The following is a 276,829-nucleotide window of genomic DNA, read 5'->3' as shown; positions in this document are numbered from 1 at the left end:
ACAATTCTTATCCGATTGGAATGAACTTTTGCACAACGTTTTTTGTTATGATACCCAACAACTGTGCCAAGTATGATTCAAATCGGTTCGTAATCTGGTATAGCTGTCATATAAACCGATCTGGGTCTTGACTTCTTGAGCCAATAGAACGCGCAATTCAATGGTTCAATGGTTCAAATCGGTCCATAACCTGATATAGCTGCCATATAAACCAATCTTGGGTTCAATGGTCCAAATCGGTTCAATGGTTCAAATCGGTCCATAACCTGATATAGCTGTCATATAAACCGATCTTGAGTCTTGACTTCTTGAGCCTCTAGAGTGCGCAATTCTTATACGATTTTATTGAAATTTAGCACGTAGTGTTTTGGTATCACTTCCAACAACTGTGCTAAGTATGATTCAAATCGGTTCATAATCTGGTATAGCTGTCATATAAACCGATCTGGGTCTTGACTTCTTGAGCCTCTAGAGGGCGCAATTCTCATCCGATTTGGATGAAATTTTGTACAACGGCTTCTCTCATGACCTTCAACATACGTGTCTAATATGGTCTGAATCGTTCAATAGCTTGATACAGCTCCCATATAAACCTATCTCCCGATTTTGCTTCTTGAGCCTCTACAAGGCGCAATTCTTATCCGAATGAACTGAAATATTACACAATGACTTCTACAATGTTCAGCATTCATTTATGGTCCGAATCGGACAATAACTTGATATAGCTCCAATAGCATAACAGTACTTATTCAATATTCTATATTTGTCTTAAAAGAGATACCGCGCATAGAACTCGACAAATGCGATCAATGGTGGAGGGTATATAAGATTCGGCCCGGCCGAACTTAGCTCGTTCTTACTTGTTTTTTTTTTTTGTTATGGCAAGGTTTATGACTTTTTGACCATCTTTGCTACTGATACGGCGTTAATGATTTTGGATTTTTTAAATTTATAATCATTATCCAAAACTCCATTTTGCCTACACTCATTCATGTTAAATGAAGCAAATCGCTTCTGTTCTTTGCCTTATCTACCAGTCGAAAAATATTTTTGTATCACATCAAGGATAGAGAAGTTTTCTTAAACATCATGTTGTTGCTGAAGAAAATTGTATTAATTTTATTTTTATCCATACATTATATAAAGGTGAGTCTATATCGTATATATCCCTTAATTCCATATGTTCTTTCTTTACCAGACTATGGGCAAAATATTAGATCCCTGGGCCAAGTGTACAGTTTACAATGAACATTTTGCGTATTTCGAATACTGCAATTTATCGAGGAATACAAAAGACGATTCCACATTATCGTTTTATATCAAACTGCTTGAAGTGCCGGTCACCAATTGTTTGGTACACATTGAAATGCTTTACTTTACATCAACCAGAAATCCCGTAGTGCCTATTAACTCATCCTGGGAAGCTTGCAAATTTTTGGCCAATCGCAGAAGATTTAGAGCTTTTGAGCGTTTCTACAGCTTTATTGCCCAATACACCAATTTGAATCATACATGTCCCTATAAGGCAAGCAACCACAATGATTTAAAGAAAAAAAGCCACTCTTGAAGAACATTGAATGATATTTGTTTCTTCTTTAAGCATGATATAATCGGAAAAGATCTAACGTTTGACATGAAGAAAGTACCATTTCCAATTTTGCCTGGTAAATATATCATCAATACTGCATACATTGTCAATGGCGAAAAGAAAATCAGCGTAAATGTTGGCGGAAATTTTGTGTAGAACCTACTGGAGAAACCATGGAGATGGTTCAACCCTGAAATATATATGTATATATATATATATATATTGGGTTGCCCAAAAAGTAATAGCGGATTTTTCATAAAGTCGGCGTTGACAAATTTTTTCACAGCTTGTGACTCTGTAATTGCATTCTTTCTTCTGTCAGTTATCAGCTGTGACTTTTAGCTTGCTTTTGAAAAAAAGTGTAAAAAAAGTATATTTGATTAAAGTTCATTCTAAGTTTTATTAAAAATGCATTTACTTTCTTTTAAAAAATCCGCAATTACTTTTTGGGCAACCCAATATATGTAATGCCTTAATCTTGTTTCAAATAAATGTAGATTTATATATGGGTATTGAAATTTAAAATTGCTTCAGAGTCATTAATTTTATTTTGCAAAATGAAACCTGAGTGAAAAAAATCAACAACATGAGGAAATAATTGCCTACCCAACAAAAACTTAGTAAGTACATGTCATTATTTTTGGCATGTAAAGTAATAGATAACTCATTAAAATATAACGAGTCATCCATTAGCAGGAATACCATCTGCGTTAACGGTAGTACAAATGTCATTACATACAACCTTCGATGAAGCTTAAGAATAAGCACTTATTCGCAATAATAGAAAAAAATCGTTAATTTAACCTTGGTATTGATATAAATGCCATAAATAAACTGCAGGCAAAATTGTCTCATACCCATGAATGGTGTCCGTTAAAAGGTAAAGCTCAATGATAAGGGACCTCCATTTTATTGGCGACTCCGAATGGCTTACCGCAAAGCGACACCACTTAGTAGCACTAACAAGGAAATACTGTGGCCTTATTAATACAAGAAATATTTTTAATTTCTACCTCCCCACAAATTCGTTGTTAGTTCCCCATGCTGTGGGCGTAGTTTTTAAGAAATAAACAAGTTACAACGTGCTAAGTTCGGCCGGGCCGAATCTTTTATACCCTCCACCATGGTCGCATCTGTCGAGTTCTTTGCGCAGTATCTGTTTTTAGGCAAACAAAGTACAATGCATAAGGACGGAGGAGCAGCTATATCAAGTTATAGCCCGATTCGGGGCCCAAGAAGCGAAATCGGGAGATCGGTTTATATGGGAGCTGTATCACGCTATAGATCGATTCTGACCATATTGCACACGTACGTTGAAGGTCATGGTAGGAGCCGTTGTAAAGACATTTGTGCCAAATCGGACGAGAATTGCGCCCTCTAGAGGTTCAAGAAGTCAAGACCCAAGATCGGTTTATATGACAGCTATATCAGGTTATGGACCGATTTCAACCATACTTAGCACAGTTGTTGGATATCGTAACAAATACTTCGTGCTAAAATTCGATATAATCGCATAAGAATTGCGCCCTCTAGAGGCTCAAGAAGTCAAGACCCAAGATTGGTTTATATGACAGCTATATCAGGTTATGAACCGATTTGAACCATACTTTGTACAGAAATTTCAGTCAAATTGGACGGGAATTGCGCCCTACAGAGGCTCAAGAAGTCAAGACCCAAGATCGGATTGTATGCCAGCTATATCAAAACATGGACCGATTTGGCCCATTTACAATCCCAACCGACCTACACTAATAAGAAGTATTTGTGCAAAATTTCAAGCGGCTAGCTCTACTCCTTCAGAAGTTAGCGAGCTTTCGACAGACAGACGGACGGAGGGACGGACGGACATGGCTAGTTCGACTTAAAATGTCATGACGATCAAGAATATATATACTTTATGGGGTCTTAGACGCATATTTCGAGGTGTTACAAACAGAAGACGAAATTAGTATACCCCCATACTATGGTGGAGGGTATAAAAATTTAAAAATCATTTTGCTGGCCCTAGATTCGAACTAGGGACCATTGTATTGTTAATCTTCTGATGAACGCTCTGTGCCACAAAACTACTAAAATCACTCCCATTTGCTAGATTATTGTGTCTACAAATAGAATATGTCAAACATAAACACAGAGGCATGGCCATCTGAGTAGTTATTTTTAGCCAACGTTCAACTAAGATAATATGTCATTATTTTTTGACACCTTGCATGCTTAGGCATAAGTACTTATTTTTGAACTACTGGTATGCTTGTACGGAAGGACTTTCCTCCTAGGATACCTCAATTTAAAAGGTATTAGAAACGATGCCTAAAAATAAGTAGTATTTATTTTTTGAATGATCTTACTTTTCTGGTTATTTGGTAATGAGAGTTTTTGATGGGTACAGAACATGAAGTTAAAAAAAGCTACTACAAAATGCAATTCAACAAGGGGGCCACTTGAAGGAGGGGTATTCTCACAGACCATCTGGAATTCACCGGACACTGATCACATACTCAAAAAAGAAAGTCGTACTAAAATCAAACAAAACAAGCAAAAGTGTACTAAGTTCGGCCGAGGCGAATTTTGGGAACACACCACCATTGATTCTGCTAAAATATGGGAGCTATATCTGGTTATACACCGATTTTGACAGAAATTGGCAGAGTTGTTGGTCATAACAGAACACTATGTGCAAAATTTCAGCCCACTCGGATTAGAATTGAGGCTTACAGAGGCTTAAAAAGTCAAATTGGGAGATCGGTTTACATGGGAGCTATATCAGGCTATAGACCGATTTGGACAGTACTTGGCATAGTTGTTGGAAGTCATAACAGAATAGTTGTGCAAAATTTCAGCCAAATCGGATGAAAATCGAGGCTTGCAGGGGCTCAAGAAGTCAAATCGAGAGATGGGTTTATATTGCCAGCTATATCAGTTTCTCCACCGATTTGATCCTTACTCGGCACAGTTATTGGAAGTCATAACGGAACACTATGTGCAAAATTTTAGCAAAATCTAACAAAAGTTGCGGATTCCAGGGGCTCAAGAAGTAAAATTGGGAGATCGGCTTATATGGGAGCTATATCAGACTATAGACCGATTTTGACGGCAGTTGGCATAGTTGTTCAAAGTCATGACAAACCACTACGTGCAAATTTTCAGCCAAATCGTATGAAAATTGAGGATTCCGAGGCTCAATAAGTCAAATCTGGAGATCGGTTATATGGGAGCTATATCCAAATCTGAACCGATATGGCCCATTTGCAATACCCAACGATCATAGTCGAATAGACGACATGAGAGTGAGAGCAAAAACAACGAAGGGCATGTTGTGCCTTTTGATGAAAACCCATCTTCTACAGGATACGACGGGACTCACGGAAACACCGGAATCTTGGAATAATGAGGTTGATTGAGGACTTATCATTAACAGAATTTATGGTCATGGACGCCTTGAGGAGCTTCAAGCCATTTAAGTAACCTGCACCTGATGGAATATTTCCGTCGATACTACAAAGCAGGCCCATTATCTGGCGCCTCATCTGACCACTATTTTCACAGCGTGCCTAGGACTTGCATATACTCCGAAAGCTTGCCAGGAGGCAAGGGTGGTGTTTATACCCAAGCCCGGCAAGGCAAGTTATACGACACCAAAGACCTACAGGCCTATAAGCCTTACGTCCTTTCTGCTCAAAATCATGGAATGCATTGTGGATACCATGATAAAGAGTAGGACATCCAGCGAATTGCTCAAATACAAACAGCATGCCTATGTCAAGGGAAGGTCAGTGGAGACTGCCATGCACGAGGTTGTGCATAAAATAGAACAATCCTTCGATGCCAAAACGTACACACTGGCAGTATGCATTAACATCGGTCAGGCTTTTGACCATGTGCGGACCGAAACATTGATTGACCTTAGACCAATACCGGGGGGACCGGATCCTTAGAGACTGCATAAACCATATGCTAAGGAGCAAGTGGATAAATTGCGGGCCCCATGGCATAAACATAAGGAAGAAAGTGGCACAGGCCACGCCACAGGGGGCATTTTATCGCCACTCCTTTGGGTGAACACCGTAAATAAACTTTTACGGATTCTGACTGAGGAGGGATGTGAATCCGTTTGCTATGCAGACGATGTTATATACTTCTAAGGGGTAAAGATCGGAACCAGCTATGCAAAATGGCCGAAAGGGTCTTGCATATGGCATATGACTGGGCTAGACCCAGATGTCTCAATGATAACCCAGAGAAGACTGAAATCTACCTGTTCACGAGGAAGACGAAGGTGGGCCACGTTTCCTCAATAAAATGTTTTCGATTTCTGATAAGGTTAAATTCTTTGGAATGATCTTGGATAGGAGAATTAATTGGAAGTGTCCCATTTAGGAGCGCTACGAGAAGACTCCCATATGTTGGGCACTATGTAGACGGGTTCGTAGGCTCGAAATGTGACCTGAATCATAGGACAGTACACTGGCTCTACAGAAGCGTGATTAGACCAATATTTACTTATGCCTCAGTAGTTTGGTGGACTGCTATGGAGAAAAAGTGCAACGGTAGGACCACACAACAGGTTCAGACAACATGTTGTCTTGGCATAGGCGGTGCGATGAAGACCATGCCCATTAGGGCACTGGAGACTATTCTAGATATGCGTCCCATTGATATACAGATTAAATGTGATGCAGCTACTGCGGCTTTGAGATTTAAGGCGATGGGAGAATGAATTAAGGATGGGGGCAGAGCTCATACCATCGCGCTATAATCGAGGCGACGATACGAAACCTGAGGGGAAAAGGAAAGGTTTCCGATCGGATACCTAAGACGAAACTTTAGGTCGAGTGCGAGGCACTGCTGCCAGTGGCACAGTCTTGGACTGACGGAACCCTAGTACTGCCGTCTAGAAGATCATGATACACTGATGAATCAAAGCTAGGGTACAGAGTGGGCCTTGGGGTCTACATTGAGAACCCAAGGACTGAGATCTGTTTTAGACTGCCTGACCATAATATGGTCCTGCAGGCGAAGATCCGGGCGATTACGGATTGCGTGAGGTGATGTGGTACTAACGCGAGAACGTCGAGTGTGAACATCTTTACGGACAGTATCCTGGCCATAAGAGCAATACAACCAGGAGGGTAAAGTCACGAACAGTCTTGAAGTGTAGGAAGGAGATTAAAGCTATCTCTGGGCAGGCACAATCCGCATCGCTTGGGTGCCGGGCCCTAGCGGAGTAACTGGAAATGAGAAAGCAGACGATTTGGCAGTGAAGGCCAGAGAACTGCCGTCGATAAACTTGGTTAACCAGAAGTATTTCGGGTCGACGCAGTCCTATTTAAGGGCTTGGGCGACAAACGCACGTAACACTGTAGAACAGCGAAACAATTGGTAGGACGGTGAAAATCCTATGGGGGGATCCAGATCGTGAGAAGACGAGGCGATTACAGAAAGGAAGTGAGAAGAAGGCCAGTATAGCTTTCGGCATCATAGCGGGACACATAGGACTACGAGCTTACTTATGTAAAATCGGTGCGGCAAGTGATACCATGTGTAGGGCATGCGGGGAAGATAACGAGACTTTGGATCATTTCCTTAGTCGTTGGCCGGCTAACACACACCGGTACTTAGGTGGGGACATGATACCAGACATGAACCAACTTAGGGGTGTGGTTTGGAAAACAATTAAGAATTTTGTAAGTAGCACGGATGGTGTTCTGCAACGACTTCCCACAACTGCGCTAAATACGGTTCAAATCGGTCCATAACCTGATGTAGCTGCCATTTAAACCGATCCGCCGATTTGGCTTATTGAATCCTTACAAGCTGGAATTTTTTTCCAATTTGGCTGAAATTTTGCATGCGGTGATCTGTTACGACTTCCAACAACTGTGTTAAGTACGGTCCAAATCAATCTATAACATGATATAGCTCCCATATAAACCGGTCTCTCGATTATCCTTGTTCGGTTCCTAGGAGCTTTAATGTTTGCTGTTTTCACAGAAGTGTGGTATGTAGAATCAAATTATGCCCTTCAACTAAATTTAGTTTGCATGCATTTTTACCAGAATCCATGGTGGTGGGTTCCCAAGATTGGGCCGGCCGAACTTTGCTCGCTTTTACTTGTTTTTGCATAGCAACATTTCGATACGCCGTGTGTGGAATGCACACAAGTGGTGGAGGGTTTGTTTTTTTTTTTTTGTTTTTTTGGAATTGCGTGTGTTGCCGTCAACTGATGCCTTGGAATTTTTGTTTTGTTTGATCTGTTGTTATATATTCGTCAAAAAGTTCGTCTACGAATTCGTTGCCAATTCGTTGCAGCCTAAATTTTTTTATCCGAATTTCCCTGGTATTTTGATTCGACATCGGTGCGATATGGCGATAACATGACAACCACTTCTCTCGTTTTTAATTACCAAGTTGGTAAGACATCGGTTGATTCATCAATTTATCGATCATTGACTCCAATTCTTTTGATCTACTTTCCAAAATTTGATAATTTTGGTTTAAAACCCTCTGCCATAGAAAATCATTTTATATTTTAATTAACCATAACCAAAATTACAAAACTGGGCAGCATTACCACTTACAACCCACATTGTTTCGATTATTTCAAGCCATTATTGACAACTTGGTAAGTATTTCGTAGGACATAAAATTACCATGGTTATGGTGTCCACAAAAATAATCTCTATTTGTTAAGGCAGGGGGCCAAATCAAAAGAAAAAAAAACGAAACAGAAACAACAACACATTTTTAAGTCGCAAACTTATTAACATTTTAAGCTTAGACCTATTTGACAAAACAAATTATCATAAAACGTTACGAGTGTACATGGTGTGGGCGGTGGAGTGCATTTAAATTTTTTTATTACGAGCTTAGACTCACATTCGTTTTCATTCATTTTTTTTTATTTTTCCAAAATTAAGTGTGCGAACGAATAGACAGACCGTCAATCGACCGGCCAGAGCACTGCATAAAAAGTCAAATCACCAAAAGTGGGTGCGCATGCGTGTCAGACATATGGTAAACAAACAACATTTCCCTGCCACTACTCAGGCCCCATGTGCCAAGACACTGCATTCATGCTGATGTGAGGTTCAAGCCTTAATAGCTAAACTGCTTTTTTATGTTCTCTTAAATTTTCCATTTCATTTTGATTTTTCTTTCCATGTCAATCATATCGTTTGAGGGTTTTTCATAACACCATTTTCAGCGTAAACATAAAATAGAAATTAAATGCTTACAATCAGCCTTAAAATGTTGAGCCAATTAACAATGGGAATAAAGTTTGGACAAAATTTTCTATAGAAGGAAAATTTTGAAAAAAAAATTTTATAGGAAAAAATTAAAAAAAAAAAAAATTTGTGAACAAATTTCGAAATTTTTTAGAAATAACATTTTGAAAAAAAAATTTTACAGTACCAAGATTTTGACAAAATTTTCTACGGAAATATTTATATCTCAAAATTTCTTATTAGAATAAAATTGAAACAAAATTATTAACGCAAATTAAATTTTAACAAATCTTTAGACAGAAAAAAATTCATGAAATTTTCATAGATGGTAGAGTTTGACACATTTTTTGATATCCGAAGGGGGGGCGGACCCTCCCCTTACCACAATTTTCAAAAACGCCACATCTTGGAGATTTAAGCGAAATTTTGTATGCCACCTTATAGCAAATACACGATATAGGGCTAAAATTTTGGGTTATATAACCTGAGGGGGAGGCCCCATCCCAAAACCCACTCGAACGGACATGTTTATCGATTGGGACAATATGGGTATCAAATGAAAGGTATTAAAGAGTAGAGTACAAACTTGGTATACAAATTCCACCCTAAGTGTTTGGAGGGTCCCCCACCCCCAAAAACACCACCCAAAAGGACACTTTTACCGCATTGGGCAATATGGATATCAAATAAAAGGTATTTAAAGTAGAGTACAAATCTGACATACAATTCTTTCCTCGTTGTCTGAGGTGCCTCCCTACCCCCAAAAAACCCCTCAACAGAACATAATTACCGATTGGGACAACATGGATATCAAATGAAACGTTTTTGTAACTTGTGTAGGCCACCGTAGCGCAGAGGTTAGCATGTCCGCCTATGACCCTGAACGTCTGGGTTCGAATTCTGGCAAGACCATCAGAAAAAAAATTTCAACTGTGGTTTTCCCCTCCTAATGCTGGCAAAATTAGTGAGGTACTATGTCATGTGAAACTTCTCTCCAAAGAGTTGTCGCACTGCGGCACGCCGTTCGGACTCGGCTATAAAAGGGAGGCCCCTTTTCATTGAGCTTAAACTTGAATCGGACTGCACTCATTGATATGTGAGAAGTTTGCCCCTGTTCCTTAGTGGAATGTTCATGGGCAAAATTTGCATTTTGTACACATCTGTTATAAGAATTTGGTCCAAGGTGTCTACGGGGCCTCCACGACCTTAATAACCCCCAAAACGGGCATGATTGCCCAATGTCACAAAATGGGTATCAAATGAAAGTTCTTTCGGAGTTTGCTAAGAATCTGGTATGCACAATTGGGACAGAGTCTGGGACCGGCTATACCACTACATACCCTTCAATAGGACGTGTAGTTCGAGCGGGATAATATGTCAATTAAAAAAGGTCTATGTCAGTAGAGTTCGAATCTAATATTGACATAAGGATTCAAGTATCTGGGTCATATCCAGCCGTTCAGCAGGACCATGTAGATCCCGACAATAAGGGACTCAAATAAATTGTCTTTTTGGGCTTAGTGTCGAATAGTGTGTTGAATATCTTGATCGCCAACTTCAAAAAGCTTGACATTATGGGGCTCAAACAAAATCGTGTTCTAGCACGATGCTGATATTATTTCAGTGTTCGCCCTCTAATAATCTCCCCTCAAACCGGCCATGTTTGCCTACTATTGACTTAATAGGTATTTGATAAATAAATAAATAATAGGTATTTGATAGTAGAAAACGAAATTGACATCCAATTTTTGAGGCCAAATGTTTGGGGGTCGTCTCACCTCATAAACTCCCTCTAAACCAATGACAATTGGGACTCATATGAAAGCAATTTGAGAGCAGAGCAAGGTGCTGTTGTTTTTTCCGGGCTAAGTGCGTGGGTGGCCTCCTCGCCCTACATACCCCTCAAAGTGGACATATTTGTGGGATATAGCAAAAAGGGGCTCAAATCTGATATCTGTTTCATGTCTAAATGCTTCAGGGACACCTCGCCACATAAACTTCCCCTAAAGCACTCAAATATGCCAACTATAGCGATATGTAGTTCAAATGAGGTTTTTGGGAGTAGAGTATGAATCTAATATCCACTTTTGGGGTAAAGGGTTTGGCTACTGCAATCCACCACCAAAACCAAGAGAATGAAGTAGATCTAATATCCAATCTTTAATGGGCGGACCCTCCCCTTACCCTTTTTTCAAAAACGCCATCTCTCGGAGTGGGGAGATTTAAGGGAAATTTGGTTTGTTCCTACAAACAAAATTCAAAAACAGAAATTTGGTATCCTTATTTAGGGTGGGATATCTAAGGGGGCCGCCCCTCATCCAAAGCCCGGCAAATATATATATAGATCAATCACCACAACATTGGACTTCAATGAAAGGGGTATTTAAGAGTTGAAAATGTATCCGATATCCAATTGTTGCACCAATTATTTGGGGGACCACCCCAGCCCCTAAACTCCCCTAAATCGGACAAATTTATCGACCAGGGCAATATGGGCCTCAAATAAAAGGCATTTGAGAGTAGAATACAAATCTGAAGGTCCAAGTGTATGGGGGATGCCCCTCCACCAAAAAAACTCCCAAAGAGGACAAATTTACCGACCATAGCAATATGGGGCTCAAATGAAAGGTATTTGGGAGTAGAGCAGGAATCTGATATCAACATTCGGAAAAAAGTGACTATGGGGCCACCCCACCCCCCATAACACCCCAAATAGTATGTATATGCTGACCATTGCAATGTAGGGCTCAAATAAAAGGTATTTTAGAGTAAAACACGAACCTGATAAATATTTTCTGGGCCAAGTGACTCAGAGGCCGCCCATCCCCCAAACCGGACATATCTGCTGACTATTGCAGTAAGGGGCTCAAATGAAAGATATTTGTGATAGGAAAACGTATTTGATATACAATTTTGGGGTAAGTGTTTGGCTCCCTTAAACCAATGGTAATATGGGGTTCAAATAAAAGGTATTTGAGAATAGAGCCCCACTCCCCAAAACATCCCTAAATCGGACATATTTACCGACCATGGTACTATGGGGCTCAAATAAAAGATATTGGAAAGCAGAGCACGAATTTGATGCACACTTTCGGAACCAAGTTTCTGAGTTCTCTCCTATGACGATTTGGGGCTCAAAAGGAATTGAGCTCGATGTTGATAGTTTTTAGAACCTGGGGGTGGGTCATACTTGCTGAGTTTTGCAAGAAGGGCCTCAAATGAAAGGTATTTGTGATTGGAAAACGATACGGAATTTTGCTGATAATTTTTCAAGGCTATGTGTCTGGGGCACCACCCTATCCCCAAAAACACCCCCACCCCCCAAACCGGACATATTTGCCGACTATTGCAATAAGGGGCTCAAATGAAAGGTATTTGTGATAAGAAAACAAATTTGATATTCAATTTTGGGGCGAAGTGTTTGGCCCCCTTAAACCAATGTTAATAAGGGGTTCAAATAAAAGATATGTGAATGAAAGGTATTGGGCAGTAGAGCACGAAATTGATAAGCATTTCGTGGAAAAAGTTTTTGGGGTTCCAATCCTTGCGCCAAACACCAATATGGGACTCAAAGGAAACGAATTTGGGAGTAGAGCACGAAAAGAAGGCGCAGCGGAGCGGGCCGGGCCTATACAAATAAAATTTTGAAAAAATTTTCTAAAGTACATATTGGGTTGCCCAAAAAGTAATTGCGGATTCTTCATATAGTCGGCGTTGACAAATTTTTTCACAGCTTGTGACTCTGTAATTGCATTCTTTCTTCTGTCAGTTATCAGCTGTTACTTTTAGCTTGCTTTAGAAAAAAGTGTAAAAAAGTATATTTGATTAAACTTCATTCTAAGTTTTATTAAAAATGCATTTACTTTCTTTTAAAAAAAATCCGCAATTACTTTTTGGGCAACCCAATATATATTTTTTTTTTTTGCTAAACCAATATAAATTATCAGCACTCACAATGTGCTAAAAATGTTCCTTCATAAAGTATTCTGTGTGTTGGGAACACATGTCGATGTTGTGACAAAATTATGGATACTTTTTTATTGACACTCATTCTTCAAGACTGTCTCAGTCATATGCCGCCATTCGAACGTCGCTAATGAAGCTGAAATTACAATTTTAAGTTTAAGTAGACTTTAAGCTGAAAGAGCCACCGACAACTAACAAAAAAAACAAAAAACGTTTACACAGAAAAACAGTCAAAATGCCAAAAATCAAAAGAAGACGTGGAACAAAAAAAAATAATGGCTGTAAACTACCCATGGAGCGTTGGATGCAGAGCTTTGTTGCAGTTGATGTGGCTGACGATTGCATTAAGTCGTCTCAGATGTTCATTAAAATGCACAACACGATCTCACGGGCCTGAGAAGCTGGAAAGACGGATGGATGGATGCATGCATGCATGCATGGAGGAGGTGATATGTATGACAGTTTTTGTGGTATGGCCCCTATAGTCGCTTCAAGTCCCCAGAGTCATGGGTTTGTCGACATGCATTCATAGAAGTGGCAATTATTATCGTTTTGATTGGTTTCCCAGAACAAAACCCAGCTGAAATTTGATATTCAGCTTTGAAGAAAACATATTTCGACAGTAGCGGGTGAATAACAAGTAATGCTGATTAAAAGCTTATTTACCAATATTTGGAAGTGTTTTTCCTTAGAGGTCATTGGGTAGCAGAATATCATGATTAGAAGATTTTCAAAGAAATTTTGAAAAAAAAAAACAAGTAAAAGCGTGCTAAGTTCGGCCGGGCCGAATCTTATATACCCTCCACCATGGATCGCATATGTCGAGTTCTTTTCCCGGCATCTCTTCTTAGGCAAAAAAAGGATATAAGAAAAGATTTGCTCTGCTATTAGAGCGATATCAAGATATGGTCCGGTTTGGACCACAATTAAATTATATGTTGGAGACCTGTGTAAAATGTAAGCCAATTCGAATAAGAATTGCGCCCTTTGTGGGCTCAAGAATTTAAATAGAGAGATCGATTTATATGGGAGCTATATCAGGCTATAAACCGATTCAAACCGATAAACATGTATGTTAATGGTCATGAGAGAATCCGTCGTACAAAATTTCAGGAAAATCGGATAATAATTGCGACCTCTAGAGGCTCAAGAAGTCAAGATCCCTGATCGGTTTATATGGCAGCTATATAAGGTTATGAACCGATTTGAACCATATTTAGCACAGTTGTTGGATATCATAACAAAATACTACGTGCCAAAATTCATTCAAATTGGATAAGAATTGCGCCCTCTAGAGGCTCAAGAAGTCAAGACCCAAGATCGGTTTATATGGCAGCTATATCAGGTTATGGACCGATTTGAACCATACTTGGCACAGTTGTTGGATATCGTAACAAAACACGTCGTGCAAAATTTCATTCCAATCGGATAAGAATTGCGCACTCTAGAGGCTCAAGAAGTCAAGACCCAAGATCGGTTTATATGGCAGCTCTATCAGGTTATGAACCGATTTGAACCATACTTGGCACAGTTGTTGGATGTCATAACAAAACACGTCGTGCAAAATTTCATTTTAATCGGATAAGAATTGCGCACTCTAGAGGCTCAAGAAGTCAAGAAGTCAAGACCCAAGATCGGTTTATATGGCAGCTATATCAGGTTATGGACCGATTTGAACCATACTTATCACAGTTGTTGGATGTCATAACAAAACACGTCGTGCAAAATTTCATCCCAATCGGATAAGAATTGCGCACTCTAGAGGCTCAAGAAGTCAAGACCCAAGATCGGTTTATATGGCAGCTATATCAAAACATGGACCGATATGGCCCATTTACAATACCAACCGACCTACACTGATAAAAAGTATTTGTGCAAAATTTCAAGCGGCTAGCTTTACTCCTTCGGAAGTTAGCGTGCTTTCGACAGACAGACGGACGGACGGACGGACGGACGGACGGACGGACGGACGGACGGACGGACGGACGGACGGACGGACGGACGGACAGACGGACGGACATGGCTAGATCGACATAAAATTTCATGACGATCAAGAATATATATACTTTATGGGGTCTCAGTCGAATATTTCGAGTAGTTACAAACAGAATGACGAAATTAGTATACCCCCCATCTTATGGTGGAGGGTATAATAATAAAAGAATAACGAAATTTTGTTGTTGGAAATGTGACCATTAAGATTTTTGTTTTTATTCAGAAAAGAATAGGAAACAACAAAAATAGTTAATGTAAAATGTGGTATGCAGTATTGGTTAGGCAACAGTGATGGCAATTTCGACCTTACCAGGGGCCTCTTCAGATTGTTTGCTTTAAGTGGTAAAGCATAGCCATGCTTCCAACAACTCTAGAACTAGTCTTATATATAACAAGTAAAAAGGCGTTAAGTTCGGCCGGGCCGAACTTTGGATACCCACCACCTTTCATCAAAATCCGGTGAAAATTGCATACTTTATGTCCCCCAGTTATATCAAAATATGTTCCCATTTGGACCAAATACTATTGGGTTGCCCAAAAAGTAATTGCGGATTTTTTAAAAGAAAGTAAATGCATTTTTAATAAAACTTAGAATGAACTTTAATCAAATATACTTTTTTTACACTTTTGTTATAAAGCAAGCTAAAAGTAACAGCTGATAACTGACAGAAGAAAGAATGCAATTACAGAGTCACAAGCTGTGAAAAAATTTGTCAACGCCGACTATATGAAAAATCCGCAATTACTTTTTGGGCAACCCAATAATAAGTACAAGTTCAATTGTGTATAACAAAATTGGTCTTTTTAGTAGCTATATCTAAAAATAAACCGATCTGAACCATATACGACAAGGATGTCGAAAAGCCTAACATAAGTCACTGTGTCAAATTTCAGTGAAATCGGATTATAAATGCGCCGTTTATGGGGCCAAGATTTTAAAGCGAGAGATCGGTCTATATGACAGCTATATTCAAATCTAGACCGATTTGGGCCAAAGTGCAGAAAAATGTCGAAAAGCCTAACACAACGTACTGTCCCAAATCTCGGCTAAATCGGACAATAAATGGGCCCTTTGAGGGCCCAAAACCCTAAATCGAGAGTTCGGTCTATATGGCAGCTATATTCAAATCTGGATCTGGTCCAAATTGAACAAAGACGTCGAAGGGCCTAACACAACTCACTATCCCAAATGTCAGCAAAATCGGATAATAAATGTGGCTTTTATGGGCCTAAGACTCTAAATCGGAGGATCGGTCTATATGGCAGCTATATCCAAATTTGAACCGATCTGAGCCAAATTGACGAAGGATGTCGAAGGGCCTTACAAAACTTACTGTCCCAAATTTCAGCAAATTCGGATAATAAATGTGGCTTTTTTGGGCCTGAGACCCTAAATCGGAGGATCGGTCTATATGGCAGCTATATCCAAATTTGAACCGATCTGAGCCAAATTGACGAAGGATGTCGAAGGGCCTAACACAACTCACTGTCCCAAATTTCAGCGAAATCGGATTATAAATGCGCCTTTTATGGGGCCAAGACTTTAAATCGAGATATCGGTCTATATGGCAGCTATATCCAAATTTGAACCGATCTGAGCCAAATTGACGAAGGATGTCGAAGGGCCTAACACAACTCTCTGTCCCAAATTTCAGCATAATCGGATAATAAATGTGGCTTTTATGGGCCTAAGACCCTAAATCGGAGGATCGGTCTATATGGCATTTGAACCGATCTGAGCCAAATTGACGAAGCATGTCGAAGGGCTTTACACAACTCACTGTCCCGAATTTCAGCAAAATCGGATAATAAATGTGGCTTTTAAGGGCCTAAGACCCTAAATCGGAGGATCGGTCTATATGGCAGCTATGTCCAAATCTGAACCGATTTAAGACAAACTGACGAAGGATGTCGAAGGGCCCATCACAACTCTCTGTCCTAAATTCCAGCAAAATCGGGTAATAAATGTGGCTTTTATGGGCCTAAGACCTTTATTCGGAGGATCAGTCTATATGGCAGCTATATCCAAATTTGAACCGATCTGAGCCAAATTGATGTAGAGTGTCGAAGGGCCCAGCACAACTCATTGTCCCAAATTTCAGCAAAATCGGATAAAATATGTGGCTTTTATTGGCCTAACACCTTAAATCGGAGGATCGGTCTATATGGCAGCTATATCCAAATTTAAACCGATCTGAGTCAAATTGACGATGGAAATCGAAGGGCCCAACACAACTCACTGTCCCAAATTTCAGCAAAATCGGATGAAAAATGTGGCTTTTATGGGCCTAAGACCCAAAATCGGAGCATCGGTCTATATGGCAGCTATATCCAAATCTGAACCGATCTAAGACCAACTGACGAAGGATGTCGAAGGGCCTAACACAAATCTCTGTCCCAAATTTCAGCAAAATCGGATAATAAACGTGGCTTTTATGGGCCTAAGACCCTAAATCGGAGGATAGGTCTTTATGGCAGCTGCATACAAATTTGAACCGATCTGAGCCAAATTGACGAAGGATGTCGAAGGGCCTAACACAACTCACTGTCCCGAATTTCAGCAAAATCGGATACTAAATGTGGCTTTTATGGGCCTATGACCCTAAACCGGCGGATCGGTCTATATGGGGCCTATATCAAGATATAGTCCGATATAGCCTATCTTCGAACTTAATCTGCTCATGGACAAAAACAGAATCTGTGCAAAGTTTCAGCTCAATATCTCTATTCTTAAAGACTGTAGTGTGATTTCAACAGACAGACGGACGGACATGTCTAGATCGTCTTGGATTTTTGCGCTGATCAAGAATATATATACTTTATAGGGTCGGAAATGGATATTTCGATGTGTTGCAAACGGAATGACAAAATGAATATACCCCCATCCTTCGGTGGTGGGTATAAAAATTAATTTTTGTTTGTTTGTAGGTCTCTTTGTTTGTGTGTTCCTTATAGACTCAGAAACGGCAGAACCGATTTTCTTGAGCGGACTCTCCCCCTTACCCTAATTCTCAGAAACGCCAGATCTCGGAGATGGGAAGTGCGATTTAAACGAAATTTTGTGTGCTCTCTTATAATAGTAGCCTATAAACAAAAGTTTGGTATCCAAATTTCGGCTGGGGTACCTAGGGGGGGCGCCCCACCTCAAAACTTGCCAAATGTATATATACACCAATCACGACAATATGGGACTCAAATGAAAGGTATTTAAGAGTAGAAGACGTATCTGATATCCAATAGTGGGACCAAGTGTTAGGGGGACCACCCTTACCCCCAAAACACCCCTAAATCGGACATTTTTACCAACCATAGCAATATGGGACTCAAATGAAAGGGGACCAAGTTTCTGGGGGTCCACTCCTTCCCCCAAAACACCCCCCAAACAGGACTTATTTACCGACCATGGCAATATGGGGCTTAAATAAAAGGTATTTTTGTGTAGGATACGAATCTGATATCAAAATGTAGGACCACGTGTTTGGGGGGTCGCCTCTCACCAAAACAACACGCAAAGGCGACAAATTTACGACCATAGCAATATGGGGCTCAAATGAAAGGTCTTTGGGAGTAAAGCACGAACTTGATATCAATATTCGGGAAAAGTGTCTATGGGGCCACCCCACCCCCATAACACCACCAAATAGGAAGTATTTGCAGACCATTCTAATATGAGGCCCACATAAAAAGGTATTTTAGAGTAGAAAGCGAATCTGATATATATTTTCAAAGCCAAGTCACCAAAACACTCCCTAAAACGGTTATATTTGCCGACTATGAAAAAATGGAGCTCAAATGAAAGGTATTTGGGAGTAAACCATGAATCTGATATCAACATTCGGGACCAGCTGTCTAGGTGACGTCCCACCACCATAGCAACCCCCAAATAGGACAGTGGACACTCAAGACAATGGAGCTCAACATTCATAGTTTTTAGGGCCCATACCCCAAACCGGACATATTTGCTGGCTTTTGCAATAAGGGATTTAAATGAATGGTATTTGCGATTAGAAAACGAATTTGATATCCAATTTTTGAGGCCCATGGTGATATGGGGTTCAAATAAATGATATATGGATATATGAGAATAGAGCACGTTGCTAATATATTTTCAGAGCTTAGTGTTTGGGGGCCCACCCCACTCGCCAAAACCCCCCAAAATCGGGCATATTTAACGACCATGACAATGTGGGGCTTAAATGAAAGGTATTCGGGGATAGAGCAAGAATTGATACCCACTTTCGGAACCAAGTTTATTTGGGAAAAGGGGGTCTACCCCTTTACCCCACAAACAACAATTGTTTTACTGACCATCGCAATATGGGGCTCAAATAAAGGTATCTGGTATTCCCAAAAACACTCTCCATGCCAATATGTGACTCAAATAAAAGGTATTTGAGGTAAGAAAACGAAAACGCTGTTTAGTTGTCATTGGCAACACTGGTTCAAACTACCATATGCTGCTCCCGTTGACCAGCCTCAGGAGGAGAATCAATCTGGTTTGCTTCCAGTTGCCATCTTCACCGTATCCCCAGCAGTTTTTGGGTATTTTGTAATTTGCTAAGAAGGTACTACAACATAGTGGTCGCCAACACCATTGCCCCAACGCAACATCACAACCGCCATCAACACTTGCAAACATCAGTCGAGTCATTTGTGCTGCATTTCTGTTGTACAAAAGTGTTTTGTCTGACAAAATTGTTTGCGTGACAAAATACTGAATAAAAAAAGAAAACCACCAAAAACAAATGCAACACTTCAACATACACTCAATTAAATGGAATAAAATTAATTTATTAATTTGTAGATTTTTGTTTTTCTTTCGATTTTTCATCGCTTTTGAATGTTTTTTGTGTGTATTTTTGCTACCCTCTATGGAACATAGCAAAGGATGGATAGACGGAGCGTCATGTTTCGAGTTGAACAATGTTTTGGTTTTTTTTTTTTTGTTTTAAATGGCAAACAACCAAAAATGGTTGGGTGGAGGTATTCTCGGTATGATCGATCGAATGGGTTAATTAAGATTTCACTAAACGGCCAATCAGATTTGGTTTGATTTTCGACAGTAAGGAGTTAATTTATGTCAAAAAGTCTACAGAGGATTTTGGAGAATGTAATGAATGGGTTGCAGCTGGGGAAGAGAATAAATGCCAAACAAATTATTAAAAAAAACTAAGACACAAATATTTCAGGATATTATTAATCGATGTAAAATTTTTATTGAAAAAAAAATCAAATTTTATTTCTATAAAATACTAGCCGAACCGGGTCCGCTCCGCTGCTCCCTTTTTAACTTTCTAATATCTTTTAGAAAGAGAGCTCGTGCCATTGTAGCATATGTCTGCCTATGACGCTGAATTGTCGTGATTGGTCTATATATCCATTTGGCGGGTTTTGGGCTGCCCCCAAGGCACCAGACTACATCAATAGAAACCATGTTTTGTTTTTGGTGACGATAGGTTACGTTAGGTTAGGTTGAAAAGAGTGTGCAGATATTAATCTGTTCCATGCCAATATAGACATACACCTTAGCCAGTAATCGGCTTGTTGTGCTCTCGAAAAAACTAAAAAGTTACCTCGAAGAAAAAAATGTTAATTTTTGGTCTATGCTCCAACGTCTCATCATTTTCCCCACATGTCCTACAAATGCTATCACTTGCCGCACCGATTTTGCATAAGTGAGCACGTAGTCTTATGTGTCCCGGTACTTTGCCCTGAAAATACTTGGAACCAAAGTTTAATACCATGTTCGTTTTCTGGTCTCCAATAACTTTAGGGGGAAGGTCCGCCTCCACTCGATATCTAAAAATTATATAGCCTATGTTTCCTTCCAGACAAACGTACCCAATCTATGAACATTTTAAGAAAATCGGTTCAGCCAAGAGTCATGTAGTCTTAATGGGTCTAATGACGTTTTTGAGGGGTGGCATGACCCCCTATACTTCGATCTAGTTTTGTATGCTTAATTCGAAATCTACTCCCGAATACCTTTCATTTGACACCCATATTGAAATATATCTGTTTGGGGAGATTTAGGGTTGGGCCGGCCCGATGGGTACTAAGACTCAAATTTTGATACTATATTCGTATTTCACTCTCCAATACCTTTCATTTGATACCTATATTGTCCCGACCAGTTTTTGGCATAAGGGGGAGGATCCGTCCCCCTTCCGATACCGAAAAATTATATAACCTATGTTTCCTTCCAAACCAACCTACACAATATGTGAAAATTTCAAGAAAATCGGTTCTGCCGTTTTTCAGTCTATGCGGAACAAACAAACCGAGCCCCATATATCCGTGATTGGCGAATGTGCCCATTTTGGGCGTTTTTGTGAGGGTGGGGGACCCCTATACTACGACATGAATTTCTTTGCCAAATTCGTTATCTACTCCCGCATACTTTTCATTTCATACGCTTATCGTCCTTATCAGTCCACTTTTGATTTTGGTTGGTGTTTTTCTGGGTAAAGGTGGAGGGTCCGTCCCCTTCCGTTATCAATAAATTATAAGGCCTATTATTCCTACTTCCCGACCATATTCGTAATCTACTCGCGAATACCTTTCATTTGAGTCCCATATTGTTATGATCGTCAAATAAACCTATTTTAAGGGATTTTGGGGCTGGAGCTGCCCCCCCGGTACTTGGACCCAACTTTTATTATGAAATTTGTACTCTACTCTTGACCACCTTTCATTTGAAACCCATATTGTTCTGATCGGACCACTTTTATTTTTGGGTAGTACTTTTGGGGTAAGGGGGAGGGTCCGCCCCCTCCCGATATCAAAAAATTATATAGCCTATGTTTCCTTCCAGGCCAAACTACACAATCTGTAAAAATTTCAAGATAATCGGTTGAGCCGTTTTTGAGTCTATACGGAACAAACAAACAAACACAAATTGAATTGCGAATTGGTTCCGAAAGTGGTTGTCAATTTTGTACTCTTTCGGGGAAGGGTCCCTTATTTGGATAACAGATTCGTATTCAACTCGTCGGTAAATATGTCCGATTTAGGGGAGTTTTGTGGATTAAGGTGGTCCCCCTAACACTTGGTCCGACAATAGGATATCAGATACATTTTCCTATCCTAAATACCTTTCATTTAAGACCCATATTGCAGTGATTGGTCTCAATATAGGCCACCGTAGCGCAGAGGTTAGCATGTCCGCCTATGACGCTGAACGCATGGGTTCGAATCCTGGCGAGACCATCAGAAAAAAATTTTCACCGGTAGTTTTCCCCTCCCCCCTGCCATGTAAAACTTCTCTCCAAAGAGGTGTCGCACTGCGGCTCGCCGTTCGGGCTCGGCTATAAAAAGGAGTCCCCTTATCATTGAGCTTAAACTTGAATAGGATATGTGAGAAGTTTGCCCCTGTTCCTTAGTGAAATGTTCATGGGCAAAATTTGCAAAAATTTGCATTTGGTCTAAATATATATTTGGTAGGTTTTGGGGGGTGGGGTGGCCCCCCTAGGTACCCTATCCGAAATTTGGATAGCAAATTTTTATTTTTAGGTTACTATAAGAGAGCACACAAAATTTCGCTTAAATCGCACTACCCATCACCAAGATCTGAGGTTTCTGAAAATTAGGCTAAGGGGGAGGGTCCGCCCCCTCTTCAGATATCAAAAAATGTTTTACCCTATTTTCACCATGGGATCATTATGCACCATCAGTGAAAATTTCAAGAAAATCGGTTCAGCATTTTTTGAGTCTAAACAGAACAGAAAAATAAACACAAATCGATTTTTATACCCACCACTATAGGATGTGGGTATACTAATCTAGTCATTCCGTTTGCAACACCTCGAAATATTCGTCTAAGACCCCATCAAGTACATATATTCTTGGTCGTCTCGACGTCCTGAGTCGATCTAGCCATGACCGCCTGTCCTTCCGTGTGTCGAAATCACGATAGCGGTCGAACGAGTACAGCTAGCCGCTTGAAATTTTACACAGATATTTAATATTGATGTAGGTCGTTGGAGATTGCAATTGGGCCATATCGGTTCAGACTTAGGTATATCTCCCATATAAACCGAACTTCCGATTTGACTTCTTGAGGCCCTGGAAGCCGCAATTTTTGTCAGATTTGGCTGAAATTTTGCACGTAGTGTTCTGTTATGACTTCCAACAACTGTGCCGAGTATGGTCCACGTCGATCTATGACCTGAAACAGATCCTATATAAACCGAGATGACTTCTTGAGCCCTTACAAGCCGCAATTTTTGTCCAATGTGGCTGAAATTTTGAATGTAGTTTTTTTGTGACTTCCAACAACTGTGCGGAATACTCTTCAACTCGATCTATGACCTGATACAGCTCCCGTATAAACCGATCTTCCGATTTGACTTCTTAAGCCCTTACATGCCGCAATTTTTGTCCGATTTGGCAAAATTTTTGCATGTGGTGTTCCGTTATGACTTCCAACAACTGTGCAAGGTACGGTCCGAATCGGTCTATAACCTGATATAGCTCCCATGTAAACCGATCTCCCGATTTAACTTTTTGAGCCCTTACAAGCCACAATTTTTGTCCGATGTGACTGAAATTTTGCATGCAGTGTTCTGTTATGTCTTCTAACAACTGTGCCAAGTACCGATCTACCAATTTGACTTCTTGAGTCCTTACAAGCCACAATTTTTGTCCGATTTGGCTGAAATTTTGCATGCGGTGTCCTGTTAGGACTTTCAACATCTGTGCCAATTACGGTCCAAATCATTCTATAACCTGATATAGCTCCCATGTGAACCGGTCTCTCGATCATTGTTGTTCGGTTCCTAGCAGCTTTAATTTTTGTTGGTGTGACAGAAGTTTGGTATGTAGAATAATTTTTTTTTTAAATAAATTTATTTTGTACAAATTTCTAGCAGAATCCATAGTGAACTTAACACGCTTTTACTTGTTATATATCAGAAAGATATTTTCAATCTATTTGTTAGTGGACTTCGAAACTTAATATTATTGAATTTAAGTTTACTTTTCCATAAACTTCCTGCCTTAATTGGCCAAATCATTAATGGTTTTGCACCAGCCTTGGGAGTTAACAAAATTTATGAATGAATAATTTACTCAACTAAAGAAGTCATAGAGATTGCAATGTTTTAAAGCGCTTTAATGCTCTTAAAATTTATAATCGGCTTAATTCGGTTGTAAAGACAAACATCAAACATAAATCTAATGTTTTTATGCGATCCAATCGAATTAATAAACCGCCCACAAAGTCAACACCAATATCCGCTCTCCAATCATAACAATCTTTGGGGGATGGTTGACTACATTCAATAGGCCACCATAGAGTAGTACACTAAGAAAAATTGTGGAAACATGAACAAAAAAGAAAAAAACTATCAATTGAAGGAGGTGCATGATGCATATTTAATGAATGCAAATGTTTTTCCATATAGCCGTAGGGGAAAGATTGACTTAAACACTGGAATCCAAAGAAGTTTCCTTTTCTCTTTAGATTTGAACTCCAATCTTTTGTCAGCATGCTCATGTTTGTATAACAATGTATTTTTTATATTATGCCTTCAAGTAATTTTGTTTTTAATTTTAGTTCATTTATTACTAGTTCTTAGTAAAAATTTTTTAAAAAGAGAAAAATTTACTTAGTTTTGGAATTTTTCCTTTTTTTTTTCTTTTCTTTTTTCTCTTTTCTCGTCAGATTCGAACTCATCTTTGCATAACAATTTATCCTTTTTTTAAATGTTCAAATGTTTTAAAATTTAGTTCATTTATAACATGTCCTTAGAAAAAATTCCTTAAGAGGAGAAAAATTTACTTAATTTTAAAAAATTTCCTTATAAACATTTCAGCGTTTTATTGCATCATGCTAATCTATGATCCACAGTGGATCCTATTGCCTTCCAAAGCAATTAATTATAACTTTCCCGGAGAAAAAGCTTCTTAAATGTGAAAAAATTTATACTAAATAGTAAATTTCCCATGAACATTCCTTTAGGCTAAGTTGAAAAGAGGTGGCGGATATTTATCCGCCTCATGCCACTATGGACATACACCTCAGCTAGTAACCAGCTTGTTGTGCAACATTCCATTCAGGAACAGAGGATACTTCTCTCATATCAATGAGTTTAAGCTCAATGCTAAGGGGCCGCTTCTTTATGCCTTTAAGCCACTTCTAAAAAATTTTAGTTTAATTGTAACTTGCCCTTAGACGAAAAATTCTTAAATGTGAAAGGAGAAAATTCTTAAAAAAAGTTTACTTAAATTAATGAAATTTCCTTAACAACTTATTTTATTTAATAAATTTTTTCATATTAAAGTATTTTTTACTAAATTTAAGTTAAATTATAACTTGACATTAGGAAAATCTTCCATAGATAAAAAAAAATTACTTATTTTGAAAAAAAATTTAACAAAAGACTAGATTGATGAACTTTCAGCATCTTTTTATGCCCTTTTATTATCAGTGTAACATTTGAGCTATGGATTTTATTTGCAAACCGGTTCACAAGTTGCAACTTAATAAAAATGGGCATGAAAAACATAGACTGCGCTAAAAAAACGTACCATGAACAAACTCAACAAAAATTACGGTTAATTAAAAAAAATTACACATCTTGGCGCAAAGTTTATTGAACGCCTCGAAAAGAACCAATGCAGAAAAAAATATCGATAAACCTCCACAACTCATAGCTCTGGCCTGCAAAGAAGTCTAACCGGAAGAGGGTGGGGAGGAGCCGTCAGAGATAAGAGTGGGTTGGTTTAACAAATTGCCTGCAAGACATTGTTGTAACCTCCAGATTACACAGACGATTGATTCAGCTGCCTGCAGCGCCAAAGTGCAACAGCACCAATGCCAGAATAGCCACAGCCCTCATAGTCATCTTCATCGTCTATCAATAACTGATGATCATGAGAATCTTCGAAAGACAACAATGAAGAGTATTTGTTTTCCAACAGCGAGCAATGCATCATCATCTCCATCGTGGTAAGATATTCAATTACATTGGCTGTTATTTAAAACCCTCTGCCTCCCGTGCCAGTTAAGAGCTATGAAACAAAAATAGCTGAGGTTGCTTCTTTGCCAATGCTTCAATTAATTTTTGCCAATTCCATGGAATTTCTTCACTGTCAATTTTTTCTAATTTTGTTTAGTTTTTTTCTTAAATTCTAGAAACCTCACCATAGCATTCAATGCTCAGGCGCGCAGGCAGTCCCATGTGGGTGTCTCATCGACGACGGCGGTGGTGGCGGTTGATTAGTAACGCCGTTAAGGCCATTTCCAGTTTGGCTTCTCCTTCTCAAGCCGAATCACTCTGAAAGTTGTAACACATTGCTTTGCTAAAGCTGATGACGACAAAGTCAATAACATTGGCTGGCTGCTGTTGTCGCTGCCAGCTGCCAGTTGGGCTGTTGTTTCGGTCCAAGTGTGTAGGAGTGTGTTGAAAATATGCACAAAACGTGTTACAAATGACCCACATTTTGGCAAGAGATATTTAACTGAGATAGAAATCTTGTACAAAACCGAAAACATTTCAAATCTGATTGGCCAAAATATATTAGGCATCAACACAAATTGGACATTTAAAATAAATGTTAAAATAGTTTTTCTAAAACGGCGGGCTTGGAAAATATTTCAAATAAAAAAATGGTTAACAATAATTTAAAAAAAAAAATTCTATAAAAATTTAAAAAAAAAGCTTTTTTGTAAAAAAGCCTTTATAGCAATAAAATTTTGAAAAAATCTTATATGGTTTGTTTTTTGTTTATGTGTTCCCTGTTCCGTATAGACTCAAAAACGGCTGAACAGTGTTTTTTTAATTTTCATAGACGGTGTAAAATGGTCCTGTGGTGAAATTAGGAGACTAGATTTTTTGATATCTGAAGGGGAGGACGGACCCTTCCCCTTACCATTTTTTTAATATGCTGGATCTAATAGGAAAAGTATGAACCGATTTAGGGGAATTTCTCTTTTTGCTCTTATAGTAACCTAAAAGCAAAAATTTGGTTAAAAATTTAGGGTGGGATACCTGAGGGGACCACCCCACCCAAGAACCCGCCCAAACTGATATATACAACGATCAACACATTCTGGAACTCAATTGAAAGGTATTTGAGAGTAGAAAATGAATCTGATACCCATTTTTGGGTCCAAGTGTTTGGGGGGAAGCCCCGCCCTCGAAAAACCCCCCGAATAGGACATATTTCTCAATCATGGCAATATGGGGTTCAAATGAAAGGTCTTTGAGAGTCCCGCACGAATCTGATATTGGCTGTGGGAGCCAAGTGTCTGAGAAACCGCCCAAACCCCATAGCACCCCCAAAAAGGAGCCTCAACTATGGCAATATGGGCCTCAAATTAAAGGTATTTTAGAGTAGAGAACTAATATGGTTTCTTTTTCAGGACCAAGTTCCTGATTGACCACCCCACCCCCTAAAAACACCCCCAAACTGGACATATTTGCCAAATATGGTAGTATTGTCAACGTCCCCCAAATAGATTGTAGAGTAAGAGTAGATCATGATGGTCAAATTATTTCAGGGTTCAGCAAAATTTTGAAAAAATTTTGGTAAAATTTTCTCCAGAAATAAAATTTTCACATAAAATACTTACAAAATTTTTCTCAAAAATTTTTTTTTTGAAAAATTGTCTATAAAACCTCCCCCTTACCACAATTTGCAAAAACGCTAGATCTCGGAGTTGGGTGCACCGATTTATGCGAAATTTTGTATGCCACCTTATGGTACAACAAAAACACGAAATGGGTATAAAATTTTGCGTCAAATAACCTGGGGGGACGCCCATCCCAAAACCCACCCGAACGGACATGTTTATCGATTGGGACAATATGGGTATCAAATGAAAAGTATTTAAGAGTAGAGTACGAGCTTGGTATACAAATTCCACCCTAAGAGTTCGAGGGTCCCCCATCCCCAAAAACACCACCCAAAAGGACATTTTAACCGCTTTGGCAACATGGACATCAAATGAAAAGTATTTAAAAGTATAATTAAATCTGACATAAAAACTTGTTCTTTGGTTTCTGAGGCACCTCCAAAACCCCCCAAACGGCATATTTACCAATTGGAGCAATATATTGGGTTGCCCAACAAGTAATTGCGGATTTTTTAAAAGAAAGTAAATGCATTTTTAATAAAACTTAGAATGAACTTAAACAAATATACTTTTTTACACTTTTTTTCTAAAGCAAGCTAAAAGTAACAGCTGATAACTGACAGAAGAAAGAATGCAATTACAGAGTCACAAGCTGTGAAAAAATTAGTCAACGCCGACTATATGAAAAATCCGCAATTACTTTTTGGGCAACCCAATAGATATCAAATGAAAGGTATTTAAGAGTAGAGTAAGAATCTGGTATAAAACTTTATTCCTTGGTGTCTTAGGAGCCTCCCCAACTCCCAAAACACCTAAACAAGACATATTTGCCGATTGGGACAGTATGGGTATCAAAGGAAACGTATTTGGAAATTAAGTACACATCTGTTAAAAGAATTTGGCCAGGCGCTAGGGGTGCAACCTACCCCCAAAACCTACCAAATATATATATACACCAATCACGACAATATGGGACTCAAATGAAAGGTATTTAAGAGTAGAAAACGTCTCTGATATCCAATAGTGGGACCAAGTGTTGACCAAGTATCCTAAATCGGACATATTTACCGACCATGTCAATATGGGTCTCAAACGAAAGGTATTTTGGTGTTCACCGCATCCTCGAAACACTCCCAAATAGCACTTATTTACTGACCATGGCTCAAATATGGGTATTTGAGTTTTGAATACGAATATGATATCCGAATGTGGGACCAAGTGTTTGGGGAACCGCCCCTTCACCAAAACGCTCCTCAAAACGGACAAATTTACGACCGTAGCAATATGGGGCTCAAATTTAAGGTCTATGAGAGTAGAGCACGAATCTGTTATCAATATAAGGGAAAAAGTGTCGATGAGCTCACCCTACCCCCACCCCCAAAAAGGACGTATTTGTTGACCATTGTAATATGGGACTCATAAAAAAAGTATTTTAGAGAAGACCAAAGACCAAAGACAAGACAAAATTGCCGCATTTGGAGTGAAGAGCAACCAGAAGCCGTTCAAGAACTGCCCATGCATCCCGAAAAATGCACTGTTTGGTGTGGTTTGTACGCTGGTGGAATCATTGGACCGTATTTTTTCAAAGATGCTGTTGGACGCAACGTTACGGTGAATGAACACATTTCGAACCGAACACTGATTTTGGTAATAAAATTCAATGATTTGCAGGCGTTGCTCGTTAGTAAGTCTATTCATGATGAAATGTCAAAGCATACTGAGCATCTTTCTCTTTGACACCATGTCTGAAATCCCACGTGATCTGTCAAATACTAATGCATGAAAATCCTAACCTCAAAAAAATCACCCTTTAGAACAACATATTGAAGAATTTTTCTAGAAAACTTTGGTATAATGATTTGTTTTAAATATTTTCCTTTTTGATTTTTATGTTTTTTATTTTACTTTTTTTGGAGAAACGATTTTTACATATTGGCACCTCTGCTGCCATTATGTATTTCAGATACATTTTTGTGGTTATTTGGAAACAATGTTGATTTGTGGCCTATGGCTGCAATGTTTTTACCAAATTAGTGTAAAAACGCTGTTGGCTCAATCAATTTTCTTTCACTTTCGCAATGTTTATGAATGAATATTTTTTTCTTATGAATGAACACAAAAGTTTCTCTTGTTGTTGGGTGTCATTCAATGCTTAACACAGACATATTGGCCATATTTGAAAAAAAATGATAAATATCAACACATTTTCAGTTATTTAAGCCTGAGGTTAATAAGTCCAAAGTTACATTGTTTGATGGACAATTCATAATACCAAAGTCTTGCATTTCGAACAATGCACCGCAGGCAACGAATGAACTAACGAAAGAGAAGAGTTCAAAAACCTGAAATTCAGGGCCCACAATGGTAGATCCATTAAAAAAAAATAAATTTCAAACTGTTGTTTGTCACAGCTGAAAATATATATTCGGACCAATGAAACAAACTGCCACCTACACGAAATCGCACACTTTGGCACTCGAGCTATTCAAAAGCCAACAATTGATGTTTATTTGTTTGGCAAATTAACGAGCGAATGAATGGCTGGATTAATGGCATTTCATAAAAATTTATTTTAATAGTTAATAACATTGGCCTGGCCAGCCATAAGCCATTAATAAGTAATCAATAACATCAACAAGCCAAAAAAACAAAAACCAAAAAGCAAAACTACCGACTAGCTCAACTTGACTCAGGGTCAGGGCAACTAAGTTGAGTGTAGAGATTCGCGGGTATTACTAATGCGGGAGCTTCTAACGCCTGTATGTTACACGATTTTATATTGAATAACTTCCACCCATCGTAACCATACGCCTCTCCGCCGTGGTATGGGGAACAACTGTAATGTGCCTAATTAAATAATTTGTTAAATAAATAATTACTATTCATTATGTGAGGGTTACATCAACTACTTGTACTTGGCGCGCGGTGTCGTATTGGAATAATAAATTAGACGGCCGATTGCCAACCAATGTGTGTGAAATTGAATAAACAATGGAAATAATTAAGGCAAATTATAGCCAAATTTTATTTTTATGGAAAATGTGCTCAACATTTTGTTTCCATAGCATTTTTAAATTTTTTGTTAAAAAAAAGTCAAAATACAGAAAATTTGTTTAAATTTTCAGTTTTTTTGGGGGTGAGGTGGATATCAGATTCCTCCTCTAGTCTCAAATACCATTCATTTGAACCCTATATTGTCCTTATTAGATTATTTTTCCATTTGGCGGGCATTGGAGGTGGAGCGGACCCCCTGGATATTCCACCCTAAATAACGATACCAAATTTCTGCTTTTGAGTTATCATAAACCAACTCAATTTCGCTTAAATCGCTCCACCCATCTTTGAGATCTGGCGTTTTTGAAAAAAAAAGGTAAGGGGAGCGTCCGCCCAATAAAGTTTGGATGTTAGATCTACTTCATTCTCTTGGTTTTGGTGGTGAATTGGAGAAGCCAAACCCTTTGCAATCATATTGTCATCAAGCCCCCTTGAAAGCCCACCCTAAATAAAGACACCAAATTTCCGTTTTTGAGTTATCGTAAACCAACAAAATTTTTCTTAAATCGCTCCACCCATCTTCGAGATCTGGCGTTTTTGAAAAAAAGGTAAGGGGAGCGTCCGCCCAATAAAGTTTGTATGTTAGACCTACTTCATTCTCTTGATTTTGGTGGTGAATTGGAGTAGCCAAACCCTTTGCCCTGAAAGTGGATATCAGATTCATACTCTACTCCCAAAAACCACATTTGAGCTTCATACTGCTAAAGTCGGTATATATGTATAGTTAAGGGGGAATTTCTGAGGTGAGCCGTGCCTGAAACTCTTGGCCATAAAACAGTCATCAGATTTGAGCCCCTTTTTGCCATAATCCACAAATATGTCCAGTTTGAGGGGAATGTAGGGTAGGGCGGCCACCTATATACTTAGCCCTGAAAAATATCATGCCCTACTCTCAATTGCCCTTGTTTAAGGAAAAATTTATGGGTTGAGACAACCCCCAAACATTTAGCCTTAAAATAGGATATCAAATTCGTTATCCACTACCAAATACTTATTATTGATTATCATAGTAGGCCAGCATGGCCGGTTTGAAGGCAAGGGGGAGTACCCAGAAATAATATCAGCATCGTGCTAAAACCCTATTTGTTTGAGCCCCATAATGTCAAGTATTTTGAAGGTGGGTATCAAGATATTCAGGGCTATTAGATCTACACTAATTAATTTTTTTGTATTGGTTATCTACATTCAACATCATATTTTAAAGCTACCACTTGGGATACCACATTTTTAAATATCCGCAGGTCCTCCTGTGTCTCTCCCAATTTAAGGGTAAAAAGTGTACTCTACTACTGAAGACCTTTCATTGCTGTTCTATTCTTTTCTGATCGGTCTTCATGTATTATTTTTAAATCCTATTTTTGGGTAGGATAAGGGAGGGGAATTTCCCTCTGGCACATCCTTTCATTTGAGTACAATACATTCTCTGTCGTCCTGCATGACAGTTTGGTGTTGTTTCTTTTTGGAGGAGAGGGCTGGACCCACTGACGCTAAGACCCAAATGACAATTTACTTGAGTCCTATATTGTCGTGATCGAATACCTTTCATTGGAGTCCCATATGGTCCCGGTCGGTTCTCTTTTGAATTTGAGCGGTACTTTTGATGCGGTTTTGGGCTTGAGGTGGCGTCCTAAGTACTTGGATTTTTGACATCATATTTGTATTCTACTCCCGAATACCTTTCACTAGAGTCCCATATTGTCCCGATTGGTCCACTTTGATTTTGGGGGACTTTTGCTTGGAACGGCCCACTAGATACCTCGATCCAATTTTTTATATCATTTTCATACTTGTTCTCGTCGATTCTGTTGAAGCTCGTGATAGATGAAATCTTGTTGGATTTTGGGCCCGATGGCATGAAGATAATCGCTTATGCGGACAACGTCGTGTTGCTAGTCCGAGGCAGATTTCCGTCGACGATTTGCGATATCATGGAAAGGTCACTGAGGAGGTTGTCGCGATGTGCTACCAGTAATGGGTTGAGGACCCACCCACAGAGACCGAGCTAGTGCTCTTCACTCACAGATACAAGATACTGGAGTTTAAACTTACTCCCTTGAACGAAATCATCCCGCAGCTGTCGAAGGAGACCAAATATATTGCTATTGTCCTCGATTCGAAGCTGTCCTGGAAGAGGTATACGGAGGAAAGCAGCCGTAAAGACTTGTACGAGGGAGTCCGAGAAGCTTCAACGATTGGCCTGTATCGAAGTCACAAGGGTACTGTGATCCGCACAGCAGGTAGGTCAGGAGGCGATGATGGATATGTAGCCCATTGAGGCCTATGGGGCACTGGTACGATGGAGCGCCATCCATAAGGGGCTACTACTAGGAAGTCCACAAAGCCTTAAAGACAGGCCTGTATCGGAGTCACGGGCCACTGAGATCCACACTGCAGGTACATCTGAAGCATCCAGCATCCCGGATATGTAGCCCTTTGAAGCCTATATTCGGAACTGCGATAAGATTGCTCTTAGGTTAAGGGAACTCGGCATGCTGAATAGAGGATAGGTGCGGTCAAATTTCCATTCGGTATGTTATGGATGCGGGAGGTAGATTGAGGAGGTTCTCCGACTACACATGGGTACCAATTGGGATAAGGACATTTAGTATTCGTTTGCCCGAGAGGGAAAACGCCTTCCATTCGAATGCTGTGTTTGAGGAAGATGAGGTCTCGATCTTCACTGATGGCTCCAAAATGGAGTCAAGGATTGGATTGGTCGGAGTAGACCGACGCACTCAACATCGGTATGACTCTGAGACTACCGGATGAGTGAACGGTCTTTAAGGCAGAGGTGTATGCCAAGAGAAATTCTGTTAAGGGATCAGGATTTATGGGAACATTATGGTGTCGCTCAAGGCCTTGGGTTGAAGGACTGTGAGGTCGAGGTGTGTGACGTTCCCGGACATGGAAGAATTCCGGGGAATGAAGGGAAGGATGCCAGGAGGGGTACCTCTGCTTGCCTACATATCATTTGCGGAACTAGAGAACATAGTAAATGAGATGGCCAGAGCGGGGACACATTTTATTATACCCACCACCGAAGGATGGGGGTATATTCATTTTGCCATTCCGTTAGCATCACATCGAAATATCCATTTTCGACCCTATAAAGTATATATATTCTTGATCAGCGTAAAAATCTAAGACGATCTAGACATGTCCGTACGTCTGTCTGTTGAAATCACGCTACAGTCTTTAAAAATAGAGATATTGAGCTAAAATTTTGCACAGACTCTTTTTTTGTCCACAAGCAGGTTAAATTCGAAGATGGGCTATATCGGACTATATCTTGATATAGCCCCCATATAGACCGATCCGCCGATTTAGGGTCTTAGGCCTATAATAGCCACATTTATTATCCGATTTTGCTGAAATTTGGGACAGTGAGTTGCGTTGGGCCTTTCGACATCCTTCGTCAATTTGGCCGAGATCGGTCTAGATTTGGATATAGCTGCTATATAGACCAATCCTCCGATTTAGGGTCTTAGGCCCATAAAAGCCACATTTATTATCCGATTTTGCTGAAATTTGGGACAGTGAGTTACGTAGGGCCCTTCGACATCCTCCGTCAATTTGGCCTTGATCGGTTCAGATTTGGATATAGCTGCCATATCTTGATTTAAGGTTTTGGGCCCATGAAAAGCGCATTTATTGTCCGATGTCGCCGAAATTCGGGAGAGTGAGCTGTGTTGGGCTCTTCGATGTTTGTCTTCAATTTGGCTCAGATTGACCAGATTTAGATAGAGCTGCCATATAGACCGATCTCTCGGTTGAACAATGACTTGTACTTGTAAGCATTTGGTCTAAATCGTTTGATATGTCTATCTAGCTGCTATGGGGCATAAGGTATGCATTTTTCACTGGATTTTGACGAAAGGTTGTTCACATATACACCGAGGTGGTGGGTATCCAAAGTTCGGCCCGGCCGAACTAACGCCTTTTTACTTGTTTTATTTTATTTTTTTTTCTTCGGTATTATTTTATTTTATAATATTTTATTTAATTTTATTTTATTTTATTTTATTTTATTTTTTTTTATATTATTTTATTTTATTTTATTTTATTTTATTTTATTTTATTTTATTTTATTTTATTTTATTTTATTTTATTTTATTTTATTTTATTTTATTTTATTTTATTTTATTTTATTTTATTTTATTTTATTTTATTTTATTTTATTTTATTTTATTTTATTTTATTTTTTTTTTAATTTTATTTTATTTTATTGTTTTATTTTATTGTTTTATTTTATTTTATTTTTTTTATACCCTCCACCATAAGATGGGGGGTATACTAATTTCGTCATTCTGTTTGTAACTACTCGAAATATTCGTCTGAGACCCCATAAAGTATATATATTCTTGATCGTCGTGACATTTTATGTCGATCTAGCCATGTCCGTCCGTCTGTCCGTCCGTCCGTCTGTCTGTCGAAAGCACGTTAACTTCCGAAGGAAAAAAGCTAGCCGCTTGAAATTTTGCACAAATACTTCTTATTAGTGTAGGTCGGTTGGTATTGTAAATGGGCCATATCGGTCCATGTTTTGATATAGCTGCCATATAAACCGATCTAGGGTCTTGACTTCTTGAGCCTCTTGAGTGCGCAATTCTTATCCGATTGGAATGAAATTTCGCATGATGTGTTTTGCTATGATATCCAACAACTGTGCTAAGTATGGTTCAAATCGGTCCATAACCTGATATAGCTGCCATATAAACCGATCTAGGGTCTTGACTTCTTGAGCCTCTAGAGTGCGCAATTCTTATCCGATTGAAATGAAATTTTGCACGACGTGTTTTCTTATTATAGCCAATAACAGTGCCAAGTATGGTTCAAATCGGTCCATAACCTGATATAGCTACCATATAAACCGATCTTGGGTCTTGACTTCTTGACCCTCTAGAGGGCACAATTTTTATCCGATTTGAATGAATTTTTGCACGAAGTATTTCGTTATGATATCCAACAACTGTGCCAAGTATGGTTCAAATCGGTTCATAACCTGATATAGCTGTCATATAAACAGATCTGGGGATTTGATTTCTTGAGCTTCTAGAGTGCGCAATTCTTAACCGATTGGAATGAAATTTTGAACGACGTGTTTTCTTATGATATCCAACAACTGTGCCAAGTATGGTTGAAATCGGTTCATAACCTGATATAGCTGCCATATAAACCGATCTTGGGTCTTGACTTCTTGAGCCTCTAGCGTGCGCAATTCTTATCCGAACAGAATGAAATTTTGCACGACGTGTTTTGTTATTATATCCAATAATTGTGCCATGTATGGTTCAAATCGGTCCATAACCTGATATAGCTGCCATATAAACCTATCTTGGGTCTTGACTTCTTGAGCCTCTATAGGGCGCAATTCTTATCCGATTGGAATGGAATTTCGCACAACGTGTTTTATTATGATACCCAACAACTGTGCCAAGTATGGTTTAAATCGGTTCATAACCTGATATAGCTGCCATATAAACCGATCTTGGGTCTTGACTTCTTGAGACTCTAGAGGGCACAATCCTTATCCGATTTGAATGAGTTGTTGCACAAAGTATTTCGTCATGATATCCAACAACTGTGCCAAGTATGGTTGAAATCGGTCTATAACCTGATATAGCTGTAATATAAGCAGGTCTGGGGATTTGACTTCTTGAGCTTCTAGAGGCCACAATTCCTATCCGATTTGGCTGAAATTTTGCATGACATATTCTATTTTTATTTTCAACAACTGTATCAAATAAGGTTCAAATCGGTTCATAACCTGATATAGCTGCCATATAAACCGATCTGGGATTTTGACTTCTTGACCCCTAGAGGTCGCAATTATTATCCGATATGCCTGAAATTTTGTACGACGGATCCTCTCATGATCATCAACAAACGTGTTTATTATGTTCTGAATCGGTATATAGCCCGATACAGATCCCATATAAATCGTTCTCTCTATTTTACTTCGTGAGCCCCAATGGGCGCAATTCTTATACGAATTGGCTGAAATTTTACACAGGTCTCCAACATATAATTTAATTGTGGTTCGAACCGGACCATATCTTGATATCGTTTTAATAGCAGAGCAACTCTTTTCTTATATCTTTTTTAGCATAAGAAGAGATGCCGGGAAAAGAACTCGACAAATGCGATCCATGGTGGAGGGTATATAAGATTCGGCCCGGCCGAACTTAGCACGCTTTTACTTGTTTTATTATATTTTATTTAATTTTTTTTTTTATTTTATTTTATATTTTTGTTTTATTTTATTTTATTTTATCTTATTTTATTTTATTTTATTTTATTTTATTTTATTTTATTTTATTTTATTTTATTTTATTTTATTTTATTTTATTTTATCTTATTTTATTTTATTTTATTTTTTTATTTCAATTTATTTTATTGTATTTTATTTTATTTGATATTATTGGATATTATTTGATATTATTTTATTTTATTTCATTTTATTTTTTTTTTTATTTTATTATATTTTTATTGTATTTTATTGTATTTTATTTTATTGTATTTTATTTTATTGTATTTTATTTTATTTTATTTTATTTTATTTTATTTTATTTTATTTTTTTTATTTTATTTTCTTTTATTTTATTTTAGTTTATTTTATCTTATTTTATTTTATTTTATTTTATTTTATTTTATTTTATTTTATTTTATTTTATTTTATTTTATTTTATTTTATTTTATTTTATTTTATTTTATTTTATTTTATTTTATTTTATTTTATTTATTTTATTTTATTTTATTTTATTTTATTTTATTTTATTTTATTTTATTTTATTTTATTTTATTTCATTTTATTTTATTTTATTTTATTTTATTTTATTTTATTTTATTTTATTTTATTTTATTTTATTTTATTTTATTTTATTTTATTTTATTTTATTTTATTTTATTTTATTTCATTTTATTTTATTTTATTTTATTTTATTTTATTTTATTTTAATTTATTTTATTTTATTTTTTTTTATTTTGCCTGCTTTTGAATCTTTTTCCATTTTCAAACTTACCATTACTTTCTGTAAAGGCCCTCTGTGAACGTAATACTAAAGACCTGAAATGAAAAAAGAAAAGGAAAATGCACATCATTAAAAAGTGATTTTTTAATAAATCCCCAAGAAAAAAAGACTTTTCATTTTGATATGTTTTAATTAACGACGAAAAATTGTCAACACATTGGAAGTTGTGGGTGGGCTTTTTTTCTGTTGCAGCAATTACTTCAGGCATTGCCTCTACATCGCTGGACCGTGGCATGCAGTTGATTTTCATGGTCTAATGAAAAGAAATGCTCACTGCTTCATAGTTCTTCATATTTACTTCTTTTGGTTTCTTTAAAATTCATGTACAAACTCACAATCAAAGACAATTTATGACAGTGGTTAAAATACCATCTTGTAATTCCTGTGTTACGCTGGCTAAGAAAGTGATTTAGCTTTTCAAAAAAAAGAAAAAAAAACCCCATAAGGGTGACCATTGTTTTCTCCCAATTGCGGGGGCTTTAACAACAATGAAACTAAAACAAAGGTAATGAAGACAAATTCCCATTTTATTGGCCCGTGGGTGTTTAGACAAATCCCTTCAATTCCAGTATCTGTCTGGCTAAAAATTTCCCTTACGGTAGTTTTTTTAATTTGTCAACCATCTGTATCGAAAAAGTTTGATCTAGTGTCTTCATTGTCATGGGATTGTCATGCTGGGCCATCTGTCTATGGCAGCCGAAGCACCATCGATGCACCAGCATTATCATCATCATCATCATAATGACCATCGTCATATTGACAACATTGTCCATTGTGAGACTCTTGTTGTTGACTGCCTGCATGCGGCTTATATAGATGCAACAACAAGACAACATGACCCATATTTCCCCCCAGCTTCACAAAGTACATTTCGCCGTTTACGGTACAATGAAGAGTGATTTCGATGCAAAAGATTTTGGGATTTCTTTAGGGTGTCCCATGATGTCGATGTTTGTTTTCGTTGTTAATCTTTTGATGAGTGATTTAATCATGTATAAATGACAACATCATGCCGCGGAGTACAAGTCAAAAAATCCAACCACATGATGTGTGTTCTTGCAACAAAGTTGTAAAGTGGATCAGAAGCAACTTCGAATTTAAATAATCACGGAATATATGAATGGTGGGTTTTGCAGGTGTTGTAAGAAAGTGATGACAAAATTTCAAGTGAAATAAAATTTTCAATTTAAATGAAATTTTGAGAGGATTTTTCCTAGAAAAACATTTTTCACAGAGAAAATTTTTGAAAATATTTTCTTTAGAAAAAAAAATTTGATCAATTTTTCTATAGAAATAAAATTTTTTGAAAAAATGTTTGAAAACATTATTGGTGCTGGTTTAAAGACTTTGGTAAAGGCGTGCCGATTTTAACGAGTCTGATGCCACTATGGCCATATATCTGAGCCGGTCTTCGTTTTTTTTGTACGCTCTATATCTTGAAGTCAATGTTTGCAAGGAATTTCCTAACCCTATTTATGGCCTGAGAGGGTTCCATAATACGTCGCCCACGCCCCCTTGAATTGGACTGCCTTGAAAGACTTCATTCACATTTACCAAGTCTGTTGATAGCAGTCCTCTTACAGTCAAGACGTCCACCCTTCCATTTCCCTTTACTCCACTATGGCTCAGCACCAAATCCATGCTGATGTTGTCATACTGAGGAAAGGCAAGAACTCCACGACAGTGCGTGACTTCAACGTCTTGGTTGTTATTCCCTATTGGACAACTAACTGTCCATAAAAACGTACACCTTAGACGTTCTTGCGTTGAAGCTGCATCTTCTCAGGTTGTTAGTGGTGGTCTGTCAGTTTATTTTTTTAAATATTACACTAATGTCCTGTTCAGAGAAGTTGTCAATTGCCTTATTACACTCCAGGACTGTTCTTGGCCTTACCGTTTTGTTTGTTATGGACCTAAGGGCCGTTTTCTATCCGAGAAGATGTTCACACTTGACAACCTCGCATTAAAACCATACCACCTGACGCATTCCTGCTGTGGTAAGCAAGAGGAAACAGAACTCGGTCTAGAGGTTCTCAATATAGGCGCCAAGACGAGTTCTCTCTCTTTTAGCTTTGATCCTTCCGCGTAGCATGAAATATTAGATTTCAGTCAATAAAAGATTGTGACGACGATATAAAAAGTGTCTCACACTCGACCTCGACCTATTGTTGTTATTGTCGCTTCATTTGTTTGTGGTCCTCATCAAGCTCCATAGTTGAGCAAGCTTATTCCAGTCCATACGAACGCCACGGGTACGTTATAGCCATTGATCACTGAGAATCTCTATTAGATACCGCTGATTATGCGCGATTACAGTTGTACATCACACAAATCGGAGGGCAGAATCCCAGTGTGGGGTTCCCGCGTCGGTTTGAATAAATTAATTGGTTCTCTTGCCTCGCCTATGCTAAGACAACACGTTCTCCGAACATGTGTAAACTTCTGCCCGTGAGATGTCGACTAGCCTAGGAACTGAACAAGGATGATCGAGAGACCGGTTTACATGGGAGGTATATCAGGTTATAGACTGATATTGGCAGTATTTGACACAGTTGTGTCGCCCCAACCCCAAACCCCCTTCAAACAGACATATTGGACGTTCATGTCAATATTGAGTTCAAATGAAAGGTTTTCGGGAGTAGATTACGAATCGGGCTTACAACATCAGATGGAAGTATAGGGGGTAACCTCACCCCCCAAAAACGCCCAAAATGAGCATATGACCCATAATGACTATATGGGGCTCGGTTTGTTTGTTTGTTCCCTAGAATCAAAAACGGTTGCACCGATTTTCTTAAAATTTTCATAGATTGTGTAGGTTTGTCTGGAAGGAATCAAAGGCCATATAAATTTTGAAAATCGGATGTAGGCGGACCTTCCCCCTTCCCCCAAAAACATCTACCAAAACCAAAAGTGGACTGATAGACAAAATATGGATATCAAATGAAAGTTTTGGAGACTAGAAAACAAACATCGTATTAAAATTTGGGTCCATGTTCCCAGCGGGCCGCCCCAACCCCAAAATGCCTCTAAACAGATATATTCGACGTTCATGTCAATATGGGATTCAAATGAAAAGTATTTCGCAGTAGTTTACAAATCTCGCATAAAAAATTAGGTCTCTGTAATGGGAGATCGCCCCACCCCCACATATCCTCAAATGGACATATTAGCCGACCATTGCTATATGGGACTCAAATGATAGGTGTTTGGGTGAAGTTTACTAATATGACATTAAAATTTGCTTTTAACTCTAGATGGCGCTTTTACTCCTAAAAATATTTCCAATGGGTTCATTGACCCATTATGCTAATATGGGACTCAAATGAAAGGTAATTGAGAATATAAAACGAATTTGATATCCAATTCGGAGCCAAGTATTTTGGGGATAGGATCTAAAGCACCCCCTAAACTGAACTTCATTTCCGATTATGGCAATATGGATCTCAAATCAACGGTATTTGGGAGTAAATAACGAATGTGATATCTATTTTCAAGGTAAAGTGCCGGTGGCCGCCCCACCCCCAAAATACCCCCTAAACAGGAAATATTTCCCAATACGGTAATATAGGACTCAAAAGAAAAGGCATTTGGGGGTAGAGCAAAAATTTGCCCAGGAAACAAGCAGGGGCAAACTTTTCACACATCACTGAGTGCTTTTCGATTTAAGTTTAAACTCAACGATAAGGGACCTATTTTATAGTCGAATCCGAACGTCGTGCCGCAGTGCGACACCCCTTTGGGGAGAATTTTGTACATGACCATGCATGGCATGGTACCTTGCAAATGTCGCCAGCGTTAAGAGGGGATAACATTCGCTATAAATTTTGTCCGATTTTCTCACCAGGATATGAATGCAGGCGTTCAGCGTCATAGGCTACAGTGGCAAGAATTCGATATCTACATACAGGGCAAAGTGTCCCCACCCGAAAAAGATATTAGAGAGTAAAAGAAGGCGTAGCGGAGCAGGCCCTGTTCAGCTAGTTTTCTATAAAAATAAAATTTTACAAAATTTTTTATAAAAATTAAATTTTGATTAATACTTGGATATAAATTAATTAAAAAAATCAATAAAAATAATAATCTCTTACAAAATCTTCATTAAAATTAAGTTTCAGAATTGTCTTTAGAACTAAAAATATTACAAAATTTTACAAATCGGTCTTTGACAAATTTTTTTATAAAAACTAAGTTTTTTTTTTTTTTTCACTAAAAAAATTTTCAAAGTTTTTTTGTAACGAATTTTGATAAAGATTTCTTTTTAAATGAAGCTATAATTTTTTTCTTATATGTCTTTTAGAAACTTTAATAATAGAAAGTTTGATTTTATCTCCAAATCAAAATAACAATAATTTTTTTCCATTTTAAAGGCTAATTTCATAATTTTTTTGTTTACAATTTCCGCAACCAAATACTTCACCTCAATGAGATTTTAAAAACAACAACAAATACACTTGAATATTTTGAAGAGATAAACTTTAAGTGATTGAATGTGCAACACTTGAGCAGCGACATGATCTAATGTAATTAAAGATTCCCCCATGACTGTCAGTCAATAAGTAGCAATAAACTAAAACAAAAGCAACAAAAAGATGCCAACATGGTTGTAAAATGCCAAAGTGTTTTACTCAGCTTCCCGCTGCGTCTAGGCCATAGGGAATTTCCGTAATACCCGAAAAAAACGCAGACAAAATAATCCCAAAGCGAGAAAAACCACAAAAAAACACCAAACCATTCAGAAGTCAAACGGAAGCATCTCCATTACTAATCCAAACAGAATCTAAAATTACAACAATGAGCAACCTGAAAGTCTTTTAAAAGAATTTTTATTTTAATTTTTAAATCTGTTTTGACACTCTTCATGGTGCCTTTTTCGCTTTGCTTCTTCCCTGCCAGCCAACATCTGCAGTCTGACAGTGGAAGTGACGATCAAATGATTGTTGATTTAGGTGAGTAATGATGGGAATGATTATGGATGGGGGCGGTGATGGTGGGACACAAGTTTCCTCTAATAACACAAAGGTGTGGGAGAGGAAGCTCTAACAAGATTTTTGTTAAGAGTTTTTTCATTAGAAATTGATTAAATAGTTTGGGGATTTATTTTTGTAAGATGTGGCATATCCTTGTAATGCTCCTACTTTGATCCCTGCAACTACAAACAAAATAATTACCAATGACCTACGAGGGTTGCCTTTTATATTTCGAGATTGGACAACCCTTGTGTTGTAATCTACCAACTGACACCTCAATTGTAAAGCTTGACATTTTTGAGGTTATACGTAATCAGAACGTTTTGACATACGAGCGCTATTTGTGTTGTTTACAGTAACTTCAAAACTTCCTCTCGCCTAATAAATGGAATTAAATCGTGAACATTTTTGTGCGATTATTTTTTACAACTTTCGACGAGGATTCGCAACTCAACAACAGTGCATCGATGAACTTAATTCAATTTTTGGCGATGAAGCTCCATCAAGGAGCAGTGTTTACCGATGATATGGTGAATTCAACCGAGGTTGTAGTTCACTCTAAGACGAATTTCGCGAATGTCGTCCAAAATCAGTTGTTGTTCCAAAAACCATGGGTGCTGTGCGCCAACTGTTATTGCAAGAGCGTCCTGTGACTTATCGTACCATTGAGACAAATTTAGCCATTAGTGGGACCAGTGTATATTCAAGCTTGGCAAAGCTGCTGGAGGTTAAAACAAAACACCTCGCGCAAAATTCCAGCCGCGTCGTATGGAAATCACGCACTGTAAAGGCTCAAGCAGTCAAGACCTGAGATGGGTTTATATAGCAGCTGTATCAGGATAAAGACCGGATATACTTGGCACAGTTGTTGGAAGTCATAACGGAACATCCCATGCAAAATTGCGGCTTCCAGCGGGTCAAGAAGTCAAATCAGGAGATCGATTTATATGGGAGCTAGACCGATTTGAACCGTACTTGGCACAGTTTTTGGAAGTCATAGTGCAACATTGCATGCAAAATTTCGCCAAAATAGGCTTCCAGGGGCTCAAGAAATTAAATCTGGAGATCAGTTTATATGGGAGATATATCAGGTTAAAGACCGATGTAGACCGTACTTGGCACAGTTATTGAAAGTCATAACAGAATACTACGTGCAAAGTTGCAGAAAAATCGGATGGAAATTGTGGCTTGTAAGGGCTCAAGAAGTCAAATCGGGAGATCGATTTATAAAGGAGCAATATCAGGTTATAAACCGATTTGGACCGAGCTTGGCACAGTTTTTGGAAGGCATAACAGAACACTACGAGCAAAAGTTCAGCCAAATCGGACACAAATTGCGGCGTGTAGGGGCTCAAGAAGCCAAATCAGGAGATCGGTTTATATGGGAGTTTTATCTATATCTAAACCGATATGGCCCATTTGCAATCCCCAACGACCTTCATCAATATTTAGTATCTGTGCAAATTTTCAAGCTGCTAGCTTTACGCATTCCACCGCTATCGTGATTTCAACAGACGGACGGACGGACATGGCTAGAACGACTCAGAATGTCGAGAATATTAAGAATATTTCGAGGTATTATAAAAGGTCACATTAAACTTGAGGTCGAGTGCGAGACACTGCTGTAAGCGGCACAGTTTGGACTGACGGTACCCTAGTATTGCCGTCTAAAAGATCATGTTGCACGGATGGATCAAAGCTAGGGGACAGAGCGGGCCTTAGGCTCTACATTGAGAACCCAGGGAATGAGATCTGTTTTAGACTGCCTGGCCGCAATGCGGTTCTGCAGGCAGAGATCCGGGTGATCACGGAATGCGTTAGGTGGTGTGGTACTAACACGAGGACGTCGATTATGCACATCTTTACAGACAATAAATGTCCATAAAGGCAATAACGATAACAAGGCCCATAAAAGGCGACATTTGGGACAATGAGTTTTGTTAGGCCCTTCGTTATCCTTCTTCAATTTGATCGGTCCAGAGTTGAAGATAGCGGCCATATAAACCGTTCTCTCGATTTAAGTTTTTGGGCCCATAAAAGACGCATTTTTTGTCCCCTGTTGTCGAAATTTGGGAGTGTGAGTTGTGTTAGGCCTTTCGACATCTCTCTTCAATTTGGCCCAGGGCGGTTCAGATTTGGATATAGCTGTCATATAGACCTATAACTCGATTTAAAGTCTTGGCCCCATAAAATGCGGATTTATTGTTCGATGTGGCCGAAATATGGGGCAATGAGTTGTGCTAGGCTCCTCAACATCCGTCTTCAATTTGAGCCAGATCGGTTCCGCTTTGGATATAGCTATCATATAGACCGATCTCTCGATTTCAAGTCTTGGACCAGTAAAAGGCGCATTTATTGTCCGATATCGCCTAAACTTGGGACAGTGAATTGCCTTAGGCCCTTTGACATCCATCTCCATTTTGGCCCCGATCGATACAGATTTGGATATAGCTGCCATATAGACCGATCTCTCGATTTAAGGTTTTGGGCCCATAAAAGGCGCATTTATTGTCCGATTTCGCCGAAATTTGGGACGGTGAGTAGTGTTAGGGCCTTCGACATCTTTCTGCAATTTGGCCCAGATCGGTAAAGATTTGGATATAGCTCCCATATAGACCGATCTCTCGATTTAAAGTCTAAGTCCCATAAAAGGCGCATTTATTGTCCGATATTGCCGAAATTTGGGACAGTAAGTTGTGTTAGGGCCTTCGACATCCTTCTGCAACTTGGCCCCGATAGGTCCAGTTTTGGATATAGCTGCCCTATAGACCGATCTCTCGATTTAAGGTTTTGGGCCCACAACAGTCTTGGCCCCATAAAAGGCGCATTTCTAATCCGATTTTGCTGAAATTTCACACAGTGACTTATGTTAGGCTTTTCGGCATCCATGTCATATATGGTTCAGATCGGTCTGAACTTAGATATGGCTACCAAAATACCAATATTTTGTTCTACAAAATTTAACAATGACTTTTACAAATTAGATCACTCAATGTCCGTGCCGAATTTGATCCGAATAGGACCATGTTTCGATTTAGCTGCTATGGCGGCATAAATTATGCATTTTTCACCGGATTATGAGGGTTATGAAGAAAGGTATATGTAAACCAATATATACCCGAGGTGGTGGGTATCCAAAGTTCGGCCCGGCCGAACTTAACGCCTTGTTACTTGTTCAGTATTCTCTGAAAATTTGATTTCTTTTTCGTTCACTTTGGTTGCCATGGAAGTCAAAATCTTCTCTTTCATTTGCCGCTCCGGAATGATAGTCTTCAGCGGCAAAACCTTCTTAGCTTTTCTTAAGTCAAACGAAAATGGAAATGGATGATTGCTCACCATCCGAACTCAGGCTGATTTTCTACTTCTTCATGTTAAATTTTTTCTCTGCACGTACAGCATCAGATATTTGAGCGTTTGAATCTGAAGCCCCATCTTTAAGACTATAATCCGTTTGAACGTGGGCTTTAGGATTTCCTTTAGGCTAAGTCACTTTTCCATTGCATAGCAAACAATTCTTAATGCAAGTCATAACAAAACACCTCATGAAAAATATCAACCATATCGGATAAGAATTGCGCGCTCTATTGGCTCAAGAAGTCAAGATCCAAGATCGATTTATACGACAGCTATATCAGGTTATGAACCGATTTGAACCATACTTGGCACAGTTATTGGAAAAGATACCGATACACTACTTGCTAAATATCGGTCAAATTGCGCCCTCTAGAGGCTCAAGAAGTCAAGACCCAAGATCGGGTTATATGGCAGCTAAATCAAAACATGGACCGATTTAAACCATACTTAGCGCAGTTGTTGGAAAAGATACCAAAACACCACGTGCAAAATTTCAATCAACTCGGACGAGAATTGCGCCCTCTAGCGGCTCAAGAAGTCAAGACCCAAGATCGGTTTATATGGCAGCTATATCAAAACATGGACCGATTTGGCCCATTTACAATCCCAACCGACCTAGACTAATAAAAAGTATTTGTGCAAAATTTCAAGCGGCTAGCTGTACTCCTTCGAAAGTTAGCGTGCTTTCGGCAGACGGAAGGACGGACGGACATTCCTAGATCGACTTAAAATGGCATGACGATGAAGAACATATATACTTTATGGGGTCTCAGACGCATATTTCGATGTTTTACAAACACAATGACGAAATTAGTATACCCCCATCCTATGGTGGAGGGTATAATAAAATTCGGCAGAGCACGGCCGGGATTCAAGCCTGGACACTCGAAACAACAGCATGAGTCGCAGCCTTATCTGGCGTTCGAAGCCATTGACACAACTTCCATAAGATGCACAGAAACATGTGTATGCCATGGGAGTAATGTAGTTGAGTAGAAATAAAGTCTGCCACTATCACACACACACAAATACATGCATTGGAAAATGAACAGCTAACAGGCAGGGTGTGAAGCTTTGTTAGTGTGGTATTTATATCATAGAGACGTTATGACAATGAATTCAATTTAGGTACAACCTACCAACAATCGGTGCTTGAATTTTCTAAACAAACAAAATTTTAGTTTGTTTCCTTTTCGAGTCTAGCTTAATGATCGGATATGCAAATCCTACCACCATGGGAAGCGTTTCGTTTTTGGTTAGAAGACTTTTCAACCATATTAGGTGTGATGGCTTCAAGGGCCGTGCGTTTATATGTTGTATTTGAATCGTATTAAAAGCGAAAACGCATCTATGATACAATTACCACATTAACCACGCTCGACAACCCTGTCTATTAGCTGTACTCTTCCCAATGCATGTATTTTTTGTGTAATGACAGACATTCTTTCTGTGACAAATTACACTTCTTACGTTCCACACAAGATTTTGTGCATCTGTTGGAAGTTGTATTGATGGCTTCGAACGCTAAGACAATGGCAATGGCTCTCGCTGTTGCTCCGTATGTCCAGGTTCGAATCCTGGCTGGGCTCTGACGAATTTTTCATTTTTCAGGTTTTTGTCTGTTAGGGCGAAGATCATTAAATTTTACAATTGTTTCTCTTTCGAGACGAGCCCAATGATCGGATATGCAAATTTTAATTGAAAGTTTCAATCCAGTTTTGAAAAGTGCAACTGCGAAAGAGCATTTTGCCAACTTTCCGCCGTCTTTAATGAATAATGACCAAATCAGTCTTCGATATTATATGCAATTATGACCTCTCCTAATTACCCTCTGTAAAGCAAATACCAAATAATTTCATGAGCAATTTTTTAAAACAATTTATAGAATAGCGTGCATAACATAGCAATTATCTTTTATCTCAATGATCTCAGCTACATTTTTCTTTCTTAAATTACTCAATTATACTAGCCACCATTAGATCAGAGCAGAAATTATTCGCCTCAAAACATCTGTCTGCTAAAAGATGCTGCATTCTAAAGCATGTCGCTCTGTGTGGCCTCAAGGCACAGCGCATTGTGATTAATGAGAAATAAATTTTTTTGATTTGATTTTCATGTGGAGCCAAATGACAGATTGCGTGCGTTAAAATTTCCACTGTTTGAAGAAAACGAATGAAAAAAAGCTCGTAGGCAGCCATAAGCAAGGCAACATCCAGCTGAGTACACGTCTCTTATAAGGCACCGCTATAGCTGACATATTTCTGTAATCATTAAAAGATTCCGATAATGTGCATATTAATAATCATTGATCTCCACGCATGGGGGAAGGCACGATATAATCGAAACAATTTCCTATGCAAAGCAGATGGAGATACTTTGTAGCAAGAATACAATTTGATGCTAGATTTGTTTTTAAATTCCAAAGGCCCTTATGCTGTATGGGTGGGGATGCTGTGTGTTGTTTAAAAGGCAAAAGAAGATATTTAAGATTAACTTGTTAGGCCTCTGAGGATACGCAAGCAATGCCAAATCTACCAAAGAGCACCCTCATAACTTTGGACGGAATCATTTGACTTGCAGCTACACAAATATACTAAGCATTGGCTCTGAAAGCGGATATCAGTTGCCTACGATGCAAATTGAAAAAATTGCCCATGAAAATTCCACTAAGGAACAGGGGCAAACTTCTCACGTATCAATGAGTGCAGTCCGATTCAAGTTTAAGCTCAATGATAAGGGGCCTCCTTTTTATAGCCGAGTCCGAACGGCGTGCCGCAGTGCGACACCTCTTTGGAGAGAAGTTTTACAGGTCATAGTACCTCACAAATGTTGCCAGCATCATGATGGTGTCGCAAGGAATCTGATGGTGTCGCAAAGAATCGAACCCAGGCGTTTAGCATCATAGGCGGATATGCTAACCTCTGCGCAACGGTGGCCTCGATTATGTGCATATTAACAAAATTGCCTGCGATACTCTCAAATATTTTCCAGACTTTTAGTTTGAAATTCGATATCATATTCGTACTTCATTCCCACCGTTGCGCAGAGGTTTGCATATCCACCTATGACGCTGAACGCCTGGGTTCGATTCCTTGCGAGACCATCAGAAAAAAAAAAAACATTTTCAGTGGAGGTTTTCCCCTTTTAATGCTGGCAACATTTGTGAGGTACTATGCATTCATTGATATGTGAGAAGTTTGTCCCTGTTCCTTAGTGGAATGTTCATGGGCAAAATTTGCATTTGCATTTTACTTTACTCCCAAATACCTTTCATTTGATTCCCATATTGCGCTGATCGGGCTATGTATCCGTTTAGGCTCCTTTTGGGGTGGGGAGGTCCCCCTAGTTACCCCATCCCAAATTTGCATGACATATTCGAGTTTTTGGGGTGCAATAAGGATAGAAACAAAAATTCACTGAAAACGTCCAACCCATTTGGCGTTGGAATTAGGGGAAGGGGTGCTCCCCCCTCCAGAACTCTAACATTTTTTGAAAATTTCAAGAAAATAGATTCAGCCATTTGATGGCTTGTCAACAGCTCCAAAAGCCGCGCCTTTTCATCTGGAAAATTATGGAGGTTTGCCTATTGTTGCAGATGAAACATATGTAACGCGTGTTCCGAACTATGGAGGATTCCGATATCTCCAAACTCCATGTATTTACTTCAATCTAACCTGGAAGCTTATCGATAGCTGCCAGAGGCTTATCGTCTATCTAACCTTACGGTTGGGAGGCCACCGTAGCGCGGAGGTTTACATGACCGCCTATGTCGCTGAAGGCTGGGTTCGAATCCCGGTGAGAACGTCAGATAAAATGTTTAGCGGTGGTTATAAGCTCATAATTGGTTCGAATCGAGAAAATCAGGGACCAAATTAGAAAAAATTCTCCCCAGAGAGGTGTTGCAATGCGGCACTCCGATCGGACTCGACTATAAAAAGAGTTCCTATGTCTTAAACTTGAATCGGACAGCAATCATTGAACTTTTGGCAGCTGAGTGGGGGGAATGATATCCCCCATGAAAATGATTTCCACCCCTACATCCAGCCCGGTATTCCCCTGGCAGGGCTTAGAGAAAACTCTGTGCTTCGTAACCATTGAGTTGACCTGGTACATCTGAAGTACTGATAAGTTCTTGCGTCAAACCTCGCTATGGCCTCATTGCTTGCAAACGCACCCTTAGGGAGAATGTGAAATGCGACTACATTTTCAGACACAGATAACTGCTCTAAGTTGGAACCCAATCGAATTGGATGCACCAACCAACACAGCAGCAGTAAAAACGAAAGCGATTTTCAGAAGGAAATCGAAAGTACTCCGATCGCCGGTAGACACGAGCCGAGGATCTTTCGATCACGTTTGGATGCCCCGTGATACACGATTGATCCCAAGGGAAGAGAAGAAGAAATAACCTGTGTCACACCATAGATGGCGGCCACAGGCCCCATTAACTTGCAAGATAGCCTAAGGAACAACTATCTCGCCAAGAATTTGTTTTCAGAATAAGGAAATCGGAATAGGACGCAAGAAGGAGCAACGCGAAAGGCGACAGGCAGTGTTCAAACCAAAAAACATTTGCATGGCACAAATGTAGACCACCGAAGAAACTGGCAAAACGCATAGAAAAAAAGAGAAGCTAGTAGAGCTGCTTCCTGGCTAGCCAGACAGGGGTGGAAGACAAGCTCACCTGCCTCTCATAATTGGGTTGCAACCAGCGCAGCCGATAAGGTGAAGGAGAAAAAAAATGGTACCAGTCCCTGAAAAAACCTTGACCATTCTGCCAATCAACGGCACAAGAGAAAATACCAAAATTCATAAGGAACAAAGGGACCAGCTGACGAAAGAGGAAACCGACTAAAACGCAGAAACCGAAACAAAGATTATTATTAAACCTCTAGAATGCCTCAGTTACGCCGATATACTTAGAGACCTTCGAAAGAACGTTAAACCAGAAGAATCCTACGTTGCTTTCTGGTCCATTAGCGAAATGAATACTGGTTTAATTTTGATTGACTATTTAATTTTGAGACGCCATCAAGAACACGCTAAAAGAAGCCACCGGACTCTCCCCCTTACCCTAATTTTTAGAAACGCTAAATCTCGAAGATGGGTGGTGTGCTCTCTTATAGACCGCCCCACCCCCAAACCTACCAAATCTATATATAGACCAATCACGACAGTGTGAGACTCAAATGAAAGGTATTTAAGATTAGAAAATGTATCTGATATCCAATTGTCGGACCGAGTGTTTAGGGGACAACCCCAACCCCCAAAACATCCCTAAATCGGGCATATTTATCGATCATGCCAACATGGGACTCAAATGAAAGGTATTTGCGAGTAGAATACGAATCTGATATCCAAATGTGAGACCAAGTTTCTTGGGGTCCATCCCTTCCTCAAACACCCCCCAAACAGGACTTTTTTCACTGACCATGGCAATATGGGGCTTAAATAAAAGCTAATTAAGTGTAGAATACGAATCTGATATCCAAATGTGGGACCAAGTATTTAGGAGGCCGCCCCTCCTTGAAAACATGCCCCAAAGAGGACAAATTTACGACCATATCAAAATGGGGCTGAAATGAAAGGTCTTTAGGAGTTATGCACGAATCTGATACTAATATTCGGGAAAACGTTTCTATGGTAGTAAGAGGTATTTTTGGAGTAGGACATGAATCTGATGTATATTTTCAAGTTCGAGTCACTGAGTGGCCGCCCCAACCCCCAAACCGAACATGTTTGCCCACTATGGATATATGGGGCTCAAATGAAAGGTATTTGGAAGTAGACCATGAATCTGATATCAGCATTCGAGACCAACTGTCTAGGGGACGTCCCAACACCATAAAAACCCTCAAGTAGAACGTATTAGCTCGCCAAGACAATTTGGGTTTTCAGGACACTAGACATCGATACTTGATGATAGCTTGGAGGGTCCATACCCCAAACCGGACATATGAAATGAATGAAAGGTATTTAAGATTAGAAAACGAATTTCTAGGCCAACGGCAATATGGGGTTAAAATAAATGATGTCTCGATATGTGAATAGAGATGCTGATATAGTTGCAGGGCTAAATGTTTGGGGGGGCAACTTCACTCCCCAAAACTCCCCTAAATCGGACATATTTACCGACCATGTCGATGTGGGGCTCAAATGAAAGGTATTGGGTAGTAGAACACAAAATTGATAACCACTTTCGGGAACAATTTTCTGGGGGTCTAGCTTTTCCCAAAATACCCCACAAAAAAACATTTATTTACTGACTATCGCAATATGGGGCTCGCCCCTTCTACAAAACACCCACTAAAGGGTAAAAATTTACCGACCCTGCCAATATGTGATTTAAATGAAAGATATTGGAGATTAGAAAACAAATTTTATAACCAATTTTGGGGTCAAGTGTTTGGGGGACGCCTCATCCCATAAACAACTCTCCTTAAACCAATAGCAATGTGGGGTTCAAATAAATGTTATTTGAGAGAAGAGCACGATGCTGATATTTTTTTTAGGGCCAAGTGTCTGGAGCACCACCTTACCCCCGAAAAGACCCCTAAATTGGAGATCATGAGAATATTGGGCTGAAATAAAGTCTTTTAAAAATGTAGTACATCTAACATCTAAACTTAAATTACATTAAACCCTCCGAATAAAATTCGTAGTCCAATAAAGATCATATTGGATTCAGATAAAGGCACTTATATGGTTATACTGTCAGTCAAGCGATATGCATGTGCTATTTTCATAGCATGATATTTCATTAAAAGCTCTTTAATTGTCGAAAATCAATATTCAAAGGATAATTTTGTTCCATATAAAGTAAAAGAAGGTGCAGCGGAGCGGGCCCGGTTCAGCTAGTATTCAATACCAAAACGTTCTGAGCCATCAACACAACTTCCAAACGATGCACAAAACCATGTGTGTACCCTGCAAAAAAAAAATTTAAGGTATATGGACAAGGAATCCGCGCGGCAATTAAACAAAACACGTACACATTTGGTAAAAGTGACACAGCCAGTAGGACAAAGTGTCAGGATTGGTTAGTGTGTAGCATTTTATAAAGGTTCTTTTGCAATTTCTTCAACACTAATGTACGTTCTTTGAAGCCTTCACACCTAAAGATTTCTGATGATGGCCCGCCCTCCTTACCTAGGGATCGAAATGCGTCAAATCATGGTTGGTCTGGTGTATCTCCTGTAGCGCTCATTTTTCCATTGTATAAAATTTTCTATCATTAAGCTCATCTCGAAAGAGAAATTAACATACCTTTAGAAAAATTAACCTCTCCCTAACGGGCAAATCATATAAAAAAAAAATAAATTAAGTTCTCTTACTTTATCTTCTTTCATTTTGTAATGTCGCTGCTCGGGCGCCACTATTTCCCCACTGTTGTAGCTATCGATGATATCACCTTGATATGATATTAAATGGCAGGCACCGTGGAGCAGTGGTTAACATGTCCGCATATGACGTCTCTTACTAACTTCTCTACCAAGTGATGTCTCAATGCGGCTTCCTTATCTAAAGACTGCACTCATTGATATGAGAAAAGTATCCCATGTTCCTAAAGGGAATGTTCATGGAAAATTTGGTGTTTAGTATGAAAACCAAATTTCTGTGAAATATACTAGATAGACTAACCTTACTCTCTTTGCAATGTTCCTGTCTCCTAACAATGTCGCTTTCTGTTTGGTTGCCAGGTCCCTGCACGGGCGCCACTGTTCTCATATCATAACAGCTTTTAAAGTTTCAACTAAGATTTGAAACCAAAACTACGTTGCTATATTCAGCAAGTCTTACCTCTCTACTTCGTGGTGGTCCCAACATAATATAACACTTTAAAGAATTGAGTTACAAGTTAAAGTCCCCTTTCAAAAAACACATTGGACCAACTTCATTATCTAAACAACCAATAGTTTGTGATTTAATTTTTCATATCTCACTTGTTTGCTATGAATTTATTTGCCATAAAGAACATAAATATCAATACAAATATTTACCAGCCTATTAATATGCACAAACATTCTTTGGGAAAAGAGAAGAAACACAAAAACTAAGCGCCGACAAATTTGTCGAAAAGTGACTACATTTGCCGCCCAAACCAGAAAACAAAGAATTTTTAATAAATTTAAACAAAAAGCAAAAAACTAACAGCATTCGGACAACTACGCTAAAAAGTTATGTCAACAAGTTCCCTGGAAGTGGGCACCAAGAGAAGAACAACAAAAACAGGTAGATATTTGATATTCTACAGAACCACCAGGTGTCTTATCTCGGTGAATTTTAATACATTTTTATAGAAAAACGATATGAAATGATATGAAAGGAATGCAAAACAAAATTAGAATAAAAACATAGAATAACAGCAAATAGAAGAAAAAAAATGATCATATTTTACCTCCAAAATTTCTTAACAGCTTCCTGTTCTTGGGGCTGCAAATCTTTGATCTTATCATTGAAATTTTGCCAGTCGTCCCGTGATTCATTTTCACAAACCACCACTGCAGCACTCATATTTTTGGATATATTTTGGGGAGCACTTGCTTAAAATAGCTGATGGACGTTAATTGAAAAAAGGTCGTCCGTCCAATTTGTGTTGATTTCACTTTTAATTTGTTAATTAAATTATTTGATTATTTTATATATTTTTTTTATTTTTTTTTTTTCAATTATAACTATTTGTATGGGGGTTTCGTTGTTGTTATTTTTTTTTCTTTCTTTAATAAAATGAAATCTTTTTTTTTACTTTCAATTAGTTGCTGATATCATTTTTGATATTTCTAAGGCAAATAGAGAGGGTCTTTTAATATTTACACTAGGGGGGTTACATTTATGTTGTCATTCCGTTTAAAACACATCGAAATATCCATTTCCGACCCTATAAAGTATATATATTCTTGATCAGCATAAAAATATAAAACGATCTAGGCATCAATCAAGCCACAGTCTTAAAAAATAGAGATATTGAGCTGAAACTTTGCACAGATTCCATTTTTGTCCATAACCCGGTTAATGGATCACGTTGTGATAGATGGAAGGCATTCATCCAGCGTGTTAGATGTACGATCGATCCGTGGAGCGAATATAGATTCGGATCATTACCTTGTTGCAGCAAAGGTTCGCACCCGTTTGAACATGGCGAGGAAAGTACGATCTGACACTGCACAGAAGCTGGACATTGCAAACGCAGCAAATGGACATTGCAAATGCAGCTTTTGCTGCAAACTACAGCATACTCTACTCGACTGACCCAACTGCTTGATGGAAGCACTCCTTGTTCCAATGACAGGCGCAGTGGCAAACTATTTCTAATGCTAATTTTGCACATGAACATTCCACTAAGAAACGGGGACAAACTTCTCATATATCAATGGGTGCAGTCCGATTCAAGTTTAAGCTCAATGATAAGGGACCTCCTTTTAATAGCCGAGTCCGAACGGCGTGCCGCAGTGCGACACCTCTTTGGAGAGAAGCTTTACATGGCATAGTACCTCACAAATGTTGCCAGCATTAGGAGGGGAAAACCACCGCTGGAAATTTTTTTTGATGGTCTCGCCAGGATTCGAACCCAGGCGTTCTTTGTCATAGGCGGACATGCTAACCTCTGCGCTACGGTGGCCTCCAGTTGCAAACTACTGCCCACTCTATGGAAAATGCCGCGAAATCCGTTCTTCGGTACCGGAAGCCTCCTCCAAGAAACCCATAGTACGACCAAGAGTGTCGAGATGCTACTGAAGCCAAGAATGCGGCATATAGAGCAACACTGCAATCAGTAGCAACGCGCCAGATGAAGGAAATGTATCGGGAGAAAATGAGAGAGGAGAAACGTCTATTCCGCAGAAAGAAAAAGGAAATGGAAAGACGTGAGTGTGAGCGAATTGAGATGTACAGGAGTCAGAATAAAGTCCGGAAATTCTACCAAAGGATTAAACATCAAACCGATCGCTTTTGTGCAGGCACATCCTCCTGCAGAGAAAAATAAGGAAATCTGGTAACTGACACAGATAGCATGCTGAGGATATGTAAGGAACATTTTACCCAATTGCTAGTGTCCGACGTTGGCGGCGAAGAGGATACCGCAGTACCAATTCCTGATGATGGTATAGAATGTTTACCTCCTAGTCAGAATGAGGTCCAAGTAGCAGTGACTCGACTAAAGAACATGGCAGCAGGAGCCGACGGGTTGCCCACTGAACTATTTATGACCGAAGGCGACACCCTGATAAGACGTATATAAATTCTGTTAGGCCGTTCGACATCCTTGTTCAATATGGCCCAGATCGGCCCAGATTTGGATATAGCTGCCATATAGACAGATCTCTCGATTTTTGGTCTTGGTCCCATAAAACCCGCATTTATTGTCAGATTTCGCCAAAACATGGGGCAGTAAGTTATGTTAGGCCCCTCCACATCTTTCTGCAACTTGGTCCAAATCGGTCCAGATTTGGATATAGCTGCCAATTTTTATACCCTCCATTATAGGATGGGGGTATACTAATTTCGTCATTCTGTTTGTAACTCCTCGAAATATTCATCTAAGATCCCATAAAGTGTATATATATTCTCGATCGTCATGACGTTTTAAATCGATCTAGCCATGGCCGTCCGTCCGTCTGTCCGCCCGTCCGGCCGTTTCTCTGTCGAAAGCACGCTAACTTTCGAAGGAGTAAAGCTAGCCACTTGAGATTTTGCACAAATGCTTTATATTAGTGTAGGTCGGTTGGGATTGTAAATGGGCTACATCGGTCCATGTTTTTATATAGCTGCCATAAAAACCGATCTTGGATCTTGACTTCTTGAGCGTCTAGAGGGCACAATTCTTTTCCGACTTTGCTGATATTTTGCATGAGGTGTTTTATTATGACTTCCAACAACTGTCCTGAGTATGGTGTAAATCGGTTCATAACCTGATATAGATGTCATATAAATCGATCTTGGGTCTTGACTTCTTGTGCCTCTACAGGGAGAAATTCATATCCGATTTGGCTGAAATATTGCATGACGTGTTTTATTATAACTTCCAACCACTGTGCTGAATATGGAGTAAATCGGTTCATAACCTGATATAGCTATGGCAGCTATAAACCGATCTTGAATCTTGACATCTTGAGCCACTAGAGGGCGCAATTTCTATCCGATTTGGCTGAAATTTTGCATGACGTTTTTATTCTTATTTTCAACAACTGTGTCAAATAAGGTTCAAATCGGTTCATAACCTTATATATCTGCCATATAAACCGATATGGGGTCTTGACTTCTTGAGCCACTAGAGGGCACAATTCTTATCCAAATTGGCTGAAATTTTGTATGAGGTGTTTTATTATAACTTCCAACAACTGTGCTGAATATGACGGTTCATAACCTGATATAACTGTCATATAAACCGATCAGGGATCTTGCCTTCTTAAGCCTCTAGAGGTCGCAATTATTATCCGATTTGACTGAAATTTTTTACGACGGATCCTCTCATGACCATCAACATACGCGTTTATTATGTTCTGAATCGGTCTATAACCCGATACAGCTCCCATATAAATCGATCTCTCTATTTTACTTCTTGAACCCCCACAGGGCGCAATTCTTATTCGAATTGGCTGACATTTTCCACAGGTCTCCAACATATAACTTAATTGTGGTCCAAACCGGACCATATCTTGATATCGCTCTAATAGCAGATAAAATCTTTTCTTATATCCTTTTTTGCCTAAGAAGAGATGTCGGGAAAAGAACTCGACAAATGCGATCCATGGTGGAGGGTATATAAGATTCGACCCGGTCGAGCTTGGCACGCTTTTACTTGTTTTTTCCTCGGCTTCGCCTTCAACTTGCTTTGTAATGAGTTGGCAACATTTCTATGATGGCCTGAGGTGACCAGCTGTGGGTGAGGTGTTAATTTGAGATTTTTATTTGTTAAACAACCGGTTGCATATTTTAGCACATCTTGCCATCTTTTGTTTTTTTTTATAATTTTATTGTTTTATTCATGAGCTTTGAGTGAGGCATTGCGTTTTCAATATAACCATTCTTTAATTTTTTTGTTTGTTGGTTTTTTACTAATATTAACACTTCTCTTTCTAATATTTCGATTAGAGCATTTATTTAGCAATTTGCTTAAGTTTTATAAATTTTTGCTTTGTTTTTTTTTTAATGCCAATTTCTGGTTGTTCTTGGCAAAACTTCAAGAATCGTTAGCAAAAATTTTTGCTTCCATTAGTTTTCGTTCAATTAGTCTGTCTTTGTTAATTATCAAGACTTCCTATGCCCTGCAGGCATGATGATTTTTAAAACACCATAGATTTTTCTACCTTTAGATTTTTCTTAAAAAAAAAAAGAAACAATAAAATACCCATATCAGCTATCAAATGCAATTTAGACACTTAAGTATCTATTTTTGAATTTTTTTGCTTTGGAAAATAAATTGAAGTTACGTTTATTAATGACCCTGAAAAGCAATTTGCAACTAGTGAAATATGTTGGCAAATTATATTAAATGATTGCTTTTGAATTCTTTTTCAATTTCATCATACTAACAATGTGCAGCAAACGAATTCGAGTCCCAAACCAAATGACTACAATATCACTCATATGCTTCTTTCGATATGGTAGAGGAAATTCCTACCATTAACATCCGTTTATAGGTAAATAGCCGAACCGCGCTCGCTGCGCCTTTTTCATTTCTCTAATATCTTTTTAGGGTGGGGACATTTTGCCCTGAGTGTGGATATCGATTTCGTGCCAGTGTAGCCTATGTCCGCCTATGACGCTTGAGTTCAAATCCTGGCGAGAACATCGAAAAAAATTTAAAGCGGTTATTATGCCCTCTTAATGCTGGCGACATTTGTGAGGTACCTTACCATACATGGTCATGTACGAAATTCTCCCCAAAGAGGTGTCGCACTGCGGCACACCGTTCGGACTCGACTATAAAAAAGGTCCCTTATCATTGAGTTTAAAATTGAATCGAAAAGCACTCATTGAGGTAGTTTACCCCTGCTTGGTTTCTGAGTAAATTTTTACTCCACTCCTAAATGCCTTTCTATTAACATATTGGTAAATATATCCGTCTAGAGGGGTATTTCGGGGGTGGGGTGGCCACCCAGACACTTGACCTTTAAAGTAAATACAAGCTTGGTGCTCTACTTTCAAATACATCTTATATGAGCCCCATATTAACAGAATTCGTAAATAAGTTCTGTTTGAGGGTAGAGTGGGTCCACTCTACAGGGTCGTTGTCCCGAAAATTTGTCAAACAATTTCGTACTCTACTCCCAAATAGCTTTTTTGTAAGTCACATATTAACATGGTCGGTGAATACGTTGGATTATGGAGGTATTTTAGGGGTGGGGCGGCTCCCAAACACTTGGATCTTCAATTGGATATCAAATTCGTTTTTTTCCCTCAAGTACCTTTTGTTTAAGCTCTATATTGACGTGATTGGTCTATGTATCCAGTTGGTGGGTTTTTGGCGGCCTCCGAGACACCCGACCCCAACAATAGAAATCCTGTTTAAGTTTTGGTGACTGTAAGAGTGCAAATTTCGAACGAATCGCATTACCAATTCCCGAGATCTAATGTTTTTGGAAATTAGGGTTATGAGAAGTGCATTTAAGGGGAGGGATGTCACCTCAGACATTTCGACTCATATATGGATATCAAATTCGTGCTCCACTCCCAAATCCCTTTAATTTGAGCCCCATATTGCCATGGACGGTAAATATGAACCGTTTGGAGGGTGTTTTGGGGCTGGGGTGGCCACCGGCACTTTGCCCTGAAAGTGGATATCATATTGGTTCATTACTCCCAAATACCGTTAACTTAAGCTCCATATTGCCATAGTCGGAAATGAAGGTCAGTTAAGGGGGTGCTTTAGGTCGTACCCCCAAGCACCTGGCTCCAAAATTGAATATCAGATTCGTTTTCTACTCTCAAATACCTTTCATTTGAGTCCCATATTGTCATAATGCGTCAATTAACCTATTTGACGTATTTTTGGGAGGAAAAGCGCCATCTAGACTTGAACGCAAATTTTAATGTCATATTCTTAATCTACACTCAAATACCTTTCATTTGAGTCCCATATAGCCATGGACGGCTAATATGCCCATTTAGGGGTATTTGGGGGTGGGGCGACCTCCCCTTACTTGGACCTAATTTTTTATGCCATATTTGTAATCTACTACCGAAAACTTTTCATTCGAGTCCCATATTGACATGAACTTCGACTATATCAGTTTAGAGGAGTTTTGGAATTGGGTCGGCCCGCTGGGTACTTGGACCCAAATTTTAAAACGATATTCGTTTTCTAGTCTCCAATACCTTTCATTTGATACCCGTATTCTGCCTATCGGTGCACCTTTGGTATTGTTTGGCGTTTTTAGGGTACGAGGGAAGGGTCCGACCCCATCAGATATTCAACAAGTTAAAGAGTGCTAAGTACGGCCGGGCCAATCTTGGGAACCCGCCAAACAAAAATAAATTTAATTGAAGGGCATTATTTTATTCTACATACCAAATTTCTGTCAAACCAGCATATATTAAAGCTTCTAGGAGCAGAACAAGGATCATCGAGAGACCGGTTTCAATGGGAGCTATATCGGGTTATAGACTGACTTGGATCATATTTGGAACAGTTGTTGGAACACCATATACCAAATTTCAGCCAAATCGGGCAAAAATTGCGGTTTGTAAGGACTCAAGAAGTCAAATTGGGAGATCGGTTTATGCGGCAGCTATATCAGGTAAAAGACCGATTTGGGCCGACCAAGGCACAGTCGTTGCTAGTCATAATAGAAAACTACATGCAAAGTTTCATACAAATCGGGCAAACATTGCCGTTAATGAGGGGTCAAGAAGGCAAATCTGGAGATCGCTTTATATTGTACCATTATCAGGTTGTAGACCGATTCGCACCTTACTTGGAAGGGTTTATATGGGAGCTATATTAGGTCATAGACCGATTTGGACCGTACTTGGCCCAGTTATTGGAAGTCATAACGGAACACCAAATACAAAATTTCAGCCAAATTGGACAAACATTTCCGCTTGTGAGGGGTCCAGAAGTCAAATCGGCAGATCGGTTTATATGGGAGCTATATCAGGTTATAGACCGAATCGGACCGTACTTGACATAGTTTTTGGAAGTCAAAACGGAACATCACATGCATAATTTCTGCGAAATCGAACAAAAATTGCGGCTTCCAGGGGCTCAAGAAGTCAAATCTGGTGATCGGTTTATATGGGAGCTGTATCAAGCTATTGATCGCTTCAAACCATATTAAACACGTATGTTGAAAGTCACGAGAGAAGCCGTTGTACAAAATTTCTGCCAAATTGGATGACAATTGCGCCCTCTATAGGCTCAAGAAGTCAAGATCCCACATCGGTTTATATGACAGCTATACCAGATTATGAACCGATTTGAATCATACTTAACACAGTTGTTGGAAGTGATACCAAAACACCACGTGCAAAATTTCAGCCAAATCGGATAGGAACTGCGCCCTCTAATGGCTCGAGAAATCAAGACCCAAGATCGGTTTATATGGCAGCTATATTAGGTTATGTACCGATTTGCGCCATACTTCGCACAGTTATTGGAAGTGCTAACAAAACACCCCATGCGAAATTTCAGCTAAATCGGATAGGAACTGCGCCCCCTTGAGGCTCATGAAGTCAAGATCCAAAATCGGTTTATATGACAGCTATACCAGATTATGAACCGATTTGAATCATACTTAGCACAGATGTTGGAAGTGATATCAAAACACTACGTGCAAAATTTTAGTAAAATCGGATGACAATTGCGCCCTCTAGAGGTTCAAGAAATCAAGACCCAAGATCGGTTTATATGGTAGCTATATCAGGCTATGTAACGATTTGCGCCATACTTCGCACAGTTATTGGAAGTGCTAACAAAACACCCCATGCGAAATTTCAGCTAAATCGGATAGGAATTGCGCCCTCTAGTGGCTCATGAAATCAAGATCCAAGATCGGTTTATATGACAGCTATGCCAGTTTATAAACTGATTTGAACCATACTTAGCACAGTTGTTGGAAGTCGTAATAAAACACCTTGTGCAGAATTTCAGCCAAATCGGATAAGAATAATGCCCTCTAGCAGCTCAAAAAGTCAAGACCCCAGATTGGTTTATATGGCAGCTGTATCAAAACATGGACCGATTTTAAACAATACCTAGCGCAGTTGTTGGAAGTGATACCAAAACACTACGTGCAAAATTTCAGTAAAATCGGAAGAGAATTGCGCCCTCTAGAGGTTCAAGAAGTCAAGACCCAAGATCGGTTTATATGGCAGCTATATCAAAACATGGACTGATTCGGTACATTTACAATCCCAACCGACCTACACTAATAGTCCTTCGAAAGTTTGCGTGCTTTCGACAGATAGACGGACGGACGGACTGACCGACGGACATGGCTAGATCGACTTAAAATGCTATGACGATCAGGAATATATATACTTTTTGGGTTCTCAGACGCATATTTCGAGGTGTTACAAACAGATAGACGAAATTAGTATACCCCCATCCTATGGTGGAGGGTATAGAAAGACAGGGTTGGTTTAAAGTCGTTAACCTTCATAATGATACTAGTAAACTAGCTATAATCAGTGCTATTTTATTTAGATGCTGTGGGCAATTGTCCATCATAAAAGAACAGTGAGAGAATAAATTAGTTGGCTCCATGGCAAGTGTGCTCTTTAATAACTCAATCAATTTTTCTTTTCATTTTAATATCACTTTTCGAATAAATTTTAAGATAAAATTCTTATTTTGATTTGTTGACTCTCAATTTAGAACGTTTTTTTAGAACACTTTGAACTATTTTTAAACTCTTTGCTGTTATTTTTGCCCTTTTAAATTTTGTTTTCTTTAACTCTTTAACTCTCTTTAAAATTTTCTTAAATTTTCACAATTATAACAAAATTTACACCAACTTTTTCAATTTTCTTTGCACTCGTCAATGCATTTATTGCAATTTTGATTAATTTTTTTACCAAACAAACCGAGTTTATAGCTTTATAGCGTTCCGTATGTTATGATTTCTTCATTCTCATATCTCATTTGGACGCGCAACCGTACTCCAAATACGTTCAAAACCAACTAAACTTGGTAAAGCAATGACCACTAAAAACACAGCGTGCGGAACACAGAGTAGCGACAACACAGCCATCGTTGTCGTCCCCACACCGTCATACAACAAACATAGAGACACACATACACACAGTCGCATGCACACCCAACTCCTAAGCATTAACACAAACGAACCCAACGAACAATTTGATCCGACTTTGACTGACGTCCGACATGTCTACACATGGTCGGACGAAATATATGACAATTCTTACTAAATCAGGAAAGAAATCGGTTCAACAAGTCTGAGGGAAATTATTTTAATACCCACCACCATAGGATGGGGTATACTAATCTAGTCATTCCGTTTCTAACACCTCGAAATATTGATCTAGGAACTCATAAAGTATATATATTCTTGATCGTCTTGACATTCTAAGTCGATCTAGCCATGTCCGTCCGTCCGTCTGTCGAAATCATGATCGAGGTCGAATACGTAAAGCAAGCCGCTTGAAATTTTGCACAAACACTTCATATTAATGTAGGTCATCGGGGATTGCAAATGGACTATATTGGTTCACATTTGAATATAGCCCCCATATAAACCGATCTCACGATTTGACTTCTTTAGCCCTTACAAGCCGCAAGTTTTGTCCGATTTGGCTGAAATTTTGCATGTAGGGTTCTGTTAGGTTTCCGATATGATTTCCAACAACTGTGTCTGGTACGGTTCAAATCGGTCTATCACCTGATACAGCTCCAATACAAACCGATTCCATGATTTGACTTCTTAAGCCTTAACAAGCCGCAATTTTTGTCCGATTTGGCTGAAATCTTGCATGTGGTGTTCCGTTATGACTTCCAACAACTGTGTCCGGTACGGTTCAAATCGGTCTATAACTTGATATAGCTCCAATATAAACCGATCTCCCGATTTGACTTCTTGAGTCCTTATAAGCCGCAATTTGTAATCCGATTTGGCTGAAATTTCGCATGTGGCGTTCCGTTATGACTTCCAAAAACTGTGCCTAGTACGACCCGTATCGGTCCATAACCTGATATAGCTCCCATGTAAACTCATCTCCCGATATGATTTCTTGAACCCTTACAAGCCCCAGTTTTAAGCCGATTTGGCTGAAAATTTGAATGTGGTGTTCTGTTATGACTTCCAACAACTGTGTCTGGTACGGTCCAAATCGTTCCATAATCTGATATAGCTCCCGTATAAAGCGATCTCCCGATTTGACTTCTTGAGCCTATTTTGCTGAAATTTGGGACAGTGAGTTGTGTAAGCCCCTTCGACATTCTTCTGCAATATGGCCTTGATCGGTCCAGATTTCGATATAGCTGCCATATAGACCCATGTCTCGAATTTAGGACTTGGGCCCATAAAAGCCACATTTATTATCAGATTTTGCCGAAATTTGGGACAGTGAGTTGTGTAAGGCACTTCGAAATCCTTCTTCAATTTGGCCCAGATCGGTCCAGATTTGGATATAGCTGCCATATAGACCGATCCGCCAATTTATGGTCTTAGGCCTATAAAAGCCACATTTTTTAATTCGATTTTGCTGAAATTTGGGACAGTGAGTTGTGTTAGGCACTTCGAAATCCTTCTTCAATTTGGCCCAGATTGGTCCAGATTTGGATATAGCTGCCATATAGACCGATCTGTCGATTTAAGGTCTTAGTAGGGATTGAGGGTCTTAAGCCCATAAAAGCCGCATTTATTATCCGATTTTGCCAAAATTTGGGATAGTGAGTTGCGTTAAGCCCTTCGATATCCTTCTTTACTTTGGCTTAGATCGGTTCAGATTTGGATATAGCTGCCATATGGACCGATCCGCCGATTTAGGGTCTAAGGCCCATAAAAGCAACATTAATTATCCGATTTTGCTGAAATTTGGGACAGTGAGTTGTGTTAGGGCTTTCGACATCCTTCTTCAATTTGGCCCACATCGGTCTAGATTTGGATATAGCAGCCATATAGGCCGATCCGCCGTTTTAGTGTCTTAGGCCCATAAAAGACGCATTTATTGTCAGATTTTGCCAAAAATTTGGGAGAGTGGGTTGTGTTAAGCCCTTCGTTATCTTTCTTTAATATGGCCCAGATAGGTCTAGATTGGGATATAGCTGTCATATAGACCGATCTCTCGATTTAAGGATTTGGGCCCATAAAGGGCGCATTTATTGTCCGAGTTTGCCAAAATATGGAACAATGAGTTGTGTAAAAGTTCTTCTTTAATTTGGCCCAAATCGGTCCAGTTTTGGATATAGCTGCCATATAGACCGATCTCTCGATTTAAAGTCTTGGCTCCATAAAAGCCGCATTTATAATCCGATTTCACTGAAATTTGACACAGTGACTTATGTTAGGCTTTTCGACATCCGTGTCGTTTATCGTTCAGATCGGTTAATTTTTAGATATAGCTACTAAAAACACCAATATGATGTTATACACAATTGAAGAATTACTGGTACTTATTAGTATTTGGTCCAAATCGGAACACATTTCGATATAACTGCTATGGGGCATAAGGTATGCATTTTTCACCGGATTTTGACGAAAGCTGGTTTACATATATACTCGAGGTGGTGGGTATCCAAAGTTCGGCCCGGCCGAACTTAACGCCTTTTTACTTGTTTTTTTTATGGAAATGCGTGCGGTGCCGTTAGCCGTTGCTTTTGAGTTTTTGTTTTGTTTGATCAGTTGTAAGACATTCGTCAAGAAATTTTTCCGAAATCGTTTACAAATTCGGTCCTAAATTGGTACGGCATAAATTTTCCCAGCCGAATTTTTCTGGAATTTTGCTCCGACATCGGGACTAAATGTCGATAAATATATTAGATTTCCTTTAGCCGTATCGTTCCGAAAACATGACAACCACTTCTCTAGTTTTCAGTGACGATGTTGGTAAAACTTCAAGTTTGATATCGTACTGAAATCGGAAAAAAAATTTTGTTAACTGGGAAACTTCTGGCTGAACTTTATGGTCAAAAAGAAGAAACAACACACATATCCCCAATCACATACATAGACAAGGCGACAAGAGCAGAGACCATTTTTTATTTATTTTGGTTCAATTCGGAGTCTTATTTCGGTAGAAGACAAATCTCAAAAACCAAAACAAAACAAAAAAAAAAATGTTGCTTGCACACACAGCCATAACATACAGAGCCCCCAGAGAAGCGGAGCAAGCCAAAGGCATGATCTCCAAAATTAAAGCAAAACAAAAACAAAAACAAAAACAAAAACTATCTTTTTGGATGCCGCCCAACGGCCTTACTCTCACGTGTGCTCGCGAGATTTCAAAAGAAAGAAAAAACAAACGAAACTTACGATCTCTTGCCGTCTGCATGGATGCCTACATGGGGCATGACAAAGAACCACTCAACCTTTCGAACTTTGGGGGTTTAACACACTTGGGATAATTAAAATAAAAACACTTTTGGCTAAAGAAAATAACAAGACAATGCTAAAATCTCAAAGACAAACAGAGTTGCCATTGTAGAGTTTAATGACAAAACTAAAGGGATTGAAAAATATGAGACTTAAGATTGCACTAAGGCAAAATGTATGAAAATAGGGAAAATTGATAAATAAAACTTTTAATAATTTTAAATAAATAAAAATGAATTTAAATGTAAAAACGTGCTAAATTCGATTTTGCTGAATCCTAGGAACCCATCACCATGGATTCTAGTAAAAATTTACAAAAATAAACTTAGTTGAAGGTCACATGTGTACTTTACGTACACAATTTCTGTCGAATCAGTCAAAAATATCAGCTTCTTGAGGCCGTCAATACTCTCCGGGAGGTTGGTTTATATGGGAGCTATATCAGATTATACACCAATTTCGACCGCACTTATTACTGATGTTGGAAGTCCTAATAGAACACTAAGTGCGAAATATCAGGCAAATCGGATGACAATTGTGGCTCCCAAGGGATCAAGGAGTAAAGTCACAGATGCTGGGCCCTATGTTGACGGGCCGTAGGCTCTAGATGGGTCCTGAATCCTGGCCTTACAGAAGCGTAATTAGACTGATACTTACTTACGCCTGAGGAGTTTGGTGGACTGCGATGGCGAAAAAGTGAGCGTAATACAATGGGTGCAGAGAAAATATTGTCTTGGCATAGGGGTAGCGATAACGACCACGCCCACTAGGGTACCTATTGACATGCAGATTAAATATGAGACTTAAGGTGATGGGAGAATGGATTGAGGATGGGAGCAGCTTATACCATCGAGGTATAATAGAGGCGGAGAAAGGAAACCTGGAAGGAATGAAAGATGTTTCCGATCGGATATTTGAGACGACACTTGAGTTGGAGTGCAAGGCACTGCTGCCAATAGCACTGTCTTGGATTGATGGAACCCTAGTAATGTCATCTGGGAGATCATGTTACACGGCCATAGGCGCAGATCTGGGCGATCAATGAATGCGTAAGGTGGTGTGGTGTTAACGCGAGAACGTCGAGTGAGAACACCTTTACTGACAGTAAAATGGTCATAAGTGCAATAACAAGAAGGAGATGGAGAGATGAGGATGACACAATTCGCAATTTGGGTGCCGGGCTATAGCAGAGTAACTGGGAAAGAAAAGTAGACGATTTGGCAGTGAAAGCCAGAGAACTGCCATCGATAATCTTGGTTAAGCCTTCCGGGTACACGTAGCCCGTCGCGTGGGCGACAAATGCGCATGTAACCCTATGGATCAGCGAAACGGTCGGTAGGACGGCGAAAATCCTATGGGGATCCAGATCGTGAGAAGACGAGGCTAATACTGAAAGGAAGTAAGAAGTAGGTTAGAATTGCTTTCGATATCATAAGGATGCACATAGGACGACGGCCTCACAACAATTGTACCAAGTACGGTTCAAATCGGTCTATAACCTGATATAGTTCCCTTATAAACCGATTTTCGGATTTAATTTCTTGAGCTCTTACAAGCCGCATTTTTAGTCCGATTTGTCTGAAATTGAGCATGAAATGTTTTGTTAGTATTTTCAACTACTGTGCCAAGAACGTTGAAATCGGTACATAACCTGATTTAACTTGAGCACTTACAAGCCGCAATTTTTGTCCGATTTGGATGAAACTTTGCACATGGGTTTCTGTTATGACTTCCAAAAGCTGTGCCAAGTACAGTGCAAATCGGTCTATGACCTCATATAGCTCCCATATAAACCGATCTCCCGATTTGACTTCTTGAGCTCTAACAAGCCGCAATTTGTGTCCCCTTTTGGCTGCAAATCAGTCTATAACCTGACATAGCTCACATGTAAACAGATCTCCCGATTTGACTTCTTGAGTCCTTACAAGCCGCAATTTTTTCCGATTTGACTGAAATTTTGCATGCGGTGTTCTGTTACGACTTCCAGCAACTGTGCCAAGTACGGTCCAAATCAGTTTATAACCTGATATAGCTCCCATATAAACAAATAAATGTATGCCTTTCAACTAAATTGATTTTGTATAAATTTTTAGTAGAATCCATGGTGGTGGGTTCCCAATATTTTTTTTTGCACACTTTTACATGTTCTGAGTACCAAAAAATCTAAAATAGTAAATATAAATGCTTCTGGCAACTCTAAAATCAATACACACTCAGAGAGATCGAAAGTCTTGCCTTCTGCCTCTTCTAAGGTGCTCTCAGTTGTGTGTCTCGCAGACTCGTGTCAAGCGCCCAAGTGCTGCGACACATACACAACCTTAATGTTGAGTCGTACAGCCTACCTCCCCTATTGATACAAACCAAAGTGAAGTTCGTTAGAACTGACACATATTGCATTCAATAACTTGTATTTTTGTATTGTAGATATCAACCACCTAAACTGTTTTTATATGACAGCGAAGACATAGGGAGCAATTCATGGGAATGACGAAAACTTTTAACATGTATTTAATTATTATTTTCGCTACGATTGATGCCATAGAGAAGAAGGTTTATGGGGACTATAGCACATCAAATTCCAATGTTGACTAACTTTAAACTTAGACTGGTATAGAATGAGCACATAGTAGTTCCAAATCAAGCAAGTAAAAGCGTGCCAAGTTCGGCAGGGCCGAATCTTATATACCCTCCATTATGAATCGCAATTGTCGAGTTCTTTGCGCGGTATCTCTTTTTAGGCCAACAAAGGATAAAAGTCAAAGTCATCAAGTCAAAGTTCGATTTGGACCATAATCGAACTGAACGTTGGAGACCACAAAATTTCACTCAAATCGGATAATAATTGCGCCCTCTAGAGGCTCTAGAAGTCAAGTCTCATGATCGGTTTATATGACAGCTATATCAGGGTATAGCCCGATATACCTGTCGCCCTCTAGAGACTCAAGAAGTCAAGTCGCTTCTTACCAAGTCGCTTAGAACCATGACTAAGAGTAGGACATCCAGCGAGCTGCTCACATAAAAACAGCATGCCCATGTCAAGGGAAGATCGGTGGGCACTGCCCTGCATGAGGTTGTGCATAGAATAGAAGAATCCTTCGTTGCCAAAACGTACACACTAGCGGTATGCATTGACATTGATCGGGCTTTTAACAATATGTGGACCAACACACTGATCCAATCCTTAGACCAACATCGGGTGCGGTCCTTAGAGACTGGATAATCCATAGGCTAAGGAACGGGTGGATAAATTGTGTGTCCCATGGGAGAAAGTGGCACAAGGCGTGCCACAGGGGGGCATTTTATCGCCACTCCTACGGGTGACCACCATAAATGACCTATTACGGATGCTGACTGAGGAGGGATTTGAACTCGCCTGCTACGCAGACAATGTTATAGTACTTCTAAGGGGTAAGGATCCGAACGAGCTATGCAGAAGGACCGAAATTGTGTGTCCCATGAGAAAAATATATGGGTGAAAGTGGCACAAGGCGTGCCACAGGGGGCATTTTATCGCCACTCCTATGGCTAACCACCATAAATAACCTATTACGCTGACTGAGGAGGAATTTGAACCCGTCTGCTACGCAGACAATGTTATAGTACTTCTAAGGGGTAAGGATCCGAACAAGCTATGCAGAAGGGCCGAAAGGGTCTTGTATATGGCTTATAACTGGGCTAAACCCATGGGTCTCAATGTTACCCCGAGAAGACTGAAATATGCCTGTTCACGAGGAAGACGAAGGTGAGTAAATTGGAAGCACCACTTTTCCTCAATAGAACGATTTCGTTATCTGACAAGGTCATATACTTAGGAATGATCTTGGCTAGGAAACTAAATTTGAAGTGTCATATTTAGGAGCATTCTGAGAAGGCTCACAAATGTTGGGAACACTGTAGACGGGCCGTAGGGTCGAAATAGGGCCTGAATCCGAGAATAGTCCACTGGCTCTACAGGAGCGTGATTAGACCAGTACTTAATTACGCCTCAGTAGTTTGGTTGACTGCTTACTGAGAAGGCTCACAAATGTGGGGAACACTGTAGACGGGCGGGCTCGAAATTGGGCCTGAATCCGAAAATAGTCCACTGGCTCTACAGGAGCGTAATTAGACCAATATTTACTTAAGCCTCAGTAGTTTGGTGGACTGCTATGGAGAAAAGGGGCAACATAAGGACCATACAACAGGTGCAGAGAACATGTTGTCGTGGCATAGGCGGTGTGATGAGGACCAAGCTCACTAGTGCACTGGAGACTATTCTAGATATCCGACCCATAGACATACAGATTAAATGCAAGGCAGCCACTGCGGCGATGGGATAATGGATTGAGGATGGGAGCAGCTCATACCCTCGTGGTATAATCGAGGCGACGATAGGAAACCAGGAAGAAAGGGAAGATGTTTTCCGATCGGATACCTGAACCTTGAGGTCGAATGCGAGGCACTGCTGCCAACGGAACACTCTTGGATTGACGGAACCCTAGCATTGTCATCTGGAAGATTATGTTACACGGATGGATCAAATCTAAAGGACAGAATAGGCCTGGGGGTCTACATTGAGAACCCAGAGACTGAGATCTGTTTTAGACTGCCTGACCATAATACGGCCCTGGGAACAGTTCATACCATCGCGGTATAATCGAGGCGACGGTAGGAAACCAGGAAGAAAGGGAAGAGGTTTCCGATTGGATACCTGAACCTTGAGATCGAATGCGAGGCACTGCTGCCAACGGAACACTCTTGGATTGACGGAACCCTAGCATTGTCATCTGGAAGATTATGTTACACGGATGGATCAAATCTAAAGGACAGAATAGGCCTGGGGGTCTACATTGAGAACCCAGAGACTGAGATCTGTTTTAGACTGCCTGACCATAATACGGCCCTGGAAACAGCTCATACCAACGCGGTATAATCGAGGCCACGATAGGAAACCTGGATGGAAGGGAAGAGGTTTTCCATCGGATACCTGAGACGACACTTGAGGTCGAGTGCGAGGCACTGCTGCCAGCGTCACAGTCTTGGACTGACGGAAAACTAGTATAGCCATCTAGAAGATCATTTTACACGGATGGATCAAAGATAGAGGATAGAGTGGGCCTGGGGGTTTACATGGAGAACCCAGGGACTGAGATCTGTTTTAGACTGCCTGACCCTGTTACGGTCCTGCAGACGGAGTTTCGGGCGATCACGAAATACATGAGGTATGATACGGACAGTAAAGTGGCCATAAGGGCTATTATGAAACTTTTCCCTGATTATGGATGACAGTGTGACCCAGTTTCCATCACTCCACAAAACTGAGACTTTCGTAAACCTCAGTCGCCAACAATGTTTGTTTACCGATGAGAGAGGCACCCATAATCACAATAAAACACTTACGCTTTTTTCGCTATAAAAAAACCAATAAAATTGCCTTCCGTTCCATTGATAGTTCAGGAACTCATGTATGTTCAACCTCTTTTCGTTTCACCTCTGTATGGACAAAAAAAAAATCAGTCGCTATAAATTCAATGTTGTTTATTGAATTTGTTATAACAACCTACATGGCAAGCAGAGTGCCTACCATTCCTATGAAGATGCCAAGAATGCGAAAACACAGCAAATAATTACTCGATTATTTGCATTTACATTTTTGTTTTATTGATTTTTGTTGTTGTTATTTTTTCCGATACTTTATGTTTTTTTTCATTTAATTGTTTTCAATGAATGAAGGCTGTTAAAGTAAATATTTTCACGGTGACAATGTCGGAAGACGTTTGTCTCTTCTCGTTTCGGAGGAAGAAGACAATCGCAACTGGGTGTGAAAATTGATAATAAGATGCCATATATTGTGTGTCAAGGGAGCAGACGCATGGACAGATAGCCAGATAGACAGACATCCCATTGTCCACCCTTTAGAGAGGTAATTAAAATGAACAAGTGTGTCAACAAAGATGTTATGAATGAAACCACTTACCAAGTAATGTGGATAGACTGGTATTGGAAAAATATGTCACAGTGGATATTCTAACTATAGAATAAGAGTGTAGGATTTATCGAAAAGTGGTCAAGGCGTAAGCTACTGTTCCATAACAGAAAGAAGTAAATTATGAAAGTGTTTCGATCATGTGCGATTATTTTGCTGGATTATGATTGGTATCTTTCATTCGCGCCGAAAGTCAAAATATTCATAAAAATTTCTATGAAATTTTTCCTAAAATTTCCTAAAACTACTCACTGCTTCAAATTTCAGTAAAATTGGATAAAAAATAAAGCTTTTATGGGCTTAAGACCCCTTATCGCCAGATCGGTCTATATGGGAGTGGGGGCGGAAGCCTCCATTTTCATCCGATTTGGCTGAATTTTTTAACATAGTGTTCCGTTATAACTTACTGTGCCCGATACCGTGTAATTCGGTCTATAACCGGATATCGCCCCCATATAAACCGATCTCCCGATTTGACTTCTTGAGCCCCTGGAAGTCGCCTTTTTTTGTCCTATTTGGCTGAAATGTTGCATATTTTGTTCTGCTACGACTTCCAACAACTTTGGCGAGTACGGTTCAAATCGGTCAAGAACCTGATATAGCTCCCATATAAATCGATTTCCCAATTTGACTTCTTGAGCCCTTACAAGCAGCTATTTTTGTCCGTTTTGGCTGAAATTTTGTACATAGTGCTCTCTGTTATGACTCTCAACAACTGTGCCAAGTACCGTTCAAATAGGTCTATAACTTGATATAGCTCCCATATAAACTGATTTCCCGATTTGATCTCTAGAGCCCTAACATCGTCTAAATCGGTCTATAACCTGATATATATCCCATATAAACCGATCTCCCGGTTTGACTTCTTGAGTCCCTGGAAGCCGCAATTTTTGTCCGATTTGGTTGAAATTTTGCATGAGCTGTTTTGTTTCAACTACTGTGCTAAGTATGGTTGAAATAGGTCAATAACCTAACCGATTTAGCTCTAGTGGCTCAAGAAGTCAAGATCCAAGATCGATTTATATGGCAGCTATATCAAAACATGGACCGATATGGCCCATTAGCAATCCCAACTGACCTACGCTCCGATTTAGCTCTAGTGGCTCAAGTAGTCAAAATCCAAGATCGGTTTATATGGCAGCTATATCAAAACATGGACCGATATGGCCCATTAGCAATCCCAACTGACCTACCTAATGAGAAGTATTTGTGTCAAATTTCAAGCGTCTAGCTATAATCCTTTGAAAGTTTGCGAGTTTTCAACAGACAGACGGACGGACGGACATGGCTAGATCGATCATGATGATCAACAACAGGGGTCTTTGACGAATATTTCGAGGAGTTACAAACAGAATGACGAAATAAGTATAGCCCCAAACTATGGTGGAGCGGTGGTCTTCCCCTCCGATGCTGGCAACATTTTTGAGGTACTATGCCACGTAAAAACTTCTCTCCAAAGAGGTGTCGCACTGCGGCACCCCTTTCGGACTCAGCTACAAAAGGAGGTCTCTTTTCATTGAGCTCAAACTTGAATCGGACTGCATTCATTGATATGTGAGAAGTTTGCCCCTGTTCCTTAGTTGAAAATCTGATGTAAATCTTGATTTTTAACAACTCTTCAAGACTTTTGGTTTGAGTAGAGCATTCATCGAAATTTTTACTTTATCATTTTTTTTTTAGAAAATATTCAAAATTGATTTTTTTTTCTTTGACACACTTAAACGAAATGATTTCCCCAAATACAATTGACCTCTATTTGGAAAAAGCCACAATTCTTTTTATTTATTACAAATGTAATGATTAGTTTGTTGCTTCAACGAAGTAATAAAACGATTTATTTATGTGTGAATTTTCCGTCTACCACTTCAATGTTTGTCCCTCCTTCCCTCTGTCGGTGGGTACATGCAAAGCAATGGATGGCAGCACTGGTCTTGTGCACTCTATGTAAACACATACATACATATGTTGCATGCTAGTTGTAGGTCCGTCTGTTCGTTTGTCTGCTCATCGCTCTATCTATGTGTCTGTCTGTCTCGGCAGATAAGATAGCAATAACAAATAATAGAGACAGCAAAGAATGGGGGGAACAAAACAAAATAAACAAAATGTTTATTAAAGCGTAAATAGCAGCGTGTTATTACTACTCTATAACATTGCCTGTGGACTAAGTGCAAGTTTGTCGATGAAATTAAGAGTGAAGCGCAAAAAAGGTGTGAAAAACATATGCGAAGCTACAGAACCTTCAATTGGACGCTTAAGCAAGTCGTCTACCAACAATTAAGAGATAAGTATGTATTATGATAATAACTTATTGGTACATTTTTATTAAGGTCTTGTGATTTGCATCTTAAAGAAGTCTCATATGTGCCTACTATAGGCTATGGTTGCTGCAATTGAAAGTTTAATCATTATAGTCTGGCAAAATATACCCAAGCACCATTTCAAGAACTTACAACCCACATTTTTTGATATCTGAAGGGGGGGCGGACCCTCCCCCTTACCCAAATTTTCAGAAACGCCAGATCTCGGAGATGGGTGGTGCGATTTAAGTGAAATTTTGTGTGCTCTCATATAGTACCCTAAAAATAAAAATTTGGTATCCAAAATTCGGATGGCGTACCTAGGGGGGCTGCCCCACCCTAAAACTTACCAAACATATATTTAGAACAATCACGACAATATGGGACCCAAATGAAAGGTATTTAGAATCCGAAATCGTATCTGATATCCATTGGTCGGACCAAGTGTTAGGGGGACCACCCCAAGCCCCAAAACATCCCTAAATCGGACATATTTACCGATGGCAATATGGGACTCAAATGAAAGGTGTTTGCGAGTAGAATACAAATCTGATATCCAAATGCGGGACTACGTTTTCGCGGGTCCACCCCTTTCCCAAAACACCCCCCAAACAGGACTTATTTACTGACCATGGGAATATGGGGCTTAAATAAAAGGTATTTGAATGCAGAATACGAATCTGATATCCAAATATGGGACCAAGTGTTTGGGGGGCTGCCTCTCACCAAAAGCATCCCCCAAAGGGGACAAAGTTACGACCATAGCAATATGGGGCTCAAATGAAAGGTCTTTGGGAGTAAAGCACGAATTTGATATTAATATTCGGGAAAAGTGTCTACGGGGCCACGTCACCCCCACAAAACCACCCAAATAGTAAGTATTTTCTGACCGTTGCAATATGAGGCTCAAATAAGAGGGTTTTTAAAGTGGAACACGAATTCGATATATATTTTCAAGGCCAACTCACTGAGTTGCCGCCCATCCCCCGAAACTCCCCCCAAGCCGGTCATGTTTACCGAATATGGAAATATGAGGCTCAAATTAAAGGTATGTGGGAGTAGACTACGAATCTAATATCAACATTCCCTACCCCATAACAACGCTCAAATAGGAAATATTTGCTCACCATGACAATTTTGGATCTCAAAGGGAGTGGATCTCGATATTGATTGTTTTTAAGACCCATTCTCTAAACCGGACATATTTGCTGACTTTTGCAGTAAGGGGTTTAAATGAAAGGTATTTGAGATTAGAAAACGAATTTGATATCCAATTTTGAGGCCAATGGCAATATGGGGTTCAAATAAATGATATTAGAGAGTAGAGCACGATGCTGATATATTTCAGGGATCGATGTTTGGGAGACCACTCACTCCCCAAAATACCCCTAAATCAGGCATATTTACCAACCACGTCAATGTGAGTCTCAAATGAAAGGTATTGGGGGTCTGCCACTTCCCTAAAACACCCCACAAACAACATTTATTTACTGATCAACACAATATGGGGCTTAAACAAAGGTATATGGGAGTTAAATACGAATCTGATATCCAAATGTGGGACCTTGTATTTGGGGCACCGCTCCGTTCCCAAAACACCCTCCAAAAAGTACAAACTTTGGGGCAATGGCAATATGGGGTTTATAAAAATGGTATTTCAGAGAAGAGAACGATGTTGATATTTTTTTTTTTTTTTTTTGGTCAAGAGTCTAAGGGACCACCTCACCCCCGAAAACACCCCTAAATCGGACATCATGACAATATCTAGCTGAAATAAAGACTTTTAATAATGGAGTATATCTAACACCCAAACGTTAATGACCCGAAACCCTCCGAGTTTAAACTTTAAACCCGATTTAAAGTTTTGAGCCCATAAAAGACGCATTCATTACCCGATGTCGCCGAAATTCGGGACAATGAGTTGTGTTAGTACCCTCGACATCCTTCTTCAATTTGGCCCAGATCGGCTTAGATTTGAATATAGCTGCCATATAGACCGATTTCTCGATTTAAGATTTTGAGCCCATAAAAGAAGCATTTATTGTCCGATGTCGCCGAAATTTGGAACAGTGAGTTGTGTTGGGCCCTTCGACATCCTTCTTCAATTTGGTCCAGATCAGTTCAGATTTGAATATAGCTGCCATATAGACCGGTCTCTCGATTTAAGGTCTTGGGGCCATAAAAGGCGCATTTATTGTCCGATGTCGCCGAAATTTGGGACAGTGAGTTGTTTTAGGCTCTTCGAAATCCTTCCTTAATTTCACTCAGATCGGTTCAGACTTGGATATAGCTGTCATATAGACTGATCCTCCGATTAAGGGTCTTAGGCTCATGAAAGCCACATTCATTTTCCGATTTTGCTGAAATTTGGGACAGTGAGTTGCATTAAGCCACTCGACAACTTTCTTCAATTTGGCCCAGATCGGTCCAGATTTGGATATAGCTGCCATAAAGACCGATCTCTCAATTTAAGGTCTTGGGGTCATAAAAGGCTCATTTCTTGTCCGATGTCGGCGAAATTTGGGACAGTGAGCTGTGTTGGGACCTTCAACATCTTTCTACAATTTGGCCCAGATCGGTTCGGATTTGAATATAGCTGCCATATAGACCGATCTCTCGATTTAAGGTCTTGGGGCCATAAAAAGCTTTTTTATTGTCCGATGTCGCCGAAATGTTAGGCTCTTCGACGTTCTTATTCAATTTGGCTCAGATCGATTCAGATGTGGGTATAGATGCTGTATAGACCGGTCACTCGATTAAAGGTTTTGGGGCCATAAAAGACGCATTAATTGCCCGATTTCGCCGAAATTTAGGACAGTGAGATGTGTTGGGCCCTTCAACATTCTTAGGAGTCATAAAAGGCGCATTTATTGTCCGAATTTGCCGAAATTCGGAACAGTGTGTTGTGTTAGGCTCTTCGACTTGAATCTGCAACTTGAATCAAATCTGTCCAGATTTGGATATAGCTGCCATATAGACCGATTCGCCGATTTAAAGTCTTGGCCCCATAAAAGGCGCATTTATAATCCGATTTCATTGAAATTTGACACAGTGACATCCGTGTCGTATATGGTTCAGATCGGTCTATATTTGGATATAGCTTTCAAAAATACCACTATTTTGTTCAATAAAATTAGACAGTGGATTGGACACTCAATGGCCGTGCCGAATTTGGTCCAAATCGGACCATATTTCGATATAGCCGCTATGAGGATTAGGAGGAAAAGTGGTTTACAGTGGTTTATAGCCGAGGTGGTGGGTATCCAGTGTTCGGCCCGGCCGAACATAACGCCTTTTTACTTGTTGATTAATGGTTTGTAGAAGTGTCAAGGTTATAAAATTTGGAAACCTATTATTAAATACTTTGATTTGATGGTCTTGGAGACACAATATGTAAAATCCAACTTTGATATATTTAACAAAATTAAACACTCTACGGCGTATTAAATGGCATTCGCTTATAAGCAAGTCAATTTTAATTTGGTGTTGACATCTCTCCCCCCGTTGTGTGTGTGCGTTTTTTTAATATTTCTTTAAAATTTATTACACTTTGATTGTCTAGTGGTTGAGTTTTGATCTGATAGAGAAATTAATTCAGGCTTTTATTAATGATTTAATTAATTGCTCTTCTTTTGCCGGTTGAAATGAATAATTTCGCATTTTAGCACAAGTGGTGATTTTCATAATAGAATACCCTTGAATAGCGATTGGGTGGCAGATACAAAAAGCTAATCTTGGCCAAATGATTTATGTATTAACAAAACAAAACACTCACCATGGCAGGAAAACGCAATAAAATCCATACTCAACACCATGTAAAGGATGATTTTATAGCGTAGCATTTATTTTCGAAAAAATGGCCTTTCCCATTTACTACTTAAAACGAGCAAATATGTTCAAACTGTAATAACTACGAACATATATATAGGACGAACATATATATGGAAGCTATTGGGTTGCCCAAAAAGTAATTGCGGATTTTTCAAAAGAAAGTAAATGCATTTTTAATAAAACTTAGCATGAATCAAATATACTTTTGTTACACTTTTTTTCTAAAGCAAGCTAAAAGTAACAGCTGATAACTGACAGGAAAAGAATGCAATTACAGAGTCACAAGCTGTGAAAAAATTTGTCAACGACGACTATATGAAAAATCCGCTATTTCTATTTGGGCAACCCAATATATCTAATTCTGAACCGATTTCGAGCAAACTTCTCAGATAATGTGATAGTCGTCGAGGAAAGTGTTTTGTAAAAATTTTGGCAAGATTGATAAAACAATGCGCTTGCAGTGGCTCTTTAAGTGAAAATCAGGCGACATATATATATGACAGCTATAAGAAAATCTGGGCCGATTTCTATGAAATTCACCAGTAATGGCGAGAGTCACAAGAAAATCCTTCCTGCGAAATTTCGAGAGAATCGGTTGAAAAATGACCACTTTATTGCAATATTACCCGAAAATCGGACGAACATATACATGGGAGCTATACCTAAATCTGAAACGATTTCGAGCAAACTTCTCAGATAATGTGATAGTCGTCGAGGAAAGCGTTTTGCAAAATTTTGGCAAGATGGGTAAAAAAATGCGCTTGCTGTGACTCTAGCAGTTAAAATCGGGCGATATCTATATATGAGAGCTATATCTAAATGTGAACCGATTTCCCTGATATTCATCAGTATTGTCGAGAGTCAAAAGGAAATCCTTACTGCCGAATTTCGAGAGAATCGGAGAACAAATGACCGTTTTATTGCAATATTACTGCAAATCGGACGAACATATATATGGGAGCTATATCTAAATCTGAACCGATTTCAAGCAAACTTTCTAGACATTGTAGAAGTCGTAAAGGAAAGCGTTGTACGAAAATTTGGGAAGACTGATCAATAAATGCGCTTGCAATGGCTCTAGGAGTGATAATCGCGCGATATTTTGGGTTGCCCAAAAAGTAATTGCGGATTTTTTAAAAGAAAGTAAATGCATTTTTAATAAAATTTAGAATGAACTTTAATCAAATATACTTTTTTTTAAACTTTTTTTCTAAAGCAAGCTAAAAGTTAAAAGCAAGCTAAAAGCTGATAACTGACAGAAGAAAGAATGCAATTACAGAGTCACAAGCTGTGAAAAAATTTTTCAACGCCGACTATATGAAAAATCCGCAATTACTTTTTGGGCAACCCAATATATTCATGAGAGCTATATCTAAACCTGAACCGATTTCTACAAAACTCACCATTAATGTCAACAGCCATAAGAAAAACATTCTTGCAACATTCGAGAGAATCGGTTCACAATTTACCATTTTATTGCACTATTACTGAAAAACGGACGAACATATATATGGGAGCTATATCCAAATCTGAACCGATTTTTTCCAATTTTAATAGGTTTTGTCTCTAGGCCAAAAAACATGCATAAACCAAATTTTAAGGCAATTGGATGAAAACTGCGACCTGTACTTTGTGCACAAATTAACATGGACAGACAGACGGACAGACAGACACACAGACAGTGGGACATAGCTAACTCGAAACAGAAAGTGATTTTGAATCGATCGGTATACTTGTCAATGGGTCTATCTCTCTTCCTTTTGGGTGTACAGGGTATTATAACTTGGTTGCCAATGCACCAAGTTATAATACCCTGTACCACAGTAGTGGTGTAGAGTATAAATAACTTCATGTAAATGTTGGCCCCAGCTGAGGGTTTAAATGCTGCATTCGTAAGGTCTTGTTTTCCAAAACTACTCTAACGTCTCTTTCACTGTCGTCTTTGAAAAAAATGAACCGATGATGCCACCAGCCCATTAACCAAATTATTGTTTATTTTTCGGATTCATCGGTAATTATTGCTCGGCATGTGGCTTTACCTTAATTATATCAGACTATGGACCGACATGTGGCTGTTCTTTAGCTATATCCGGTTATGGACCGATTCAAATCATATTTGGCACATATGTCAAAGTACATAAAAAAAGTCGTTCTACAAAATTTCAGGCAAACCATATAGGAATTGCACCCTCTGGATACCTATGCCTATATTCGAGAGTTCGGTTTATATGGGAGCTATATCAGGTTATAAACCGATTTAGACCATAATTGGCAAATATGTTAGTCAAGACACTTCATGCAAAATTTCTGCTTAAGAAGAATAAATAAAAACGCATGAAGTTCGGCGGACCGAACTTTGGATACCCACCACCTTGGCCATACGGATTAACCCTTGTTGAAGTGACATCTGCTGCTCTTCAACAGAAATAACTTGACAGCGCCATATACAGCATTTACCTGGCCTACACTAGATAACATCGGGTGACAACAACGCAAGTAGCCATCTGATCTTGTATTCTGATATGTCATCTCTTTTGGCACTTGCCCATCGGCAATACAAATAAAAGCTCTTCATGAGCCCAAGAACTTAAATCGGTATATTTATATGGCAGCTTTATCAAAATAAAGACCGATCGGAACCATTTAGAGCAGGGATGTCGAATATCTCACTGTGTTAAATGTCAGTGTAATTGGGTAATAAATGAACCTTTTAAGTTTTAAGACCTCAAATTGGAAATCGGTCTATTTGGCAGCTATATCCAAATATGAGCCGATCTGGGCCATATCGAACACAACGGACGAAGAGCCTGGCATAGCTCACTGTGCCAAATTTCAGTGAAATCGGATAACAAACGCTGCTTCTATGGGCCCAAGAGTTTAAATCTAAAGATCGGTATATATAGCAGCTATTTTCAAATATAGCCCAATCTTAACCATACTCGGTACAAGTGCCGACAGGCCTCCCACTGTTTATTGGGCCAAATTTAAGCGTAATCGGCAAAATAAATTTAACTTTTATGTGCCTTAAACCTACGATCGGGAGATTGGTATATATGGCAGCTATATCTAAATGCATACCGATCTGTGTCGTAAAAATTATAAATGTCGAGAGACCTAACACAACTCATTGTGCCAAATTTCCGCGAAATCGGGTAATAAATTCAACTTTTATGGGCCCAAGACCTTAAATCTAGAGATCGGTCTATATGGCAGCTATAAGCAAATCCAGACCGTATTATTTACAGATGTTAAGGGGCCTAACACAACTCATTGTGCAAAACTTCACCGAAATCGGTTAATAAATTCAACTTGTATGGGCCCAAGACTTTAAATCTAGAGATCGGCCTACATGGTAGCTATATCCAAATCTGAACCGATCTGGGCCAAATTGACAAAGGATGTCGATGAGCCTAGCACAACTCACTGCCCGAATTTCAGCAATATCGGATAATAAATGTGGCTTTTATGGGCTTAAGACCCTAAATCGGCCGATCGGTCTATATGGGGGCTATATCAAGATATAGTCCGATATAGCTCATCTTCGACCTTACCCTGCCTTTGGGCAAAAAAAAAATCTGTGCACAGTTTCAGCTCAATATCTCTATTTTTAAAGACTGTAGCGTGATTTCAACAGACAGACGGACAGACGGAAGGCCATGTCTAGATTTATAGGGTCGGAAACAGATATTTCGATGTTTTGCAAACGGAATGACAAAATGAATATAACCCCATCCTTCGATGTTGGGTATATAAAAAAAAAAACCAAAGGACTTTCATCTTTTTTTGATTTACTACGATATGGTAAAATATCAAAATTCCACCAAATTAATGTTTCATTAACTTTTTTTCTAATTTGCTGATAACGCAATCAAAAATATGGTCAACATTATTAAAACATTATTTTAAAAAATAAAACATATGGAACAAATCATCTCTTTAAAACGTTAATGACAAATAAAATTACACTCTAAGCAGAACAACAATAATTAACAAATAATAAAAAAAACAGTGCTTTGTAAATTAGGCATGACAAAAATGTTAAAATAATAAACAAAATTTGCGATTTGATTCAGAGAGAACTGCCAGACATAATGGGAACGCTAATTACCGTATACTTTGTAACTAATCGAAAAATGGATCTAATGGTAATCGTTTTTGCTCAGAACGGTTCATTTGTTCATTCGTCCGTCTGTATGCTCATCTTTCGCAAATATGTTATGTTTAAGTAGTAAGAAAAGGCAAAAGTCGGACGGAGTCGACTATATAATACCCTACACCACCTAGTCGACGTACTTAATAACATTTAATACTGGTAACATCGCTACCTTTGAAAAGGATAATGGGTAAGTACCCAATAAATACCATTTAATACCCTACACCACTACTGTGGTACATAACTTTGTGAATTAGTTTGTAACACCCAAAAGGAAGAGAGATAGACACATTGATAAGTATACCGATCGACTCAGAATCACTTTCTGATTAGTTTTAGCTATGTTCGTCTGTCTGTCCGTCTGTCTTTCCGTCTGTTTGTCCGTCCGTCTGTGCGTCTGTCCGTCCGTCTGTCTGTCCGTCTGTCTGTCTTTCTGTCCATGTTAATTTGTGTACAAAGTACAGGTCGCAGTTTTCATCCGATCGTCTTAAAATTTGGTACAGGCATGTTTTTCGGCCTAGAGACCAAGCCTATTGAAATTGGAAAAAATTGGTTCAGATTGGGATATAGGTTCCATACATATGTTCGCCCGATTCTCTCGAAATTTTGCAGGAAGTATTTTCTCATGACTCTCGACATTACTGGTGAATTTCATGGAAATCGGTTCAGATTCAGATATAGCTCTCTTATATATATCTCGCCCGATTTTAACTTCTGGAATCACAGCAATCGCATTTATTGACCCATCATGGCAAAATTTTGCAAAACGCTTACCTTGACGACTGCCACAGTAACTGAGAAGTTTGCTCGAAATCGGTTCAGATTTAGGTACAGCTCCCATGTATATGTTCGTCCGATTTTTAGTAATAATGCAATAAAATTGTCATTTGTTAATCGGTTATCTCGAAATTTGGCAGGAAGCATTTTTTTATGACTCTTGACATTACCGGAGAATTTCATGGAAATCGGTTCAGATTCAGATATAGCTCTCAAATATATATATATCGCCTGATTTTCACTCCTAGAGCTACTGCAAGCGCATTTATTGTCCAATCTTCCCAAAACTTCGTACAACGCTATGCTCGAAGTTGGGCTATATCGGACTATATCTTGTTATAGCCCCCATAAAGACCGATCCTCCGATTTAGGGTCTTAGGCCCATAAAAGCCACATTAATTATCCGATTTTGCTGAAATTTGGGACAGTGAGTTGTGTTAGGCCCTTCGACATCCTTCGTCAATTTGGCCCAGATCGGTCCAGATTTGGTTATTGCTGCCATATAGACCGATCCGCCGATTTAGGGTCTCAGGCCCATAAAAGCCACATTTATTATCCGATTTTGATGAACTTTGGGCTAGTGAGATGCATTAGGCCCTTCGACATCCTTCGTCAATTTGGCCTAGATCGGTCCAGATTTGGATATTGCTGCCATCCAGACCGATCCTCTGATTTAGGGTCGAAGGCCCATAAAAGCCACATTTATTATCCGATTTTGCTGAAATTCGGGACAGTAAGTTGTCGTAGGCCCTTCGACATTCTTCTTCAATTTGGCCCTGATCGGTTCAGATTTGAATATAGCTGCCGTATAGACCGATTTCACGATTTAAGGTTTTGGGCCCATAAAAGGCGCATTTATTGTCCGATGTCGCCGAAATTTGGTACAGGGTCTTAACTTAACTTTCCTTGACATACTTCTGCAATATGGCACAAATCGGGCCAGATTTGGATATAGCTGCCATATAGACCGATCTCTCGGTTTTAGGTTTTGGGGCCATAAAAGGCGCATTTAATGTCCGATGTCGCCGAAATTTGGGACAGTGAGTTAAGTTAAGCCCCTTGACATAATTCTGCAATTAACCACAGATCAGTCCAGATTTTGATATAGTTGCCATATAGACCAATTTCACGATTTAAGGTTTTGGGCCCATAAAAGGCGCATTTCTTTTCCGATGTCGCCGAAATTTGGCACAGGGTCTTAACTTTCCTTGACATACTTCTGCAATATGGTACAGATCGGCCTAGATTTGGATATAGCTGCCATATAGACCGATCTCTCGGTTTTAGGTTTTGTGGGCATAAAAGGCGCATTTAATGTCCGATGTCGCCGAAATTTGGGACAGTGAGTTAAGTTAAGCCCCTTGACATAATTCTGCAATTAACCACAGATCAGTCCAGATTTTGATATAGCTGCCATATAGACCAATTTGACGATTTAAGGTTTTGGGCCCATAAAAGGCGCATTTCTTGTCCGATGTCGCCGAAATTTGGGACAGTGAGTTAAGTTAAGCCCCTTGACATAATTCTGCAATTAACCACAGATCAGTCCAGATTTTGATATAGTTGCCATATAGACCAATTTCACGATTTAAGGTTTTGGGCCCATAAAAGGCGCATTTCTTTTCCGATGTCGCCGAAATTTGGTACAGGGTCTTAACTTTCCTTGACATACTTCTGCAATATGGTACAGATCGGCCTAGATTTGGATATAGCTGCCATATAGACCGATCTCTCGGTTTTAGGTTTTGTGGGCATAAAAGGCGCATTTAATGTCCGATGTCGCCGAAATTTGGGACAGTGAGTTAAGTTAAGCCCCTTGACATAATTCTGCAATTAACCACAGATCAGTCCAGATTTTGATATAGCTGCCATATAGACCAATTTCACGATTTAAGGTTTTGGGCCCATAAAAGGCGCATTTCTTGTCCGATGTCGCCGAAATTTGGTACAGGGTCTTAACTTAACTTTCCTTGACATACTTCTGCAATATGGCACAAATCGGCCCAGATTTGGATATAGCTGCCATATAGACCGATCTCTCGGTTTTAGGTTTTGGGGCCATAAAAGGCGCATTTAATGTCCGATGTCGCCGAAATTTGGGACAGTGAGTTAAGTTAAGCCCCTTGACATAATTCTGCAATTAACCACAGATCAGTCCAGATTTTGATATAGTTGCCATATAGACCAATTTCACGATTTAAGGTTTTGGGCCCATAAAAGGCGCATTTCTTTTCCGATGTCGCCGAAATTTGGTACAGGGTCTTAACTTTCCTTGACATACTTCTGCAATATGGTACAGATCGGCCTAGATTTGGATATAGCTGCCATATAGACCGATCTCTCGGTTTTAGGTTTTGTGGGCATAAAAGGCGCATTTAATGTCCGATGTCGCCGAAATTTGGGACAGTGAGTTAAGTTAAGCCCCTTGACATAATTCTGCAATTAACCACAGATCAGTCCAGATTTTGATATAGCTGCCATATAGACCAATTTCACGATTTAAGGTTTTGGGCCCATAAAAGGCGCATTTCTTGTCCGATGTCGCCGAAATTTAGTTCAGGGTCTTAACTTAACTTTCCTTGACATACTTCTGCAATATGGCACAAATCGGCCCAGATTTGGATATAGCTGCCATATAGACCGATCTCTCGGTTTTAGGTTTTGGGGCCATAAAAGGCGCATTTATTGTCCGATGTCGCCGAAGTTTGAGACAGTGAGTTAAGTTAAGCCCCTTTACATAATTCTGGTATTAAGCAAGATCGGTCCAGATTTGGATATAGCTGCCATATAGACCCATCTCTCTCGTTTTTAGGTTTTGGGGTCATAAAGAGCGCATTTATTGTCCGATGTCGTTGAAATTTGGGACAGAGAGTTAAATTTAGTCCCTCCACATATTTCTGCAATTTGGTCTAGATCGATCAAGATTTGCATATAGTTGCCATATAGACCGATATCTCGATTTATGGCATTGGCCCTAAAGAAAGCGCATATGTTAATTCATCAATTAAAGAAGAATTAATAGACTTAGTTGATCCGAAAGAAGAAATTAAGGTTCGTAGAAAAGAATAAAAATAAATAAATAAATGAGTCTTAAAATTCAACAACTTAATGCAGTAAAATGTTTCCAGAGTCTGGTTGTAAATGTTGCCGTGTTACTGAGTAATTGCAGATCGTTAGAAAGTGAGTTCCAGAGACGTATATCAACATATGCCAAATAAAAAAAAAACTCCGATGAATTTTGGGAATGATTTTTTTACCTCTAATAGATCTGGGGAAATCAATGAATCCATACAGATATTGTGGTGCCTGCGTGTAGATCAGTTTATGCAGGAAAGTAAGCGACCTCAGGTATAACAAGTGCTGTAGGGAGACGCCATACAGGGATCAAGGGTTTTCAGAGATGGAGTCGCGCCGTCTCAAGCCAAATACATAACGAGTAACGCTATTAAAAAAGGTTTTTTGCTAACGTCTACTTACCGTGTCGCAATTAGCAAACAACTCACAGCCGTAGAGAATGCCAGGAACAAAATAAGTCCTAGCCAAGAGAGCCCTAACCCGCAGCGGAGTAACCGACTGAGTGGCACTCAATTTTCTATATCACTGACCAACGACAGAGTCGATATGATTACCCCAAGTCAGAGTGCTATTAATAAACACGCCCTAGTTCTTTGCATGAGGAACTATTTCCAATCTAGCGTCGTTAATGAATATACCAACATCACATGAAAAACGAGACAGCCTGTTTCGGATAACAACACACTTGGACTTTACAGGGTTGAGACACAGGCCATTGGCTTTCGCCCACATGCTGACTCTTGACAGATCATGATTAAGCCGACGTATGTTTTCAGCAATCTCATCCCTTGGACTGCCGATATATATCTGTACATCGTCAGCGTACATATGTACCTCACAATAAGACAATTGACTCGCCAAGTCGTTACTCTACAATGAAAAGAAGAGGACCCAGAATTGATCCTCCCTGAGGAACACCTTTTAAAACAAGCAGAGGCGACGATACAGAAGACTTATAACTAATGGACTGAGGGCGATGTGACAGGTACGACAAAATAAGACGAACGGACGTAGAAGAAAAATTGTAAAGATCTCTCATCTTATCTCATAACAAGGAATGACCCACAGTGTCAAATGCCTTAGAATGGTCAAGAAGAACAAGGAAACTTATGTTGTCATTCTCCAAATTGACACTGATCCTCTCACAGCGAGTTCAGGTACCCTTTTGAACCTTTTTGTTGAATATCGTTCAGATCGGAACATATTTGGATATAGCTGCTATATAAACCGATCTCCCTATAAAGTGTATTGAGCCTATAAAAGGAGCATTTTTCATCCGATTTTGATGAAATTTGAAATAGTGAGTTTTGATAGACCTCTACACCCTTTTGTTGATTATCGTCCTAGACTATATCGTATACTAGCATACCTTGTGATATTTTTAGGAAATTGGTATCTTTTTGCTTCAAGGACACCAGATTCTTCCAACATGAGGAAAGGATTTATGAGCAACATAAGGGTATACCGATGGGTTCTCCAGCATCGCCCATCATTGCAGTTATAATCATGGAGGATCTACTTGACAATGCAGTTGATAGTGTAAACAAACCGAGGATTATAACTAAATATGTGGATGATATCTTTGCGATGGTCAGAAAATCAGATGTGGACAAAACATTAGAAGCTCTGAACGCATATATCCCCCGATTACAATACACAAAAGAAGAGGAAACTAATGGAAAATTATTATATTTGGATTATGAACTCGATGAAAATCGATTGGTACCAGAAATCAACAGTCTCAGGACGATTGATTAACTTTTATTCTAAACATCATAAAAAGATTATAATAAACACTGCGAAAAATTTCATCAGGAGAGATTTCTCATAGTTAGCGGAGAAGAATATCACAGCCAGAATGAGACAAAGATCAGGAACATTTTAAGGGCCAATGATTTGCCATCATACACAGTTAATAAAGGGTGATTTTTTTGAGGTTAGGATTTTCATGCATTAGTATTTGACAGATCACGTGGGATTTCAGACATGGTGTCAAAGAGAAAGATGCTCAGTATGCTTTGACATTTCATCATGAATAGACTTACTAACGAGCAACGCTTGCAAATCATTGAATTTTATTACCAAAATCAGTGTTCGGTTCGAAATGTGTTCATTCACCGTTCAGCGATGAGGCTCATTTCTGGTTGAATGGCTACGTAAATAAGCAAAATTGCCGCATTTGGAGTGAAGAGCAACCAGAAGCCGTTCAAGAACTGCCCATGCATCCCGAAAAATGCACTGTTTGGTGTGGTTTGTACGCTGGTGGAATCATTGGACCGTATTTTATCAAAGATGCTGTTGGACGCAACGTTACGGTGAATGAACACATTTCGAACCGAACACTGATTTTGGTAATAAAATTCAATGATTTGCAAGCGTTGCTCGTTAGTAAGTCTAATCATGATGAAATGTCAAAGCATACTGAGCATCTTTCTCTTTGACACCATGTCTGAAATCCCACGTGATCTGTCAAATACTAATGCATGAAAATCCTAACCTCAAAAAAATCACCCTTTAGTTTGCTGAAGAATACCAAACTAACCACTGGAAACCAAACGGAGAGTAGAGAGGGAAAAGTATATAAAACCATGACGTACATAGAAGGGTTTCCGGCAAGACAATGTAAGTCGAATATATATGATAACGAAAAGTACCAATTAGCATTGAGGACATATATAACAACGTCGACCGAAATATGAAAAAAAAATACGACTAAAAAACAGCCAAAAACTTTGTTTTTTCCCCATGACCTATAGCCGATACCATACACCAAGCTTCATAAGTATAAAAAGCTCAACTATATATCCACAAAACATAAAATGTTACAAAAAAAATTATTTTAACATGCATTTGATTTTAACATTTTTTTTTAACTTTTCTATATCACTCTGCCACCAACATTAATGCTTAATTTTTTATCATTATTAATAAAATATGAACTTTTAATGATATATTGTCCAGGCAAAACAGGAAAAGGAATTCGGTCCATATCGAAAACGAGATTCTTGCCAATTATATCATGCTGCAATGATTGAAAATGTGAACACAAATTGAGAACTTCCTTTCGGATTGCAACTTACATTGTAGGGACAGGTGTGATTGAGGTTGGTGGCTGGACCCACTATCTTAAACAAGGCCTCAAAGGCTATGAATCGTTTACGATTTGCCATGAATTTGCAAGCATCCCAAGTGGAATTGACCGGCACTATAGGCCGTCGCGTTGCAGTAAGGTAATGGAATTCGACATGGGCGAGACAATTGGTGACCGGTAACTGATGGAGTTTAAGGTGAAACGATAGTCCTGTAAGGTTCTTGGTATTTTTTGTAATTTTGCAGTATTCGAAATTGCCAAAATCTGGTTGATGCATGATGCATTTTACCCACAAATTCTGTAGTTCAGTCAAAGACTTAAAAACAATCGTTAGCTTGGAATGGTTTCATTAATTGAAAGTTCATTCATAACAAACCTTGGAAAAGGCCAGAGTGAATAACAAGAAATTTAGAATTGTTTTGAGCAACATCTTCGCCGTCACTGCAAATGCGTTCAGCGTAGTAAAAAAAACAAAGAGAAATGAAAGAAGTTCTATATGTAGACAAAATGATAAGCCTTAAGCTTTACAGATGACCTTAAATGACTGGAAAACTCGTTTTGACAACCAAAGAGAGTGATAAACAGCAATATTTCAACCAAAAAAAAGGGACTGTAAGATTTGCAGCTAAGATAACCGATGCATATAGAATATAATTGACTTACATGTGAACGAATTATTTATCATCAATTTAACATACTTGAACTTTTAATGATTAAAGGACTTTGACCAATTACAGACTATGGCCAATTACCTACTATATCTTCATCTCTAAGGTTATTCATGGCAATTGGTTTTAGAATCACGTTATACTTTGGTAATTATTGACCAATTATAAATGAATAAAAATTATTCCTCTTTCTCTTGTTATGTTAATTTGTTATTCACCCCTTAAATTGCCGGAAACTCCATTTGCCTGGTGTAATATATTGCCTTAAGCTAGATACTGATTTGTCACAAACGTATTTCCTTTGTTTCCTGCAAAACGTTTCGATTAAAGCCAACTATGGTCTCTCTACTTCTTACAGTACAAAGCGCATAATGTTGCTAGCAATGCCTTGGATTCAAACTGGATGGCAAGATGTCGTTCATACATAGATAAAAATAATTTTGAAAAACAACAACTGTGGTCGAAAAAGCGACCAAGAAATTTGTTAATTTTTCTGCAACAATTTATTTTGAATCTCAATGACCCAAAGTACAATTTTGTTGTTGAAAGGCACTCTTTGCAAGCCAACATATAACAACAACATCATTATATCCATAGGCAAGGCAAAAAATCATCTAACCTGCTAATGCATGTGCTTTGCTTCGGCTGGTGGGATTTTGCTTTCTTTGTTCGGTTCGCGCTGCTTTATCTCGTTCGTTTGACTGCTGCTCTCAGGTTTTCCTCTGTCACTCTCTACTATTACGGAACGGAATTTCTATCCTACTGCCATATGAATATCATATTGCCATTATTGGGCTATATGTCAACTTAGGTATAAGACAAACTCTCAGCCACTAAATGCTTGAATGTTACGTTCGTACTCTGCTCCTAAAACCCTTTCATTTAGACCCAGATTTTTATGCACGCCACCATTGGATGTGGATAAACTCATCTAGTCATTCTGATTGTAACATCTCGAAATATTTATCTGCTAACCCGTATGATATATATATTCTGGATCGGCTCGACATTGTGTCAATATAGCCATGTCCGTCTGTCGAAATCTCGATAGCGGTCGAACGCGTAAGGCTAGCTCCTTAAAATTTTGCACAGATATTTACCATTGATGTAGGTCATTGGGGATTGCAAGTGGGTCATATCGGTTCAGATTTCGATATAGCTCCCATATAAACTGATCTCCCGATTTGACTTCTTGTGCCCGTGGAAGTCGAAATTTTAGTCCGATTGGCTGAAAATTTGCACACAGTGTTCTGTTATGATTTCCAACAATCGTGCCAAGTGCGGACCGAATCTGTCTATAAACTGATATAGCGTCCATATAAACCAATCTCCCGACTTGACTTCTTGATTTGAGATTGCAAACCGTTCCGCTCCGGGTTCAAAACATTTCGCTCCAGGTCCACTTCCGCTCCGGCAAAAATAGGCCTGCTCCGCTCCACGCTCCACTGCGATTCGAATCCCTGATCACAATTACTCAGTTAATGGCCAAGCTTACAAGCCCGACATAAGCTGGTCTACCGCTCTGCTTTCGCTGGCTAGAAGCAGGTCTCAGTCATTGCCTCCGTAATGACAAGGCAGATCGGAAAACATGCTGACAGACTGAAGGTTGCAATTATTGACTTCTGGAGAAGCTGTGAGGACGTTGAGCAAGGGGAGACTATAGAACATTTGCTGCGTGTGTGTGCCGGCACTTTTAGTCAGAAGAAGATCCAATTTGGGTTGTCATTTCTTTCAGATCTTCTCTAATTTAGCGGATGTGAACATTCGCAAGTTGTTGGGCTTTTCAAAGTCATCTAAATGGTTAAACTGTAGCAACTACAAGGCATCTTCCTTCTCTTGTTCCGGTGGTATCACAATGGCCGAAAACGTTTAAGGCAGACTGCCGCTTAAAACGAACAGGGAGGCAGCGACGAAACTATCACCGGCTTTTTCAATATACATTTTTTGATATCTGAAGGGGGGGCGGACCCTCCCCCTTACCCTAATTTTCAGAAACGCCTGATCTCGGAGATGGGTGGTGCGATTTAAGCGAAATTTTGGGTGCTCCTTAAAATAAAAATTTGGTATCCAAATTTCGGATGGGGAGATCAGGGGGGATGCCCCACCCTAAAACCTACCAAACATATATTTAGATCAATCACGACAATATGGGACTCAAATGAAAGGTATTTAGGATAAGAAAAAGTATCTGATATCCAATTGTCGGACCAAGTGCTAGGGGGACCAACCCAAGGCCCAAAACACCCCCAAATCGGACATATTTACCGACCATGGCAATAGGGGACTCATATGAAAGGTATTTGCGAGTAGAATACGAATCTGATATCCAAATGTGGGATCAAGTGTTTGGGGGTCCACCCCTTTCCCAAAACACCCCCCAAACAGGACTTATTTACTGACCATAGCAATATGGGACTCATATCAAAGGTATTTGCGAGTAGAATACGAATCTGATATCCAAATGTGGGACTAAGTGTTTGGTGTGGCCGCCTCTCACCAAAAACATCCCCCAAAGGGGACAAATTTACGACCATAGCAATATGGGGCTTAAATGAAAGGTCTTTGGGAGTAAAGCACGAATTTGATATCAATATTCGGGAAAAGTGTCTATGTTGCCACGCCACCCCCACAACATCACCCAAATAGTAAATATTTGCTGACTATTACAATATGAGGAGGCTCAAAAAAGAGGGCTTTTAAAGTGGAACACGAATCCGATATATATTTTCAAGGCCAACTCACTGAGTGGCCGCCCATCCCTCAAAACACCCCCCAAGCCGGTCATGTTTGCCGACTATGGTAATATGGGGCTCATATTAAAGGTATGTGGGAGTAGACCACGTATCTGATATCAATATTAGGGGCCAACTGTCTAGCGGACGTCCTACCACCAACCCCCAAATAGGACCAAGACAATTTGGGTCTTAAAGAGAGTGGAACTAAATATTCATAGTTTTTAGGGCCACTACCCCAAACCGGACATATTTGCTGACTTTTGCAATAAGGAATTTAAATGAGATTAGAAAACGAATTTGATATCCAATTTTGAGGGCAATGGCAATATGGGGTTCAAATAAATGATATATAGATATATGAGAATAGAGCACGTTGCTGATATATTTTCCGGGCTGATATTTGGGGGACCACCCCAATCCCCAAAACACCGCTAAATCGGGCATATTTACCGACCACGTCAATATGGAGATTAAATGAAAGGCATTGGGGGGTAGAGCAAGAATTGATACCCATTTTCGGGACCAATTTTCTGGGGCTCTACCCCTTTTCCCAAAATACCCTACAAACAGCAATTTTTTACTGACCATCGCAATATGGGGCTCAAATAAAGGTATTTGCGATTAGAATACGAATTTCATATCCAAATGTAGGACCATGTATTAGGGGCATCACCCTTTCCCAAAACAACCCCAAAGGGAAAAATTTTTCGACCATGCCAATATGTGGCTCAAATCGATCAAATCAAAAAATCGATAACCTATTTTGGGGCCATGTGTTTGGGGGACGCCTCATCCTGTAAATTCCTCTTAAGCCGATGACAATATGGGGTTTAAATAAATAGTATTTGAGAGAAGATCACGATGCTGATATTTTTTCTGGGATAAGTATCTGGGGGACCACCTCTCCCCCCCGAAAACACCACTAAATCAGACATCATGATAATATCGGGCTGAAATGAAGTATTTTAAGAATGGAGTACACCTTACATCCCAAATTAAATTCGTAGACCAATAAAGATCATATGGGATTCAGATAAAGGCATGGTTAGCATGGTATTTCACTAAAATATCTCTAATTATCGAAAATAAATATTCCACAGAAACTTTTGTTCCATATAAAGTAAAAGAAGGCGCAGCGAAGCGGGCCCGGGTTAGCTAGTTATTTATATGGTTTATTGTAAAGTTTTTTGTTTACTAAGGAAACAAGGTCAAATTTAGATAAACATCATTCAGCAAATTTCACTCGATTTTGGGTAATTTACGAAAATTATATAATTTTTATTTCTACATTCAAATGACGGATGGAGGTAAATGCTGCAAGTCATTGGCAAGAATCTCATTGGCAAATAATACATTTTGAACATCTGACATAATAGCAATATGCTACTCCATTTGACTGAGTACTATGTCATGTTTGCAATACTTTATGTAGAGGTTTGAATTCATACAACATTTTCCATTATTCTACATGAGTTTTAATGTTTTTTTTTTTATTTATTTTTCTTTTAGACTATTCCCAAGATAATTAATCCTACTTTGGTATGCACCATGCATAGACCTAGCTTTGGATATTTTGAATATTGCAATGTATCACGGAATGCACAAAATGATCCGAGCGCTTCGTTTTATATAAAAATCTTACAGTTGCCAGTCACCAGCTTTTCAGTGCATATTGAAGTTCATTATCTTTCAAATGTGCGGCAACCTATTGTGCCCTTAAACTCCACTTGGGATTATTGTCAGTTTCTGGCAAATCGAAAACGTTTCAGATCCTTTGAACGTGTGTACAATCTCTTAGGCTACTACACCAATGTCAATCATTCTTGTCCTTACAATGTAAGTGCAAATGTTTAAAAAGTGATTTTTTCCAATTAAATATCAATATTTTTCTTAACCCCAGCATGATATCATTGGCAAAGACATGTCAATTGACACTCAAAAGGTACCCTTTCCCTTATTACCTGGGGTATATGCGCTCAAAACCTTGTATTATGTCGACGGTGAAAAGACGCTTAGTATTGATGCCAGTGGCAAAGTGGTATGAGTGGGCTCAGGGCATATACATCTACAATCTTGGATTGCTTAAACATATTGGATCTAAATAACAAGGATTATCAAAGAAATATTCACCCATAAGGGATGAGGGAACCATCAGCAGTATTAAACAATAAATGGAATAATAAATATTTTAGTTTAATTTTATTCTGGTTAAAATCAATGGAAATGTTGAAATAAAATCGACAAACTTTTACCCATTTCGAAACTAAAACGTGCTTCCATTTGAAATGTAGGACCGACTCAAACCAGGTCATAGGAAAATTCATTGTACCAAATTTGAGCTACATCAGGTTACCTACAGTGGAACCTGTCTCCTTGGGTGGAGTGAATGTTCCATTTACAGAAAGCGCAAAATACCTGAGTGTTTTGCTGGACAGGAACTTCAAATTCTACTTTTTGGAAAGGGCAAGAAAGGCAACTCTTGCCCTATACATCTGCAACAGAGCCATTGGCAAAAATTGGGGGTTTGGACTGCGTGTCATGCACGGGTACATACTGCAGTTGTCAGACCTATAATGCTATATGGTATTGTAGTCTGGTGGACGGCGCAAAAGTCCACCTACTGTTCAATACCTAACCGGATCCTAAGAATGGCTTGCTTGTGCATCACAGCCGCACTCAATTCAGGTCAATTTCTTCAGGTTCAATGGGAGGCGGTCGTTCTCCAGAGACTACATTCACCCGGTAGCCATTTACCGCATCTGCTACCGTGTCTGCATGGATGTTATCAAGACCTGCTTGATATGCCGCTTGATCTAGAGGTCCTCTCTTGTAGCGCTGAATGCTCTCACGCTCTAAATCATGTAGATCTACCTTAAGACTTCTGGGCGGTGGATAGCTATAAACAAGATGTTGATTTGGATGGTCTCTGTGATAACAGCCCAAAAGGTATTGCTTAGACAGCATGTAGTTATGTCTTCGCACTGGTAGGATCTTTGTCTCCTGATGGAGCTGGTCCACATAAGAACTGAGGAGACAGCCCGTCGCAGTTCGGAGGGCGGCGTTCTGACAGATCTGAATATTATTCCACTGCGTGTCACAAAGTTGACGAGACCATAGACCAGCCAACTGCTTTGTACGTGGTCAGCAAGGTTTCTTTGTCTGCACCCCAAGTGCTGTCAGCAAGTGACCTGAGGTCCTTGTATCTACTTTTGACTTTATCGCAAATCGCTGTGGCTTGTGGGGAGAATGCATAAGAGCTGTCAAATGTGACGCCAAGTATTTTGGGACACTTGACGGTGGGAATCATTTTTCCATCGACCATCACAGTCAGGTCAATATTCACCTCACTCGTATTTGTAATGAAGAATGTGGCTGAAGATTTGGTGGCAGATATCTTCAGATTTCTTGCAGCGAAATATGAGGCAAGTTCGTTGGGGTAAACGCTGGCTGAAGATTTGGTGGCAGATATCTTCAGATTTCTTGCAGCGAAATATGAGGCAAGTTCGTTGGGGTAAACGTTCAACCTATCGCAGATGTCAACAATGAGTGGGGGGCCTGATGCCATGATCGTACAATCGTCCGCATATGATACGATCTCTATGCCGTCTGGAGAGGGTGGAATGGAGGATAGGTAGAGGTTGAATAGTGCCGGAGATACCACCCCACCGTGGGGAACTCTATGTTTCAATCTACGGTGCTTCAACTTCTTATCCCTAATTCCACAAATGACTGGCGACCACACTGATAATTCGCGAACCATCGTTTCTGGCATGGCTGAAGGGACGTGTTGGTGATGTCCTCAAATAATTTGGCATGGCTGACCGTGTCGAATGCCTTCAGCAGGTCCAATGCCACGTGGACCGTCCTATCACATGGCCTGGGCTGATTGAAGCCACGGCTAATGTGTGTGCTGATGGCATGCAAAGCTGTTGTAATGCCTCAGGCGTCTTTGCCAATGGTGAGAGAAAGGCGATCGGTCTGTATGACTCCCCCGAACTCGGGTCCGTTCCAGGCTTCAGTAGCGGAATCACTCTGGCCATTTTCCAGACATCGGGAACTATAAGAGTGTTCAAATACAGGTTGAGGACAGTAGTAAGGTACTCAACTCCAGGAGAATCCAGATTCTTCAACATCAATGTAGAGATTCCATCGGGGTCCAACGGCTTAGGTGATTTGGCTCCACTGATGACATTCGTAACTTCGCCCACGGTAAATTGTGATGGCTGTCCATCGGCTTGGTGACCACGAATACGGCGAATGGCTCTCCTCCTAGCGTTGTCACTCTCGGGATGCTCAATTAATTGAAGGTTGAACAAACTGGCGCTTCTCTTCGGATCAGTCACGGTTACGTCGCCAAGAGTGACTGAGGTCCTGTCATCGCGTCTACCGGGGTTCGAGAGTGACTTAACAGTAGACCCCAGCTTGCCTAAACCGGTGCCTAAGGTACAAATGTTCCAGCTCCAAATTCCGCCTATTTTCATTGACTACACTGTTTATTTCCAGATTCAGCTCGCTGAAATGTGGTATCCGTACAACGAATCCCCTCACGTTCGTCTGCGAGTATCACTTTCTGCGCCGAGTATTCGACCGGCTGGTATAAATCGAGTGGCTGCTGCGTTAACGATATCTCGGAATTTCTTCTCGGCAACTGGCAAATCCGAGGGGGGTGCCAGTTCACTGAAGCTGCGATTGGTATTCTCTCTGTAGCCAGCCCAATCGGCCTTCTAATGATTGGTAAATGTCCGGCGCTCAGAGGTTATGAGATCGGGTGGTCGGTCAATGGTGAGAATTATGGGGATGTGGTCTGACCCCAAAGAGATGACGGCTTGCCAGGATACGTCACTCAGGACATCAAGGGATGCAATGGAAATGTCTGGTGAGCTGCTGCACCTCCTCGTAATCCTAGTGGGGGCATCCTCATTCACCGTGCAAAACGTGGAGCTTTCAAACCTAGGGAAGAATGCCATGAAGTGTGATGCGCATGAAAGTCCCCTAGAACCAGGCGATTATGGCCAGATAGTAGCCCACTTATGTCGGTGTTGGAAGCTCTTGGCCATCAATTGGGACACAGCTACCAAACGGCGGTATGTAAACGTTGTATAGCTCCATCTCGGCAGTACCGGACCTGACTGCTATCCCCATGCACTCCATGTAGGGGTCACCAGCGCCAGGCGTAGGCGAGATGGATCTATATTGCACGGCATGGTGTATCACGAAAGCCAATCCCCTACCTCCATTCCTTGAGCGATCCTTATGTAGCACATTGTATCAGTGACAACTGCAGGTGCCTCCTGGATCGCTTTGCCTCCTGGATCGCTTCGACTAATATATTTTTCCGACTCATGAAATCCACAATCTCATCGATCTTGCCACGGAGTCCGTTGCAGTTTAGCTGCAAAATCGATACACTTCCCGGCACTGGCCTGGCAATATTTGGGCTGGGATGCTGCCGTTGCGTATATTGCCGTACAGGAGAGGTCACATAGTCCGACGATGAGGACGCGGACGCGGAAGCGACAACGACGACGCTTGTGACCCATTGCTGGCTATAATCGCACAGCACCTTGCGGTATAACCAGTATAACTATATGAAGTGAGGCCAGAGCAAGATCGGAAATGTACCCACTCCATGCACCGGTTACACCTCACCGACACCGACCGATGATGGAGACGTTTCTAGCAAACCGAACAGAACCAGGGTGCGGGGTTATTTTCAATCCCAGCACGGACCAGAAGCTTGCGGTGAAGGCACTCCGGGATATGCCTCTCCCATGACGAAAAAAGACGAACACGTACACTGAGGTGACAGCCCTTGCCGATGTGGGTTCCACACACATTAGTTCACGCACTTACTTCATCGCTTCACCCCCGCAAGTATAACAATTACCAACATATATTTTTTTTTTTTTCTGTTAAACACTTAAGACATAATAGAATTTATTGAGGTTTTTAAGGGGATAGAAAAATTTTAAGTTTAATATTACACGGGAGAAACCATTTCCTTTTACAGAAAGTAAAAGGAAATGAAAACACGTGAGTGTAAGCGAATAGAGAAGTACAGGAGTCAGAATGAAGTCCGAAAATAATACCAAAGAATTTAATAAGAATTTACCAAAGAATTTAAGAATAAAACCTTTGGCTTTGCTGAAGGCACATCCTACTGCACAGACAAAGAAGGAACTCTGATAACTGACACAAATCTGGTACAACGATAACGGCGAAGAGGATACCACAGGATCAATCTCTGATGATGGTATACAATGTTTGCCTCCTTGTCAAAATGTGGCCCAAGTAGCTGTGACCGACTGCAGAACAACATGTAAGAGCGTGCTAAATTCGGCCGGGCCGAATCTCATATACACTCCACCATTGATCGCATTTGTCGAGTTCTATGCGCGTTATCTCTTTCTAGGCAAACAAAGAATATTGAATAAGTATTGTTATGCTATTGGAGCTATATCAAGTTATAGTCCGATTTGGACCATAAATGAATGCTGAACATTGTAGAAGTCATTGTGTAATATTTCAGTTCATTCGGATAAGAATTGCGTCTTGAAGGGGCTCAAGAAGCAAAACCGGGAGATAGGTTTATATGGGAGCTGTATCAAGCTATTGATCGATTCAGACCATATTAGACACGTATGTTGAGGGTCATGAGAAAAGCCGTTGTACAAAATTTCTGCCAAATCGGATGGCAGTGGAGTATTTGAGAGAAAGATTCTTCGTAAAATATATGAACCATATATGGCGTTAATGGAGAAAATAGGCGACGTATGAACCACGAGCTGTATGACGACGATAGCATTGTAACACGCCTCAAAATACAATGGCTGCGTTGGCTAGGTCATCTTGTCAGAATGGATGAAGAAGCTCCAGCAAAGAAGTCTTTTGAAGGCAAACACGGTGGACACGCAAATCGGGAAGCCCCAAAAGCCCGATGGAAAGATCGAGTGGTAGGAGTCACCTCGAAACTTGGTGCCAGAGATTTTAGAATGAGCGCAGAAGATCGAGGCGCTTGGAACGCTATTTTACGTTCGGCTAGTGGAACACATATTCTGTCATAGCCAATTAAAGTAGAGTAAGTAAAGTGCTCCGTTTGATAGTTAGGACCTAAGCAGCCTACTTATATTTCAATACTGGAATTTATAGTTCTGACATTTCACAAATAACCCTGTATAATTAAAATTCATATTTTTAAAGCTTTATTTGCCCAAATAAAATCCAAGTTAGCGTTTTTCTTAGAAAATGGTTGCAGCACCTTCCACATAAACCTTATTCGTGTCTCTATTAACAAAGAAGGATACCTTCATGTAGTATTTTCCACGAGGCATAGGAAATGGAAATTTATGTAGATCCAGCGTAAGGTTATTGGCAAATATGTTGTGCTGCAAATAATGATGTGTCAGAACATAAATACCAAGAGCTCTGGCTAGCATAACTTACCGCATAGGGGCAAGTGTGATTCAAATTGGTTTTATCAGCGATTATGTCGAACATTCTACTGACTGCTACAAATCGTTTACGATTTTTCAATAGCTCACACGCATCACAGGAGGCATTGAGTAAAACAATGGGCTTTCTGCCCACCAAATACAGCGTCTCCAACCTCACCATGCAATCCCTTATGGGCTCCAATACTTGAACGTAGCATGAGAATTGCGCATCAGACTTCTTGAAGTTTCTCAAATTACAAGTGGCGAATTTGAAATGCGAGGGATCACTGGTAGAACAATTAATCCAATGTATTTGAGCTCCGCAACTAACCTAATTTAGATTTATTTTGCCAAAAACAATTTAAAATGTTCACTAAAATTTTCAATTATCGGTTATCCTCAATGGCAAAGACTATTTGAAAGAAGAAGAAATTCTTGAACGAAATATACATACCTCTTGAAAGATCAAAGAAACTATTAAACACTTTAAAACCTTGACACACATCATTTTGACTGAATCTGAAAAACAATTGCTAAAAATATATACAATTTCTATATAGGCTTTAAAGAGTGAAAACAATGATTTGCCAAAATTAGTGCAAATCGAAATGATTATCAGAAAATTATGATACACAAAACTATCAACTGTTTCGGATAGAGCAGCAGCAGTAATGAAGATAGTATGGAAAAAACATACAAAATAAAACAACTAACAATGTATACATTAGGGTGGGACGGCTTTAATATCTTAGGGGGCGCTTCGCATTACTGATTCTTGGGATTGGGATCCAGTATGAGCATTTACAACAATACCTCGAATGTGTAGATGATGAAGATCCATCATTTCCAGGTCCACTAATAACTTGACGTATTCAAGATACGGAGCGTTTTTTCAGCTACTAGCTATTGTGGTCATTTATGTACAATGTGTACATTAGGGTGGAACGATTTCAACATCTTAAGGGGCGCTTCACATTTCCGATTCTTGGGATTGGGATTCCGCATGAGCATTTATAACCATACCTCGAATGTGTAGATGATGAAGATCCATCATTTCCAGGTCCACTAATAACTTGACATATTCAAGATACGGAGCGTTATATCCAGCTACTAGCTACTGTAGTGATTTAAGTGCAAAATCTAAACCGATTTTGATGAAATCTTGTAGATATGTTAAAATCAGTAACAAACCAATCCATGACACATTTTGTGCAGATCGATTGAAAATTGTAGTCCCTACGGCCGTTTAAAACTTTGTATCCGTTGGGTGAAGCGGACGTGGTTTTATTTCGCTCCTCAATGAAAAAATAAATATATTGGGTTGCCCAAAAAGTAATTGCGGATTTTTCATATAGTCAGCGTTGACAAATTTTTTCACAGCTTGTGACTCTGTAATTGCATTCTTTCTTCTGTCAGTTATCAGCTGTTACTTTTAGCTTGCTTTAGAAAAAAAGTGTAAAAAATGTATATTTGATCGAAGATCATTCAAAGTTTTATTAAAAATGCATTTACTTTCTTTGAAAAAATCCGCAATTACTTTTTGGGCAGCCCAATATATCCGTATCTCGGAATAGGTACTACCTATTACGGAAAAAAAATTTAAAGCCTTTTGGAGTAGGCTAGAAATGGACTCCAAAGACTCAACATCTGCGGTGGTAGCATCAGACCGTAGCTTGTTGTCCTCCCCACCTATAGGTGTGGGTGCCTTGGCACCTGTCGTCAAGAGTAATGCTTCAAGCGCACAACTAGTCGTCAGACTAATTAATGAGGAAGAGAAGGATAAACCAGAGGAATGCACAGTTCGTCCCCACCCTTAAAGTAATGGTGGTGTTTCTGACTCGAATTCAGACAGCGACTGAGTCAATGAAACTGTCATAGCAGCCGAATCGAGAGATGAGGGCATCGGGATGACAGCAGAAATGAGCAATGGCTTTGCTAAGCTCACAAGCAGACCGAGAAAGCGATCCGGCGTAGGAGACAGAGGAGTATGTACCGACAGCGTAATCAGACGAAAGTGCAGGATGCTGGAAGAGAACTGACATTGCAAGCACTTATGCGGAAGCTGGAAAAAGAATCAGATCTCCCGAAGAGCATTGCAAATTGCAAATTTTGCCCATGAAGAATCCACTAAGGAAACTTCTCACATATCAATGAGTGCAGTCCGATTCAAGTTTAAGCTCAATGATAAGAAGTCTCCTTTTTATAGCCGAGTCCGAACGGCGTGCCGCAGTGCGACACCTTTTTGGAGAGAAGTTTTACATGGCATAGTACCTCACAAATGTTGCCACCAGCATTAGGAGGGGAAACCCACCGCTGAAAATTTCTTCCGATGGTCTCGCTAGGATTTGAAACCAGGCGTTCAGCGTCATAGGCGGACATGCTAACCTCGGCGCCACGGTGGCCTCCAGCCAGGCAGCCATTAAATCCCTGGAGAACATATTTCTGAACACAAAAACCACCCTCGACCGTAGCAGATCTCTCAACGAGATGGCTGAATAGTTCAAAATTCACCTGCTCTGGGTGCCGGGCCACAGAGATATCCCAGGGATTATAAAGCGGATGACTTTACAAGATTAGGAACTACCATACACATTCCAGGGATACTGGAATCTGTGGGTATGCCTCTAGCGACATGTAAGCAAAGTTTTCAGGACCAGACCCGAAGGGCAACGAATGATAGATGGTCACAAAGAGGGGGCTGTGAGGATTCCAAAACTATGTGGCCTCATCTAGACTTGAAGAGGTCTATTGCTTTGCTGTCATAGGCTAGAAGAGACGTCTCAGTCATTGTGTCCGTCATGACAGGTCACTGTCTAATCGGAAAACATGCTGACAGAATGAAGGTTGCCAGCAACGACTTTTGCAGAAGCTGTAGGGACATCGAGGAAGAAGAGACTATAGAACATCTGCTGTGTGTGTGTGTCCCGCACTAGCAGTTAGAAGGAGTCCCCCTTTAGGTTCTCATTTTTTTGAGAACCTGTCTGATTAGGCGGATGTGAACAAGTTACTGGGCTTTTTAAAGCGATCTGGATGGTTCAACGGTAGAAACTAGAAGGCATTTTCCTTCTTCTGTGGTATCACAATGGACGAAAACGTCTAAGTGAGTCTGATGGCAGACTGCCACTTAAACCTAACCTAACCTAACCCACCACATACGTCCAAGTACGCAGCTACTGACTGTTAAGCACTTCCGCAGCAGGCAGTAGCTCGAGCATCTCAGAGCTAAACTCCGCCCAGGTTAGGCCATATCTTAAAATGCTTCTTAGGGGCTTCGAGGGGCTCCTTAGAGAGCACCCTGCGGACTTTGTAGGACTTTCACACACCTCCAGTTGACTTGCAACAAGAGATCCATAAGGCTCTTTTGGACGATTTAACCTCGATCTTGTATTTATTCGCCTTGTTATAAAGCATTCTCCAAATCTGTTGAGTTCTCCTTCCACCAAACATTCTGTGATATCCTACCCGGGTAGGTGGTCCGGCGACAGTTTTTCCCATAACTACTCAAAGTGAATTCTGTCAACAGGTTCGCTACCGATTGGAGCTCTTTTTCACCAATCAGTTGCCAAGCTTCGTGTTTACGTTTTCCGCGAAGCTGTTGTCTTTCTGAGGTTCGAGTATGGTGGGTGGTTGACCGTAGGCGTAGTATTCTAGGCGAATACTAAGCCTAGAAAACCACCCTTTATAAATAAGGCGATGTGTACATAACATAGACATACCATGGTGAAAGCAACATTTTTTCCAGCAACACAAACAAGCTTACCTGAAATGAAAAAGAAAAGAATATAGGAAATAAATATGATGTTGAAATAAAAAAAAGCTATTTAAATTAAAAAATAAAAATAAGTAAAAGCGTGCAAAGTTCGACCCGGCCGAATCTTGGAAACCCATCACCATGGATACTGCTAAATAAATTTATTTGAAGGGCATAATTTTACTCTACATACCAAACTTTTGCCAAACCAACAAAATTAAAGTTTCTAGGAACCCTTACTAGGGAGCTCTACCAGGTTAAAGACCGATTAGGCCCCTACTTGCGGCCACAGTTGTTGGAAGTCATAACATAACACCATGTGCAAAATTCCAGCGGAATACGACAAATAATGCGGCATGTAAGAGCTCAAAAAGTCAAATCGGGAGATCGGTTTATATGGGAGCTTTACCAGGTTATAGACCGATTTAAACAGCACTTGGTACAATTGTTGAAAGACACAACAAAACACTATGTGCAAATTTTCATCCAAATCGGAAAAAAATTGAGACTGGTATAGGCTCAAGACAACTCTAGTATTGCCATCTGGAACATCAGGTTATACGGATGGATCAAAGCTAGAGAACAGAGTGGGCCTGGGGGTTTACATTGAGAACTCAGGGTCTTAGATCTGTTTTAGACTACCTCAACATAATACGATCCTGCAGGCGGATATTCGAGCAATCAAGGAATGCGTGAAGTGGTGTGGTGCTAACGAGAGGACGTCGAGTGTGAACATCTTTGCCGACAGTAAAATTGCCATAAGGGCAATAACAACCAGGACCAGAAGGAGATTAACGCCTTCTCTGAGGATGGCAAAATCGGATATCAAATTCGTTTTGTACTCTCATATTGAAATGAACGTCCAATATTTCTGTTTTGGGGAAGTTTTGGGGCTGGGGCGACCCATTTGACAACCATGTTGTCCTTGTCGGCCCACTTTTGATTTTGGGTGGTGTTTTTGGGGTAACGGTGGAGGGTACTCCCCCTTCCGTTATCAATAAATTATAAAGCCTATTCCTACTTTCTGACCATATTCGTAATCTACTCCCGAATACCTTTCATTTAAGTCCCATATTGTCATGATCGTCAAATAAACCTATTTTAAGGGGTTTTGGTGCTGGGGCGGCCCCCCAGGTATTTGAACCCAACTTTTATTATGAAATTCGTACTCTACTCTTGAATACCTTTCATTTGAATCCCATATTGTTCCGATCGGTCCACTTTTATTTTTGCGTAGTACTTTTGGGGTAAGGGGGAGGGTCCACCCCCTCCCGATATCAAAATTTATATAGCCTATGTTTCCTTCCAGACCAACCTACACAATCTGAAAAAAATACAAGGTAATCGCTTTAGCCGTTTTTGAGTCTATACGGAACAAACAAACACAAATTGAATTTTATATATAAGACTAGCTGAGCCCGGCCCGCTCTGCTACACCCGACTATACGGTCCTGCAGGCGGAGATCCGGGCGATCACGGAATGCGTGAAGTGGTGTGGTGCTAACGCGAGGACCTCGAGTGCGAACATCTTTGCCGACAGTAAAATTGCCATAAGGGCAATAACAACCAGGACGGTAAGGTCACGAACAGTCTTGCAGCGTAAGAAGGAGATTGACGCTTTCTCTGAGGATGGCAAAATCCGCATCGTTTGGTTACCGGGCCATAACGAAGTAAGAGGAAATGAAAAGGCAGACGATTTGGCGGTGAAGGCCAGAGGACTGCCCTCAATAAACTTGGTTAATCCGAAGCCCTTCGGGTCGACGCAGTCCGAGTTAAGGGATTGGGCGAAGAATGCGCATGCAACATTGTGGAACAGCGAAACGTTCGGTAGGACGGTGAAAATTCTATGGGGGGATCCAAATCGTGAGAAGACGAGGCTACTACTGAAGGGAAGCAATAAGGAGGTCAGTGTCACCATTGGTATCATAACAGGACACATAGGACTACGAGTTCACTTATGTAAAGTCGGTGCGGCAAGTGATAGCATGTGTAGGGCATGCGGGGAAGATGATGAGACGTTGGAGCATTTCCTTTGTCATTGCCCGGCTTTCGCATCTAACAGATATCGTCACTTAGGTGGAGGCACAATACCAGACATGAACCAACTTAGGGGAGCGGTGTTGAAAACAATTAAGGATTTGGGTTGCCCAAAAAGTAATTGCGGATTTTTCATATAGTCGGCGTTGACAAATTTTTTCACAGCTTGTGACTCTGTAATTGCATTCTTTCTTCTGTCAGTTATCAGCTGTTACTTTTAGCTTGCTTTAGAAAAAAAGTGTAAAAAAAGTATATTTGATTAAAGTTCATTCTAAGTTTTATTAAAAATGCATTTACTTTCTTTTAAAAAATCCGCAATTACTTTTTGGGAAACCCAATATATATAACGATGTCCATGTGTCTGTCCGTCTGTCTGTCCGTCCGTCTGTTGTAATCACTCTGCAGGCTTCAAAAGTTGAGATATTGAGCTGAAATTTGGCATTGATACGTCTTTTAATGCACGCTGGTGAAATTCTTGTTTGAGGTTACTTTCTTGAGCGCACAACAAGCCGATTACTGGCTTGGGTGTACGCCCATAGTGGCATGGGGCGTATTAATATCTGCACGCTCTTTTCAACCTAACCTACTATTGATGTAGGTCATTGGGTTTTGCAAATGGGCCATATCGGTACAGATTTGGATATAGCTCCCATATAAACCGATCTGCCGATATGACTTCTTGAGTTCTTACAACCCGCAATTTTTATCCGATTTGGCTGAAATGTTGCATGTAGTGTTCTGTCCAATAATTGTGCCAAGTACGGTTGAAATCGGCCTATAACCTGATAACATGGGTTGCCCAAAAAGTAATTGCGGATTTTTTAAAAGAAGGTAAATGTATTTTTAATAAAACTTAGAATGAACTTTAATCAAATATATAATTGCCATTTTGTTCGATAACCGTTTGCCATCTTCCTGGCAAATTTAGTATTCCACGCTCATAGAACTTCTGGCCTTTATCTGCAAAAAACTGAACCAAGTGCGATTTTACAGCCTCATCATTGCCAAAAGTTTTACCATTTAAGGAGTTCTGCAAAGATCCAAATAAATGGTAGTCTGATGGTGCAAGGTCAGGGCTAGATGGTGGATGCATCAAAAGTTCCCAGCCAAGCTCACTCAGTTTTTGGTGAGTGACAAAAGATGTGTGCGGTCTAGCGTTGTCCTGGTGGAATATGACACCTTTACGATTGACCAATTCTGCGCGCTTCTCCTTGATGGCTGTATTCAATTTGTCCAATTGTTGACAGTAAACATCCGAATTAATCGTTTGGTTCCTTAGAAGCAGCTCAAAATATACCACACACCCTTCCAATCCCACCAAACAGACAGCATAACCTTCTTTTGGTGGATATCAGCCTTTGAAGTGGTTTGAGCTGGTTCACCATACTTGGACCATGATCGTTTTCGACTAACGTTGTTGTAAACAATCCACTTTTCATCTCCAGTTATGATTCGTTTTAAAAACGGATCGAATTCATTGCGTTTAAGGTGCATATCACAAGCGTTGATTCGGTTTGTTAAATGAATTTCTTTCAATACATGTGGTACCCAAATATCAAGCTTTTTCACAAGTCCAAGACTTTTTATGTGATAATGAACGGTTGATTTTGGTATATTTAACTTCTCTCCTATCTCACGCTCAGTTACATGACGATCCAATTCGATTAATGCTTTGATTTGGTCATCAGCAACTTCATTTGGCCAACCTGAACGTGGCTCATCTTTAAGTGAAAAATCTCCAGAACGGAATTTGCGAAACCAATTTTGACACTGTCTTCCTTTTAAGGCTTTATCACCATACACATCTCGTAACTTTTTAGCAACCTGCTCCGCGTTTTTTCCTTTACGGAAATAATAAAGTAAAATATGACGAAAATGCTCCTTCGTGGGCTCCATATTAAAATTGACGCCAAACAAACAAATGTAAACAAAATTTGGGGGACCTTTTTTCTAAAGCAAGCTTAAAGAAACAGCTGATAACTGACAGAAGAAAGAATGCAATCACAGAGTCACAAGCCGTTGAAAAAATTTGTCAACGCCGACTATATGAAAAATCCGCAATTACTTTTTGGGCAATCCAAACCAAGCCAACCCATATAAACCAATCACTCCATTTCATGTCTGGATCCCCTGGAATTCACAATTTTTGTCCGATTTGGCTCACTTACGACCTTCAACAACTGCGCCAAGTACGGTCCAAATCGGTCTTTAATCTGATGCAACTGCCATATAAACCGATCTCTCGATTATCCTTTTTCGATTTCTAGAAGCTTTAAGTTTGCTGGTTTGAAGTTTGGTATGCTGATTAAAATTAGCGCTTCAACTAAAATTATTATACCCTCCACCATAAGATGGGGGGTATACTAATTTCGTTATTCTGTTTGTAACTACTCGAAATATTCGTCTGAGACCCCATAAAGTATATATATTCTTGATCGTCGTGACATTTTATGACGATCTAGCCATGTCCGTCCGTCTGTCCGTCCGTCCGTCCGTCCGTCCGTCCGTCCGTCCGTCCGTCTGTCTGTCGAAAGCACGCTAACTTCCGAAGGAGTAAAGCTAGCCGCTTGAAATTTTGCACAAATACTTCTTATTAGTGTAGGTCGGTTGGTATTGTAAATGGGCCATATCGGTCCATGTTTTGATATAGCTGCCATATAAACCGATCAGGGGTCTTGACTTCTTGAGCCTCTAGAGTGCGCAATTCTTATCCGATTGGGATGAAATTTTGCACGACGTGTTTTTTTATGACATCCAACAACTGTGCTAAGTATAGTTCAAATCGGTCCATAACCTGATATAGCTGCCATATAAACCGATCTTGGGTCTTGACTTCTTCAGCCTCTAGCGTGCGCAATTCTTATCCGATCAGAATGAAATTTTGCACGACGTGTTTTGTTATTATATCCAACAACAGTGCCAAGTATGGTTCAAATCGGTCCATAACCTGATATAGCTGCCATATAAACCGATCTTGGGTTTTGACTTCTTGACCCTCTAGAGGGCGCAATTCTTATCCGATTGGAATGGAATTTCGCACGACGTGTTTTGTTATGATACCCAACAACTGTGCCAAGTATGGTTTAAATCGGTCCATAACCTGATATAGCTGCCATATAAACCGATCTTGGGTCTTGACTTCTTGAGCCTCTAGAGGGCACAATTCTTATCCGATTTGAATGAATTTTTGCACGAAGTATTTCGTTATGATATCCAACAACTTTGCCAAGTATGGTTGAAATCGGTCCATAACCTGATATAGCTGTCATATAAACAGATCTGGGGATTTGACTTCTTGAGCTTCTAGAGGGCGCAATTCCTATCCGATTTGGCTGAAATTTTGCGTGACGTATTTTATTTTTACTTTCAACAACTGTGTCAAATAAGATTCAAATCGTTTCATAACCTGATATAGCTGCCATATAAACCGATCTGGGATCTTGACTTCTTGACCCCTAGAGGTCGCAATTATTATCCGATATGCCTGAAATTTTGTACGATGGATCCTCTCATGACCATCAACAAACGTGTTTATTATGGTCTGAATCGGTCTATAGCCCGATACAGATCTCATATAAATCGTTCTCTCTATTTTACTTCGTGAGCCCCAATGGGCGCAATTCTTATACGAATTGGCTGAAATTTTACACAGGTCTTCAACATATAATTTAATTGTGGTCCGAACCGGACCATATTTTGATATCGTTTTAATAGCAGAGCAACCCTTTTCTTATATCTTTTTGCCTAAGAAGAGATGCCGGGAAAAGAACTCGACAAATGCGATCCATGGTGGAGGGTATATAAGATTCGGCCCGGCCGAACTTAGCACGCTTTTACTTGTTTTGTATACATTTTTAGCAGAATCCATGATGGTGGGTTCCCAAAAATTCGGCCCGGCCGATCTTAGCACACTTTTACTTGTTTACAATGACTAGCATTGAATGTAGGTAAACGACTATAGTTTAATTAATCATGATACAAATTTTATTTGAATCATTAAAAAACAATAACAATAATACGATCATGATGACAACCTCAATAGAAATACAACATCACAAAAAATATAGGCCTTACTGTATTTTTAGCTAAGCAAATCCAACAGTTTTGGGGCTTTTTTAAACAATTCTTCCACCACCTTCGACTATAACCGTTTGTGACACTTTACCATTGGGAATAAACGTAGACTTGATGTAGTATTTTCCTTGCGGTGTGGGAAAAGGAATCTTCCGCAGATCCAATGCAAGATTTGTTCCTATAATATCGTGCTACAAAGGAAAAGAAGGTTTGTACAAACTTTCCTACTATTGTTCATGTACTTACATTATACGGACATGTGTGATTCAAATTGGTGTTCTTAGCAATAAGGTCGAAGGCCTTTCGGACCGCAGGAAAACGTTTTCGATTTCTCATCAATTCACAGGCATCACAAGTGGCATTGAAGAGGACTATCGATTTTCTACCCATAGTGTAGGAAGCCTCCACCCGCAACATGCACGCATGGGCGGGCTGAAAAATTCTGACGTGGAAAGAGAACTCTTGGACATCCTTCTTTAGGAACCCTGCTCGGCACAAGACGAATTTCGCAAATGTGGGGTCCCTTGAAGTGCAATTAACCCAATCGACAATGATGCGAGATTTCACCTAATTATAGTTCAGAGATACGAAATCTCGTCAACTTTCGAAAATAAACTCATTTCCACAAACCTCTTGGCAAAGATATAAAATTGTCAAAACCTTCACAAGGTGCGGATATATCATTCTATTACAGTGTATCAATTGACTTTGTGAATACAAATTAGATACCAAATGGCAGTGATTTGAGTGATGTATCATGAAAAAACAACTCATAAACATATTACATATTGTTTTATAATTCGAAAATAATTGGAACAATTAAGATATCAGTACCATACATAACCATGGGCCTATATGCTTATCTGACTCAGATATGTCTATTTTCTAACTCAACATAAGCGAAACGGAAGCATGAAATCTGAATTGAGATGATTGTTTCACATAAAAAAAAATTGGGTATTTTTCTGCTCATTGTAAACAATGTTAGGATATACCTGGTGGAGTTGCAAATCAAAAAGTTTGAAACAGCGAACTAGTCAACTCTTGCCCTATTCACCTGAAAGCGGGCCCTTGGCAGAATATTGGAGGAAACTTAAACCGCATGCCATGTATTGGTTATATACTGCATATGCAAGACCTTTAATATTGCATGGTGTTGAGGTCTGATGGACGATGTTCCAAAAATCCTACTACTCGTATTCAATGCCAAGCTAGATCCATAGAACTTTTTTACTGAGTACTGAAGCTTAAAGCATTCAATATACTGCATTAGGCTAAAAAGGATATCAATAAACGACCTAATATATCTCCATTCTCCGGTGGTAGGTAAAAATCTACTTCCAATATCTGAACGCGAACTTTGGTAAGTTCATAGGCCCTCTAATGAGTAAATTAATAATTACACCTGTGGCTAATGCGTTTCTGGGATGGCGACTCTTTAGAACACATCACCCATCTGTCATGATAGTACTGAACAAAGTATTGCTGCCTAGAAAACCCATATGCCAATCTGCATTATGCTAATGGCTGATTGCATTGTCCAACAGTCAATCTGGGGGTGGGAAATTCCAAATAAGGATACTGGTATTAGATCCGTCCCGGCCGACACGGGATAACTATTGGGTTGCCCAAAAAGTAATTGTCGGTAATATAGTAGTAATATAGTCGGCGTTGACAAATTTTTTCAACGGCTTGTGACTCTGTAATTGCATTCTTTCTTCTGTCAGTTATCAGCTGTTATTTTAAGCTTGCTTTAGAAAAAAGTGAGCGAAATTTTGTTTACATTTGTTTGTTTGGCGTAAATTTTAATATGGAGCCCACAAAGGAGCATTTTCGTCATATTTTACATTATTATTTCCGTAAAGGAAAAAACGCGGAGCAGGTTGCTAAAAAGTTACGAGATGTGTATGGTGATAAAGCCTTAAAAGGAAGACAGTGTCAAAATTGGTTTCGCAAATTCCGTTCTGGAGATTTTTCACTTAAAGATGAGCCACGTTCGGGTCGGCCAAATGAAGTTGCTGATGACCAAATCAAAGCATTAATCGAATTGGATCGTCATGTAACTGAGCGTGAGATAGGAGAGAAGTTAAATATACCAAAATCAACCGTTCATTATCACATAAAAAGTCTTGGACTGGTGACAAAGCTTGATATTTGGGTACCACATGTATTGAAAGAAATTCATTTAACAAACCGAATCAACGCTTGTGATATGCACCTTAAACGCAATGAATTCGATCCGTTTTTAAAACGAATCATAACTGGAGATGAGTGAGCTTGGCTGGGAACTTTTGATGCATCCACCATATAGCCCTGACCTTGCACCATCAGACTACCATTTATTTCGATCTTTGCAGAACTCCTTAAATGTTAAAACTTTCGGCAATGATGAGGCTGTAAAATCGCACTTGGTTCAGTTTTTTGCAGATAAAGGCCAGAAGTTCTATGAACGTGGAATACTAAATTTGCCAGGAAGATGGCAAAAGGTTATCGAATAAAATGGCAATTATATATTTGATTAAAGTTCATTCTAAGTTTTATTAAAAATGCATAAACTTTCTTTTAAAAAATCTGCAATTACTTTTTAGGCAACCCAATATGACTACCACACAGGCTGGAAGTTTGAGGTCCGACTTGTGTGTTGTCTATCGTTATCACGAGAAACTTAGCTGAAAGCTATGTCAGCTATATCAAAACATGGACCGATATGGCCCATTTACAATCACAACCGATCTACACTAATAAAAAGTATTTGTGCAAAATTTCAAGCAGCTAGCTTTACTCCTTCGAAAGTTAGCATGCTTTCGACAGACAGACGGACGGACATGGCTAGATCGACTTAAAATGACATGACGATCAAGAATATATATACATCATGGGGTCTCAGACGTATATTTCTAGGTGTTACAAACAGAAAAACGAAATTAGTATATCCCCATCCTATGGTGTAGTGCCCCCCGTACGTTTACGACCCACGCAAACGAAAAAAGGACCATGATTTGCGGACCTGCACCTGGAATGTCCGCACTCTCTATAGAGATGATGCATTATATGCGCTGGGTGATATATTTAAGTCCAAGGCAGATATAACCGCCTTACAGGAATTGCGATGGACTGGGAATGGCGTCACTGCAACACCAAACGATGACTAACTACACTATAGCTGCCATAACACGAGGCATGAATTTGGCTGTGGATTTGTGGTTAGCCGGAGACAATCCGCATAAAAGCCAAATTCTTCAACATCAGCCTTATTTGTACCCATGCCCCGACAGAAGACAAGGATCAGAAGACCAAGGATATTTTCTACAAGAACCTAAAGAGAGAATATTAGCGCTGTCCCGTCCATGATATTTATATCGTTCTGGGAGATTTCAATGCGAAGATAGGAAAGGATGACATTTTTGGTCCAACAGTCAGAAAGTTTAGCCTCCACGAAATAACGTCCAGTAATGGGTTGAAGCTGATAGATTTCGCCGCGGCAAAAAATATGGTAGTTAGTAGCACCAGATTTCATTATAAAAATATTCACAAAGCCACATGGCTGTGAACCGATCAAAACCCGAGGAACCAAATTGATCTCGTTGAGATAGATGGAAGGCATTCATCTAACGATGTACGATCGATCCGAAGAGCGAATATAGATTCGGATCATTACCTTGTTGCAGCAAAGGTTCGCACCCGTTTGAGCATGGCGAGGAAAGTACGATCTGACACTGCACTGAAACTGGACATTGAAAATCTGCAAACACAACAAATGGCAGCGACATACTCCACTCGACTGACACAACTGTTTGATGAAAGCGCTCCTTGTTCCGATGATATAATAGCATAGTGGCAAACCATGGCCCAATCCAGGAAAAATGCCACAAAATTCATACTTGGATACCGGAAGCCTGCCCCAAGAAACCCATGGTAGGACCAAGAGTGTTGAGATGTTTCTGAAGCAAAGACTGAGGCATATATAGCAACCCTGTAATCAGTAGCAACGCGCCAGTTGAAGGAGAGGTATCGGGAGAAAAGTAGAGAGGAGGAACGTCTATTCCGCAGAAAGCAAAAAGGAAATGGAAAGACGTGAGTGTGAGCGAATGGAGATATACAGGAGTCAGAATGAGATCCGGAAATTCTACCAAAGAATTAAACATCAAACCGATGGCTTTGGTGCAGGCACATCCTCCTGCAGATACAAAGAAGGAAATCTGATAACTGACACAGTTAGCATGCTGAGGATATGGAAAGAACATTTTACCCAACTGCTAGTGTCCGATGTTGGCGGCGAAGAGGATACCGCAGAACCAATTCCTGGTGATGATATAGAACGTTTACATCCTAGTCAGAATGTGGTCCAAGTAGCAGTTACCTGACTAAAGAACAACAAGGCAGCAGGAGCCGACGGGTTACCCGCTGAACTATTTAAGACCGGAGGCGACAGGCTGATAAGGCGTATGCATCAGCTTATCTGCCCAATCTGGCTAGAAGAAGCCATACTGGATGATTGGAACCTCCGAATACTATGTCCCGCACACAAGAAAGGACGCAAGATGGAATGTGCCAACTACAGAGGAATAAGTCTCCTCCACATCGCATGCAAGATATTCTTGAGCATACTGTGTGAAAGATTAAAACCTAAAGATAATTGGGTCCTATCAATGCGGATTTAGACCTGGTAAATGCATCCTAGACCACATATTAACACTTGGCCAAATCCTGGAAAAGATCCGAGAAGGACAAATCAACACCTACCATCTATTTGTTGACTACAAAGCCGCCTTCGATACTCCTTAACGTTCAAAGGTATTTCAAGCCATGTCTGTGTTTGGTATCTCTGCAAAACTAATGAGACACACTTGCTGATACAGATTTGGAAAGAGCTGCCATATAGACCGAAACTCCGATTTAAGGTTTCGGGAACATAAAAGGCGCATTTATTATCCGATTTGCTGAAATTTGGGACAGTGAGTTGTGTTAGGCCCTTCAATATTCTTCGTTAATTTGGCCTAGATCGGTCCAGATTTGGATATAGCTGCCATATAGACCGATCCTTCGATTTAAGGTTTCGGGAACATAAAAGGCGATTTTATTGTCCAATGTCGCCAAAATTTGGGACAGTGAATTAAGTTAAGCCCCTTGACATACTTCTGCAATATGACACAGATCGGTTTAGATTTGGATATAGCTGCCATATAGACCGACCTCTCGGTTTTAGGTTTTGGGGCCATAAAAAGCGCATTTATTGTCCGATTTTGCTGAAATTTTAGACAGTGAGTTGTGTTGGGCCCTTCGACAACCTTCTTCGATTTGGCTCAGACCGGTCCAGATTTGGATATAGCTGTCATATAGACCGATCCTTCGTTTTAAGGTTTCGGGAACATAAAAGGCGATTTTATTGTCCAATGTCGCCAAAATTTGGGACAGTGAATTAAGTTAAGCCCCTTGATATACTTCTGCAATATGACATAGATCGGTCTAGATTTGGATATAGCTGCATATAGACCGATCTCTCGGTTTTAGGTTTTGGGGCCATAAAAAGCGCATTTATTATCCGATTTTGCTGAAATTTGAGACAGTGAGTTGTGTTAGGCCCTTCGACAACCTTCTTCAAATTAGCTCAGATCGGTTCAGATTTGGATATAGCTGCCATATAGACCGATCCTTCGATTTAAGGTTTCGGGAACATAAAAGGCGCATTTATTGTCCAATGTCGCCAAAATTTGGGACAGTGAGCTAAGTTAAGCCCCTTGACATACTTCTGCAATATGACATAGATCGGCCTAGATTTGGATATAGCTGCCATATAGACTGATCTCTCGGATTTAGGTTTTGGGGCCATAAAAAGCGCATTTATTGTCCGATGTCGCCGCAGTTTGGGACAGTGAGTTAAGTTAAGCCCCTTAGACATACTTCGGCAATATGACACAGATCGGTCTAGATTTGGATATAGCTGCCATATAGACCGATCTCTCGGTTTTAGGTTTTGGGGCCATAAAAAGCGCATTTATTGTCCGATGTCGCCGCAATTTGGGACAGTGAGTTGTGTTAGGCCCTTCGATATTTTTCGTCAATTTGGCCTAGATCGGTCCAGATTTGCCAAATAGACCGATCCTTCGATTTAAGGTTTCGGGAACATAAAAGGCGCATTTATTGTCCAATGTCGCCAAAATTTGGGACAGTGAGCTAAGTTAAGCCCCTTGACATACTTCTGCAATATGACACAGATCGGTCTAGATTTGGATATAGCTGCCATATAGACCGATCTCTCGGTTTTAGGTTTTGGGGCCATAAAAAGCGCATTTATTGTCCGATGTTGCCGCAATTTGGGACAGTGAGTTGTGCTAGGCCTTTCGACATCCTTCTTCAATTTGGCTCAGATCGGTCCAGATTTGGATATAGCTGCCATATAGACCGATCCTTCGATTTAAGGTTTTGGGAACATAAAAGGCGTATTTATTGTCCAATGTCGCCAAAATTTGGGACAGAGAGTTAAATTAAGCCCCTCCACATATTTCTGCAATTTGGTCTAGATCGATCAAGATTCGCATATATAGACCCATATCTCGATTTAAAGTCTTGGCCCCAAAAAAGGTGAATTTATAATCCGATTTAACCGAAATTTGTCACAGTGACTTATGTTAGGCTTTTCGACATCTGTGTCGTATATGGTTCAGATCGGTTTATTTTTAGATATTGCTACTAAAAAGACCAATATTTTGTTATACACAATTGAACAATGACTTGTACTTCTTAGTATTTGGTCCAAATCGGAACATATTTCGATATAACTGCTATGGGGCATAAGGTATGCATTTTTCATCGGATTTTGACGAAAGGTGGGCCGAATTAAACGACTTTTTGCTTGTTTGTTTCTACAGCACACAACAAGCCGATTACTGGCTTAGGAGTATGTCCATTGTGGCATGGGGCGGATTATTATCCGCACTCTCTTTCAACCTAACCTATCTTCGAAGGAATGGCATGGGAGCTCCATCATCCCTGGGTTTTGTCCTCAACCCATTGCTCCCACCTCATCTCGGCAGTCTTCTCAGGAAGCTTTACATGAACTCGCTGATGATCGCCAAAAACTTGTCTCGGTTCATCGGCACTGCATCGTTGTCATATGCGATTTATTTCATCCACTCTTTCTTGCTGAGATCCGAAAGGACTTCGTTTATTACGAGCTTATCGAGAGAATCGGCGAGAACATGAACACTTAAGGCTTACTTCTTGTCGCACTATCGCCTCACTAGTCCCCAATGATTATCATACAGCATAGCTTATTATTTCTCAAACGCAAGATATTCCCATGTTCCGCTTGTGCCTTATAGGTTTGGGACTATCGATCCTATCTCCAGGTTGTGAAATGCCCCCTCGTTATTTACGATAGCATCAATAAGGTCTCCTGTAGTTGAACAGATGTAACGACCCCTTGGCGAAGGGTCGTCTCCACCGACCTATTTTAGAAGTAAGCGTGGAGTTCTCCGCTAAAGTTCCGCGGAGTCAGTCCTTTTTTCAGTATTGAAGGTATTGTAAGTCAAAACGTTGACAGACTAAGAGGCCTAAAATCCAATACCGTAATGCCGTTTATTTTTTCAACATTGGGGTTAAAAATCATTCTGCACTTTCGAAGACCATTAAAATGATTTCGAATCTTGTTTTAGAGTTAAACAAACAACAGCTATTAAAAGCTGGATAATTATGTCATAATTTCAATATTTTCAACAATTTCAAATAGATTAGAGAGTAGTAATTACCGCTGTCTGATGGTGGAAGTGGAAGTGTCATAGTTCTTTTGTATGTCATTGAATATATTTTTTACGCCGTCTAAAGTACACATTGGGTCTCACGAAATTATTTCTAAACTTTCAAAGCTAACTGAGGGATATTCATCCAAGAATAATGAGGCGCCTTGCTAAACAAATCTTCTTATTCGGCATTCTGGAACTGTTCTATACCAATCAGGTTGGTTGCCTATGTAAATACCTTTCAAGATCCCCAAAGTAGGTTGCATTAAATGAGTGCTTCTATAGGTTTTTTCTACCATCATCACCATCGCTGAAGCCAACTGTATCAGTTATAATGAAAGCTTTGCCAAATTCACTTTGTGCCAACTAAAACGTGGTGGTCCACAAAAATCACTATTTTCCGCAAATTTACATGTTTCGCAATTGCCCATTACCAATGTCAAATTTCGACTTGAATTTCTACATTTGATGGACTCGAAAAACCCCTTGACACTATACAATGCCACATGGGATTTATGCGATTTTATGCAAAATCCCCAACGTTTCAGATTTTTGTCAAAGACCTACAGCTTTGTTGCTGCTTACACTAATTTCAATCACTCCTGTCCCTTCAACGTGAGTACCACACAGAGTTAACACTACACTGCAAGAATTTAATGTAATAATTTGTTCTCCATCCCCGATAGCATGATCCTCGTATAGTAAATGCCCCACTGGCAAAACTTGACATTCCAATTCCTTTGCCAAAAGGAAAATTTCGTCTGAAGACACTCTATTGGGTAAACGACAAGGCGAGCATTGAAATTAACCTTAAGGTAGAAACGTTGTAAATTGAAATGCCAACAGGATCGACTATCCAAAACTATGTTTAATCAAAGAAATAAAGTTTTCTTACACAAATAAAGCTTCTAAAGTTTCAACGGTTGAGTGGAGCGGACATTTTGTTATTCCACTCGGGAAGAAAATTCTGTAACTCGTAATGGGTAGTTATTTTCGAAAAAGTCACTCCAGGATAGCCCCGATAGTGTTATATCCATTAGGCGGTTGATGATCTGTGTCTGTTTCCATTTCTAGAGCCCAGAAGTAGGACTCCAAAAACCCAACAGCTGAGGCTATGGTATCAGCCGGTACCATGTTGACTGGTGGAGCGGAAACGCCAGGCTCCATTAGCCGACTGGTCAGCAGGGGTTTTTGACGAAGACACCCGGTTCGAGACTTAAGGACAAAGCCAAAACTATTTTATCCTCGCATGCCTATAATTTGCCTAGGCCGTCGGTCTTCTCTGGCAAACCAATATTCTCTCTAAGAGGTTGAAATAGTAAAAAGCGCCGCAGCGTTCTCAGGCTTATTGAGAGGCTTGGTGCGACTGATCATAAAACTCTCACCGAAAAGGCGAAAGGCTCCCTTAATTGGGCTCGAAGATTCGCTGCACAGGCTACACGTCTGGAATCGGAAACGGCACCGTAGTCAGCCAAAAGTCTGCGGTCACCTGAAGGGCATCCCATCCCCAAAAGAACTAAGGCGAACAATTGTACTATGGGTCCAAGAAGCTTTGCTAATGTCGCTAGGGACAGTTTGGTGTTGGTAGTTGTCGACAAGGGAGATGTACAGGACTGCATACCTAGGAACAATTGGAGGGGGATAGTCAATGGTCTGACATCAGTATACTCCGATGTAAATGCAAATTTTTGCCCATGAATATTCCACTAAGGAACAGGGGCAAACTTCTTACATATCAATGAGAGCAGTCCGATTCAATTTTAAGCCTCCGTTTTATAGCCGAGTCCGAACGGCGTGCCGCAGTGAGACACCTCTTTGAAGAGAAGTTTTACATGGCATAGTACCTCACAAATGTTGCCAGCATTTGGAGGGGAAAACCTCCGCTGAACATTTTTTCTGATGGTCTCGCCAGGATACGAACCCAGGCGTTGGGCGTCATAGGCGGACATGTTACGGTGGCCTACTCCGATGTAGTTGCAGAATTATCTGGGTCTCCTTCAGTTTGTGACGATGCAGTCTGGTATCGGAGCCGCCACAGTCTAATAGCCTTCCGGGATCAACGCTCAATTGAATTGTATCGTTGTGCGCTAAAAAAGATTGGTGAGATCTAGCCAGGTGCAGCACTGGCTCGACCAATGGCGCATGCTTGGATATCAAGCATACCCTCAGATCCTGAAACCATACTTGGGAGACTAAGGGTATGTAATCACAATCTTTATACAACTGTATGCGGCTGCTGGCAATTCGGTGACTTGGGGAATCAGGAGACGACTCAGCAGTTATTGCTGAACACTTGTCTGAGGAACTATCGTCCTTCCCGCTGGCTCTCACCTGGAGCCCAATCACGGCAGATGACACACCCACACAGGGCTTGTCAGGTCCCGTTTCGATGCCATCACCTTCTGCTTCGATTTCAAGGCCCTAGGTGGTCTGGGCGTTTATTGGTAGGCCACCCAAGTTCGTTACCTTGAAAATTTGTTGGCTCTAGCAAATCTTCATTTGTGATCCGATTTTCAAAAATCTGAAGACTTAGTAGTAGTCAGCCTCGAAATGCACATGTCTCATTAATAATTTGACACACGATTCAGAGATGCCGCCTTCAAGGCTTAAGTTGCTGGTAGAAGCTGCTTCAACAGGGAAAAAAGAGCCTCATTGTAAGAAGGATACTAATGCAGATCTCCAGATATGGGGAAGTTCAGTTGATATTAGAACTGAAGAGGTGAGCTGGTTATCCAATATATTATAAGTTACAATCTGGCGATGGAGGCCACTGTAAGCAAGTGCGTCTATGATGCTGAACGCCAAAGCTCGAATCCTGGCAAAAACATCATAAAAAAAAAAACAAGTAAAATCGTGCTTAGTTTGGCAGGGTTCTTAGGAACCCACCATCATGAATTCTGCTAAAATATGGGAGCTATATCTGGTTTTAGACCGATTTGTTGTTGGAAGCTTCCAGAGGCTCAAAAAGTCAAATCAGGAGATTGGTTTATATGGGAGCTATATCAGGTTCTTGACCGATTTGGACCGTACTTGGTATAGTGGTTGATAGTCATTACAGTACCCCATGTGCAAAATTTCAGCCAAATCGAACAAAAAATTGCGGCTTCCAGTGGCTCAAGAAATCAAATCGGTAGATCGGTTTATATGGGAGCTATATCCAAATCTGAATCGATATAGCCCATTAGCAATCCCCAACGACCTACATCAATATTAAGTATCTGTGCAAAATTTCAAGCGGCTATTTTAACGCGTTCGACCGCTATCGTGATTTCGACAGACGGCGTACAGTGACAGACGTATATGGGAAGATCGACTAAGGATGTCGAGACGATCAAGAATATATACACTTTGTGGGGTCCTAGATCAATATTTCGAGGAGTTACAAACGGAATGCTCATCTAGGCAGAGGAACAACAGAGGAAAGGCATATTGGGATATATTTCGGCAATTATTTTGTACGACTATCCCTTCTAGAGCAGAAAAGGAAGTAGACATTTCGGAGGATATAGACATATTGGTCAAGCGCATCACGATGGCCCTGAATGACTGAATTGTGTCACCATGTCCAAGAACCAAGCCAAGGAGCAAACACCGACCGCCATGGTAGATGCCAGAACTGGTTGGGCTGAGGAAGGGTTGCAGAATACTCTTCAATAGGCCTAAAGACACATGGGCTCTGCGTATCCCACTCCCCGTACCCTTGAGTAGTTTAAATCCCGGAATTCCTAGTCCACGAATCATTCCTCCACACACCCATGGCTCCAGAATAAGAACCACTTCAAATCCATCTGTTATCAGAAGGACCTTTAGTTAGAGCTGGCAAACTATCGCAATCGCAAAATAAGAAGTAAAAATCAGGAGATCGATTTTTATAGCAGCAATAACAATACACAGACCAAATAAATAAAGGTTTATAAAGTCATTTGGAACTCATTGTACAAAATCTTAGTCTATTCGGATGAAAATTGCGCCCTCTATAGGCGCAATGTATCTTAAAGGATACATTCAGTGTCGCATTGCTTATTTTTGTTTAGTTTTACAAAAAATTTAACTTTTGCGATAGTATCCACGGGAAAAATATCAATCGATATTCAGTCAGAAAATTGAATATCGATAGTGTCATCGATGTCGGCTCTTATCAACAGGCGCAATGTATCTAATAGAATATATTCAGTGTCGGATTGTTTATTTTTGTTAAACTTTGAAAAAAAATTAACTTTGTCGATAGCATCGATAGGGAAAATATCAATCGATGTTGAGACAAAAAATAAAAATATCGATAGTATCGATAGTGCCATTGATATTTTGCCTGCTCTATCTTTAGTGGTGGAGATTTATCTGCAAAAGCCGGACCATAGCCAGGATTCAGAATTTCAACCACTGTTGCGTTAGCCTCGTCTTATGAGTCTGCCAGGAGTTCATACTCACAAGATTCATTCGATCTTGCCATGATGAGTTTCCTTACCCATCCTTCCTTACCCAAGCAGTGGAACCACTCTTCCTCAGTACACTGGACACTTCCCGTGTGGACGATTCCTCTTTAGATGCTTCACTAGCTGCTGCTGTCGAAGTACTTTTTGAGTTCCGCCCTTCTTTGCTGGCGTACAACTCGAGCCCGATCGAACCGCATGACGCACCCACACTGGGCTTGTCGGGTACCGTTTCGACGCCTTCCTCTCCTGTTTCGATAGTGGCAAGGGGGCTTTTAGTTTCATTCAATCCTCCAGATTTTATAGTTGTGGTCGATAGTTCCTCAGACAAGTAATCAGCCCCCAACCCCACCGCTTCTAAAGACCTTCAGCATCAACTTCTTGAATCCGTAGGATACAACTTCATCAGGCTTCTTGAGGTCTGCGAGACAGCTGGAGTTAAGTACGAATACTGCATGTGTCTGGTCGCCATCAGCCTCATCCAATCTACCAGTCGATGGTTGAAATACTGGGATTACATTCCCTTAGTCCTCCAAGTCTGGATTCAGGATCTGAGGGAATACTTAGTATCGCGTGTGTGCCATTGGAAGAAATATCTTCCTTCTCGACTAAATCCAGTGCTGCGCCTGGCCAGATCTCGCCAATCTTCTCTAGGTCGCAACGATACATATCCATTGAGCGTTGATCCCCGAGGGCAATTATTTTCTATCCAACCCCATAACAACCTGCATTGTCACAGACTGGAGGAGACTCAGGTAATTCCGCATGGATAGAGATGAGCGATGGGTAAATATCTAAAAGGAATTTACCCGGTAAATAGGGTAAATACCCGGGTATTTACCCATTTATACCCAAAAGCTGGGTATTTGTAGTTTTGCAGATATCTTGGGTATAAAAACATTTTCCAAACAATTTTTGATGATTTCGTATTCTTGATATATAAACCTGACACTCTGATCTCATAAAACCGGTATTTAGTTATATATAGCCGCTATATAGACCGATCTCCAGACTTAAAGTCTAATGGCATTTTTGTCGCAACGATGGAGTCGCTCTATCCACCAGTTTGGTGAGAGTAAGGTCGTGGCTCTGGATATCTCCAAGGCATTTGATAGGGTATGGCCCGGTCGTTTTTGGAGTCGGTAATAACTTCGTTCGATTTATATCGAGCTTTCTCAAAGATCGCACTATACGAGTTGTTGTAGATGGGTTCTCATCAGATGAGTATACATTGACCGCAGGTGTGTCACAAGGCTCTGTGCTTTCCCCTTCCTTCTTTCTTATTTTCATTGACGATCTATTGGGTCGGACTTCGTATCCAGTCTACTCATTTGCCGATGACAGTAGTCTGTATCATTCATATTTATTCAACCATAGGCCCAGTCCTCAAGAAATTGTGGACAGGAGGAGCATTATGGATAAGACGCTCATTTCCGAGTGGGGTAGAATGAACAGAGCAGATTTTAACGCACAGAAGATGCAGTGCTGTTTCTTGTTTCACAAGCGATTCACTGACCCACTTCAATCGTCGATATCTATCGATGGTATAGATATTGAGCAGTCAGATGCTCTTGATGTTCTGGGCATGAAGATACAATGCGATGTTCGTTGGTCATAACACATATTCGAAGTGTCGAAAGAAGCATTCAAGTGTTTGGGCTTTCATAAGCGGTGCAAGAAATATTTCACCTCTTGTGATCATCTCAAAATCTTTACTACCTACATCAGGCCGAGGATGGAATATAACTCTCATATATGGGCAGGAGCTCCAAAATCATCCTTGGAGCTACATGACCGGGTTCAACGGAGAGTGAAGGTGTCATTTGGGGACAGTAAAGTATCCAACTCTATTGCTTCACTTGAACATTGTCGGAATGTGGGTAGCGTTGTATTGCTCTATCGTTATTTCCATGGCGTGTGTTCCAGGGATATTCGTCTTCTTACCCCTGACGTTAGGATGTTCACCAGGAATACAAGACTTGCCAGGAACTCACACCCGTTTGTAATTGATTGGCCAGTCGACCAAACCATGCATTACAGAGAAAATTCATTTTTCGACCGAACTATTCGTATGTGGAATCGACTTCCGGCTAATGTCTTTCCCACTACCGACATTGACATTCAGAAATTTGAGATGAATATCAATAAACACACCTCCCTCTTTTCCCCCTCCAACCCTTAACTTTCCTAATTGCCAACGCAATACACTGCATATATGGGGACATCCCCGTCTGTGTTCTTCAGCGCTTTTTGAATCTTTTTCGGGGCGACACAATGAACCTAAGTTCCCTAAGTGAAGTTAATAGCGACTGAGGTTGTAAGACGCCTTGATGCGACCAACGGCATGGACTAGTGGTTGGCAAAAAATACTCACACTATTGCATATTACTTTGCATGTATACCAGAAATCTCAAGCAGGCCCATGAGCTTGGAAATAATTGCAATTGTGTGCTCGTCACTGGTATTTCCTTTTTCCTTTTTTGTTATGACTGAGAAAGGAGCTGTCAGTCTATTAAGCAGGTCGATCAAGTGGTTGGTTACGTAAAAAAAAGTTTTGAGGCAATAAAGTGGTCATTTTTCATCCGATTTCGATAAATTTTGTCACAGTGAGTCCTGGTAGACCCCTACTCATCTTTGTGTGGTTCAGATCGGACTATATTTTGATTAACCGACCGCTCGATATAAGGTATTGACCCCATAAAAGATCCATTTATTATCCGAATTCGATGAAATTTGGCATAGTGTGTTCTGGTAGACCTCTACACATTCCTGTCAAATGTGGTCCAGATCGGACCATATTTAGATATAGCTGTCATATAGACCGATCTCCGGATATAGAATATTGAGCCCATAAAAGGAGCATTTTTTATCCGATTTTGATGAAATTTGGCACAGCGAGTTCTGGTACCCCTCCTAAACTTTTCGTTGAATATTGTCCAGATCGGACCATATGTGGATATAGCTGCCATATATACCGATCTCCCGATATAGAAAATTGAGCCCACAAGAGAAGCATTTTTTATCCGATTTTAATGAAATTTGAATCAGTGAGTTTTGATTGACCTCTACACCATTGTGTCGAACATGGTCCAGATCGGACCATATTTGGATATAGCTGCCATATAGACCGATCTCCCGATATAGAGTACTAAGCCCATAAAAGGAGCATTTTTCATCCGATTTGAATGAAATTTGAAACAGTGAGTTTTGATAGACCTATAGATTAATTACTCTTAAAATATATTCAATTCGTATAATTGCCATTGTTTCTACCTTTAGCAAGGCAATTCCAAATGTTAATGAGTTTTTTTTAGACAATTCTCCCCACCCCATCGACTATAACCGCTTGTGACATTTTACCATTAGGAATAAATGAAGCTTTGATATAATATCTTCCAAGGGGTGTGGGAAATGGAACCTTCTGCAAGTCCAGCGTAAGATTCTTTCCAATGACATCATGCTACAAAGACAAAGTCATTTTGTACCAACTTTCACACGGAGCACAAAGTGACTCAATTACTTACATTATAGGGGCAAGTGTGATTCAAATTGGTGTTCTTGGCTATAAGGTCGAACATTTTTCTCACCGCAACATAACGTTTACGAGTTCTCATCAATTCACAGCCATCACAGGTGGCATTTAAGAGCACAATTGGTTTTTTTTCCATAGTATATGTTGCCTCTATCCGTATGATGCATTCCTGGATGGGCTGGAAAATCCTATTGTGGAACGAGAACTCTCGAACATTCTTTTTGATGTTACCCAATCTGCATAAAGCGAATTTGGCAAATGTGGGATCCCTTGAAGTGCAATTAATCCAATCGACAATGATACGAGATTGCACCTAATCAGAGTTCAAAGTTCAAAGCTAAACGATATTTCGTAATTTTGGAAAGCAAACTCATTTTCACCAACCTCTGGGCAAAGATAAAAAACTGTCAAAAACTTCAGAAGGTGCCAAAAAATCATGATGTTAGAGTGTATCAATTGGGCTTTGTTAATGCATACTAAATAATAAAAAAAATACTCTAAAAATATGTTTAGAAACTCATAACGATTGTATAATTTGAAAATAATTGGCCATGCGGCCATGGGCATAGACACGTACCTATCTTACGTAGATAAGGCTACATAATTTCTTACTCAACCTAAGCGACAAACCAGTAAAATTTTGGGTACAATGCATGCAGATGCGTAAAATCTATGGCAATTTAGAGGAAAGTTCCATTTACCTGGGTCTTTTTACTGCACAGGAAATCGAACCCTAAACCAAACATTTTGCAAAGGAGGAAAAAGGCAACATTTGGCCTATATACATGAAAGAGGGTCAATGGCAATATATGGGGCTTAAAACGCATGTCCTACATTGGTTGCAGTCTGGGGTTATCAGACCTATAACTGATGGAACCAAAGGTTGGTTTGTCTGCACCTTACAATCGTACTTAGCACGACACCATTTGGGTTGTAATGCTTCTGGACATAGTAATGCAAATGTTTTGCCCAATAACATTCCACTCAGGAACAGTGGCAAACTCCTCATATATCAATGAGTTCAGTCCGACTCAAGTTTTAAGCTCAATGAGTCCGAGTCTGAACAGCGTACCGCAGCGTGCGACACCTCTTTGGAGACAAGTTTTACATGGTATAGTACCTCACAAATGTTGCCAGGAGGGGAAAACCACCGCTAAAAATTTCTTTCTGATGGTCTCGCCAGGATTCGAACCCAGGCGTTCAGCGTCATAGGCGGACATGCTAACCTCTGCGCTATGGTGGCCGTCTAACCAACTCTTCTGTTGTGGGTATAAAAACAGACGCGGTGATAGTGGGCCCCAAACCAATGTGGCCCCAAATTAAAAATGACAAAATGCCCTAAATTTGGGTTAATTTGTTATTATAAAAATGACCCCAAAACAAATGTATCTCAAAGTATGCAAAAGCACTCCGAAAATTAATGTAATTGCGCCCCAATATTAATTTAGGGTCAAATTACGATTTAGATTTTGAGGTGACATTTCGTAATTAAATTTCACCCGAAAAACCAACATGCAATTAGACCCCAAATTGTGTATAATCCCCCCAAATATGTTGTTACAGTTTACAGTATATATTTGGGGCGTAAATGCAGAAAAATGTATATAACATATATAATATATATAAATGATTTTAACCAAAATTCGAAGAACACATTTGTGCCTCAAAATGGTAAAATTGGATCCAAAGCAAATCATAAATGTATGTCACCCCTCAATTTAAATGGAAAAGTTCATATTTACTTGAGAAAACCCCAAATTGGACCCTATGGCGAAAATTGCTCCCAAAAGTATTGTTGCCCCTATTCTCCATACATTTGCAGTTGGGGTGTAATTTTCAAAATTCGTACCCTGCAGAAAACAGGTCCTGCCCTAACCTGGTGAATTTACCGGTTTTTTGGGACCAATGACTGGTCCCCGGACTATCCATATGACTGGCGATTTTAACATAGACATGTCGCCAGAAGTGGTTAATAATTTTGGACTGGTCCCTTTACCGTTTTGAAATATTGGTCGCAATGGACTAGAATGACTGGTGATATGACTGGTAATTTGTGTTAATAGGGGTTAATTTACCCCAAATTTCCTGCAGGGTACCGACTAAAAACATATACCGCATTTTTGGCTTGTAGAACATTTGGTAGGTTTTGGTAGGAGATATTTGCTCGAAATGTGTTACGGATTGTTTAATCCCCTTCTGAAAAAAACATCCGGCGAGGTCCATCAAAATTAGTTCAGAATGTATTGTAGCTCCCACTTTGTATTGATAGGATAGGTGTAGGGTATTATACAGTCGGCACCGCAAGACTTCTGCTTTTCCTTGCTGGTTCTATGAGCGTCTAATTGCAGATATTAGAAAACAAGTATTTAGATTATTTATGGACATGACATTAAACTACTGACTGTGATGATAAAAAAGATATAATGCTGTTTTATAGCAATTAAAATTCAAAATTTTCCATTATTTTCTCTAGGTTCTTCAAACGTTTGCATTACACATGAACGGCATGATTTGGGCCACAATGTTAAAGTTGGTTATTATTGCTCTACTTTACCAAGAGGTTTGTATGGTCCCAATGGGGGCTATGAGATAAAAAATCTTGAACTATAACCAATAAAACACAATAGGTAAGGCTAATAATCAAAGGCGACTGGGTTAAGTGCTCCTCCAACAACGAGGAGTTCTTGAAGTTCGAAATGTGTAGACTGAGGTACTATAAAAAAGATAATCAGGAGTTTTCGTATTACGCCAAACTTTTGAAGACCGTCACCCACAGTGAGGCAAGATTGGAAGCCACATTTGTAACACCCAAAAAGCCCTTGAATCTGCTTAACCTCACCCTTGATGGTTGTGAGCTGTTGAGAGGCCGCAAGAAATTGTTTGCGGCCAGGCGAATTTTCGATATAATTGCAAAGAATACTAACTTCAATCACTCGTGTCCCTATACGGTAAGTGAGTTGTATGAGTTGTAAGACGAATAGTTTTTGTTTTAACTGATTTGCAGCACGATATTTTCGGAACCAATCTTACGCTGGATGTGCGTCAAATTCCATATGCTGTGCCAAAAGGAAAATATTCTCTCAAAGTAACCTTCAATGTTAATCGCGGTGCGAGTATAATCGTTGTGGAGGGGTTTGGGAATATACTTTGAGCTCCACTGTTGGACTATGCCGCTGTATTGCACTCTTGGGGTTGTGAGTTGTCTATTTGAGAATGGACCTATTGAAACTTCTTATGGTGTTTTTTCGTTTTCAAAATAGTCGTTCTTCAGCACACGCTTTTGTTAGATTTTTTAGCTCAATGTACCTGTCATACAATATTAAATCCAAATTTAAGTTCCAATAAATTTTCTTTGTCTTTATGCGTTAATAAAATTGAGACCATATCAAAATGTGAATCAAGCTCACAAACCTATCAACACTTCACAAAGTTTTAACACTAGCTTAAAAACAACAAGTAAGGAAGGGCAAAAGTCAGGCGGTGTCGACTGTATAAAACCCTACATCTACCCTATAAATACAATGTGGGAGCTATTGAGTTGCCCAAAAAGTAATTGCGGATTTTTCATATAGTCGGCGTTGACAAATTTTTTCACAGCTTGTGACTCTGCAATTGCATTCTTTCTTCTGTCAGTTATCAGCTGTTACTTTTAGCTTGCATTAGAAAAAAAGTGTAAAAAAAGTATATTTGATTAAAGTTCATTCTAAGTTTTATTAAAAATGCATTTACTTTCTTTTAAAAAATCCGCAATTACTTTTTGAGCAACCCAATATATCCAATTCTGAACCAATTTTGATTGTCCTCGGCGTGCAAATATGTTTAAACTGTAATAACTACGGTTGACAAATGACAACATTATTGGAAATTGCCTAAAATCTGACGAACATATTTATAGGGCCTATATATAATGCTGAACCGATTTCGAGCAAACTTCTCAGATCATGTGGAAGTCGTCGAGCAAGGCGTTGTACAAAGTTTTGGGAAGATTGGTTAATAAACGCGAATGCAATGATTCTAGAAGTGAAAATCGGGCGATATATATATATATGAGAGTTATATCTAAATCTGAACCGATTACTATGAAATTCACCAGTAATGTCGAGAGTCATAAGAAAATCCGTCCCACCAAATTTCGAGAGAATGGCTTAACAAATGACCATTTTATTACATTATTACAGCAAATCGGACGAACATATATATGGGAGCTATATCTAAATCTGACCTGATTTCAAGCAAACTTCTCATTTATTGTGTTAGTCGGTGAGGAAGGAATTGTAGAAAATTTTGGAAAGATTGGTCAATAAATGCGCTTGCAATGGCTCTAGGAGTGAAAATCGGGCGATATATATATACGAGAGCTATATGCAAATCTGAACCGATTTCTATGAAATTCACCAGTAATGTCGAGAGTCACAAAAAAATCATTCCTGCCGAATTTCGAGAGAATCGGTTAACAAATGACCATTTTATTGCATTATTTCTGCAAATCGGACGAACATATATATGGGAGCTATATCCAAATATGAACCGAGATTTTTCCAATTTCAATAGACTTCCTCTCCAGGGCAAAAAAACTTGCCTGTACCAAATTTGAAGGCGATCGGATGAAAATTGCCACCTGTAGTTTGTACACAAATTAACATGGACAGACGGACAGACAGACAGACGGACATAGCTAAATCGAATCAGATAGTGACTCTGAGTCCATCGGAATACATATCAATTGGTCTATCTCTCTTCCTTTGGGTGTTACAAACAAATTCACTTAACTATAAAACCCTGTACCACAGTAGTGGTGTAGGGTATAACAAGTAAAAGTTCGGCCGTGCCGAATCTAGGAACCTACCACCATAGATTCTGCTAAAAATTTATACAAAATAAATTTTGTTGAAGGGCGTAATTTTATTCTACATACCAGCAATAAATAAAGCTTATAGGAACCGAACAAGGATAATCGAGAGATCGCTATACATGGGAGCTTTATCAGATTAAAGACTGATTTAAACCGTGTTTGAAACAGTTGTTGGAAGTCTTAACAGAACACCGCATGCAAAATTTTTGTCAAATCGGACAAAAATTGCGGCTTGAAAAGACCCAAGAACTCAAATAGGGGGAGAGCGGTTTATATGAGATCTATATCTGGTAATAGACCAATTTGGACCGTACTGGTGAGGGTTGTTGGTGGTCAAAACAAAACATTACATGTTCAATTTCAGCCAAATCGGACAAAAATTGCGGCTTGTAAGGGCTCAAAAAGTCAAATCGGGATATCGGTTTATATAGGAGTTATATCAGGTTATAGACCGACTTGCACCGTACTAGGCAGAGTTGTTGGAAGTCTTAACAGAACATCGCAAGCAAAATTTCAGCCTAATCGGACAAAAATTGTGGCTTGTAAGGACTCAATAAATCAAATCGAGAGATCGGTTTATATGGGAGCTATATCAGATTATAGACCGACTTGAACCTTACTAGACAGGTTTGTTGGAGGTCATGACAGAACACTACATGAAAAATTTCAGCTAAATCGGACAAAAATTGCGGCTTGTAAGGGCTCAAGAAGTCAAATCGGAATATCGGTTTATACGGGAGCTATATCTAAATCTGATCCAATATGGCCCATTTGCCATCCCCAACGACCTACATCAATACTAATTATCTGAGCAAAATTTCAAGCGGCTAGATTTACGCATTCGAGCGCTATCGTGATTTCGTCAGACTCAAAACGTCGCGACGATCAAATCTGTATGCTCTACCAGCTGGACAGGGCCCACTCCGCTGCACCTTCTTTAACTCTCTAATATCTTTCTAGGGTGGGGACACTTTGCCCTGAATGTGGATATCGAATTCGTGATACTGCATGTTCGCCTATGACGCTGAACGCCTGCCTTTCGAATCTTAGCGAAAACTTCAGAAAAAATTTAAAGCAGTGGTTATCCCCTCTTAATGCTTGCGACATTTGCGAGGTACTATGCCATGCATGGTCATGTGAAAAATTGTCCCCAAAGAGGTGGCGCACTGCGGCACGCCGTTCGGACTTGCCCATAAAAAAGGTCCCTTATCGTTGATAAACTCAACTTAAATGGGAAAGCAACCATTGATGTTTGAAAAGTTTGCCCGCTGCTTGGTTTCTGGGTAAATATTTACTCTACTCCCAAAATGCCTTTCTATTGAGTCCCATATTACCGTATTGGTAAATATTTCGGGGAATTTCAGGGGTGGGGTGGCCACACAGACACATGGCTCTTAAAGTAGATTTAAGATTCGTGCTCTACTTTCAAAAACATTTTGTATGAGCCCCATAATGGCATGAATGGTAAATAAGTTCTATTTAAGGGTGGGCTGGACCTCAGGGTCTTCGTTCTGAAAATGAGTATCAAAATCCCGAAAATCGATCAAAATACCCCAAAATACGTCCCAATTATAATTGGCAGGTATTATGGGGGATATATCAAGATATAGTCCGATATAGCCCATCTTTGAACTTAACCTGCTTATGGACAAAAAAAAAAGAATTTGTGCAAAGTTTCAACGCAATAGCTCCATTTTTAAAGACTGTAGCGTGATTTCAACAGACAGACGGACGGACATGTCTAGATCGTCTTAGATTTTTACTCTGATCAAGAATACATATACTTTATAGGGTCGGAAATGGAATGAATATACCCTCATCCTTTGGTGTTGGGTATAAAAAGGGAAGGGGAAAGGACAGAGCCTTGTGGCACACCTGCGATCAATGTATACTCATCGGATGAGAACCCATCTACAATAACTCGTATAGTGCTCTCTCTGAGAAAGCTCGATATAAATAGAACCAAGTTATTACCGACACTAAAAGCGACAAGATTTGATAAAAGTGCAACGTGCCAGACCATATCGAATGCCTTGGAGATATCCAGAGTCACGACCTTACTCTCACCAAACTGGTGGATAGAGCGACTCCATCGTTCCGACAAAAGTGTCATTAGGTCCACGTAGAGCGATTACTGAGGAACCCATACTGTCTAAGAAGGCCATTGGACTCTAAGTATCTGACAAGATGATGGTTAACCATACTCTCCATAATCATGGAGAGCACGGAGCATATCGCAATTGGCCGGTAATTTGCAGGGTTGTTCGCCCCACTTTTCTTGGGGATGGGCTGAAAGTTTGCAACCTTCCAAAGCGCTGGGAAAACACCCGCACGGTAAGCAAGGTTGAAAAGGTTGCGTAGTGGACGAGCAAGCGTCGAAGAACATTTACAAAGGACAAGTGTTGATATACCGTTCGAGACCGAAGATTTATTAACGTCGAGATCCGCAAGCGCTCTTTTAGATGATCCGTAAATATGTTCTCGCTTTAGCACCACACCACCTCATGCATTCCGTTATCGCAGGGATCTCCGCCTGTAGAACCGTATTATGGTCAGACAATCTAAAGATCTCAGCCCCTGGGTTCTCCATGTAGACCCCCAGGCCCACTCTGTTCTTTAGCTTTGATCCATTCGTGTAACATGACCTTCCAATAATACTAGGGTTCCGTCAATCCAAGAGTTTGCAATTTCAGTTGCGTTCAATAATGCTATGTTTATGGTTAACGTTTGATTAGTTGAAGCGAAGCGTTGCTGGGTTACAGTAGTGACATATACTCTGTTAGGTTTCAGATCAATATTTCAATGTCCTACCAATGGAATAACGAAATTAGTACACCCCCATCTTATGGTGGAGGCTATGATAAAGAAAATCATAAACAATTGGTCTTAAGCCCAACTTTATTTTTAGCAAATAATGAAAATAATTTTTATAAAACTCAATTTTCAAACGGGAGGGACACTAATAACCATTTAAGGTTAAAAATACCTTACACAGGCATTATCATACATTCGGATTAAATAATTCGTCCAACCCCTTCTACTACGATTATATTCGTACCCCGGTTAACATTGAACCTGACTTTGACGGAATATTTACCGCGTGGCATTGCTAAAGGAAGTTGGCTTAGATCTACTGAAATATTGGTTCCAAAAACATCATGCTGAAACAGTTTCAAAAAGGTAGTTTCCAAGAATTCCATTCAAATCATATACAAAATCAGCTCTGACCTCATAGGGGCATGTGTGATTGAAGTTAGTATTCTTGGCTATTATTTTGAAAATTCTCCTGACTGCTAAAAATTTCTTGCGACCTCGCAATATCTCGCAGCCATCACAGGATAGATTGAGCAGATTTACGGGTATTTTGGGTGTTAAGTAAATGACTTCCAGCCTTACATCACAATCTGTAACGGTTTTTAACATTTTGACGTAATAGGAAAACTCCTGGGAATTTTTCTTGCCATATCTCAGTCGGCATATTTCAAATCTCGAAAACGCCTTATTGTTCGAAGAGCAAATGATCCAGTCGGTTCTAATAATTAACTTGACCTATTGGGTATCATGGAATATCATAAAGGCGTAGATTTCAATGTTCAGAAATTGAAGCCATTTTGTTCATACAAACCTCTTGGTAAAGAAGAGAAATGATTAAAAACTTAAAAATTGTTGCACAAATCATGGCTTTCTAGGACGACTTGAACTGTTAAACAACGACAAGAAAATAATGTAAAAATTGGGAACTTTCCAAATGTAAAATCCCCAAAGATAGCATTTAATGCCTTATAGCCAATCATTAAAATGTCATTTATTCCAAATCTTGTTCTCCATCAACGTCATGGTTCATAGTCAAAGATTGGGTAAAGGTGGTAGTTTGCAATTGACCCACTAAGGTGATTTACAAAGAAGGCGATTTAACGACGTCAATGTGACCATCTATCCATACATTCATCTGCTGCTGGTCTGTTATAATCAAGGTAAACATTAAGAGAAAATGAAATCGATCTATAATTTGGCTTAGCTTCATGTTTTTATAACAACAACCATAGGATGGGGCTATACTAATCTAGTCATTCCGTGTGTAACACCTCTACACACCATAAACCTAAGACACCCTAAAGTATATATATATTCTGGATCGTCCCGACATTCAGTTTCGATCTAACCATGTCCGTCCGTCTGTCGAAATCACGATAGCAGTCAAACGCGTAAAGCTATTGCAAAATGCAAATTTTGCTCAAGAACATTCCACTGAAGAACAGGGGCAAACTTCTCACACATCAATGAGTGCAGTCCGATTCAAGTTTAAGCTCAATGATAAGGGGCCTCCTTTTTATAGCCGAGTCCGAACGGCGTGCCGCAGTGCGACACCTCTTTGGAGAGAAGTTTTACATGGCATAGCCCACCCCATAAATGTTGCCAGCGTTAGGAGGGGAAAACCACGGCTGAAAATTTTTTCTGATGTTCTCGCCAGGATTCGAACCCAGACGTTCGGCGTCATAGGCGGACATAGGCTAACTTCAGCGCCACGGTGGCCTCCAAACGCGTAAAGCTAGCCACTTGAAATTTTGCACAGATACTTAATATCGATGTAGATCGTTGCAAGTGCGTCCATATCGGTTCAGATTTAGACATAGCTCCCATATAAACCGATCTCCCGATTTGACTTCTTGAGCCCCTACAAGCCGCAATTTTTGTCCGATTTGGCTGAAAATTGGCAGTGTTCCGTTATGACTTCCAACAACTGTGTCAACTACGGTGCAAATCGGTCTATAACCTGATATAGCTCCCATATAAACCGATCTCCCGATTTGACTTCCTGAGCCTTAACAAGCCGCAATTTTTATCCGATTTTGCTGAAATTTTGCATGTAGTGTCTTGTTCTGACTTCCAACAACTGTGCTAAGTACGATCCAAATCCGTCTAAAACCTGATATAGCTCCCATATAAACCAATTTCCGTGAAGATAAATTTGAATTTAACTTAGCCAAGACACAAACCTGACATTTAAACAGAGCTATGTTAAGTGATTAACAGAGTACTGTTAAGTAATTTTCTTTTATATTTCAAACAAAAAAAATCATTTTTAGCCTTTTCTCGCCTAATATTTTCTAAAATCACTTGCTAAATAATTTATCTACAACTATAAAATGCTTAATAATAACCAAACCCTCAAACCTCTATGCCAAAAATATTTTTTGAGGACCTATATGACCCATTTTTAAAGCGGCATTCCAGCGAACTCATCTATGATGAGTAAAACTCATCTAAAATGAGGTAAAACAAACTAATACCATAATTAGCCCCTACCAAGAGCTTTTAGTATCATAAGTTGCCAATATTCAAATTATATTTCAGATCTAAGTGATCTATTACGGATGCGGACTGAGGAGGGATTTGAACCCGCCTGTTATGAAGACGATATTATAATACTTCTAAGGAGTAAGAATGCGAACCAACTATGCAGAAGAGCTAGACCTAGGGTTCTCAATGGTAACCCAGAGAAGACTGAAATATGCCAGTTTACGAGGAAGACGTAGGTGGATCAACGAAACCATTTCGATATCTGACAAGGTCAAATACTTAGGTTTGATCTTGGACAGGAAACTGAATTGAAAGTGTCACATTAAGGAGAGTACTGAGAAGGCTTACAGATGTTGGGCACTATGTAGACGGGCCATAGGCTCTAAATGGGGCCTGAATCCAATGATAGACCACTTGATCTACAGGAGCGTGATTAGACCTAAACTTACTTACGCCTCATTTGTTTGGTGGTCTGCTATGGAGAAAAAGTCAACATAAGGGCCAAACAACAGGTTCAGAGAACATGTTGTCTTGGCATAGGCGGAGCGATGAGCAACACACCCACTAGGGCACTGGAGAGCATTCTAGTTATCCGACCCATTGGCACACAGATTAAGTGTGAGGCAGCCACTGCGGCTAAAAGACTTAAGACGATGGGAGAATGGATTGAGGTTGGGAGCGCCTCGACCATCGAGGTGTAATCGAGGAGACGACAAGAAACCTGGAAGCAAGGGAAGAGGTTTCCGATCGGATACCTGAGACGACTCTTGAGGTCGAATGCGAGGTACTGCTGCCAGAGGCACGTTCTTGGACTGACGGAACCCTAGTATTGCCATCTGGAATTTCATGTTTCACAGATGGGTCAAAGCTAGAGGACAGAGTAGCCCTGGGGGTCTGCATTGAGAAGGTTTTCGATCGGTTACCTGAGATGACACTTGACTTCGCGTTCGAGATACTGTTGCCAGCGGCACAGTCTTGGACTGACGGAACCCTAGTATTGCCTAGTATAGAGCACAGAGTGGGCCTGGGGGTTTTCATTAAGAACACAGGGACTGAGATCTGTTTTAGACTGCCTGACCCTAATACGGTTCTGCAGGTGGAGATCCGAGCGATCACAGAATGCATGAGGTGGTGTGGTGTTAACGCGAGGACCTCGAGTGTGAAGATCTTTATGGACAGTAAACAGGCCATAAGGGCTATAACAACCAGGACGGTGAGATCGCGAACATTCTTCGAATGTAAGAAGGAGATTAACGCCCTCTCTGAGGATGGCACGATTCGCATCGTATGGGTGCAGGGTCATAGCGGAATAACTGGGAATGACAAATTAAAAGCGAGCTATGGTCGGCCGGGCCGAATCTTGGAAACCCACTACCATGCATTCTGCAAAAAGTTTATACAAAATAAATTTAGTTGAAGGGCATAAGTTTCTTCTACCAACCAAACTTCTGTCAAACCAGCAAAAATTAAAGCTTCTAGGAAACGAACAAAGATTATCCCGAGACCGATATATATGGGTGCTACATCAGGTAAAATACTGATTTGGTCCGTATTTGGAACAGTTTTAAAAGTCGTAAGAGAACACCGCATGTAAAATTTCAGACAAATCGGACGAACATTGCGGCTTGTAGGGGAATAAGAAGTCGAATCGGGAGATCGGTTTATATGGGAGCTATATCAGGTTATAGACCGATTTGGACCGTACTTGGCACAGTTGTGGGAAGTGATACCAAAACACTAAGCCATATATAGCTGCCATATAAACCGATCTTGGATCTTGACTTCTTGAGCCACTAGAGGGCGCAATTATCGTCCGATTTGACCATAATTTTGCACGAATTGTTTTGGTATCACTTCCAACAGCTGTGCTAGTATGGTTCAAATCGGTCCATAACCTGATATAGTTGCCATATAATCCGATCTGGGATATTGACTCCATGAGCCTCTAGAGGGCGCAATTCTTATCCGATTTGGTTGAAATTTCGCATGAGGCGTTTAATTATGACTTCCAACAACTGTGCTAAGTTTGCTTCAAATCGGTCAATAACTTGATATAGCTACCATAAAAACCGATCTGGGGTCTTGACTTCTTGAGCCTCTAGAGGGTGCAGTTCTTATCCGATTAGGCTGAAATTCTGCACGAAGTGTTTTGCTATGACCTTCAATGACTGTGGTAAGTATGGTTCAAATCGGTCCATAACCTGATATATCTGCCATACAAAACCGATCTGGGATCTTGACTTCATGAGCCTCTAGAGGGCGCAGTTCTTATCTGATTAGGCTGAAATTATGCACTAAGCGTTTTGTTATGACTTTCAATGACTTTGTTACGTATGGTTCAAATCGATCCAAAACCTGATATAGCTGCCATATTAACCGATCTTGAAACTTAACTTCTTGAGCCACTAGAGGGCGCAATTCTCATCCGATTTGAACATAATTTTGCACGTATTGTTTTGGTATCACCAACGGCTGTGGTATGATTCAAATCGGTCCATACCCTGATATAGCTGCCATATAAACCGATATTGACTTCTTGAGCCTCTAGAGGGCGCAATTCTTATCCGATTAGGCTGAAATTCTGCACGAAGTGTTTTGTTATAACTTTCAATGACTGTGCTAAATATGGTTCAAATCGGTCCATAACCTGCTATAGCTGTCATATAAACCGATCTTGGATCTTGACTTCTTGAGCCACTAGAGGGCGCAATTCTCGTTCGATTTGACCATAATTTTGCACGTATTGTTTTGGTATCACTTCCAACAGCTGTGCTAGCATGATTCAAATCGGTCCATAACCTGATTTAGCAGCCATATAAACCGATCTGGGGTCTTGACTTCTCGAGCCTCTACAGGACTCAAATCCCATCCGTTTTGGCTGAAATTTTGCATGAGGTGTTCTGTTATGACTTCCAATAACTGTATTGAGAATGGTTCAAATCGGTCCATAACCTAATATAGCTGCCGTATAAACCGATCTGGGGTCTTGACTTCTTGAGCCACTAGAGGGCGCAATTGTCATCCGATTTGGCTGAAATTTTGCATGAGGTGTTCTGTTATGACTTCCAATAACTGTGCATAGTATGGTTCAAATCGGTCCATAATCTGATATAGCGGCTATATAAACCGATCTGGGATCTTGACTTCTTGAGCCACTAGAGGGCGCAGTTCTCATCCGATTTGGCTGAAATTTTGCATGAGATGTTTTGTTATAACTTCCAATAACTGTGCTAAGTTTGCCGCAAATCGGTACATAACTTGATATAGCTGCCATATAAACCGATCTGGGATCTTGACTTCTTGAGCCTCTAGAGGGCGCAATTCTCATCCGATTTGGTTGAAATTTTGTACAATTCAATTCATTTATGGTTTGAATCGGACTATAACTTGATATAGCTCTAATATCTTAAAAATTCTTACCCATCATTCTTTGTTTGCCTAAAAAGAGATACCACGCAAAGAACTCGACAAATGCCATGCATGGTGGAGGGTATATAAGATGCCGCCCGGCCGAACTTAGCACGAAAAATTACGAAAAATTTTATTAACCATCGATTTAGCTCTCATTTTAGATGATTTAGAATCCTTTATTTGTCAGTCTATCCGCTGTTCCTAGTTTTTTTCACATATACTTCGTTGGGCCTCACTTTACTCCTATGGTGGTGGATATAAAAACAAAATAAATTCTAATATTTTCCAACATATTTTTCTTTATGACATACACATTTGTAAATTTAAGATTCAGATTAAAAGATTGGATGTAGATTTGCACAGGGTTAGATTAAAAAACACGTGCACTAATCGCAAGCACTATAGTATTAGCTTGACCATTGACATAGAAAGAAACTTTGATGTTTGATGTTTTGAAGTTTATCTTCAACCAGAGTAATGTTCGTTCCAAAAACATCATGCTGCAAAACATGCAGCTATTAAAACCACAATTAAAATCCCTGCTTTATGGCTTACCGAATAGGGACAGGTGTGATTGAAGTTAGTTTGCTTTGCAATTATGTTGAACAATCGCCTGGCTGCAACAAATCTTTTGCTGCCTTTTAATAACTCACAGGCATCAAAGGAGATATTGGCCAGAATTAGGGGTTTCAGAGGCGTCATGTAGATGGTTTCCACCCTTGCATCACAGTGTGTGACGGTTTTAAACATTTTCGCGTAATATGAAAATGACTGTCGATTATTTTTGTAAGAGCTCAACGAGCACAGCTCAAACCTCGAAAATGATTCATTGTCAGAGGTACAATTGAACCATTTGATTTCTATTCCAGGCTTCACCTACTCATGACAGTTGGGAAATATAAATAAATAAAAGCAAAAAATTTATTTAAATTATGGAAGGGTAACAGACAAACCTGTTGGCAAATGGTCAGAATTATAAAACTTTTCAATAATATGTTGGGGCAAATCATTGCGTGCAAAACTCACGTCTATATATTGCCGAGATTAAACTAAAACTGAATTACTTAAAACAAGACCAGAAAATTCCAAGTTAATTGCACAAAAAGTACTCCATTAAATAATAATCCAAATTGCATTTGCACTGTGGTTTAAAACTCTAGTTACGGCTCTGTTAAAATGACATACTTCAAAATTTTTTTCCTAATGACGTCATAATATGGGTTGACGTACAGTGGGATAGAATCGGAAAAACTAGTGAAAAATCCACCGTTTGAAAATGGTTAGAAATTTCCTTTTGGAACTTGAAATGTTTAGAGCTGAGCTGTTAACGAGATCATCATCACTTTATCTGCTTTTCGGCTCTCCCAAACCGCCACCCACGTCAGAGCTGTAATGGTTGGTGAGGCGATCAGATAGACAGGGAGACGGCATACCTGGCATCACTTTATCTGCCTTTTGACTCTCCGACACGGCCACCAACGTCGGAGCTGCAACGGTTCGTGAGGAAAGCAAAACAGATAGGAAACGAGGTGCTCATAGGGTGCGATGCGAACTCTCATCACATTTCATGGGGTAGTACCAACACTAATAAGCGGGGCCAAGCCCTAGCAAGTTCTTGAATACTAACGAGCTGATAACACCTAATATTGGTAACACCGCTTCGTTTGTTAATAGGATTAGGGAGGAGGTATTAGATGTGACGATATGTTCGGAAAATCTAATCGAGGTTCAGGATTAGAGGGTCTCCATGGAGCACCCCTTCTCTGACCATCGCTACATCAGGTTTAGAATAGCACCCCCAGCACTAAATCCAAAAAGTTTCCGTAACAAGTTGAAAACCAACTGACCGAAACTCGGAAGACTACTCAGAAGAAGACTTGGGAAAGATAATTTACATTGTCCAAGCATAGAAGACATTGAAGACAATGTCAACAGAAATACAACTGTACTGGTGGCGTCTTTCGAAAATAGTTATCCTCCAAGAGAAAGGAAATCACCCCAAGAAGAACCCTGTATGACCGGGGAGATTCGCAATATTGGAAAAAAATGTCCACAGACTTTTTAAACATAGCACATCGTAACAAGTAACAAGTAAGAGCGTGCTAAGTTCGGCCGGGCCAAATCTTATATACCCTCCATCATGGATCGCATTAGTCGAGTTCTATGCACGGTATCTCTTTTTAGGCAAACAAAGAACATTGAATAAGAACTGTTATGCTATTGGAGCTATATTAAGTTATAGTACGATTCGGATCATAAATGAATGCTGATTGTTGTAGAAGTCATTGTGTAAAATTTTAGTTCATTCGGATAAGAATTGCGCCTTGTAGGGGCTCAAGAAGCAAAATCGGGAGAAAGGTTTATATGGGAGCTGTATCAAGCTATTGATTGATTCAGACCAAATTAGACACAGATGTTGAAAGTCATGAGAGAAACCAATGTACAAAATTTCCGCCATATCGGTTGAGAATTGCGCCCTCTAGAGGCTCAAGAAGTCAAGACCCAAGATCGGTTTATATGGCAGCTATATCAGGTTATGTACCGATTTGCGCCATACTTAGCACAGTTATTGTAAGTAATAACAAAATACCCCATGCAAAATTTCAGTCATATCGGACGAGAATTGCGCCATCTAGAGGCTCAAGAAGTCAAGACCCAAGATCGGTTAATATGGCAGCTGTATCAAAACATGGACCGATTTGGCCCATTTACAATCCCAACTGACCTACACTAATAGAAAGTATTTGTGCAAAATTTCAAGCGATTAGCTTGATAGACAGACGGAAGGAGGGACAGACAGACGGACGGAAGGACGGACGGTCGGACATGGCTAGATAGATTTAAAGTGACATGCCGATTAAGAATATATATATATATATATATATATATATATATATATATATATATATATATATATATGGGGTCTCAGACGCATATTTCGAGGTGTTACAAACAGAATGACGAAATTAGTATACCCCCATCCTATGGGGGGGGTATAAAATGACGTTGGGTTCGGCCGGGCCGAACTTTGGATACCCACCACCTAAGATATATATGTAAACCACCGCATGTCATAGTCCGGTGAAAAATGCATAATTTATGCCCTCATAGCAGCTATATCGAAATATGGACCGATTTGGACCAAAATCGACACGGATATTGAGTGGCCTAATATGTACAAATCATTGTTTAACTTTGGAGAACAAAAAATTGGCCTTTTTGATAGCCATATCCATATCTCGGATGTGTTGTTGTTACGCTCTACAACGGCTAGGCCTATGCTTAGCTTCTGCAATAGAGGGGTGGCGCTTAAGCGGAAAGAGGGGCATGTGAACGCCTACGCAGACCATTACGCATATTGAAGAGTTGTTTGAAGCCGAACTGAACCATATACGAGACGAATGTCGAAAAGCCTAGCATAAGTCACTCTGTCAAATTTCAGCGAAAACGGATTATAAATGTGGTTTTTATGGGGCCAAGACATAAAAGCGAGAGGTCGGCCTATATGGCAGCCAAATCCAAATCTGAACCGATCTGGGCCAAATTGGAGAGGGATGTAGAAGGGCCTAACAAAACGCATTTTTCCAAATTTTGGTGAAATCGGACAATAAATGCGCCTTTTATGGGCCCGAAACCTTAAATCGAGAGATCGGTCTTAATGGCAGCTAAATCCAAATCAGGACCGACCTGTGCCATATTGCAGAAATATGTCGAGGGGCTTGACCTAACTCACTGTCTCAAATTTCAGCGACATCGGACAATAAATGCGCCTTTCATGGGCCTACGACCATAAATCGAGAGATCGGTCTATATGACAGCTATATCCCAATCAGGACCGATCTGGCCCATATTGCAAAAAGATGTCGAGGGGCCTAACTTAAGCCACTGTCCCAAAATTTCAGAGGCATCGGACAATAAATGCGCCTTTTATGGGCCTACGACCCTAAATCGAGAGCGCTCTATATGACAGCTATATCCAAATCTAGACCGGTCTGTGCCATATTGCAGAAATATGTCGAGGAGCTTAACCTAACTCACTGTCCAAAATTTCGGCGACATCGGACAATAAATGCGCCTTTTATGGTCCCGAAACCTTAAATCGAGAGATCGGTCTAAATAGCAGCTATATCCAAATCTGGACCGATCTGAGCCAAATTAAAGAAGGATGTCGAAGGACTTAACCCAACTCACTGTCCCAAATTTCGGCGACATCGGACAATAAATGCGCCTTTTATGGTCCCGAAACCTTAAATCGAGAGATCGGTCAAAATGGCAGCTATATCCAAATCTGAACCGATCTGGGCCAAATTGCAAAAAGTTGTCGGAGAGCCTAACGAAACTCCCTGTCCCAAATTTCATTGACATTGGACAATAAATGCGCCTTTTACGGGCCCAAAACCTTAAATCGAGAGATCGGTCTAAATGGCAGCTATATCCAAATCTGAACCGATCTGGGCCAAATTGCAAAAAGTTGTCGGAGAGCCTAACGAAACTTCCTGTCCCAAATTTCAGTGACATTGGACAATAAATGCGCCTTTTATGGGCCCAAAACCTCAAATCGAGAGATCGTCTATATGGCAGCTATATCCAAATCTGGACCGATCTGAGCCAAATTGTCGAAGGATGTCGAAGGACATGACACAACTCACTGTCCCAAATTTTAGCAAAATCAGATAATAAATGCGCCTTTTATGGGGCAAGACCTTAAATCGAGAGATCGGTCTATATGGCAGCTATATCCAAATCTAGACCGATCTGGGTCAAATTGAAGAAAAATGTCGAAGAGCCTAACACAACTCACCGTCCCAAATTTCGGAGACATCGGACCATTTATGGTCCTTAAACTTCAAAACGAGAGATTGGTCTATATGGCAGCTATATCCAAATCAGGACCGATCTGACCCATATTGCAGAAAGATGTCGAGAGTCCTAACGTAATCCACTGTACCAAATTTTAGCGACATCGGACAATAAATGCGACTTTTATGGACCTAAGACCTTAAATCGAGAGATCGGTCTATACGCCAGCTACATCCAAATCTGAACCGATCTGGTCCAAATTGAAGAAGGATGTCGAAGGACCTAACACAACTCATTGTCCCAAATTTTGGCAAAATCAGACAATAAAGGCGCTCTTTATGGGCCAAAGACTTTAAGACTTTCAGGACCGATCTGAGCCAAATTAAAGAAGAATGTTGAAGGACCTAACACAACTTACTGGCCTAAATTTCAGCGATATTGGTCAATAAATGCGCCTTTTATGGGTCCAAAACCTTTAATCGAGAGATCGTTTATGTGGCAGCTATATCCAAATCTGGACCGATCTGGGCCATGAAAAAAGTATCTGTGCAAAGTTTCAGCTCAATATCTCTATTTTTAAAGACTGTAGCGTGATTTCAACAGACAGACAGGCGGAAATCGCTAGATCGTCTTAGATTTTTACGGTGATCAAGAATATTTATACTTTATAGGGTCGGAATTGGATATTTCGATGTGTTGCAAAAGGAATGACAAAATGAATATACCCCCATCTTTCGGTGGTGGGTATAAAAAAGCTGACTGCTCAAGGAGTAGAATAAGATTACTAAAGCTGCAAAACGTGCCTCCTGGATAGCCTTAACACGTCCATAGCGTTAATGGATCAGCCTAGATGAGAAAGTTTCTCTAAAAAACCCATGTCCACCCAAGGGAGTGAAAGCAGAGACAACGGAAGATATGTTGAGGCTCTTGATGAAAACCCCTTTTCTACAGGAAATGACTAGACACACAGACATACCAGAATCTTGGAATAATTAGGTTGGTCAAAGGCTTATTATTACAGAATTTATGGTGAAGAAAGCCTTGAGGAGCTTCAAACCAGTTGACCTGATGAAATATATTCGGCGTTACTACACAAGTAAGCCGACTATCTGGCTAAAAATTTTCCAGCGTGTCTAAGACTTCCATATATTCCGAAAGCCTGGCAGGAGGCAAGGGTGGTGTTTATACCCAAGCCTGGCAAGGCAAGTTATGCGACACCAAAGGACTACAGACCTACAAGCCTTACGTCCTTTCTACTCAAAATCATGGAAGGTATTGTGGAAACCATGACAAAGAGTAGGACATCCAGCGAACTGCTTAAATAGGGTGATTTTTAAGAGCTATAGGAAAGTTTTTCAAAAAAATACACATAAAATTCAGAAAAATACAGGAAATCTTTATTTGAATCGATAATACGGTCCATATAATTCAATGTTTGATGATTATTTCATGCACATGTTGACCGTGACTGCGCCTCAAATGGCCCATCCGTTAAGTCGAATTTTGGTATACTCTTTCCAACATTTCAGCCGTTATCTCACGAATAAATGTTTCAATGCTGTTTTTCAATGCGTCAATTGAAGCGGTCTTGTCTGTATAGACATGAGCTTTAATATAGCCCCACAAAAAATAATCTAAAGGCGTTAAATCGCACAATCTAGGCGGACAATTGACCGGTCCCAGACGTGAAATAAAATATTCACCGAACTCGTTTCTCAGTAAGTCCATTATTACGCGTGCTGTGTGGCGTGTGGCACCGTTCTGTTGAAACCACATGTCATGCAAGTCAAGCTATTGCATTTTGGGCAAAAAAAACGTTGGTTATCATCTCACGGCAGCGCTCACCATTCACAGTTACGTTACGATTCGCATCATCTTTGAAGAAGTACGGTCCAATGATGCCACCATCCCATAAACCGCACCAAACTGTAACTTTTTCTGGATGCATTGGTAGGTCTTGCAATGCTTCAGACTGATCTTCACTCCAAAATGGACAATTCTGATTATTTACGTACCCATAGAGCCAAAAAGGAGCTTCGTCGCTGAATGGAAGAAGCGCGCTATGAACTTTCTTAACGGAGACGCATTTTGGTAGCAAAATTCTATCATTTGCAAGCGTTGTTCGTTTGTAAAACGATTCATGGTTAAATTGTAGACCAAACTGAAATTGTTTAAAAGTGAAACAAAACACGAAACGTGCGTAAGCTGTTTAAACCAGTGTTGCCAAAAAGATAATAGCTAAAAAATCACCCTTTACAAACAGCATGCCTATGTCAAGGGAAGGTCGATGAAGACTGCCCTGCACGAGGATGTGCATATAATAGAAGAATCATTCGATGACAAGACATACATATAGGCGGTTTGCATTGACATCGAGAGGGCGTTTAACAATGTTCGGACCGACACATTGATCCAATTCTTAGGCCAGTACCGGGTGGACCATGTCCATAGAGTCTCGATAAACCATATGCTAAGGCACAGGTGGATAAATTGCAGGTCCCATGACACAAATATTCTGAAGAAAGTATCACAGGACACGCCACAGGGGGGCATTTTATCGCCACTCCTTTGGGTGACCAACAAAAATGACCTATTACGGATGCTGACTGAGGAGGGATTTGAACCCGCCTGCTACGCAGACGATGTTATAATACTTCTAAGGGGTACGAATGCGAACCAGCTTTGCAGAATGGCCGAAAGGGTCTTGCATATGGCATATGACTGAGCTAGACCCAGAGGTCTCAATGTTAACCCAGAGAAGACTTAAATATGCCTGTTCACGAGAAAGACGAAGGTGGGCCAATTTGACGTCCAACGTCCTCAATAGAACGATTTCGATATCTGAAAAGGTCAAATACTTAGGAGTTATCTTGGACAGGAATCTTAATTGGAAGTGTTACATTCAGAAGCGAAATGAGAAGGCTCACAGATATCGAGCCTACGGCCCTAAATGGGACCCGAATCCAAGGATAGTGCACTGGGTCTACAGGAGCGCAATTCAATCTATACTTACTTAAGGCTCAGTAGTTTGGTGGAGGCCACCGTAGCGCAGAGGTTAGCATGTCCGCCTATGACGTTGAACACCTGGGTTCGAATCCTGGCGAGACTATCAGACAAAATTTTTCAGCTGTGATTTTGCTCTCCTAATGCTAGCAACACTTGTGAGGTACTATGCCATGTAAAACTTCTCTCCAAAGAGGTTTTTTTTTTTTTTTTTTTTTTTTTTTTTTTTTTTTATTTCTTAGACATAACAATGTTGCTTAAGTATAATACTACAACTAGTCATTTGAATTAGGACTAACTAGTAGTTTATTTAAATTATATAATTATGTATGATACAGCTTATGCTTTAAGGCACAAGTAGCTGGGTAAACCTCCTCTTCAGATCGAAGGGTTTATATCTATTGAGTCTTCGGGTTATATTTGCCTCCATAAGTTTTGGGATCTCCGGATTTTTGTGATGGTGCAGCCTTTTCTCATAGTTATCTGCTACTTGCTGTATTTCCTCTCTTACAGTGCTGATTTTAAGATCTCTATGTATGTCGCTATTTCTTATATACCATGGTGCCTTTACTATATCTCTTAAGATTTTGTTTTGGAGTAACTGTATACTTTGAATGGTACTTTCATTGGCACATCCCCAGAGTTGGATACCATATAGCCATATCGGCTTTAAGACTTGCTTATATATCATAAGTTTGTTGGAGATAGATAGTAAAGACTTTCTACCGATCAGCCATTTTAACTCGCGATATTTAATTTCTAGAGCTTTTTTTTTGTTTGCCACATGAGCTTTCCATTTTAGTTTGCTGTCTAGCGTCACTCCAAGGTACTTTGCCGAATCAGCAATAGGAACTTGTTTGCCTTTAATGAAAATGGGTTTATGGGTGGTTTTTGTTTTTTGTGTAAAATCTACATGTACGGACTTTGAACTATTGAGCTTAAGTCCCCATTTTTCAGTCCATGAATCAATTTTCGCCAAAGCATTTTGTAGTTTGATTGTTGATGTTTCGTTTGTTTTGCCTGTTGCAACTATGACTGTGTCGTCAGCGAATGTACCTATAGTACATTCTGAATACGAGGGAAGATCATACGTATATAGTAAATACAGAAATGGACCCAATATGCTGCCCTGTGGAACTCCTGAGTAGATGGGGTAGATTTCCGAATACTCGTTACCCTGTTTGACTCGAAAAAATCTATCGTTTAAATATGACTCCATCAGCTTGCAATAACTATCCGGAAGTATTGACTTAAGCTTGTGTATTAGCGATGTGTGAACAACTCCGTCGAAAGCCTGAGAGATATCCAAAAATACAGCGGAACATACCTCCTTTTTTTCGAAAGCTTCTTCAATATCATGTGTTATCCTGTGAATTTGTTCTATGGTGGAATGACCTTTACGAAAGCCAAACTGATGACTTGGTATTAAATTCATTCTTTCAATAAAAGAGTTTAGACGTTTGCCTATTATTTTCTCAAAAAGTTTACCAATTAATGGTAGTAGTGAAATAGGTCTGTAGGAGCTTACTTCATTTAGATCTTTCCCAGGTTTTGGAACCATTATTACTTCGGCGACTTTCCAAGCTGTTGGCACATAGTTTAAACGAATAGCTGAGTTAAAGATTTTTGTTATTTTAGCTAATGCTTTTAGCGGTAAATTCTTCAATACTTCTGCTGTAATCAGGTCAAAGCCAGGTGACTTTTTATTTTTGAGGCATTTTATTTCCTGAAGTATTTCCTTTAAGGTAACTTTTGAAATTATTTCTTGACATGATAGACCGACGTTTTCTTCCTTTGAGTTTGACTTATTAGAAAAAATTGTGTACAAGTGTTTCGCAAAGGCATTAGCCTTCTCTAGATCTGTTTTTGCCCATTCGCTTTCAATTGTCCTTAAGGGTTGATTAAGGTTTTTAGGACAGTTCAATTTTTTTGTGGCTTTCCACAGTGAATAGTCTGTTTTACTATCATAAGTCAGTTTTGAAATAAACTGATTAAATTTTGAGTTTTTTAATTTCTTGATTTCTTTGCGAAGTTTTTGAGTTAACTTATTCAGAATTTGTTTGTTCTGGGGAGATCTGTTCATCTGCCACTTCTTTCTTTGATTCCTTTTCTGTTTTACCATATTTCTTATGTATAAAGGATATGTGTGTCCTGAAGAGGTGTCGCACTGCGGCACGCCGTTCGGACTCGGCTATCAAAAGGAGGCCCCTTATGCTATAGACAAAAAGTTCAACATAAAGATAATGCAACAGGTTCAGTGAACGTGTTGTCTTGCCATAGGCGGAGTGATGAAGACCACACTCACTAGGGCACTGGTGACTATTCTAGATATCCGACCCATAGACATACAGATTAAGTGTGAAGCAGCCACTACGACTATGAGACTTAAGGTGATAAGAGAATGGATTGAGGATGGGAGCAGCTCTTACCATCGCGGTATAATCAAGGCGACGATAGGAAACCTGAAAGGAAGGGAAGAGGTTTCCGTTCGGATACCTGAGACGATACTTGAGGTCTAGAGCGAGACACTACTGCTAGCGGCACAGTCTTGGAACCCTTGATATTGCGATCCGGAAGATCATGTTACACAGAGTCATCAAAGCTAGGGTACAGAATGGCCTGGAGTCTATATTAAAAAGGTTTCCGAACGGATACCTCAGACGATACTTGAGGTCGAGTGCGAGACACTACTGCCAGCGGCATAGCCTTGGATTGACGGAATCCTAGTATCGCCATCTGGAAGATCATGTTAACCGGATGGATCAAAGCTAGAGGACAGAGTGGGCCTGGGGGGTACATTGAGAACCCAGAGACGGAGATCTGTTTTAGATTGCCTGACCATAATACGGTCCTGCAGGCGGAGATCCGGGCGATCATGACATGCGTGAGGTGGTGTGGTGCTAATGCGAAAACGTCAAGTGAGAACATCGCCATAAACAGGCCATAAGGGCAAAAACAACCAGACAGTAAGGTCACGAACTTTATCTGAGGTTGACACAATCTGCATCGTTTGAGTGCGGGGCCATTACTGAGTAAGGGGGAATGAAAGGAAAGATGATTTGCAAGGACAGGACAGTAAGGTCACGAACAGTCTTGCAGTTTGAGAAGGAGTTAAACACCTTATCTGAGGATGGCAGAATCCGCAGCGTTTGATTGCCGGGCCATAACGGAGTAAGGGGGATTGAAAGGGCAGATGATTTGGCAGAGAAGGCCAGAGGACTGCCGTCAATAAACTTGGTTGACCCCGAAACATTTCGGGTCGACGCAGCCCGAGTTAATAGCCTGGGCGACGAATGCGCATGCAACCCTGTGGAACAGCAAAACGGTGGGTAGGACGACGAAAATCCTATGGAGAGATCCAAATCGTGAGAAGACGAGTCTATAACTGAAAGGAAGTAAGAAGGAGGTCAGCAAGGCGCTCGGTATCAATACGGAACACATTGGACTACGATATCTAGATCGTGAGAAGACCAGGCTATTACTGAAAGGAAGAAAGAAGGAGATCAGTATAGCTCTCGGTATCACTATGGGACACATTGGACTACGAGCTCAGCAATGCAGAATAGGTGCGGCAAGTGATGACATATGTAGGAAATCCGAAGGAATTAGAAAAGGTGATAGAACTAATTAGTAAAAGCGTGCTAAGTTCGACAGAGCCGAATCTTAGGGAACCCAGCACCACGAAGTCTGCTAAAAATTAATACAAACTTACTTCGGGTCAAGGTCATTCTACATACCCAACTTCTTGCAAACCAGGAAAAGAAAGCATCTAGAGGAACCGAAGAAGGATAATCGAAAGACTGGTTTATATAGGAGCTATATCGGATTATACACTGATTTACACCGTACTTGGCAGAGTTATTAGAAGTCATAACAGAACAGCATGCACAATTTCAGCCAAATCGGACAAACATTTCAGCTTATAAGGGCTCAAGAAGTCAAATCGCGATATCAGTTTATATGGGAGCTATGTCGGGTTATAGATCGATGTAAACCATACTTGGCACCATTGTTGGAAGTCTTTGCAGACCACTACACGCAATATTTCAGCCAAATCGGACAAAAATTGCGGCTTGTAAGGGCTCAAGAAGTCAAATCGGGAGATCGGTTTATATGGGAGCTATATCAGCTTATACACTGATGTGATCCATACTTAACACCGTTGTTGGAAGTCTTTGTAGACCACTACACGCAAAATTTCAGCCAAATCGGACAAAAATTGCGACTTGTTAGGGCTCAAGAAGTCAAATCGGGAGGTCGGTGTATATGGGAGCTATATCAGGTTATATACCGATGTGAACCATGCTTGGCACCGTTGCTGGAAGTCTTTGCAGACCACTACACGCAAACTTTCAGCCAAATCGGACAAAAATTGCGACTTGTTAGGGCTCAAGAAGTCAAATCGGGGGGTCGGTTTATATGGGAGCTATATCAGGTTATACACCGATGTGATCCATACTTGGCACCGTTGTTGGAAGTCATAACAAAACACTACATCCAAAATTTCAGCCAAATCGGACAAATATTGCGGCTTGTTAGGGCTCAAGAAGTCAAATCGGGAGGTCGGTTTATATGGGAGCTATATCCAAATCTGAACCGATAGGACCAATTTGCAATCTCCAATGACCTACATTAATATTAGTATCTGTGCAAAATTCCAAGAGGCTAGCTTTACGCGTTCGACCGAATTCGTGATTTCGACAGAGGGACGGACATGGCTAGGTCGACTCGGGATGTCAAGACGTTCGAGAATGCTTTATGGAGTCCTAGATCAATATTTCGAGGTGTTACAAACGTAATGACAAGATTAGTATACCCCCATCCTATGGTGGTGTGTATAAAAATCAGAAACACGAAGAGATTTCTGAGTTATTGAAGTTGCAAATTTTTTTCTTTTTTTGCTTACTAATTGATGTCAAATGACCTAGCGGTACTTAAGGTAGGTATTAAGTTCGTGTTTCACAGTGAAAAGTAATAGCTTTAACGATTAATTTTTGTGGATAATAGATTTTAAACAAAAAACTTTCTGACTTCATTCATTAGAAAATTCCCATTATTTGTGATAAAATTTTAATAAAGGTGTTATGTTATCAGTGATATTTTTTTAGTTTCTCAAAAAATTAATAGTGAAAAACATGGATATTTCGCGGTGAAACACCAACATAATAGCCACCTTTTTATAAACATGAAATTCGACGTTTCGAATTTTTGCTTCAAAATCTATTATCATTAAAGATTTTCGTATATTTGCAAAATCTTTTCGTTGTAAAAAGATTTTCTTGAAAGAAAAATCAAAAATTTAAAATGTTTTAAATAATGTATCATTGTGCTCCAATCTACGGTCAAAGCCAAGAGAACCAAAAAATTTCTATTAGTCATTTTCTTTCTACTTAATCATTATGAGCCCCGTATCAATTGCCTTAAATACTGTTTTGCGAATTATATATTTCCATGAGAAAAAAAACGAAATGCTTTTATTTGAAATAATTATTTTAAAATGTAAATTAAACTGAGTGATCATTATTGTCTCCGAGTCCCCAAAATTGTTCATTTTATTGTTGATGTAATTCAAATAACTTATAATTAAATATTACTTATCATTCTTTGGAAAAGTATTTCAGACCAACAGTAAAATTTAAAGACATCATAAATAAATTTCTTTCTAAATATAAATTTTCAATTAAAATAATAGAATAGAATAATAATATTGGGTTGCCCCGAAAGTAATTGCGGATTTTTCATATAGTCGGCGTTGACAAATTTTTTCACAGCTTGTGACTCTATAATTGCATTCTTTCTTCTGTCAGTTATCAGCTGTTACTTTTAGCTTGCTTTAGAAAAAAAGTGTAAAAAAGTATATTTGATTAAAGTTCATTCTAAGTTTTATTAAAAATGCATTTACTTTCTTTTAAAAAAAAATCCACAATTACTTTTTGGGCAACCCAATATAATAGAATAAATAGAATAGTATGTCTAAAAGATAGAATAGTATGTCTAAAAGATAGAATAATATGTCTAAAACAAGTAAAAGCGTGCTAAGTTCGGCCGGGCCGAATCTTATATACCCTCCACCATGAATCGCATTTTTCGAGTTATTTTCCCGCCATCTCTTCTTAGGCAAAAAAGGATATACGAAAAGATTTGCTCTGCTATTAGAGCGATATCAATCAGTGGATCAATCAATTTAACAATCTTCTTTATCTTGTTAGTACACCTTGCGGTTATTGAGGGAACTAAATTTTAATGTTGGATCACCTTATTATTTTCTAGAACTTTTTTTTGGTTTTTTGTGTTGTTTGAGATTAACTTTTGGTGAACAAATACTTTTGTTTTTGAAATTGATTAATTGCCTACAAAGTTCCTTAACAGTGTTCTGCTAATGCCAGTAACAGAGGACTGTTAAGTCAGTGGTTTGTGTCTCCACTAGTTAAATTCGGAATTTATCTTCGCTCACATAACCTAACCTAATCTATGTGTTTGCAGAAAGGAAGTTTAAAGTCTAGCTAACCCATCGCCCTACCCTATACTGAAAGGTATAAAAATCACATTTCAACAAATTTTCTGATAAAAAAAAAATAAAAAACACAGAAATTTGTTTAAATACTAGATTTGTTTTCCACGTTTTATTTGGGCATATTAATTCACATAGCTACGGTGACATTAAAGAATATTCGCAATTCCTTCGAATGTGAGGATATTCGTACCACGGTTAACATTGAAAGTAACTTTGGTTGAATATTTTCCGTGTGGCATTACAAATGGAATTTGTGACACCTCTAATGTTAGATTGTTGCCAATAATGTCATGCTACAAAGGAATCTAATTAATTATTGTTTAAATTACAAATAAAACTCACTTTGTGTGTCTTACCGCATAGGGACAGGTGTGATTGAAGTTAGTTTTCTTCGCAATTATGTCAAACATTCGCCTAGCTGCCAAATATTTCTTGCGACCTTTCAATAGTTCGCAGGCATCAAAGGTGAGATTGAGCAGACTGAAAGGTTTTTTGGGTGTCAAATAAATGGCTTCGACTCTCGTATCACAGTGTGTAACGGTCTTGAACATTTTGACATAGTATGAAAATTCCTGATTATTCTTTTTGTAGTATCTCAGTCTACAGACTGCAATGCGCGAAAACGCCTCATTGTTGGAAGAGCAATTAATCCAATCGACTTTTACTATAGACCTCACCTAGCTCGTAGAATTACACAACGAAAAACAGAAGACAGATCTCAAATAAATGCCACAGTGATATGAAACATGATTTTAATGAAATTTATGAAGTATTGCCTTATTCCATAATGAAATGTTTATGCGAAAACGAACCTCTTGGCAAAGGAGAATCATGGATAAAAATTTAAGAATGATTGTCTGCATCATTCCGTTGTAATGTGACTGTAACTATAGCACAACCAAAGAAAAACTGATAAAGAAAAAACTCGAATTGCTTGAAAGTCAAAAAAAAAAAAAAAATCATTTAACCTTTAACTTTGATTATCATGCACTCTAAAATCAGTAATCACCAATGTAATTGTCCAATCAATGTACCGTGTCCATACAACAATACAAGTTTCGTTTGTGATGAAAACGTTATGGTTACCCCAGGCCAATAGTTATGTGTGCAAAAAACTTTTGCTGTTTTCCATCTAAATGAGACCAGTAATTACTTAGTTTTTACTTAAATTGGCTATTACAGAACATTAGTCCCATTAGCTGAATGTATAATAGCCCTCTCGTTCTTCTTCGCTCCCTAGATCTTCTTCACTCCTCGTTCTTCTTCGCTCCGACCCCAAATTTCGAGGTGTTTCTTACTACTTGACCTTGCCATTGGGTTTTTGGCCGTCCCGGTTTCCGGGTAACATCGTGATCGCCTTCAAAAGACTTCTTTGCTGAAGCTTCTTCATTCCTTTTGACAACATGATCTAGCCAAAGCAATCTTTGTATTTGGATACGTTTAACTATGCTCATACACTGAAAAAAAAAAACTGTGTCCTAATTTTAAAGATTTGAGCCAAAGTTGGACTAACTTAATTTAAAAACCAGTAAGGAAAGGCAAGATTCGGGCGGGGCCGACTATATTATGCCCTACACCTACCTTACAATGTATAATAGCCCTCTCGTTCTTCTTCGCTCCCTAGATCTTCTTCACTCCTCGTTCTTCTTCGCACCGACCCCAAATTTCGAGGTGTTTCTTACTACTTGACCTTGCCATTGGGTTTTTGGCCGTCCCGGTTTCCGGGTAACATCGTGATCGCCTTCAAAAGACTTCTTTGCTGAAGCTTCTTCATTCCTTTTGACAACATGATCTAGCCAAAGCAATCTTTGTATTTGGATACGTTTAACTATGCTCATACACTGAAAAAAAAAACTGTGTCCTAATTTTAAAGATTTGAGCCAAAGTTGGACTAACTTAATTTAAAAACCAGTAAGGAAAGGCAAGATTCGGGCGGGGCCGACTATATTATGCCCTACACCTACCTTACAATTTTAAATTCGGTCAATATATAAATCTATATGTATATGAGAGCTATATCTAAATCTGAACCGACTATTTAACAGATCGTTTGAAAATTGTTGTTACTATGGCCATGTAAGTGCAAATCTGGCGATAAATATGTATGGGTGCTATATCCAAATCTGAACCGATTTTGATGAAATCTCGCACATATGTTAAGATCAGTAGCAAAACAATCCGTGCCAAATTTTGTACAGATCGGTTAAAAATTGTCCTTACTACGGCTATTTAAGTGCAAATCGGGCGATACATATATATGGGAGATATATCTAAGTCTGCACCGATTTTGATGAAATCTAGCAGATATGTTAAGATCAGTAACAAAACAATCCGTGCCAAATTTTGTGCTGATCGGCTGAAAATTGTAGCTACTACCGCCATTTAAGTGCAAATCGGGCGATACATATATATGGGAGCTACATCCAAATCTGAACCGATTTTGATGAAATCTTGCAGATATGTTAAAATCAGTAAGAAAACAATCCGTGCCAAATTTTGTGCAGATCGGTTAAAAATTGTCCTTACTACGGCTATTTAAGTGCAAATCGGGCTATATATATATATGGGAGCCATATCTAAATCTGAACCGATTTTGATGAAATCCAGCAGATATGTTAAGATCAGTAGCAAAACAATCCGTGCCAAATTTCGTGCAGATCGGTTAAAAAATGTCCTTACTACGGCTATTTAACTGCAAATCGGGCGATACATATATATGGGAACTATATCTAAATCTGAACTGATTTTGATGAAATCTAGCAGATATTTTAAGATCGGTAATAAAGCAATCCGTGCCAAATTTTGTGCAGATCGGTTGAAAATTGCAGCTACTACGGCCATTTAAGTGCAAATCGGGCGAAACATTTATATGGGGGCTATATCTAAATCTGAATCGATTTTGATTAAATTTTGCAAATATGTTAAAAACAGTATCAAAACGATCCATGCCAAATTTTGTGCAGATCGGTTGAAAATTGTAGTTACTACGGCTATTTAAGTGCAAATCGGGCGATACATATATAGGAGCTATATCTTAATCTGAACCGATTTTGATGAAATTTTGCAAAAATGTTAAAATCAGTAGCAAAACAATCCGAGTGAAATTTTGTGCAGATCCGTTAAAAATTGTCCTTAATACGGCCATCTAAGTGCAAATCGGGCGATACATATATATGGGAGCTATATCTATATCTAAATCTGAACCGATTTTGATTAAATTTCGCAAATATGTTAAAAACAGTATCAAAACGATCCATGCCAAATTTTGTGCAGATCGGTTGAAAATTGTAGTTACTACGGCTATTTAAGTGCAAATCGGGCGATACATATATAGGAGCTATATCTTAATCTGAACCGATTTTGATGAAATTTTGCAAATATGTTAAAATCAGTAGCAAAATAATCCATGACAAAACAATCCAAGCGAAATTTTGTGCAGGTCGGTTAAAAATTTTAGCTACTACGGCCATTTAAGTGCAAATCGTGAAATACATGTATATGAGAGCTATATCTAAATCTGAACCGATTTTTATCAAAATCAATAGCGTTCGTCCAAAAAAGTGATATGTGCAAAATTCCATGATGATTGGACAACAAATATGACCTGCACTTTGATTACAAGAATACATTGACTCATAGACGGACAGACTGACGGACAGACGGATATGGCTAAATCGAATCAGAAAGTGATTCTGGGTCGATCGCTATACTTATCAATGGATCCAGCTCTTCTCCCTCTTAGCGTTGCAAACAAATGCACAAATCTATAATACCCTGTACCACAGTGGCGGTGTAGGGTATAATGATCAATTTCCAACTTTTTAGAGAGACATTCACTGGGGTGAAAAATTTGTTCTTTCATACTGAGGAGTTTTTATTTTAAGTGGTAGGTAAATAAATCCCTCTATCCATCTAAAGTTAAGGTCAAAATATCGTTAAAAGTTTAGAAATTGATCTTGGAACAAGACAATAGGGAACCGTGAACCGCAAAAAAGCCTTACAAATAGAAGCGTCTATAAATGTTTCATTTTTATACCCTCCGCCATAGGAAGGGGGTATACTAATTTTGTCATTCTGTTTGTAACACCTCGAAATATTCGACCCCCTAAAGTATATATATATATTCTTGAGCATCATGTCATTTAAAGTCGATCTAGCTATGTCCGTCCGTCCGTCCTTCTGTCTCCCGAGAGCACGCTAACTTTCGAAGGAGTAAAGCTAGCCGCTTGAAATTTTGCACAAATACTTTTTATTGGTGTAGGTTGGTTGGGAATGTAAATGGGCCAAATCGGTCCATGTTTTGATGTAGCTGTCATATAAACTGATCTTGGGTCTTGACTTCTTGAGCCTCTACAAGGCGCAAATCTTATTTGATTTGGCTGCAATTTTGCACGTGGAGTTTTGGTATCACTTTCAACAACTGTGCTAAGTAGGGTTGAAATCGGTACATAATCTGATATTAGCTTCCATATAAACCGATCTGGGGTCTTGACTTATTCAGCTTTTAGAGGGCGTAAATCTCATCCGATTTGACTGAAATTTTGAACGTGGTGTTTTGTTATCACATCCAACAACTGTGCCAGGTATGGTTCAAATCGGTTCATAAGCTGGTATAACTGCCATATAAACCGATCTTTGATCTTGACTTCTAAGCCGCTAGAGGGCGCAATTCTCATCCCATTTGGCAGAAATTTTGTACGACGGCTTCTCCCATGATCTTCAACATACGTGTCGAATATAGTCTTAATCAATCAATAACATGGTCTGAACATTGTAGAAGTCATTATGTAATATTTCAGCCCATTCAGATAAGAACTGCGCCTTGTAGGGACTCAAGAAGTCAAATCGGGAGATCAGTTTACATGTTTTTTTTTTTTTTTTCATGTAACCAACATGCAGGCGATGTCCCCTATATATGCAGAGCATTGAGTTGGCAATTAGGAAAGTTAAGGGTTGGAGGGGGGAAAAGAGCGAGTAGTGTTTATTGATATTAGTCTTAAATTTCTAAACGTCAATGTCGGTGGGAAAGACATTAGCCGGAAGTCGATTCCACATACGAATGGTTCGGGCGAAAAATGAATTTTCTCTGTAATGAATGGTTCGGTCGACTGGCCAATCAATTACAAACGGGTGTGAGTTGCTGGCAAGTCTTGTATTCCTGGTCAACATCTTAACGTCAGGGATAAGAAGACGAATACCCCTGGAACACACGTCATGAAAATAACGATTGACCAATACAACGCTATCCACATTCCGGCAATGTTCAAGGGAAGCAATAGAGTTGGATACCCTAATGTCCCCAATCAACACCATCGCTCTCCGTTCAAGTGGCTCCAATTATGATTTTGGAGCTTCTGCCCATATATGAGAGTTATATTCCATCCTCGACCTGATGTAGTCAGTATAGATATTGAGAAGATCAGAAGAGGTGAAATATTTCTTGCACCGCTTAAGAAAGCCCAAACACTTGAATGCTTCTTTCGACACTTCAAATACGTGTTTTGACCAAAGAACATCGCATTGTATCTTCATGCCCAGAACATCAAGAGCATCTGACTGCTCAATATCTATACCATCGATAGATATCGACGATTGAAGTGGGTCAGTGAATCGCTTGTGAAACAAGAAACAGCACTGCATCTTCTGTGCGTTAAAATCTGCTCTGTTCATTCTACCCCACTCGGAAATGGCCAACAAATCCTGGGAGAGCGTCTCATCCATAATGCGTCTCCTGTCCACAATTCCTTGAGGACTGGGCCTATGGTCGAATGAATATGAATGACACAGACTTCTGTCATCGGCAAATGAGTAACTGGATTCAAAGTCTAACCCAATAAATCGTCAATGAAAATAAGAAAGAGGGAAGGGGAAAGGGGAAAGGACAGAGCCTTGTGGCCACCTGCGGTGAATGTATACTCATCTGATGGGAACCCATCTACAACAACTCGTATAGTGCGGTCTCTGAGAAAGCTCGATATAAATCGAACGAAGTTATTACCGATATGGTAACTATATCAGGTTATAGAACGATTTGGACCGTACTTGGCACAGATGTTGGAAGTCATAACAGAACACTACGTGCAAAACTTCAGCCAAATCGGACAAAAAGGCGGATCAAAAATTGCAAAGACTCAAGAAGTCAAATCGGATGATTGGTTTGTATGGGAGCTATATCCAAATCTGAATAGCTCACATAATAACAGAATAATATGTGAACATTTTGGCTAAAACAGATAATAATTGCGCCTTCTAGTTGCTGAACAGAGATGCCAGATCGATTTATATGGAAGCTATATCAGGTTAGTAACCGATTTGAATCATACTTGGCGCAGTTGATGGAAGTTATAACAAGACAGCTTTATCAAAACATGAACCGATATGGCCCATTTACAATCCCAACCGACCTACACTAATTAGAAGTATTTGTTCAAAATGTCAAGCACCTTGCTGTACTCCTTCAAAAGTTAGCGTGCTTTCGGCAGTCAGACGGGAGGACGAATGGACGGACAGGACTAGATCGACAGAAAATATAATGACGAACAAGAATGTATATACTTTATGGGGTCCAAGACGAATATTTCGAGGTGTTACGAACGGAGTGACGAAATTAGTATACCCCCATCCTATGGTGGAGGGTATAAAAATACAAAAATTGTCCAGTTTTCGGAAGAAGTTCCGCTTCTTCAAATATTTTTCACCTTAAAAAAAAATATAAACAGGAGTAAAAATAAGAGAAAAAAATTACGGGACAATGTCTAAAAGATAGGTAAGCTTCCGATTAAAAAAAAATTGCCACTGTAAATAAACATTTGAACTTTATTCCATTTTAATTACATGAATAGTCAAACAAAGTGAACTAAGAGAAAGAATTAAAGGTGAAGTAGGTGACTTTTAATCATTATTTCTCCTCCCTTTTGAACTATTTGCTCTTGTAAATGTTTTGTTTTATTTTAATTCATCATTTGCTTGTGAATACATTTCAATAACAAATTCTACTGCTTTAGTTTTAATCACTGCTTTAATTAATCATCTGCTCTTATAAATATTTTATAATATATTAATAACATAATAACAATTTAAAAATAAATTGTTATGCTATTTGAGCTATATTGAGTTATGGTTCGATTCGGACCATAATTGGAGACCAGAGTAAAATTCATTGTGTAAAACTTCAATAATTGGTAAAAAATATTTAACAATCTAAGCATAGTTACTGATACAATATTTAAGTAAAAAAGGTTTAAAACAAAAAATTAAAAAAGAAGAAAAAGAAACTTTAAAGAAAATATAACAATTTAATCAAAGTTACTGATAAAATAAATTAATAAATATTGTAGTTATAAAATATAAAAAAAGAAAACCAATAATTAATTAAAATGATTATAAATCAAAGATTTGAACTGTCGTTCATTATTTATAATTTGAATATTATTGGGAAGATTATTCCAGAGACGTATAGCATTAACAAAGAACTGTGGTTCAGATACACGATATTGATGACGTATTTATATTACTTGTTTACTTCCTGTAGAGTTGGCAAAACGCAATACAGAAGCCAGATATGACGGTACATTGGTATAAATTATTGTATCTTGTGGATCATTTGAAACGAGCGTATCTTAGGGTACTATTTAGTTAAATGAGACACCATATACTTGTCTGGCAAAGTCAGATACCCAGTCTCTTCTACGCAAACCAAAAATGTATCAAACGACATCGTTAAAGGCTACGTGCAATTTATTCCTATGACTTATATCACAACTGTTAAAAACCTCTCAAATGTGTAATAGTTTCGGCAGAATAAATGTCCTAGCCAAAAGCATTCTTATTGACAAACGCCGTAGGTCTTGGCCACTGTCGTACTGACATGATTCTTCCATGAAAATCTATCATCAAACTCCAACGCAAGGTTTCTTGCAGATGAAACAATCTCAATTGGGGCTCCAGCAATTGTCACATCAAGATTGGGCGGCATTGTCACCCGATTCCTACCAATCACAAGGCACATTGACTTTGTTGGATTTAAAAGTAGTACGTTGGCGTTTGCCCATGTGTTTATCCTGTCCAAGTCACTATTAAGGCGAAGTACATCATCAATCACCCTCTCCGGCGAGGTGGTCATATACAGCTGTATGCTGTACACCATACATATGAATAACACAGTTGCGCAACTGTCCAGGAAGATCATTGCTATATATAGAAAAAAGGAGTGGGCCCAATACAGACCCTCTTGAGACTGAAAGATAACTAGAACACCGGCTATGAACACATACCGATTGGCTTCTATTCGAAAGATAGGAAAATATAAGATCCGTTGTTCTTTCAGAAAATTGAAATAAAAGTTTCAGTTTAAGGCAAAGTATATTGGGATCAACGGAATCAAATGCCTTCGAATGATCTAAAAGAACAAGAAAGGTAACTTTATCGCTGTCAATATCACTCCTTACATCTTCAACTACTTTCAAAAGTGCAGTAGTGCAACAGAGCTTTGGCCGGAAACCAGATTGAAAATCTGTTAGCAGCGAATTATTCGCAATATATCCTGATATTTTCCGGTTGACTAGAGTCTCAAATATCTTTGAGATGTATGGAAGTATTGGTATTGGCCTAAATTCCTGGTTATTGTTGTTGGCTCAAGAAGTCAAGTCCAAAGATCGGTATATATGGAAACTATATCGAAACATGGACCGATATGGGTTATTAACAATGCTTACTGATCTTCACTAATAAGAAGTATTTATGCAAATATATATTCTAGCGGCTAGCTTTACTCCTTCGAAAGTTGGCGTGCTTTTGACAGACAGACGGACAGACATGGCTAGATCGACTCTTGATCGAGGCGATCAAGAATATATATACTTTATGGGGACTTTGACGAATATTTCAGGGTGTTACAAACGGAATGACTAGATTAGTATACCCCCATCCTATGGTGGTGCGTATAATACATCAAATTTATATTGACAAAATATATGGATGCTCGTATTGAAAAGAAAAGTATTAACATGAGTTTTATGTCGTTTTGGGTATGTTAAGTTGCATAAGTTATTCAAAAATACTATTTTATTTGTATGTTTTGTAATGTCATGCCGCCAGTATAATTGAACTTCAAGAAGCTTTTTGGATTTGTTCAACCTTGATGTCTTGGGGCCACAGTGGAGCAAAGGTTAGCAAGTCAGTCTATGACGCTGAACACCTGGGCTCGAATCCTCGAAAAAAATTTCAGCGGTAGTTTCCCCATATTAAACTTGTCTCCAAAGAAGTGTCGCACTGCGGCACGCCGTTCGGACTCGGCTATAAAAACGAGGCCCCTTATCATTGGGCTTTAACTCGAATCGGACGGTACTCATTTATATATATGAGAAGTTTTCCCCTGTTCCTTAATGTAATGTTCATAGGCAAAATTTTCAATTAATGTACCCATTGATATTTTTCACCAATGACAATGGTGAGCTTAAGATGCAACATGCAACATATCAGCTCTAACTTTTAGAAATCTCTGAAGTTATGACCAAAATACTAGAGAGACCTCCACGTTTTGTGTCAATTTTCGATTTCTGGGGCGAGTAGTGTGAAAGGAAAAAAAAATCTTAATGGGCCCTACGCGTTTTAAAAATTTTGGGATTGTACAGAGTAAAAAATCCTCAAGACCATATGTCCACGGGGAATATCAAGCCTCCAGATTTTGATTTTTCAGACTTTTGTCACGTTTTTATTTTTGATATGTTGGCCTATGACAGCCAAACCAATGAGATTTTCGATCCAATGAAAGAAATTGTAGCCAAGACATTTGTAAAGAACTCTCTAGTACATCGCAAAAGCATTGGATTGCTGCTTCAGGTAGTTTTGGCCTTGCGAAAGTGCAAATTTTTCATGAAATTTTGATTAATTACAAACCGACCGGGATCTCGACTTTTTGAGCCAATAGAGAGCAGACATCTCGCTGAGAGATCTGCGACAATCGAGGGCGGTTTTTGTGTTCAGAAATACGTTCTCCAGGGATTAAATGGCTGCCTGGCTGTCTGAGAAGATATTTATGCCGATCGTCGTAATGACATTATATCTTAGTCATTCCACCACTTTCGATTAGATAGTGACCTGTCATGACGGACACAATGACTGAGACGTCTGCTCTAGCCAGAGACAGCAAAGTGGCAGACCTCTTCAAGTCTGGAATAGGCCGTATGAATTTGGAATGCTAACAACCCCCTCTTTGTGACCATCTATGATTATTTGCTCTTTGGGCCTGGTCCTGAAAACTTAGCTTACATGTCGCTGGAGGCATACCCACAGTATTTCCAGTAACCCTGGAATGTTTAGGATAGTTCCTAGTCTCGCAAGCTTGTCCACTTTACAATTCACTGGGATATCTCTGTGGCCCGCCACCTAGAACAGGTGAATTTCGAACTCTTCAGCCATCTCGTGGAGAGATCTGAGACAGTCGAGGGCGGTTTTGTGTTCAGAAATTCGTTCTCCATGGTTGACTGAGAAGATATTTATGCGAATCGTAGTTATGACCAGTTCATGCAACTCACTGTAACGACGCAAATTGGTAGTAAAAACGCATTTCTTGGCCCATCCAAATTCGGCACGGTTGTTCATTGAGATCGGGGCAAAAATACGGGTATTAAGGGTACTATATCAAGATACAGTCTACTGCATTTTTGGCTTGTAGAACATGTAATAAGTTTTGGTCGAGTTTGGAAGGATTTTTCTTAAATTTTGCTAGGAAATAATGCTCCTGAGTGGCAACACTGGTTACGACATTATATCATAGCCATTCCAACTCTTCTTTAATTGCAAGGTTCTTCGCTTGATACACACTGCAGTGGTCGGGTGACCTTTTCAATATGACCAGTTCTAGATCTTTGGAGTACACCTCAAACCCCACCTGATCGTCTAGTTTGAAACCATCCGTATAGAAGTCGATGCAACTTCTATTACCTGGGATATTGTAGTTCCAATCGGTTCTATTAGGATTAATGAGTGGTACAGTACTTTTTATCAAAAAGCCGCTCTGGCAAGGTGTAATCCACACTGTCCGTAGCCGCCACATGAACAATGAGAAAGCTCCCTTACCCTCACGGCAGTGGTCTCAGCAATTTGTCTAGCCACAATGTCCAGAGACATTAGATGTGGCATTAAATTCAGTTCATCAGATGGTGTAGTCCTCAGTGCGGCTGTGATGCACAAACAAGCCATCCTTTGCATCCGGTTGACTATTGAACAGTAGGTGGACTTTTGAAAGGCCGTCCACCATATCACAACACCATATAGCATTATAGGTTTCCTTAATATGAAGGAAATTATTTTCCGCCAAAGGGAATGTTTCCTTCAAGAATTGGAAAATTGATCATCTTTTTGGCTCGAATCTTTAAAATTGGTACAAACGTTTTTTCAGTGTACCAGGGAGGCTGATATACAACTGCAATCTTAACCTGATCTAACTTTTATCGTTAGCTGATGTGCTTTCTCCATGTATGTATGGAACTGGCACGAGCCATGACGCTGATGCCAAACAAGATTTCAAATAGATTACATATAACAATGGGGGTATAATGATCTGTAATGACATTTAATGGACTTTAGAACTGTTTGTATAAGGTTTTAAAAAATGTGTTTTTTTTTCGTTTCGTTCTTTAAAAGTTATATTCACATTACAGAAGAATGATGTGTGCTATATCGCTAAAGTTTTTAATAATTTCACTACTTTACCAAGAGGTTTGTATGAACAAAATGTTGTCCATTTCTTCTACAATATGATACGATATTGCAATGTTAGACTTTTTTGGAATAAAAATTTTCTTTTTTATGGAAATGCAAAAGGTTAAGTTAATTATTCAAATTGATCGGATTAATTGCTCTTCCAACAATGTGGCGTTTTCGAGCTTCGAAATGTGTCGATTGAGATACTATAAAGCAAATTGTCAGGAATTTTCATTTTATATAAAAATGCTAAAGACTGTTACGCATTGTGACACAAGGTTGGAAGCCATCTACCTAACACCCAAAATACCCGTAAAACTGCTCAACCTGTCCTTTGATGCCTGTGAGATATTACAAAGTTCCAAGAAATTTTCGGCGGCCAGGCGAATTTTCGACATAGTTGCCAAGAAAACTAACTTCAATCACACGTGCCCATATGCGGTAAGATGCAATGAACTGATTTTTAACATAACTACTATATTGATTACCTTAATGACTTTGCAGCACAATGTTTTTGGAAGCAATATTACACTGGATTCTAACCAAATTCCATATGTACAGTTAAATGGAAAATATTCCGTTAAAGCCACTTTCAATATTAACCACGGTGCAAATATAATCGTAGTCGAAGGATTTGGAAAAGTGGTTTGATTGCTATACAGTGTGGAACACTACAACTATACCTAAACTGTATTTTCAATATCTTAATATTTTAAAGCATTTTCCATGCTATAACAAAAATATATTTATCGCTAAAACGTATAAATCTTCGTTGTTGTATATTAGGCAATGGGTTATTTCAAAACATGGAACACTTCTGATCGGATCATGGCTAAATAAGTTTTAAACCAGTAACTTACTTTACTTTAATTGGCTATGAGAGAATATTTGTTCCACTAGCCGAATGTAGAACTAGCGTTCCAAGCACCTCGATCATCTGCGCTCATTCCAAAATCTCTGACACCAAGTTTCGAGGTTTCTCCCACCACTTGATCTTTCCAAAGGGCTTTTGGTCTTCCCGGTTTGCGTGTACCACCGTATTTGCCTTCAGAAGACTTCTTTGCTGAAGCATCTTCATCTATTCTGGCAACATGAACCAACCAACGCAGCCATTGTATCTTGATGCGAGTAACTATGCTATTGTCGTCATACAGCTTATACAGCTCGTAGTTCATACGTCGCCTATATTCTCCATTAACGCAAACTGGTCCATATATTTTACGAAGAATCTTTCTCTCAAATACTCCAAGCACTGCCTCGTCTGCTTTCACAAGTACCCATGCTTCAGTACCATATAACAGCACGGGTAGTATCAGTGTCTACTTTATTCATTCTGACAACATTACCTAGCCAACGCAGCCGTTGTATCTTGATGCGAGTAACTATGCTATCGTCGTCATACAGCTCGTAGTTCATACGTCGCCTATAATCGCCATTAACGCAAACTGGTCCATATATTTTACGAAGAAACTTTCTCTCAAATACTCCAAGCACTGCCTCATCTGCTTTCGCAAGTACCCATGCTTCAGCACCATAAAACAGCACAGGTAGTATCAGTGTCTTGTATAGTGTAATCTTCGTCTGTCGAGAGGTGGCCTTGTTTCTAAACTGCTTACTTAGTCCAAAGTAGCATCTGTTTGCCGGTATTATTCTTCGCTTTATCTCAAAACTGGTGTCATTCGTTTCAGTTACGGCGGTGCCGAGGTAGATAAAGTTACTGACTGTCTCGAAGTTGTGGTTTCCAACTTTCTCCATTTTCTTTATCTGCTCGATTGTGCAAGGTTTTTTGGAAGTTGAAACCATCCATTTCGTCTTATCTCTATTTACAAACAGAGCCATCTCCACTGACTCCCTTTCGGCTTTGTAGTCAACAAAGAGATGGTGGGTGTTGATTTGTCCTTCTCGGGTCTTTTCCAGAATTTGGAGCAGTGTGAATATCTGGTCCAGGATGGATTAACGAGGTCTAACGCCGCATTGATACAGCCCAATTATCTCATTGACTTTAGGTTTTAATCGTTCACACAGTACGCTCGACAGTATGTTGTATACGATGGGGTGGAGAATTATTTCTCTGTAGTTGGCACATTCCGTCTTGTCTCCTTTTTTGTGTACGGGACATAGTATGCTGAGGTTCCAGTCGTCGGATATGCGTTCTTCTAGCCAGATTGCGCAGATAAGCTGATGCATACGCCTTATCAGCATGTCACCACCGGTCTTAAATAGTTCAGAGGGTAACCCGTCGGCTCCTGCTGCCTTGTTGTTCTTTAGTCGGGTCACTGCTACCTGGACCTCATTCTGACTAGGAAGTAAACATTCTATACCATCATCATTGATTGGTTCTGCGGTATCCTCTTCGCCGCCAACGTCGGACACTAGCAGTTAGCTAAAATGTTCTTTCCATATCCCCAGCATGTTGTCTGTGTCAGTTACCAGATTTCCTTCTTTGTCTCTGCAGGAGGATGTGCCTGCACCAAAGCCATCGCTTTGATGTTTAATTCTTTGGTAGAATTTCCGGACTTCGTGCTGACCCCTGTACATCTCAATTCGCTCACACTCACGTCTTTCCAACCAGTAAGGAAAGACAAAAGCCGGGTGGTACCGGCCTAAAACACCCTACATATAAGTACAATGTGGGAGCTATATCTTATTCTGACCCAAATTTGATGGACCTCGCCGAATATCTTCAGACGGGATATTAAACAAACCGTATAACATTGCGAGCAAATATGTTCAAACAAATCAAATGACATTATTGCACATAACCCAAAATCTGACAATCATATATATGGAAGCAATATCTAAATCTGAAACGAGTTCGACCAAACTTCTAAGATATTGTGATAGTCGTCAAGGAAAGCGCTATATAAAATTTGGGCAAGATTGGTCAATAAATGCGCTAGCAGTGGCTCTGAAATGAAAATCGGGCGATATATATAAGGCAGATATATCTAAATCTGAACCAATTTCTGTGAAATTCACCAGAAATGTCGAGAGTCAAGAGAAAACCCTTCCTGTCAAATTTCGGCAACATCGGTTAACAAACGAGCACTTTATAGTAATATTAGTTCAAATCTGACGAACATATATTTGAATGCTATATCTTAATCTGGACCATACTCAACAAATATTGTGGTACTCCCGAGGAAAGCGTTGTGAAAAATGTTGGCGAGATTAGTCAATAGATGCGATTGGTTAGGTTAAGTTAGGTTAGATTTAAGTGGCAGACTCTCTTAAACGTTTTCGTCCATTGTGATACCACAGGAACCGAAGAAGGAAGATGCAGTCTAGTTCCCACCGTTGAACCATCCAGCAGCTTTTGTGTTCAGAAATACGTTCTCCAGGCATTTAATGGCTGCCTGGGTGGAGGACACCGTGTCGCCGAGGTTAGCATGTCCGCCTATGACGCTGAACGCCTGGGTTCAAATCCTGGTGAGACCATCATACAACTTTCAGCGGTGGTTATCCCCTCCTAATGCTGGCGACATTTGTGAGGTACTATGGCATGAAAAACTTCTCTTCAAAAGAGGTATCGCACTGCGGCACGCCCTTCGGACTCGGCTATAAAAAGGAGGTCCCTTATCATTCAGCTTTAACTTGAATCGGACTGCTCTCGTTGATGTGTGAGAAGTACGACCCTGTTCCTTAATGGAATGTACATGGGCAAAATTTTCAATTTTGCTATCTGAAAAGATATTTATGCCAATCGTCGTTAGAACATTATATATTAGCCATTCCAGAATTTCCTTAATGGCAAAAATACACACTGCAGTGGTAGGGTAACCTTTTCGGTATGACCATTGCTAGATCTTTAGAGTACACCCCAAAGCCCTTCTCTTGTTACCAGGGATATCGTAGTTCCACTCTGTTATATCAGGAATAATGGTACAGTACTTTTTATCAAAAAGCGGCTCAGGTAGGGTGTAATCCCCACTGCCTGAAACATAGAATATTGTATTAAGGATAACACAGTGTCTGCAGCCGCCATATGACCAATGAGAAAGCTACCATAACCTCACGGCAGTGGTAGCTGCAATTTGTCTAGCTACAATGTCCAGAGATGGTGTCTTCCTCAGTGCGGCTGTGATGCACAAACAAGTCATGCTTTGGATCCGGTTAAGTATTGAGCGGTAGATGGACTTTTGAAGCACCGTCCACCAGACCACAACACCATATAGCATTATAGGTCTGACAACTGCAGTATATACTCCATGCATGACACGCGGTCTAAGCCCCAACTTTTGCCAATGGCTCTCTTGCAGGTGTAGAGGGCAAGAGTTGCCCTTCTTGCCCTTTCCAAAATGTTGGATTTGTTGGAGTTCAATTTCCTGTCCAGCAAAACACCCAGGTATTTTGCGCTTTCTGTAGATTGAACATTCTCTCCACCCAAGCAGACAGGTTCCATTGTAGACAACTTGTATCTCCTGCTAAAAAAAGAACTACTTCTGTTTTGCACAGATTTATACCCATACCACTTTCGGTAGCCCACTTTGCTGTTGCTCGTAGAGCATCCCGAAGTATATCTCTGAGAGAGCTGGGAAACTTTCACCTAACCGCAATTGCCTCGTCATCAGCATGCGTGACTACTTTTACGCCTTTTTCTACCAGAGGCAATCATATACTGGTAATGGCTATATTCCAAAATAGAGGAGACAGTACACCTCGTTGGGGAGTTCCTCTGCTGACCCATCTTTTTAGATCCACAGATCCCAAGCTTGCTTTATTTTTATCCGATTTCGCTGAAATTTGAAACAGATAGTAGTTTGGGGCATCCCAACACAAGACCCAAATATGGTTCAGATCGGACTATATTTAGATTTAGCTGCCATATAGACCGATCTGCCGATAAGGGGTCTGAAGGCCATAAAAGCTTTATTTATTACCCGATTTCGCTGAAATTGAAAACAGTGGGTTATTTTAAGCCTCCTAACATCAGACCCGAATATGGTACAGATAGGACTATATTTAGATATAGCTGTCATATAGACCGATCTCCCGATTAAGGGTCTAAAGACCATAAAATCTTTATTTTTTAACCGATTTCGCTGAAATTTGAAGCAGTGAGTAGTTTTACACTTTCTAACATAGGACCCAAATATGATTCAGATCAGACTATATTTAGATATAGCTGCCATATAGAGCGATCTGCCGATGAAGGGTCTGAAGCCCATAAAAGCTTTATTTTTTATCCGATTTCGCTGAAATTCGGAACAGTGAGTAGTTTGGGGCATCCCAACATAGGATCCAAATATGGTTCTGATCGGAGTATATTTAGATATAGCTGTCATATAGACCGATCTGCCGATAAGGGGTCTGAAGCCTATAAAAGCTTTATTTTTAACCGATTTCTTTGAAATTTGAAGCAGTGAGTAGGCTAAGGCCTCCCAACATCTGACCTAAATATGGTTCTGATCGGTCCATATTTAGATATAGCTGCCATATAGACCGATCTGCCGATAAGGGGACTGAAGCCCATAAAAGCTTTATTTATTTACCCAATTTCACTGATATTTCAAACAGTGAGTTTTTCTGAGCCTCTCGATATCCGACCTTAATATGGTTCAGATCGGTTTATAATTGGATATATTTGCGAAAAAGACCAATATTTTGTTCTACCAAATTGAATAGTGACATATATATTAGACCACTCAATGTCCGTGCCGAATTTGGGTGCTTAAGTTATCGAATTGTCACCCGATTGTGATGAAAGGGGTTTTACATACATACCCAAGGTGGTGGTTATCCAAAGTTCGGCCCGGCAGAACTTAATGCCTTTGTACTTGTTTTGACTTCAATGTCGATTATTTGACAGTAAAAGTCGACTTCGATTTTTCCACACAAAAAGTCGATTAATCGATTATTCGAAAGTCAACTTTTAGATCTCTATGACCAGCAATACCAGGCATACGAAATCAATAGAAAAACGAATTTGTTCGCCCATTTTCGTGGCAATTTTGGTATGGCGAGTTATATAGGAACCTTGACATGTTTGTAGAACGAAACTTAATTCTAGATTTTAACATTTAGTACCTATAAAATTTTCCTTACAATTCAAATTTCAAACTCAATAAAATGTTTACGCCTGTATTCACAAAACTTAACATAGATTTCAAAAAGGTATTCATCAAGGCATTCATTCAAAAGTATTCATGTCAAAAATAATATAAAAAGCTGTTAAAAAAAATAAAAAAAAAATTATTTGACAGTTCTAAAAAGAAAATCTGTCAAATAAAGATTTTCTTTTTAGAACTGTCAAATAATTTTTTTTTTATTTTTTTTAACAGCTTTTTATATTATTTTTGACATGAATACTTGTCCATCATACACAAGTTGAGATTAAAAAATACGTCCACCAAGTCCAAGCACTATGGTATTCGTTCGGCCATTGACATAGAAAGAAATTTTGACGGAATATGTTCCATGTGGCGTGGGAAATGGAAGTTTATCGGTAACCAGAGTAATGTTGGTTGCAAAAACATCATGCTGCAAGGCCATAACCGAAAATAAATAAATACATAGATCATAGTAGAATCACTGAATTAGGGCTTACCGCATAGGGACAGGTGTGATTGAAGTTAGTATACTTTCCAATTATATCGAACAAACGCCTGGCGGCCACAAATCGCTTGCGACCTTTTAATAACTCACAGGCATCAAAGGAGATATTGGCTAATGTAAAGGGTTTGGGAGCACTCAAGTAGATAACCTCCACCCTTGTGTCACAGTGTGTAACGGTCTTCATCATTTTGACGTAATACGAAAATGACTGTTGATTTTTCCTGTACGAGTTCAGGGAACACACTTCAAACCTCGAAAATGCTTTATTGTCCGTCGAACAATTGAACCATTTTATATCAATATCAGGCTTTACCTATTCAGGGCAATAAGAAGAAACTCATATTGGTTATTAAAATCAATGAAAAATCACACAGACCCCACGGACAAACCTTTTGGCAGGTACTCAAAATTATTAAACACTCTAACAGTATGGTGGCCCAAATCATTTTGCGTGAAGTTCAGCTAAACTATTGCTGCGAAGCTAATGTTAAACTAGCTAATTTATTGGAAAGTATTGAAAAGTTTTTTTTAGTTCCGAAAATATTTATAAACTTAATTGTACATAAATTATGTCATTAAAAAACAATTTATGTGGCATTTACAAGCCTTGTTATTAAAGCCATAATTAGCGCTATGGCTGAGATGATTCATAAGACTTGGTACGGTTCAGCTAAGGTGGCAATATATCATCGAAGATTTTCCTAAAGATAATAACTAGGGTTAATGCAGAAGATTACTTTTTGTAATGGATTACTTTTTGGCGCCCCAGTAGCCGGGTTAGTTATGTTAGGTTGAAAAAAGTTTGCAGATATTAATACACCCCATGCCCCTATGGACATACAACTAAGCCAGTAATCGGCTTGTTGTGCGCTCTGAAAACAAAAAAAAAAACATCTGAACCAGGAATTCCATGCTAATTACAAAATCCTTAATTGTTTTCAATACCACTCCCCTAAGTTGGTTCATGTCTGATATTGTGCCTCCACCTAAGTACCGGTATCTGTTGGACGCGAAAGCCGGACAATGACAAATGAAATGCTCCAACGTCTTATCATCTTGCCCGCATGCCCTACACATGCTATCACTTGCCGCACCGATTTTACATAAGTGAGCTCGTAGTCCTATGTGTCCCGTTATGATACCAATAGCTATACTGACCTCTTTCTTGTCTTGTCACGATCTGGATCCCGCAATAGGATTTTCGCTGTCCTACCAACCGCCGTCCTACCAAACGCCGTCCTACCAACCGTCGTCCTACCAACCGCCGTCCTACCGACTGTTCCACAATGTTGCATGCGCATTCGTCGCCCACTCCCTTAACTCGGACTGCGTCGACCGGAAAGGCTTCGGGTTAACCAAAATTATTGACGGCAGTCCTCTGGCCTTCACCGCCAAATCTTCTGCCCTTTCATTTCCCCTTACTCTGGTATGGCCCGGCACCCAAACTATGCGGATTTTGCCATCCTCAGAGAAGGCGTTAATCTCCTTCTTAACCTGCGAGACTAGTCGTGACCTTACCTTCCTGGTTTTTATTGCCCTTATGGCAATTTTACTGTCGGTAAAAGGTTCACACTCGACGTCACACTCCCGTTAGCATCACACCACTTCACGCATTCCGTGATCGCCCGCCTGCAGGACCGTATTATGGTCAGGCAGTCTAAAACCGATCTCCGTCCCTGGGTTCTCAATGTAAACCCCCAGGGCCACTCTGTCCTCTAGTCTCAAAGATCATGTTACATGTCAGTCTAAAACAGATCTCCGTCCCTGTGTTCTCAATGCAAACCCCCAGGGCCACTCTGTCCTCTAGCTTTCATCCATGCGTGTAAATTGTCTGCCCTTTCATTTCCCCTTACTCCCTTATGGCCCGGCACTCAAACGATGCGGATTTTGCCATCCTCAGAGAAGGCTTTAATCTCCTTCTTACAATGCAAGACTAGTCTTGACCTTACCTTCCTAGATGTTATTGCCCTTATGGCAATTTTACTGTCCGTAAAGATGTTCACACTCGAAGACCTCGCGTTAGCATCACACCACTTCACGCATTCCGTGATCGCCCGGATCTCCGCCTGCAGGACCGTATTATGGTCAGGCAGTTGAGAACTGCCTGGGTTCTCAATGAAAACCCCCAGGCCCACTCTGTCCTCTAGCTTTGATCCACCCGTGTAACATGATCTTCCAGATGGCAATACAATACGTCAATCCAAGACGGTGCCCCTGGCAACAGTGCCTCGCATTCGACTTCAAGGTTCATCTCAGGTATCCGATCAGAAACCTCTTCCCTTTCTTCTAGGTTTCCTATCGTCACCTCGATTATACCGCAATGGTATGAGCTGCTCCCACCCTCAATCCATTCTCCCATCGCCTTAAGTCTTATAGCCGCTGTGGCTGCCTCACACTTAATCTGTATGTCAATGGGTCGGATATCTAGAATAGTATCCAGTGCCCTAGTGGGCGTGGTGCGGTAGTTGAGTTGGTAGAAGAAGTGAGACGTATCTTGAAGGTCATTAGAGAAGTTGTTGTACAAAATTTCAGCCAAATCGGATAATAATTGCAACCTCTAGAGGCTCAAGAAGTCAAGATCCCAGATTGGTTTATATGGCAGCTATATCTGGTTATGGCACAGACAATGACTGAGACACAAAGCATCAGATATTGTATCAACGATAACACAGTGTCCGTAGCCGTCACATGACCCAAGGGAAAGCTCCCTTAGCCTAACGGCAGTAGTTGCAATAATTTGTCTAGCCACAATGTCCAGAGGCATTAGATGTAGCATTAAAATCAGTGTAGCGGATGGTGTCGTCCTCAGTGCGGCTGTGATGCACATACAAGCCATCCTTTGGATCCAGTTAAGTATTGAGCTGTAGGTGAATTTTTGAAGACCCGTGCACCAGACCACAACACCATATAACAAAATAGGTCTGACAACTGCAGTATATATCCAATACATGACACGTGGTCTAAATCCCCAACTTTTGCCAATGGCTCTCTTGCAGGTGCATAGGGCAAGACTTACCCTTTTTGCCCTTTCCAAAATGTTGGACTTGAAGTTCAATTTCCTGTCCAGCAAAACACCCAGGTATTTTGCGCTTTCTGTGAATGGAACATTCTCTCCACCCAAGGAGACAGGTTCCACTGTAGGCAACTTGTATCTCCTGCTGAAAATAACTACTTCTGTCTTGCATTTATATACCTAGGATTTATACCTAGACCACTTTCGGTAGCCCACTTTGCTGTTGCACGTAGAGCTTCCTGAAGTATATTTCTTAGAGCGCTGGGAAACTTTCCCCTAAACGCAATTCCCATGTCATCAGCATACGCGAAAACGTTCACACCTTTTTCTTCCAGATTCAATAATAGATTGTAAATGGCTAATTTCCAAAATAGAGGTGACAGTACGTCCCCTTGAGGAGTTTCTCCGCTGACCCCTAACCGCAATTGCCACGTCATCAGCATACGCGAGCTCTTTCACGTCTTTTTCTTCCAGATACAATAATATATTGTTAATGACTATATTCCAAAGTTGAGGAGACAGTATACCTCCTTGAGGTGTTCCTCTTCTGACCCATCGTTTTAGATCCACAGATCCCAAGACTGCCGTAATGCATCTTTTAGTAAGTAGGTTATTAATAAACTTTCTTAAGGTAGAATTGATGCCTAGAAACTCAGACTCCTTCATGATTGACGTCGGTTTTACATTACTGCAAGCACCTTTAATGTCAAGAAATGCTACCATTGTATATTCCTTGTGGCATATACAATCCACCTGCCAAAATCGAGACAGGGATTTTCAGTCTCCAGCAATCCGCCAGACTTTAGCGATGTGGTTGATAGCTTCTTAGGCAAGTATTCAGCAACAACTTCTATATCGTCTCCTGATTCCCCAACCCCACCGCTTCTAGAGACCTTCAGTTTCAACTTGTTGAATCCGTAGTATACAACCCCTTCCGACGTGTTGAGATCTGCGAGACAGCCGGAGTTTAGTACGAATACTGCAAGTCTGCGGTCACCATCAGACTCATCCAATCTACCAATCTTACAGTCGGTGATTGAAAGATTGGGATTACATTTCCTTAGTCTTCCAAGCATAAATTCAGAACATGAGGGAATCCTTTGGTATCCAAGCAAGCGCCATTGGTCGAGAAGGAATATCTTCCTTCTTGACTAAATCTAGTCTTGCACCTGGCCAGATCTCACCAATTTTTTTTAGCGCACAACGATACATTTCCATTGAGCGTTGATCCCCGAAGGTAATTAATCTGTATCGGCCCAGCCTATATCGTCCAAACTAGAGGAGACCCAGGAAATTCCGCAAGGACATCGGACTATACTAATGACAGTCCATTGACTATCCCACTCCAATTATTCCTAGGTATGCAGCCCTGTTCTTCTCCCTTGTCGACAACTGCCATCACCAAACTGTCCCTAGCGACATTAGCAAAGTTTCTTGGACCCATCTTACTATTGTTCGCCCTAGTTCTTTTAGACATAGTATGCCCTCCAGGTGACCGCAGCCTTTTAGCTGACTGCGGTGCAGTTTCCGAATCTAGACGTGTAGTCTTTGAGCTAGCCTGTGCAAGGAATTCCCGAGCCCAATTTAGGGAGTCTCTCTCACTATTAGTGAGAGTCTTAGGATCATTCGCACCAAGTCTATTAATAAACCTGAGAGCGATGCGTCTTCTATTATTCCAACCTCTTAAAGGGCGTGTTGGTTTGCCGGGGAAGGCCGATGGCCTAGGCAAATTATAGGCATGCGAAGAAAGAATAGGTACGGCCTTCTCCTTAAGACTCGAAACAGGTGTCTTCAGTTGTCTGTCAGCTAGAGGAGCCTGAAGCAGCCGCTCCGCCAGTGGAGGTTTCAGAAGCAGACAACATGCTACGGCCTGATACCACCACCGCAGCTGTTGGGTCTTTGCAGTCCTTTCTAAGCCTATTCCCTAGATCTGTCGCTCCACTGGAAACTGACGCAGATCATCAACAGCCAATCAATGGATACCTCTATAGCAGCTATCCTTGAGTGACTTAAATTTTTCTTCCAAAAAATAACGAGTAACAAGAAAATTCTTGCGGAGTGAAATAACAATACGTCCGCTCCACTCAACGGTTCAAACCAGAATCAAATACAAAACTGATATAAAAATTTGGGTTAATTCACGGAGGTTTGCCCCACCCGCAAAGTATGCCCCAAATATACATGTATACCAAACGGGACAATATGGGATTCTTATGAAAGATATTTGAGAGTTAAATACGAATATAAATTATTTTCAAATATGGAACAAGTCAAAAAGGTGCCGTTAAAGTGTTAGGGTATAGAGAAGCACCCCACACCAGCTAGTTATGTTTTGAAATAAAAAAAAAAAATATAATTCGTCGTCGGGAAGATTCGCATGCTCTAGGCTAACAACTAATCCAACAAAAGAAATAATCTGTTTAAGTTCTTCAGCAAAAATTTTACAATTTCTTTGTCTGTCAAATACGAGTATGAACAGACCCAGTTCAACAAATAACGCCTTAAATTTAATGTTAAAACTCGTTGAGCATTGCTTCACATATAGCAACAGGGAGAGCCATTGCCGTTGTCTTAGCGTTCGAAGCCATCAATACAACTTCCAACAGATGAACAAAATCATGAGTAGTACGGAAGAAGTGTAATTTGTCACAGAAAGAATGTCTGTCATTACACAAAAATACATGCATTGGGAAAAAGTACAGCTAATAAGCGGGGTTGTCGAGCGTGGTTATTGTGGTAATTGTATCATAGATGCGTTTTCGCTATTAATACGATTCAAATACAACATACCAACGCACGGCTCTTGAAGCCATCACACCTAATATGGTTGAAAAATCTTCTAATCAAAGACGAAACGCGTCCCATAGTGGTTGGTGTGTGTTGCTATCTTTGACTTTCCTTTGCCATTTGCATCTCCGATCATTGAGCTCGTCTCGAAGAGAAACAAACAAAAATTAAAAATTTATGATTGTTGATTTTTTTCTAAGAACTATTTTTTTCTGTGTAGAAACCATGACAACGATTGACAAAGATAGCTAACAACAAGGCTTTATATAAAACAATGAAATAGTTTTTAATTATGTACAATTATGGTGGTGTTTTGTGAACTTTAAACTTTTTATGATTTTGAATTGTCTATTTGAGATCTGCAATAGAAAGACTGAAGTTCGAACGCAATGACTTGTGCAACAATCTTGTTGAAGTGCCTTATTCTCCCACTTCTTTATCAAGAGGTTTGTTTTGGCAATTATTTCACATCAACATCATTGTTTAATATCTTCTATGATTTTGCAATTGTTATAAAAAACTTTATGATTAAGGTTTTTTTTTTCAAAAAAAAAAATTTATTAGGTCAATGCGGAATTTGTAATAGAATGGGTTAATTGTACCTCTGACAATCATGAAATTTCGAGATACGAAGTGTGTTCGGTGAGCTCTAACAAGCGAAATCAACAGACATTTTCGTATTATGCGAAAATTTTTACAACCGTCTCAGCTTGTGATACAAGGGTGGAAATCATTTACTTAACACCCCCCAAGCCCTTAACTCTGGCCAATATCTCCTTTGATGCCTGTGAGTTATTAAAAGGTCGCAAGCGATTTGTGGCAGCCAAGCGATTGTTCGACATAATTGAAAAGCATATTAATTTCAATCACACCTGTCCCTATAACGTAAGCTATAGTCCAGTGATTCTATAGTAGTTTGATTGTGATTTTAGTAATTGAGTTTTTTTGGCCTTGCAGCATGATGTTTTTGGCACAAATATTACACTGGCTCCAGAAAAACTTCCATTCCCAAAGCCGCATGGAAAATATTCCGTCAAAATTTCTTTCTATGTTAACGGCAAGGCGAATACAATGATGGTCGCTGGTGTTGGACGTGTTATGTAATCTAAACTTGAAGCTTGTGTCAATGGTCGCAAATATAATCTTTTGTCTATTATCTTAAAATGATATCGTGGCGCTTTGTTTGTTAGTATGTTTGTCTGTTCCGTATAGACTCAAAAATGGCTGAACCGATTTTCATGAAATTTTGAGCCCCCTGGGATACCACACTTTTTGATAGCCGAAGGGGGGAGCACCCTCTACCATACCCCCATTTCAAAAACGCCAGATATCGGAAATGAGTACGCCAATTTAAACGAAATTTTGTTCGTCACCTTACTGTACCCGAAAAACACGAACTTGATATAAACCTTTGTAGTCGAATAACCTCGGGGGAGGGACGCCCCATCCCAAAACCCACCCGGAGGGACATGTTTACCGATTGGGCAATATGGGTATCAAACGAAAGGTATTTTAGAGTAGAATACGAATTTGGCGTAAAAATTTCATCCTAAGTGTCGGGAGGGTCCCCCACCCCCTAAAAAATCCACCCAACAGGATACTTTTACCGCCTTGGGCAATATGGATATCAAATTAAAGGTATTTAAAAGTAGAATACAGAAGTGAAATAAAAAATTATTCCTTGGTTTCTGAGGGGCTATTGGATCGAAATATTTATGGCGTTGTCCCAAAAATACCGACCTAAATCAAAGTGGACCGATAGGGACAATATGCAATTCAAAGGAAAGGTATCCGGGAGTAGAATATCAATATGATGATCAAAATTGAATCCAAGAACCTAGAGCGGCGCACCAAGCCCAAAACCGTATCAAAAGTACCACCCAAAATCGAAGGTGGACCTCTCGGGATAATATAGGACTCCAGTGAAAGGTATTTGAGAGTAGAGTACCAATTTGATTATCAAATAGTAAAAATTGGGTGCAACTACGAAGGAAAAGGAGGCAAAAATTAAAGCTTGTAGAACAGAACCGAACCGAACAAGGATGATCGAAAGATCGGTTTACATGGGAGCTATATCAGCTTGAATACTTATTAGGCACAGTTGTTGGAAGTCGTAACAGAACACCGCATGCACTTCAGCCAAATCGGACAAAAATTGCGGCTTGTAAACACTAAAGATGGGAGCTGTATCAAGTTATAGACCAATTTCGACCGTACTTGGCACAGTTGTTGAAATCTTAACAGAACTTTACATGGAAAATTTCAGCAAATCGGATAAAAATTGCGGCTTGTAAGGACTTAAAACGTCATATCGGGAGATCGGTTTATATGGGAGCTATATCAGGTTATAGACCGTTTTATATCGTACTTTGCACAGCGGTCCAAAGTCATAACAAAATATTATGCAAAATTTCAGCCAAATTGAACAAAAATTGCGGCTTGTAACGACCCAAGAAGTCAAATCGGGAGATCGGTTTATATTGGAGTTATATCAGATTATAGACCAATTTGTACCGTACTTGGCGCAGCCACTGAAAATCCTAACGAAACACCACATGCAAAATTTCAACCAAATTGGACAAAAATTGAGGCTTCCAGGGGCTCAAGAATTCAAATTTAAAGATCGGTTTATATGGGAGCTATATCTAAATTTGAACCGATATGGCCCATTTGCAACCCCCAACGATCTACATCAATATTAAGTATCTGTGCAAATCTCAAGCGGCCAGCTTTACGGGTTCGACCGCTATCGTGATTTCACCAGACAGATTGACTTAGAAAGTCGAGACGATCAAGAATATATAGACTTTATGGTGTCTTAGACGAATATTTCGAGGTGTTACAAACGGAATGACTAAATTAGTTCACCCCCATCTTATGGTGGTGGGAATAAAAATGAGTTTCAAGTGATAGGAGATCGCCTACCCCTCAAAACACCTCCCAAAATCTGAACATTTGTCAATTATGGCCATATGGGGTTCAATAAAAGATATTTCGACCCTACCCCTTACCACAATTTTCAAAAACATCCGATCTCGGAGATGGGTGCACCGATTTTAGCGAAATTGTTTTTGCCACCTTATGGTACCCCAGGGGGACGCCCCATCCTAAAACCCACCCAAACGGACATGTTAACCGATTGGGACAATATAGGTATCAAATGACAGGTATTTTAAAGTAGAGTACAAATCTAATAAAAACAAATATTCTTTGGTGTCTGAGGGGCCTCCCCACCCCCAAAACCCCTCAGTAAGACATATTTACCAATTGGGACAATAAGGGTATCAACTTAAAGGTATTTGGAAGGTATTTGGAAGTTGAGAACACATCTGTCATAATAATTTGGTCAAAGGTGTCTAAGGGGCCTTCCCAGCCTTAAAAACCCCCAAAACGGCCATGAAAGTCCAAAGTCACAAAATAGGTATCAAATGAAGGTTCTTTGGGAGTTGCCAACGAATCTGTTATACACATTTGGGACAGAATCTGAGACCAGCCCACACACTAAAGACCCTTCGGTAGGACTTGTAGTTTGATCGGGATAATATGGGAATCAAAAGAAAGGTCTATGACAGTAGAGTTCGAATCTAATATTGATATAAGGATCTTATTATCTGGGTCACGTCCTGCCGTTCAGCAGGAGAAGTAAATCGTGACAATAAAGGACTCAAATAAATTGTCTTTGGGTCCTAGCGTCGGGGGACCCACCCGCTCCACCCAACTTAAACAACACCAAACTGCCATGTAAGACGACTGAGAACATATTGTACACAAATGAAACGACGTGTCAGAGGAGAATCCCCCTCCCCCCATCCTTCCCAGAACAAAAAAGCATTAAAAATAATATATGCAGGCAGATCATGATAGAATAGATCAGCAATAAAATGTCTTTGGTAGTAGAGTAAACTTTTTGCCCTTAAATTGGGATAGACACAGGAAGGATCTGCAGATCTTTAAAATTGTACTATCCCAAGTGGAAGATAACCAATACAAAAAAAATCTGAACGAGACCCCCAGCCTTGAATTTCTCGATCACAAGCATAAAAATGCTTAAAGAAAAATCCATTTCATGGTGTAGCGAAACGCACGGGACCAGCTAGAATGATATAAAACACAAGAAACAGCGTTTCAGACCATACTTTGTTTGGTTGTCGGAGACCATACTAGAAGTCATTGCACAAATTTCAGCCAAATCGGATAAGAATTGCGCCCTATAGTGGCTCTACCACATTTCCTCAACGAAACGATTTCGATATCTGACAATAAACACTAAGATGTTATCTTGGACAGGAAATTGGATTGGAAGTGTCACATTCAGGAGCGTACTGAGAAGGCTCGCAGATGTTGGGCACTATGAGAATGTGGGGAAGATGAAGAGACGTTGGAGCATTTCCTATGTCGTTGCCCGGCTTTCGCGGCTAAAAGACACCGGTACTTCGGTGGGAACACAATACCAGACATAAACCAATTTAGGGTCGTGGCATGGAAACCAATTAGGGATTTTGTAAGTAGCACCGAATTCCTAACTTAAGTAAAATCGGAAAATCGGTTTATATGGGAGCTATTTTAGTTAATGGACCAATTTAGACCTTATTTGCCGTGTATGTTGAAAGACATGGAGGAATTCATTGTACAAAATTTCAGCCAAATCGGACAAGGATTGCGGCGTCTAGAAGCTTAAGATATAAATTTGGGAAATCGTTTTATATGGGAGCTATATCAGGTTATGAACCGAATTAGACCAAATTCGCCAGGCGTGTTGAAGGTCGAAATTCAGTCAAATCCGACGAGAACTGCGTACTCTAGGGGCTCTAGAAGTGCAATCGGGAGATCGGTTTATATGGGAGCTATGCCAGGTTTTAGACCTATTAACATTAAACTTGAAGTGTATGTTGGAGGTCTAAGAAAAACGTCATTGTGCAAAATTTCACCCAAATCAGAAGGGAATTCCGTCCTCTAGAGCATAAGAAGTATAATCGGGGGATAGGTTTAGGAGATAGATTCTTTTTTTGACCATAAGCAGGTTAAGTTCGAAGATGGGCTTTATCGGACTATATCTTGACCCATATAGACCGATCCGCCGATTTAGGGTATTAGACCCATAAAAGCCACATTTATTATCCGATTTTGCTGAAAATTGGGACTGAGAGTTCTATTAGGCCAGTCGACATTCTTCTTCAATTTGGCCCAGATCGGTATAGATTTGTATATAGCTGCCATATAGACCGATCCTCCGATTTAGGGTCTTAGGCCCAAAAAAGCCACATTTACTACCCGATCTTGCTGAAATTTGGAATAGAGAGTTTTGTTTGGCCCTCCGACATCCTTTCTCAATTTGGTCTAGATCGGTTCAGATTTGGATATGGTTGCCATATAGACCGACCTCTCGATTTAAGGTTTTGGGCTCATAAAAGGCGCATTTATTAACCGATTTTGCCAAAATTTGGGACAGTGAGTTGTGTTAGGCTCTCCGACATCCTTTCTCAATTTGGTCTAGATCGGTTCAGATTTGGATAAAGCTGCCATATAACCCGATCTCTCGATTTAAAGTTTTGGACCCATAAAAGGCTCATTTATTGTCCGATGTCGTCAAAGTTTAGAACAGTGAGTTATGTTAGGCCCGTCGACAACTTTCTGTAATATGGCCGAGATCGGTTCAGATTTGGATATAGCTGCCATATGGACCGATCTCTCAATTTAAGATCTCGGGCCCATTAAAGGCGCATTTATTGTCAAATTTCGCCAAAATTTGGGACAGTGAGTTGTGTTAGGCTCTTCGACACCCTACTTACATTTGGCTCAGATCGGTCCAGATAAGGATATATGTGCCATATAGAGCTATCTTTCGATTTAAGGTTTTGAGGCCAAATTTTAGTACAGTGAGTTGCGTTAGACTCTTCTTTCTGCAATTCAGTCCAGATCGGTCCAGATTTGGATATAGCTGCCATACAGACCTATCTCTCGATTAAGGGTTTTGGAACCATAAAAGGCGCATTTGTTGTCCGATTTAGCAGAAATTTGGGACAGTGAGTTATGTTAGGCGCTTGGCCATCCCTCTTCAATTTGGCCCAGATCGGTTCAGATTTGCATAAAGACCGATCTCTCTATTTAAAGTCCGGCCCGGCCGAACTTAACGCCTTTTTACTTGTTTTCCATACAGACTAACTGTTAAGGATTACTTTTTGTATATCATACATTAATTGTGTCTATTTTATTATACATATTATACAAAAATAATGATAAATATTAATTATTATATAGAATATAAATGTTTAGAATAATTTTTCTTTTTATGCGTAAAATAAAGGCTAAATAACACTACCAATACCATGAATTACAAACAATGCCGTGGCATTGTTCATCAAGTAATAGTTTTTCACATAATATCTTCCCCGGGGTGTTGGAAATGGCAATTTGCCCAAATCCAATGTAAGATTAACGCCATGAATATCGTGCTGCAAAAGCATATATCATTGGACATTGACATCTCAGGAATTGTCGAGAAGTTCTACTTACCGCATAGGGACACGTGTGATTTACGTTGGTATTTTTGGCAACAATATCGAATAAACGACTGACCGCTATAAACCTTTTGCGATTTCTCATAAGTTCACAGGCATCGCAGGAAGCGTTGACTAGCGTTATGGGTTTCTTTGGTGTTAGATACCTGGCTTCGACTCCAACCTCACAATTTTCAACAGACTTCAACATTCTTATGTGGAAGGAGAAGCTATGCGAGGATCTTTTGTAACGTACTAGCTTACACATGACAAACCTACCGAAGGCCTCATTATTGGATGAGCAATTAACCCAGTCAATCTTTATAACAGAATTGGCCTAGATTATTTTACATGAGAATGGTAGACCAAACATTTGAAAATTGGTAAATTGTCAAATTCTATAACCAAAACCTTTTGAAATTTGATGATATTACAATACCCACCTCATGAAATATAACTAAAATTGTTAAACACTTCAAAATAGTTGTGCAAAACATTATGCGTTAGTATGCTTGCAAGGTTTAAGGGAACACAAGGAAAACTGGTGTTTGCGCTTTACTTTGGGTAATTGAAAATTTTTTTCTAAAAATTATTTGGTCGTTCACTGAAAATCATTAAACACAAGTAAAAACGCATTAAGTTCAGCCGATTCGAACTTTTGATACCCATCACCATGGATATATTTATTATCAAAATTTATTATAACACTACTATACTAATAAAGGCCGATCTTCATCATATTTGGTTCAGGTGTCGAGAAGTGTCGACAGTTCCAAATTTCAGCGAAATCGGGTAATAAATGCGCCATTTATGTGATTAAGCCCTAAATCGTACGATCGATCTATACGACAGCTATATCTAGATATGGTACGATGTGGACCATTTTTGGGATGGATGCCGGCAGTCTTAAAGCAGGCATCCATCAAATTTTAACAAAATCGGAGAATAAATTCGCCCCTTATGCTCTTTAGACCCTAAAGCTGAAGATCAATTTATATGGCAGCTATATCTTAATATAGCCCGATCTGGACCATATTCAGAACAGATGTTGGGAGTCTTGGTACAACTCACCATTCTGAATTTCAACGAAATCGCGTAATAAATGCGCCTGTTATAGGCCTATGATACAAAATCGACAGATCGCTCTATATGGCAGTTCCGATCTGGGCCATTTTTGGTTCCGATATCAGGGAGCCTCATAAAACTCACTGTTCTAAATTTCAGCGAAATGGGGTAATAAATTCACCTATTATAGGCTTAAGACCCTAAATCGGCATATCGGTCTATATGGTGCGATATACACCATATTCGGGTCGGATGTCGAGGCCCCTAGTGCTTACTGACTGTTTCTAATATCAGCAAAATCGGAGAATAAATGCACCTCTTAAGGTCTTTAGATCCTAAAGCAGAAGATTGGTCTCTATGGCAGCTATATCTAAACATAGCCCGATCTGGACCATATTCAGAACAGATGTTGAGAGTCTTGATACAACTCACCGATCCAAATACCAGTGTAGTCGGGTAGTAAATGCGCCTGTTATGGGCCTAACACCGATCGGTCTATATAGCAGTCATATCCCAATATGTTCCGATCTGGGCCATTTTTGGTTCGGATATCGGGGAGCCTCATAAAACTCATTGTTCTAAATTTCAGCGAAATCGGGTAAATAATGCGTCTATTATAGTCTTAAGACCCTAAATCGGCATATCGGTCTATATGGCAGCTATGTGTAAATATGGTCCGATATACACCATATTCGGTTCGGATGTAGAGGCCCCTAGTGCTTACTCACTGTTTCTAATTTCAGCAAAATCGAAGAATAAATGCGCCCCTTATGGTCTGTAGACCCTAAAGCTGAAGATTTGTCTCTATAGCAGCTATATCTTAATAAAGCCCGATCTAGACCATATTCAGAACAGATGTTAGGAGTCTTGGTACAACTCACTGATCCAAATACCAGTGTAGTCGGGTAGTAAATGCGCCTGTTATGGGCCTAACACCCAAAATCGGCAAATCGGTCTATATAGCAGCCATATCCCAATATGTTCCGATCTGGGTCATTTTTGGTTCGGATATCGGGGGGCCTCATAAAACTCATTGTTCTAAATTTCGGCGAAATCGGGTAATAAATGCATCTATTTTAGTCTTAAGACCCTAAATCGGCATATCGGTCTATATGGCAGCTTTGTGTAAATATGATCCGATATACACCATATTCGGATCGGATGTCGCGGCCCCTAGTGCTAACTCAATGCTTTTAATTTCAGCAAAATCGTAGAATAAATGCGCCTTTTATGGTACTTAGACCCTAAAGCTGAAGATCGGTCCGTATGGCAGCTATTTCTTAATATAGCCCAATCTGGACCATATTCGGAATGGATGTTAGGAGTCTTGATACAACTCACCGATCCGAATTTCTGTGAAGTTAGGTAATAAATGCGCCTGTTAAACGCGCCTATATGGCAGCCATATCCAAATATGTTCCATTTTTGGTTCGGGTATTTCAGCGAAATCGGGAAATAAATGCGCCTGTTATAGTCTTAACACCCTAAATCGCCTGAATATTGTCCAATGTAGCCTATCTAAGAACTTAACCTGCGTATGAAAGAAATACGAGTCTGTGCAAAATTTCAACGCGATTTTCGAGGGGAGAGTTTCAGTGAGGAGTCAGGTGGCACTGGCTCTTAATTAAACACTGAGTGCCAATGAAACTCAAGATGACAAGGCGAGTTATTGGCGCCTTCACATAACCAATGGCCAACATCAGTGTCTGTTCCCAGGTTAGGGGCGGCTGGCGGCGAGCGTCGGATGTTGGAGCAAGCGGTTCGCCACAACGAGGGATGCAAGTGCGATTCCACAAAACCCATGCGGTTGGGGCGCTGGACCAGTAACCCGCCCCCGGAAAACTATGAGATTCACTATGGGAAACAAAGGAATAGTAAAAATTGAACCCCCCAACGTTGACGACAAACGCAAACGAAAAATGGATCATGATTTGCGGATCTGCACCTTGAATGTCCGCACTCTCTATAGAGAAGATGCAGTATTAACGCTGGCGGATGTATTAGAGAAGTACAAGGCAGATATTACCGCCTTACAGGAAATGCGATGGACTGGGAATAGCGTCACAACAACACCAAACGGTGACGAACTATACTATAGCTGCCGTAGCACAAGACATAGACTTGGCTGTGGATTTGTGGTTAGTCGGAGACTGAAACACTCTGTCTCCAGCTTTACTCCGGTAGATGAGAGGCTAGCCAAAATCCGCATAAAAGCCAAATTCTTCAATATTAGCCTTATTTGCGCCCATGCCCAAGACAAGGACGAGAAGACCAAGCATATTTTTTACGAGCGTCTAGAGAGAGAATATGATCGCTGCCCCGCCTAGGATATTAAAATCGTTCTAGGGGTTTAAAAACGAAGATAGGAAAGGAAGACATCTTTGGTCCAATAGTCGGAAAGTTTAGCCTCCACGAGAGGCTAGCCACAATCCGCATAAAAAACAAATTTTTCAACACCAGCCTTATTTGTGCCCATGCCCCGACGGAAGACAAGGACGAGAAGACCAAGGATAGTTTCTACGATCGCCTAAAGAGAGAATATGAGTACCGGAAGCCTCCCACAAAGAACCCTTGGTAGGACCAAGAGCGTCGAGATGCTACTTAAGCCAAGAATGCGGCGTATAGAGCAACCCTGCAATCAATAGCAACGCGCCAGATGAAGGAGAGGTATCAGGAAGGAGAAAGGAAAAATGTCTATTCCGCAGAAAGAAAAAGGAAATAGAAAGACGTAAGTGTGAGCGAATTGAGATGTACACGAATCAGAATGAAGTCCGAAAAATCGACCAAAGAATTGGCGGCGAAGAGGATGGCGCAGAGGATGGCGCAGAGGATGCCGCAGAGGATGGCGCAGAGGATGCCGCAGAGGATGCCGCAGAACCAATCTCTGATGATGATATAGAATATTTGCCTCCTAGTCAGAATGAGGTCCAAGTTACAGTGACCCGACTAAAGAACAACAAGGCAGAAGGAGCCGACAGGTTACCCGCTGAACTATTTAGAATCGGAGGTGACACGCTGATAAGGCTTATGCATCAGCTTATCTACGCGATCCAGCTAGAAGAAGACATACCCGATGATTGGAACCTCAGCATACTATGTCCCGTACACAAGAAAGGAGACAAGACGGAATGTGCTAACTACAGAGGAAAAAGTCTCCTCCCCATCGCATATAAGATACTCTCGAGCGCACTGTGTGAAAGATTAAAACCTAAAGTCAGTGAGATAATTGGGCCCAATCAATGCGGCTTTAGACCTGGTAAATCCTAGACCAGATATTCACACGGCGTCAAATCCTGGACCCGAGAAGGCCAAATCAACACCTACCATCTCTTCGTTGACTACGAAGCCGCCTTCGATACTCCTTTACGTTCAAAGGTATTTCAAGCCATGTCTGAGTTTGGTATCCCTGCAGAATTGATAAGACTGTGCAGGGTGACACTTGCTGATACGCGTTCCTCGGTAAGAATAGGAAAGAATCTCTCCGAACCATTCAATACCAAACGAGATTTCAGACAAGGAGACAGCCTATCGTGTGATCTCTGTAATATCCTGTTGGAGAAGATTATACGAGATGCAGATGTGAATAAATATGGCCCACTAATCACAAGAGAAGACATGCTACTCGCCTATGCCGACGACATCGATATCATAGGTCGGTCACAGGAAGTAGAACTGCAGCCTTTGAAAGAATTGAAGGAGAGTCAATGAAAATGAGATAAGACGAAATGGATGGTTTCAACTCCCAAAAAGCCTTGCACAACCGAGCTGATAAAGAAAATGGAGAAAGTTGGGAACCACAACTTTGAGATAGTCAGTAACTTTATCTATCTCGGCACCGCCGTAACCGAAACGAATGACACCAGTTTTGAGATTAAGCGAAGAATAATACTGGCAAACAGATACTACTTTGGACTAAGTAAGCAGTTTAGAAACAAGGCCACCTCTCGACAGACGAAGCTTACACTATACAAGTCACTGATACTACCCGTGCTGGTTTCTGAAGCATGGGTACTTGTTAAAATAGATGAGGCAGTTCTTGGAGTGTTTGAGAGAAATATTTTTCGTAAAATATATGGACCACTTTGCGTTAATGGAGAATATAGGCGACGTATGTACCACGAGCTGTATCAGCTGTATGACGACGATAGCATAGTTACACGTATTAAAATACAACGGCTGCGTTGGCTAGGTGATGTTGTCAGAATGGATGACGAAACTCCAGCAATGAAGTCTTTTGAAGGCAAACACGGTGCTACACGCAAACCGGGAAGACCAAAAGCCCGATGGAAAGATCAAGTGGTGGGAGACACGTTGAAACTTGAAGTCAGAGATTATAAAATGAGCGCAGAGGAACGAGGCGCTTGGAACGCTATTCTACGTTCGGCTATTGGAACAAATATTCTGTCGTAGCCAATTAAAGTAAACGTGATTACAACTGACAGACACTCGGACATCGTTAAATCGTCTTAGAATTTTACGACGATCCGAAATATATATACTTTCTAGGTTTGGAAATGAATATTTCGATGTGTTGCAAACCAAATGACTAAATGAATATACCCCCTACCCTATGGCGGTGGGTATAAAAACAAATTAACAATAAGGACCATTTTTCGATCAAAATAATTAAAATACAATTATTGATACCCTTAAAAAAAGGTCATTGTACCTAATTGCATTCCATGTGAAACACTGTCGTTACGCTTTATTTATAGTCCTAGAAGACATTCAGTAATTATCACTAACAAGTGGGTATTCGTTGATAACACTTTGCAACAATTTCGTGGTAATGGTCTGAGAAATGGGAAATTCCAAGTTAAGGTAAAGTTAGCAGAGCGAAACCCAAAGAGGTCGACGTTCTTAGGTCAAAATATTTTTTTTAATATTTTAAATATGGCCTCCAAGGAAGTTGAAGGACCCACAATATTTTATGGTAAACTTCAAATTTGGTTTACATCTCATATTACATTTAGTATTTTTATACACACCACCATAGGATGGAGTAATACTAATCTAGTCATTTCGTTGTAACACCTCCAAATATTGATCTAAGACCGCATAAAGTATATATATATTCTTGACGTCTCGATATTCTGAGTCGAGCTAATGAAATTCGTCCGTCCGTCCGTCTGTCGAAATCACGATAGAGGTCGAACGCGTAAAGCTAGCCGCTTGAAATTTTGCACACATCCTCAATGTTGATGTAGATCATTAAGGATTGCAAATGGGTCATATCGGTTCAGATTTAGATATAGCTGCCATATAAACCGATCTCCCGATTTGACTTCTTGAGCCCTTACAAGCCGCTATTTTTGTTCGATTTGGCTGAAATTTGGACTGTAGTGTTTTGTTATGACTTTCAACAACTGTGCCAAGTACGGTCCAAATCGGTATAAAACCTGATATAGCTCCCATATAAACCGATCTCTCGATTTGACTTGTTGAGCCCCTGGAAGCCGCAATTTTTGTCCGATTTAGCTGAAATTTTGCATGTGGTGTTCTGTTGTGACTTCCAACAACTGCGCCAAGTACGGTCCAAATCGGTATAAAACCTGATATAGCTCCCATATAAACCGATCTCCCGATTTGACTTCTTGAGACCCTGTAAGCCGCAATTTCTGTCTTATTTGGCTGAAATTTTGCGTGTAGTGTTTTGTTATGACTTCCAATAGTTGTGCTAAGTTCAGTCCAAATCGGTATAAAACCTGATATAGCTCCCATATAAACCCATTCCCCGATTTGACTTCTTGAGACCCTGTAAGCCGCAATTTCTGTCTTATTTGGCTAAAATTTTGCGTGTAGTGTTCTGTTATGACTTTCAACAACTGTGCCAAGTACAGTCCAAATCGGTCTACAACCTGATATAGCTCCCATATAAACCGATCTCCCCATTTGACTTCTTGAGACCCTGTAAGCCGCAATTTCTGTCTTATTTGGCTGAAATTTTGCGTGTAGTGTTCTGTTGTGACTTCCAACAACTGTGTTAAGTACGGTCTAAATCGATCTATAATCTGATATAGCTCCCGTATAAACCGATCTCCCGATTTGACTTCTTGAGCCCTTCCAAGCCGCAATTTTTGTTCGATTTGGCTGAAATTTTGCATGTGGTGTTCCGTTGAGACTTCCAACAACTGTGCCAAGTTCAGTCCAAATCGGTGTAAAACCTGATATACCTCACATATAAACCGATCTCCCGATTTGACTTCTTGAGCCCCTGGAAGCCGCAATTTTTGTCCGATTTAGCTGAAATTTGGGCTGTAGTGTTCTGTTGTGACTTCCAACAAATGTGCTAAGTTCATTTCAAATCGGTATAAAACCTGATATAGCTCCCATATAAACCGATCTCTCAATTTTACTTCTTGAGCCCTTAGAAGCCGCAATTTTTGTTCGATTTAGCTGAAATTTTGCGTGTAGTGTTTTCTTGTGACTTCCAACAACTGTGATAAGTACGGTCCAAATCGGTATAAAACCTGATACAGCTCCCATATAAACCAATCCCCCGATTTGACTTCTTGAGCCCCTGGAAGCCGCAATTTTTATCCGATTTAGCTGAAATTTGGCCTGTAGTGTTTTGTTATGACTTCCAACAACTGTGCCAAGTACGGTCCAAATCGGTGTTAAGCCTGATACAGCTCCCATATAAACCGATCTCCTGATTTGACTTCTTGAACCCCTGGAAGCCGCAATTTTTGTCCGATTTGGCTGAAATTTGGCCTGTAGTGCTCTGTTAACACTTCCAACAACTGTGCCGATTATGGTCCAAATCAATGCATAACCTGATATAGCTTCCATATAAACCCGTCCCTCGATTATCCTTGTTCGGTTCCTAGAAGCTTTAATTTTTGCTGGTTTGACGGACGTTTGGTATGCAGAATAAAATTATGCCCTTCAACTAAATTTAGTTTGTATAAATATTTAACAGAATCCATGGTGGTAGGTTCCCAAAATTCGGCCCGGCCGAACTTGGCACGTTTTTACTTGTTAGAGACATGCTTAATGCAGTCATTTTTAACATAAATTATAGTGGTCATCATCTTAACTATAGCATTTATTTTTTTATGGACAATTTAAATCACACCAGTAAATCATAATGTGCAGTGTATTGCCAGCAATGATTTATAGCATCAATTATTTTCCTTTTCAATAAAATTGAAAACGAAATCAAATAAACTCATTGGTGTGTATGGTCTTGCAAAACAGTTGATGTCATCCATTGTTCATGGCACAACTATTTAATTTGCATCTTTTTGTGTCATGTTCACATCGAGTTTATTTTTATAGCTAAAAAATAGTTAATCACTTGCGATTTTCAATCTCTAAGCACACTGGGATTCTAATGAAAATCTCCTTGTATGTACAAGTTATTGAAAACAAACCACGTTTGAAAAGCGATTATGAGAGATTGAGTAAAGTTGCAAAGGAGATAAGCAACAAGTAAAAAGGCGTTAAGTTCGGCCGGGCCGAACTTTGGATACCCACCACCTCGGGTATATATGTAAACCATCTTTCATCAAAATTCGGTGAAAATTTCATACCTTATATCCCATATCAGTTATATCAAAATAAGTTCCGATTTGGACCATATACTAATAAGTACACTAGCTATATCTAAAAATAAACCGATCTGAACTATATACGACACCGATCTCGAAAAGCGTAATGTAAGACACTGTGTCAAACTTCAGTGAAATCAGATTATAAATGCGCCTTTTATGGGGCCAAGACTTTAAATCGAGATATCGGTCTATATTGCAGCTACATCCAAATATGGACCTGTGGATCTGTGCGATATTACAGGAGTATCTCAAGGCCCTTAACCTAACACACTGTCCAAATTTCGGCGACATCGGACAATAAATGAGCATTTTATGGGCCCAAAACCATAAATAAAGAAATCGGTCTGTATGGCAGCTATATCCAAATCTGAACCGATCTGGACCAAATTAAAGAAAGACGTCGAAGGGGCTAACACAACTCATTGTCCGAAATTTCAGCAAAATCGGATAATAAATATAGGTTTTATGGGCCTAACACCATAAATCGGAGGATCGGTCTATATGGCAGCTATATCCAAATCTGGACCGATCTGAGCCAAATTGACGGAGGATGTCGATGGCCCTTACACAATTCACTGTCCCGAACTTCATCAAAATCGGATAATAAATGTGGCTTTTATGGGCCTAAGACCCCAAATCGAAGGATCGGTCTATATGGCAGCTATATCCAAATCTGAACCGATCTGGGCCAAATTGACGGAGGGCCTAACACAACTCATTGTCCCAAATTTCAGCAAAATCGGATAATAAATATTGGTTTTATGGGCCTAACACCATAAATCGGAGGATCGGTCTATATGGCAGCTATATCAAAATCTGGACCGATCTGAGCCAAATTGACGGAGGATGTCGACGGGCCTAACACAATTCACTGTCCCGAATTTCAGCAAAATCGGTTTATAAATATGTCTTTTATGGGCCTAAGACCCTAAATCGGAGGATCGGTCTATATGGCAGCTATATCCAAATCTGAACCGATCTGAGCCAAATTGACGAAGGATGTTGAAGGGCCTAACACATCTCATTGTCCCAAATTTCAGCAAAATTGGATAATAAATGTGGCTTTTATTGACATAAGACCCTAAATCGGCGGATCGGTCTATAAGGGGGCTATATCAAGATATAGTCCGATATAGCCCATCTTCGAACTTAACCTGCTTATGGACAAAAAAAGAATCTGTGCAAAATTTCAGCTCAATATCTCTATTTTTAAAGACTGTAGCGTGATTTCAACAGACAGACGGACAGACGGACAGACGGACGGACATGTCTAGATCGTCTTAGATTTTTACGCTGATCAAGAATATATATACTTTATAGGGTCGGAAATGGATATTTCGATGTGTTGCAAACGGAATGACAAAATGAATATACCCCCATCCTTCGGTGGTGGGTATAAAAAGGTTATTAGGTAAGAAATCATCATAATATGAGACATCTATTAAATATGTATTTTTTGCTTAATTGCACTAGGTACCGGAAAACTACGACAAGTAAGTCATTAACGAAATACAAAAGTTGAGCAGAGCCGCCTACAACTCATAGTATATCAACTATAACGCTATAACTAAACAAGTAAGGATGGGCTTAAATCGGCCAAAGCCGAACATTTGATAGCTTTGGGTATGCAGGCTTGTCTTCAAAATAAAAATTTGCTTAAATTTTAAATATAGAACTTCGTCCAAAATCTGTACACATTGTGGTAGTCATGGAGAATATCGTTGTGGAAAATTTTCGCCAGATCGGTTGATAAATACGTTTGCAAAGGCCTTCAAAGTGAAAAGAGGGAGTTACACCTGTATGCATGAGAAATTCAACAGTTACCTCAAGAGGCCAAATTTTTTAAGTATCGGTTAACAACAACATTGAAAGAAAATTTATATGGCAGCTATAAGTGAATCTGAACCAATTTCAAGCAAAATCGCCACACACAAAAACAAGTAAAAAGGCATTAAGTTCGGCCGGGCCGAACTTTGGATATCCATCACCATCGGGTATATTTGTAAACCCCATTTCGTCACAATCCAGTGAAAATTTGATAAAAGTTAAGCACTCAAATTCGGCACGGACATTGAGTGGTCTAATATATATGTCACTATTCAATTTTGTAGAACAAAATATTGGTCTTTTTGGCAGATATATCCAATTACAAACCGATCTAAACCATACTAAGGTCGGGTGTCAGGAGGCTCAGAAAAACTCACTGTTTCAAATTTCGAAATCGGGTAATAAATAAAGCTTTTATGGGCCTTAGTCCCCTTATCGGCAGATCGGTCTGTGTGGCAGTTATGTCTATATACGGACCGATCAATCCATATTTAGGTCAGATGTCGGGAGGCATAAAATAACCCACTGTTGCAAATTTCAACGAAATCGGTTAAAAAATAAAGCTTTTATGGTCTTCAGACCCTTTATCGGCAGATCGGTCTATATAACAGCTATATCTAAATATAGTCCGATCTGTACCATATTTGGGTCAGATGTCGGGAGGCTTACAATAAGCCACTGTTTTAAATTTCAGCAAAATCGGGTAATAAATAAAGCTTTTATGGGCTTTAGTCCCCTTATCGGCAGATCGGTCTATGTGGCAGTTATATCTATATACGGACCGATCTAATCCATATTTAGATCAGATGTCGGGAGGCATAAAATAATCCATTTTTGCAAATTTCAACGAAATCGGTTAAAAAATAAAGCTTTTATGGTCTTCAGACCCTTTATCGGCAGATCGGTCTATATAACAGCTATATCTAAATATAGTCCGATCTGTACCATATTTGGGTCAGATGTCGGGAGGCTTAAAACAGCGCACTATTCTAAATTTCAGCGAAATCGGATAAAAAATAAAGCCTTTATGGCCTTCAGACCCTTTATCGGGAGATCGGTCTATATGACAGCTATATCTTAATATCGTCCGATCGGAACTATGTTTAGGTTAGATGTTGGGAGGCTTAAAATAACCCACTATTTTAAATTTCAGCAAAATCGGGTAATAAATAAAGCTTTTATGGGCTTCAGACATTTTATCGGGAGATCGGTCTATATGGCAGCTATATCTAATTATGAACCAATATGAACTAAGTTTAGGTCAGATGTCGGGAGGCTTATAACCCACTGTTTTAAATTTCAGCGAAATCTGGTAATAAATAAACCTTTTATGGTCTTCAGACCCTTTATCGGGAGATCGGTCTATATGACAGTTATATCTAAATATAGTCCGATCTGAACTATGTTTAGGTCAGATGTTGGGAGGCTTACAATAAGCCGTTATTGTAAATTACAGCGAAATCGGGTAATAAATAAAGCTTTTATGGGCTTCAGACCCTCTATCGGGAGATCGGTCTATATGGCAGCTATATCTAAATATAGTCCGTTTTGAACTATGTTTACTTCAGATGTCGGGACACTTACAATAACGTACTGTTTCAAATTTCAAATTTCAATTTCGAAATCGGATAAAAAATAAAGCTTTTATGGGCTTCAAACCCTTTATCGGCAGATCGGTCTATATGGCAGCTATATCTAAATATAGTCCAATCTGGACCATATTTGGGTCAGTTATTGGGAAGCCTTAAACTACTTACTGTTTCAAATTTCAGCAAAATCGGATGAAAAATAAAGTTTTTATGGGCATTAGACCCGTTATCGGAAAAACGGTCTATATAGCAGCTATATCCAAATATGATCCGATTAGGCCAGTTCAAGGACTTAACCAGCGTGCATCAAAAAGACGTATATGTGCCAAATTTTATTTAGCTCAATATCTCAAGTTTTGAAAGCTGTAGTGTGATGACGGACGGACATTACTGAAATATTAGTCCAAATCGGACGAATCTAAACCGACTTTTCTCAATTTCCATAGGCTTGGTCTTTAGGTCAAAAAAATCTGTACCAAATTTGAAGATACACGGATAAAAATTACGCCACAAATAAACATTGACATTCTGGACATTCTGAAGAGCATAATTAAATCGAATCAAAAAGTGATTCTGAGTCTATTGGTGTATTTGTCAATCATAATAAAAGTTAGCCTGAAACTAGCTAATCTAAGGAGTTTAGTAGGACTTAGAAGTTCAATTGAAGGCTTACCGTAATCAAGCACATAAAAAGACTTACCTAAAAAGAAAAAAGAATTAATTATAACAACAGCAAACGTAAATTGATATGAATAAAAAACAAGTACAAGCGTGCTAAGTTCGGCCAGGCCGAATATTGGGAACCCACCACTATGGATTCTGCTAAAAATTTATGATTTTATTCTACATACCAAACGTCTGTTAAACCAGCAAAATTAATGCTTCTAGGAACCGAATAAGGATCATCAATAGACCGGTTTACATGAGAGCTATATCAGGTTATAGACTGATATGGACCGTACTTGGCACAGTTGTTGGAAGTCGTAACAGAATACCGCATGCAAACTTTCAGACAAATCGGACAAAAATTGCGGCTTGTAAGGACTTAAGAAGTAAAATCGCCAGATCGGTTTATATGGGAGCTATATCAAGTTATAGACCGTTTGGATCGTACTTGGCACAGTTGTTGGAAGTCGTAACAGAAATACCGCATGCAAACTTTCAGCCAAATCGTACAAAAATTGTGACTTCCTGAGTCTCAAGAAGTCAAATCGGGAGATCGGTTTATATGGGAGCTATATCAGGTTAAAGACCGATTTGGACCGTAGTTGGCACAGTTGTTGAAAGTCAAAAAAATGCCAAATTTTAGCCGTATCGGACAAAAATTGTGATTTCCAAATCGGACAAAAACTGAGACTTCCAGAGACTCAAGAAGTCACATCGGGAGATTGGTTTATATGGGAAGTATGTCCAAATCTGAGCCGATATGGCCCATTTGCAATCCCCAACGACCTGCATCAATATAACGTATCTATACAAAAGTTCTAACTGCTAGCTTTACGCAATCGACCGCTATCATGATTTCGACAGAAGGACGGAGGACATGGCTTGATCGACTAGATCAATACAAACGGAATGGCTAGATTAGTATACCCCCATTCTATGGTGGTGGGTATAATAAGTAAAAGTTTGCTAAATTCTGCCGAACCGAATCCTACATACCCTCCACTATGAATCGCATTTGTCAAGTTCTTTGAATTACTTTTTCAAATATATATGAGCTACATCAAGTTATTGACCGGTATGGACCGTACTTGACATGGCGGTTAAAAGTCAACGAAAAATACCACCTCCAAAATTTCAGGCAAAATTGCAACCTCCAGTGGCTCAGAGTGTCAAATTGCAAGATCGGTTTATATGGCAGGGAAATCAGGTTATCAACCGATCTAGATCATACTTGACACTTGTTGGAAGTCATACCAAAACAACATATGGAAAATTTCAGCCAATATTTGATAAGAATTGCGCCTTCTAGAACTCAAGAAGTCAAATCAGGCCATCTGTTTATATGGCAGCTATATCAGGATATGCACCGACTTAGACCATACTTAACACAGTTGTTGAAAGTCAAAGCAAAACAATAAGTGCCCAACTTCAGCCAAATCGGTTAAAAATTGCGCCCTCAAGAAGCTCAAGAAGTCTAATCGGGAGATCGGTGCATATGGCAGCTATATCAGGTTCTTCTTTCTTAAATTGGCTATGACAGAATATTTGTTCCACTAGCCGAACGTAGAATAGCGTTCCAAGCGCCTCGATCTTCTGCGCTCATTCTAAAATCTCTGACACCAAGTTTCGAGGTGTCTCCCACAACTTGATCTTTCCATTGGGCTTTTGGTCTTCCCGTGTTTGCGTGTACCACCGTGTTTGCCTTCAAAAGACTTCTTTGCTGGAGCTTCTTCATCCATTCTGACAACATGACCTAACCAACGCAGCCGTTGTATTTTGATGCGTGTAACTATGCTATCGTCGTCATACAGCTCGTGATTCATACGTCGCCTATATTCTCCATTAACGCAAACTGGTCCATATATTTTACGAAGAATCTTTCTCTCAAACACTCCAAGCACTGCCTCATCTGCTTTCACAAGTACCCATGCTTGAGAACGATATAACAGCACGGGTAGTATCAGTGGCTTGTAAAGTGAAATCTTTGTCTGTGGAGAGGTGGCCTAGTTTCTAAACTGCTTACTTAGTCCAAAGTAGCATCTGTTTCCCAGTATTATTCTTCGCTAAATCTCAAAACTGGTGTCATTCGTTTCGGTTACGGCGGTGCCGAGGTAGATAAAGTTACTGACTATCCTCTAAGTTGTGGTTACCAACTTTCTCAATTTTCTTTATCTGCTCGGTTGTGCAAGGCTTTTTGGGAGTTGAAACCATCCATTTCGTCTTATCTCCATTTACAGTCAGACCCATCTTCACTGACTCTCTTTCGATTCTTTCAAAGGCTGCAGTTACTACTTCCGGTGACCGACCTATGCACAGGCGAGTAGCATGTGCTCTCTTGTGATTAATGTGCCATATCTATTCACATCTGCATCTCGTAAAATCTTCTCCATCAGGATATTAAAGAGATCACACGAGAGGCTGTCTCCTTGTCTGAAACCTCGTTTGGTATTAAATGGTTCGGAGAGATTTTTTCCTATTCTTACTGAGGAACGCGTATCAGCAAGTGTCATCCTGCAGAGTCCTATTAATTTTGCAGGGATACCAAACTCAGACATGGCTTGAAATACTTTTGAACGTAAAGGAGTATCAAAGGCGGCTTTGTAGTCAACAAAGAGGTGGTAGGTGTTGATTTGTCCTTCTCGGGTCCTTTGTTAGGATTTGGTGCAGTGTGAATATCTGGTCTAGGGTGGATTTACCAGGTCTAAAGCTGCATCGATAGGGCCTAATTGTCTCACTGACTTTAGGTTTCAATCTTTCACACAGTACGCTCGAGAGTATCTTGTATGCGATGGGGAGGAGACTTATTCCTCTGTAGTTGGCACATTCCGTCTTGTCTCCTTTCTTGTGTACGGGACATAGTATGCTGAGGTTCCAATCATCGGGTATGCGTTCTTCTAGCCAGATTGCGCAGATAAGCTGATGCATACCCCTTATCAGCGTGTCGCCTCCGGTCTTAAATAGTTCAGCGGATAACCCGTCGGCTCCTTCTGCCTTGTTGTTCTTTAGCCGGGTCAATGCTACGTAAACATTCTATACCATCATCAGGGATTGGTTCTGCGGTATCCTCTTCGCCGCCAACATCGGACACTAGCAGTTGAGTAAAATGTTCTTTCCATATCCTCAGCATGTTGTCTGTGTCAGTTACCAGATTTCCTTCTTTGTCTCTGCAGGAGGATGTGCCTGCACCAAAGTCATCGGTTTGTTGTTTAATTCTTTGGTAGAAATTCCGGACTCACTGATCCCTGTTCATCTCAATTCGATCACACTTACGTTATTCCAACCAGTAAGCCAGGAGGTGCCGACCAACAATACAATACCCTACACCTACATCTCAATTCGCTCACACTCACGTTATTCCAACCAGTAAGCCAGAAGGTGCCGACCTACAATACCCTACACAAGTACAATGTGGGAGCTATATCTTATTCCGACATCTCAATTCACTCACACGCACGTCTTTCCATTTTCTTTTTCTTTCTACGGAATAGACGTTTCTCCTCTCTCCTTTTCTCCCGATACCTCTCCTTCATCTGGCGCGTTGCTACTGATTGCAGGGTTGCTCTATATGTCACATTCTTGACTTAAATAGCATCTCGACACTCTTGGTCGTACCATGGGTTTCATGGAGGAGGCTTCCGGTACCCAAGTACCGATTTCACAGCATTTTCCATGGAGTGGTTAATGGTTTGCCACTGCGCCATTATATCATCCGGGCAAGGTGTGCTTTCATCAAGCAGTTGGGTCAGTCGAGTGGAGTATGCCGCTGCCATTCGTTGTGTTTGCAGCTTTTCAATGTCCAGCTTTCGTGCAGTGTCAGATCGTATTTTCCTCGCCATGTTCAAACGGTTACGAACCTTTGCTGCAACCAGGTAATGATCCGAATCTGATGAATGCCTTCCTTCTATCACAACGTGGTCATTTTGGTTTCTCGTGTTTTGAACGGGTGACACCCATGTGGCTTTGTGAATATTTTTATGTTGAAATCAGGTGCTACTAACTACCATGTTTTTTGTTGCGGCGAAATCTATCAGCCTCAACCCATTACTGGACGTTATCTCGTGGAGGCTAAACTTTCCGACTGTTGGACCAAAGATGTCTTCCTTTCCTATCTTCGTTTTTAAACCTCCCAGAACGATTTTAATATCATAGGCGGGGCAGCGATCATATTCTCTCTCTAGACGTTCGTAGAAAATATGCTTGGTCTGCTCGTCCTTGTCTTCCGTCGGGGCATGGACACAAATAAGGCTGATGTTGAAGAATTTGGTTTTTATGCGGATTGTGGCTAGCCTCTCATCCACCGGAGTAAAGCTGGAGACAAGGGGTTTCAGTCTCCGACTAACCACAAATCAGGTTATGGACTGATTTACACCATATTTAGCACAGTTGTTGTCATAACAGAACAAATAAAGCAAAATTTCAGCCAAATCGGATAAGAATTGCGCCCTCTAGAGGCTCAAGAAGTCTAGTCGGTTTATATGGCAGCTACATCAGGTTTTAGATATTTGGATTTAAATCCTACTTGGCACAGTTGTTGGAAGTCATAACAAAACACTTCGTACAAAATTTCATCCCAATAGGATAAGAATTGCGCCCTCTTGAGGCTCAGGAAATTAAGATCCGAGATCGGTTTATATGGCAGCTATATCAAGTTATGAACCGATTTTGATCATTCTTAGCACTGTCGTTGGAAGTCATAACAAAACATCTCACACCAAATTTCAGTCAAATCAGATAAGAATTGCGCCCTCTAGAGGCTCAAGAAGTTAAGATCCAAGATCGGTTTATATGGCAGCTATATCAAGTTATGAACCGATTTTGATCATTCTTAGCACTGTCGTTGGAAGTCATAACAAAACATCTCACACCAAATTTCAGCCAAATCAAATAAGAATTGCGCCCTCTTGAGGCTCAAGAAGTTAAGATCCGAGATCGGTTTATATGACAGCTATATCAAGTTATAAACCGATTTTGATCATACTTAACACAGTCGTTGGAAGTCACAACAAAATATCTCACAACAAATTTCAGTCAAATCAGATAAGAATTGCGCCCTCTAGAGCCTCAAGAATTCAAGATCCAAGATCGGTTTATATGGCAGCGATATCAAATTATGAACCGATTTTGATCATACTTAGCATAGTCGTTTGAAGTCACAACAAAACATCTCACACCAAATTTCAGCCAAATCAAATAAGAATTGCGCCCTCTAGAGGCTCAAGAATTCAAGATCCAAGATCGGTTTATATGGCAGCTATATCTAGTTATGAACCGATTTTGATCATACCTAGCACAGTCGTTGGAAGTCATAACAAAACATCTCACACCAAATTTCAGTCAAATCAGATAAGAATTGCGCCCTCTAGAGGCTCAAGAAGTTAAGATCCAAGATCGGTTTATATGGCAGCGATATCAAATTATGAACCGATTTTGATCATACTTAGCATAGTCGTTTGAAGTCACAACAAAACATCTCACACCAAATTTCAGCCAAATCAAATAAGAATTGCGCCCTCTAGAGCCTCAAGAATTCAAGATCCAAGATCGGTTTATATGGCAGCGATATCAAATTATGAACCGATTTTGATCATACTTAGCATAGTCGTTTGAAGTCACAACAAAACATCTCACACCAAATTTCAGCCAAATCAAATAAGAATTGCGCCCTCTAGAGGCTCAAGAATTCAAGATCCGAGATCGGTTTATATGACAGCTATATCAAGTTATAAACCGATTTTGATCATACTTAACACAGTCGTTGGAAGTCATAACAAAACATCTCACACCACATTTCAGCCAAATTTTATAAGAATTGCGCCCTCTAGAGGCTCAAGAATCCAAGATCGGTTTAAAGGGCAGCTATATCAAGTTATAAACCGATTTTGAGCATACCTAGCACAGTCGTTTAAAGTCACAACAAAACATCTCACACCAAATTTCAGCCAAATCAGATAAAAATTGCGCCCTCTATAGGCTCAAAAATTCAAGATCCAAGATCGGTTTATATGGCAACTATATCAAGTTATAAACCGATATTGATCATACTTAGCACAGTCGTTGGAAGTCATAACAAAACATCTCACACCAGATTTCAGCCAAATCAGATAAGAATTGCGCCCTCTAGAGGCTCAAAAATTCAAGATCCAAGATGGGTTTATATGGATGCTATATCATGGACCAAATCGGATAAGAATAGCGCCCTCTGAAGGCTTAAGAATTCAAGATACAAGAGGGGTTTATATGGATGCTATATCAAAACATGGACCAAATCGGATAAGAATAGCGCCCTCTTGAGGCTCATGGCCTATATGGCCCATTACAATCCCTACGGACCTATACTAATTGGAAGTATTTTTGCAAAAATTTCAGGGCCTAGCTTTACTCCTTCAAAAGTGAGTGTGCTTTCCACAGACAGACGAATAGATCGACTTCATATGGGGTCTTAGACCAATGTTTCGAGGTGTTACACACAGAATGGCCATATTAGTATACCCCCAGCCTATGTTGAAGGTTATAATTAGAACAATTAACACACAATACACGTGGATATCTGAATAGACAAAGTGAATCATTATTGAAAACTAATTTTGGAAATATTAGTAATGATATTGGTATTCAATTCGATTCGACTAGATTTAAACCCCATTTTCTGCATGATTGTGGTGAAGTGAAGTGGAAAGCTGTAGAGAAACAATTGACAGGCAGCGCTTAGAAGAGTTATAATGTGCTCTGGAATAACACCAAGAGTTCTCACCTTTGTCATAATTATACTTACACAATGTAATGAGGTAGGGAAATTTTGCACAACCGTTACAACAAATCAATTGAAAACAGAAACTCGTTACAGCCCTGGAGCGTTTTGGTTAATACTCAAGAAATGACTTGCATCATACGCGATAAAAACTTCACCGACTTTCAAGATTGTGGCATAAGACTGGATAAGCAAAAGGGTTCAGTGCTCAATCTTACCATAAAGCTCTTACAATTGCCAGTGACGAACTGCATGGTGCATCTGGATATCTTGCATTTGGCGAAATCTAAAGAGCCAAGAATTGTCTACCAAGGTGATTGGGAGGGATGTGAGTTTTTGCGTAATCGCAGACGCTTCAAATTTCTAAGCATGATTTACGATCCCATATTGACCTACACAAATATTAATCACACATGTCCTTACTGGGTAGGTGGTGAGGTAAGATTTCGTTGTAGCTTTCTAATATTTTTCTCTTAAATCCTTCCAATACAGCACGATCTACATGTGACGAATTTTCCAGCTGGCAAAATCCATGCCCCCATTCCAATACCAATTGGACAGTATAAATTAATAACACAATATTTTGTGGATAAGATATTGCGTCATGAAATATGGTTCACTTTTAAGGCATCCTAAAATTTCACAACAAATAAAAACTGCAATCCAAATAAGGGCATGCCAGGCCTAAAGGATTACATTGGACATTAACCGCAAAATTGAGTGTATGTTTAGGGCACCTCCGAAATGTCGTATAAGTTGGCCAGGGACATTTAAAGTTTGTTTCTACACGGGCAATATTTTAAAGGATGCCTCATAGAAAAATGTCAGCTGATAACAACAAACATTGTCTCTCAACTGTTTGTAGTTAATTTTTCTGCTGTTGCAGCAGTAGTTTTGCAGTTATTGCTAAATATTTGCAAATAAAGGGTGATTTTTTTGAGGTTAGGATTTTCATGCATTAGTATTTGACAGATCACGTGGAATTTCAGACATGGTGTCAAAGAGAAAGATGCTCAGTATGCTTTGACATTTCATCATGAATAGACTTACTAACGAACAACGCTTGCAAATCATTGAATTTTATTACCAAAATCAGTGTTCGGTTCGAAATGTGTTCAAATTTTGACAAATTTTGTTCAGCGATGAGGCTCATTTCTGGTTGAATGGCTACGTAAATAAGCAAAATTGCCGCATTTGGAGTGAAGAGCAACCAGAAGCCGTTCAAGAACTGCCCATGCATCCCGAAAAATGCACTGTTTGGTGTGGTTTGTACGCTGGTGGAATCATTGGACCGTATTTTTTCAAAGATGCTGTTGGACGCAACGTTACGGTGAATGAACACATTTCGAACCGAACACTGATTTTGGTAATAAAATTCAATGATTTGCAAGCGTTGCTCGTTAGTAAGTCTATTCATGATGAAATGTCAAAGCATACTGAGCATCTTTCTCTTTGACACCATGTCTGAAATCCCACGTGATCTGTCAAATACTAATGCATGAAAATCCTAACCTCAAAAAAATCACCCTTTATAAGCATATGAGAGCTATGGATTGCCCAAAAAGTAATTGCGGATTTTTCATATAGTCGGCGTTGACAAATTTTTTCACAGCTGTGACTCTGTAATTGCATTCATTCTTCTGTCAGTTATCAGCTGTTACTTTTAGCATGCTTTAGAAAAAAAGTGTAAAAAAAGTATTTTTGATTAAAGTTCATTCTAAGTTTTATTAAAAATGAATTTACTTTCTTTTAAAAAATCCGCAATTACTTTTTGGGCAACCCAATATATCTTAATCTGAATCTGATTGAAAATGTCAACAGAATTACGACTGCACTGGTGGCATCCTTCGAAGATAGTTGTCCTCTTCGGGAAAGGAAATCAGCCCAAGAAAACCCCTGGATGATCGGGGAGATTCGCAATATAGGGAAAAAGTTCAGCAGACTTTTTAACAGAAAACGTCGTAAAAAAGCGGAAGTCCTCTAGGATGTGTATAACACACGGTTCAAGGAATACAATAAGATTACTAGGGCGGCAAAACGGAAGCTTTTTGCGAACAGGTCGATAGCCGCCAAGCTTCAAAAGTTTCTTTCAAAAACCCATGTCCAAACTGAAACTTTAGTAGACGATATGGGAGTGAGAGCAGACACAACGTAGGACATGTTGAGGCTTTTGATGAAAACCCATTTTCCACAGGATACGACAGGACTCACGGAAACACCGGAATCTTGGAATAATGAGGTTGATTGAAGGCTTATCATTAACAGAATTTATGGTCATGGACGCCTTGACGAGCTTCAAACCATTTAATTAACCTGCACCTGATGGAATATTTCCGTCGATACTACAAAGCAGGCCCATTATCTGGCGCCTCATCTGACCACTATTTTCACAGCGTGCCTAGGACTTGCATATACTCCGAAAGCCTGGCAGGAGGCAAGGGTGGTGTTTATACCCAAGCCCGGCAAGGCAAGTTATGCGACACCTAAGACCTACAGACCCATAAGTCTTACGTCCTTTCTGCTCAAAACCATGGTACGTATTGTGGACACCATGATAAAGAGTAGGACATCCAGCGAACTGATCAAATAAAAACGGCATGTCAATGTCAAGGGAAGGTCGGTGGAGACTGCCCTGCACGAGGTTGTGCATAAAATAGAAGAATCCTTCGAAGCCAAAACGTACACACTGGCGGTATGCATTGACATCGCGGGGGCTTTTAACAATATGCGGAGACCCTGTCCTTAGAGACTGGATAAACCATATGCTAAGGAATAGGTGGATAAATTGTGTATCCCATGGCATAAATATTAGGGAGAAAGTGCCACAGGACACGCCACAGGGGGAAATTTTATCGCCACTCCTATGGGTGACCACCAAAAATGTATCCCATGGCATAAATATTAGGGAGAAAGTGCCACAGGACACGCCACAGGGGGAAATTTTATCGCCACTCCTATGGGTGACCACCAAAAATGACCTATTACGGATGCTGACTGAGGAGGGATTTGAACCCGTCTGCTACGCAGACGATGTTTTCATACTTCTAAGACGAAAGGAACCGAACGAGCTATGCAGAAGGGTCGAAAGCGTTTTGTATATCACTGGGCTAGACCCAGAGGTCTTAATGTTAACCCAGAGAAGACTGAAATATGCCTGTTCACGAGGAAGACGAAGGTAGGCCAATTTAACGTACCACGTTTCCTCAATAAGACGATTTCGATATCTGACAAGGTCAAATATTTAGGTTTGATCTTTGACAGGAAACCGAATTGGAAGTCTCACATTCAGGAGCGTACTGAGAAATGGGGCCTGAATCCGTGGATAGCCCACTGGCTCTACAGGAGCGTGACTAGACCAATACTTACTTACGCCTCAGTAATTTGGTGGACTGCTATGGAGAAAATGTGCAACATAAGGACCAAACAACAGGTTCAGAGAACATGGCGTAGGTGGAGCGATGAGGACCTCGTCCACTACGGAACTGGTGACTATTCAAGATATCCGACCCATTGACGTACAGCTTAAGTGTGAGGCAGCCACTGCGGCTATAAGACTTAAGGCGATGGGAGAATGGATTGAGGATGGAAGCATCTCATACCATCGCGGTATAATCGAGGCGATGATAGGTAACCTGGAAGGAAGTGGAGAGGTTTCCGATCGGATACCTGAGATGAAACTTGCAGTCGAGTGCAAGGCACTGCTGCCAGAGGCACAGTCTTGGATTGACGGGTCCCTGGTATTGCCATCTGGAAGATCATGTTACACGCATGGATCAAAGCTAGAGGACAGAGTGGGCCTGGGGGTTTACATTGAGAACCCAGGGACGGAGATTTGTTTTAGACTGACTGACCATAATACGGACCTGCAGCCGCAGTTTCGGGCGATCACGGAATGTGTGAAATGGTGTGTTGCTAACGCAAGGACGTCGAGTGTGAACATCTTTACCGACAGTAAAATTGCCATAAGGGCAATAACTACCAGGACGGTAAGGTCACGAACAGTCTTGCAGTGTAAGAAGGAGATTAACACCTTCTCTGAGGATGGCAAAATCCGCATCGTTTGGGTGCCACATCGTTAAGGGGAAATGAAAGGGCAGACGATTTGGCGGTGAAGGCCAGATGACAGTCGTCAATAACTAGAAGCCTTTCGGGTCGATGCAGTCCGAGTTAAGGGAGTGGGCGACGAATGCGAATGCAAGATTGTGGAGCAGCGAAACGTTAGGACGGCGAAAATCCTATGGGGGGATCCAGATTGTGAAAAGACGAGGCTATTACTGAAAGGAAGCAAGAAGGAGGTCAGTATAGCTATTGGTATCATAACGGGACACATTGGACTACGAGCTTACCTATGTAAAATCGGTGCGGCAAGTGATAGCATGTGTAGGGCATGCGGGGAAGATGATGACGCGTTGAAGCATTTCCTTTGTCATTGCCCGGCTTTCGCGTTCAACAGATACCGGTACTTAGGTAGAGACACCACATCAGACATGAACCAACTTAGGGGAGTGGTATGAAAACAATTAAGGATTTTGTAAGTAGCACGGAATTCCTAACTTAAAATTTTCTTTTTAGAGGTTGCTTTATAGTTTTTAGAACGCACAACAAGTCGATTACTGGCTTAGGTGTATGTCCATAGTGGCATGGGATGAATTAATATCTGCACCTTTTTTTCAACCTAACCTAATCTAACCTATCTGACATTAATACAGGCGACAAACCCCTTCAACAGTGCATGTATATCACAACAATAAGGGACTCAGATAAAAGGTCTTTGACAGTAGAGTACAAATGTGATATTATTTGGCGCTACGTGTATAGGGGACCGACTTCCAAACATACATTGTATTTAAGTATGAAATAATATTCAAATTCAGGACAAAACAATGGCTACCGCCTAACCCAAGAAATGAAGGGAAACGGGGACGAATGAAAAAATACATCAAACGTGTATGCCGTTTTGGGACAAAACTGGACTGCAATGATAGGTCTTTGGTAGTAAAAATTTCCAAATTTTGCTTATGAACATTCCACTAAGGAACAGGGGCAGACTTCTCACCTATCAATGAGTGCAGTTCGATTCAAGTGTAAGCTCAATGATAAGGGGCCTCCTTTTTATAGCCGAGTCAGAACGGCGTGCCGCAGTGCGACACCTCTTTGGAGAGAAGTTTTATATGGCATATTACCTCACAAATGTTGCCAGCATTAGGAGGGGAAAGCCACCGCTGAAAAGTTTCTCTGATGGTCTCGCCAGGATTCGCACCCAGGCGTTCTGTGTCATAGGCGGACATGCTAACCTCTGCGCTACGGTGGCCTCCTTTGGTAGTAGAGAACATATATATCCCTCCAATTTGGGTTGGCATAGGCATAACCTATGGATCTATTTGCTTTGTGATATGATCTTTGAGCTTTGTGATATAACTTTGAAAGTAGATTACAAACACGCTAAACAAATCAATAAGTGTGGATCTGAAATGAGCCCATGGCCTTAATGACTTGATAATTTGAAAAAGCAATCTATTTTAAAAAAACAATTTTAGGGCGTAGCGAAGCGCAACGGGCCAGATAGTAGAAGCTTCAAATAACAAGAAGTAAGAGCGTGATAAGTTCGGCCGGGCCGAACCTTATCTACCCTCCACCACGGATAGCATTTGTCGAGTTCTTTGCGCGGTATCTCTTTGTCGCCAAACAAAGACTAATGAATAAGATCTGCTATGCTATTGGCGCTATATCAAGTTATAGTCCGATTCCGACCATAAATGAAGTGAATGCTGAACATTGTAGAAGTCATTGTGTAATATTTCAGTTCATTCGTATAAGAATTGTAGGGGCTCAAGAAGCAAAATCTGGAGATCGGTTTATATGGGAGCTGTATCGAGCTATAGATCGATTCAGACCATATTGGACATGTATGTTGAAGGTCATAGTAGAAGCCGTTGTACAAAATTTCTGCCCAAACGGATGAGAATTGCGCCTTCTAGAAGCTGAAGATGTCAAGATCCCAGATCGGTTTTTATGGCAGCTATATCATCGGTACATAATCGATTTGCCCATATTTGGCACAGTTGTTGGAAGTCATAACAAAACACCTCATGCAAAATTTCAGGCAAATCGGATGAGAATTGCGCCCTCTAGAAGCTCAAGAAGTCCAGATCCCACATCGGTTTATATGACAGCTATACCAGGGTATGAAACGATTTGAACCATACTCAGCACAGTTGTTGGAAGTGATACAGAAACATCACGTGCAAAATTACAGCCAAATCGGACAAAAATTGGGGGTTTTAAGGATTCAAGACATCAAATCGGGAGATCGGTTTATGTGGGAGTTATTTATGTCAGTTTATAGACCGATTTGTACCATACTTGGCATAGTTGTTGGAAGTCGTAACATAACACTATCTGAAAAAGTGTAGCCAAATCGTGCAAATGCGGCTTCCAGGGGTCGCAAGAAGTCAAATCGGGAGTTCGGTTTAGGTGGGAGCTATATCAGGTTATAGACCGATTTGGACCGTATTTGGAGCTATATCCAAATATGAACCGATATGACCCTTTTGCAATCCCCAAGGAACTACATCAATAATAAGTATATGTGCAAAATTTCAAGTGGTTAGCTTTAGGCGTTCGACCGCTATCGTGCTTTCCATAGGCGGATGGCTAGATCGATGGCTGAATTTTTCTATAGTCTCTTTTCCTCGATGTCCTCACAGCTTCTGCAAAAGTCGTTGCTGGCAATCTTCAGTCTGCCAGCATGTTTTCCAATTAGACAGTGACCTGTCATGACAGACACAATGAGTGAGATGTCTGTTCTAGCCAGTAACAGCAAAGCGGTAGACCTCTTCAAGACCTCCTCTTTGTGACCATTTACCATTCGTTGTCCTTCCTTGTTGTTGTCCTTGGGTTGCCCAAAAAGTAATTGCGAATTTTTTAAAAGAAAGTAAATGCATTTTTAATAAAACTTAGAATGAACTTTAATCAAATATACTTTTTTTACACTTTTTTTCTAAAGCAAGCTAAAAAGCTGATAACTGACAGAAGAAAGAATGCAATTACAGAGTCACAAGCTGTGAAGAAATTTGTCAACGCCGACTATATGAAAAATCCGCAATTACTTTTTGGGCAAGCCAATATATTGTTAATGGCTATATTCCAAAGCAGAGGAGACAGAACACCTCATTGAGGTGTTCCTGTGCTGACCCATATTTTTAGATCCAAAGATCCCAAACCTGCCGTAATGCATCTTTTTGTTAATAAGTTATTAATTATTTTTTTTTTTACGTGGAGTCGATGCCTAAAAACTCCAACTCCTTCATGATTGACGTCGGTTTTCCACGAGGTGAACATCTGTGTACCATATAAAGAATTGGAATTTTCAAAAAATGGAAACAATTTTTTAATTGAGTCAATTTAAAATTAATTGAAAATTTCAAAAACGTCTATTGTTTTTTTATAGAATCAATTCAAAATTTCAATCATTTTTTTAGTTGGACGAATTAAAAAGTTAATTGAAAATATCAAACATTTTTTAAATTGGATCAATTAAAAAATTAAGTAAAAATTTCAAAATTTTCAATAATTTTTTTTTAATTGAATGTGCAATCTTTTTAATTGAAAATTTACAATTATTTGATTACCATTTTCGTGATTGAAGCAGTTTCAATTAAAAAAATAATTGGAGCAATTAACTTCGTGTTTGAAACAGATTTTTTTTCTGTGTAGAAAAACATTGTTCGCCTTTAATTGCCATAAAAGGAAATTGTTGAGCTCATTACAGTTAAATGTAAACCATTTGTAATCAATAAAATTCCAACCACAATTGACTCATTTTATTCATAGAGCGGAACAACAAATAGCAATGAAATGGAACTAGTGTTCCAAAAAAAAAAAAGCAACAAAAAATAATTGAAACATGTTTAGTTGCTATAGCCAAGGCTTCGGCAAAATGTGGTGCAGTAAAAATAAAATAATATTTTTGATGATTATATTCGCCACACTATACCATCAGGTAGGTAGGTTTATGGCGACCATAACGGAATAATTTTCATTATTTTCATTTGTTATGTCTTCCAGTATCTCTGCATAGTTTACTCGGTTCAACAAATGATCTGCAAGATACATGACAAGAATTTTGTCAACATTACACTGTGTGAAGTGAGATTGGATAAACAGAAAGTGCCTAGGGTATACCTTAGCATGCAGCTTTTGCAATTGCCCGTCACAAATTGTGACATACATGTTGAATTGATAAACATCGATAGATCCAGGAAACCCAGTGTGTTGTACAAAGGCGATTGGGATGCCTGTGCTTTTATGAAGCGCAAAAGTCGTTATAAACTCTTGGAAATGTTGTATAGTCCAGCGGTACCCTATACCGATGTTAATCACACATGTCCTTACAATGTGAGTAAGCTAGGCTAAGTTGGCTGAGAAAGTTCTAACTTTTGTTGGATTTTCCATTTCAGCATGACATACATTTGTTAGGTTATCCGGTGGTTAAGGTCAATGTACCCCTACCCATACCAAGTGGACAATATCAAATGAAGGGAAAGTTTGCAATAGATAAAAAAGTACGGCATGAGATATGGGTAACAGTTAAAGCTTCATAGACTGCAAACAAAACCAGAAACATTCCAATTTTCATCAATAAAAAATGAATCGTGGGCAAACCACAAACATAAATTCACATTTATATCGATTATTGAGTAACAATTAAGAATGAGTTAAGTTCGACCAGCCCGAACTTTGTATACCCACCACCTCGGATATATATTTTAATCTCATTTCGTCAAAATCCTACATTAATATATGGTACAATCTGAGCTAAGCAAGGCGTGGACGTCGAGTAATAAATGCACTTTATATGTGTTTATTTCGCGGAGCGAAATAAGAAAACGTCCCCTCCACTCAACGGTTCAAACAATAATCCCTGCATATCCAGAATATCCAGAATGTGGAAAAAATCCTTTCACTGCCACATGTACCAAAATCATCAATTTTATGTCTTTTCACTAGAATTTCCAGACTCTATTCTGAATTCCAATTATTTTCAGAAAGTTCACTTAGCGGTTTGTCCTTGGAAAAAATTACTAAAATTTTATTTTTAGAAAAAATTTCATTGATTTCAAGACATTTTAAGAATAACTGTTAAAGAGCATTACAATTTCGATCGACTTACCTGGACATATTGGTTGTATAAATCGGCAAGTAATCTGAAAAAATTTAATTCAAATAAATTAGTTAAGAGTCATAGTTTTTGAAATAAGTTAGAGATGTTCAGATAAGGAAGAAATCAAATTGCTCAAAAACTTTGGAAAATATAAAAAAAAACAAACAAGCAAAAAGGTGTGAAATTCGGCCGGGCCGAACTTTGGATATACCCCACCTCTGGTATCTATGTAAACCCCCTTTCGTCACAATGCGGTGAAAATTGGATAACTTTGGTACCCAAATTCGTTCACTGTTCAATTTTGTAGAACAAAATATTGGTCCTTTTGGCAGTTATATCTAAACATAAACCGATCTGAAGCATATAGAACACAGATGTCGAAAAGCCTAACTCTAAGTCACTGCGTCAAATTTCAACGAAATCGGATAATAAATAGGTTTTTATTGGGCCAAGATTTTATACCGGGGATCGTTCTATATGGCACCTATAACCAAATCTGGAACGATCTGGACCAAATTAAACAAGGATATAATAATCATCCTATTTTATTATAACTCCACTGCGATATCTGTAGTTATATCTTAATAGGGGCTGGTCTCCATCATATTTGTTGAGGCTTTTGATGAAAACCCATTTTCCACGGGATACGAAGGGACTGACGGAGACACCGGAATCTTGGAATAATAACGTTGATCAAAGGTTTATAATAACGGAATTAATGGTGAAGGAATCCTTGAGGAGCTTCAAACCATTTAAGTCACCCGGACCTGATCGAATATTTCCGGCGTTACTGCAGAAAGAGACAGACTATCTTGCGCCTTGTCTGGGCAAAATTTTCACAGCGTGCCTAGGACTTTCATATACTACGAAAGCCTGGCAGGAGGCAAGGGTGGTGTTTATACCCAAGCCTTACGTCCTTTCTAATCAAAACCATGCAATGTATTGTGGACACCATGATAAAGAGTATGACATCCAGCGAACTGCTCAAATACAAACAACATGCCTATGTCAAGGGAAGGTCGATGGAGACTACCCTGCACGAGGTTGTGCATAAAATAGAAGAATCCTTCGATGCCAATGCGGAGCGACACACTGATCCAATCCTTAGAACAGTACCGGGTAGATCCGGTCCTTAAAGACTGGATAAACCATATGCTAAGGAATAGGTGGATAAATTGTGTCCCATGGTATAAATATAAGGGAGAAAGTGGCACAGGGCACGCCACAGGGGGGCATTTTATCGCCACTCCTATGGGTGAGCACCATAAATGACCTATTACGTATGCTGACTGAGGAGGGATTTGAACCCGTCAGCGACGCAGATGATGTTATAATACTTCTAAGGAGTAAGGATCCGAACGAGCTATGCAGAAGGGCCGAAAGGGTCTTGCATATGGCATAGACTGGGCTAGACCCAAAGGTCTCAATGTTAACCCAGAGAAGACTGAAATATGCCTGTTCTCGAGGAAGACGAAGGTGGGCCAATTTAACGTACAACGTTTCCTCAATAAGACGATTACGATATCTGACAAGGTCAAATAATTAGGTGTGATCTTGGATAGGAAACTGAATTGGAAGTGTCACATTCAGGACGCAATTCTCATCCGATATGGCAGAAATTTTGTACATCGGCTTCCCTCATGACCTTCAACATACGTGTCTTATATGGTCTGAATCGATCAATAGCTTGATACAGCTCCCATATAAACCTATCTCCCGATTTAGCTTCTTAAGCCCCTACAATGCGCAATTCTTATCCGAATGAACTGAAATATTACATATATCTGCAATGGTTAGCATTCATTTATGGTCCGAATCGGACTATAACTTGATATAACTCCAATAGCATAACAGTTCTTATTCAATATTCTATGTTTGTGTAAAGAGAGATACCACGCATAGAACTCGACAAATGCGATCAATGGTGGAGGGTATATAGGATTCGGCCCGGCCGAACTTAGCACGCTCTTACTTATTATTTTAATACCCTGCACCAACACTGTGGTTCTGATCGAGATATAGCTCGGTTCAGATTAAGATATAGCTCCCATATTTATAGTTCATCCGAGATGGCCTTTTAAGGCTGTAGTAACCATAGTAACCAAGTGTTTCATCCCAAGGTCTGTGCAAAATTTCGTCAAATTTGGTGCAGATTAAGATATAACTCCCTTATATATCTTTCATCCGATGTTGCCTTTTAAGGCTGTAGAAGTCACAATATTGGTCTAAAATTCTTTACCATACTGCCGTTTTTTTTAAGCCTTCTGGATAGAAATCTCCCAAATTTCGAAGACCATTAAAATAATTTAGGATTTTATTTTAAATTTAAACAAACAACATTTTAATAGGTAAATAATGATACAATAATTTTAACATTTATAATAATTTTAAATTGATCTGAGATTAATGACCGCTGCCTGTTAGAAACTGGATATAATAATAGTTTTTTTGTATTTTATTGAAAATATTTCTTTACGTCGCCTAAAATAGACATTTGGTTTATCGCAATTATTTCTAAACTTATACAGCTATCTGAGGGATAATCATCCAAGAATATGGGGATACTTGCTAAACAAATCTTTTTACTCTTTATTCTGAAACTATTCTATACCAATCAGGTAGGTTTCCTATGTAAATACCTTTACAGGTCCTTAAAGTAGTTTCCATTAAATGATTCCCTCGATAGGTTCTTTCCACCATAATCACCATCGCTGAAGCCAACTGCACCAGCCATAATGAAAGCTTTGCCAAATTCACTGTGTGTCAACTAAAACGTGGTGGTTCACAAATATCAATGTTTTCCACAAACCTACAACTTTTGCAATTGCCTCTTACCAATTGCAAATTTCGACTTGAATTTTTACATTTGATCAACTCGAAAAACCCCTGGCCACTATACAATGCCACGTGGGATTTATGCGAATTTATGCAACATCGCCAACGTTTCAGATTTTTGGCAATGACCTATAGTTTCGTTGCTGATTACACAAATTTCAATCATTCCTGTCCTTTCAACGTTTGTACTACATAGAGCAGCCACTACATACAAGAAATTAATGTAAAAATTTGTTCTCCATCCCCTATAGCATGATCTTCGTATCCTAAATGCCCCACTGGCAAAACTTAACATTCCCATTCCCTTGCCAAATGGAAATATTCGCATGAAGACACTCTATTTGGTAGACGACAAGGCGAGCTTTGAAATAAACTTTATAGTAACAACGGTATAAATTGAAATGCCTACAGGATCGACCATCCAAGCTATGTTAAATCTAAGAAATATAACTCTCTTCCACAAATAAAGCTTCTAAGGTTTGAAGCGTTGAGTGTAGTGGACAATTTGTTATTACACTCCTCAAGAATATTCTGTAACTCGAAATGGGAAACATTGGATACCAAGAATTCCCTCAGATCCTGAGTCCATACTTGGGAGACTAAGGGACTGTAAGTCCATTCTTTCAACCACCAACTGGTGGATTGGATGAAGCTGATGACGACCGAAGACATGCAGTCTTCATACTAAACTCCGTCTGTCACACAGTCCTCAACAAGTCTGAAGGAGTTGTATCCTACATATAATAAGTTGGAACTGAAGGTGTATAGAAGCGATGGGGCTGGGGTAAACCGAGGACGACTCAGCAGTTGTTGCTGAACACTTGTCTATCACCCACATCTCTAAAGTCTGGTGGATTACAGAAGACTGAAAATCCCCCTGGCATGATCGAAACCGGGGGGAAGGCGTCAAAACGGTACTCAACAAGCCCTATATGAGTGGGTCATCCGTTGGGATTGGGCTAAACGAATCCTCCAACGTGGAAAAATGGAACTTAAAAAGTACTTCGACAGCAGCAGCTAGTGAAGCATCTAAGCTAGAATCGTCCACACCGCAAGTGCCCAATGTCCTGAAGAAGAGTGGCTTTCCACTGCTTTCTCACGTTCCCCTGGATGCGCAAGGAAACTCATCATGACAAGATCGAACGAATCTTGTGAGGATAAACTCCTGGTGGACTCAGAATACGAGGCTAAGGCAACAGTGGTGGAAATTCTGAATTCTGACTTTGGTCCGGTTTCTACAGTTAACTCTCTACTATTCTAAGGCCGCTTCGGCGGCACTAGGTTAGGTTGAAAAGAGGGTGGGGATATTATTCCGGCTTGGTGTGCGCTCTAAATACTAAAAAGTAACCTCGAAAAAGAAAATCCAAGCCAGGAGTTCCGTGCTACTTATAAAATCCTTAGTTTTTTTTCATACCAGACCCCTTAGTTGGTTCATGTCTGGTATTGTTTCCCCACCAAGTTCCGGTGTCTGCTAATTGCAAAAGCCCGGCAATGGCATAGGAAATAATCCACTTGAACAAACTCTCCAGCGGTGAGTTGGGAGGGGGCGCATATGGAAGTCCCCAATATTGTGTCTCTCTCCTGTTATTATCATACACTGGTCTGGAGAGCAGCTGGTCTTCCAACGGTCGCTCACTTGCCCAATCTGGACGATATTCAACAAAAAGGTTTAGAGGGGTACTGAAACTCACTGTTTCAAATTTCATCGAAATAGGATGAAAGATCCTCCTTTTATAGGCTCATTACGCTATATCAGGAAATCGGTCTATCAGCTGTCTGTCAGCTATCCAAATATGGCCCGCTCTGGACGATATTCAACTAACAGTTGTAGAGGTCTATCGAAACACACTGTTTCAAATTTCATCAAAATTGAATGAAAACTGCTCTGTTTATGGGCTCAATACTCTATATCGGGAAATCGCTCTATATGTCAGCTATAACCAAATATGATCCAATCTGGATGATATTCAACAAACAGGAGTAGAGGTCTATCAAAACGCACTGTTTCAAATTTCATCAAAATCGGAAGAAAAATGCTCCTTTTATGGGACTAATGCTCTATATCGGAAGATCGGTATATATGGCAGCTATATCCAAATATGGTCCGATGTCGACAATATTCAACAAACAAGGTTTAGAGGGGTCCGCCCAACTGAAGCCATATCGGTTCAGATTTACATAAACCGATCTCCCGATTTTACTTCTTGAGCGCCTAGAAACCGCAATTTTTGTTCGATTTGGCTAACATTTTGGAAGTGGTGTTCTGTTATCACTTCCGCAATTACTTTTTGGGCAACTCAATAGACCGATCTCTCGATTTAAAGGTTCTTGGGCTCATAAATGGCGTATGTATTGTCCGATTTCGCCGAAATTTGGGACGGTGAGTTGTGTTGGGCCCTTCGATATCTCTCTTCAATTTGGCCTAGATCGGAATTTGGTCCAAATCGGACCATATTTCGATATAGCTGCTATGGGGCCATAAATTATGCATTTTTTACCGGACTATGATGAAAGGTGGTTTACATATATACCAGAGGTGTTGGGTATCCAAAGTTCGGCCCGATCGAACTGAATGCCTTTTTACTTGTTTTTATTTCTTTCGGTGCTGTGTATTCGTTTTTATATGCATGTTATTCTACAATCTGAAGGAATCACAAGCATTGTCATCCATCATACAGTCCACTCATAGCCTGGGAGGTGTTGTCATCAAATTTGAATTTATTAACTTCATCATCGTCGTTCACCTACACATTCCGTTTGTATAAATTTTATTGGAAGACTCCCGCCCACACCTCTGCAGGGAGATTTATGATAACCGATTTGAACAATACTTGGCACAGTTATTGGAAGCCAGAACAAAACACTTTGGACGAAATTTCAGACGAATCGGATAACAATTTCGCCCTCTAGAGGCTCAAGAAGTCTAGATCCGAGATCGGTTTATATGGGAGCTATATCGGGTTATAGACCGATTTGAACCATACTTGGCACAGTTGTTGAAGGTCATAACAAAGCACATCATGCAAAATTTCAGCCAAATCGGATTAGAATTGCGCCCTCCAGTGGCTTAAAAAGTCAAGATCCCACATCGGATTATATGGCAGCTTATAGCTGCCATATAATCAAAACATGGGCCGATATGGCCCATTTACAATTCCAGCCGACCTACACTAATAAGAAATACTTGAACAAAGTTTCAAGCGCCCAGATTTACTTCTTTGAAAGTTAGCGTGCTTTCGACAGACGGACGGACACGAGTGTCGAGTTTAACGCAGATACCTGCCATCACGGCCCAAACCTACGAGGCTCAAGGCCCAAGGGTGAATACAATGTGTCTACCAATGCCCCCACATGTGGTAACCCACACATGAGTACCAATTTGATCCCACGTATTTGGACGTGTTCACCTCCTTGGTTAGGAGCGGAGCACTACCTTAAACTCCTTCCGATCTATGGGTCACGGTACCTGGTTGAAAACGCAACTCCACGCCGAGCTTATGCTCTATGCATCAAACATACAACGGGACGATATACACAAACAGGACACGGCAGCCCTCAGGGGCTACGCTACATAAATCTGCAACAACATGGGACTTAACAATCAACGCGGCCATCCCCACGGGTGACCGAACACAACCACAACAGCTACGGGAACCAACGATGGGCAAACACCGCTGCATCTACATGGGCAATGCAGGTGCCAGGCCATGCCATTCGCAGCACCAAATCACTCGGTCGCACCAGCACAGCAACACCTCGTCATGAATAACTAGCGTGTATTCATCCCTACACTAAGTCTAGTCCGCCTCCTAAGAAATACCTCTCGGGAAAAGTGGCAAGCCTTGCAACAGTCGTCTTGTCCTCAAGGGCCCTACTGAAATCCCACTCCCCCTCGCTAATCCCCATCGCGCCTAGATCTTTTTCGTAAGTCACCCGACCATTGTCACTGTTCGTCCATCTAGTTCTCCACCTATCATCAAGACGCTCCAAAAGTAGTGCCTTGAATCGTCTTACATCCCCATCTGCAAGCTCCGAAGCGGTGAGCCAATCCTCACGCACTAACGGAATTCCCTTTTTCACACTATACAGAACTGCCATGTAACTTACGAGTAAATCAAGCGGGGCGCGCCAAGCAATACCTGTAGTGCATCTGTCGAAACAGTCCTGCACACAGGCAAGCAAGCAAGCCAGCATCGCCACCCTCTGACAACAGAGGATCTTCTTTCGTCCTAAGACTGTCGCAGCAATTCCGTGCCATACAGGCGCTCCATAAGTTGCGCAAGCAATAAATAGACCAACATATATGGACCGAACAACGCGACGACTAAGACCCCAATCGCTTCTCAGAACACGCTTAACCATACCCGCTACTCCTCCTTCATCCTCCTTCATCATCTCCTCCTTCACCCGAAACATTCTCTCCGAAACAGTCACTCCCAGATATTTTTCGAGTGCTTCATTCCTGATGCTAGCTCTACCAGATCGAATCGTGGGTGGACGATTCCGCGAGAAGATGCCCTTGAGCAACATTGACACGGTTTTGTCCTCCGCGACGTCAACACCAACACGATCGCTCCATTCGCGGACAATGCCCATGACAAGCTCACCGCGAGTTTCCAGAGCAAGTCTGGAATCTCCTTCAACCAGGATGAGCAGGTCATCCGCATATGCACTGATTTTGAAGAACTCAGCGAGACGTCCCAGCAGGGGATCCATCATGAGGTTCCATATATATGGAGCACAGATGGAGCCCTGAGGGCAGCCACACTGAATATCCTTCCAAAGCGTATCGCTAGCACCAACCACGCAAGCTCTTCTATCACAGAAGTAACTACGCCAGAGAGAAAGTTCCCCACAACCTATTTCGCCTAACCTCGTGAGTACACTACGCCATGAAAGGTAATCAAAAGCGCCTTTGACAAATATGCCAAGGACATATTTGGCGCTCGATTCTCTCACACATTTCTGCACGTGGATCCAGGCATCCACAGTGCTCTTTTCCTCCCGAAAGTCGAACTGGTACGGAGAAGTACGGACGGACAGACAGACGGACGGGCGAACGGATATGGCTAAATCGAGTAAAAATATCCAAATTGGAACCTCAATTGTACATCGTTGTGATGTGGACCTCAACGCTACCTTGGTATTGTGATTGCAAAACAGGTTTTTCTATCCCTAGTCTCTCATTATATCAATGCCCCCTATATCACATTATTCTCACAATTGCTGTGTACCTTCAATAAATCATCTTCGGGTTAACTCAGAACGTTCTTCAGCAGGAGTAGAAGGCACTCGATGCCTTCCGGTTTCGAATCAAAGACTAAGCCTAGGTATTTCATCTCTTACTACAACTGCAGAGTAGTACAGTCCATAGACGTGAGTCTTACATACGGTATTATATATTCGAGGGAATAGCACCGGGAGCTCCATCATTCTTGGGTTGGTCCTCAACCCATTGACAGTCTTCTCAGTGACTTTTCCTCGAACTCGCTGATGGTCGACAAAAACTCGTCTCGGTTCATTAGCACTACATCTTTGGCATATGTGATTTGTTTCATCCATCCTTCTTTGCTGAGATTCGAAAGGACTTCGTTTATTATGAGATTTGCCAGCTATCCTGCCACACACACTGTCATCTATTTCCCCATTGATTATCATGCAGCATAACTTATTATTCCTCAAACGGAAGATATTCTGATGTACCGCTTGTGCCTTGTAGCTTGGCGACTATCGATCCTATCTCCATGATGTGAAATGCCCTCTCGATGCTTACGATAGCACCCATGTGCTCTCCTGTAGTTGAAGAGATATAATGACCACTTCGGTGAGAATCGTCTCCACCGAACTATTTTAGACGAATGCGTGGTGTGCCCCACTGAAATTCTGCGGTGTCAATCCCTCCCGCACCACCAAGCCTATCAGCCTTTCACGAGTTGTTAGCCGGAACAGTGACAGACCTATAATACTTTGTCATACTGCCATTTATTTTTACCGCCTAGGGGATGATAATAACGCTGATTTTTCGAAGCCCATTAAAATAATTTCAAATCTTGTTTTAAACTAAAACAAACAACATATTTATAGCTAAATAATTATGCAACAGTTTCAAAGTTTTCAACAATTTTTGATAGATAAGAGAGTAATTACCGCTGTCTGATGGAAAGTGGAAATGTTATAGAGTTTTTGTAGGTTATTGAAAATATTTCTTTACGCCGCCCAAAGCACACATTGGGTCTCACGAAATTATTTCTAAACCTTTAGAGCAAACTGAGGGATATTCATCCAATACTAATGAGGCGCCTTGCTAAGCAAATCTTCTTACTCTGGATTCTGGAACTATTCTTTACCAATTAGGTCGGTTGCCTATGTAAATACCTTTCAAGATCCCCAAAGTAGGTTTCATTTAATAATTGTTTCTCTAGGTTTTTTCTACCATCATCACCATCGCTGAAGCCAACTGTATCAGCCATAATGAAAGCTTTGCCAAATTCACTTTGTGTCAACTACAACGTGGTGGTTCACAAATATCACTGTTTTCCACAAAGATACATCTTTTGCAGTTGCCCATTACCAAATGCAAATTTCGACTTGAATTTTTACATTTGATCAACTCGAAAACCCCCTGGCCATTATACAATGCTACGTGGGATTTATGCGATTTTATGCAACATCCCCAACGTTACAGATTTTTGGCTAAGACCTATAGCTTTGTTGCTGCCTACACTGATTTCAATCACTCCTGTCCCTTCAACGTGTGTACCACATAGAGTTACCAATACATACAAGAATTTAATTTAAATGTATTTGTTCTTCATATCCTATAGCATGATCTTCGTATCCTAAATGCCCCACTGGCAAAACTTAACATTCCTATTCCCTTGCCAAATGGAAATATTCGTTTGAGAACTCTCTATTTCGTTAACGACAAAGCGACCATTGAGATTAGCTTTAAGGTAACAATATTGTAAATTGAAGTGCCTACAGGATCGACTAAACTGTGTTTAATCTGAGAAATATGGATTTGTAACACAAATAAAGCTTCAAAGGTTTGAAGCATTGAGTGGATCGGACGTCTTGTTATTTCGCTCCGTAAGAATATTTATTGTGACAAGGACAGCCACGATTGTGTTATCCTTTAGGTGGCTGATGATCTGTGTCTTTTTCCAGTGGAGCGGCAGATCTAGAGCCTGGGATTTGGCTTAGAATGGAATCCAAAGTTCCAAAAGCTATGGCGGTGGTATCAGGCCGTAGCATGTAGTTTCACTAGACAACGGACGAGTGGTCAGCAGGGGCTTTTAATGAAAACACCTGGTTCGAGTCATAAGGGCAAGACCGAACCTATTTTATTTTCGCATGCCTATAACTTGCCTAGGCCATCGGCCATCTCTGGCAAAATTCGCTCTTTAAAATGTTGGAATAGTAAAAGGCGCATCGCTCTCAGGTTTATTGAGAGGCTTAATGCGAATGATCCTAAAACTCTCGATAAGGAAATATGCTGCCCCAAAAGGCCCAGGCTACCCCCATAAGCTACGCATCTGGATTCAACTGGAGGGCATCCCAACCCCAAAAGAACTAAGGCAAACAATAGTAATACGGGTCCTAGGGACAGTTTGGTAATGATAGTTGTCGATAAGGGTGAGGAACAGGGCTGCATATCCAGGAACAATTGGAATGCGTTAGGCAATGGACTATCATCTGTATACACCCACGTCCTTGCGGAATTGCCTGCGCCTCCTCCTGATTGTGAAAATGCAGGCTGCGGATCCAATACAACCAAATTGCTTTCGGCGAACAACGTTCAATTGGAATGTATCGTTGCGCCCTAATAAAAATTGTCGAGATCTGGAGGATGTGCCTGTAAGAAAAGCCATCGGTTTGATGTTTAATCCTTTGGTGAAATTTTCGGACTTCATTCTGGCTCCTGAACATTTCGATTCTTCTTTTTGCCGAAGAGATGACAACAGATGACAACGGCATACTCCATTCAACTGACACAACTGCTTGATGAAAGCACTCCCTGTCTCGTTAGTATAGCAGCGATATTGCAAACCATTGCCCTCTCCATGGAAAGAGCCGCTATATTCGTACTTGGGTACCGGAAAACCTCCCCCAAGGAATCCATGGTATGCCCAGGAGTGCCAAAAATCTACTGAAGCCAAGAATGCGGCATACATGGCAACATTACAGGAGAAGTATCGGGAAAAAAGGAGAGAGGAGCACTCCCTCCCTGTATTTTCCATCCTTATTTCCGCATTAAAATGGGCGTGACAGCGATCATATTCCCTTTCTAGGCGCTCGTAGAAAATTATCATTGGCCTATTCGTCCTCATCTTCTGTCAGGGTATGGGCGCAAATAAAGCTGATGTTGAAGAATTTGGCCTTTATGCAGATTGTGGCTGGCCTCTCATGTGTGTGGCTAGCCTCTCATGTGTGTGGCTAGCCTCTTATGTGTGTGGCTAGCCTCTCATGTGTGTGTGGCTAGCCTCTCATGTGTGTGTGGCTAGCCTCTCATGTGTGTGTGGCTAGCCTCTCATGTGTGTGTGGCTAGCCTCTCATGTGTGTGGCTAGCCTCTCATGTGTGTGGCTAGCCTCTCAAGTGTGTGGCTAGCCTTTCATGTGTGTGGCTAGCCTATCACGTGTGTGGCTAGCCTCTGGAAATTGTGGCTTCCAGGGTCTCATGAAGTTAAAGATCGATTTGAACCGTATCGTGATTTCGATAGACGGACATGGCTAGATCGTTTCTTAGACGAATATTTCGAGGTGTTACAAAATGATACAAAATTTTGAGGTCGAGAGACGCGGATTAGAATTATATTTTAGATACATGGTTTCTTCAGAGAAACTTCTTATTATTGTATGTAGTTTACGTTTTTATACCCTCCACCATAGGATGGGGATATACCGATTTCGTCATTCTGTTTGTAACTACTCGAAATATTCGTCTGAGACCCCATAAGGTATATATTTTCTTGATCGTCGTGACATTTTATGTCGATCTAGCCATGTCCGTCCGTCTGTCTGTCGAAAGCACGCTAACTTCCGAAGGAGTAAAGCTAGCCGCTTGAAATTTTGCACAAATACTTCTTATTAGTGTAGGTCGGTTGGGATTGTAAATGGGCCATATGGGTGCATCTTTTGATATAGCTGTCATATAAACCGTTCGTGGGTCTTGACTTCTTGACCCTATAGAGGGCGCAATTCTTATCCGATTGGAATAAAATTTTGCACGAAGTATTTTGTTATGATATCAAACAACCAAGTGTGTGCCAAGTGTGGATCAAATCGGTTCATAACCTGATATAGCTGTCATATAAACCCATCTGGGGAATTGACTTCTTGAGCTTCTAGAGGGCGCAATTCCTCTCCGATTTGGTTGAAATTTTGCTTGACGTATTTTATTATGACTTTCAACAACTGTGTTAAATAAGGATCAAATCGTTCAATAACCTCATATAACTGCCATATAAACCGATCTTGGGTCTTGACTTCTTGAGCCACTAGACAGCGCAATTCTTATTCGATTTGAATGAACTTTTGCACGAAGTATTTTGTTATGATATCTAACACTTGTGCCAAGTGTGGTTCAAATCGGTCCATAACCTGATGTAGCTGTCATATAACCCGATCTGGGGACTTGACTTCTTGAGCTTCTAGAGTGCGCAAATCCTATCCGATTTGGCTGAAATTTTGCTTGACGTATTTTATTATGACTTTCAACAACTGTGCTAAATTAGGTTCACATCGGTTAATAACCTCGTATAGCTGCCATATAAACCGATCTTGGGTCTTGACTTCTTGAGCCACTAGACAACGCAATTCTTATTCGATTTGAATGAAATTTTGCACGAAGTATTTTGTTATGATATCTAACACTTGTGCCAAGTGTGGTTCAAATCGGTTCATAACTTGATGTAGCTGTCATATAACCCGATCTGGGGACTTGACTTCTTGAGCTTCTAGAGTGCGCAACTCCATCCGATTTGGCAGAAATTTTGCATGACGTGTTTTATTATGACTTTCAACAACTGTGCCAAATAAGGTTCAAATCGGTTCATAACCTGATATAGCTGCCATATAAGCCGATCTGGGATCTTGACTTCTTGAGACTCTAGAGGTCGCAATTATTATCCGATTTGCCTGAAATTTTGTACAACGGATCCTCTCATGACAATCGACATACGTGTTTATTGTGGTCTGAATCGGTCTATAGCCTGATACAGCTCCCATATAAATCGATCTCCTATTGGTTGCCCAAAAAGTAATTGCGGATTTTTTAAAAAAAAGTAAATGAATTTTTAATAAAACTTAGAATGAACTTTAATCAAATATATAATTGCCATTTTGTTCGATAGCCTTTTGCCATCTTCCTGGCAAATTTAGTATTCCACGCTCACAGAACTTCTGGTCTTTATCTGCCAAAAACTGAACCAAGTGCGATTTTATAGCCTCATCATTGCCGAAAGTTTTACCATTTAAGGAGTTCTGCAAAGATCCATATAAATGGTAGTCTGATGGTGCAAGGTCAGAGCTATATGGTGGATGCATCAAAAGTTCGCAGCCAAGCTCATTCAGGCGAGTGACCAAAGATGTGTGCGGTCTAGCGTTGTCCTGGTGGAATATTACACCTTTACGATTGACCAATTCTGGTCGCTTCTCCTTAATGGCTGTATTCAATTTGTCCAATTGTTGACAGTAAACATCCGAATTAATCGTTTGGTTCCTTGGAAGCAGCTCAAAATATACCACACTCTTCCAATCCCACCAAACAGACAGCATAACCTTCTTTTGATGGATATCAGCCTGTGAAGTGGTTTGAGCTGGTTCACCATGCTTGGACCATGATCGTTTTCGACTAACGTTGTAATCTCGTAACTTTTTAGCAACCTGCTCCGCGTTTTTTCCTTTACGGAAATAATAAAGTAAAATATGACGAAAATGCTCCTTTGTGGGCTCCATATCAAAATTGACGCCAAACAAACAAATGTAAACAAAATTTTGCGCACTTCTTTTCTAAAGCAAGCTAAAAGTAACAGCTGATAACTGACAGAAGAAAGAAGGGAATTACAGAGTCAAAAGCCGTTGAAAAAATTTGTCAACGCCGACTATATGAAAAATCCGCAATTACTTTTTGGGCAACCCAAAGGGTCTCCAACATATAATTAATTTGTGGTGCGAACCGGACCATATCTTGATATCGCTCTAATAGCAGAGCAAATCTTTTGTTTTTATTCTTTTTTTGTCTAAGAAGAGATGCCGGAAAAAGAACTGCATATCAACCCGGCCTAATATATATTCTTGTTCGTCTCGACATCCTGAGTGGATGTAGCCATGTTCGTCCGTCTGTCGAAATTACGGTAGCGGTCGAACGCGTATAGCTAGCCGCTTCATATTTTGCACAGATACTGAGTATTGGTGTAGGTCTTTGGGGATTGCAAATGGGCCATATAGGTTCAAATTTGGATATAGCTCCCATATGAAATTTTGCACATAGTGTTCCGTTAATGACTTCCAATAACTGTGATAAGAACAGTTAAAATCAGTCAAGAACCTGATATAGCTCCCATATAAACCGATGTCGCAATTTGATTTCTTGAACCCGTGAAAGCCTCAATTTTTGTTTGATTTGGCTGAAATAACTGTTATGACTTCCAACAACTGTGCTAAGTACGGTTTAAATCAGTCAAGAACCTGATATAGCTCCCTTATAAAAAGATCTCCCGATTTGACTTCTTAAGCCCCTGGAAGCCTCAATTTGCATCCGATTCAGCAAAAATTTTGTACCTGGTGTTCCGTTATGACTTCCAACAACTGTACTAAGTACGGTTTAAATCAGTCAAGAACCTGATATAGCGCCCATATAAACCGATCACCCGATTTGAATTTGGAAGCAACAATTTTCATCCGATTTGGCTGAAATTTTGCACATAGTTTTCCGCTATGATTTTCAACAACTGTGCTAAGTATGGTCGATATCGGTCTATAGTCTGACATAGCTCCCATATAAACCGATCTTCCGATTTGAGTTCTTAAACCCTGAAAGCCTCACTTTTCATCCGATATGACTAAAATTTTGCATGTGGTGTTCTATTATGACTTTCAACAACTTTGCCAAGTACGGTCCGAATCGGTATATAACCAGACATAGCTTCCATATTTTGGCAGAATCCATGGTGGTGGATTCCCAAGATTCGGCCCGGCCGAACTTTACACGCTTTTACACACATTTTTGCTTACTAGCTACCTAGCTACCTGATACCTAGCTACCTGGGTAGCTACCTTTAACGGATGTTAAACCGCGGGGAGGTTTGTCTCCACATTTGAGGTTAAGGAAGACTAAGATAAGCCTGGATTTTACCAAGTCAAAACCAATCAAAGCCGTTTCTTGATTTCCAACATCCCCAATTCACCCCGCACTTTTGCTTGTTTAATTTACCATAATACTAGTCTACTCTATACCCCTAAGTTGGTTCCAGTCTGATATAACATCCGATGCGAAAAGGTGGGATCTTCCCTTGCGAAAACTGTGAGATTGAGAAATGCTTTAATGTCTTGTCGTCCTTTCTTTGTACACTGCATACAGCCTCGTGGGCCTACCCACATGGTCCATGGTCATATTGATTGGCGGATAGGATTATATGGAGGGGAGAGTGGTGCGATATTTATGCCCTACACCACTCCTATAGTACAGGGTACTATAACTTAGTGCATTTGTTTGTAACATCTTGAAGGAAGGGAGGTAGACCCCATTGATAAGTAAAAGGATCGACTCAAAAGCCCACATGGTCCATGGTCATATTGATTGGCGGATAGGATTATATGGAGGGGGGGAGTGGTGCGATATTTATACCCTACACCACTCCTATAGTGCAGGGTACTATAACTTAGTGCATTTGTTTGTAACGTCTTGAAGGAAGGGTGGTAGACCCCATTGATAAGTATACAGATCGACTCAAAAGCGCTTTTCGATTCAATTTTGGTATGTCCGCCTGTTCATGCCAGTTAATATATCCAAATCTGAATCGATATGGCACATTTGCAGTCCCCAAAGAATTACATCATTAAGATGTTTCTGTAAAATAATACTACCAGCTGTTTTGATTACCAGAGACGGATGGAGATACCTAAACTGACTAAGAATGTCAAGACGATCAAAAGTATATATATTTTTTGGGTTCGCAGAGCAATATTGCGAAGTTTTGGAAACGCAATGACTAGATTAGTAGTTCCCCCCCCCCCCCCACCCCTATCATTTGGTGCGGGGATAAAGCAAAATATTTATGCAATATATAAATTTTTACTGCAATTTTATAATTTTTTCCTCGTTATGGTTGCCTATTACGGCTTGGTCATTAATTTCATATATTCCTCATTAATCTCCCAAAGGGGAGCGATACGGACTGTTGACCATATTCCATTAAGCAATATCCCAAATCAAATCTTGTATATTATAATTTAAAAAATTTTCATGCCCCATAAAATAAAAACAACATTTGCCTAAAAGATATACAACGGCTAGTACGAAAAATGTGGAACTCGGCTTTGTTTTGCATTTTGATAATTTTTTACGCTCTTCAGGTCTGTTGCCATGCCCAATTTTCCAGAGCCTCATTATCAACATAAAATTTTCCAATAATTACTTTATTTGCAGGTTCACTGCGCCACAATGGCAATCGTTTCAGCTAACTGTAGCAACAATGACGTAGGGTATGCCAAAGTTACCTTATGCCAGTTAAAACGTGTTGGTACAAATGTAGCACTACTTTCGACCGCAATCCATCTTTTGCAGCCTCCTCTTGCTAATATCAAAATGCAAATTGAACTTTTTCATTTGACCAATTCGAAGAACGTTGTGGCACTTTACAATGCTACATGGAATTTATGCGATTTCATGAAATATCGAAAACGCTTTAAAGTGTTAGCAAATATCTATAGTTATGTTGCTGCCTACACTGACTTCAATCACACCTGTCCTTACAATGTAAGTATGATAATTAGGTTTCACTTAATAAAACCATTTAACCTCTTGCTCTTTTTTACTATGTATGTTAAGCATGACATACACATATCCGATGCCCCAGTGGGAAAGCTTATATTTCCTCTCCCCGTGCCCAAGGGAAATTTTCTGGTGAAAACTCTCTATTTGGTAAATGACAAAGTGCGTTTTGGAATGGATTTGATACTGAAGAGTATATAATTTATTTACAATAAAAATGTAAGGATGGGCCAGTTATAGCTATATCCAAAAATAAACCGATATAAACAAAATACGACACGGATGTCGACAAGCCTAACATAAGTCACTGGGTCACATTTCAGTGAAATCCGTTTATAAATGCGCCTTTTATGGGGCCAAGACTTTAAATCGAGAGATCGGTCTATATGGCGGCTATATCCAAATCTGGACCGATCTGAGCCAAATTGAAGAAGAATGACGAAGGACCTAATATAACTCACTGTCCCAAATTTCGGCGACATCGGTCAATGAATGCGCTTTTTATGGGGCCAAAACCTCAAATCTAGAGATCGGTCTATATGGCAGCTATATCCAAATCTGGACCAATGTGGGCCGAATTGAATAACGTTGTCGAAGGGGCTAACACAACTCACTGTCGCAAATTTCGCCGAAATCGTATAATAAATATGACTTTTATGGGCCTAAGGCCCTAAATCGGCGGATCGGTCTATATGACAGCTATATTCAAATCTGGACCAATCTGGCCCAAATTGAATTACGATGTCGAAGGGCCTAACACAACCCACTGTCCTAAGTTTCGGCGACATCGGGCAATAAATGCGCCTTTTATGAGCCCAAAACCTTAAATCTAGAGATCTGGAAATCTGGACCGATCTGGGCCATATTGCAGAAGTATGTCGAGATGCTTAGCTTAACTCACTGTTCCAAATTTCGGAAAAATTGGATAATAAATGTGGCTTTTATGGGCCTTAGACCCAAAATCGGTGGATCGGTCTATATGGCAGCTATATCCGAATCTAGACCGATCAGGGCCTAATTGAAGAAGGATGTCGAGGAGCTTAACACAACTCACTGTCCCAAATTTCGGCGAAATCGGATAATAAATGTGGGTTTTATGGGTCTTAGACCCAAAATCGGCGGATCGGTCTATATGGCAGCTATATCCACATCTGGACCGATCTAGGCCTAATTTAAGAAAGATGTCGAGGAGCTTAACACAACTCACTGTTCCAAATTTTGGCGACATCGGACAATAAGTGGGCCTTTTATGGGCCTAAGACCCTAAATCGGCGGATCGGTCTATATGGCAGCTATATCCAAATCTGAACCGATCTGGGCCAAATTAAAGAAGGATATCGATGGGTCGAACAGAACTCACTGTCTCAAATTTCAGCAAAATCGGATAATTAATGTGGCTTTTATGGGCCTAAAACCCTAAATCGGCGGATCGGTCTATGTGCCAGCTATATCAAAATCTGAACCGATCTGGGCCAAATTAAAGAAGGATATCGATGGGTCGAACACAACTCACTGTCCCAAATTTCAGCAAAATCGGATAATAAATGTGGCTTTTATGGGCCTTAGACCCAAAATCGGTGGATCGGTCTATATGGCAGCTATATCCAAATCTGGACCGATCTGAAGAAGGATGTCGAGGAGCTTAACACAACTCACCGTCCCAAATTTCGGCAAAATCGGATAATAAATGTGGCTTTTATGGGACTAAGACCCTAAATCGGCGTACCGGTCTATATGGGGGCTTTATCAAGATATAATCCGATAGAGCCCATCTTCAAACTTAACCAAGCGGATACGCGCTATAAAACCGCATTGAAATTATCAAAAATTCACTACAAAAATGGTGGAAATCTTGCAGTCACAGTTCGCAAAACGGAAGCATTTGAAAGTAGGCTTATCAGGTCCTTAAAGCGAATAATCAGTATGCCCCGCTCTCTCCAAGGTTATGGAGAGCATGGGTAATCACCATCTTCTGAGGTATTTAAAGTCTAATGGCCTTCTTAGCGATCAACAGTATGGGTTCCGCAGAAATCGCTCTACGGGCGACCTAATGGCACTTCTGTCGCAACGTTGGAGTCGCTCAATCCACCAGTTTGGTGAGAGTAAGGTTGTGTGAAGACTTGGGCAAGATAATTTAGATTGTCCAAGTATAGAAGAGATTTACGAAAATGTCAGCAGGATTACGACTGCACTGGTGGGGCCCTTCGAAGATAGTTGTGCTCTTCGGGAAAGGAAATCAGCCCAAGATAAAACCTGGATGACCCGAGAGATCCGCAATATTGGGAAAGAGGTCCGCAGACCTCAGACAGAGCACGTCGTAAAAAAGCGGATGTTTATTGGGATGTGTATTGCTCACGGCTTAAAGACTACAATAAGATTACCAGGGCGGCAAAACGTGCCTACTGCAAGCTTTTCTGCGAACAGGTCGATAGCGTTAATGACCCCGCCAAGCTACAAAAGTTTCTCTCAAAAACCCATGTCAAACTGAAACTTTAGTAGACGACATGGGAGTGATGTTGCAGCTTTTGATGAAAACCCATTTTCCACACGATACGACGGGACTCACGGACACCAGACACCGGAATCTTGGAATAATGACGTTGATCGAAGGTTTATAACAACGGAATTTATGGTGAAGGAATCCTTGAGAAGCTTCAAACCATTTAAGTCACCCGGACCTGATGGAATATTTCTGGCGTTACTGCAGAAAGAGACAGACTATCTGGCGCATCGTCTGGCCAAAATTTTCACAGTGTGCCTAGGACTTGCATATACTCCGAAAGCCTGGCAAGAGGCAAGGGTGGTGTTTACACCCAAGCCCGGCAAGGCAAGTTATGCGACACCAAAAGCCTACCGACCCATAAGCCTTACATCCCTTCTACTCAAAACCATGGAACGTATTGCGGACACCATGATAAAGTGTATGGCATCCAGCGATTTGCTCAAATACAAACAGCATGCCTATGTCAAGGGAAGGTCGATGGAGACTACCCTGCACGAGGTTGTGCATAAAATAGAAGAATCCTTCGATGCCAAAACGTACACACTGGCGGTATGCATTAACATCGAGGGGGCTTTTAACAATGTGCGGACCGACACTCTAATCCAATCCCCAGACCAGTACCGGGTGCATCCGGTCCTTAGAGTCTGGATAAACCATATGCTAAGGAACAGGTGGACAAATTGTGTGTCTCATGACATAAATATAAGCGAGAAAGTGGCACAGGGCGGGGGCATTTTATCGCCACAGCGGGGCATTTTATCGCCACTCCTATTGGTGACCAACATAAATGACCTATTACGGATGCTGACTGAGGAGGGATTTGAATGAGAAGGCTCACAGATGTTGGGCACTATGTCGACGGGCCCTAGGCTCGAAATGGGGCCTAAATCCTAGGATAGTCCACTGGCTCTACAGGAGCGTGATTAGACCTCAGTAGTTTGGTGGACTGCTATGGAGAAAAAGTGCAACATAAGGACCATATAACAGGTTCAGACGACATGTTGTCTTGGCCTAGGCGGAGCGACCCGACCCATTGACATACAGATTAAGTGTGCGGCAGCCACTGCGGCGGCTATGAGACTTAAGGTGATGGGAGAATGGATTGAGGATGGGAGCAGCTCATACCATCTCGGTATATTTGAGGCGACGATAGGAAACCTAGAAGGAAGGGAAGAGGTTTCCGATCGGATACCTGAGATGAACCTTGAAGTCGAGAGCGAGGTACTACTGCCATCGGCACAGTCTTGGATCGAGGGAATCCTAGTATTGCCATCTGAAAGATCATAATACACGGATGGATGAAAACTAGAGGACAGAGTTGGCTTGGGAGTTTACATTGAGAACCCAGGAACTGAAATCTGTTTTAGACTGCCTGATCATAATACGGACCGGGGGATCACGAAATGCGTGAGGTGGTGTGTTGCTAACGAGAGGACGTCGAGTGTGAACATCATTACGGACAGTAAAATGCCCATAAGAGCTATAATAACCAGGACGGTAAGGCCACGAACAGTCTTGCAGTGTACGAAGAAGATTAACGTCTGCTCTGAGGAAAGCACAATCCGCATCGGGCTATAACGTTGTAAAGGGGAATGAAGGGGCAAATGATTTGGCAGTGAAGGCCAGAGAAATGCCATCGATAAACTTGATTAACTCGAAGCCTTTCAGGTGGACGCAGTCCGAGTTAAGGGTGTAGGCGACAATCGCGCATGTAACACTGTAGAACAGCGAAACAGTCGATAGGATGGCGAAAATCTTATGGGGTGATCCCGATCGTGAGAGGACGAGTCTGTTACTGAAAGGAAGTAAGAGGAAGAGGAGCTCACTTATGAGGAGCTCACTTATGTAAAATCGTTGCGGCAAGTGATAGCATGTGTAGGACATGTGGGGAAGATGATCAGACGTTGGAGGATTTCCTGTGTCATTGCCCGGCTTTTGCGGCTAAAAGACACCGGTACTTAGGTGGGAACGCAATACCAGACATGAACTAACATAGGGGAGCGGTATGGAAAACAATTAAGGGTTTTGTTAATAGCACGGAAATCCTAACTTAGAATTTTCTTTTTCGAGGTTACTTTTTAGTTTTTAGAGCGCACAACAAAATTCTCTTATACTTACCGCTAACCAGAAAACTAATTTCACTTATCCGAACTGCCCCAAACTGAAAATTAAGCATAAGTGAACTAAAAGTGATGTATTTTTAGAGTTTCATTTATGCGGTATCAACTGTATATAAATCATTCTTTCGATAATTTAGATGTACCATCTAAGCTGTGTTGTATTCTTCTTCTATTACTTCTTCACTATTGGCGGCTTAAATCACAAGACACTACCAAAGCATTTAAGATAGTAAATCTCTATTTAGAAACTCCTAATACGCAGATACAAATAAATCAATAAATTTTGTACTGCAACAAAGTGTGGAGATACAAAGCCTTTTTAAATTTGTGAAAGAAAAACGAAATAAAGTTAAGACAGTAAGGAAAGGCAAAGTCGGGGGTTCCGACTTTATAATACCCTACACCTACACTATAAATAAAAATGACAAAAAATTACCAAAATGTGACGAACAAATGGATGAGAGCTATATCTAAATCTGAACCGATTTCAATCAAATTTTATGGATATTGTGGATATTGTTGAGGAAAGCGTTGTACAAAATTTTGGGAAGATTGGTCAATAAATGCGCTTGCAGTGGGTCTGGGAGTAAAAATCGGGCGATATATATATATATATATATATATATATATATATATATATATATATATATATATATATATATATATATATATATATATATATATATATATATATATATATATATGTGAGGTATACCTAAATCTGAACAGATTTCTATGAAATTTACCAGTAATATCGAGAGTCATAAGAAAATCCTTCCTGCCAAATTTCGAGAGAATCGGTCAACAAATGACCATTTTATTGATGTATTACTGGAAATCGGACGAACATATATCTGGGAGCTATATCCAAATCTGAACCGAATTCTATGAAACTCACCAGTAACATCGAGAGTTATAAGAAAATCCGTTCCGTCGAATTTCGAGAGAATCGGTTGACAAGTGACCATTTTATTGGAGTTTTACTGCAAATCGGGCGAAAATATATATGGTAGCTATATCCAACTCTGAACCGATTTCTATGAAATTCACCAGTAATATTGGGAGTCATAAGGAAATCCTTCCTGCCAAATTTCGAGAGAATCGGTTGACAAGTGACCATTTTATTGCTGTATTACGGCAAATCGGACGAACATATATATGGTAGCTATATCCAAATGTGAACCGATTTCAATAAAATTCGCCAGTAATATTGGGAGTCATAAGAAAATCCTTTCTGCCAAATTTCGAGAGAATCGGTTGACAAGTGACCATTAAATCTGAACCGATTTCTATGAAATTCCCCAGTAATATCGAGAGTCATAAGAAAATCCTTCCTGTCAAATTTCAAGAGAATCGGTTAACAAATGACCATTTTATTGCTGAATTACTGCAAATCGGATGAACATATATATGGGAGCTATATCCAAATCTGAACCGATTTCTATGAAATTCACAAGTAATATTGGGAGTCATAAAAAAATTCTTCCTGTCGAATTTCGAGAGAATCGGTGAATAAATGACCATTTTATTGGAGTTTTACTGCAATTGGGAGTCATAAGGAAATCCTTCCTGCCAAATTTCGAGAGAATCGGTTGACAAGTGACCATATAATTGCTGAATTACTGCAAATCGGACGAACATATATATGGGAGCTATATCCAAATGTGAACCGATTTCTATGAAATTCACTATTAATATCGAGAGTCATAAGAAAATCCTTCCTGCCAAATTTCGAGAGAATCGGTTGACAAGTGACCATTTTATTGGAGTTTTACTGCAAATCGGACGAACATATATATGGTAGCTATATCCAACTCTGAACCGATTTCTATGAAATTCACCAGTAATATTGGGAGTCATAAGTAAATCCTTCCTGCCAAATTTCGAGAGAATCGGTTGACAAATGACTATTTTATTGGAGTTTTACTGCAAATCGGGCGAACATATATATGGTAGCTATATCCAACACTGAACCGATTTCTATGAAATTCACCAACAATATTGGGAGTCATAAGAAAATCCTTCCTGTCAAATTTCGAGAGAATCGGTTGACAAGTGACCATTTTATTGCTGTATTACTGCAAATCGGACGAACATATATATGATAGCTATATCCAAATCCGAACCGATTTCTATGAAATTCCCCAGTAATATCGAGTGTCATAAGAAAATCCGTTCCGTCCAATTTCGAGATAATCGGTTAACAAATGACTATTTTATTGTTGTATTTCTGCAAATCGGACTAACATATATATGGGAGCTATATCCAAATCTGAACCGATTTCTTTGAAATTCACCAGTAATATTGGGAGTCATAAGAAAATCCTTTCTGCTAAATTTCGAGAGAATCGGTTGACAAATAACCATTTTACAGCAAATCGGAAGAACATATATATGGGAGCTATATCTAAATCTGAACCGATTTCTATGAAATTCACCAGTAATATCGAGAGTCATAAGGAAATCCTTCCTATCGAATTTCGAGAGAATCGGTTAACAAATGACCATTTTATTGCAGTTTTACTGCAAATCGGACGAACATATATATAGGAGCTATATCAAAATCTGAACCGATTTTTTCCAATTTTAATAGGCCTCGTCTCTAGGCCGAAAAACATGCCCAAACCAAATTTGAAGATGATCGGGTGTAAATTGCGACCTGTAGTACACAAATTAACATGGACAGACAGACGGACATAGCTAAATCGAATCAGAAAGTGATTCTGAGTCGATCGGTATACATATCAATGGGTCTATCTCTCTTCCTTTTTGGTGTTACAAACAAATGCACCAAGTTATAATACCCTGTACCACAGTAGTGGTGTAGGGTATAAAAATTGATTACCAGAACGTGGTTGGCAAACTTAATGAGCTCGTACAAAGCTGACAAGAAACAAAGCACATATTTTAAACATTTTACAAGGGACCCCCCTAACAGCCCCTGCATTTATCACCAAAAAACACTCAATGAGTTTGTGTTAACCAATAAAGTTAACATAACCTCATATTGGCACCTTCAGGTCTCAGCGCCAAGTGATGGCGTTGTTCAAAATCATTGGCAAATGTTAAATACTCAGGAGACTTAAGTCACCGCTGGACAGATGTATGGACAAACTGAGCCACAACTTATGGATGAACGTACAACTCGCTGGCTGTTCAGTTTGCCTTTTAGCTACAAAGTGTGATTTATGCATCAATGGCATTAAGCCATAAAATCTGGTACCTTTTGAAAAAAACAAAACGACAAGATCAAACCATTGCATACTGAAAGGCTAAAACAAATTTAAACATCGTCTACGCTTGACTAATGACTTTAAGGCTGGGATTTGCTAGTTTTTTTTTTTCGTATGGAAAAATTAAATGCGTACTCCACACTCAGCTTTTCTCTCACCACTAGTTTTTGCATTACAACATCATAATAATATTTGCAATTTTTCATAAGATTTTTTCCAGCGATTACATTTGCCATTAATAAAGTTTGTCGAGAATATTTGCGATCGCCGATTGCATTGGAAACAGGTTCAAACAAATCATCGAGATTTTCAAAGTCCACTGGATAGGTACATATTTGCATTACATTGCACTGGGCTTTATGGCATTCTTAGCAAATTGCCAATGATATCATTGACCCAACCAGCCGCGAGTACAGTCATTAGAAACGTCAATCATGACAGTAATTTATGAAAACGTTTTCAATTTTGCAAAAGCAAAAACAATAGTAAAAAATATGAGAACTTGTAGGGTAGAGAGACAGTTAAATGTGAGAAAATATTTAATGAAATGAATGGAAAGCAAACCACAATCATTTTTATTAACACAAAAGTTTTTTTCTCAATCTCAATAAAAAAAACTTGTTGTCGAGTCCGTACGGCGTGCCGCAATGCGACATCTCTTGGAGGGGAAGTTTTTCCATGGCATAGTACCTCACAAACGTTTCCCGCATTGGGAGGGGAAAACCATCGCTGATTTTTTTTTCTCATGGTCTTGCCAGGATTTTAACGCAGGTATTCAGTGTCATCTCTGCGATACGGTGGCCTCCTACTCTATAAAGAGTGCGGACATTCCATGTGCGGACATTTCATGGTCCTTTTTTCGTTTGCGTGGGTCGTCAACGTCTCATAGTAATTGTAATTTTACGAGGGAGGGTTACTGGCCCAACACCGCAACCGCATGGGTTTTGTGGGATTGCACATGTATCCCTCGTTGTGGCGAGCCGCTTGCTTCAAGATCCGACCCTTGACTCCAACCGCTCCTAACTTGGAAACAGACGCTGATGTGGGCCATTGGTTATTTGAAGGCGCCAATAACAAATTAAGAGCCAGTGCCACCTGACGGCTTACTGAAACTCTCCTCTCGAAATCGCAGACTGCCCGCGACCGCATTTGCAGCTTATAGTTATCCCCTGTCACGCTTTTAGCGCAATAGGCGGACCCGCATACCTCTGCACCACTATGACCTACTAACTCTTACGACGTTGACATGCTCCATCAACATAAATGGGTTCATAAACTTATGACGAATCTTTCTCTTAAACACAGCGATGGGCTATGAGAAATGGGTTGAGGACCAACCCAAGGAAGACGGAGCTCGTGTTCTTCCCACGCAGATACAAGATAACGTAGTTCAGACTTCCTTCCTTGGACGGAATCACTCTGAATCTTACGAAGGAGGCAAAGTACCCTGACATAGTCCTCCTTTCGAAGCTATCCGAGAAGAGGAATACGGAGGTAAGAAGCCGTAGACACTGTGGGCTTTTTACTCCCGCAGCAGGATGTTCGGTAGAAAGTGGGGTAACACCCTAGATGATTTATTGGATGTATACGGCCATTATGAGACCAGTACAGAGCTGCGGGGCACTGTTATGATGGAGGGCCCAGGATAAGAGGACTCATACGAGGGAGCTCAAGAAGGTTCAGAGATTGGCCTGCAATGAGTCACAGGGGCACTGAGATCCACAGGTCAGGCAGCCCATTGAGGCCTATATTCGGAACTGCGCCGCCAACGTCGCGCTAAGGCTGTGGGAGCTCGGCATGTTGAAGGAAGACAGGTGCGGCCACAGTTCCATCCTGGATGCCATTAATGCGGAGGGTAGACTGAGGAGGATCTTCAACTATCTGGCACCAGGACCTTCAGGATTCGTTTAGGGAGGGATGAACGGAGGGCGAATTCTGTGTTTGAGGGGGATAAGACCTCGATCTTCACTGATTGCTCCAAGATGGATTCAGGGACTGGATAGGGGGTGTACTCCGACGCACTCGACATCGATATGTCTTTGAGTCTTCCGGACGAGTGTACGGTCTTTCAGACAGAGGTCTGTGTCATTACAGTAGCCGCAAGAGCAATTCTGGAAAGGGATCTATTGCCCTCAGCATATCCAGGGTCGCCTCCAAGCAGATCTGAAGTCGATGCAGGATATGCAGCCCATTGAGGCCTATATTCGTAACTGCGCCGCCAAGGTCGCACTAGAGCTGAGGAAACTCGTTGTTGAAAGAGGACAGGTGCGGCCACAGTTCCATCCTGGATACTATTGTTGCGGAGGGCAGGCGCTGAAGAGGTTCTCCGACTATCTGGCACCAGTGCGGATTGGGATTAGAACATTCAAGATTCGTTTTCCCGGGAGGGATGAACGGAGGACAAATTCTGAGTTTGAGGGGAGATAAGACCTCGATCTGAACTGATGGCTCCAAGATGGAGTCAGGCACTGGGTTGGGGATGTACTCCGACGTACACGACATCGATATGTCTCTGAGTCTGCCGGACGAGTGTACGGTCTTTCAGGCAAAGGTCTGATTCATTACAGTTGCAGCATGAGAAGTTCTGGTGAGGGATCTATCCAGCATTTTCTCCAGGCAGGTCTGGATTTAATGCTGGATATGCAGCCCATTGGGGCCTATATTCGGAAGGTCGCACTAAGACTGAGGAGGAAGACTCCAACTATCTGGCTCCGGTAGCGATCGGGATTAGGAAATTAAGGATTCGTATTCGGGCCAATGCTGTGTTTTAGGGGGAAGAGATCTCAATCTCCACTGATGGCTCCTAGCTGTATTTAGGGACAGGATGGGGATCTACTCCAACGAACGCGACATCGATATGTCTCTTAGACTGCCGGACGGGTGTACGGTCTTTCAGACAGAGGTCTGTGCCATTACAGTAGCCGCATGAGAAATTCTGGTAATGGATCTACTACTACTTCTAAATTCGCCATGAACATACCGTTAAGGAACAGGGCATAATTCTGTCATATCACTGTGTGCAGTCCCATTAAAGTTAAGCTCAATGATACGGGGCCTCCTTTTTTTGTGTCGAGTCCAAACGGCGACACCACTTGGTAGAGAACTTTTAAAATGACCACTGAAGCCAGCATTAGCAAGGAGATAACCACCACTGAAAATCTGATGTTCTGATGTTCACTGCGTGATTTGAACCAAGGCTTTCGACGTAATAGGCGAACATGCTAATCTCTGCGCCACGGTGCCCTCCAGGGATCTATCGCCCTCAAAATCTTGATTTATGAGGACAGTGTGGCAGCGCCCAAAGCCTTGAGTTCGACGACGGTGTGTCAAGCTGTGTGGGAATTGTTTGGAGTCCCTGTGTAGGTGTCTGGTTCACGATATGACGCTCAAGGCCTTGGGTTTGAGGACGGTGAGTTCAAGCTATGTGGGGATTGTTTGGAGTCCCTATATAGGCGTCGGGTCCATGATATGACGCTGATATGGGTTCCTTGACATGAAGATATTCGGGGGAATGAAGGGACGGAGAAATGTGCCAGAAGTGCTTCGTCTGCGCCGGGCTAACCAATCACCGGTGCTGCCTACGTGCCATTTGTCGAACTACTGAACATAGTAGGGTAGATTGCCTGAGCTAGGTCAGTGGCGAGATGGGACTCATCAGATGGATACCGGACCGCTAAGGCGCTCTGGCCTGTCATCAACAGGAGGAAGACTAAGGAGTTACAGGCTTTCGATAAAGAGTTACTGGCTCGCTGAGCACATTGACAGGGGATAATATTGCACACTATGCGATAGGCCGATTGGAAATACCGCACAATAACGTCTGCAGGAACTGTCTTGTTGAGCATGAGCAGGTGATTATCGAACACTTGTTTTGCTCATATCCGGGTCTGCAGGGATGCAGGCTCTCCTTTCTGGGGAGGCAGTTTTTTTGCGATCTAGTTGATCTTGCGAACGTACCTCTGGCATGACTCCTGAGATTTATGAATGGAACGAGATTGTTTCGACGGAGGGTGTAAAGAGACTATAATTTTAGCTAACAGTGAAGAACTCGCTTGTACATCGCAAAAGCATTGAAACTCTCCTTCAGGTAGTTTTGGCCTTGTGAAAGTGCAAAAATTTTCGTGAAAATATTGGTAAATTACTATGAACAACGGATAATGGTCTCGGCAGATCGCTCTATACAGCAGCTATATCGAAATATAGTACGATATGGTTCATCGATAGGCATAGTACAACTCACCTTTCCAAATTTCAGCGAAATCTGATAATAAATGTGGCAATTATGGGCTTAAGATTAAAAATCAGCAGATCAATCTAAATGGCAACTATATCGAAATATAATCCAATTTGGATCATATTCGGTTTGGGGATTGGTGGTAGTACAACTCATCGATCCAAATATTAACGAAATCGGGGAGTAAGAGTGGTTTTTATGTATTTTTGGCAGCTCTTTGCACACAATCCCGACCACAGTGATATGGTGAGCAACCCATTCAACCTAATCTAACCTTTCGCCGGGTTCTGAAGCCATCACGATTGTATCATAATGGCATTTGTCCTACGCAACTTGTCACTTATTTCGCTCCAAGAAATTTTGAAGATACGCGCCACTAAATCTTCAGCCATCCCCAACCTTTGGTGTCAGATTCGCACTTTTCCTTCAAATACCCTTCATTTGAAATGCCTACCGGTATACACATCTGCTTGGTGGAGTTTTGTGGGTGGGTCGCTTGTTCTCAAATTTGGATATCACTTCCGAGTTTTTGGCCTACTATAGATAGCTAAGGTTACTACAAAAATGCAATACCAACACCTATTTATGCTATGCGATATGGGTTTCAAAGAATTAACTTACCTCGCTATTGTGATTTATGCCTTAATGGCAAAAATAAAATAAAGTATATTGAAATTTAAATGTATAAACTTTCATCTCTTTGCAGCCACAAATAGCGCACCCCTGCTGAAATTGGTATGTCTGAGTCTTGTCAAATTCCATTTCATACTCCTTATAGCGTAAAATACCTTAGTATTTAGTAGACACTTCACAGAATTTATCACCTCCAATGCCAAAACAAAGACTTCAACACTCCCTGGTTCTGATGACAGGCAATGAGTCTCACGAAGTCACATAGGCAAATTTGCCTATAAATATCACGGATGTCACCAACATGGTGGTGCTGCTATTCTACCATGAAATGTGGTAAACAAGGCAAGGCAGCTACACATAAAGCAAGCCCCAACACTGACACAACAAATCCTCAAGAATTTGATAGCCTCTGGCTTTTTATGAGCAGCAAACTCCAACAGCTGAAAGGAATGTCAAAGACATGTTTGGTTGCTTCAAGAGTTCGTTCAACAAACATGGGGAGGCAGATATGTGTTATTGTGCGATTCTTATGCTCTTGCATAAAGTGCAATGTTGTTGATAATAAAAGAGTTATGGGGTTTCTAAGGAGTTTCAAGGACACTTTTTTGAAAAAAAAAAGAAAACACAAAAAACTGACAATGAGTTGTGGTTTATTGCGTTCTAAACATGAAGGCGCATAAAAATAACGATGAGTTAAATGAAGGGGCTGATAATACATAATGGATGGTATTGAACTACAATATAATGTAATGAGAACTCTAGTGTCTCATTAATCTAGCATCAACCAGGATTTTAATTCTCTATAGAAATGTAATTTTTACAAAATTTCCCTCGAAATTGAAATTTTTATAAAGTTTCCTATGCAAATGCAATTTTGACAAAATTTTCTACAGAAATGAATTTTTGACAAAATTTCCCAAAGAAATCGATTTTGATAAAGTCACTGTCCATTTTTTGTCTTTTTGGCAGCTATATCCAAATACAGACCAATCTGGGCCATCTTCAAGAAGGCTATCGAGGGGCCTAACACAACTCACGGTCCTTTATTTCAGCGAAATAGGACAAGAATGCGCCTTTTAGGAGCTCAAGACCTTAATTCGACAGATTGGTCTATATGGTAGCTATATCCAAATCTGGACCGATCTGGGCCAAATTGAAAAAAAAAGATGTCGAAGGGCCTTACATAACTCACGGTCCCAAATTTTAGCGAAATCAAACAATAAATGCCCCTATTATGGGTCCAAGACCGAACCGATCTGGGCCAAACTGAAAAAGGATATCGAGTGGCCTTACACAACTCACTATCCCAAATTTCAGGCAAATATGGCTTTTAAGGGCCTATGTGTGAGCTATATTAAGATATAGGCCGATACAGCCTATCTTCAAACTTAACCTGCATATGGACAAAAACAGAATCTGATTAAAGTTTCAGCTAAATATCTCTATTTTTAAACCTTGTTTTCAACAGAGAGATAGACAGACGGACGGTCGGACATGACTGGATCGTCTTAGATTTTTACGACGATTAAGAATATGTGTACTTTATAGGGTCGGAAAGGGATTTTTCGATGTGTCGCAATCTGAGTGGCAAAATGAATACACCTCCATCCTTCGGTGATGGGTATAAAAATAAAATTGTTGCGCTTTGTTTGTCTGTTCCGTATAGACTCAAAAACGGCTGAACCGATTTTCATGAAATTTTGCACAGATGGTAGAGTTGAATCCCCCGGTGAGCATAGGGTACTTAATTTTTGGATATCCGAAGGGGGGATGAACCCTACCCCTTACCCAAATTTTCAAAAACGCCAGATCTCGGATACGGATGCACCAATTTAAGCATGTTACCATTGTACCCAAAAAACACGAAATTGGTATACAATTTTAGGGCCAAATATTATGGGGGGACGCCCCATCCCAAAACCCACCGGAACGGACATGTTTACCGATTGGGACAATATGGGTATCAAATGAAAGGTATTTAAGAGTAGAATACGTACTTGGCATAAAAATGTCAGCCGAAGTGTCGGAAGGGTCCCCAACAATGAAAACACCACCCAACAGAACACTTTTACCGCTTTGGGGAATATGGGTATCAAATGAAAGGTTTAAATACCTTTCAGTACAAATCCAACATAAAAATTTATTCCTTGTCTGAGTGGTCCCGCCACCACACTAAACGCTCAAGCGGGACAAATATTCTGATTGGGACAATCTGGAAATCAAATGAATGGTATCTGGTACAATATGGTATTAAAAATTGGGTCCAAGTACCTAGGAGCCCGCTCTAGGCCAAAACCGCCTCAAAAGTAGCGCCCAAAATCAAAAGTGGACCCATCGGGACAATATGAGACTCAAATGAAAGTTATTTGGGAGTAGAATATGAAAATGATATTTAAAATTGGGTCATAGTAACTAGGGAGCCGTCCCAAGCCTAAAACTGTCCCAAAAGTACCACCAAAAATCAAAATGGACCGATAGGGACAATATGGGACTCAAATGAAATGTTTTCGGGAGTGAAATAAGAATTTGGTGTCAAAAATTGGATCCAAAATGCCTAAGGCGCCCCAAGAGTAGCGCCCAAAAACAAAAATCGACCGGTCGGGACAATATGGGACTCAAATGAAAGGTATTTTGGAGTAGAGTATGAAGATGATATTAAAAATTGGATTCAAGTATCTAGGGAGCCGTCCATGCCCAAAACGGCACCAAATTACCGCTCAAAATCAAAAGTGGACCGATCGGCACAATATGAGACTCCAAAGAAAGGTATTCTAGAGTAGAGTACGAGTATGACTATCGAATATTAAAGGATCGGTGTTATTACCATGGTGTCCGCCCAAAACCAAAACCATCGCATGTGGGTATATTAGACGGTCATGATCATATGGGACCCAAATATAAGGTATTCAGGAGTACATTACGAATATGGTTTTAAAAGAGATAGGAGATTGCCTACCCCTCAAAATACCTCCTAAATTAGGGTAAGGGCGGACTCTCCCCCTCCCCATTACCCTAATTGTCAAAAACGCCAGATCTCGAAGATATGTGAGTAGCGCTCAAAATCAAAAGTGGACCGATCGGGACAATATGGGACTCCAATGAAAGGTATTCAGGAGTAGAGTATGAATATGATCTCAAAAAATGGATTAAAGTATGTACGAAGACGTCCCAAACCCAAAACCGCCCCAAAAGTACCGCCCAAAATAAAAAGTGAACCGATCGGCACTGGAACTCCAATGAAATGTATTCTAGAGTAGAGTACGAGTATGACTATCGAATATTAAAAAGTTCGGTGTAATTACGATGGGTCATGATAATATGGGACCCAAATAAAAGGTATTCGGGAGTACATTACAAATATGGTATTAAAAATGCGGTTCAAGTGGTAGGAGGTTGCCTACCTCTCTAAATACCTCCTAAATTAGGGTAAGGGCGGACCCTCCCCCTCCCCATTACCCAAATTTTTAGAAACGCCAGATCTCGGAGAGTGGTGAGTAGCGCTCAAAATCAAAAGTGGACCGATCGGGACAATACGGGACTCAAATAAAAGGTATTTGGGTGTACAGTATGAAGGTGACATTAAAAATCGGATCCAATTATTTAGGGAGCCGTCCAATGCCCAAAACCGCCCCAAATGTACCGCCTAAAATCAAAGCAAAACGGATTGGGACAATATGGGACTACAATGAAAGGTATTCTGGCTTAGAGTACGAATATTCAAAAATTTGGTTTTATTACCAAGGGGTCCGCCCCAAAACCAAAACCATCACATGTGGGCATATTAGACGATCATGGTAATATGGAACCCAAATAAAAGGTATTCGGGAGTACATTACGAATATGGTTTTAAAAATGAGGTTCAAGTGATGGAAGTTTCCCTATTCCACAAAATACCTCCCAAAATGTAGTAGATAAACAAACCGCACCGGAGAGATACATAAGTACGAAATTTATTTTTCGCGTGGTGCAAATAAAGCAGGCCGGGTATAGTTAGTCTTGTATATCAGAATCAATTTGTGTTTGTTTGTATGTCTGCTCCGTATAGACTCAAAAACGGCTTTTCGTAGATTAGGTACTACATTATTTGATATCAAAGGGGGGGTGGGCTGACGGACTCTCCCCCTTACCATAATCTTCAAAAACGCTAGATCATGGAGATGGGTGGTGCAATTTTAGCAAAATAGTAACATAAAAACAAAAATTTGGCATCCAAATTTCTGATTGGGTACCCTACCAACCAGGCCAACCACGACAATATGCGACTCAAATGAAAGCCATTTAAGATTAGAAAACGTATATTGAGGACCACTCCAACCCCCAAAACACCCCTAAATCGGAAATTTTTACCGACCATGGCAATATGGCGCTCAAATGAAAGGTATTTGGAAGTAGAGCACGAAATTGATACCCACTTTCGAGAAACACTTTCGAGAACAAGTTTCTGGCGGTCCACATCTTCCCCCAAAATACCCCCTAAACATGACTTATTGGCTTACCATAGCAATATGGGCCTCAAATAATAGGTATTTGAATGTAGAATACGAATCTGATATCCAAATCTGGGACCAAGTATTTGGGGGCCGCTCTTCCCCAGAACACTCCCATAGCATTATAGGGCTAAAATGAAAGGTCTTTGGAAGTAGAATACGAATCTGATATCTAAATGTGGGACGAAGTATTTGGGTCAACGCCCATCCCCCCTAACACCCCCCAAAGAGAACAAATTTGCCAATTATAGCAATATGTGGCTCAAATGAAAGGTAGTTGGGATAAGAAATCGAATTGGATATCCAATTTTGGTGACAAGTGTTTGGAGGACACCTCATCCCATTAACTCCCCTTAAACCAATGGCAAAATGGGGACTAAATGAATGGTATTATGTGGGGGACCGCCTCACCCCCGAAAGCACCCCTAAATCAGATATACATCATAAGAATGTTATTTAGGAGTAGAGAACGAAATAGACACCCACTCCAGGGAGCACGTTTCTGGCGATAGAGCTATACAAAGTGTACATACCGCCAGTTGGTAGCTGTCACCCAGCTAACGACTAAGCTTACAACATAAGTGGGCTACTGTCTGACCATAATCGTCTGGTTCTAGGTGATTTTAATGTGCATCACATTTCATGGCATTTTCCCCTAGTTAACGACCAGCGTGGCAGAGCAGATTGAAGGCTCCACGTTTTGCACGATGAATGAGGATAACCCCACTAGGATTACTAGGTGGTGTAGCAGCTCGTCACACATTTCTATTGCATCCCCTGATCTCCTGAGTGACGTAACCTGGCAAGCCGTAATTTCTTTGGGATCAAAACACCTTCCCGTTATTCTCACCATCGACCGACCACCCGACTTCATAACTTCTGAGCGCTGGACGTTTATCAATCAGAAGAAGGCCGATTGGGCTGGCTTCAGAGTGTACACCAATCGCCGCTTCAGTGAACTGACACCCCCCTCGAATGTGCTAGTTGCCGAGAGGAAATTCCGAGACATAATTAAAGCAGCAGCCGCTCACTATATACCAGCCGGTCAAATACCCCAAGTGCCGCCCAATTTCCCGGTGCAGGCAGTGGTACTCGTAGACGAGCGTTATGGGATTCGTTATGAGGAGCAATGTTACTTACGTACCGGTTTAGGCAAGCTGTGGTCTACTGTTAAGTCACTCTCGAACCCCGGTAGACGGGATGACAGGGCCCTCAGTCACTTTTGGCGAAATAACCGTGACTGATCCGAAGAGAAGCGCCAGGTTGTTGAACCGTCAATTTATTGTGCATCCCGAGAGAGACAGGGCATGGAGGAGAGCCATTCGCCGTATTCGTGGTCTCCAAGCCGATGAACGGCCATCACAATTTACCGTGGGCGAAGTTACGAATGTCATTCGTGGGGCCAAATCATCTAAGGCGTTGGGCCCCGACGGAATCTCTACGTTGATGTTGAAGAATCTGGATTCACCTGGAGTTGAGTACCTTACTACTGTCCTCAACCTGTCTTTGAACACTCTTATAGTTCCCGATGCCTGGAAAATGGGCAGAGTGATCCCGCTACTGAAGTCTGGAAAAGACCGGAGTTTGGGGGAGTTGTACAGACCGATCTCCCCACTCTAACAGTAGCCAAGACGCTTGAGGCACTATTCCTCCCGAGCCTCGTAGGAGAATTTCCATTAGGGCATCAGCATGGACTTTTTCGCTTTGACTTTTTGGTGTTGTAGATTTGTCCCTTGTGCATTTTTTACTTTGTTAGATCATTTTTTACAAAATTCGCAATGTTTGTGGTCCTTTGTGGTTGTTTCTTCTGCATTTTTTCATTATTTTTCTTGATTTTATTTTTAGATCTTTTCTGTTAAATTGTTAGCATAGCTCTGTTAAGCTCGTAACAGGGTGCTGCTTTTTGAATGGGTTTGTGTCTCTGCTAGTTAAAGTTAACTTTATCTTGAAGGACATTGTTTTGCATGCCATGACCGCACACATTGGCACTGGATCTACCGAAGGCATTCGACTCGGTCAGCCATGCCAAACTATTTGAGGACATCGCCAACACATCCACATGGACTTTTTCGCTATGGACTTTTTGGTGTTGTAGATTTGTCCCTTATGCATTTTTTAACTTTGTTACATAATTTTTTACAAAATTCGCAATGTTTGTGGTCCTTTGTGGTCGTTTCTTCTGCATTTTTTCATTATTTTTTCTTTTATTTTATTTTTAGATTGTTAGCATAGCTCTGCTAAGCTCGTAGCAGGGTGCTGCTAATTGAATGGGTTTGTGTCTCTGCTAGTTGAAGTTAACTTTATCTTCACGGACATTGCTTTGCATGCCATGACCGCACACATTTGGCACTGGACCTATCGAAGGCATTCGACTCGGTCAGCCATGCCAAACTATTTGAGGACATCGCCAACACATCCACATGGACTTTTTCGCTTTGGACTTTTTGGTGTTGTAGATTTGTCCCTTATGCATTTTTTACTTTGTTAGATAATTTCTTACAAAATTCGCAATGTTTGTGGTCCTTTGTGGTCGTTTCTTCTGCAATTTTTCATTATTATTTTTTTTTTTTTTTGATTTTATTTTTAGATTGTTAGCATAGCTCTGCTAAGCTCGTAACAGGGTGCTGCTAATTAAATGGGTTTGTGTCTCTGCTAGTTAAAGTTAACTTTATCTTCACGGACATTGCTTTGCATGCCATGACCGCACACATTTTGGCACTGGACCTATCGAAGGCATTCGACTCGGTCAGCCATGCCAAACTATTTGAGGACATCGCCAACACGTCCCTCCAGGCAGGCCTGAATTTTTTGTGTGGTCGCCACTCATTTGTGGAATTTAGGGATAAGAGGTCGAAGAACCGTAGAGTGAAACAGAGAGTTCCCAAAGGCGGGGTGATATCTCCGGCACTCTTTAACTTGTACCTTTCGTGATTTTTCGAAAGAATATCATAGCAGAGAACTATAAAAGATGAACAAGTGTGAGTACTCATTCAAAACACTTTAACTGGCTAGTGTATCATGATTTCTGTTACGCCATGTAACTTCTTCAGCGCTTTTGTCTAATTGATTAAGGTGCCCTACATACCCAAAGGCTATTGAGTATGGTGTAGAGCACGTTATTGTTTTGAAACAGGGCACAACTCTTCTTAGCGCCGAAATAAGAACTAAATTTTGCTTAAATTTCCTATAGAAAATTTTTTTAATATTTTCCTTCGGCATACCTTAAGACAACTACTTATTAATGGTCTTCAATATCTTTTGATGTTAAGAGCTGCCACTGCGATGGTCATATATTCCCTTGGTACATCTGTTATTTATTCTAATTAACCCTTTTAGCAAAATCTTTAAAAATTTCCTTATCATTCACAAATCTTTTCTCTTCACTGCATACATCCGTTAAGTTCCATAAACAGCAACAACAACATCAACAATGAACAAATGACCCATATATTACAAATCTCTAGACCAAGTTCAAGCATTGGACCAAGCCACAACAATGCAAGCGAACAGCCTAAGTAAGGAAAGGACAACTTCTTCTAGAGAAAATGACCATATATGGAACGTTTGGCCTCATGAACAGAGGAAAATCTAAGGAAAAATTGTTAACATTGTGGTGCTGCTACACGAAAACCACATTGGTATGTAAGAAGGCTTAAATGCCTACACATGTGGAGGTAAGGTGAAAAAACTGGCAAAGGAATAGTAAATGCGGTTTTAAGGCAAAATGCAAAGAATGCTGTACTTACATTTTTGGAGCGCTTAAATAAGAAATAACAGTGGAAATTGTGCTATCACGACCCACGAGCCAAAGACTGGAGCGAGCGGTGAATTTCTTGGACAATGTCGATGTCTGTCGATGGCAGTTGAAGATGTGGGGATAAAGGTGGTTGGTGATGATACTGCTACTGCTACCACAGATGATGAATGCTATGAGGAAGCAAACCACTATTGCCTTATGGTAGTTGTAAAAAGGCAAAACATAAAAGAAAGGTAGCTGCAAACTGGATGTGGAGTATTCTGCTTCGTATTCTTCACTGAATGTTGACTGTTTTTTGCTTCAGTATTCTTTTCAATTCAATTTGGTGATGCTGTATGATGGAGGACTCTGTTCCTTTTTGCCAGCGCTTCGGTGCCCAAATCTCCTAAACGTTGAGGAGATTGGCAAAACGCGAAATACTTTCAATTCAAACTGGTTTCAGTTGCCGCTTGCAATGTGTCTCGTGGTTATGGCACTTAGTCTGGCTTGAATTGAACTGAAATGTGTTGTGAATGAAATGCAATATCGGAGTTAGAGTACGTCAGGAAACCAATTCACATTGAGCTGTCGTTTAATTTACACTTCAAACAACAGCCAAGAGTCGTGGTTACTACTATTTTGTCGTTGCTTCCATTTAGCAGACTCACAGACGTCCTCCTTTTGATTTGAAGACACTAATACGAAGAGGAAGACAAAGATCTTTGGCAAAAAGTCTTTAACACTTCATACTTGAGTAGCAGCAGTACCATTAACATTTACGACACTTTCTTCCTTCGTCTGCCTTCTTCGAAACGGCATATGGGCGACAAATGCTGTAAATATTAAAGCCTATGGCCAATTTAGCAGATTGTATGGCAATGTGTAGAGATAAAAGTCGAACAGCGTGACAAAAGTCTGCCTGAAACTCAAATAGTGTGCTCTTCTTCTTCGTATGGTTTTTCCAAGGTTTCCTTCGTCTTCTTCTGTTAATGGTGATGTTGATGGTGGACTGTCTATCATCCGCATCTGTTGTTGAACGCATAGACAAACAATGAGCTATGGATGGTCTAACCCGATTGGCTACTGGGAATTGAACCGGCAAATCAAAATGCAAACATTTACTTAAGATCCACGAATGATCGTGATAATGCATTAAGCATTTCAATTAGTTACTTCTCGAGTAGAAGAAAGCTGCAACGAAATGTAGAGAAAGAAGCAAAGCGTTAGAACTGCATTAAAATTAATATTCATAAGATTGCATTATTGCACTATTATTGTGTGTGACTATAAAGTAGGCATGATATCACCCAAAAGGTTCCAAGGAGAAAAAGAAGAGATACTTAAGATACTAAATTTAGAAAAAGACAGAGACTACTACGTCCAGAAGAAATAACATTAAGACATTGGTGTAGGTAGACATTTTCTCTGGGGGGCTACAAAACAATTAAAACATTATTTTTGCTTTCTTAAAAGAATTAAATCATACTTATACTATGTTCAGACTAAAGCTTTTCTAAGCATACAACTCGATTTCCTTATAATGCTCTGAAAACTAACCGTTTTTCATTAATAATTTATTAGGGCAAAACGACTCGTTTGCCACGAAAACGAGTCATCATAAAAAGTCCCGTTTCTATTGTTCAATTGTGGGCTTAATGCCATGGGTATCACATACCTCTTCATGACTTCACGTTTTTCCTTTATAATGTATAAGGGCGAAACGACTCGTTTGCCACGAAAACGAGTCATCATAAAAAGTCGCGTTTCTATTGTTCAATTGTGGATTTAATGCCATGGGTATCACATACCTCTTCATGACTTCACGTTTTTTCCTTTATAATTTATAAAGGCAAAACGACTCGTTTGCCACAAAAACGGGTCATCATAAAAAGTCCCGTTTCTATTGTTCAATTGTGGGCTTAATGCCATGGGTTTCACATACTTCTTTATGACTTCACGTTTTTCCTTTATAATTTATAAGGGCGAAACGACTCGTTTGCCACAAAAACGGGTCATCATAAAAAGTCCCGTTTCTATTGTTCAATTGTGGGCTTAATGCCATGGGCATCACATACTTCTTTATGACTTCTTCGCAAAAATCGCCAAGTCGATCGCAAAAGACGCTAAAGTCGATCTCATAAGTCGGTTCTAAACGATTGTCTCACTGGTGTAAGGATACAAATTCAGATTCCTATGCTAATTTGTATACTCGGCCTAGACTTTTTCGCATCAGAAATAGTTAATAGATTTTCAGATTGTTAGGACGGATGGACAATTAAGTAGCCGTTGAGTGGAGTGGACGTGTTTTCATTTCGCTCCTCAAAGAAAAATAACCGTATCTCGGACTAGGTACTAAATATTAAGAAAAATTTTGAAGCCTTTTCAGAGTAGGCTCAAAGTGAACTTCAAAGGCCCAACAGCTGCGGTGGTGGCGTCAGACCCTAGCATGTTGTCCTCCCCTCCTAAATGTGTGAGTGCCTTGGCACCTGTAGACGAGAGTAATGCTTCAAGCGCACTACTTGTGGTCAGACCAATTAATGAGGAAGAGACGGATAAACCAGAGGGATGCACAATTTGTCCCCAGCCTTTATGTAAAGCTGCGGTGGTGGCGTCAGACCCTAGCATGTTGTCCTCCCCTCCTAAAGGTGTGAGTGCCTTGGAACCTGTAGACGAGAGTAATGCTTCAAGCGCACTACTTGTGGTCAGACCAATTAATGAGGAAGAGACGGATAAACCTGAGGGATGCACAGTTCGTCCCCAGCCTTTATGTAAAGATGGTGTTTCCGACTCAGATTCAGACAGCGACAGTGCCAATGAAACAGTAATCGCAGACAAATCAAGAGATAAGGACAGCGGGATGACGACAGAAGTGAGCGATGGCTTTGCTAAGCTCACAAGCAGACCGATAAAGCAATCCGGGGCACGACAAGGAGACAGAGGAATGTGCACCGAGATCGCAATCGGGCGAAAGTAGCATACTGCCATTCCTACGGAAGCTGGAAAGAGAATCAGATCTTCCGAAGAGCATAGCATTGTTAAAATGCTGAAGAAGAAAAAAAAGCTCACAGCTTTCAAGTACTCTGGGAAAACCAAGCCTGTCCTCCCGCAATGGAGACTCCAGACAGTGTCCTGCGGAGGGAGAGAAAGTCGGAACAGGAACGAAGGAAGTGCGCACGGCCCCTGAGTCGTCATGGAGGACTGTGACTTCGAAAAGTAGGCCACAGCCATTACGGAAGGGTAAAATGGTCGCTGAGAACTGAAAAGAGCCGCCATCTTACGCCAGAGTGGCAAGGAAGCACAATAGAGATGAGTCATCAATATCGGTAAGATTCCACCATATCACCGGTCCCAAGTGGAGGATCTTGTTAACGAACGAATATTCGAACATAAGTGGAACTCTGCAGAGGGTCTATTCATACAAATGATGAGCTGCGAGTATACGCTGCGTTTTGCGTCGGCGGAATGTATTGATACCATCAAACAGCTCTTCAGGGGTTTTCATGCTCCCTGGGAGGGCGCAAAGCTTGACCTGGGGAGAAAAATGGATATCCCCCAACTCACAAAGGCGACTGTCTTCATCAAGGGATGCAGCAGTAAATTTGCGAGGGAATGCATGTTGGGATTCTTAGGCAAACAAAACCAAGGTTTGGTCGCAGAGAAGTGGGAGGTCTTCCACAGGGAGGAGAAGGAGAAAGGAACTCTCCTTGTGGTTGGCATTGATCAATTCTCTGTGACAAGTTTGGCTAAGACTAAAGGCATGGCGCACTACAGGAGCAAGACTGTCTTTTTTGGAAGTTTGGGAAGACTAGGATAGGCAAAACTCCTCAAATTGAGCCATCAGGTGGTGCAGTGGCGGGACACACGATACTGCCTAATAAACAGCGAGCTGATGACGAGACCATCACTGAATGTCCCAATAATGGGAAGACTAGGATTAGCAAAGATTCTAATATTAACACATTAGGCAGTGCAGGGGCGAGAGACTCAATACAGCCTAACGGTATTCGACGATGAAACCATTACCAACTTTATCAAGATTCGGAAGACTAGGATAGGAACCTAATACTGAAACATCAAGCAGTGCAGTGACAGGAAAGTCAATGCAGCTTAACGAACAGGAAGCTGATGATGGTACAATCACCTACTCCCAAGAAGCCCATTTACTTAGGATTTGGAAGACTAAGATAGACAAAGATCCTAGTATTGAAACATCAGGCAGTACAAGGAATGGATACCCAATACAGCCTAAAGAACAGGGACCCGACGATGGAACCATTACCGACTTTATAAAGAGTCGGAAAACTAGACTAGGGAAAGTACCTGAAACGATGACATCAGACAGTGCAGTGACAGGAAAGTCAATGCAGTCTGAAGAACAGGGAGCAGACGATGAGATCATCACCTACTCTATGCCCATTTACTAGAGGATCCATGATTGAGATAATCTAGATAAACCTCCACCGGAGCGAGACTGCTACACATGATCGGATGGAGAAAATCAGCAAGGACAAGGTTCATATTGCCTAAATTCAGGAGCCATGGACGACCCGGAACAAAGTTTCTGGACTGAACCATATCAACTACCAATTATTCTGTGCCAACACTGGTACTCGGCCGAGAACCTGCGTTATTTGTCATAAAAATTTGGATTATAAGTTTTCCCCAGGGTTGTCAACGTGGGATGAAACAGGGGTGAGACAGGGAGACGGTGGAGCATACCTGGCATCACTTTATCTGCCTTTCAACTCTCCGACACGGCCACCAGCTACGGCTGGTGAAGCAAGCAAAGCAGACAGGAAACCAGATACTAATAGGGTGGGTTGCGAACTCTCACCACATTTCTTGGGGTAGTACTAACACTAATAAGCGGCGCCAAGCCCTGGCAGAGTTCTTGAATGCTAACGACCTAATAACACTTAATATTGGTAACACCGCTACCTCCCTAATAGGATTAGGGAGGAGATATAAGATGTGACGACATGTTCGGAAAATCTAATCGATGAGGTTAGGGATTGGAGGGAGCACAGCCAGCGTCGAATCCGATAAGCTTCCGAAATAAGTTAAAAACCAACTGGACAAAATTCGGAAGACTACTCAGAAGAAGACTTGGGCAAGATAATTTAGAATGTCCAAGCATAAAGACATTGACGACAATGTCAACTGGATTATGACTGCAATAGTCGAGTCTTTCGAAGATAGTTGTCCTCTTCGAGGAATGAAATTCCCCCACGAAAAACCCTGGATGACCGGGGAGATTCGCAATATTGGAAAAGAGGTCCCCTGACTTTTTAACAGAGAACGTGGTAAAAAACCCGAAATTTATTAGGATCTGTATTATACACGGCTCAAGGAATACAATAAGATTACCAGAGCGGCAAAATTTGTCTCCTGGAAGATTTTCTGCGAACAGGTCGACAGATAAAAAGTTTCTCTCAAAAATCCATGTCCAAACTGAAACTTTAGTAGACGACATAGGAGTGAGAGCAGAGACAACGGAGAACATATTGAGGCTTTGATGAAAACCCATTTTCCACTGGATACGACGGGACTCACGGAGACACCGGAATCTTAGAATAATGATGTTGATCAAAGGTTTATAATAACGGAATTTATGGTGAAGGAATCCTTGTGGAGCTTCAGACCATTTAAGTCACCCGGACCTGAGGGAATATTTCCGGCGTTACTACAGAAAGAGGCAGACTATCTGGCGCCTCGTCTGGCCAAGATTTTCACAGCGTGCCTGCAACTTGAATATACCCCGAAAGACTAGCAGGAGACAAGGGTGGTATTTATACCCAAGCCCGGCAAGGCAAGTTATGCGACATCAAACACCTATAAGCCTACGTCATTTCTACTCCAAACCATGGAACGTATTGTGGACTTCTTGATAAAGAGTAAGAAATCTAGCGAATTGCTCAAATACCAACAGCATGCTATGTCAAGGGAAGGTCGGTAGAGACTGCCCTGCATGAAGTTGTGCATAAAATAGAAGAATCCTTCGATGCGTATATTGCGTATGGAATGTGCGAAGCGACACATTGATCCAATCCTTAGACCAGTACCCGGTGGACCCGGTCCTTAGAGACTGGATAAACCATATGCTAAAGAAATGGAAACGGTGGATAAATTGTGTGTCCTATGGTATAAACATTAGGGAGAAAGTGGTACAAGGCACGCCACAGGGGGGCATTTTATCGCCACTCCTATGGGTGACCAACATAAATAACCTAACATGACTGAGGAGGGATTTGAACCTGTCTGCTATGCTGACGATGTTATAATTCTTCTAAGGGGTAAGGATCCGAACCAGAAGGACCGAAATGCTTGGCCTGGCCTGGCCTGACTTATGACTGGGCTATACCCAGATGTCTCAATGTTAACCCAGGGAAGACTGAAATATGCCTGTTCACGAAGAAGACGAAGGTGGGCCAATTTAAGGCACCACGTTTCCTCAATATAACGGTTTCGATATCTGACAAGTTCAAATATTTAGGAGTGATCTTGGACAGGAAACTGAATTGGAAGTGTCATATTCAGGAGCGTACCGAGAAGTGTTGGGCACTTTGTAGACAGCCCGTTGGCTCGAAGTGGGGCCTAAATCCGAGCATAGTCTACTGTCTCTACATGAGCGTGATTAGACCAATACTTACTTACGCCTCAGTAGTTTGGTGGACTGCTATTGAGAAAAAGTGCAACGTTAGGACCATACAACAGGTTCAGAGAACATGTTGTCTTGGCATAGGCGGAGCGATGTGGGCCACGTCGTCTAGGGCACTGGAGACTATTCTAGATATCGGACCCATTGACATACAGATTAAATGAGAGGTAGCCACTGCTGCTATGAGAATTAAGGCGATGGGAGAATAGATTGAGGATGGGAGCAGCTCATACCACAGCTGTATAATCGAGGCGACGTTAGGAAACCTGAAAGGAAGGAAAGAGGTTTTCGATCGAATACCTGAGACGACAATCGAGGTCGAGTGCGAGGCACTGATGCCAGCGGCGCAGTCTTGGATTGACGGAGCCCTAGTATTGCCTTCTAGAAGATCAGGTTACACGGATGGACAAAGATATAGGAGAGAGTGGGCCTGGGGGTCCACATTGAGAACACAGGGACGGAGATCTGTTTTAGACAGACAATATGGACCATATAGACCGATGTTCCAATTTACGGTCTTAATTCCATAATATGCTGATTTATTGTCTGACATGTACGGTCCATATCGGTCCATCTATGATTATAAGATTCGGCCTGGCCGAACTTAGTACGCTTTTAGATTTTTTTTCATAGTAAATTTTGTCAATATTTGTTTTTTTTTTTATAAAAACTTTTTCAAAATTATATTTCCTTTGAAAGTTCTGGCAAAATTTCTTTTCTGCGGCAATTTTTTCAAAATTTTATTTGTATAGGATTTTTTGTCAAAATTTCATTTCTATAGCAAATTATATAAAAAATTTCATTTTCTTTTTTATTTATTTCTTACTTCAAAAGGTGTTCTAGAAAACATTTGTCGGCTTTTCAAACTTATTCTCCTCCCACTTTTATAATCTTGATTTTCCTTAAGAACTCAGAACTGAGCTAATCGTTAAACAATTTATGAATGAACTTTTCGAAATATTATCGAATAAATTCAAAAACTAAATTTGCCAAATGTGTGGGCCATTGGCACTTGGTGGCAGAATACATGTTGACTTTTACCAATGGCCAAAGCCATCGAAACTCATAGTAAATGGGACAATGGCCGTAAAAGGAAAAACTCAACAGGTTGTTTACAGTCATTTGGGTTATTAAATAAGTCATATATGTCAAATTTATTTTGTGTGTACGTGCTTGGCGATTTTTATTTTATTTTTGATATCATTTTTTTATACTTCTCTCTCTCTACAAATATGAAGACGACAGCCAGCGAGCGCCCACTTTCAATGATCTCATATCAATCACTTAAAATAACTCAAAGCCCAGATCAGTAATTAAAACATTTCAAACGTTTAAAACCAGAGTTCATCTTTATTTCATTTGCAGTCTATTTATGGCATGCGACATTATTATTACGTGAAATCGTAGACATTCTAAAGTGTTTTTTGTGCTGATTTCATACCAGGTTCATTTTCCATACAAGGCTGTCGCTTGTCATTCCAAATGCATTACCTAATACATAATCACCCACACACAAGGTCTGCCGCCCCACCAACCCCCCAGCGGGCATGGCAACCGTCAAATCATGACGATAATATACGAATTAGTGACTGAATAACTGACTTATTATAATTTATTCCACGAATTTAACTCCTGTAATTGGACTCGAATGGAAATAGAAAAGATTTACGTATTTGGCAGAAATTTCAAATGACGAATGAAAAGTTGTGATGAATTTCAAAAAAAAATGGAATCAATAATGAAAAAAAATCCAATACCAAAGGAATTTTGACACAACTCCACATAGAAATGAAATTTTGACAAAATTTCCCATAGAAATTAAATTTTGACAAAATTTCCCATAGAAGTGAAATTTTGACAAAATTTCCCAAATTTTGAAAAAATTTCCCAAAGGAATGATATTTTGACAAAATTTCCCATAGAAATGAAGTTTTTGACAAAATTTCCCACAGAAATGAAATTTTGACAAAATTTCCCATAGAAATGAAATTTTGACAAAATTTCCCATAGAAATGAAATTTTGACAAAATTTCCCACAGAAATTAAATTTGGACAAAATTTCCCATAGAAATGAAATTTTGACAAAATTACCCATAGGAATGAAATTTTGACAAAATCTCCCATAGGAATAAAATTTTGACAAAATTTCCTATAGGAATGAAATTTTGACAAAATTTCCCATAGAAATGAAATTTTGACAAAATTTCCTATAGAGTTGTAATTTTGACAAAATTTTCGATAAAAATTAAACTTCCCATAGAAATGAAATTTTTACAAAATTTCCCATAGAAATGAAATTTTGACAAAATTTCCCGTAGCAATGAATTTTCACAAAATTTCCCATAGAAATTAAATTTTGGCAAAATTTTCCATAGAAATTAAATTTTGGCAAAATTTTCCATAGAAATTAAATTTTGACAAAATTTTCTATTAAATGAAATTTTGACAAAATTTCCCATAGAAAAAATTGTGACAAAATTTTCCATAGAAATTTTGTTTTGACAAAATTTCCCATGGAAATGAAATTTTGACAAAATTTCCTACAGAAATGAAATTTTGACAAAATTTCCTATAGAAACGAAATTTTTACAAAATTTTCCATAGAAATTAAATTTTGACAAAATTTCCCATTGGAATGAAATTTTGACAAAATTTCCCATAGAAATAAAATTTCCCATAGAAAAGAAATTTTGACAAAATTTCCCATTGAAATGAAGTTTGGACAAAATTTCCCATAGAAATGAAATTTTTACAAAATTTCATATAGAAATGAAATTTTTACAAAATTTCCCATAGAAATGAAATTTTGACAAAATTCCCCATAGAAATGAAATTTTTGACAAAACTTTCCATAGAAATGAAATTTTGACAAAATTTCCCATAGAAATGAAATTTTGACACAATTTCCCATAGAAATGAAATTTTGACAAAATTTCCCATAGAAATGAAATTTTGACAAAATTCTTCATGGAAATGAAATTTGGACAAAATTTCCCATAGAAATGAAATGAATTTCAAAAAAAATGGAATCAATAATGAAAAAAAATCCAATACCAAAGAAATTTTGACACAACTCCACACAGAAATCAAATTTTGACAAAATTTCCCATAGAAATTAAATTTTGACAAAATTTCCCATAGAAGTGAAATTTTGACAAAATTTCCCAAATTTTGAAAAAATTTCCCAAAGGAATGATATTTTGACAAAATTTCCCATAGAAATGAAGTTTTTGACAAAATTTCCCACAGAAATGAAATTTTGACAAAATTTCCCATAGAAATGAAATTTTGACAAAATTTCCCATAGAAATGAAATTTTGACAAAATTTCCCATAGAAATTAAATTTGGACAAAATTTCCCATAGAAATGAAATTTTGACAAAATTAACCATAGGAATGAAATTTTGACAAAATTTCCCATAGGAATGAAATTTTGACAAAATTTCCTATAGGAATGAAATTTTGACAAAATTTCCCATAGAAATGAAATTTTGACAAAATTTCCTATAGAGTTGTAATTTTGACAAAATTTTGCGATAAAAATTAAATTTCCCATAGAAATGAAATTTTTACAAAATTTCCCATAGAAATGAAATTTTGACAAAATTTCCCGTAGCAATGAATTTTCACAAAATTTCCCATAGAAATTAGATTTTGGCAAAATTTTCCATAGAAATTAAATTTTGACAAAATTTTCTATAAAATGAAATTTTGACAAAATTTCCAATAGAAAAAATTGTGACAAAATTTTCCATAGAAATTTTGTTTTGACAAAATTTCCCATGGAAATGAAATTTTGACAAAATTTCCTACAGAAATAAAATTTTGACAAAATTTCCTATAGAAACGAAATTTTTACAAAATTTTCCATAGAAATTAAATTTTGACAAAATTTCCCATTGGAATGAAATTTTGACAAAATTTCCCATAGAAATAAAATTTCCCATAGAAAAGAAATTTTGACAAAATTTCCCATTGAAATGAAGTTTGGACAAAATTTCCCATAGAAATGAAATTTTTACAAAATTTCCCATAGAAATGAAATTTTGACAAAATTTCCCATTGAAATGAAATTTTGACAAAATTTCCCATAGAAATGAAATTTTGACAAAATTCCCCATAGAAATGAAATTTTTGACAAAACTTTCCATAGAAATGAAATTTTGACAAAATTTCCCATAGAAATGAAATTTTGACACAATTTCCCATAGAAATGAAATTTTGACAAAATTTCCTATAGAAATTAAATTTTGACAAAATTCTTCATGGAAATGAAATTTGGACAAAATTTCCCATAGAAATGAAATTTTCACAAAATTTTCCATAGAAATGAAATTTTGACAAAATTTCCTGTAGCAATGAAATTATTACAAAATTTCCAATAGAAATGAAAATATGACAAAATTTTCCATAGAAATTAAATTTTGACAAAATTTCCCATGGAAATGAAGTTTTGACAAAATTTCCCTAGAAATGAAATTTTTACAAAATTTCGTATAGAAAATTTTGACAAAATTTCCCATGGAAATGAAGTTTTAACAAAATTTCCCATAGAAATGAAGTTTTGACAAAATTTTCCATAGAAATTAAATTTTGACAAAATTTTCCATAGAAATGAAATTTTGACAAAATTTCCCATAGAAATGAAATTTTGACAAAAGTTCCCAAAGAAATTAAATTTTGACAAAATTTTCCATAGAAATGAAATTTTGACAAAATTTCCTATAGATATGAAATTTTGACGAAATTTCCCATAGAAATGAAATTTTGACAAAATTTCCCATTGGAATGAAATTTTGACAAAATTTCCCATTGGAATGAAATTTTGACAAAATTTCCTATAGAGATGTAATTTTGGCAAAATTTCCCATAGAAATGAAATTTTGACAAAATTTCACATAGAAATAAAATTTTGACAAAATTTCCCATAGAAATGAAATTTTGACAAAATTTCCCATAGCAATAAAATTTTTACAAAATTTTGCATAGAAATGAAATTTTGACGAAATTTCCCATAGGAATGAAATTTTGACAAAATTTCCCATAGAATTGAAATTTTGACAAAATTTCCTATAGAGTTGTAATTTGACAAAATTTCCTATAGAAATTAAATGTTGACAAAATTTCCCATAGAAATGATATTTTGAAAAAATTTCCCAAAGGAATATTTTGACAAAATTTCCCATAGAAATTAAGTTTTTGACAAAATTTCCCATAGAAATGATATTTTGACAAAATTTCCAATACAAATGACATTTTGACAAAATTTTCCATAGCAATGAAATTTTGACAAAATTTCCCATAGGAATGAAATTTTGACAAAATTTCCTATAGAGTTGTATTTTGACAAAATTTCCTACAGAAATTAAATTTTGACAAAATTTCCCATAGAAATTAAATTTTGACAAAATTTCCCGTAGAAATGAAATTTTGACAAAATTTTCCATCGAAATGAAATTTTGACAAAATTTCCCATGAAATGAAATTTTGACAAAATTTCCCATAGAAATGAAATTTTGACAAAATTTCCCATAGAAATGAAATTTTGTCCAAATTTAATTTCCCATAGAAATTAAATTTGGACAAAATTTCCCATAGAAATGAAGTTTTGACAAAATTTCCCATAGGAATGAAATTTTGAGAAAATTTCCCATAGGAATGAAATTTTCACAAAATTTCCTATTGGAATGAAATTTTGACAAAATTTCCCATAGAAATGAAATTTTGACAAAATTTCCTATAGAGTTGTAATTTTGACAAAATTTCCGATAAAAATTAAATTTCCCATAGAAATGAAATTTTGACAAAATTTTCCAAAGAAATGAAATTTTGGCAAAATTTCCTATAGAGTTGTAATTTTGACAAAATTTCCTATAGAGTTGTAATTTTGACAAAATTTCCCATAGGTATGAAATTTTGACAAAATTTCCCATAGAAATGAAATTTTGACAAAATTTCCCATAGAAATGAAATTTTCACAAAATTTCCCATAGAAATGAAATTTTCACAAAATTTCCCATAGAAATGAAATTTTGACAACATTTTCCATAGAAATGAAATTTTGACAAAATTTCCCATAGGAATGAAATTTTGACAAAATTTCCCATTGAAATAAAATTTTGACAAAATTTCCCATAGAAATGAAATTTTGACAAAATTTCCTATAGAAGTTAAATTTTCCTTAGAAATTAAATTTTAAGAAAAATCTTCTTTTATCTCCCTACTGACATCTATTTTTTTCTGGTCCAAGTTGTTTGTTTTGTGTGTCAGTTGTCAATCTCGGTAAGAGAAACAGATTATGATCTTGATATGCTGCCGATGAAATAAATTTCATTTTGTTGTTGATAATGTCAGCTGTATGAAATCAACGACAAAACAACATACAAAGAAGCCACAGGACACCAATTATGGAGCACTGAAATCAAAATCTAACATCTGTTACCAGTGACTGTAAGACAAGAAACAGGATTTTTGGTTTCTTGGTCATCAATGTGAACATCTGCCCAGAGGAAAAGAAAGTGCCGAAGTTAAAACAAGGCATCCATAAATACAGAGTTTTTTGTATGCGCATGCGTACGTGCCTTGATTGTGTATTCCGTAATTAAGATGAACAAAAGAAGACAAGAAGAGGTCATAACTTTGACTTTTCTTAAAAAAAGAGATTTAGATACACTAAAAATTTCTCATATAAATGACCTTATTTTTGGTACATAAATTAAAAGTAATTAGAAAGGTCTCTCAATAAAATCAGTAGTAAGACCATTAGACCATTATTGGAGATTAAAAGCATGTGGGTTGTTACAAATAAAACGCCGTTTATAACAACAAAAAAAAACCGTCTCAAATATTTTAAAATAACACCAGAACAGTAAATACTTTACAAAGCTGAGACCACGTTGTCTGGCTCGAACACCCCCTCCATTGCCGATGCTGGCGATGATGATGTCCATCTGTCTGTTTTATTCGACCTACCCTCTCCATGTTGGGATTTTATCTATGGCTAATAACACCTGTATTGTGTACAAAGCTCTTGCAAATGTAAACGCTGTCTGTTTTTGTTTGAGCCTTTTTTTTGCAGTAAAACCAAAACACAAGACGTCATTAAAACCATTCTCCATGAGCAAAAGTAAAAAATCCAAGTTAAAAAACAAATGCAATTAACTCTAAAATTGTTGGCTTTGTACAAAAATCGTATGAAGCGAGAATGAGTGAACAAACGAACGAGAGACACCGGCAACGACAACGACATACAACAAATGCAATTAATTGTGAATTAGACTAATGCCACCCGATATGGCGAGATCAGTGTTGCAAATTATTGGTTAATATTGTAAAATAAATGCGCTACGATTAAAGTGATCTCAATTTCTCGGAAATGATGTAAAGGCTTTAATTTCATCTAAATTAACTGAAAGATGCCTGAAGTTTGAGCAAGTAAAGTCATTGGGTTTGACAGGGTCAGATTTTACTTATGCACAAGCTAGGAACTTCCCGAATCGTACATATAATGACGACAAATGAGGAGGCAACTATGCATCATATATGAATCCGATAAAGGATTGACTATAATAAATTTTGCCGCACCAGATTTTAGCATTGTGATATTCATAAGGCCATGTCTTTGTCCGCCATGAGATCATACCACGAGATTGAGGATGGGAGCAGGTCGAGGCGACGATAGGAAACCTGGAAGGAAGGGAAGAGTTTTCCGATCGGATACCTGAGATGAACCTTGAGGGAGAATGCGAGGCACTGCTACCAGTGGCACAGACATGGATTGACGGGACCCTAGTGCTGCCATCTGGAAGATCATGTTACACAGAGCCATTAATGAAGGTCTTATCCCTTTCAAACCCAGCATTCGCCCTCCATTCATCCCTCCCTGAAAAACAAATTCTGAATGATCTTATCCCAATCGGTACCGGTGCCAGATAGTCGAAGATGCTCTTCAGTCTACCCATCACATCTATAGCAATCAAGATGGAACAGTGACCGCACCTGTCCTTCTTCAACATGATGAACTCCCGCAGCCTTAACACGACCTTGGCGGCGCAGTTCCGAATATACACCTCAATGGACTGCATTTCCAGCATCACCAACACACCTGACTGCGGTGTGGATCTCAGTGGATCTCTCCAACGCAGGCCAATCTCTGGACCTTCTCGAATTCCATCGTACAAGTCCTCTGATCTACGGCCCTCCACTATATCAATGCCCCATAGGTCAATACTGTCTCCCTATGGGGGTATAAATCATGTTGGGGGTTACCCCCCACTTGCTTCCGAACTTTCCTCCTACAGGAGTCAAAAGTCCATAGTGCCTTACGGCTCTTTTCCTCCGTATTCCTCTTCCAGCATAGCTTCGAATCGAGGACTATTCCAAGATACTTTGCCTCCTGCGACAGCTGCAGGGTGATTCTGTCCAAGGTCTTAAGTCTGAACCAGGGCTGCGGAGTCGAGTTATTGAGGCCGGAGTCGAAATCAGAGTCGGAGTCGGTGTTTGGTTCGGAGTTGAGTACGCTTGCCCCGACTCCGAACCAATCTCCGAATCCGGATTAACACTCCGACCAGCGTCGGAGTCGAGTGCTAGACTCTGCAGCACTGGTCTGAACTCCGATATCTTGTATCTGCGGGTGAAGATTACCAGCTCCGTCTTCCTTGGGTTGATCCTTAAGCCATTCCTGGGAGCTGGAAGAACATGAGGCCATGGAGGCCACCGAGCGCAGAGGTTAGCATGTCCGCCTATGACGCTGAACGCCTGGGTTCGAATCCTGGAGAGAACATCCGAAAAAAATTTCAGCGTTGGTTATCCCCTCCTTATACTGGCGACATTTGTGAGATACTTTATCATATAAAAACTTCTCCCCAAAGAGATGTCGCTTTGTGGCACGCCGTTCGGACTCCGCTATAAAAAGGAGGCCACTTATCATTGACCTTAAACTTGAATCGGGTAGCACTCGGTGATATGTGAGAAGTCTGCCCCTGTTCCTTAATGGAATGTTTTTCGTCAAATTGGCATTTTTGCACGAACATGATGGAAAAAATTTTGCACGAGTTAATAAGAGGCCACCGGCGCACGCCTGGGTTCAAATCCCGACGTGTACTTAAAAAAAATGTTCATCGGTAGTTATCCCATTACTAGGTATCCTGCCATGTTAAAACTTCTCTGCTAAGTGGTGTCGTTATCGAACTCGGAACACAAAAAGGAGGCCCCTTATCATTGAGCTGAAATTTGAATCGGACTGCACTCGTTTATTTGAGGGAAGTATCCACTGTCACTGTGATGGGTATAACTTATCTTGTCATTCCGTTTGTAATATCTCGAAATATTGACCTGCGACCCATGATTGACGATCTAGCCATATCTGTCTGTTTTTTCCGCTTGAAACTTTTCTTACATACTTATTATTGATGTAGATGTTGTAGATTGCAAATGGACCATATTGGGGGAAAAATTCACTTTACAGAGCGCACCCCCGATTTTTTTTAATTTTTGCACCCTTCCTAATTTTTACCACAGGAACACGAATCTAAAGACCGTTCTTGGCTCCTGGGGTCCCTAAAGGTAAAAAAAAACCCTGTGGGGGAAGTGGACGAACCTAAGATATATGGGTATCAAATGATTAGATTACGAATATGCAAAAACATGTCTAAAAATTAGACCCGGGAAGGACCTAAGGGGCCTTGAGAATTTTTTTAGGTAACATAGGCAATATGGGTATCAAATGAAAGGTACAAAGGAGTAGATTACGATAGGTATATTAAAAAAAGCTCTAAAAGAAAGAAAAATTTAAAAAAAAATAGCTCGATATTTTTGAAAAATTTTTTCTTTCTTTTGCAAAGTATTGTTCAAGTTGGCGACATTCGACATCTTGAGCCATTGGATACCGCATTGTTGTCCGATTTTGCTTTTTTTTTATTATAAACTAGCCGAACCGGGCCCGCTGCGCTGCGCCTTCTTTAACTCTCTATTATCTTTTTTGGGTGGAGACACTTCGCCCTGAATGCGGATATCGAATTCAGCAGCGGCACTTTTCACTGAAAATAGATTTCAAATTCGTTCTTGATTCCCAACGGAAAACGGAAAACACAAAACACTTGGCTCCAAACACAAAACACTTGGCTCCAAAATTGGATACCAAATTCGTTTTCTACTCTCAAATAGCTTTCGAGTCCCATATTGTCATAATTGGACAAATAACCCATTTTACGTATCTTTAGGAAGAAAATATTCGTAATCTACTCCCTAATACCTATCATTTGAGTCCCATATAGCCGAGGTCGGCTAATATGCCCATTTCGGGGTATTTGGGAATGGAGCGAACTCCCATTGCCATATTTATAATCTACTCTCTAATACTTAGCATTTGAGTCCCATATTGACATGAACTTCGAATATATCTGTTTAGAGATGTTTTGCCCGCTGGGTACTTGGACCCAAATTTTAATACCATATTCGTTTTCAGGTCTGCAATACTTTTTCTTTTGATACCCTTATTGTGACCATCGGACCACTTTCAGATATGGGTGGCGTTTTTGGTGTAAGGGGGAGGGTCGACCTCCACCCGATATCTAAAAATTATATAGACAATGTTTCCTTCTAGACAAACGTACACAATCTATGAAAATCATAAAATCACAATCAGCCAAGTATCATAAAGTCATAATGGGTCTAATGGCGTTTTTAAGGGGAGGCGTGATCCCCTACACTTTGGACTTATTTTGTATTCCAGATTCGAAATCTACTCCCGAATACCTTTCAATTATCAATAAATTACAAAGCCTATTTCTACTTCGTGGCCATATTCGTGATCTACTCCCGAATACCTATCATTTGAATCCCATATTGTCATGATCGTCAAATAAACCTATTTTAAAGGGGTTTTGGGGCTGGGGCGGCCCCCCATGTACTTGGACCCAACTTTTATCATGAAATTCGTACTCTATTCTTTTATACCTTTCATTTGAATCCCATATTGTCCCGATCGGTCAAAATAGTGCCCCGCTTAACTGCAATTTATCCCAACTTTCATGCATTGATTTTTTTTTTATCACCTGCACTCCTGACATTACCTACTACAGTGTACATTGAAAATAGGTGAGATAACTATTACCTTGTTAAGTATATCCTATCTATCATACACATTGACACATACACTTGTATTGATTATGTTTCCCAGACATGTCTTCACATGTGGGCAAACCTACACACATATACACTGTCACTATTTATCTCCCATCTTATAAACTCTTCTTGCCTTGGGTAGGGTATCCCCATTAATTAAATCACAGTCCAACACTTTAACTGCACTCCAAATAAAATACGCACCTGTCTAATGGAAATTCCAGTAAGTAAACAGCAAAAAATATTTGTTTTTTCCTTTTAACACACCGACGTATTTTGCAACACTTTTGATATGAAATCATTTGCCAATTATGTTGCAATGTTGCCAAAACGAATCACTTAACATAACAACAAAACCGAAAACATAAACATTGGCAACCTTATTTTCATGCATTTGCATTGCTACTTTGTTTACACTTCTATGGCACAGATCACACAATAATAACACAAACACTTCACATAAATACCGGCAGTATTTTTTCTCACTAATTTCTATTTTAGGTATGTAATAAGATATCGCTCAAATAATGACAATTTTCCTCAGCTCATTTTTCTATTTGTCTTGCGGATGCTGTATTATTGTTATTTAGAAGTTTAGAAGGCGCGACACGACAAAAGAAATTTCTACAATACGATGTTACAACCACGGCGTTTTAATTCGAACTAAAACGCAGAGTGCACGTTTCAGTCTATGCTGCTCCAAAACAGAACGAACGACCAACAACAATCATCGCCAACGCCACCGACACCAAAGCACAAAGATGTGCTCGTCAATTTGGCAAAAAGCAAAACAACAACACAAACAAACTAAAGTGTTGCAGAAGAGACAAGTTCAAGATACAAGAGAGTTTTGCAAAGTGAACAAAACTCTCAATACGACGTCAACGGTGCCGTCGATGCTGCTGCTGCTGAGGGTTTTTGTGTGTGCAACAAATCTGCTAGAACTACTTTAGCCAAATCTCTTGGCAAAACACAATACATACACTTGTTTTTGTTATTGTTTGAATGTAAAATTTAAAAACAAACAAACGCCACCACTCAGTTGCGCCAAACCACAGATCGATTTTTTTTTTTTTTTGGCAGGGGGTGAGCACAAGCCTAAGGTGCTTTACTAACACACGCGATCTTTCGTTTAGTCCACAACAAATCACAGCTGATCATTATATCGTGATTAGAACATCAATGCTGTTATTAGTATTTTTTCTCGATTCAAAACGAAATTAAAGATAATTTTTTTTTGCAAAACACCACATGCCAAGGGGCAACGCGTCAATATGTCTACGATTTCCTAAATACAATTCCAGCGATTCACTTGAGATTTACTTTTGCCTTGGCCATTATTTTGAAAACTCCAAAGTTCATGTCGTACTTGACGCGCGTTTCTTTTACTACCGTTCACAACAATCGGATTCATATGACTGAAATCGCTAGGCAGCAAGAAGGCCTGACACAGCCAAGTTGTTGTTGTCTTTGCTATTGGGATCTTGGCAGCAAGCCATCGTCATAGCTTGCTCTAGCTTCTATACTTACTACGTTCAAGTGCCATAAAATTATATTTCGTGCAAACGCGCAAAAGCAAACCAAAGTAACAACAAACGTTTACATAAACAAACAAACATTTATTAAGCTTAGTTTACTTATATGTTCGTATTAAATTTCATTAGGATACAAAAACACTAAATAGCAACAGCAACAAAGCAAAAACAGTAACTCAACATGTTGCTGAAATTACGTGGATAAAAATAAAGGATGATGTTTTAGCATTAACGATGTTAGTGGTCGGTAATGCTGATACTATCTATGCATAGTGAGAGAGCAACATTGTTTCGATACATGTTGCTCTTAAATCATTTAAATCAACATAGCCCAAAATGAATGAAGGTAACGAATGGCATTATTCCCTTGAGTGCTTTGAATTAAGGGCGTGAAGGCGATCTTTTAATTTTCAAGGCCTTGAGAGACATAACTAGAAAAGTGTAAAGTAAAGACATTTGGCACAATATTAATTTTTGCTTCGAAAATTGTAAAAACAGCGTAGCGTTAGGTTAGGCCGATCCAAATCTATATACCGTCCACCATGGATGACATTTGTCAAGTTTACGCGGTGTCTCTGAATGGGAAGAAACTTAAACAAGATATTGATTGAAGGATACTGAGGTCAAGCAATAAATTGATAAGAGTTACCTCCTGCCCAGTTCTTTCACGATTTTTCCTTATTTACAGAAACCAAGCGATGCCAAAACATTGATTATATACAATCCTAAACAACCTACATTAATGTTTAGTACTTTTGCCAAATTTTGAACTGCTAGATTAACTGGTTCGAAAGTTATCGTGCTTTTGACAAACGGACGGACATATATGTTCTTTACTGGGTCTTATATATATTCTTGAGAGGATATTAAACCAATACTTTAGGTGTTACAAACGTAATGCAAAGTAATTTTGCTCTTATGCTTACGGTGAAGGCTATAAAAAATTTAATTAAAAGCAATAAAGTGATGAGAGTTCGCTTATTTTCCCTTCCTCCTAAAAGTATGCAATACAATACATTACATACGCTATTATCTTTTTAAGTTCATCTTCAAATTGTATTTGTTTTTGTATTACTACAGTCATTACTTATTATTTGTATATATGTGAAATGTGTGAAGAATTCGACAAATTACATCTTATTTACAACCATTTATTTGGTAATTTTTTTGGAATTTCCTAATTTTGTTTTCATTCAAAGCTACGTCCGTGACGTACTGCATATACAAAGCAAGATTAGAAAAATCTTTAAATAAATACCAGCACCGTTGTCACACTCTGGTTGACATGTATTGTTGTCATAGACAAGAAAACATTTTTACGCATGCGCAATATAATAAAGGAGACACTTTGAGACAGATGTTGTGGTTGTTGTTGTACTAGTGTGTTGTGAATTCATCCATTATTCGATAGCTAAGAGTCTATTATGAGCCCAAGACCATATATTGGGAGATCGCTCTATATGTCAGCTATATCCAAATATGGTCACGAGGTCTTATACAATTCATTGTTCCAAAATTCAGAGGAATCGGATAATAAATGCAAGATCCAAGATCGGTTTATATGACAGCTATACCAGATTATGAACCTATTTGAATCATACTTAACACAGTTGTTGGAAGTGATACCAAAACACTGCGTGCAAAATTTCTGTCAAATCGGAAGAGAATTGCGCCCTCTATAGGCTCAAGAAGTCAAGACCCAAGATCGGTTTATGTAGCAACTATATCAACACATTGACCGATGGCCCATTTACAATACCAACCGACCTACATTAATAAGAAGTATTTGTGCAAAATTTCAAGCGGCTAGCTTTACTCCTTCGAAAGTTAGCGAGCTTTCGACACACAGAGGGACGGACGGACGGACAGACGGACATGGCTAGATCGACTTAAAATGACATGACGATCAAGAATATATATATACTTTAAGGGGTCTCAGACGCATATTTCGAGGTGTTACAAACAGAATGACGAAATTAGTATACCCCCATCCTATGGTGGAGGGTATACAAAAAGTTGTTCATTCATTTAAAAAACAAACATTCGAAGGGAGGATGCCTTCACATTTGTATACCCCACGACATATCTTCGAACATAGGTAGTTTCTCTTAATTATCCCAGGAATCATTTTTATCGATGATAGGTTTAATTTTCATTTGAAATTGATGTCTTAATGGGAGGCGTGATGGAAAGTGTTGATTGTGAGTTTTAGAGTGTCATTGATGCAGTCAAAGGCAGTGTCTCATCGTTGGCTGAAGATGATTATGTGGTGTTTCTGTATTTACCAGAAGGTCGTTCAGTTGTTTTGTTCCATTGTAAGAATGGAAATGGAAACCACTTTTCCGTAAAGATAAAGTCTAAACGTATGCATATGGGGGAAGAAAGTACGTACATGTCTGAGTGGTGTCTGCCACCACGTCATCGGCAAGTGAAATGCAATACTTTGGAGGGATGTGATTTTCTCGAGGCAAAGTATGACGTGGAAATTTTTTTATGCCCAACCAACTTTGTTGCATAGATGGGGAATACTGGCATTGTCTTGTCATTAACGACAACAGGGGATTTCAAAAATAGCAGAATACCATTAATGATCCCCATCACTGCTGCTTATAGGGCAAGAAAAATAATGTTTTAATAAAATGTTTCTAAGAAAGAAAACATTTACCTTAAAAAAAAAAGAATAGCAGAGCAAAGAACTTTCAAAAGTAAAGCATAATGTGTGATGTTGCCCAAAAGAATTTGACCGGCTTTCTGTATCGCGATTTTTGATTCGCTAGAACCATCATCAGAAGAACTTTTATTTAGTGACTTTTCACTGAAAATGGCCTTAGTTTAATCCTGAGGCCAAAGTTACAATGAAGTTTTCTTTAAAGTTATTTTTTTTACAAAATTCTATCAAAAAACGAAATTTAAATGATATTTTTCAAAAAAAAAACTTTAAAACAAATTTCTTATATTTAAGAAAATTTAATTAAATCAATACAAAAATTGTAAAATTTTATGATCTTCACCCTAACAGGCAAAAAACTTGAAAAATGAAAAAAATCGGCAAGCCCGGTCAGGATTCGAACCTGGGCACACGGAGCAACAGCGAGAGCCATTTCCGTTGTGTTATCAATACAAATTCCAACAGATGCACAAAATCATGTGTAGTACGGAAGAAGTGTAATTTGCCACAGAAGGAATGTCTGTCATTTAAAAAAAATACATGCATTGGAAAAAAGTACAGCTAATAGACAGGGTTGTCGAGCGTGGTTAATGTGGAAATTGTATCATAGATGCATTTTCGCTATTAATACGATTCAAATACAACATACGAACGCACGACCCTTGAAGCCATCACACCTAATATGGTTGAAAAGTTTTCTAACCAAAGACGAAACGCGTCCCATAGTGGTTGGTGTATGTTGCTATCTTTGGCTTTCCATTTGCATCTCCGATCACTGGGCTCGTCTCGAAAGAGAAACAAACAAAAGTTAAAAAAATAAATAATTAAGACAAAATTTCAACAAAAATTTTCCTTAATAACAAAATTTCCATAAAATTTTCTTTAAAGACAAAATTTACTTGAAATTTCTATAGACAAAATTTCCATGAAATATTCTTTAAAGACGAAATTTTAAAAGGCATTTTCTTAAAATTGTTATCATTGTCCAAAGCCTTGGCTTGATTCCACGATATGTAGGTTGAATCCAACTCTCTTTTCGTACAGCGGATCCCATGTGTTTTTCGGTCGTCCCCTCCTTAACTGTCCTTGTGGGTCCCAGTCTAGGATATTTCTCGCTATATCATCGCGCGGTCAACATAGGATATGACCCAACCAAGTCAATTTTCTCTTCCGGATTACTACATCGACAGGGGGTGTGTTTGTCCTTATTTCCAATTACTCATATGGTTTGCCCAGAAAATTCGAAGTATTTGTTGCAGGTAACGATTTATAAAAATCTATATCTGGTTATAGACCGATTTGAACCGTACTTGGCATAGTTGTAAAAAGTCATAACAGAACATTATGTGCCAAATTTCAACCAAATCGAATAAAAATCGCGGCTTGTAGGGGCTCAAGAAGTCAAATCGGGAGATCGGTTTATATGGGAGATATATCATGTTCTTGACCGATTTGCACCGTAGTTGCCACAGTTGTTGAAAATCATAACAGAACACTATGTGTGAAATTTCAGCAAAATCGGATGAAAATTGTATCTTCCAGAGGCTCAAGAAGTCAAATCGGGAGATCGGTTTATATGGGAGCTATATCATGTACTTGACCGATTTGCTTTTGGATTGTTATTTGGCATATCATCTCACGTGGCGCTCACCATTCACTGTAACATCACGATTCGCATCAGATTTAAAGAAGTATGGTCCAATGATGCCACCAGCCCATAAACCGCACCAAGCTGTGAATTTTTCACGGTGTATTGGTAGCTCTTGCAATGCTTCTGGATGATTTTCACTCTAATACGACAATTTTGGTTATTTACGTACCCTTTGAACCACAAATGAGCTTCGACGCTGAAGAAGGAGAAGCGCGTGATGAACTTTCTTAACAGAGCACACATTTTGATAATAAAATTCAATATTTTTCAAGCATTGTTCGTTTGTTAGACGATGGCTAATGATGAAATTATAGACCAAACTGAAAATGTTTGACAGTGAAACAAAACATCGACCGACCACCCGGGAGTTTATCAATTATAAGAAGGCCGATTGGACTGGCTTCAGAGAGCATACCAATCACCGCTTCAGTGAACTGCCAACCCCCTCTGATGTGCTTGTGGCCGAGAGGAAATTCCGAGACATCATTAACGCAGCAGCCGCTTGCTTTATACCAGCCGGTCGAATACCCCAAGTGCGACCCAATTTCCCGGCGCAAGCAGTGGTATTCACAGACGAGCTTGATGGGTTTCGTGCTATGGACCCCGCTAACCTCAGAATCAGCGAGCTGAATTTGGAAATAAACAGGGTAGTCAACGAACATAAGCGGAATTTGTGGCTGAAACACTTGGAGCAAGTTGTTGTCTACTGTTAAGTCACTCTCGAACCCCGGTAGACGGGATGACCGGACCTCAGTCACTTTTGGCGAAATAACCGTGACTTATCCGAAGAGATGCGCCAGGTTGTTCAACCGTCAATTTATTGTGCATCCCTAGATGGACAGGGCTAAGAGGAGAGCCATTCGCCGTATTCGTGGTCTCCGAGCCGATGAACAGCCATCACAATTTACCGTGGGCGAAGTTACGAATGTCATCCGTGGCGCCAAATCATCTAAGGCGTTGGGCCCCGACGCAATCTCTACATTGATGTTGAAGAATCTGGATTCACCTGGAGTTGAGTACCTTACCACTGTCCTCAACCTGTCTTTGAACACTCTTATAGTTGCCGATGTCTGGAAAATGGGCAGAGTGATCCCGCTACTGAAGCCTGGAAAAGATTCGAGTTTGGGGGAGTGATACAGACCGATCTCTCTTCTCTCACCAGTGGCAAAGACGCTTGAGGCATTACTCCTCCCGAGCCTCGTAGGAGAATTTCCATTTGCCGAGCATCAACATGGATTTCGAAGACTGCACAGCACAACAACAGCTTTGCATGCTGTGGCTTCAATAAGCCTTGTGATAGGACGGTCCTCGTGGCACTGGACCTATCGCAGGCATTCGACACGGTCAGCCATGCCAAATTATTTGAGGACATCGCCAACACGTCCCTCCACCCAGGCCCTGAAACGATGGGACGCGAATTGTCTGTGTGGTCGCCAGTCATTTGTGGTATTAAGGGATAAGAAGTCGAAGGACCGTAGAATGAAACAGGGAGTTCCCCAAGGTGGGGTGATATCTCCGGCACTGTTTAACCTCTACCTCTAACTCCATTCCACCCCCTCCAGATGGCATAGAGATCGTATCATATGCGGACGATTGTGCGATCATGGCATCAGGCCCCCCACCCATTGATGACATCTGCGATAGTTTGAAGTTCTACCTCAACGAGCTTGCCTCATATTACGCTGCAAGAAATCTGAAGATATCCGCCACCAAATCTTCAGCCACATTGTTGACTACAAATACGCGTGAGGTGAATACTGAGCTGACTGTGATGGTCGATGGAGAAATGATTCCGACCAAAATACTTGGCGTCACATTTGACAGCTCTTACACATTCTCCTCACATGCCACAGCAATCTGCGATAAAGTCAAAAGTAGAAACAAGGTCCCTAAGTCACTTGCTGGCAGCACTTGGGGTGCAAACAAAGAAACCTTGTTGACCACGTACAAAGCAATTGGCCGGTTTGTGGTAAGCTATGCAGCGCCAGTGTGGTCTCGTCAACTTTGTGACACGCAGTGGAATAATATTCAGATCTGTCAGAATGCCGCTCTGTCTCCTCAGTTCTCATGTGGACAAGCAATACCTTTTGGGCTGTTATCGCAGAAACCATCCAAATCACCATCTTATGGATAGATATCCACCGCCCAGAAGCCTTAATGTAGATCTACACGATCTAGAGCGTGAGGTTCAGCGCTACAAGAGAGAAAACCTCTACATCAAAGGGCATATCAAGCGGGTCTAAACAACATTCATGCAGACACGGTAGCAGATGCGGTAATTGGCTACCGGGTGAATGTAGTCCTTGGAGAACGACCGCCACCCATTGCACCCGAAGAAATTGACCTCCCCCGGCATACCAGAGTAGTTCTGGCTCAATTACGTTCCGGCAGATGCAGCCACCTCAATTCCCACAGAGCTAGCATCGACGCCGACGTGCAAGATGTATGCCTCAATTGTAACCAGGGACCGCACGATACACGTCACCTGTTTAACTGCCCGGCCAGACCCACTCGACTCA

The 276,829-nt window shown here is 39.9% G+C and overlaps 8 protein-coding genes across 9 annotated transcripts; 5 read left to right on the top strand and 3 right to left on the bottom strand.

Moving 5' to 3' along the window:
- Positions 1 to 74,421: 74,421 nt before the first annotated feature.
- LOC106092684 (uncharacterized) lies at positions 74,422 to 95,062 on the top strand. The gene is made up of 3 exons (XM_059368721.1): positions 74,422 to 74,509; positions 94,361 to 94,687; positions 94,752 to 95,062. The coding sequence occupies exons 2-3, from the start codon at positions 94,400 to 94,402 to the stop codon at positions 94,893 to 94,895; spliced, it is 432 nt and encodes a 143-aa protein (XP_059224704.1). The 5' UTR covers positions 74,422 to 74,509; positions 94,361 to 94,399; the 3' UTR covers positions 94,896 to 95,062.
- On the bottom strand, positions 89,236 to 89,878 carry LOC131997871 (uncharacterized). The gene is made up of 3 exons (XM_059369719.1): positions 89,825 to 89,878; positions 89,438 to 89,746; positions 89,236 to 89,379 (listed from the first exon to the last, which is right to left on the bottom strand). Exons 1-3 carry the CDS (start codon positions 89,876 to 89,878, stop codon positions 89,236 to 89,238), a joined length of 507 nt encoding a protein of 168 aa, XP_059225702.1.
- A 4,968-nt stretch (positions 95,063 to 100,030) lies between the features above and the next one.
- On the bottom strand, positions 100,031 to 269,920 carry LOC106092683 (uncharacterized). Of its 2 annotated transcripts, XM_059368720.1 has the most exons (7): positions 269,780 to 269,919; positions 268,661 to 269,609; positions 250,685 to 251,865; positions 212,910 to 212,943; positions 100,739 to 100,803; positions 100,295 to 100,615; positions 100,031 to 100,236 (listed from the first exon to the last, which is right to left on the bottom strand). In XM_059368720.1, exons 5-7 carry the CDS (start codon positions 100,790 to 100,792, stop codon positions 100,090 to 100,092), a joined length of 522 nt encoding a protein of 173 aa, XP_059224703.1. In that variant the 5' UTR covers positions 100,793 to 100,803; positions 212,910 to 212,943; positions 250,685 to 251,865; positions 268,661 to 269,609; positions 269,780 to 269,919; the 3' UTR covers positions 100,031 to 100,089. The 2 variants fall into 2 exon arrangements, with proteins under 2 accessions (XP_059224703.1, XP_059224701.1); XM_059368718.1 differs by having other exon boundaries at positions 268,661 to 269,920.
- On the top strand, positions 128,369 to 128,998 carry LOC106092678 (uncharacterized). Its single transcript, XM_013259590.1, has 3 exons — positions 128,369 to 128,407; positions 128,475 to 128,795; positions 128,852 to 128,998. Exons 1-3 carry the CDS (start codon positions 128,369 to 128,371, stop codon positions 128,996 to 128,998), a joined length of 507 nt encoding a protein of 168 aa, XP_013115044.1.
- Positions 163,452 to 166,085, top strand: LOC131997870 (uncharacterized). The gene is made up of 4 exons (XM_059369717.1): positions 163,452 to 163,568; positions 165,375 to 165,449; positions 165,555 to 165,875; positions 165,939 to 166,085. The coding sequence occupies exons 1-4, from the start codon at positions 163,452 to 163,454 to the stop codon at positions 166,083 to 166,085; spliced, it is 660 nt and encodes a 219-aa protein (XP_059225700.1).
- Positions 171,744 to 172,511, bottom strand: LOC106092681 (uncharacterized). Its single transcript, XM_013259593.2, has 3 exons — positions 172,379 to 172,511; positions 171,982 to 172,302; positions 171,744 to 171,914 (listed from the first exon to the last, which is right to left on the bottom strand). The coding sequence occupies exons 1-3, from the start codon at positions 172,433 to 172,435 to the stop codon at positions 171,768 to 171,770; spliced, it is 525 nt and encodes a 174-aa protein (XP_013115047.2). The 5' UTR covers positions 172,436 to 172,511; the 3' UTR covers positions 171,744 to 171,767.
- Positions 178,093 to 178,956, top strand: LOC106092680 (uncharacterized). The gene is made up of 3 exons (XM_013259592.2): positions 178,093 to 178,235; positions 178,354 to 178,674; positions 178,747 to 178,956. Exons 1-3 carry the CDS (start codon positions 178,179 to 178,181, stop codon positions 178,891 to 178,893), a joined length of 525 nt encoding a protein of 174 aa, XP_013115046.2. The 5' UTR covers positions 178,093 to 178,178; the 3' UTR covers positions 178,894 to 178,956.
- On the top strand, positions 203,709 to 204,373 carry LOC131997869 (uncharacterized). Its single transcript, XM_059369716.1, has 3 exons — positions 203,709 to 203,774; positions 203,834 to 204,175; positions 204,230 to 204,373. Exons 1-3 carry the CDS (start codon positions 203,709 to 203,711, stop codon positions 204,371 to 204,373), a joined length of 552 nt encoding a protein of 183 aa, XP_059225699.1.
- Positions 269,921 to 276,829: the final 6,909 nt, after the last annotated feature.

The sequence above is a fragment of the Stomoxys calcitrans genome, chromosome 5, assembly GCF_963082655.1.
Source record: "Stomoxys calcitrans chromosome 5, idStoCalc2.1, whole genome shotgun sequence".
Classification (NCBI taxonomy): Eukaryota; Metazoa; Arthropoda; class Insecta; order Diptera; family Muscidae; genus Stomoxys; species Stomoxys calcitrans.
Note: the sequence above shows the minus strand (reverse complement) of the source record. Positions and strands in the feature narration are given on the sequence as shown.

Excerpts from the sequence above, each read along its gene's own strand:
- LOC131997871 (XM_059369719.1), bottom strand. The coding sequence starts at position 89,878 with ATGTTGCTCAAAACAATTCTAAATTTCTTGTTATTCACTCTGGCCTTT. Across the intron at positions 89,747-89,824 it reads TCACTCTGGCCTTTTCCAAG|AATTTGTGGGTAAAATGCAT; the intron begins GTTTGTTATGAA and ends ACTGAACTACAG. Across the intron at positions 89,380-89,437 it reads ATCACACCTGTCCCTACAAT|CATGATATAATTGGCAAGAA; the intron begins GTAAGTTGCAAT and ends CAATCATTGCAG.
- LOC106092684 (XM_059368721.1), top strand. The coding sequence starts at position 94,400 with ATGCATAGACCTAGCTTTGGATATTTTGAATATTGCAATGTATCACGG. Across the intron at positions 94,688-94,751 it reads ATCATTCTTGTCCTTACAAT|CATGATATCATTGGCAAAGA; the intron begins GTAAGTGCAAAT and ends TCTTAACCCCAG.
- LOC106092683 (XM_059368718.1), bottom strand. The coding sequence starts at position 100,792 with ATGATGTGTGTCAAGGTTTTAAAGTGTTTAATAGTTTCTTTGATCTTT. Across the intron at positions 100,616-100,738 it reads TTTCTTTGATCTTTCAAGAG|GTTAGTTGCGGAGCTCAAAT; the intron begins GTATGTATATTT and ends AATCTAAATTAG. Across the intron at positions 100,237-100,294 it reads ATCACACTTGCCCCTATGCG|CACAACATATTTGCCAATAA; the intron begins GTAAGTTATGCT and ends CATTATTTGCAG.
- LOC106092678 (XM_013259590.1), top strand. The coding sequence starts at position 128,369 with ATGTTAAAGTTGGTTATTATTGCTCTACTTTACCAAGAG. Across the intron at positions 128,408-128,474 it reads TTGCTCTACTTTACCAAGAG|GTAAGGCTAATAATCAAAGG; the intron begins GTTTGTATGGTC and ends AAAACACAATAG. Across the intron at positions 128,796-128,851 it reads ATCACTCGTGTCCCTATACG|CACGATATTTTCGGAACCAA; the intron begins GTAAGTGAGTTG and ends ACTGATTTGCAG.
- LOC131997870 (XM_059369717.1), top strand. The coding sequence starts at position 163,452 with ATGTTGGCCTATGACAGCCAAACCAATGAGATTTTCGATCCAATGAAA. Across the intron at positions 165,450-165,554 it reads TTTCACTACTTTACCAAGAG|GTTAAGTTAATTATTCAAAT; the intron begins GTTTGTATGAAC and ends GAAATGCAAAAG. Across the intron at positions 165,876-165,938 it reads ATCACACGTGCCCATATGCG|CACAATGTTTTTGGAAGCAA; the intron begins GTAAGATGCAAT and ends ATGACTTTGCAG.
- LOC106092681 (XM_013259593.2), bottom strand. The coding sequence starts at position 172,435 with ATGATTTGGGCCACCATACTGTTAGAGTGTTTAATAATTTTGAGTACC. Across the intron at positions 172,303-172,378 it reads TTTTGAGTACCTGCCAAAAG|GTAAAGCCTGATATTGATAT; the intron begins GTTTGTCCGTGG and ends TGCCCTGAATAG. Across the intron at positions 171,915-171,981 it reads ATCACACCTGTCCCTATGCG|CATGATGTTTTTGCAACCAA; the intron begins GTAAGCCCTAAT and ends ATGGCCTTGCAG.
- LOC106092680 (XM_013259592.2), top strand. The coding sequence starts at position 178,179 with ATGACTTGTGCAACAATCTTGTTGAAGTGCCTTATTCTCCCACTTCTT. Across the intron at positions 178,236-178,353 it reads TCCCACTTCTTTATCAAGAG|GTCAATGCGGAATTTGTAAT; the intron begins GTTTGTTTTGGC and ends AAAATTTATTAG. Across the intron at positions 178,675-178,746 it reads ATCACACCTGTCCCTATAAC|CATGATGTTTTTGGCACAAA; the intron begins GTAAGCTATAGT and ends TTGGCCTTGCAG.
- LOC131997869 (XM_059369716.1), top strand. The coding sequence starts at position 203,709 with ATGTGCTCTGGAATAACACCAAGAGTTCTCACCTTTGTCATAATTATA. Across the intron at positions 203,775-203,833 it reads TACTTACACAATGTAATGAG|CCCTGGAGCGTTTTGGTTAA; the intron begins GTAGGGAAATTT and ends AACTCGTTACAG. Across the intron at positions 204,176-204,229 it reads CTTACTGGGTAGGTGGTGAG|CACGATCTACATGTGACGAA; the intron begins GTAAGATTTCGT and ends CTTCCAATACAG.